Below are 258,851 nucleotides of genomic sequence, written 5' to 3' on the forward strand. Positions count from 1 at the left end.
ATAAATTGGACCAATTTGTCATGTGGTTTTGTTTCTTCCCTCCCTTAAGTAAAGCTATACCAGAGCATTATTGCTATGGCTTCAGCAGCAGCAAACAATCTGGAAAACAAAATCCTCTAGTGGATATGGATAAAATGGGAACAATGGCAACTGTTCTGCCAGAGGCGCCACCAAAGTCATGGAGCTGGAAGAAGGCAGCAAAAAGAACAAAACAAATAAAACATTACTCAGCCCTTTCAGAGACAGGGACAAAGTAGTGTCCTCTGCTAGCTCCCGCAATTGAGGAAAATTCCTGTTTATGCGGACAGATGGTTGTTTTTAGCTTTAGCTGTACTGGACTCTGCAAACAACAAGATGTCCATCTCCAGCAGAGACACAGGCATACACTGGAGACTGTGCTGCTAAATCCAAGGGCGTCTTCTGGTCTTTCAGGCTGGCTGTAACAGGAGCTCTGAGCTGAGGACAAGAGATAACCCTGATGCTATTTCACCCATCGACTCTGAGTCTTCTACTGCCCATTTCCATGGGAGCAGAATCTGGTACAAACATCTGCTCTCCACTGCAGAGTATCACATACATTGAGTAAAAGGAGAGACAAAGCTTTCTCTGAGTAGCGGAATCTGGTCTATTTATAAATTAGCATGCAACAGAAAAGGAAGCAGCTCATTGCAGGGGGAGCTGCAAAGACCATCACAATTGGTCTCCAAGTTGTCCTTATCATCCTTCTTTACAGCACAATAACACCAGGTCATCCACCAAGTATCCTGGTGTCCAGTGAAAAACCCTTTAAGAAGAATATTGTTTACTGACATGAGCAATATATGGGCCCAGATTGACCAAGGAGAACTAAAGGACAGCTGTCTCCTGTCCCCTCTCCCCTGCTCTCCCTGAAGGCAGGGCTGGGTTTACCCCAGGTACCTTCTTGGGACAGAATGGCAAAGTCTGGCAGATGAAGACCAAGGACAGGACACCACAGCTCTGGCAGTTTTTTCCCAGTTGTGCCAGAGAACGTCTCTGTAACCTTGAGCACATTCTGTCTCTGTCTTTTCCTCTGTCACATGAGGCTTACTGAAAGAGGTTTTATTTGTAATTTAAGAGCCTTCAGTGGAGGATGCCGTGAGCCCGGTGCCACTGAAATCACTTTCTACTAAGGTTAAATAGGAGTTTGAGAGACCCCAGAAAGAAAAAAAAAAAAAATATATAATCAGGTGTTGATCACACAGAAAGAGTTCAGGGTTGCTATACCATTTATTTCTCTCCACAATTAACTTTTCTCTGCAGAATTTAGGTATTCTCTAATTAATGTCCTCAAAACAGAAACAATGCCTTTACTTAGGCTGGATCACTTAACAAACCTCATGAATGTGAGCAATTCTGATCAGGGACCCTCCTTTTAACATGCCTCACCAGAACCTGCCTGTTCAGAATGAGATGAACACACGCACACACGTACAAGTGTTGTAACAAGACGCAGCTCAATCTAGCATTACATGACAGAACCAGTGAACTGCGGTACTTAATTCTAGAAACAATCAACATAACTATTATTTTGTCAAGTTCTTACTGACTGAAAAAGGAAGAGGTTCAAGCTGTTACGGTTATCCCTAAAATGAATGGTAAAGTAAATGCAGGATACAATTAGTTCCTATGCCCAGGAACAGGGATAAACGGAGGCGTTACCACTGCCTTGGCTTTATTCTCACAGCAGCTCCTCTTTCCAGAGACTGCCCGTCACGTGTAGAGCCTGTGGCCGCTGATGCAGGAAGATAGGAGAGTCACCAGAGCCGTGCTCGCTGTAGGACAAAAGAACGTGCGATCTGTGACCGGAGATAGGGACTCCCGAGGTGGCCAGTCTAAAGAAAAGCTACCGGATATGGAAAATGAGGGATCCCAAGCACCGTAAGAGGAAGCCGAGGGCTAATCTAAGCCCCTCTCGGAACGGCCCGGCACTCTGGGGAAGGAGGGGCGCAGGGCTGGGGAGAAGGGCGGGCGCTGAGAGACGAGCGCCCTAAAGCCGAGGCTGCAGGGCCGTCTCCTCCCGCGGGGACCCCCTGCCCTGACTCCTCAGCGCCGCCCGCTCCGGCCCCGCGGGGCCGCCCCGCTCTCTCCCCCAGCCTCGCTCGGGGCGGGCCCCCGGGCAGCCCGCTCGGTCCCCTCAGGACCGCCCGCTCTGTCCCCGCAGCCCTCCCGGGGCGGGGCGCTGAGGCCGGTGCCTCGCCCGAGCCGCGCCCGCCGTTGCCGTGGCGACGGGCTAAGCCGGGCCTGCGAGCGGCGGGCGCCGAGGGGCCGGGCCGGAGCCGACCCGCGGCTCGGCGCTGCCGGCGCGGGCATGCACAACAAAGGCGGCGGGCGACGCGTCCCGGGCGGGCTCCGCAGGTAGGCAGGTGCGGGCGGCGGGCGGGCGGGTCCCTCTCGGCGGCCGGTCCCGCAGGACGTGTCCCCACCGCCCTGCTGTGAGGGGAGAGCGACCGGGGAGCGAGCTCCTTCTTCATCCTCAGCCCCGGCCCCGCCGCACCTTGCGGGCGCGGGGCTGCAACAAAGGCAAATGGCTGCGTGGGGAGGGCTGCGGGACCGCTCATGGAGCGCTTTATGATTTATCTGTGCGCTGGGTCTCGTTCCCCGGGTCCAGCGGAGCAGCTCGGCGCCCAGCGCGGGAGCGGGAGCGGGGGGATACGCGCCCTTCCCAAGCCCTTCCAGGCCTGCCCCGGCTGACACCTGCTCGCTGCCGGGGTCCCGCATGTGCCCGCGCCCCGCGCTCGCTCGCTCGCTCGCTCCTCGCCTGCAGCGGCGGCTCCGCTGGCGCAGCGCGGGCCGGAGCGCTCTGCCCGTGCGCTGCTCCGGGCGAGCCCGGCCGCTGCTCCTGGCTCCTCAAACGGCGCCCGCAGGGACAGAGAGCTTTGCAGTCGGCAGGATAGAGCCTTGGAGATGCCTGGGGGCTTTTTGTCCTGTGCAAGGTGGAATATCGTGTGCTGGTACGGTACTAGGCTGAGTTCAGTCGTTGGGAAGGGGTGACTGGGTAGCACCTGGCTCTTTAAATCTCCGAGGTCCCAGTGAGTAATTTCTTATTTAATTTCCATGTGATTTCAGCTCCAAGACACATTCTCCCAAATTCGTGATAGGTTTTAATACCGGAGGTGTTAGCAAGGGCATCTGTTTAAATCCACAGAGCTAGAAGTTTTACTGCATTATTGAAAACAGATTTCCCTGGAGGAAAATCTCTAAAATCTGTTCCTGCCATTTACACTGCAGCAAGGCAGCACTGGGTTCATCTACACTTTAGCCTTTTCTCATTTCCTAGTTATTGTGTCACTGAAATGCATTGTAAACAACTCTGCTTGTTTGTTGGTATTATAGTAAGGCCTGAGGGCTTGGTAGTGGTTTCTTCCACTCATGGTTCTCAAAATGCTTCACAGGCATCAATTAAGACGGGGAGCACTGCTGCAAATCTGGGGAGGTATTATTGATCCCATTTTACAGATGAAGGAGTAGATAAGAAACCTAAAAAGATTTAAGTCAAATTCAGAACCAAAGCACAGATTTAAAATCCCCTCTTCCCCACCTTACTTTAAAAAATTCTCTCCTAATTTCACTGGCTGCTCCATGAGATGGTTTGGGCACTGTCAGCTGCATGTGCTCTGGGATTTTGAGATAATGTTCTTCCATATTGCCAAAAGTAATACGCCTTTAGTGCCATACCGTTGAGAATAATGGTTTCTGAGTAAAACAGGTCTCTCCTATTTGGTTTGTATTGAGGTAGAACCCAAGAGCTCTATCATGAACAAGGATGTGTTAGGCAAGGCATTGTGCATCCAGACAGCAAAGCATACACAGAACTGATGAGCCAGATACAGAAAGCCTGGGTGTCTGCTGTGGTTTCTTTGGTAGCCTCCCTCAAAAAGAGACATGATCTCTCCTCAGTAAGGCTCTTTGAAGGGTATATTGCCAAAAGCAAAATAAGTGACTGCAACTGCAAAGACTCCTGAACCTAGCCTGGTTTTTGAGTCTGTCCACTTGCTTTCATGGACCAGACAGGAGATGGACTGTGTTTGAGATCTGGCTTGCATCGTTAGGCATTGCTTATATTGATCTCCTTTAAGGCCTTTAACTAGAGAACCCCAGCTGCAGTCTCAGATTTAAGGCTTGCCTCTGTAGAGCACTGTACAAGATAACATCGGTAGCCTCAAAGCATTTATGAAGTTTTAAGCTCCTTAAGCTTCATCTGTGTAAGTTAAGCCTACTGCAGACTAGGTGATGATGTACAGCTCCCAGTAGTCAGAGAGGAAAGGGAAAGGAATGCTTTTATGGATTTTCTGAGTTTATTATCCATTGCGAGCTTGCTGAGTCTGATTTAGTCTAACAAGATAGTCTGGAAGTCCTGATTTCTTAATATTTAAGTTTGTAGGAAATCAAGTTGCACTTCAAATACAGCTCCCCCAGCTAAACAATTACCACCCAACCTCAAACACCTCAGTGATGCAGGTGCAAGAAGCATTGCTGATTGATGGCAGGCAAGACATAGCATCACAATTGGTTTCTTTCCAGTGTTTCAGAGGACAGTTCTTTTAAAGGAGAGACAGCAAGCATAGCTCCAGGGGCTCCATGGCTGGGCATCAGCCAATTGCTGTCATATCAGATTAGCTCTATGGCACATCAGCACAGATTTATGTTAATACAGATACAACACGACTGTTCTATAGTATTGATGGAATTAATGTGTTTACCGCCCTAGAATATGACTAATTGAAAGGGAGGTTCTGATTAGAAAATCATGGACTTTGGAGGTGATTTCTTCTGCAGCTTGTGAATGGGCCAGTTTGGAACTAAGGAATGAACTACTAGAGGATATAACCTAGTTTTTATTTTCCATTGATGCAGTTACTCTTTTGGCAAGCTCTTGGGAAAAAAAAATCTCTATCATAAAAGAAGCAGGAAGATCTTAATGGGTTTTTTCCACCTTGCCAAGATCCTGTTGCAGTATAACCTGTGCTGCTGTAGCTGCTTCTTGGCTACAAGAAAAGATCAAATCTCCCTGTGCCCTGCAGGAGTGTAGCCCTTGGAACCAGCCTGGAGATTTCCTCAGCTGCCGCTGCAGTGAGCACATTCTCCTTGTCCAGAGCAGCTTGGCAGCAGCAGTCGTGGGTGTTAGTGAGATGAGGAGACATCACACGCAGCACTCCATAGCCAGGGTTGGAAAGCCTGTTGAGTTTTCTGCTCCCATGTCACCTGCCAACATTCAAAGGATGTACCTGTTTGTCTCTGAGAATAAACTGGGCACCTCTGGCCAGCATCTCCATAAGTTTTGCAGTCTCTGCTTCATAATTAGCTCAATCTCAGCTTCCATCTGTTTTTCAGTTTGCAGTGGCCCTCACAGCTGGTTCCTGGCAGCCATTACCACCTTCCAGCACAGGAACAGCTTTAGCTCTGAGTCTTGGGAAGATGGACAGGGCTGGCAGGATCAGTGAGATAAGGGAAAATAACAAAGAGGTAGAAAACAGGTACATGGACACAGAGAGGGAAGGTGGACTGAGAATGTATATGACAATGAGGGCAAAATGAAGTGACAGGTGGGAGGCACTGCAAATCCTGAGTCTTTGTGGGAGTCACAGATGAGATGGGATGTGGAGGGAGTTGGCTTGTAAGAGCAGGGTGACAGATCTCTGCTGCCAGAGACAGATTGCATTACAGCTGCCAGCCCACTGCCTAGGCTTCAGAATGTTCAGTCAGCCCGAGCCACTGCACAGGGCTGTGCAGCTTTTGTTATTTTCCAGACATCCTCCTGTAAGTTACAGCAACAAAGGGTGAGTATCTCCGGGAACTGTGCGGGGGTCAGTAACCTTGTCCACAGTGTCATCCCTGCTAGGGAAGGGCCCTGGGAAAACTGGTGGCACCACAGCAGGCACCAGCATCTGTTACATGAGGAGGAGCGATTTGCTGCTCAAGGACAGAAAGGACAGTGGGAAGTCTGTGATTTCAGGAATTAGTTATGAAAAGCTGGGATCCTTGGGCTGAGGTAATAAGAATAGCTGGAGAATTAGGCAATTCCCATATTCATGAGCTGACTGTAGTCCCTTTGCCAAGGCTGTATTAAATACACCAAGGGGCAGAGGACTTTTCTGGTTTGCTAACAGCTGCTTCAAGGTGAAGCACAAGGGGAAAAAAAATCTCCACTGTCTGCTGATACTCACTTTGCTGTGTAACATCTCAGGGCCCTTTGAAGACCTTTTGGAACCTTTGTTTATCTTCACATTCTAGAAATAACTTGTTTGGGAGCTCAGTGGTACCTGTCCTAAGGATTTCTCTCCAGAAAGGGACTAAAGGTTCTAAAGCTTTTGAAAGAAACCCTGTCTTTCTTATAAAGAAAAAATTCTGTGTTTTTAGCTAGGGAGAGTGTCTACGCCCTTGCCTTTTCTGCTGTTGAAATGCTTAAAGATACATGTAAGCAAAAATCCATTTTTCCTTTGGGATATGAAGCTTCAGCAGATGGTGGTGGGAGTTTGCAGGCTCGGTTCTTTGTCAGTGCTTGCAGAAGCAGCCTGACACTGCACTAGCTGTAGATGCAATGCTAGAGCTGCTCCAGTCAGACACTGTGCAGCCCATCTTGTGGCTTCCCTGGCGTCTGGGAGCAGTGCTGGCAATCTCCTGTCAAAAGTAATTTGTTTACCACACAGCAATCCTACTGTTTCTGTAGGCATGTTTAGGAAGCCAGTTAGCAACTGAAGGATGACAGTGGCTTTGACCACAATCAAGTGATTCACAAGACTCAAGAGTACATACAGCTGAACTTTTCATGCAAGTTTCTTCCCTGAGGAAAAAGGGAATTAGAGACCCTCAGGCAGTGAGCAGAGACAGCTCCATTCAGACCTAGCACAGAAGTGATACACATTAATTTCTAGTGTCACAGCCTGTTGGAAATGTTGTGTCAGATTTATTTGCTGGCATCTTAGCTTGTTTAAAGGACAACTTCCCTACCATTCCCTCAAGTCCTTGCTTATCTTAAGGATTACTACATTTCAAGCATCTTTCTCAATAAACACACCTTGCAACTGAGGTCTAGAGACAGAGCAATGGGTCAGAGTCCAGCTGGAGCAGAATTAGCACTAGCCATGGCTGGTACTGGATTGAAGCTGAGCCCCCTTGACCAACAGGGAATCAGTGCCTGGAGCTATCAATCAGCTCTGTGCTGAAATAATGCTGTTTGTAGTCGTGTGGGTGATCCTTCCAGCCTGCTTCTAGGAGTAGACAGAAGCAACCCCTTCCAAGAGGAGGTCTGTCTTGGAAAAGCCTTTCCAAGAAAATGGCTGGTAAGAGCTGGGGAGGTAACTGCTTCTCATAAAGGATCAATAGAGTTTCACTGCTAATCTGTGCTGTGGTAGTTTAACCTGAAAAAAACCCCTCAGGCCTGAACTGAGACCTCTCAGTTACAAGCAGATGAGAGCACTCCCTCAGGAGCCCTGGTTTGCGGTGCTTAACTGTTTTGCACTGATGTGCCCCATTTTTTACCACAGCTGTTGCAACAGCTCTGTTCTCTGTGGACAGTCAGGGCTCAGGTTTCCATAACACAAGATAACCTGTCAGTAAGCCCCAGTGTGGCACTTCTCCTCCTATTTAAGGGCTAGATACAGCTTTGGAAATTGGTGCTTTATTGCAGAAGCAATACCTGCAGTGGGGAGGCCACACAACCCAGTACTTCAGCTTCCCTAAAAACTCAGTATTACTGAAAACAAGCCAAAGTCACAGGATAAAAAAGGAAAGAAAAAGAAAATCTGTTTTTGAAAGAGGAATGGGTAGGCCGTGGACTCCTTTGTACTGATAAGCAGCTTCTGAGCTGATCAGCTTTTTAAGATCAATGTGCATAGCTTGCTTGTCTGATCTGCCACTGGAGTTTCAGAACACCTTCCAACACGTACAGGAAGAGTCAGTGTCACATTTCTGTCTCTGAGAGCCAGGTCTGCTAACTCAACAGCCAGTCCTGTCTCTCAGTGAGGATCTTCTCCCTTTATTCTGGGTTCTGTTCTTACCTGGGTACCACAGAGCCATGTTCCCAAGGGTGACAGTCATTGCTTGTCTATACAGGGCTGTGATATTTCTGGTCACATGCAGACAGTGGAGCAATAACTCTGCAACACTTTATTCTGGCTCTCAGCAGACTCCTCAGGCTATTCTTCATTACAGCAGTAGCATGAAGTAAATCCATAAAACAGAGCTAACCCAGCCAGAAGCAGCTGCAGGCACTAGCATAGCCCACAACCACATCAGCAATTCTGTTCATATTTACAGCAGTGCAGCATGCATTAGTGCATACCTTAGATATTTTTTTTAGTTTAGGATGGCTTTTGACCTCCAAAGGAAGAAGATCCCTATTCCCCCTGGCCTGTACAGAGGGATGAGAGTTAGAAACTTTATTTTCTCTTTGCCTAAAAGCAATTCTTCTACCTGTATCTCACCTCCTATAAAGATCATCACAGCACAGTCCCTTTTGAGTGAAGTAATATTCAGATCAAAACTCCAGTTGTACCTCAAGCTAACACTACCTTAAAGAGCAATCCCTTTGAAGAATATATAAATGTCATACAAATCAACTTAAAGTTGTTGTAATATGAAAGACAGACAAGATTTACATATCTGGAGAGAAGGTCTGCTATTTTCAGATGGAAATTATAAAAATTAGGGAGGTTGACCACTAGATAGGTACTTATTAAGGGGCAGATTTCTGTTTGTTTTCCTTGCTGGATTGTTTTGAAAGATGTGAGCACCTGTTTTTGGTGAAATGTTGAAGCACATTCTGTGATAATATGGCTGTGACTTTTAAGGCACTGAAGACTTTTAAGAATGGGGCTTTTGTGCTTGTCATTGGTGAATCTGAGCATAGTTACAGATGTGGATATGTGTTAATAAAGTGGTTGAACTTCTGAAAGGCATACTGAAGTAAGGCCTGGTCAAGTAAGATCTCCACTTTTCCAGACAGTGAACAAGATCATGGTATATCTGGAAATACAACTCAGTCCATGGTTCCACCTGCAGGACCATAGTACACCAATTTGTAAAACAGCATTAACAATCCACTTTGGATTATCTCTGTAGATTACCATAATTATTATATGGTAAACATGTCCATGGGGAAGAGCCCTCAGCAGCACTATATGTGTGCAGACTGGTATTTAGTAGCTGCATCATCCCGCTGACATTGGCGTAGCTTCCATAGGTGGAAGCCAGGCACAGGGTGGGGTGACAGGAGATAAGAGGTTCATAAAGGTGAAAGCTGGACAAGCATGCTGAGATCACATCTTTTGCTACACACCATCTATAGGACTTCCCCAGACTGATTTGTTCCATCCAGTGCCTCTCTCTTTTAATGGCAGTTTCCAGCTCCTAAGCCCCGTGAACCAAACTGCATTTGCAGCCCCATGCCACTGTCTGTCACCATCAGTTGCCTCTCTGGGTGCCAGTGTGGCAGCTGCACTACTGCTTCACGCTGCAGTGCTGGGTAATTGGACACACTGCTGTGTGCAGTGATGAGGAATGTGCTTCCTGTGCTTCACACATCTCCTTCCACTCAATGGAATCAGGTGCTCGGCTGTGGGGCAGCAGGGCCTCAAACAGAGTCAAGGTGTCAAAGTTTGGGCAGTGAATGCTGCTTCGGGTTGAATTCCTGCCTTACAGCACAGCTCCAGCTCATAATTAACATGGGACTGGAGCAGAGCTGTAATGGAAGTGCAAGTGGCTGTGGCTTTGGGGGAGGTGATAGTCCTCTTTCAGCTTCTTCATCAGGGATGCGTGTGGGTCAAAGGATAAGGAGTTTGTAGGAAAGCACAGAAAGATGGGTTGAGAGTCTTATCAGGCAACAGGATAGCAGAAGGTGCTCTGTGGCAGGAAAAGACATTTGTTTAGCACCTAAGAGAGCATGTAGCATGGGTGGCTGTGCTTAGGCACGGGGAGGAGAGAGGAGTGCAAAGGCAGCAGGATAATGCAGGGGGAGCAAGAAACAGGCAGGATGAGGCGACAGCCAGAGTTGATGAATGGAAGTTGTGTGTTGGCTTGGAAAGTCCTTGAGTGGGAGCCCCACGTACAAATGCCTGGAGCTTTTGAAAGTCAGCACATCAAGTACCAAAGCAGCAGGTGTGCACCATGACTCCACATGAGGAAGAACAAGCAGCAGAATTCCTGGCTCCTAAAGAGGTTGTGCTCTTAGCTTGTTCTATCCACTCTGCCCATTTTGCCATTCCTGCTGCTGTTGGAAATACACAGCATCTGGAAAAAGCAATGCCCTTGTACAGTGCTTTTGGCTTCAGAAGAGCTTCTACAGCATTGAATTCGCCCCATAGATTTTAATTACTTTCCATTGTGATAGTAATGAGAGCCAGTGGAATTGTACTGATTTTATTTCCTTTTAATTTGTTATGATGCTCTGGATGCAGATTAACTTTCCCAGCTCAATACATATTATTGATTCATCCTGCCTCATGTTGCAGTAAATGGCTTGAAGAAGAGTGGCTTGATTTCACTGTAGCTTCTCCTGGTAGCTCTGTACCCCATTGCAGTTTCCTCCTCATGCTGGCAGTAGCCAAAATCAGGTATTCCTGCTTGCTTCCAAGCACATTGTTTCCATACATGCAAATGAGGATAAACACTAGCCTGTGGTACTGCTTCTCTGTATGCAATACAGCTGGGTCTTCCAACTGCCTTTCTGTTTGATGTACTGACTGTGAGGACAGATGAGTGGTCATTTGATGCAAGTGAGCCTACTCCTAGGCCCAGCACACAGGGATGGTTCTCAGGGACAACTGTCTTGCAAAGAGAGGAGAGCTGCACTCAGGTGTCTTCCTCAGTGCTCCTCCAAGCACACGGTTGCCCAGGAAGCCTTTGGCAGTGGCCAGCCTTCTGTCCCCATGCCCACATCCTTGTTGAGTATGGCTGATGGCCACAAGGTAGTTGTGGGGGTGTGGGGCAGCAGGAAGATGTTTATCCTTACAGCCTTCCTCCCAGTGAGGAAACCTAATAGCAAAGCTGCTTGTGTGGACTACACCCTACTGAGGGATCCTCCTCCACTTTATTTGGAAAAAGACCCAGCATGCCTTGATGCAGAGTATTTAATGTCTTTATTTCCTCTCCTCTTACGTCACTGAAGTTATAATGGGGATGAGAAATTGAGTCTGTGTTCTCTTAATACAAAGCCCTAGCAGAGGTTGACATCAGGAGGCTGAGGCTGCTTGTAACTGGGATGACTACAAGATTATCTGCAGTCTCATTAGCAGGAATTTGCTCCACAGGCTCAGCGACACCCCTGGCTCAGTGGAGCCAGGCTGGGCGTGCCAGTGCACTGGTGCAAGTGCATGACCAGCCCCAGCCAGGAACCATCTGCTATCTGCACCACACAACCTGCTGCTCCCAGCTGCTGGTGGTTTTCTGGGCCTAGCTGAAGACTTGGTGCTCCACCTAATTGAGTCAGCTCACAGGGCAGGGCAGTGCAGTGCTTGGAAGCAGTAGGAGTATCTTCTGTCCCCTCTGGTGTTCCTATCCTACATCATCCTGGATGGCAGAGATTCAAAGAAGAAAGATAGAAATTGGACTCAGCAGTCCTGCATCCCTCCACATGTCAGCCCATTGGCACAGACTGCAGCAGGAAGCCTGGTGTTCCAAGGCTCATCTTAAAACGCTTCCTTATCCTCAGCCATGCTCAAAAAACTACTTTGTGGTATTGTAACTGTGTGTCCTTAGAGCATGAGGCCTCTGTGCCTCTCAGCAAGTCCAGAGGGACACTGACTGCATTGCCTGAGTGTCACATCACCAATCAGAGGCTATTGGTGTATCCAAATGCCATCATTTCACTGCCAGTGAGTGGTTGAACAGCTCAGTGATTATAGCCTAGTTGCTGGTGATGGTTATCAGTGCCTTGGAGCCATTCCTTGGAGCAGAAACTGAACCTAGGCCAGAGTAGCTTTGCCTGAAATTAAAGTCTGAACAGTCCCTTCAAATGTGAAATGTTACTTGCTTCTCTTGCAAAATAATCCACCAGTTCTGTGAACAACTCTAATGCACAGGAACATGTGCACTGACCCTGCAGCACTGGGCAAGACAAAGCAGTGAAGAGGTAAATATCAGTTGATTGTGTTGCACAGCTGACTTCAGGACTTAGAAGCCTATATCCAATTAAAGCAGCCAGGCATTTTACATCAAAACAGTTGAGTGTGGTCTTAACCTAATGTGTGTTAACATGGCTGTTGTAGTTGCATAGGAAGCATCAAATATATCTCAGTGGATTTGCCCTTGCACCCTTTATCTCCATCTTGCAGAAGATGCATTTCCAAATTTTTCTGTGTGTAATTTGTCCATAGAAGTATGGTGGCAACAATCTTCTGTTTTCCTTGATCTCCAAAGATATCCTGTGCACCTCACCTACCTGCCAACATCCTGCTTATGTGGGCCCCTGAACCGTGAGGAACTTCTTCACCAACTTAATGGAAGATACTGGGCAAAATATTTGGAAAATGCATTATAGAAGGAAAATAGCATTAAGCAGAAAAACTGCAGTGAATTGGGGAACAGTAAAAGTCAGAGGCAGAGGATTAGATCCCAAGCCTTATCATCATGGAGAGTTTTGGGCAGAATCCTGCAGACCCTCAGCCATGGACACCCATCATGCATTAGCCCAGCAGTGTCACTATGTCCTTGTACCTGGCAGCACTTCCCCAGGATATTTGGCATTCATTTAGGAGGAGTAAAAGCTTTGGGGCCTAGTGATTCACCAGAGATGGTGCTTATGCTGCCTTAGGCAGAGCAGTACAAATATGAGTTTTTGGCTTAGTTCCACCATATCCTTATAGAAAATAAAAGAAAGCATTTAACATTTCTTTTTCTTTTTGCTGTATAGACAAAGCCAGGTTTCAGACTTAGCTAGGCCATCAGTGGCACTGAATGTACCTTCAGCACACCACCACCAAGGAGAGAACTGGGAGAAAGGCACTTTTACTCCCTCACTTGTACCCCAGAGAAATAAATGTGTCTCTTCAGGCAATTTACAAACTCTTTTGAGAACCCAGCCACTCCAGTGTCCCCATAATTCTAGCCAACTCAATTTCATCTATTTTATATCTCTTAGGTTCAAAAAACCCCAAAACAAAAACAACAACAAAAAAAAAAACTTTAAGAAAAACATCCTAGTCTTGATTTATACCATTTGCCTGGAATAAGAAGTAGGTTGCTTTGTGCCCTTCTCTTAACTTTTTTTCACTGTTTAGTCCAGGAAATGAACTTTATCCCAGCTAAAACCAGCTGTATGTTTGAACAGGCTTCAGCTTCCACCTTTCCCCAAAAGGGTTTGCATTGAAATGGACTTTTAATATCTTCCTGAAAAAAAATGGGATTGTGTTGGAACTGGTAAGACTCTTGCTTCCCGTCTTGCAGTCCCTACCTCTCATAATCACTTGAAAGAAAATTGCATTTCCTCCAGGATTTGGGATTTTGTGGTTTTTGTTGTTGGTTTGGGGTTTTCTAATAATAAAATCCTTTACTCTCACCTCCCAGTGGGAATTCCCTGAAGTACTCTCACCTGAGTGTACCTCAGGGATGATGCCTTGCTTAGAGAAAATGCTATAAATACCAGCTAGTCTCCTGCAGGAATAAAGCAAAGGAAGCCACATAGCAACTGCTGCTGTCTGGCAGGTCAGAGGGGCACTGTGCCTCCTAAACCAGCTCCCAAGCCAATTGTGCCTAGTCAGCTGCCCTTTCCAGAAGAGAAAAGATGACTCTTAAAGAAAAAAAGGCAAGAAAGAAGGAAATGGAGAAGAAAACAATGTTGAAAGATCAAAAGCAGCTGCAGGGACAGAACCACATACAGATTTATGCTGGTGGTTGGTAAAGAGAGGCATGTATGGGTCATGGACTGTTCTTCTGGAACCATAGTCCTGTCCTTGCCACTTCAGAGGGGAAGGCACAGTGTCCCTCAGGGCACATGTCCCTGGGCCATGCCAGCTTGTGCTCAGACAGTGGCTTGGAGCTCTTACACCTGAGCACAGGTCTCAGACTTAAGCTAAATTCAAGTAATTACACTTCAGTTTTAGGAAGCCTTTCCTGACTTTCCTTGGTTCTCAGAGACTGCAAGGAGAGTTCTTGCAGATGCTGGAAGGTAGTTTTATTTTGGCCTCTTACAGGTAATGGAGCTGAAACACAGGAATTGGAGTGTCTTGTCTCAGGAGATCAGGGGGCAGACACCAGTCTCATATGTTACCACGTTACAGTGTTCACAGCATCTCCCACTCTGCAGCTGTGAGATTTACAGTATTTGCTTCATTCACACACTTCAGGGTGACAAGTCACAACTGCAGTTTGTCGCTTCTCCAAATGATCTTAACCTATGTCCACAAAAGGCTCAGGAGTGTAAATCAGTGTTGTGTGACCTCCTGCAGAAAGACTATTAACAGACAGCAGGAAGAGAAAGTGCTGCCTGCATTTCAAGGCAAGGGCAAGTTGGCTTTAATTTTTAAAACACTTTCACAAGTGATTGATGCAGCAGTATTTTTGGAGAGGAAACCAACAGTCTTCTGGTGGTATGTCAAATGTATCATGATGTCAGTGGTACATCAGAGTACCTTTACCAACATACTTCAGACACTGGCTAAAATCATCTGCTCTGGCTGAAGCAGGAATGGTATCTGGAAGTAAAATCTGGCTTGAGGAAATCAACAAGGCACCACAATCTCTGTATTCATTAGGATCTAAAGTCAAAGGCTGTATTGTGTCCTGCTGTCTTAATGATCTAGAGGTGCTGTACCATCAGCACCTTACAAATTCCTAGGTGCCTGGTGGGGGAAAAAGGGCTGTGAGTCCAGTTTCCATCATCACGAGCTGGAAACAGAGAAAGCAATGGACTTCAGGGAGGGTCTGTAACTGTGGCTAGTGGAGACCTCATACCAGTAGCTGAGAAGCAGGAGTGTGTTCATTACATCAATTGGTTTTTCCCCTTTGTTTATTAACTACAGTTCCTCTGACCTCTGCAGGAAGACATAGAGGAAGAGGAGTATCAGCCATCTTATTACAGTGCCTTATTTTGCTGTTGCTTTACATATTTCTCAAAGGTTTTACCATTGACATCAGTGGAGTTAAAAAGAGCTCTTGGTTCATCAAGTGGGACCAGATTAAGTTAGCAGGATTCTGTTCCAGGGCTTCTGATATGCTTCCAAAACCCAGCCTGGCCCAGACTGTGGCTAATTTGATTCTGCTGGTGCTGACAAAAGCCGTGAGCAGCAGCAGAGATTGCACCTCAAGATCTGTGTACTAAGAAGTAGTGCCTACTTCTTAGTGTACCAGACTGATTTATTTTCAAGCATAATAATCAGAAAAGGAAGCCAACACCCTCAGACATCCCTAGCTTGTGGTGAATATTGAAAAATAAACCTCATTCCAGTAAGAATTATGAAAAATGGAGCCATTATATTCTGCAGAAGTTGATGGCTGAGGCAGAATGTTTCATGCCCTGGCAAATATCAGTGACATTAGCAGGCTGGCTTCCATTTGAGAGACGTGGGTGATTTTCTCAGCTGGATGACCTCATCGCCAGGAGCCAGGGCCTTTCACTTCATATGGAGAAAGCCCTTCAATCTTTAACTAGCCAATCTTTGACTTCATCTTATTTAAAGATTTTAGGCACTGTGCAGTGCTAAAGAGGATCTTGCTGAGCTCCTATTACCTCAGCAGCAGCTGATATGTAATGAATTATTCAAGACTAGCCAGTTCCTTCATCAATTTTAATAAATGAAGTTTTCCACCATGTCCTCAGCAGTGCTGCCAGCTGGGGTGTGATGAGGTAAGCTCATTATTTCTTGAGGCCTTTTTCATTTGGTCCAGGTTTACGTACCTCAGGGCTGTGATAATAACCAAGGGATTAACAGCAGACAGTGCTAACTTGGGGTGGATCTACGGTGAGCAGAAGAGACAGCAGAACTCCCCCATCTTTCGGAGATCACAAAGCTCTGTTTTTGCACAGGGAAGTTGGCTTTGCATCTACAAAAACAGACTCAGCTGCTACATGCTGACCCCCAGAGCAGAGTGTCACCCTTCAGGCAGATGGCCTGGACACCACAGCAGCTGAGAGGCACTTCCTATCTTTCACACAGACTCACTCTCATGGAATTGTTCCTACATCTCTAATATTTCTCCAGAGCAGGCACACTGTAATGTTTATGAACCAGTCCCATTTGGAAGCACCTCTGTGGATCAGCCATCAATGCAATGCATGCACACATTACCCCACACAACTATTTATGTAGACACAAGCAGCACCTCTTCTACACTGCAGACTTCCCATCCATGCTGCTGATAAACTTCTTCACAGAGCAATAGTTCCCACAGCCAATGCTGAGCTGTTGTAAAGTGTCTTTCCCTGGGCTTCTGCTCAAACTCAACAACAGAAAATGCTTCCTGACACTGAAGTGCTTGTAACACTTTCTGTATGTCTCTTGAATAGACAGAAGCACACTTCTCTCTGTTCATTATCAACCTCAAAATTGCTCATTCTGTTTTTTGCTTCTCTCCTGGCCACACAGGACCCAATTTCATAATGGAGTCAAAGGCAAAAAGGTGCTCTTTGTCCCCTGTAGAATTTTTTATTACATTGTACTGCACTGCATAAAGAGGTGAGAAAGTAAGAAATGGGTCTTTTATTCTTCTCTTTAAACTGCAGGTCACCCAGGGTAGGGTATTTCTCCATCCCAGGTCTTGTAGAGGATTTAGCACTTATGGTCCTTATCCCTCCTGGACAAAAGACATGCAGTTTTTACTGGAGAGGAGCTGAGCATGCAGCCCAAACCCATTTCTACTGTGGCTGCATTCAGTTCTGACTCTTCCTGTATTCAGAGAACTTACATTGTCATTATGACACAATCAGATAGCTGCACTTTACAGCATGTGCAAGGAAGGCAGAAATCTCCATAGGTGCTTTTATTATCATGTATTTTAGGAGAGGGAAGGTGATCTGCTGAGGAGCAGAGAGCCTGGACACAAGCAATGCTAAGAACAAATTCTTTATAGTTCTGGTGATAAATTCAGTGCATGGGTTAGTCCATGAGTGTCTAAGCTGCAGCATCTCTGTGATGCATCCTCTCATGAATGTGCTGCTGGTGAGGCATCCAAGCAAAGCAGTTTATCCACAGAGCTGGCACTAAAGCTCTGTTTGATTGATAGATGAAGGACATACCTTGCTAAAGGAAGGTCACAATTATGAGAGATTTATTGATTTGCTCTTTGGGGATGGACCATAAAAGAATAGCACCTAATTGTGATAAGTATGAGGGTGGCTCCTCACAGTGTATTAAATAGCAATAGCCACATATCTGTGTTTCAGGAAGTGGGAAGGATGTTTGCAGATCCTGCAACCATTGCACCTGCTGGCTCTTCAAGCTGCATCACACAGACATAGAGCTGTTTCCCATGCCTAAGCCATTCCCCCTAATCATCACATCCCTCATTTCATTTTTGGAGTTACACCATGCTGTCTTTTGGACGCAAAGTATTTCAGCTCTTTTATACCATCATTAATCCTGAAGCTCTTTAATTCTCCCTATGTCTTTTTCTCAGTTTTGTGCAACTCTTAGCTTGTCATTTTTATTTACTGTTTTCTACTTTCCCAGTGTTTACACACGTAACATGCTTGTTTTCACTTTCCCAATAAATAAGAATCCTATTTTTTTCAAACCAATATATTTGCTTTCCTCAGCCACAGGACTGTGTCTATTTGAACATTTAGGGAGAAAAAAAGTTCCCAATTATCATTTGTATTTTTCTACTCAAATTTCCCTTTATTACCTGGCTCAGTTGTTTTCAGCTCTCTGAAACTGACATTTTAGAGTTGTAATGAGGGGTAATTGGTTTGCATGGGGCTCTGTTTGCACACAGCGAATGTAACTGTGTGATGTGTAGTGATCATTGGTAACTAAGCAACCAGTTATGTTTTATTTCTGTGATCAATTCCCTGCTATCTGTCAAGATTAAGTCTAACACAGCATGTGTCCACAAGGGATACAACAATTTGTGGAGTTAAGAACCCATCATCTAAAAGACTAAGAGCAACAGCAGCACAAGGCCCCTGACTTACTGCTCTGACTGCAGTCTCTTAGAGACATGGAACCTTTTTCTTTCAATGCATGGGAAAGTTGAATGGTCTTAGAGTCTTGATGGTTTAAGTAGAAGAAGTTCATTGGCTGCCACATTTTATTTCCCCCAATTCAGGTAGTGACAGCCAACCTATATTTACCTTTATCTGTTACAGCAAGTTGTTAATGTTCAGAGGCTCTCTTTGATAGTCAGAAAGCCAAGTGGGACAGGCTTGAATTGCTTTGCTCCTACATCCTAGAAGGCCACCCAGCAGTGGTCACTGCAGGGGAGCTTCAAAAACTCCTGATTTTCTCCTCACTCATTCTATGGGAACATTTGTTTCTTCTATTTGACTGTGGTTTATGCTCACCAATTTCAAAGGCTTGGAAAACTCCTTGTCAGGAAGCAAGTAAGGATGGACATCTCCAGGAAGGAAGCCAGGTGGAAGCCAGATAACAGGGCAGGTTGAGACAGGAACCTTGGAAAAGGGGCACAGTCCCACTGCACCTAAACAGGAAGGGGAGAGTGAGTTCCGTGATTCGATCATTTTTCATCCAGCAGAGAAACCTATAGTTCCAACACAGCTCTGATGTCACCAGAGAAGTAAAGCCAAGCAGGTCAGAACAAGCACACACAGCATAAGCCAAGTAAGGAGCAGGGCAAGGCCTTAAATGCAGTTCCCAGGCCAATGGGTGGCAGGACCAAGGGTGAAGGTCCCAGAGGAGACTGGTCAAAGTAATTGGTGGCAGCTGTACAACACTCCTCAGCCTAAGCTTGGATCTGCTCTTCTACCCAAATTCTGTTCCAGAGAGATCACTAGGAGACATTTCATAGAAAAGAAATCCATTTTAGCTTCATGCAAGAAAGAAAATGTGGTCCATCTGGAACAGTTTGTAACAACTCTTCCACCACTGTCTGTCTAAAGCAAATGTTGTATGGTGCTTAAATCTTTAGAAGCTCCATCTCCAGACTCAGTTTGCAACTTATCCTTGTTGCTGCTTGCTGAAAGGAGCCATATGGATTTTGTGCTGAACATTGCATAAATGCTAGTATGCAAGTATATTTAGAGGTGGCATATGGGCAGTAGTAAATGGAAGTGAGTGAGGTTTTTGGTTCAGATTACACAGGCAAGTTTAGTGAAGCAGATGTACCAGTTCGTTAGTCAGGAAGCTTCATTAGCTGGAGTCCCAGGTTCAGATCTTGATTGGGGTTTTTCTGCACCTGCTTGTGCTGGCTGATTTTTTTCAACAGATGTAGATTTTTTTTGCCAGCAGATGTAGAAAACATAAAGACTTCAGTCATTGTAAGAAAAATCCCACAACATTACAGTCTGAGCTGGGTTATATGGTAGACCAGTCAGAGACAGCAACCTTTATTCTTTGGGGTCCTGTAGGTACAAAGGTACATGTCAAAGTTATTTGTGTCAATTTAGAAAACTTACGTTGTAGTCTAGTAGCTGACAGAACAGCCTAATATAGCTAGTAGATGTAGCAGATTGTTTTTAGTTTTGTTTTTTTTTTTTTAAATCCTTGCAGAAAACCAGAAAGTCCTGGGTATGTGGGAGTTTGGGCTCAGTGTCCTCAGTCAGGGAGAGTGGCACAATTCATACTGGCACAGTGTGTCACAGCTTCTGTTGTGCCTGCCCCAGTCAGGGAGCAGGAACTACTCCTGTGCTCAGGCAACAGGTATTTGAGCTGGATCTGAAAATTCTGCACTGAGACAAATCTGGCATCAGATGAGCTGGTATCTGCATAGTAACTGGCTGTGTTAAACCATCTCCTACTTTACTCTTTTTTATTTTTCAGTGTTTGGGGAATTTACTTATAGAGCCTCAAGCAAAAAAAAAAAAAGAAAAATCGAAGTTGAGCAGAGATGGAAATTTTTCATGAAGCTGTAGATAACACATCCTCTTTGATAATAATACTACAATTTTATCTGTTCTGATTAAAAGGTTAATTCGATTTAGACTTCTTATGCACAAAGAAAAAATGACAGCATCCTGACAGATTTTTGCAACTTGCTCAGAGGTTGTCTTACAGCTAATCCACTCTAGTTACTACAGTCCCCTGTTCTGTCACAGCCTGATGCCTCTTTTTAACAGCCTCACCTGCACATTAAGCAGCAGCCATAAAGCATTTTGCCACTGGTCATACCAGCTGATGTTTCCTTTTTAAAGCCTACTCATTGCATCGTGTGCATTTCTCTTTGCATAGGAAAGTAGTTAGCTTTGAATGTCACCCAGTCCTATGGAGGCAAGTGGGAAGATGGATAATCTTGGCAGCAATCCATCCATCTGTTCATCTGCCAACCCTAATGTTTAGCTTTTCAAGCTCCCAGTTGTCTTAAATAATGCTGACCTACAGGGTCTGGGGTGGGAAATGTCACATAGCTCATTTAGTCTTCAGTTTCTTAAGTGGTAATTAAACTTTCTGAGGTGTTATAGATACATACAGGATTTGTTGATGGACAGTACTTATGAGGTTGAGATTAAATTATTTTCTGAGATACTGTGTTGCATGAGACTCTTACCACAATGTTGGCTACAGCATCTCCACTGTATCTTCTCAGAGTACTCCTTAAAAAAGGATTTCCGCCTGTTTCCCATGAGGGATTAGATGTCTGCATAGACAATGTTTCCTCTCTTTTCATTGGTACTGCGAAAGTTGTATCAATTCTGTGGTTTTGCCTCCTTGCTATGCAGCTTTGGGTAGGTGTGTGTACTTTGTGACAACCACAAAGACTGCAAGCACTGGGCGCTGTGTTATTAAAAAAAAAACCTGCTGGTTGCCTCCAAATCTGCCTTGATGCTCTTGGTTTAGCTTTTAGCACTACATTGGTAAAATAAATGTGCATGCAAGAACTCTTCTCAGCTACTATGATCTGTGTCTTATTTTTTCCCAGTTGTGAAAAAAATAAGGGTTAACAAGAATGTAGTGACCTTCATTAGGCTCTTGGAATATTTTGCAAAATGGCATAGAAGTAATGATACCAAACTCAGGCTGTAAGAACCCAGAGCTGGTTGGAAACTGCCAGCTTCAGACCCTACTGGCATAAGTGACATGAGACTCTGGTTCAGGGTGGGTCTTCGTCACACTTAATGCTGCCTATACGATGTAGCAAATATTAAAACCAGCAGTACACGGAGAAGGAATCTGATTCACTATCCTTCTCCCTCACTCTCTTAGGAAGAGCTGCAAAATTGCTGCATTTATTCTTTTCTTCACCATGTTATGTGTGCAGTTGCAAACCTGCACTGCATGAAGATGCAGGTTGCACAAAGTATTGAGTACATCTTAGCAAATAAAAACATTTACTTACATCTGGCTTTAAACAAAGGGGCATGTTCTGCCTCCTCTTCCATTACCTTTCACTATAGTGTAGGATCTGGCAGAAAACCAAAAAGGAAGAGTCCCATGGCAATGTTGGTAAGTTAGAATATATGGCTGTGGCTAGGAACATCCCAAGAGTATATGTGTTGGTACTGATCAGTCTTAGACTTTGTTTCTTAATGATGACTTTAAAACATTTCCAGTAAACCATGACATGACGTGTCTAGGGGAGACATGTGTGGTGAGAAATCCCATGGATCTGTACTGCCTCCAGTCTGATCTCTCCAAGTCCTTTTCCTGTGGGGTCACCTGTGTGTTAATGCTGGTGTCAAATGCAGCCCAGAGTGATTCTCCTATCTTGAACATATCTGATGTGTTTTTAAGTCTTGATATTGCGATCTCAGAAGCTTTTGGTGACCAGCTGTTTAGGGTAAATCACACTTGGAAAGCTGCCCTGTGGAATGTGTGCTCCTCCCAGCATGCTGGGATTTGTGCCTAAAGACATTTATCCATGCACCTCCAAGTGGAGGAACGCAGAGCTCCAGCCCAGTCCAAATGCCATTTCTGCTCAGCCCTAAGCTGCTCTGGGCAGTTCACTGCCTGTTGTGTCTCTGCAGTCACAGAACTGTTAGCAGAAAAGTAATAGCTTCAAACACAGCAGAACAGCAGTTGCCCACAGGCAGAGATCCTATTTCAAGAAGCTTTTACGTTCACCTTATGTCTTCCAGTGTAGTAAACCAGTTCCTTGTCTGTCCCTACTGGTTTGTGGTGATACCTCCTTCCTTCCATCCATAGCACTCACAGCCCTCTGTCCCCTTGCTCATAGCTGGGGAAAAGGCAGACACTGCAGCTGGCTCTGTGCTCTCCACCCTGGCCAGCAATAGGTCAAACAGAGCACTTAGATGTGCTAATTGCAAGTCACAACATTTCCTACAGGGAAGACATCAGCTGGAGTTTTCTCCAGCCATCAGTGTTCCTAAAGCCTCTTGTATAGACAGGCAGGCAAGAGGAGATAGAAAAAGAAAATCCAAGTAATTTCCATAGCTAATTGAAATGGAGGGGAAGGGAAGAGGTGCAAATCCAACTTGAAAGGGCAGCCTTTGCCTTTGATAATCAACTGGGAAAAATAACTTACTGCAGCATTGAAGAATATGAAACAAAAGTAAATAAATTATGCTGTCAGTCTGATCAAAGGGTTGCTATACAAGAGAGACCCTCTGTCAGTGCTGGTCCGGCCTCCATGTGCTTAGGAACTTTGCTTGGTAAATTGGATGAACAGCTACATGTAACATAGAGAAAGAAACTGAATTTTCCTCTTGGGATCTGTTCCTGATGTGCTTTCAGACTCAGTAGGCCATTAGAAGGAGGGATATCAAAAGATGCAAAAGACAGGGGCAGGGTAATTTTGTTTCCAGTTCCTGAGTTCAATGGAGGCAAAGGATCTGAGCACACTGACACATCCATTGGATCTGATCTGCACTGGGGCTTTTACTGGCAAAACTATCCATGTAAAGGTATTGCTATAGATAATGCTTCCCTGTGGATCTAATTCTTCCATAATAACAGATCTAAACAAATAAAAACTTTCTGGATTAGGAGTGCCTGTCAGGTGATGGGATGATACATGCCTGGAGTGGTACTACTGTTAAGAATAAAAGGTTCTTTAGTACATTTGTATGTACTCCTGGACATAAAACAAAGCAGAAGAGATAAGAGTCTTTGCTAAGACAAAAAACATAGTCTAAAATTTGCTAATCATACTAAAATCTCCCCCAAAACAAGGCATTGTGCAGTTTGTGCACTCCTTGGTGGGCTTACGTAAATAGCATCTGTAGAGAAAGAAGGAGTTCCACTGGAGTTTTATCACTTCTTCATTAATGTGACACCAACATGAATTAGCAATGACTTCCCCAAAAAAAGCAAGGTCAGAGAGAAGTGTTATTTTAGCAAGATGGCCCCTGTGCCCCAAATCTCAAGAACACTTGTGCAAAGTGAAAAGACCCAATTGTGACTGGAGCCCAGCCTGTCATTTCCAGTGGTCACTTGGTTGGGATGAAAGGTGAAAGGTTGCTCTAAACTGCACATTGCAAAGTAGGAAGCCAAGAGAGAGCCCATGGCATCACCTTTAAAGAGGGCATAGCACTGAGCCTCAGTGAAATAGAGCAAAAAACTGCAACAGTGGCTTTTCTGCTCTTGAAACAGCTCTGGAGAGGCAGGAAGTTCCCAGTGGCTATCGAGGCAGCTGAATGAAATTGTCACTTGAGATAAGGCATCCTGAGAGCTGGGGGAAATCCTGGATCTGTGCCCACTGGCACAGGTCCAAGTGATTTCACTGGAGCCAAGATTTTTAGTCTGTATGTGAAATGAATTGCCAGGGTGAAGCTGCAAAAGTAATGCTTAGTAATGAAATCCACTTGCAGCACTGCACCTCTGCACCAGAGCCCTGCTGTGAACAGGAGTGTTTGCACTGGCTCTGGGGAGCACTGTGCTGTTCTTGTAGGAGGCAGGAGGAGGCAAGAGGTGTGAAGTGCCACTGAATTCATCAAGTATGTCACACAGCTGCCCATTTGTAGGCAAACTCACTTTTTTTTTTACCCACTTTTATTGGTTTTTTGCTAGCTTTCACAGGATTCCCACCAACACCATGGAGTATCCATCAATATCACCATAGCAACAAGAAGTCATTAATGGTATCCTGCCTATTGACAGTCAGAATCTACAGGGTGCTGATCTGGGTGGTAAGCCATCACCATCAGTTTCAATGAGAAAGGAAAGAGCTCAGGGTCTCTGTGGAATCAATCCTTTCATTCTCCATCCTCTGCATCTCCCCAGAGAAGTCCTGCATTGTGTAATGGCAATAAGGGACATATTTCTTCCCTTAGCAAGTTCTGTGCAATGTGTGCTTAGGGAACTGCTGCCAGGAAAAGATGGGGCTGGATTTGTTGCACAAGCAGGGATAAACGTGCCTCTCTTGGGTTTGTTTGCGTGGGGCTGTGGTTCTGAGAGACACTTTACATTGCAAATAAGCAACTTATCCTGTAAACCTCCAGGGAGTTCAGAGCAAAGCGGGAGGCTTGGGGGCCAGGAAAGGGGAATGGCAAGCTAAACTGTGAGAAGAGATAAAAGACATGTCATATAATTCTACTAAATGGTGAAGGAAGGGAAATTCTCAGCAGGTGTAAATTAGCATTGACAAGCAATACTGATTTACACCCAGCTCGTGGTCTGGTCCACAGTTTAATCAGCTGAAAAGCATCAGCATCTGAAAGGGAGGGGGTTGCTTAGAGATGCCCATGGGAGGAGTTGAAAATCTTTGAAAAAGAAGAAAATAAATTCTCTTTGGTAGGTAGGGAAGAGCTTGCGATGTTCCTTGGGACTGATGCAGAGGCAGAGCCTGGCCAGCTGCACCAGCTCCCTGTCAGGAGTCCCACTGCCTTGTGGTGGGCAACATGCAGTGCTGGATCATCTGAGGATACATCCCTCAGCTGAGACAGGTGGTGGGCACAGTCCTGCCTGGTTTTCTGTAGAAGCACTGCCAAGTGCCTCCAGAGCCAAAGGAACAGAAAGTGGTACTGCCCATGGCCATCCTTGCCCAGCCAGGACTACTGGCACTGCTGTCATCCACATTTCCTCATGGCAAACCTGCCTCTGTCAGCAGTATGGCACAGTGCCTGACAGCTTTGGGATGTAACCAAGCAAGGTGTAGGATGAGATCATACATGTCCCTCACTGTTCTCAACACCCCCTTCCTCCCCCAGGATCTCTTTCTGGTGGAAATGTGCTGGCATGGAAGAGCTCTGCTCATCCACCTACCCTAAGCTTTGGGGAGCACTGGAGTGGCTTCCAGTGCAAAATTCACAAACTGGGTTCAACAGAATTAAGTTGTGGAGCTTCTTTTTCCACTAATGAGATGAGAGCCAAAGTTCATATTGCCTGGTTGGAAAGACTGATGCAGTATGCCACTGGTGCACTCGAAGTTTAACATTTGTGGCTGTGCTGCAAAAAACATTTTCCTAGTACAAGGAAGGGAGTAGGAACTTCGGATGTACAGCTTATTCTTAGAACTAGGGTGTGATTTCTTTCCTGTGCCTTATGCACTTTAAGGATTAGGCTGAGACTCTGGGGACAATTGTAGAAAAATGAAGAAGGAATACCCTTCAGCCACCCTGAGAGAGCCAACTGCATAGGACTGGTTTTCTGTTTTCCTTCTGGGAAAAAAAAAAAAAAAGTGACTTGATTTTATTTTTCCCAGAAAGTGTGACTTAGGTTTTTACCTCTTTCTTGCCAGAAAGTGAATGAAAATGGTGAGTTGAAATGCCAGTCTTCAATGCACAAAAGATGACAACATTCAGCTTAGGTGAGGGCTCTGTTGATCCTCCTCACATGCTGCAGGGGGAAAGGAGCAGCCAACCCTTTCCTGCTACTGGCTTGTTTTACTTCTCCCTGTCACTTCTCATACTCAACTGATCCTTTGTGCCCTGTTTTTTTGCACAGTCCCTTCTGCCTTCCTCAAACACATGCAGAGAGGATCAAGACAGTTTTAGATGATCTGAGGTGTAGTTCCCCACCTCATCATTTTTCAGCTGCAGATGTGCTCCATCTGTGTTGCTCTTTCCAAAAGGATGTGCTGCTGACCACAGCTGGAGGCAGAGCCCTGGGCTGGCAGTAGTGGGCTGCCTCACAAAGGCATGTGAGTCACTGACTGAGCATATCAGGGCTGGGCTGGGGCACACCTCTGGCAGGGAGCCAGAGGAGAATGGTCTGGAGCTGGCACTGGGAAGTCACAACTGATGTTGGACCCTTTGCTGAGATTGAGCTTTAAGTCACAGCCTTAACCTTTTCTTCTCCCTGCTTCCCAAGAAATAACAAATTCACTTGTAGCCATATTGGAACCATTTTCTGCAGTTATACCTATGCAGAGTGGGAATTTGAAGGAGAAGTGGAGGTGCCAGCTTGTAAAGTGAGCTAACATATGGCATTATAATTCCCAGATCTCACAGGGGGATGGGTAGGTTTTCCTGGCTCAGGTTTGCCTCTGAGAACTGCATGTTTTTTCCAGGTATGGAGCAAGGTCACAGCCTATGCTAAGATCATGTCTGTTCCTCATAAGGCCAAATATAAGTGTCTATGTTAAGATCATGTCTGTTCCTCATAAGGCCAATGTGTGTGTTTGCCAAGACAAAGGGGGGTGACCGGCAAGATATGCTCTACCTGACCTGAAGGCCTGGGAATGCTTGGTTCAGGGTGTGAGCACAGTCAGGGGAAACCACCTGGGTCCTAAACATCAGCTAACTCAAGCCTGAGCACTATCTCTGCAGGCTAGAACCCTGTGGACTCCTTCTCAGCAGTAAGAGGGGAGCAGAGTGACTCACAGTGTTACAGACAAGGGCAGCATCTATCAAGATCCCCCACAGCACCCTGCAGGTTCATAGGTGCTGTGGGGGATCTTTCCACAAGAGAACTTCATTGCAAATGGAACTTGCTTCTCCTGAGAGTCATCCAGAGGAGCCTTGTGGTCAACCAGGGTGTTGAGTCACTGAAAGCTTGGCAGATGGTGGGAGCTGCCATCTCTTGGGATGCTTCACAGCTGATGATGACAAGTGGCTCCAGCTGGTGCACTTGATGGGGGTGTCCCGCTGATGTCTCCGGGAGCATTTGCTACACAATCAACCTACTCAGCCTTCCTTTGCTGCAAGATAAATGTCAATAGTCTGAAGCTCCAGTCCTTCTGCTACATCATCAGCAGGACTGTTGGAGCACTATTATCCAAGAGATTGAGTAGTGCATTACTGAGACAAAAGGGAGTACCCTTTCCCAAAGCAGGGAATCAAGAGGTAACACAAGTCACCTTGCAAGTATGCTACCTGAAATCAGTGTGCTGGAATGCCTGCCTTTGGAGGTAGGCTGGAAGCATCATCTTATCATAGCCTTTTTGAAAGAGGAACAAGGGGGAAACCATGATGGGTGTCAAGGAGAAGCTGCTCAGACTAAGTGAGCAGCCAGAAAAAATCGTCAAGGGCACTGCTGCTAAGTGCACAGGTGTGTGGAGCAGGAGAGCTTCTCAGGTGAAACCTTTTATGTCAATAAAAATAGTTCCCAAATAGCTTAAAAATCCTACAGAAAAGGTGCCAAGAATACTTAAGTGAGTAGATAAAATTTTGAGAGTAGCTTTTCCACTGCCTTGAGACTATTTCAGAGCCAATCTGGCCCAAATAGAAACGCACATGAAGTTATGGTGATTCCTACGCTGATTCCTGCTCCTCCCTGTTGGAACTGAGCAGGATGTTCCTGTGCTGATCAACAGATACTGTGAACAGATTCTCCTGTGATACATCTGACTGGCACATGTGTGCCCTTTGGGCTGTTCTGACCAGCCACCCCTGACTGTGGCCAATAACATATTTTCTGGACAAGTGGTTAACAACAAGTTGTTGGGTTGAATGCAGTGGGATGGAGGAAGACTTGGAGAAGCAGAAAAAAAATCCATAAAAGGATTAGGAAAAGAGATGTGAAAGGAGGAAAATGGCTAGACAATATCACATGGTGAAGCAAGCAGCTCGTAACACAGCAGTATTTAATGCCATTGCCTGTGCTCTCAGCACCCTCTTGATGCTGGGCTGTACTGTGTCTTCAGGGGTTCCCCATGCCAAGCTGTCTCTGAGACTTTGTGTTTCTTGCTTATGCTTAAGGTGAGAACAGAGGGACTATAAATCAGTGAGCAGACTATAAAGGTTACTGTTTTTCCATTATTACCTGGTTTTGAAATCAATCTGGCAGTTGTTCTTCTTGTTAGCAGTCCTGATTTATGCCATACAGAGGACAATGAAAGCAGTGATAATACTGTAAACTCAGGAAAAGTTATGGTTAGCTGTTTACCCTAGGAAGGAGAAAGAAACCCAGGAAATTGTACTGGTTTAGACAACTACTATGGCTGTACCTCTCCTGCTGCAATTAACAGACACTGTATAAGCTGTGTTTCTGTTTCAGCTGCTACAACAGACAAGAAAAACCCCAAGAAATTTAGCTACAATCACCTTATCTTCATCAATCAGCTTCTGCAGCGCAGCACTAGTTAAGAGAAGAGCTAAGGAAGCAAATAGAGCCAAGGCACCTTTCTTTTTCTTGTTAACCTTTAATATAAAAAAAATAAAATGTCTGGCATTCTTTCCCTTGAGACTGCTGATGTTCTTCTAGGCAGCTGAAGTGATGTGCATGACGTGTCAGTAAGCAGATCATGCTGTGACCATGAGGTTTGCTGTATCAGATAGCACAAAACTCACAGCAGTAAAATAGCTTGCTAAAATCTTTTATATAGCTCTTTGAAATGTGCTGTTCATATCCCTCTAGCTGGTTGTATCTCTGAAATAAAATGGAGATTGTAGTCCAGAATAAGCCAATCTCTGTTCAGTGCTGCAATTTGCAAAACCCAGTGCAGAGACATTAGAATAAAACCCCGAAGGTTAGTGTAATCTCTTATTTCAAGATGGAGTAAGGATCTGCAGTTATTCCCCTCCTTTGGAAGAAGGAGTTTTCTTTGATGACCATGACTTAGAAGCTCATTTGCTTGTGACTAAAATGTTTTAAATGTGGAAAGTGGAAAATGTACCAGTCTCACTTGATGTCTCTGATCAAGTAGGAGATGCCAGACAATAGCAAACTGCTCTCCACAATTTCATGGAACAAATGTCCATCTTTGAGAAGTCTGTAGAGTAAATCTTGCTGCAGTGACCTCTGCAAAGCAGCACCAGTAAAGCTACTCAACCCTGCCAGACTTGGTGGCCTCTCTTCCTGGGGCCTTGTGAGGCTGTGTGATCCCTTGTCCTGGTGTTCCTGGAGTCCTTGAACATGTCTGGTCTTTTCCACAGTGTTTTACATCAGCAATGAGCTACTTACCCTGTGTGTGCCTGCTTCATCCTCCTGACACTTTTTCTCGTGCTTTACTGGGAAGGTCAGCCAGGCAGAACGGTTCTGATGTGTTTGGGAAGAAATAATTTATCCTTCAAGCTTTAATCCTTGAGAAATAAGTTCTTCGGGGGGGATTTTACAGGAAAAGTAAGGTTAATGGCAAATCTCCAAGCAGGCACTTATCAGAGTAGTGGAGAAGTTGATTAAACAGAATCACATGGTAGAAAATAAGCTGAGCACACATTGCCCTTAGTCTTATGCTCACTTAAGGCATGAGGCTCATAACCACTAGAAACTTTTCAGTCCTTGAGCCAGGGAACAGGAACATGTTTCACAGACAATGTGATTGAAGAGCAGTGATGTGCTGCAGCAGCAGCCAACATTAAACTCTGCTTTGCTATTTGGCTTGGAATAAGTGAACATTGGCCTGGAGGATTGCTGGTCTAGAATAAAGCCTGAACTTTGGGTAAGTGTCGACAGGATTGCCTGAAGTACCCAGGGGGGTAAATGAAGGAGCATAGACTCAATCCACAGTGCTCACACACACTGGGGAGTGACAAAGGATGGCTACTCAGTGCTTGGTCTAAATGGAGGAGAGCAGAGAATACATTAGGGCTGCTGTGTACCTTTAGGAGAGGGTAAAGTAGGACCCAGGGTTGGGTCACCGTGTAACAAATCAGCATGTCCTTCCTTCCTTCCTCCATTCCTCCCTTCCTGCCTCTCACAATTCATTGGGTTTTGCTAGTCAATACCTGGAATCACCTGCTGTAGGTATAACAGCTCTGAGGTGGTAGGAGGACAAACTTTCAAGCTGCTGTGGTTCCCAACATTTCTTTGTTGGTGACCATATAAGACTGCAGCTAAATACTCTGTATGTGCCATGGGCCTGCAAGTATGTGCTCAGAGGTCATCTCTAGCTTTTCAACCAGAAGTATATTTACTTATTTTGGTTTTTTTTCTGTCTCCAACTTGTGGTCTCCTCCAGCAGACTGCCTACAACAGGCTTGTGGCCATGTTACTTGGGAGTAGAGTGTGTAGGCACATGTTTTATATCATGGAGTGTCAATGACCTGACAAATGCAGGCATCTGAGCTGAAACTATGATGCAGTTGCTGTGTGCCATGGAGCACAAGAACAGGGGAAGGAGGGAGAAATACTCAGTGTTTCCTGGTTACAAGCCAGGGACAAATTACCTGGTGTTTTAGAGAGACCACTGCTTTTCTCCTGCTCCAAGCATCCCTGAATAGTGGGGGAAGGACTGCCTCAGCCAATCCCCTGTCCGGGTCATGGCTCGGGCAGCAGCTGCCTTGGGTGCTCGGTGAAATTAAGCTTAGCTGCCTGACATGCTGTGCACAGCCCTCAGGGCAGTGACATGGAGGAACTGGCAAGATCACAAGAGTTCAGCTGGAAAGAGATGGTCCTTCCAAGAGTGGAGTGACAGGGACCAAAGGTGCTGCTGCCTGAGCTGGCTGTTACAAGAACTCCACAGCTTCCTTGCAGGTGTTTGGGGAACAGAACTCACTGATTTCTGAGACTCCCTCTCACTTCAGCTAGGGCACAAGACCCCCTTGCTTACCCACCTGTGAGCTACATCCATGTGCACCTTTGCTCTTAGCTCTCCTGGAAGTATCAGAGGGACTTCCTAGAAGTGTTTAAACAAAAAAAAATCACTGTTCAGAGAAAGAAAACTGACCCCCGATGGATAACAAATATTAAAATAAATTATTTGGGAACAAAATTCCCATCTTTCTGCACTTAATCCAGTAAATTTTGGTTCTTGCCTACATGTAAACTCTGCGCAGCCTCGTCTGGAAAGTCTCTGTCCCTTGCTGTCTCACAGCCAGCTCTGGCTGTTGTCTGTCTTCTCTGGCTCCTCTGCTCTGCAAACCTGCCTCTGGCTCCCACTCTGTCCCTCACTCTGCCTGCCCCACTGTGCCCACAGGAGGTTTCTTCCAGCTGCTCCTTCCCTGAAAGTGACTTTTGCTGTCTCATGCACATTTTCTGGAATATCCTGCCCTGACAAAGCAGCAGCAAGTCCCTGCTGCCTGGCAGTGCTTGAGAGCACTGATACCTTCCATGGCTGCTGGGGAGATGGGCTTGTGCTGTTCTGCAGTGCAGAGGGGTACCCTCACCTGCTGGAGGGTTTTGAGGCATTCCCCTGAGAAATGGAGGGGTGTAAACTGCCCTGCATGGCCTGTGCTGTGCACTTGAGTGGCCCCTGACCTCTTGTGCTTGACATCACTGTAGCTGACCTGCAGCCCATAGAGGGATCAGCTGTATGAGCCCTGACATTGAACTTTCACCTGAAGAGAATCATGAGGGCAAAAATCATCTTCTCAGTGCTGCCCATCTCTTGCTGAATGGAGCACTCACAGACAAATTCCACCATTTTGTTTCTGTGCCTCTGCTTCCTTGCTCTTCTCCTGACTGCTTCTGCCCCTGCCTGTGCACTTTCTCCTCTGGCTCCCTTACTGTCGCATGCACACATGCAGAGCCTACCAAGCCAGTGTCCAGCCCAGGATCCTGCCTCACATGGGCCTTGCTTTCTCTTCAGGCCGTACTCTGTGTAACTCCCTGCTTTGGGCAAGGGCACCTTTAGTCCCTGCTCTCACTGCAGCAAGGGCTGTTTTCTCTTTTCTTCTTGTTCTGAAAGCATAATGCCAAAAGTACCTGGTGGCTTTTAGTCCTGTGGCTGTGACCTGATCACAGACCAACCTGACAGGGCATGGCATCCTTTATTAACAACACTTTCTCACAGGAGCCCTCCAGCACTACCAGGAGCCATGCTCTCTCCTCAGTGACTGGCTTTCACATCATATAATTCTTTCTTTCTTGACAGATTATGTTATAACCTATGAGCACAGAAAGTCCTGATCCTCATGTTTCTCTGCTGTCACCTGTGGGCTCCTCCAGAGCCGTGAAGAAGGGGGAACTCCAGCCCCATCATGAGAAGACTGGGTGAGAAGTACCTGTGACGTTTTGGGGAACAGCACACTTAGAGAGCTAGTTTTAATTTATTTTTAGCAGTTATGAAGGATGGAAATTATGTTCTTCATTCAGTGGTGAACTACAGGAGCAGTTCTGCCTTCCCTCTCTGGGATGAGATTAGACATGATTTCATTAATGCAGGGAAAATATGCCAATTTGAGCCACTCTAAGCAAGGGACGAATCAAGCTCATAGTGTGTTAGGAAAATTGTCTTCCAGGCAATACAGACTTCCCCCCAGATAGATGTCTGTTGGTGCATCACATGGCTAGGTGCCTGTGGTGTCTTAACCTTGAGGGAGTAACAAACCTCTTCATTCCCCTCCTGGTCAAGGTGGCTGTGCTGTCTGAATAGTTGGCCACATGTGGGGGATGCAGCTGCACTACAGAACAAGATGTCTGGGCTGTAACTGATTCTGTCTTGCTTTATCAAGACCTCTTCCTGTGTGTTCAATCTGGTTGGTTCTTGCCTGGTTTATTATTAAAGACTCATGCCCAGCTCTATCTTGCCCTTATGAATCTCAGGCTAACCCCATTTCCCTTGCCTAATCTTACTCCCCTTTACATATGGCACTCACTCATTCCCTTTGCCTCTGATTGCCAAGGAAGGGAGTGGAATAGACTGTAGCAAACACTGATGTCTTGTGTGACTGCTGGCAAGTCCATGAGGACTAAATCCCTAAAAGAAATCTAGAGTCCCTCCGTTCAGTGTAAGGAAGCTGTCCACTTCCAGCAAGGACTTAGCCACTTAGCCTTCATCCTGCTGGCCTAAACTAGAATTTAGGGATTTAATTCTCGACTCCAAACATGTGATTTTGTCACTTAGATTCCCTGGGCCTTACAGTGCTGAACACAGCTCATAGGAGGAGCCTTGAAAAGCATAGCTTTCTCTTCTGGAGCCTCTACTGAGCTGTTGTGGGAGGATGATCATTTGAGCCTGTGGCTATGGACTCAGGAGGGTGCATTTGTGAAAGTCTGTAAGATACTTTGTCTCTGCACTGGAAAGGCTTTGGCAATGCTTGGCTATCATATTCAATCAGTAAACCATATATATCTTCCTTGTGAAGGGTGAATCATAGCAATAAGGGGCTGCAATGTGACTGTCAGGCACAAAACCACCACCTGTCAGCCTTCTTCTTCTTCCTTGCTACTTGAGTCTTCAAGGAGACCACAGTTATGTCATCCTTTCCTGGCCCAAGCATCCCCCTTAACTCATACACTCTTGTCTGCACCCCATTTGAGGAAAAGAACCTCTCTTGTAAACCTGTTGTCTCCCTAGTGCTGCTGTGTGAGTAAGCTGAGTCTGCAGCTAGCACTTCTGAGCATTTGTCTTGAGCTGAGCAATGTTATTGTGAGGGAGTTGCTGAGGGTAGGTAGGAAAAACTTCTCCAAATTCAGACAGGTAGTGTAAGGCCACTGTTGGCTTGGCTGGAGAAGAAAAGGCTTCCCTGCCCCAAGCCCCACAGCTCATCGCCAGTTACGCTGCTCTGCTCCTGCACAAGCTGTTGGTGTTGGATTCTGCATCCCCTGGAAGCAGACCTGCTGCTGCATCCTGCGAGTCAGCACCCAGCTGCCTCAGTAACTCATCTTTCCTTCCATTCACAGGTCTTCTACGCATGGCGACTCCACCCATGTGAGAGCTCTCTTATGTGAGTACCCAGCAGCACACTTTGCTGTCTGTGGTCTGTGGACATTGACTGGCATCTAAGCGACACCCCAGCTCCCTCCTCTCCCCCTAGACGCCACTGTCCTAGAGCCTCCATGTGCATTTGCTATGACATACATCAGTGTTGATGAGAGACAGGAACACTGCCGGGTGATCTCGAGCTGCCAAAATAATCAGCTCTGTGCACAACATGGCTTAAAGGATTTTTCAGTTAGCAGCATGCATCCACTAAAGAACCTAGACACTCATATTTTTTCTGGGGACTTCCACACTCTTGCCTACCACACAGGCAAGGCACGTTTGGTCAGTCCTGTGGAAAACCGGATGTATCGGAGTGTGGAAAACCTACACTGGGCAGCAGTTGCTGACTGTGGGCTGTATTCTCACTGCCGGAGCCTGGATAACGAGATCATCTTTCGCTGTAGAGGCACCAGTCAGTGGACAGAAGGCTGTGTGGATGTGGCCCCAGTACAGAGTGCATCAGACTCTCTGAGGAACCTTTCTCTCCGTGCTAAACAGACATCTCGATCCTCACAGGATGTGCTCCTGCCTCCCTTTGCCAAAGTGCCTCAGTGGCTCTTCCCTTCCGCACAGGAAAGAGCCCTACACGGGGATGCCAGAAAAGAGCTGAAGGAGAAGCTGAGGCTGCACAGCAGTAAGGTGGCAGAGCCCTGTAAGCCAGTGCGCCCACAGGTGGCCCTGCCTGAGCTGATGGCCCAGGAGTGCTTTGGATGCCAGGTGTGCCCGCAGTGCAGGACCGGCTGTGCTGTGAACTGCTGCACGGTTCTGGTGGAACACACAGCTCTCAGGCACAGCCTCACAGCGGGACAGGGACTGTGCTTTGCACACAGGATCATCAGTCCAGAAGACATCAAGCAGGAAGCTCAGAGGAGGCTTCAGCTCCGAAGGCAGAATAGCTCCCCAAATTTGCCCCTTCAGCACACTGGGGAAAGCCATGACATGAGCAAAACCAGAACAGCAGAGATGGTAGAACAGTACAGTGGGGAAACACATGACAAAGTCACATTGGGACAGAGCAAGAAAGGCCGCTGCAAAGGGAGACTCTACATACCCACCTTTGAGGAGTTCAAGCAAATGAGAAGTAAGGAAGGAAATTCATCTGACAGCAGCAGTGGGCCAGCAGATTGTTTGAAAAAGGGTCTACCTGCAAACCAGACACTGGAGGAGGAAAACAGTAAGAATGTCTGTCCAGAAGCTTTAGAGACCAAAGCTGTGAATGAACCTGCTGTCAGAGCAGAGGAGGATGATGATGTATTTCATGAAAACCACACGTCTGCTGGCTTTTCCCAAAACCCAGACACATGGGGTGGTTTCAAGATGAGCAGTCCTGAGGTGAAGGACAGAACCTTCCAGACCTCCATCCAAGATACATCACCAGTCCCTATTTGTTCCAGTCCTATTCCACGACCACCTCTACAGGCAGGAACAATACACAGTGCTGGGCAGGAGATCTTCAGTGATGAGCAGCAGAAAGGAGAGACAAGACAATTAAATGATGTCCTCCACCTTGCAGGGCAGTCACTGGCTTCTGAAGCTCAGTCCTCTTGCTGTTCATCGCTGCTGTTAGAAGCCACAGACTTATCCAGCTATGGAGCTAAGCTACAAAAAATGAAGGATGAATTCATAGGTTCGGCCTTGGAACTTATTAAGAAAAGGTAACATGCTCTGTGGGGTCACCTGATAGCAGTTCCCTTGTTAATGATCTGGTCTTTCTCCTGATAGGTACATTTAATTCCTGTAGCATAAATGTGCTGTTGGCAGAGCCTTTCATCTTGGAGTTTCTGATAGCCACATGGATATGTCTTTAGAGCTGTTCAGCTTAAATTCCACCTTGTGGGGGATTAAACATCAAAAAGTATTTTCATCTTGACTTTGCCTTTTTGTGCAAAGACTGTTGTAAAGACAACAGCCATTAGTAGTTCTGACACCCAGTTTCCCACCCATTTTATTTCTGTATTAAATAGTCAGAATGTCTTTTTTTTTTTTTTTAGCATCTGTTAAAAGTAGAACACACCAAAGGATACAAAGTACTCATATGATTTCTTTGAAGAAAGATGTAGAGTCTGTCCCACCACTGCAGAATAATGAATTTAGATAGTGTGACATGCCAGCAGCAGGTGCTTTCACTTGCTGCCTGAATGTAGTGAACAGGCACACAAGGGTAAGATGGCTGCAATGAGTCTTTAACCCTCTCTTGGAGACCTGGTCAGGCAGTGAGTGAAAGTACTTGTAAATACTGTCCTTCTGCCATCTCTGTGTAGGCAGCCAGGGAAAATACTTCTGTAGAGCCTTCCTCCTTCTCCATCCAGGGGTTTTCCCCTTCTCTGGGTAACTTCTTTCTCTATCCTGGTTTTGGACACTGCAGTCCTGTTACCTCCCTCCTGCCTAAGGAGTGGGGATCCCTTTCTATGCAGGGTGGCACAGCAGGAATCAGCAAAGTTCTAGAAGCTACGAATTTGGAGCAGTTATCACTGTCTTATCATGAGATGAGGCTGATGGGAAAAGGAGGAGTAAGTGTTGGTGGAGTGGTTTGTTTCCATGCACTTGGCTTTCATGGTTGGATTTGACAAGAATTTCATTAGACTTGGTTCCTGGCTGCTTCTGCAATCCCAGATGGATATGTGAAATGCCAGGGCATCAACCTTGTGTGCTGTCTTTTTTATTTCTGGAATGCATGGGCTGAGACTGGACTCTGCTTTTGGAGGAGATAGTAGTGACTTCTGCACAGAAATGAGTCATCTGAAAGAACTTAAGTGGGGCTGAAGCCAGAGTGACAGTAGAAATAATTCTGCAGCTTTATAGTCCAAAGGGAGGTAGGTGGTGTCAGAGCCCTCAGTGCTTCCCTCAGCTGTCCAGCCCAGCCTTGTGCTTTTCTTCTACATGAAAACCCAATGAAGAAGTAGATGAGAAAGTTATGGGATACAACCATTTTAATGGATTAGGCTATTTTTGTCATGAATGTGAAATTAAATATGTAGAATGGCACAAGTAGTAGGGGTGTAAGAACAGCTGTCTCTTTGCAGATCAATTATTTTACTGGTGTCTGGAGCCCAAGCTGCACGCAGAGCAAAGTACAGGAAATGAGGAGTGCATTTGATCTTCCTTCCCACTACTCTCCCAGCCTCCAAACACTTCCTGCCCAGGGCCTTTATGTGTGGTTTCTGTGCTTTTAATATCCACAGTGGTTTTTGTTTCTGTGAATAGGTTCAGTCTCCCTAGTTGGATTTGTTAAAATCTATGAAGCAATTTTTATTAACACCAAAATGACAATCTAAATATGTGAATGGCAATGGTTCCAGTATTAGAGAGGTAGTTTTATATGTGAAGAACCACCCTGGCCTTACTGTTTTCAGAGTAAGAACAATTAATAGTAATTATTATTGCCAAAGTACTGGTTACTGGGAAACTCTGGTTTCCTTTGTTTTGAAATTTATCAGATTTCTATCATTTTCAACTGAGACCATAATGTCCTAAATATTCACTACTCCAGCTGATTTTCACTGCAAAGGTGGGAGATTTTTGTCTGCATTTTGGGTGCTAAATTATGATTGTTGGCATCCAGGCCACATTCTTTCTAAATCTCAAATTAAATTAGCTGATAGCTGGGGATTTGGTCCCGTTTCCACAGATACTCAGCTTAGCAAGCCTCTGATAGAGATGTTGTGATGGAGCATCAAAGAGTAAAATAGCTAAAATTGTCTTCTCTTTCTAGTGCTTCTGTGTAAGTGTCAGTTTTACAAAGCAGTTTTGTCTGTAAGTTATCAGTCTCCATAGTAATTCACTGTTAATTCCTTAAGATTCAGTCAATTGATTTAATATTTTGTCAGTGAAGATTAGATTATCAATCTCATAATTATAATGGCTTTAGCCCCCTCACTGGTCACTGGATACCCTTAACTTAGGTTGTAGTCCTGACTGGGAAGGGGTGTTGCTATCTAGGTGGAAATCCTGTAAGCTTTTCAGTACACAGTCCACTTTCTGAAATTACTTAAGTGGGGAATTGTTCAGGATAAGGACATGCAAATACCTCAGGTTTGTGTCTATGAAATGAAGGACATGGTGACAACAGAAGGCTGCACAATTTAGCCAAGGATATGACTAAGAAGGAAGGCTTCCTAAAAAGAGTGATGGGCTGTGTGTGGGGTGACAACACGACAGTGGGTACAATACCAACTTCCCCTAGCAGAGGGCTGACACCAAGGCAGGGAGGCAGGTGACAGCAAGGAAGGCATGCACAAAAATGTTTCCATTAGTCAGAGAGTAAGGAACATGTGGAAAGAGCTGACAACTGCTGGCTTAGACAATGACAAAACCATGAAGAGGCCCATAGAGACAGTGAAGGAAAGCAGGCGCATTTCCAGTTGTACTCCATCCCCAGTACCTCCACTTCCATGAAATTCAGAGTTGATGGCCAGAGGTTTTAAAACACATTCAAAAAGAACTGGTCCTCTCTGTGTTGGCCCAAGTGCATCACCTCTCTTGGGGAGAACAGGAAAAACTGACACCAACCCAGGTACAAACTCTTGTCCCAAAAAGTGATTTAATCCAACAGAAGGAAAGATGCTGGAGTCCCCACTTCTATGCCCCTCTGTGAAGGCAGAGGGGACTTGACTTGCTTGAGCAGGCGATGGTGTGAGCCTGTTGGCAGCACAGATCTCCGCCAGGAGGAGGGGACTAGAGAAAGGGGCAATATCCTGTTTTCTTGGCAATGTCCCCTCTTCCTCCTAAGCCAGAGGCAAAGGTTAAAGGAGCAGCCCTAAGATGTTCTTCCACAAAACTGCTTGTATTCTCCCAGTTTTGCCCACATCTCTCTGGTCACACACTGATCTAGTGGTGTGTGGAGCAGCACTTGCCCTAAGACCACATAGCCAGTACATCAAGCAGGAGGGATCTAATCATGACAAGAAGAAATCCCCTCTCACACAATGTGGGCTCTGCATCACTGCCTTTCTTACCTCCAGCTGACCAGCTATGAGGCGGGTTGAATTTCTCAGTCTTCAGTCATGTTTCCTTAGCTCATCTCTCTGGGTAATACTGGCTCTTATTCCCATTGAAGATGACGTCTGGAGATTTTTTTTAATATCCCTTTTGGCCTATGGAAACCACAATAAGTGGTGGCATCTGGTCTGTAGACCCTATCAGCAGAGAGTTGCTGTCAGCTTCACTTAGAGGAGCAGCAATACTCTGGAGTGTTTCCCATATTTAAGTGGATGATCTTGAAGCACTGTGAAAATGACAAATGAAAGTTCAGCATCTCTCATGAGAGTATGTTCTGTATAGTGGGAGCTGGTGTGATCAAGAAGATAATATTCCAATTACGAGCTTTGCTACTAACCGTGTGTTCATCCCATTGCCTCTCTGTGCCCCAGCGTGGTCTTTTTTCTGTGTTATTTAACCAGGAGCTGTTTGAGCAGGAGCAGTTTTTGGAAAGAGTCATTTTTGGCAGTGGCCCATTCTCTTCAAGAGTTTTCTTGCTCCTTAACCTGTGCCTTCCCTCCTATGGGTTTGCCCAGCTGATCTATTCATACTTTACACAACTCTGTGAATCACCAATGAAATTATCTGTCTGAGAATACATGAGGGAGGGGTTTTAAGCCCATATAATTTCATTATTTTAGATCATGGCCACACAAACAGTTACACACACTTAAGAAGAGATACCGCAAGCATGGCTGGGGACAGGAGGGAGGTAAGAGACAGAAATCTCTCAAGCCAGACCAGGCCAGGCCAGTACCAGGGGGGCTGCAGCCTTGCTGTGTGCCTGTGCTGCTCTTACTGCTGCCTTATAAGTGCCACAGAGTGCTCTGTGCCAGCAGTGATGTTGGTATCCCCTTTCTACAGGCTGGAGAGTAGAGACCTGGAGGGGGACAGCAAAAAGCAAATGCCAGGAGCCTGCTGTTGGCACTTTTGCCATTGTCACATAGCCATAGCTAAACTCTTTAACTGGTTGTGTCAGCAGGGATCTGGAAACATAAATGGAGGAAGATAAAAAAGCATCGGCTGAAGAGATGCAAACCAACTTTTCTGGCCTGACAAGAGAGCCAGTTTGTGTTCTGGGAGATTTGTTCCCTCTTCAGTCATTTTAGTATTGGCTGATGGTGTGTTATTGGAGCCAACTGTCATTCACTGCAAGGAGAATGCCCATCTGTCTCATGTGTTTGCTGGTAGTTGACACTGTTGGAATTGCACATTAGCAGTGTGACCTACCAGCATAAGTTCACAAGTGAAGCCTTTAAGAAGAAGCAAATTTATCTCATAGGAGATTTTTGTTAAGCATAAAATACATGCAGAACCTGAAATATGTTCCAGACACTGGCTTCCTGTATATACAAGCATCCATATTCAGTCCTCACAACCTTCCTTTTTAAAGGAATCCAAGTCCATAAAAATAAAGTAAACCCAAAAAAAAAAAAAAATTCTTCCCAACAGGCTTCATTATGCATGGAAATAAGATATCTTAGAGAGCCTGTTAAAAAAAATGTATCACAAATAGTATCACAAACAACAGCCTGTCAACTACTCTGTCAAGTCAGTGGTTTTGCACCAGACTGTGTCTGTCTGGAGAGTGATGCTGTCTACAGAGGGGGGAACGTGGGGTTGGACAGGCTGCCTGTATCAGCCAGGCCAGGCCCTTGTTGGCACCGGGCAGCCATGAATGAGGGCATCCCAGAACTGCCAAGTGAGAGCAACAGACACTGCCAGGCTTTTCAGGTCTCAAGTGCACCAAAAGGCCTGATCATGAGTTCACTGAAAACAGTATCTTTCCAGTGACTTCAGTGGGCTTGGGATCATATGAGATGAAAAACAGACGGAATACTCCTTAAATCCTCTAATCCCTTCAAAGTATTATGGTTTATAGCAGGTGATTTTCTTCCAGATGAGCAATATGGTTTCTGTGTTGGCAGTATCTCCTTAAATAGCAGCAAATATGGATGTGGCCTACTTAGAAAGGAGTGTTTCTGGCCCCTGTGGAGCACCTCATGTTTTATGGACACAAAAAATGTCCTGTGAAAAGCCAAGACTTGATAACCCAGACTGATGTTGGCACAAGTGCAGTTAGCCAATTTGCAATGTCTTAACTGAGCAGTGCTTAGAGCCCCTGAAACACAAGCACAGCCATCCATGCTGACCAGTCACGATCCCTGCCTGCACTTTTCCTGAACTGTTGCAGATCATTGTTTGAACCTGGGCTCTCTGCTCAGTCTCGTCTGTGTCAGGAATGGCAGGAGAACTGCATCCATGATGTTCAATGGAGTCTGCTTCTTCTCTTGCAGCTGCAATGCTGAGACTGCTGCTAAATCCCCCTCCAAGGGGCGGTGTGATCTGAGGGAGGCTGATCTCCCACCTCTGGAGGACAGCCAGCAGCCCACAGCGATGTCCATGGCAACAGAGACCTGGGAGGACAAGCCAAGCAATGAGGCATCCAGTGACACTCCACCTGCAGGGAATGTAAGGGAGAGGAATTCCCCTCTCATGCATGTGTTAAGGATTTTTCCCTTGTTAGAAGCTCTGAAGGATCCCTTCATTGTAGGAACTGGGCAGGCTGGGAGATGGCAATCTGGGAAACTCCTTTGAGTGATTAAATGCTGTTAGAAGCATTAGAAGCATTTTATTACACTCAGTAAAACAGGAGTGAGTTTTTTGCCTCTGCCTGTGTGCTGCTGCATTTCATGCAGGGATGCAGGGAGTTCAGCAATAACCCCTTCATGACTTCCAGTGTGTCTGGGGGTTCAGACAGATTCCCTCCTAGTGTCCCCTTGGACAAGCTGCTGGTGCAGGTGGGGCACGGAGGCTGGACTTCCTGGCCCTGCAATGCTGAAACCTTCACAGAGCAGCTGCAAGTGAACTCAGGTTGCTGAGCACATACAAGCCAGGGCTGTGCTGTTGACTTATTCATGGTTATTTGACAGCCATGATCCAACCACCTCAGAGCTGCTGTACTCAGAGCTGTTGCATAGCTCTGAGAGGGAGAGGGATCCTTACTTGTTAGGGCTGAACAAGACAGAGGGACTCAGGGGGACAGATTTCTTAATCATCAAGTATCAGAGCTACATTTACCATCCCATTACTGATGAGTTTCCTTTTCCCTCCTTTGGCAACTGAAGTTCAGTGTCTGCAAAACCAGGTGTTGCTTTGACCTCAGCCTTGCTCCAAACCCTTTCTTGCCCTTCTTGCAGACCCCCAGTCCTGCCTGTCGCCGATCCAGCTCCGACATCGTTCATGAGAGCACCGATGGTGCCAAGGCCCAGCGGGAGTGCCGCCTGCGGCCGCACTTCAGTGACCCGATGCCAACAGACTCGGTGAAGAGGAAGCAGCTGGAGCTGAAGATCGCGGCTGCGGCACGGCAGCACGCACAGAAGCGCCGGCAGGAGCGAGACTGTGGTACACACACTGCACACTCAGGGGCTTATGGGCCAGATGCTGCACCCTGCTGTGCTGCTGTAAATGTGGAGTAACTCTATAAACTAGGGGAGGGAAGCATCCTGGGTTGTACCCAGGTGTGCAGGAAATCAGGATCTGCTCTGCTCTGTCCCTGACTGGTAGATGGCAGGGGAGGAGGCAGCCCAAATGAGTTCACAGGTATGGGTAGAGATAACAGATCCCAGACTTCACCTGGGAACCATTTACTTCTGACTCCCACCAGTCTCAGCAGCAAAGCAGGAGGCAGCTCACAGCCCTGCTTCACCAGAGCCGGCCTGTCCCCGCAGGGTTCCTGCCGTTCATGCCTGTGCCAGCACGAGTTCCTCAGGTGAGGTCTGTGCAGCTGGCAGTGCCTGTAACAATTTGTGTCTGTTCTCAGGTCCAGTGGTAGCAAAAGCCAACCTCGGCCATGGTGGCAGCTTTGATGAGACCCGACGCACCCCATGGGGCTCCCTCCGCTCCAGACGTCACTGGAGCAACGTCAGCAGTCTGAGCACGGACAGCGGGATTGTTGGTGTGAACGATGCCCGGGATGACCTGGATCCCACTGTGGCCACCCGGACCAAGCCAGCGGATGTGGAGAGGGCAGACAGTGGCATTGGCCAGATGCCAGCCAGGAAGTGGAGGAACAGGGCATCTGAAACACTGAGCTCCCTGCAGGCCTGGGAAGCCCACCGTCCCTGCACCGACTGTGGAGAAAGGGACCTCCCGGTGGAGACAGATGTTCAGAACTGCAACCAGAGGCGGGCTGATCTCTGCGAGAAGTGCCGCAAGCGCAGGACGGAGCGCAAGGAGTCTGTGCTGGAGTTTGTCAACACGGAGGCCAGCTATGGAGAGGACCTGCGCATCATCAAAGAGGAGTTCTACCTCCCCATGCAGGCAGCTGGGCTGCTGAGCCAGGAGCAGCTCCAGGGCATCTTCAGCAACATCCAGGAGCTCATTGACCTCAATGAGAACTTCCTGGAGATACTTCAAGAAGAGATTGATCAGGCCTTTGATCAGGTATGATGCTGCCTCTGCCCTCTAAAGGGGCTGGACTGGACAGACTGGAATAAGTTTTGTATTAGAGGGGCAGCATAGGTGGAGCAGAGGAACAGGAGGTAGGACTCCTGGGTTATGGTCAGCTATCAGCTATCTAGTCCCTTGCTCTCTCAGCTATTCTGTTATCAGGAGCTCTGTGCCAGGTCTGTTGGACTCACTGTGCTGTGGTGATGCCACTGACATCATCAGTCTTGCTCATTTATCCCATTAATAGATTAATGGTCCCATTATCAAAATCAGTTTTAGGCCAGTTGGCCTGGATGCTGGTAAGAATGTGACTGTGGGGGCACAGAGCTCAGCTTGCTCTGTCTGTCAGGCTATGCTCTTCCAGCCCTGAGCTGGGTGGCTTCATGCTGGCTTGGCTGTGTTTGCCTTGGCTTACAGTTTACTGCAGCTTGGCTCTAGGCTGCCTGTGGGGCCAAGCAGTGCAGGCTGCTCCCTGCTCTACAGCTGTGTATGGCCACTTCTACTGAGGCACCCTGCCTTGCATAACAAGCTTTCCTGCCCCACCAGCATGGCATAATACACCCTCATGACTAAGAAGCTCAGTCTGGCCTTCAAGCCCTTGCACTGATGAGAGGAGAGCAGACAGCTCTTTGCATGTGGAAGAGCAAGCAGTTAGACCAGCTTTCCTTTCCCTTCCCAGGCACTGACTCCCCCCAGACCTGCAGGAACTGCCTTTTGACTGGGAAGGGTGAGCCCAGCTGCACCTTTGGTCTGGTGCTCAGCTGATCCTACAGCAGTTCATACTGATAGGACTGAAGGCAGGCCCTGTGGCTGTGCCTCTCCTGAGCTAACTGAGCAGGGCCCTATTGTATACTTGCAGGGGGATGATGACCTGATGACCGTGTGCATTGGAGAAATATTCCTGGAATTTGTGAACATGCTGCCAGCCTTTCAGACATACTGTCTTCAGCAGTCCTCCTCTGTGAATATGCTCAATGCTCTGGAGAAGGAGAAGGAGTTGCTCAGGTGAGAAAGGGGATGAGCATATTCATCCAGGCTTTGGGGACAGAAAGGCAGCAGGCTAGGTCAAAGTCTGATGCTAGTGTTCTTCAGTTATCACTGCTCCCTCTTGGGGTGGGGACAGTCATTTATTCTCAAAAAATATTCAATCCTTGGTATCTCCACTGGTATCAACCAGTTGGTCCCCAGCTGTACTCTGTGTTTTGTGCTAGCAGTATATGCCCAGTGACCACTGCACTGAACTGTCACCAAATAATACTCAGCTGAGATCAACTCTCAGTCCCTGTGCTGGAGCCCAGGTTGGATTTCCACTGAAGTGGCAGAAAGCCACTTCATGGCACACATGACTGGAATTTAGTTCCCATTCCTAGCCTTGGTCTATTGGGCAATGTCAGGCAAGTAATTTCTCTTTCCAGTGCTCAGCCAAATTCTTGTTTAATATGCTTTGTAATCTAATGATGAAAGGCATTACAAGTTAATGCAATCTGATATAAACTGATGTGTCTGCCTCATGTTTACGTCAGTATGTACCAGAGAAAGATCACACCCTTGCTATTTTATGATTTAATAGAAGACGATTAGAATGTTATGTGCAAGTGTCCCAGGCACCTCATCAGGATTCTGCAGCTGAGCATAGCTGCAGAAATGGTTGTTAGTCTTTAATAAGACAGAATTCACAAGGTTGCTAAAAATGAGGGGGCTGCAGTGCCCAGCAGCTGTCAGCACCACGCTGTTCATTTGCATATAGGATTGCAGCATCTGCTAGCAGAACAACCAGCATTTCATCCTGTCTTCTTGAATCCCTGCAGAATATTCCTCAATGTCTCCCAGAATGACAACACAGCACTGCGGCGGATGAACTTGAGGTCCTTCCTGATGGCCCCTTTGCAAAGGGTCACCAAGTACCCCCTGCTGCTCAGCAGAATCATCAAGGCCACCACCGAGTACCACCCAGACCACGGCAGCCTGCGGGAGGCCAAGAGCCGCATCGAGTCCCACCTGGAGCATATCAACATGAAAACCAAGCAGGAGGGGAACACGTGGACCCTCCGATCCTTTCGCCAGGACAGCAAGAAGAAGAGGGAAGTCATCAACATTGAGATGAGAGAAACTGCCCTCAAAACTGTTGGTTGGCTGCGGGAGGAAACGCGGTTTGTGATGGAGGGGTCTCTGCAGCTGGCCCAGCCCCCCGATGGCCAGTGGGTGAAGAAGGGCAGCAAGACCTTGAAGTTCCAGAACATGCAGGTCCTCCTCCTGGTGAACATGAAGCGTGTGTCTGAGTCCAGCCTGGAATCAGCTGAGCCAGGGCCTGTGAAGGACGCAGTGCTGGTACTCATCAGAGACAAAAATAACGGGAAGTTCCATTTGCTCAGGGAGCCCTTGAGGCTGAGTAATTGCATCGTCTCCACTGATCCCGACTGCGACGACACCTTCGAGCTCATTGAGATCAGGCGGGAGGCGTTTGTGTTCCGGGACAGCGACCGGGCACGGACTCACCACTGGTTCAGGCAGATCAGGCGCTACTCCAGGGAGCTGGGCTCCTGGAAGAAGCGGCGGAACGCACTGCCCAACATCATGATCAGCACTCCTCACACCAGGCCCTGAGTCCTGCATGGGCAGGCTTGGCTTGACCAGTGACGCCTGCACAGACCATCAAGAGCCCCACTGACCCGAACTTGCTCCATGGACAACACAGGGAGGAGCCTGGTCCCCAAAGACTCTTACTAGCACTGGAAGCAAATGCCACAGCCTGGTGCTGAGCTCCAACCTCTGGACTCAAAATAGTTTGAGGCTCATGTACATACAGAGATGGGCTCCACTCGAGGAGATCACTGAAGGATAGTAATTTAACTTGTTAATGTTGCACTGCAGGAGAATGATGTATGATGCTTGCCATTGCATGGATCGTGTTGAAAGCCAGTCTTGACAATGAGAAAGGTTTCCACTATTGACTATTTCATCAGCATTAGGTAAAGTCCAGGTATTCAGCAAAATTAGATGCAGTATTATGCAACAGAGGATGAAAGCTGGAAAAAAATTGTTTTCCACCACAACTCCTAAGGACTGTGTTTCATTATTCACCTCTGTATATTCAGTCAAAACACTTCTTTAAAAAGAAAGGCCTTTCATCTTTAATCCAAATCAAGTAGGTATCAATTTGCTCAGATTCAGCTGCATGCACACAGCAAAAAAAAAAAAAAAAAAAGGAGAAAAAAAAAAAGAGCAAATACATAAACCCCACATATGTGTAAAGCCTGTAGAAGAGCAGCACACTCCCAGTGAGAGTCTATTATTTAACTGACTTAGGGACTGGAACATAATGCTGCATCTGAAAGATCCCAGAAGTATATGTAAATACAGCTCTGCTACCACTGAGAGTGAATTTAAGAGTTTGCAATTATTTAAATTATGTAATCTAGTGTATTTCAAATTTTAATTGAAAGGAACAATTTACATTGTACTGTAGAGTAACATAAAATGTTTTAATAATTATGTTTTAATTACTTTAGGTGGATATTTTTTAATATTTGTATTATGGAGTATGTGTTTCACTTTGCATGGGTGGCATTCAGATAAGCAATGTGCCTACATCTGCTCTGAGGATCCCTGAACAGAATTCAGGGCTACTCCAAATGAGACAGGGTGAATGGTACAAACCTGCTACTCAGATTCTCACTAGACAATAACAGATTTGCTCTGGAGCCAAAACTGAGGCCTCAAATAACTGCCCCATAAGGTCTAGCCTCTCTCAGTTGTTCAGCAGGGAAATGACTTGAAGCTGAACAATGGTAAAAAAAGCAAACAGGGCTTAACCTTTTCAGCCTGACATTAACACTGACCGCTGCTTTGCAAAATGTCACGCTGTGACTTACACAGCAAAGGCCAGATTTCAGCCTGGAGGCTAAACTAAAGGAGCCTAAATTTTGGTCCATGGATCTGGGAGGACAGCCTGTAAATGTTCTTTTAGGCCCACAGGGTAAAGACAAAGCCAATCAGTATTATTCACTACCAACAAAATATTTTTGTTACAGGCATTTATTTCACAGGAGGATTCACACAAGCATATTTATGTATTTCTCCAGAGATCAACCAGTATCAAAGGTCACCAATGAAGGCAGACAGAAGACATCTTTGCAAAGGTAGCCCTAGTCTTGTAAAGTCACCACTGACCCAGCATCTGAGCAGGCTTCAAACTGTTGCCCAGTGCTTTGTCCTCTGGCTACAGCGGCCAGGGCTCGTTGCACTGCTCCAGGCACTGCAGCAGACACCACTGATGTGTGCCTACTGGCTGTACCTTCTCTTGTTCTCCACCATCCAGCATTTTAGTGCTGCATCTTGTCCTTGAGGAAATTGGAAGATTTGCATAATCTGGAAGGTTCCCAAGACATGAGCGTGGCTGCACACAGCTGAGCTCTGTAGCGAGCAATAGCTGTCAGAGTGATTGTCAGGGCAGCAGCCTCAGGTGAGCTGGAATTCCCTCCAGCTCTTTCTAATCACTAGACAATAAACTGTTCCCCCAAAAGTTTGCCATTTGTTTTTCACAGAGACAGATGCCTGAGCAGAGCAGCTGCTAGAGGAAGATTTCTCTTATGCTGTTGTGACAGATCTCATTTATGAGCCTTCAAGTCCCATTCATCTCACATGCAAAAAGCAACAGCTTGTAGCACCTTTGTCTTCTCTCCCAAGACCACAATGGTACAGCCACCTTCTCTTCATTTCTCTGGGGCACCTCTGACAAGAGAAGGCATAAGTACAGTAACAGTCCAATTTATCCAAACAGTGAGTGGCTTTCACAGCCACAAAACTGCTGCTTGCTGCAAAGTTTTCAATTACTTTCCAGCACAGTGATTTTTTTCCACCTCAATTCATGCTTGAAACCACTAGTGGACCGTTTGTACAGTCATATCTTTAAATCAAGATACCTTCAGCCAGCCTGGCGGTTCAAAAAGGTTAGAGAACAATAAGTATGTAAAAGATCTGATATTTAGCATCAATCTTATGTTTGGCTGATTGTTCAATTTGTCAGAGTCAGGGTTTTTCTAGGTATCACAGGAAGCACCTGTCTGCCAGGCTCCTGTAATCATGGCCTATTTCCTCTGAACCAATCTCTCCCCAGAAGAAGGTACATGAATAATCACCGGGTATTGAGTTATGAGCAGAACGTGTACTTGGTGCTGTAGCCCTGTTCTAAAGAACCTGTGGCCAAGAACAGTAAGTACAAGCCCTTTGATCTGGGACAGCTACGGGAAGTGACAATGGGATTGCTGCACCTGTCAGACTGGACAGAGGTTGTGCTTCCAACACACTTCCAGCTACTTTTATGTACCTGATGTGTGCAGCTGCTCACCTGCCTGTAAATTACAGGTGTTGAAAGGGGACATGAGCAGGAAACAATCCTGTGAGTTGCCTGTGGTGTGGGGTGAGGCGGCACAAGAAGGGCAAGAGTGTCACTACACTGACAAGGCAGTAGATTTCCATGATCCTCAGGCACCCTTCTGAACTAGATGATCCCTCTCCTGGGAAGTTCCAGGTCTTTCAGTATCACATGTACACATCTTACTTGGCAGCCATGGAGATTAGTCGTGCTGTATTTTTCCATTTCTGATTAACTGACAAAATGCTATTATAACCTTGGGTACTTGGAACAGGGCTGTCTCCAAGCCAAGAAAGCAATTATTTGTTCCAAGCTGGCCATCCTAGGTCTCTGTAATATTTTTATGCCTTTCATTGTCATGACTGACAATACTAAGATTAGTTTTCAAGACTCCTGCCCACTGAACTTATCCAAGTAATACAAGCAGACCTTTCTGGAAGTACTCCTTGTCAGGCGGAAAAAAGAAAAAGTTGGTTACTCCCTTGATTTATCAGAACTCATAAATGACCTTTAAAAAGAATTTTGTATAAGCTTTACTGGTCATTTACCAAGAAAACAACAAAAGACAGTCTTTATTTTTAGAGTCCATGTAGTTTTGAGTTCTGAAGGCAGACACACAAGACAACAAAACACCGGACTAAGAGCCCTCTATGAGCTCAGGTCCCAAAGAAAGAAGGAATAGCTACTTTATGAGTCACAAGGCTGGGTGGGAAAGCCTGAAGAAAACACATGGAGATGAAGAGCAAATACTTCAGAGGGCAGAGACTTCTGCTTTAGTGAATAGAGATCCTCTCCTTTATGGTGTCCTCGTACTTTCGTGGTTGTCAATAAAGGAAGTGCAGATGGGGAAGGGGTGCTCAGTGTGGGTCTCCACTATTTGAGCAACAACATATCTGAGAGGGAAAACCAGCTTTGATCTGGCAGCAAGGAGTTGTCATTGGAGACTGAGATTGACCTCAGCATACCCCAAATCCTGAAAAAAGCTCTGAGATCATCTCAGCTCTCCTGGCTTTGCTGCATAGGAATTTATAATACAACAGAAGTCCCATAAATATTTTTTTTTTCCTCCAGGAGGAGATTCTGGTGAATCTTGCAAGTCTTGCTTGTCCCTGAATGTTCAAAGGGAAAAAAGTTTAATCTTCTAACACCATGTCAAAGATCCCTTCAGGGCTCATGGATGAGGCAGCTGTAGTAACTCATTTTGTGATGTCTCCTCTTAAGTGTGTGCTGGGGAACTGGGTAAGATTTAGCTGGAACTAGGCTAACATTCTCTGACTTGAAACTGGAAAAACCTGGAACTGAAAGCAACAGAGGAAACTGTCCTCCCAGAGATAAGATAAATATTCAAAGCTCTCTCTGTCATTGAGTGACCTGTCACTACAGTGGAGTATGAAGGAACAAAATGTCTTACTTATCAGGCAGATGAAGGAACTGCCTTATTTGTCACATACTGCTGCAGAGGAGCAGTCTGACCAGAGACAGATACAAGCAATCAAGAAAAAAGGAAGTTTTTACAGTAACACTGTACAGTCAAAAAACCCCAGGCAAGCCCTAAGGGCACTCATTAGAAAAAAATACACCTTCCTTGGGAAGCTGAAGGTGATCCCCTAAGGGAAACCTTTCTACAATATGATGGAAAGGTTGAGGGACAGAAACAGATCTCCTGTTCTTCAGCAGAGATGGAACACTTTGGGGCAATAAGAACACAGGCAGAGCATCCTCCAGCACTGGTCTGTGCCAGGCTTGACTGGGAGCAGTTACACAGCTGGAAAGAGTTGAAAGGGATAGCATTAGGCTCTAGGTCCAGTAGCAAGAATTAACATAATTTCCAACTTTCCAGCTCAAATCCTGTGTGATCACCACCAGTGCAGGCTTTACATCCCTGAGAAATTATCTCAGCTGCAATTGAGAAGACCCAGCCTGCAAACAGCCCTCTCAGGGAAGGTTCTCTGCATGGAATCAGGCAAAGGATTTGTTTGCAGTGGAGGCCCAGGTCATTTGAACTCTTCTGTCCTAGGACAGGAGCTTCCCTTGCAGTGCCAGAGGCACATCCCTGGGAAGACTTCCAAGAGAGCAGAGCACCTTGCAGAGCTCAGGCTCTTACATTTTCCCCAGGATAGGTGTTTGTACACACAGAATATGAATGTGCAGGTGAACAAGCACTCATACAAGGAGTGTATTCCTTTCAAGAAAGGGCTGGTTTTCAAACAGCCATGTTCTCCTTGGGCAGGGCAAGCCCCCAGTGCTGACCAACCAATGCAAACCCAAAGTGCCAGTTTGAAGTGACAATAAGCAGGCAATGAAGCCTGCAAGAAGATATCCATCTTACCTAATTCATGCCTGACCCACAACACACAGACAGGAGATACAAAACGGATCGGAGTCTTCCTTTTGAAATTCACTTATTTTATAGCACTCCATGAATTCAGCAGGGAGAAGACTGAACAACCCCTACACTCTTTAGTAGAGCTGCACCCATGCATCCAAGTGCAGCTCTCTTTACTAGAGCTGCATCCTATGACAGTAGTTGAACTAGAGAAGATGGACTGTGGATAGGTGACAGGTCAGGATCCACACATAGACCTCCAGCATCATCCGTGTTCATTTTCTGCTCCCCTTAATTGCCTTGGTGTGTAATGACCTTGCTAGCTGAAAAACCTGGGTGAGGCTCTGCAGCTCACTCACTTTGCAGTGAAATGAAGGCAAATTACTTGTTCAGAGAGAAAATCCTTGGCAATCCTCTCAAAAGGGGAAGCAGTTGAATTATGGTAAGAAAAACCATTTACCACACAGCGTTACAGCTCAAGAGAATACTGAAAACTGGCACTGCAGGGAGAGGAAGCCTCCTTCCAACACACTGGCACAGCATGGAGGGGGGACTGTGTGATGCACCAGGTCAGGAGCAAACACTGCTAAAAAAATAGAGATTGTTTCAGCTAAATCAGTTCCTTGATCCAGCTCACTGCACAAGGATGTTTGCTGGCACCAGGAAAGGGCAGCCTGGAGGTGATAACGTGTCCTCTGACAAGTGCCAGTTTAAAGAGGTGGCTGAGCTGGCTGCAGTTAATCAATTCCAGCAGGCAGAGCCCAGTTCAAGAGCCAGCCCCAAGGTCTGTTGTGCATCCTGCTCACCCCCGCTTCCTGAACTCTTTCAGGTCAGCACTTTCATTGATTTGCTGGCCTTCAACAGGCAGGGCTAGAAATAAAGAGCCATTAATCAATTATTTAAGTACCCTTTTTACTGAAATAAAGAAAACACACAGAAATGACATCAAGATGTGAAAAATCCAAACAAACAAGTTAGTGAATACGAAGACGATCCAAGAGAGCGCTCCTAGGAACACACTTGAGGCTGAAGTGGTTCAGGGAACAGCCATGCTGGGTGTTGAGTCAGACTCTCCAGTGCTCCTGTGCTGACTCACTCCTCTCCCAGCTGCCAGCACACGCTGCGCAGTCCAAACTGTACCAACTGTTTAGAGTTCAAGTGCATCTGATTCACCATGAGCCATCAAACTCCTGCAGTCCACTGCCATTCCCTGCTCCCCCTTCCCTACTCAAGTCCTTCTGGGTTTTCCCTTCTTCCCTCTACTCCCAGCTCTGGGAAAGGAACATAACTTACCAATTAGGATCAGAGAAATGTGCAGGTTCCTTGCAAAGGTCACAAGGTCCTACAGGCTACTGCAGTGCAGAGAAAGCTACAAAAGCATCCCCATCTTCCCCTGCTGCTGCCTAGGGAGAAGTTAGTGCTTTTCCCTTCTCCAGACCCACACTGGGAATGAGCTGTGTAGCCTGGGTCTTGCAAACAGTGCTTTTCCAGAGGATGATGCTAGGCTCTCCCAAGACTTAGAAAAGGAAAAACAAGCAGTTTGCTAAACACCCTTCAAAAACACAACACTGAGTGTCTCTTTCTTGGGCACTTGCTCTTCACAGAGCCTTAGACAGAAGGATCCCACACCTTGCACCTCTGTAAGCCCTAAGAACCTTGCTCTTCCAGTTGTCCCTCCCACACCAGCACCTGTGGCACAGCATTGCTTCATCTCCACCAGCTCTCAGAACCCACCAGCAAGAGCTGGCAGATGTGGGATCTAGTGAACAGCTGCATTAGGCACACAGGATCCTGTGTCAGGAAGCAGACCTGCTCCATGACCAAATGCAACTGGAGCACCTGGGACAGTCAGCGCAAAGCCTTAACCAGCAGCTGCCCCAACACATGGCCTCACATCCCAGTCCCACATGCCAGGAGTTGTAAGACACACCAAACTGATGCTCAGGTAACCCTTCTCTATTCTCCTGCTCCCACAAATTTCCTGTGTGACCTTGAAGTGCACAGCCTTAGAGTGTTGGTTCACCCCCCATCTCTGGTTTGGGCAGTAAAACTGACTTAAGCTCCTTCCTTCTTCCCACTGCCACAGCAGTTAAGTTGAGAAATGAGCAAACACTGGCACAGGGCAAGAACAAAGAAATACTTTGAAAGCTGTTACGTTGCTACAGGGTCAGGAAGTTACACCCTCATTCAGCTGTGAAAGGGGGATATTGCCATCTCCCCATGTTAAGAGACAAAAGATACAAGGGATGAGGACAAACATGAAAGATTATGAGATGCTTTTAAAATAGTCTTGCCACCTCTTAGATTGTTAAAGATAAATGCCATAGCTCTCCTGTTTTACTTGGTGTCATTGCTCAAAGTTAAAAAAAGTTTTTAAAAAAAGCCTATGAAATCTGTTTGCAGCTTGACTTTGCACTTAGCAGTGTTTAGAAGTGTGCCACTGAACAACTACAGCCAAGGGGAGGAACTCCATTATTGTCAAAGGACAGCTGAAAGATGAACTGAAATGCTGGTATTCCAGAACAGGTTCCCAGCAAGGGCAGCAAATAACAGCAGATGATCAGACAAAAGGCAGAGGTACCAAGAGGCCATAATCAAAGAACAGCCTTTTATTGGCTAAAATAACCAAGAAAACATGTTCTTCCAATAAACAAAACAACCCCGTAACTCAGTGGTAAATCTTCTCTAAGAAACCGAAATGCTAACAAACCCCTCATAAACTTGACCGTTCCCATTCATCCTCTGAAGTGTTCCTCCTCCTCCTAAGTTAGCTGTTCTCCTTAACCCTCCTGCACCACCAGGAGTAGGAGAATGGTGAAACTCAAAGTCATTTAGGAGAAGAGAATGAACACATGGGGAGGTATGAGTCTGTCCACTTCCACACGTCAAATAGGCTGTTGGTGTTTGCAAACATCTTACATACTTACCTGAAAGCAGCAACTTCCCTGTTTCTGGAGATACAAACATTTTACTACACTAACTATACTTTTGTGGTGTTTTTTTGTTTTTAATCCCATGATACAGGTACAGTTGTGGCCTGTACAGATTATTACAACTCAGACACCACCTGCAGTTTGTCAGTTTACACTTCTCTATTCAGAAAACTTGGAAGTTAGAAAAACATAAAAGTTGGTTGCACTGAGTTCTCAAGGCAAATCATCATTTAAAACTCTGCATTTACTCATGCCAGTAAAACAAATACCAGACAGAGAAAGCGGGTGCCTAAGAAAACCTTGCTCTCCCCGGTAACTGAAATATTGGTGGAAATAAAAAAAAAAATGAGAGAGGGAGAAAAGAGATATGCTGGGGTGCAAGACACCAGTTCCAATAGAGGAATTCTCAGAAGTATTTTCACCAATTTCTCAATTACAGGGGGTACATTAACAGAAACCATTAAAAAAGAGATCTGGTTCATAAACAGTTATGCAAATTTGTTCAACTTACATAGATGAAAATTTAAGAAACAAAAAGGAAAAAAAATGTGTCTTAAAAAAAGGCCGGTATTTACACACTGTTTCTCAGAAGATCTCATATGTCAGTACTCAGCTGTGTGCTGTGCACACACCTCTGAGGGTATGTGAGCAGAGACAGCCACAGCACTTCCCTGACAGCAGGGAAGCAACACTTACAGAACTAATGGGAATCTCAGCTCATGGGAGTTACTGACTTCTATTGCTGCTGTGCAGAGAATGGCACCGTGTGTTTGACAGAGGAATTCCACTGGAAACAGTCTCCTGTCCTAATCTAGACATGATTTTACAAAACATCTAACACCTGTACTACACCTTTTATAAGAAAATAGAGAGCAGCGTTGAGCTGCAGTTCTTCTAAACTACTGTAGGAAGGCTTCTCTAGGTACTTCCTAAATTGGCAACCATCTGAGGTAATCGATGATGCTGTTCCAACGAGCATCCTTCCCTTCACTTCTCCCCGCCTGCACCAACTGTTGCCTCCTTACTGAGTCCTCTGATCGACAAGTCGTAAACCACTTCCTCAATTTTCTTGACGTCGTATTTCAGGCCATCGTAGCGTTTCCTCAGGGAGTCGTTCTTCAGGTTGAGGAGGCGGAAGCCAGAATCCAGCTCGTTGATAAAGGTTGAGATGCGGAGAGGGCGAGAATAGTCCCCAGCTGTGACACTGTTCACTGCCAGCCTGGCCTGCGAGAGGAGACACCAAGAGCACAGCACCCACATCACATCACAGTCCCCATCAGCTACTGTACCAAATGAAGCACTTGTGTTCTTGCCAGATTATTTGTGCTTAGATATACCTTTTTGTTGAGCATAGTTCTGGATTTTCAATCAAATTACTAGTTTAAATCTTAAAAAGTATCGCTGAAGAACATGCAGAGAAGCATCTTGCTAAAAGTTCAGATCAAGGTGTTGTGTATTATAACCATCAGGAACAACTCGGGAAAGCTAAAAAACACATTACTTCAATTTTCAAGGTCAGTTTCAAACCAAAAATACATGCATGCATATCCTGCTTACCAGCTCACTGGCCAGAGTTAATACACCAGAAAGATAATCTTCAATGTCCAGGTGAAAGCCCCGTTCTCGATCAGCTTCAACTGAGAAAAAAACAGAGCAGTGACAAGATGGTGCTGAGCATGAGCAAACCCAGCCACCTTAAATTGCATTTTTTTACTGGTGCTAATTTGAAATATCAAATCTATGAAATACTATTACAAAATAAAAGTCAGCCTTTTCCTGTATGTGATGTAATTACAGCCTCTCTGTTCTTGATTCAGCATCTTGTGCATCCTCAACTGCGCATCCAACAGAGTAACTGGATTTACATCTATATACAGGATGTATTTTTCTTACTTTTTTCAAATATTTTGCTCTGTGAAGATACAATTCTTTCATGGCAAGAATTTAATCTGTTTTACACACATACCAAAAGCAAGAAGTTAGAGAAACAAGCTCTCATCTTTGTGCCATACTTTTGGTGCATTTACACACTTTGAATGAATGACCTTCATTGACGAAGAACTTATTAATGAATAAATACTTTCGTTAACATTAGGTTTTCCAGTTTCCATCTTCTGAGAATCTATTGTTTACATAATGAAATCAAATACCAGATAAACTCTGGAAGAAATGAAGCTCTGCTGTTTCCCTGCACCTCTGAAAGCTTCAATGTCTAAGGTCACAAGCTTTTTGTCTTTGGTTACAACATTAACTTACTCCCAAGTATTTCTGCAACAGCTTCTCGGGTCACTAGTGTTTCTGACTCCAAGTAGACTACGAATGCTGCCAGGAACACCAGCCGCTGCAGCACAAACCTCCAGTGCTCATGAAACCTGCAGAAAAAACACCAGGTCAAGGTATAAGTAATTAATGTTTCTTACTGGACTGTTAGGCAATAAGCACACATTATGTGTGTTGTGTTTTCTGCCTTAACACATGCATTTTACAGTATTTTTGGTTTATCAAAATGACACCAGCTAAAAGACATCTCCTTGGTACTCCAGAACTCCACACCCAGGTTACCACACCAGACACTGACATTTGTTCTCCCCTCTCACACACCTCCTCAGCTCCCACACTTTTCCAGGCTGTGTTGCCCACAGACAGCCAGAGCTTTCCCTCAGCAGATCTGAGCTGACAAGATTCTTCTTCTTTGAACTGTTCTTGCCAGGCACTGTCCCCTTCTGGCAGCAACAGAACACAAAGGTGACAACTTCATTTAGTGTCTGCAGAACCAAACAGCCATTTCATGACAGATTTAGAGCTCTGCTTCCAGGAACACCCCAAACCGAACAACTTAACTGAAATTAATGGAGCAGCAAATGCCTTGCTCCCAGATACAAGGGCAACTCCAGCAGAACACCAACTTCTTAAGCTTCCCTTTTTCTTTTGTAAGAAAATTTCCAGAAAAATAATTCAATACTGACTATATTTGGTGAAAAGTTGCAGTGTTTGAGCAAAAGCATTTTTTATCTATGCTGATAAAAACCTCACTTGTCTACCAGGATTTACTTTCCAAAGAGAAAGAAGCATTCAACCCATCAACCTTTACATCATTATTCCAAAGCAATGATGCCCAAGCAATTCCCATACTATGTGTCTGGCTGTGACTCTGCACACCTGTAATACTGATCAGCAGGAAACTTGGTCTTCAGAGACTCCATCTGTGTCCTCACTGTACCAAAGTGCTCACGAGCCTTCTGACACTTCTTTGGAACTGAAAAAGAAACAGGACAGCATTCAGGGAATGAATACACACAGGAAATGTATATTTGACAGGCAGCAGAGGTTTGTAAATAAAGTTTCCCAGTGTAGATAGTGCTATTTACACTTCTTTCTTGTTCAAGAAAGGCTGCTGACACCTGGAATCAATCTGAGAAATATTCCTGGTGACACCATGAGCCATAGAGGTAAAGCAGAAAGACTCTGGAATTCCAGGTTGTCTGATCTGCTCTGGGCCTTTGTTTTGAACTTGAACGAAGATGTCCCAGCAACAGCCAGATCCCAAGCAATGGAACAGCACTGCACACAGCAGCTGGCCCCAAAGGAAGCACACACCAAGCACTGCTGCCAGACAACTCTCACAGTCGAAGGAAAAGCAACTTTTCTTTCTCTGTATTAAAAACTTATCCTATTTTTTTTCTAATCCATCAGAATTTGGTTACATGAGATGCAACATCCCTTCATAAAACTGCATTTCCTGCTTTTCCCGATGTATTTGCAGAGCCTGTGTTCCAGCCTGCCCAGTGTGTTACACACTGAAGAGAAGTGATCTCTGGTTCCTGCAGCAGCCACTGCCACCTCCCGTTCGGCGGCAGGGCTACAGCCCCGCCGCAGCTGCAGTGCCAGCGGCCGGCCCACGGGCTCAAGCCACAGCTTCCCTGCAGCCTCTCACAGCTGTGACAGCCTGGCCACAGCACAAGGAAGGGTAAAGATCAACCTGACAGGCCCTCCTGAAGCTAAATCTGAAAGCTTGATGGTTTTTACCAAACAACACCTACTAAAAGTCACTCAAGTGTGATTATAAAACTTCTGTGAATAACATATAATTTCTGGTTAAAAAAAGAGAGGGAGAATGACATGGAAAAAATGAAAGCTTCAGGAAGCAGAATGTGAGAGTGCTCCATGTGGCAGCCAGGATGAAAGAGTTGTGTGAAGCTCGCTGAGAGCTACAGGGTTGCCTCAGCCATGTGAGCATCACGTAGCTGGGGAACAGAGTAAGGAACACATTCACGTTTGGGTTCTGCCAGAGGCAGAATATAAAAGAAACAATCTTTACTGTAAAGGGCATTGTCTAATGCCCAGTGACACACACACACAGAGCCCCCAAATTCAAACTGCCCTTGCACAACCAGAAGCAGTCTCCTCAGGTGCCACCTCTGATGTTCTGCAGTCACAAGAGCAAAGACCGAGCTGGCTCTCAGGCCCCACCTGTCACCCTGACTGCTCTCAGGCAACACTGCCCTGCCTGGCTTCTCTGCAGCCCTCCAGCTCCATTTGGGACAAGCAGCCAGGGAAGCCTCTGCCAGATGACATTTTAAAAGCCACTGGTGGTACTTAAAGCTGCCTTCCATCCATCAAACTCCCAACTATCCCATGGTTTTAGTAACAGAGCTGAAATTGGTGACAAATTCACAGGTCTGCTATCACAAATTAACTCTTGACCTATTAAGCTTTAACTCATTATTTTTGCAAGAATTTTGAGGCTTCAGGTTTTTTGTCTGATTGGTTTTTGTTTATTTATTTGTGGTTTTTTGGTTTGATTTTTTTTGTTTTGCATTTTCTTAGTTGGTTTTGTTCTTTTTTTTAACTATTCCAAATCTCTTCTCAGACTCCTCAAGTTCCAGGACCAGCTCTCTCCAGGAATTAGAAATCAAGTGAAAATACACTGAGTTGAACATGGGCTTCTACAACTACATGCTTGAAAACGACTCTGAAGTTGTTACCCACACAATGACCATGGATTTTCCCAGGTTAGAGAACTGAGCTTGTGCAAATCACTCAGCAGCTCTGACTTCCAGCACTGCTGGGTCTCCCAGCAGATGAAAGTTGCACCTGCCTGCACAGCTCAAACCTCAGGTGCTGCTCACTGCTGAAGACAGACTTTTTCTGAGGCCAGAGGAACCCCAGGCCTCCAGCTCCAGCCCCAGTGTGCTGGGGAACCTCATCAGGCTGAAAACAACCAATCAGCCCTGCAAGGGAGTAAAACAGCACCTGGGGATGGTGGCCTGCACAAATTCCTCTCAAGAGTTTCTAGCAAAGTCAGAATGTTTGCTGCTTCTCACAAGATATTAATTGACTGGGAAAAGCCCAGCTCTAAAAGGACATATTTAAGTTTATTCCAGTAGTTTTACCAGAAAGCTGAGAAATGAGGGGGCAAAAAGAGCAGATCTAACACCTGGGCCTGCAGGGCTGCTCTTGTGGCCTGGAGGAAATGGGCTGGCCCAGAAACATTCTGTCCAACACCTGAGAAGCCTGGAACCAGGCTGATGACAACCCAAACCTCCAAAGCTGCAGAACAATTCCTGCTGTCACTCAAGCAAACATCAAGAGCAGGTCCTGCTGCTTCAGCCCGTGCAAATTCTTTCTACATTTTGCTGCATTAAGCAGATTTCATACACACAATCTGTTTTGTACAAACCAGACTGAAGTGTGTTCCCCCCATCCCAGTCCATCCTGAATACCCCTGAGCACTCAGGACCACAGCTTTTTTGGGGTGTGGGGTGAAGAGATGAGATGGGGACATTGATCAAAGGCCCAACAAGTGATGATAACCTATGTGCAAGTCACTTACAGGGAAACCTAGGAGCCAACTCAGCAGCCCAGGACGTGAACACCTGGAAAAGAACACGCTGCTCTGCACCGAGACAGAAAAGCACCACGCTAGGGAGGGGAGAAAGTGACAGAACGATGTCCATAATGCTGAACGGCAGCTTTACTACTTGTCCGGCTTGAAACCTCCCACTGCCCTCTCCTCAGCAGCCTCGGGAAACCCAGGCTGGAGACCCCGGGAGAGGCTGGAACCTGGAAAAGGGGCCCCGGGGCAGGGCACCTGCGTGCTCCGAGGGCGCTCCCGCCCTGCGGCCGTTCTCCGCTGCCCGGGCGCGGCGGCGCGGAACTCACTGTGCTGGAAGCCGGGCCCCTGGTGCACGCCCTGCAGCAGCGTCAGCATCTCCCGCGCCGTCTGCTCCAGCGCCTGCACCACCTTCCGGATCTCCTGCGGGCACAGCGCGCCGTCAGCCCAGGCACCGCCCCGCGCCGCCCCGCGCCCGCACCGCACCGTCCCCGCCCGGCACCTCTCGGATGTCCTGGTCCTGGCCGAGCGCTGCCTGCAGCGCCGCGAACATCTCGCTCACCGACATGGCGCCGCCGCTTCCCGCCCCCCGGGCCTTCCGCGCCTGCCGCGCCGCGCCGGGCTGCCCCGCCACCGCCTGAGCGGCCGGAGCAGCCAGCGACGGGCGGAGAGGCGGCTGGGAGGGTGCCCAGAGAGCGCTGATCGCCCCGCGGGTGCGGCTGGTCGCTCGCAGGGCGGGCTTCTCGCCCCGGCCGTGCCCGTGCCCGTGCCCGTGTCTCCGGCCGCGCTCCCGGCGCCGGGGCCGGGCCCGTTGCTGGGAGACGGCGTCCGGGCGCGCGGCGCGGCGCGCGGGCAGTGACGCACTTCCGGCGGCGGGGAGGCAGCATGGCGGCGGGCGAGGCCGTGGCGGCGGAGCTGCCCGCGCCCTCCGCGCCCGTGAGGGCGGCGCCGCTCCTGGCGTTGGAGCCGCGGCTGCAGCGCCAGTTCCAGCAGAAGGTGCAGCGGGCCCGCACCAAGCGGACGGCCAAGGTGAGCGGGGCGGCCCGGCGGGGCAGGGGCGGGCCGGCGAGTCCCAGCCCGGGCTGACGCAGTGTCCGTGCCCGCAGGAGGAGCTGACGCCGGGCGTGGTGTTCGTGGGGCATCTCCCGCGGGGTCTGTGCGAGCCGCAGCTCCGCGAGTACTTCGGGCAGTTCGGGACGGTGACGCGGCTGCGGCTCTCCAGGAGTAAGAAGGTGAGGAGCGGCCCCGGCCCGGGCCGTACCGCGGTGCGGCGGAGCGCTCGCAGCGCTGGCCGGGCCGGGCAGGCCCCGTGACCCCCGGGGCTCTCCCCGTGCCCAGCGAGGGCCGGCGGAACGCGCAGAGGCCGCAGCGCCCCGAGGCCCTCGGGAGCCGCACGTGGGAGCGGCGGGGCCGGGGCTGGCCCCGACTGCGAGGCGGCGGCTGGGCCACGGCTCCTGCGGTCCTTTTTCCGTGAGTAAATTCATCGCACTGGGATGTGCCGGAGCGCACCAGTTCAAGGTACAACCGAAGTGCCACGATTCTGTTTTAACTTGCTTGTTGTGTTCGATAAATCTAATTTCTTCTGGGTTTGCTGTCAGCATGGAATAGTGGAACAGCAGCAATGCAGAGCAGCTTTGGTTTGTTTTTTTTTTTAACAAGTAGATACCTGTGACTAGTTTGTTTTGTGTAAAAATATGTATTTTACAAATAATGTCATACAAATTTAGGACTAAATCGAGTGTTTTTCACAATTTCAGTCACCTTTGTGAAATTACTTGTGGTTATCTGAGAATAGCCTATGACTTTGGAAGAATAAAATAATTTTAATAGAGCCCTTCAGGTAGCAAAGCATTGTTTGATGTTTATTACTTGTCACTCACAGACTGGAGGCAGCAAAGGTTATGCATTTTTGGAGTTTGAGTCTGATGATGTGGCCAAGATCGTTGCAGACACAATGAATAACTACCTGTTTTCTGAGAGACTGCTGAAGTGTAAGTACAAACTCCACTGTAAGTCCTCTAGCATGCAAAGCAAAATAACTTGTAGTTATTTCAGTTATATTTTTTGACTGAGCATAGAATCTTAGGGTTTTTTTAAAGAAGTTTTGTCCCAGAAGTATTTTCTGTGGGGCTGAGCTTTTCATCATGTGTAAAGAACATGCTCAGCAGGCTTTTGGTCACTGGTGCTGGTTTTTTCTCTGGGCTGACATTGCTCTTAGTGACTGTGTAACATGAAATCTCAGGAAAAAGTTGGGTTTGCTATAGAGATAGTTCCTTTCACATGGAAACTCCTTGGCATTTGTAACTGCTGCAGGTGTTGTCTGTAAGGTTTGACGGAAGGAGGTTTTGGGTAAAAGATTGTTGAAATCACTGAGTTTCTCAGTCATGGTGACAGTAGAGCTTTCTTTGTAAAGGATTATGAGTTGTTGTTGTGTTGTTGTAGAGCAGTTTTGTCTGATTTTTCTGGGTGAAACTGTTAAACTGTTTTATCCCTCCCTCCCTCCCTCCCTCTTACTGGCTGAGGATGCAGTGACCTTTTCTGTTTTTCTGTGCTCCTGACTCGCTGCACCAGCACGGTGTTGCAGCCGTGAGCTGTGTTGTGTGAGTGCCCTTGGCAGGAAGGGGAGCTCTGCTGTAGCCCCATGTCCTGTGTGTGGTACAGGTCAGTTCATGCCTCCTGAGAAGGTCCATGAAAACCTCTTCAAAGACTGTGACAAGATCTTTCGGAAGCCTTCCCAGCCGGCTGTGCGGCGCTACAACAGGATCCGCTCCCTGGTGGAGAAGGCCAGGATGACCAAGCGCCTGCTGCGGAAGGAGAGGCTGCTGCGGAAGAAGCTGGCTGAAAAGGGGCTCGAGTATGACTTCCCAGGATTTGTAAGTTGGGCATTGTTTCAGTGAGTGTGTTAAGCAAGATGTGTTTGTAGAGTTGTGCTGCATACATGGAAATTATGTGTTTTGTGTGGAACTAGCAAAAGAGCTGGAGCCCCAGGGAGGCCACTTGTGTTAGGAGCTGTATAGAAGCTCCAGAGATTCAGTGTGGTGCTGTCGCTGTGCTGCATTCCATGTGCCTTTGTGTTTACTTGTAGAGAAATAATGGGCAGCAGCAAAGGGCAGATGTTCCTTTTCTTCTGTTGGTACAAACAGTTGGATATTCTGTGGTTGAATACTGGAGTGCAGATCACCAAAAAGCAGAGGGGCTTTGCCTGAGCCCTGTGGGAGGCTTTGGCAGAGTGGGGGTTTTGAAGGCAGGTCCCAAGACCAGAACTTCCATTCACAGCCCTTGCACGTTCCTCTGCAGAGTGCTTGGGTCAAGTACTTGACTTGTGAGCAGATAATGCTCTTTTAACATGGAGTGTTTTAAAAATGCAGAGTAGCACATTTTCTTGTGTTGCTTTTGGTGTTTTTGTTCAAATCCGATCACCTCTGTGTCAGTCAATTTATTACTTTAAACCTATTTGCCATAGCAAAGACTTTGTATTTATGAAACAAATCTGTGAACTCTTAAGTGACTGCATCTTCTCACAAGTGTGTAATGATCCAGCTGATCTGTCTTGCTTCTTAGGCTGCACAGGCGCTTTCCAAAAAGAGAAAAAAAGTTAAAACATCCAGGAAATCAAAACTGAACGTTTCTTTGAGCAGCCAGGTAAGACGGACCAGTCCTGGTGGTGTCCAATACCATCACACCAGTCTTCAGCTGGCACCTTAATGCTGATTTCAACACACAAAAACCTTAACATTGTTTGCTTGAGAGATGTTTGTGCCAGAAGTAGCTCCTTTGAGATGTATTTACACTCTTGAATGGGGGAGGGTGATAGAATCCTTGTGGTTCCTTCTCCTGTGGGAGTATTCAGCAGCAAAGGCTTCTGCTCAGCACGCTGTAACCAGCAGTGCCTGTCCCTCGGTGTCTCTGCTGTCAGCCTCTGCTGTTCACACCCCCTTGAGGCTGCAGTAGTGCAGGGTGCTGGGGCCAGGCACCTGTACACCCCCTGCATCTGTGCTTTACCCTGGGATGACATGATCTCCTTGATGGAGTCGTCCTGTTGGACCATGTTTCAATGCCAGCCTGTTTTGATAAAAAGGGAGTTGAATTGTTAATACAGTCTAGTGCTGTCTGTCCCCATTTCTGTACTGTATTGTCTCTCCTACCCCATGCTCTCCAGGCACAGTATTTGGTGTTTTGGAAACAAATGCCAGGTAAATGTAGCAGTAGGGAATTCAGGTCATCAGGACTGAGATTTGGGATATTGGCAGTCTAAAAAGTCTTTAAGGCATTAACATTTCTGTTCTGTTTCATCGTTGTGAATTGGGGGGTGGTGTTTGTTTGGGGATTTTTATTATTACTGGGTTTATTTGTTATAATTGGGGTATGGCTGGTTGTGAGGAAGATAGGATAACTAATACATTTTGTCAGCTGAGTTCTGAAGGCTTACTGATGTAATGAAGGTGGGATGTTTCAGCTCTGTTGTAAAATTGAATGTGGCATTTCTGTATGCCAGTCTCAAATATACTCCCTCACCCACTGCCCTGTTGCCCCGATTATATTCCACTTGACTTTTGTGATGCTTTGAGTTAGGAAATACAAAGTTTAGAAAGCAAATGTGCATAACAACACATTAAAAAATGTGAATTAATTTCCATTTGCCTTTCACATACACTTCTTTGAAGGTGATGCTTTTGTCCAAAGAAATAATGTCTACAAAAGTAGCTAGTTGTAAAATGTAACCAATTGTCTGAAGGAGAGCTGGGCTGAGGTGTCTTGTGGTACCACAGGGGCAGTGACAGCTTTTTCTGGCAGATGGCTTTGCAGTGAACCGTTTTTCTGATCTCTTCAGGGTCCTACTCCAGTCTGTACTCCAGCAGTGCTCGAGCGCCGGAAAGCTGCTCAGATGGATGATGACACAGAGGATGATGAAGTCACTGTCAGGCTTCCCTCTGCCAGTGTTAAGAACGCTGTGCAGAGACCAAAGAAACAGCCAAGGCAAAGGCCAAGCCTGAAGAAACAGAAACAGACTTAAAATTTTTGTGGCTATAGCCTTTTTTTTCTCAATATAAAAAACTATTGAGGTGGAGCTTCTACTGGGTGTGCTGCCCTGACTTGGTTCATCCTGCCTAGAGTGTTTCAGGTTTTCTTAGGCAAGGACTCTGTTCACAAATCTTGTCCTTCTGGTTTACCCATCAAGGGACTTAGGAAGATATTCTTGACTTTGTGCTCACAAGTGCCCGATTAATTTTATAACTCGTATCTAGTGCTCCCTGTTTGGAAAGATGTGAGGCTGTCCATTCAAAGTTTGCTAATGCAAGCAACTGTATCTTAAATTTATAATTAATGACAGGTTATTAAAAAAACTACAATTTTTCAACTTTCTTTGCTCTTGGTAATGGTTCCTCTGTTTAACTGAATGTCTGTGTTTTGTGAAAGTTCTCGTATATGTGCACCGATTGAGGCTCTCGAAGACGCACCAATACTCAGAGCAGTCTGAGTTCTACTGGCAGTTCTGTTGTCCTTTGTTGCTGCATTTTAGTTTTGCTGCTTGCATGAAACCAAGGCTATCTTCTGCTTCAGGGGGTGATAAGCACATTGAAATATTTTAATAACCAGGAGTGCAAAGGCAGGTTTATGTCAGCAGTAGTATGAGTTCAGAGAATTGAGTGCAGCTTTTTGTAATGCATTAAGATTCATTCTTGTTCCAGCTATCTTGTCATTGCAGATGGCAGGTATTGCCAGATGGCAGTCCTGCTTGAACAGGCAATTTGTGCACTTAGAATTTTAATGATTTTAGATTTTAATGCAAGTCTGAGATCTGTAGAAATCCCAGATTGGGTTCTGTGCATGTACTTGGCCTTCATCTTTTGTTATCTTAAACACTCTAGTGCTGTTGGCTGCTGGTCAGGCTTGGCAGAAGATTTTAGAGGAAAGCCCAAATAGGTGATAATAACCACCTAAGTAGGTAGGTGGTTGGCACTAATTCCTTGGCTAATTTAGTTGAAATCCTGGCAGAGAAAAATGAATCTAAACCATTGGCCTTGCTGATTCTGATCTATCTGGCCTGATCACTGGAATAATCATAATGACAATGTCCTTATGGGATCATAACAACATTGTCTAGGTGACTCAGATCATTCTCCTTTGTTGAGGAAGCCACTTGGACAAGTGCATCTTCATATCAAATGCTTGTCACCTTGGGCAGGCCAGGGGAATCTCTTCACCAACCCAGTGGTCAAGGCAGTCCTTGCCTTTTAATGGAAGCGTTGCTGTGTACATCTGCAGGCTTTCTTCCCTTGTTTGATGAGGAATAGGCAGTGCTTGCACCCCAAACCCATGGGAAATAGAGGCTCAGTTGAGGTTTGAGATATACGACCACCACAACGGTTGGCAGAAATTGCTTATGTGTTTGTATCTGATGTGCAGCCCTGAAAAACTTCTGCCTTGGCATCATACAGCAGAGAGCAACAGAAAAGAAGCAAAAATGCATCTGCCCAGAATAGACAGCTTTCTTTTGAAATCCATGTTCCTGACTTTGTGTTGGGCACATAGAGATGGCTGTTGAGTCAGGATGAACTAGAAATGTGGCTGCGTTTCTCCTGGTGGGAGCTGAATCTCCAGACACCGGGGGGCAGCACGACTCAGCTGCGTGGCCGTGCCGCAGCACAAGGGTTCCTGGGAAACGCGCGTTTGTAAGGAAAGCTCCAGGCGGTGAGTGAGTGGCTGCACTGGTGTGACTCACGGCACAGCTTGAGAATACATGAGAAACCTGATACTGATCTTAACGAAAATTGCCTATTTCTCTGATGCTGCCACAAGTGCTCCTTCCTAGGCTGCCGAGTTAAAGCTGCTCTTTAGGAAACTTAGTTTATCCAGAGTTCCACGTTCCTCAAAGCCTGAGTATCTCCATTCTTGTGCTTCCCATTTCAATGCCTTGTCCTGCATTTTGAACACTAAGTTGATTTCTTCCCACTCTGCTGCTGTTGCTGTGCTCCTCTCTGTGCCCAGTGTTCTGCCCCTGCCTGTGTCCACTTGATGCTTTCTTCCATGTTTGATTCAGTGGCTTCTCATGCTGCTTGCATGACAGGGCTGTCCTGTCTAGCTGCATGAGCTCCTGCATGTCCCCTGCATGAGGGACTTAGGCTTCTGGCAGTCTCTTAGAAAGGTTTGTGCCTTTAAGCCAAACCCCTGGCTGCTGCTGGCTCTCCAGAGTCACATAGCAGTGTGAGCCTTGATGGGAAGACGTTCAAGAAAACTGCTCACAATAAGGGTTGCTTCCTGCTGTAATTTTCCTTTCCCTTCCTTTTGTTTGTTCATCTTCCTTCAATTGAGATCAGCTTAGATGGCAACTCTGAACAGCAAGGAAGCAAAATTGAGGAAAGCACAACAATACCCAGGCTACAGCAAGGAGCCCTCGGCAGAAGAGCAGCTTTCTTGGTGATAGTTTCTGTTTTTAGGCTGCCTGTGTTATTAATACACTGCTGTCCAGGGAGATGTACGTAAGCAGAAATTCAGACACCTGATACTTGCCAAACATAGTTTCCGTAGCAAGTGGACAGATGTGCTGTGTCATGAGTTATACCCCAGCCCCTGCACTGATTTTTATTTCTCATTTCTCCAGTAATTTGTTTGTTCATCTTGGACAAACACAAACCTCCTGGCCACTGATTTTAGGGCAGGCTCCAACTTGTTTTTACTGGGATGCTGGGAGTGTTGGGGCAGTGGTTTCAAGGCATGACTTGCAAGTTCTCTGCCTTTCAGTTATGAATGACTTTGTGGAGCTCTTTTGCTGAACACTCATGTATGTATTACTGTTTGCAAGCTTGAGAAACTTAGGTGTTAGCCAAGCCTGCTAATCTACACTCATCTAGTACAATTACTCTGTTTTGGAGGAGGGAGCAGGGTTTAAGAGTGTTCACCATTTCGTGGCACAAGAAATACTGGAAGTAAAAGAAGAATGGGGGGTAGGCAGGGTGGAGGAGAAAAGCAGAATTGGCTGCAAGACAAAGGGGAGAAAGGAATGATGAAGGCAATGCTCACCTCTCAAGACAAAGATAGTGGTGAATGTGGCAGGGTTAGACTGCTCAAAATTAAAGATGCAATTTTATGTTTTCCTACTTATTTTGCCTGTTGGATGTGCTGTGGGATGCCCAGGCTGCACAGAGCGTAAGGAGTGTGCTGCCATCACAGTCCATGTGCTGGTACTTGCTCATGAGCCAAGTGAAGGAGGAGAGCAGGATGGGCAAGTGACACATGCTCTTCCCAGTACCAAGCCTGTTTGCTTGCATACCTGGCTTTGGAAATGGCTGCAGCCCCGGGGAGCAAGGTTAAAACCTGTCTGCAAATGGCTCATCGTGCAAGGGAGGACTTAGGCATGGCTCTGAGGGGTGACATGCTCTCCAACTAACCAGTGAGGCAGAGGGGAGCTCCAGCAAATTCCCCTCTCCCAGCTTTCCCTTCAGAGTGCTGGGGAGTCTGGCTTTCACTTTGCAGTGTGATGCAGCCAGCTGGGGTGGGCTGTGCTGTGTGAGGCTGTGCACATCCCTGCCCTGGGCAGGGTGCTGCAGGTGCAAGCTGGGCGAGCAGGTAACAGGAGTACAGTGAATGTGATCTCCATTACATGCTTTCCAGGAATATCCACAGATCCTCTTGGACAAGAGATCCTTCATTGTCCAAGATGCTGTTCAAACACATCCTTTTTTCCTGACTTTTCCATCTAACACCCAGATCATTGAAATGTTTAACTCTAGGCAGCAATAATCTGCACTTAGCCAGAGATGTGCTGGGGACCACCCCAGGGTGCTGCTGGAACGATGGGGAGGCCATTCTGTATGTCAGGCTGCTGCTAATGCAGGCACATCCCTCCCTGCCCAAGGGCAGCAGCTGTCAGAGCAAGCTGGGGAAATGGTTAACTGTGTCAGTGAGAATTCCTAAAGTGAAACGCTTTCGTCCATGCAGGGTGCAGCAAGGCCTCTCATCACTTCTGACATCCACCATTAATTAAGCATATGGCAGGAAGAGAGATCTGGGCTGTCCTGGAGTAGTTACACACCTGTGTGTCTGGCCAGTCACCATGTTGTTCTCCTTTGCTGGGAAAGGAAAAGCTGCAGAGAAGCTCCTACTCAACTCTTGTCTCTGATCAGGGAAGAAAATGCTGGTTTATGATAGTCCTCAAGCGTGTTGCTGAAGAGAGGCAGAACTGTGAGAACTAGCTCTGCGGGGCTTTGAGACAGCGAGGTGGGGTCTGCAGTGAGCCACAGACACTGGGGTCTCTTCCCTTCCCGGTCTGTCCATTTGATACTTCACCTGAAGACTGGGGCTTGGCCTGGATTTGAAACTTGTTGTTTTAAAGACAGGAAGGAAAGCACCAAATCTCATTTTTATGAGAGTGATTTTGGAAAGCCCTGCTCTTTTCTGTGTGATTTTCCAGTGCTGACTGAGAGGAGCCTTTGTGAGCAAGTGCAGATGTGGAAATTGGGCTGCTTGCTCTGCAGTGAGGCATTGCTGCCAGCTTTCCACAAGGACTTGCACAAACTCCCAGTTTGCTTGTGTACTGTTTTTTTAAAAACAAGCAGGGAAGTAGAGTTACTTCTGTCAGGCTGGCTTTGTAAGGCTGAGAGCATTGCAGCATTTTGAGGGTGAAGGCAGGACTTGCCTCTCTGCTGTGTTTGCTCAGTTACTGTTTCTCACACAAGGCAGCCGTGCAGTGGGGAGAGCAGAGTCTGTGCCAGCTGTGCAGCAGCAGCAAAGCTGCTTTGTCACCTGCACTACTTTTATTTCTGTTGATGTGAGAGCTGGAAGGGCTCTGGTGTGATTTTCTGGTGCTGGGCTGCACTGCAGGTCTGCCTGTTAGAAGAGGCTTGGGTTCATCTGCCCAGAGGTGATGGCAGAGGGAACGTAAGACAAATCTATAAAGTTTTCCTTCAGCTATCCCACACAAAGACATGCTGTTTGTGGTTTATTAACAGAGCAGTGCTAAAAGTGTGTTCTGTTGAACTGTATCCTTAAAAACAAATTCCAGGTTGGAACTGCTGGAGCTCTATGACTGGTCTGGCAGGAGCTATGCAAGTGCAAAGGACTAGCTCCAGAGACAATATGGATTCTCCTAAGGCAGATGTGTCTGTTGGTGTAATGTCAGTGCAGCTCCATCAGATGAATCACAGCCTAAATTTTTAACCTGAGAACTACTACCTTATCTTTTTACTCCCATCAGCTCATAATTTTACAATATTAAATCCTGCCTGTTAATATACAGTACAGAATCAACCAGTTGGTTGATAAGACTCATTTGGAGTTAGTGATTTGAACACTTGGGTTTGGGTGGGCTGCCAGTGTATATTTGCTGTGTTGCCATTCAGTGACAGCCCTCCCATTACATTCTTTAAGAGCTTCCATTAATTTCAGTAGAAATCTGCATTTGGGGTGAAGGTTGACCTAATCTTTAAAAAGGATCTTAATCCACTTAGCCTCTATTGCAAAGCTCAGCATTTTTTCCTTGTCAGGAGCAGACTACATTCCTAACCTTGATGTGTCACTTTCCAGTTGGCTTAATTATTTGAGTGAGTATAAAAGGAAATGTTTTTCAAATATTAAAAGAACCCATGCTGGTAAGGTATGTGCATGTGCAATGTGCAAGTATTAAAAACAAAAAGGAGATGTGTTTGGATGGTGGAAAAAAGATAAAATAGTATCAGCAGATCACTATAGAGAATAAACACAGGAAGAGGTAAATCCATTTGAAACACTGTAACTGGGAAACAATGAGGGAAGCGGAAATTGGTATGAAATGTCTTTTAATGTAAATTTAAGTACAAGAAAAAAAGGACTCTAGTTTGACCTGTAAATGTCTCTTCCCAGAGGCCTGAGGGCAGCCAGGAAAAATACAGTCTCTGATGCAAATATAAGGCCTGGTGCCCATGCCTTGGTAAGACCAGAGCTGATCTTCCAGGCTACTGCATTAAATCTAGCACAGCTCAGAAAGCATGGAAAACTGGTGCCAATAGCCTGTGTTTAATTTTGGGGGGTTTCAGCTCAGGCTGTGGTCACAAAACAAAGAACGCCACAATTAACACTAATTGGATACTTTCCTTGATGTTTGGTCAGGGAGAATGAACCATTCCCTGCCTTCCTGCAGGCAGTCACTCCAGGTCAGGGGAAGAAGCCTGTGGGGATGTCGCATGGCTCACAGGACCTTCCTGCCAACGGGAAAGCTCGAATCCAACCCAATTCACACTGCCTGAGGACTACCTGCTTTGTACAGGATGTTTCTCCTTGGGTGGCCAAATATCTGCAAGGAGTGAACACACGTAGATGAGCCAGTGTGCACTCGACGGGCCTTGAAGTCATTTGCTCATTTCCCTCTAATCAAAACCTTCTGCTCTTGTGTTTTCTTTTCTGTTTGGTGACTGAAGCGAGGCTTCATGTGCCTTCACGTGGGAGTTAAGTGGGTCAGTGGGATGCTTTGTTCGTGGCAGCTCTCACGTGGAAAAAGTCCGATGCAAAACGCTGAGGCTTGGCAGGAAAGTGCCAATTAAAGATAGCGGTGCAGGAGCACATTGTGTGAGCTGGAAGTGCTCAAATCTGGGGCTGTGACAACTGCCATGTGCAAAGGGAAGAACAAGGAATTATTAAATTTCACGTTGATCTGAAGTACTTGTGCTTTCCCTGTCTCAACATTGTTCTCATGCAGCATGGACAAGGAGTTTATTCCCTGTTTTCTAGGTAAGTGAGGAGTAGAAGAGGTGAGTCACACAGGAGACCTGTGCCAGAGTAGGATCAACAGCACTCAGAAGTTGGGTATTTGGACTTCACCTCATGTTGGCCCATGGTATTTTTGCCAGCAGCAGCCCAGCCTTCTCCTTAGCATGGCACAAGGCTGTGCAGGTGATGTGTGCAGGAGATGTAAGTGCCGGAGACAAAAAAAGGGAGAGATCCCGTGCTACATTGAGTCAAGTGAAGCTGTTGTCCCCCTTAGCCATGCAAGCAGTCAAGTTGGGACAGCACATGAAGGAAACACAGCTAAGTCTGCGTAGCACTGTGCTCAACTCTAGGAAACCAACCCAGGGATAGCCAGGCTTTGACACTGCTGTCCTCTGCTGTTATGGGTAGCTACATCATCATACTGTCATTATAAATAAAAACATTTCTCCTTGAAGCACTAGGCTCTCAGATTCCTGAGCAGGTGTTGTGCAAAAGGGCCCTGAAGGAAAGGGGAAGAGCAGGTCATTCAGGTACAGTCAGTGTTTCTGTTGAAATAGTCCATCCATCTGCTTCCCACTAGTTTTATTGATGTGTTTTTATTTGAAAGAGCAGAGTTGGTAATTGAAAGCTATACTAACCTTACATTTCTTTATTTTAAAAAGCTTTCAGACTTTGCTTTGCCCTTACTTGAAGCTTTTTGTGCCCTTGCTACAGATGTCCATAAGTTAATCTCTTTTTTCACCCTGCAGATGGGCTGTGCTTTGTTTTGCACGTGTATAAAAGCACACAGCTCTTTGTGTCCAACCAGACCTTTCTCAACAAGCAGGGAACAGAGACTTTGCAGTAGACTGATTAGAGAGGTATCTGCAGTTTCACAGTATCCTCTTGGGAGACTTTTCAGCTGCACTGGCCTCTTTGTTTTGGAGACAGGTAAGTAAATTGAGATCTTTCAGAAAGGAAAGCATAGTAAAAAGTAACTTTTTTAGGTATGTTATGGATAGGGGTACTGCCAACTGCCTGCTGCTGAGCCACTGGTAGTGAAGGCCTGGTCAAGTCTCATGTGATGGCAGCAGTTCCTCCAGTGTTTACTTCAGTTTCCTTCATTTAGAGAGTGCTCTCTGCACCCCAGGATGAATCCCCAGGGGCTCCTTAGCAACAACACAGTTATTACCTAACCATAACTTCAGAGAAGCTGAGGTATCCCTGCAGACTGGATTCCATCCAGAAGCTTAGATCTGCTTGGCCTTGGGGGATCCTGCTGTGCATTCACGGTGGTTTCCATTGGGAACTGTCACAGGTGATGGATGTGCAGCTCTGTCACAGGTGTGCCAGAACTAATGCAGAGTGATGGCCCTGGGAAAGCTGATGGATTGTGCCATAGAATCGAGAGTAGAATTAAAGAATACTGAGATTAATGTTAAGAAACCAAGAATCAGAAGAATGCTTTCACCTCCTACTTTTAAAAAGCTGGAAGAAAACTTGCAGGTTACAATGTATTTTTGACTTTTTTCCCTAATGGAAACGAGGCTTATGTGGCCAGTCTGTCTGTCTGCTTCTATTCAGCTGTCAGGCTAACCCTCTCCTTCTCCCTTCTTAGTGTTTAGGGAGGGAGGAAACAATCTCAAGTTTCATGAGAATGGAAGAGAGAAATAATCATTGCCAGCCTCAGGGGAAGGCAGGAGGGAGCTCGGGCGTGGTGTGGTCCCTTGTGATGGAGGCCTGCCCTTCCATCTGCATGGGGATACAGCCCTGGACTAACCCCACCGTGCCACCGTGTCCCCTTGGAGGGGAGTGGCACAGGACTCACAAAGGAAGGTAGGGCTGCTGAGAGAGCAGGGTGGGTTAGAGGGACAAAGAACACAGACCTGTGAGAAACCAGGCATCATTAGTGCTGCTGCTCATGGAACAGTGTCTTGAATATAGGCATAAACTGTTCTAAAAGTCTCTGCGGGGAGCAAGGAAACAGTCATGTAGTAACAGGAAAAAAAATCCAAATATTAGAGCTGATTATGTGACAAATTTATTTATGTACAGACTTTACATGCTTTAAAATAAAAATGTGAAGAAAACATAAAGACCATGTCCACAATCTGTCAGTTGCACAAGGAAGCTTCTAGGTTTTGTGCGGTTGTTGTCCCCTGAAGTCTTGCAACAAAAGAGAGAATAAAAGTCTAATATTTTCTGTGCAAGTTTTACATAGGAGGGGAGAAAAAAATATACTTTTATCTATGCCAGCTGCCTTTCTCAGCATTTCTTTACAAAGCTTTAGGCTGCCAAACAGTGAATGTAGAATCACCAGAAGTAAGAATCTGTGAAAAAAGGGCAAACATACAATTATATCAGAAGGCAGTTTTGGGAGATTTCCAAAGTAAATACCTCTTTGTTGTAATACTGAAGAGAATAAATTCACAGCAAATGTGTGATGTGCAATAAAATGTGTGATATGAAGTTATCAATTTCTTACTAAGACTAAACAAAATATTGCTTATCATAATTCACCTAACTTAATACTATTCAGTTTCTTTCTCATTTTCAAAATGAGCAAGGTATTTTGTGAAAGTATTTTGGGAACAGAGTGGGAACTATCAAGACTCTCTGAGAGAGCTTTGCCTGTAGTTCCAGCAGATCCAGATGAAGTGGAATGATTGGTCCTTTGTTAATGTACCCATGATCTTTCTCAGCTGCTGTTGGGAGACTGCAAAACAGGAGAAGGGCAAAACACTGGAGGAGTCCTGTTTGCAGAACTGCCCAACCAGGGAGGGGAAACACTGGGCACACGGGCTGTGCTGAGGCAGAGCTGTTGTGTCTCTACTGTGAGTAGTGCTTAGCCAGTTAGGGCTCTCAGGAGATTAGCTACTGCCTGGGGGTGAGAACCATGGTAATTTCTAAAGCTGGTTTGTAATCACCTGCTTTCAGTTTACTCAGACCTGGCATCCTTTTAAGCACTAATGTCCCCAGCTTTCTCTTGACATCTGTGCAGCCTGTTCCAGACTACACTCAGCCTGTGATGATGGCTTCACCCAAAGCAGCAGTTAGGTATTGCTCTGCAACCTGATGGCAAAAAAGAACAAGCTGGAAAATCTTGGAGTATTTGGAGTGAGCTGTGCCGGAGCTGTGAGCCAAGGAGAAGGGCGTTATTATTTCATGAAGTTATGAATGAAAATCGATCCTTTGTTCCATGTACTGCTCTCCCATGTTTTGATGGCTCAGATTTGGTGCTCTTTGGGAACTGCAGTGTTATGGAGATCAGCTGCCTTCCACAGCACAGAGGATGAGGACAGTGCTGGTTTGAGGGAACATGGAGGTTCATTCCCCACAACCAACAGAACAGCAGTCATGAGCCCAGGGAACAAGATGGCCAAATACATGTTGGTAAAGAGCTTCTGCACAGGACATTTATTTCCCATTCTCACCTCAGTTATAGAGTGGGAGTACTGCAATTTTTCCCATGAAGGATAAAGAAATAGTCGCTTTAAAATGCAGCTCTCTAACTAAGGTTGCAAAAAGCAGACGTGGAGTGGGTCTGGTGGGAGGGCAACAAAAATCGTTAAAGGACTAGAGCATCTCTGGTGTGAGAAGAGGCTGAGAGAATTGGGGCTGTTCAGCCTTGAGACGACAGAGGGGACCTCATCCATGCGCATAAACATCTAAAGGGGGATGTCAGGAGGATGGATCCAAGCCCTGCTCCGTGGTGCCCAGCAGCAGAAGAGGCAACGGGCAGAAACCGATGAACAGGAATTTCCGCCTGAACATGAGGAGGAACTCCTTCGGTGTGCAGTGACCGCGCACAACAGCTTGTGCAGAGACGGTGTGGAGTTTCCCTGGCTCCAGAGTGCTGTGGGACGGCCCTGCTGGAGCAGCGGGTGTCCGGCCGCGGTCCGCTCGGGCTGCCGCGCTCGGAGGCTCCGGGAGCAGCTCCTCCCGGGGCTGGGCGGAGGAGGGCGGGGCCCGGGGCTCCTCTCAAAGCCTTCCGGCCTGAGCCCGCTCGGAGCAGCAGCCGGGGGCGCGGCAGCGGCTGGGAGCCGGTCAGGGGGGCCGGGGCCGCGGCATTCCCGGGAGCGCGGGCGGCATTCCCGGGACCGCGCGTGCCCGCGCTCCCGGGCCCGGCTCCCGGCGGGCGGGGTCGCCATGGCGACCGGGCGCGCGGCAGCGGCCCCCGCGCATGCGCACGGCGCGCGCTGACCTCACCGCGGTACCAGCGGCCGCAGGGCGGTGCCGCGCCGGCGCGCGGGGCGGGGCGGGGCGGGCGCGGGCGGCGCGTGCGCGCTGGGTGCCCCATTCTTCCCGTGGTCAGCGGGGCGCGCGCGCGGCCATGGAGCGGAGCGGGCGCCGCCGCCGCCGGCTCTGAGGGAGGGAGACGCGAGAGGGAGAAGGGAGCGCGGCCGCCCGGCCCCCGCCCCGCAGGTACCGCCCGCGCCGCGGGGAGGGGCCGCGGGGAGAAGCGCGGCCGGGCGGCTTTGTGTGCGGTGCCGCCGCCGCCGGGTGACCGCGGGGAGCGCGGTTCGGGGCGGGGCCGAGCCGTCCGCGGCACCGGCCGGGAGGAGCGCGGTGCGGCGCTCCCGGCGGCGCGGTTCGGGCAGGGCAGGGCGGCCCGCCGGGACCGGGGGTGCGGGGCTGCGGGGCCGCCGCTCGGCCCCCCCCCGGGGCCGCCGCCGCCGGGCGGCCGGGCGGGAGCGGCGGCGCCGGGCCGCGGCGGAGCGGGCGTCCCGCTGGGTCCCGCTGGGTCCCGCTGGGTCCCGCTGGGACCGGCGGCTCGGCGAGGGGAGAGGTGCGGCTTTGCCAGCGCTTGAGGCTGCTGCGCTCCCGAAAGCGCCGTGTGGCTGGGGTGGGTTCAGCCCTTGTGCTTGGCCCCTTTGTGCACGTGCCCTGCTCTGCTTCGTTTGTTTCTGGCAGCGTTTTTAGTGGGATTTGGGTCAGAACTGTGTGTTTGTGCGAAGAGGTGGGTTGGTCGTTAGACAGATCCTGCAGAAATGCTTCAGAGAGATACTGAGTCTGAGTAAATAAAATGTAATTGTGTGTTGCAGGCCGGTGTGGGCTCCGCTTAAGGTATTTTTAATGTTATATGTCTAAAGAGACTGGTGAGTAAGGGAAAGGCTGCCTCTTTCCCCAGTACCTGCACAGCTGCTTGAGAAGGATGTGGGAAGCTGAGGCAGGATAACAGGCTCAGGGCTGGCTGGGAAGCCTGTGGTGGAGTAGCACAGAGGCTCCCCAGGTGTGTGGGTTGTTCTGACAAATAGTTTTCTCTGCCCCGTGTGGACTTAACTTCATAAGCCAGTGTTCAGTAAAGAAGACTAGGGTTAAGTAAAGTAGCATGTGCCAAGCCAGTGTTAATAGGGCAGGGATGTGGTCTCCAGCCCAGCACTTGTGCTAGCATCAGAAACAAATATGTCTTAGTCCAGTTTGCTGCCGAGCAATGTAGCCCATTTCTCTGCATCTTTGGAGCAGTTGCATCTCTGCTCTGTGCTCCTCTTGGCACTCCCAGGGCACTGTTGTGGACAAATCACAGTATTGTCATGTGACACCTGGAGACACAGATCCATCACTTAGATCAGTTGTGCTTAAATAGTTCTTGGAAAGGTGTTGGAAGTGCAAGTATTTGTTTCCATGTGGGACTCTGACTTAGATTTAAGTTTTGCAGCTGGAGAAGGGATATGTTTGAGAACTTGCAATAGGAGGCAGCTTTCTCTTGAGTTACGGACTACACCCAAGTGCAGAGTAGAACTGCATTACTGTCACATTCAGGGTCTTCCTTGTCATGACAACACAGCTTGCTGTGTGGAGCAAGCCTTTGTTCTGCATTCCTGGGCTTGGCAAAGTCGAGCCTTTGCTTGTTTTCTCTGTTGAACCCTGTCAGTGGGCCTGAAGCCTCGAAACTATGAGATGGATAGAGGAATGACATGTCACTATGCGTGATTCTCTCTGTATTTCATAGTCTCACTTGCTAAATTTGTTTCAATTATTACCAGTGTAAATAGATTTTTTTTCATACTGATGCCTGTAACATTCCTGTGAAGTCCTTAGAATTTGTCAAGTAGCTTCAAAACTTTCTGTTTCAAGAAGAAAAATGCCATGGCATTATACACCTCAGCCTTGCTTCACTTAGCTGATAACAAGCAGTGTTAAAAGTGATAGAGCAGCAGATTTTGGAAGTGGAAATGTTTCTCTAGATCACGTGATGTTCCCCAGAAGTACAGCTGGAGAGAGTGCCTATGATTGAATGAGTTGGTCCTCCAGGCATCTTTGAAGTTCTGTAGAAATCTGGAATCTACACTACAGCTTAGATGTTAAGAAAACCATATATTTAAACAGCAAAAGTCAAACTGAAATGAAATTTCTCTGTTTCTCCCATATTAATTAATCCTCTATCCATCAGGCAATTTGGTCAGGGCAATTGGATGTTAAGAGGATGAGAGTTGACAGCAAGTCTGGCCACTTCTGTAGCGATTTGCAGCATCACAGAGGAGGATGAGGGCAAGATGTCCTCTACAGAGGGGCCCTCAACAACCTTTGTGTCAGGAGCAGGTCAGAAAATGTTTCAAGAGGCTGGACATGACATGAAATGTTAGGAGGGATAAAGTAGTGACCTTCCTTTCCTCTGTGTACTTCACAATTTCAACATACGCGTGGATTTCTGTGAGAGTAATGTGCCTTTGAGGCTTGTGGACTGCCATTACAGGTCCCTTTTGACCTCAGATGACTTTGGATCAGGCTCATGTGTCACCCTGAGTGTCTCATTATCTCAGGCCTTGCCTAGACCAGGGCTGGAAATCTTGTTGGCGTGCCTGGATGGGGCTTGCTGCAGTTCATGCCTCCTTGGCTGGCAGTTGTAATTGAAGCTTCTCTTGGATTCTGACAGCGCCAGCACACCTTGGAGCAGTGATTGCCAGTGCAGTGGAGAAAATGCTGGCAAGGATAGAAAGGTCTGTCACCTGAGCAAGTAAAATAGACTGTCCACGTCTATTAATTTCCTCAGACTGAGACTTGAATAAATTCTAAGAAGTCTGACTGTGAGGGAAGGGGTTTGTTTTTTTCCCTTGATGAAGGCTGATGTGCCAGTGATGTGCAGCTTTAGCTTTACCTCGCTGTTTGATGGTGTCCATGTTGTGCTTTGCTCAGTTGTTCAATTTCCATCACACTCTACAGTGCTGGAGCTTGCATTATGTGTTTAGAGCTCATTCAGTTGTTTGGATCTTGTCCATTGGACAAACCTGTTACCAGTTCTCAAAGCTATGTGAAAGCATGATGTGAGCTGTTTATGAGCTTTGCACAGTGGCATACTGAGGATCTGAGCACATGCATGTTCCTTGGCATTCTGCACTGCACTGGTGTCTGGCTCTGTCATACATGGGAGAGTTCATGTTCTCTCTTTGGGAGCATTAACACTCTTACACCTGGGAAAAAAAAGCCACACCACAAAACCCAAAAGAACTGGATGGAGTTGTAACTATTCAAGTTGTAGAAGGGCAATAAATGGGTTTTGTTGGAGAGGTTGCAGGTGCTCCCCAAGAGATTGAGCTCAGTTCATAGTTAGTGTTTGAGTTCATCTGGCTTCCTGTTCTGCCCCTTAATCAAATCTCTGTGTGTTTGGCTCTGCAAGGAGGGAGATGTCAATTCTGCATCCAGAAAAAAGTATGCCAAGCAGGAGCCACAAAATTAATTATTAGGGAAGCATCATCATCATTAGTTTATTGTGAGTGGGAAGATTTAAAAAGCTCTAATTTGTTTCCACTGCCAGCAGGATAACAGACTAAACAGCCTAACCAGGCCAGTCCCTGATGCAGTGTTTCAGTATTTCAGGCTTAGTGTGTGGCCCTTTCTTTACATTTGCACGTAGATACTTCAGATTCCAAGGTATTTCAGAAAGCGAAATTGAACCAACGGTAATTTGCTGAGGCAGAGATCTGATCAAAATAAATTAAATTTTTGACAGGAGTTTCAAAGTGCTGCTGAGCAGAAGGCAGGAATTGCATGTGTGTCTCTGCCTGTTACATGCAGGTGGTTTCTGTGGCCAGAAGTTCCCTTAACTGTTACTAGGGTTCAGCCCAATTCATGACGCTGTCAGGTAAAACCTCCTTCTGCTTCTCCCTGTCCTGTGTTTCTTACACCCAGTGTTTTATATACCTTAAAGTCTTATGGTGGCTTTCTGCACTCTCCTGCAGTCTGTGCTGAGAGATTTCTTTGGCTGTCCACTTCTGTGCAGTGGCAGGTGCCAGGCTGAGTAGAACCTGCTCATGCCCGAGTGTAGAGGGTAGCCCTCCTTCCCCTCCCTGGAGCTGAACTGATTCTAGGTGCTGGCTTCTGCCCCCCACTCCAGCCCGGCAGCAGTTGAAATCCTGCTGCTGCTGAATTCTCCTCTCTTTGGCCAGGAGTTTCCATGGCAGCCCTGGACAACAGGGGTAGGCAAAGACCCCTGTTTGGCCATGCAAAAAACTTGTGCTTAGAATCATGGAAGAGAGATGGGTATTACCTGGGAAGCCTGAAAGAGACCAAGAAAATAACCTTTTTCCAAAACTGTTGACTTGCAAACTGCTGCTGTTGCACCCCACAGCCAGTATCTCTTGAGGGCTTGCACCCAAGGTTTGATCTTCTGTATTATTTTCCTGTTCTAACCTGTCATTTTACTATAAGCACTTGTCTCTCAAGTACTTCCTTCCGGGGTAGTTCTGGCTTGAACTTTCACAAAAACTGACTTCTGTGTCACTAGCCAGTTATAGAGGAATAGCAAGATCCTGCACCACTGGAGTAAGAAATTTTTGTCAAATCCACTGCTCTCTTTAAAAGTCAGTTATTTGGATCTTATACCAGCATGTGATAGTAGTGGTTTTTTCTTTTCCCAAGGTGTTATCTCACCCTCAGTTACCACTGCCACTACAGATGTACTTTAGAGTGACTCTGGGAAAGGCACTGAATTCCTACCCCATACCTGCTTGTAAAATAGGAAGGTGGTATTATACTACTTTTTTCTTCAAGTGATGTACACAAAGTAGATGCTTTCCATCTTCAAGACTGCCTAAATTAGTAATCTTAGCCTGAGGGACTTAATCACAATGCAAAGAGAAATTACAAGATTGAGATGGTCTGTGAAGCCACTTGTTGTGCCAGTAAACTGCAAGTGATGCTGGGTCACTGCTCTAATTCTTTGTACCATTCTATTTCTAAACCTTGCTAAGCATTTTGCTTACAAGGCTACAGGTGAAAGTCTATTCTTCCCCTGTTTTTTCCCAGATGATCCAATACTACTGATGGATTGTGGAGGAGAGGGTTAGGATGTGACTGGAAAATTTTGTCCTGCTCTCCTAGTTGCTGTAGAAAGGGGGCTGATGACACTTCCATTCTTCTGGGATGCCAGACAGCCCCATGGGGGGAACCTTGTGCCCCCTTGGCTGGGTCACCTTGCAGAGCCAAGCTGGAAGTTGTAGTGCCAGTGCTGTATGGTCTGTGTGCCAGGGTCCCACAGTGTCAGGGCTGCAGGCTCTGAGATAAGGTTAGATCTCTAGAGTAAGGGACAGGGAGGATATTTTAATACACATAAACTCAAAACTTGAGAACTATTCACAGAATTGTCACAATGATAGTCCCCCCCACCACTGGTCCCACAGACCCCTAGTAAGTTGCTTGTAGTGCATTTCCTTGGAACCACAAACTTGAGATGTCTGCAAGAGGGAGCCCATGGAGAGCAGCTCCTGCCATTGTAGGATTTTAAGCTGTGTCTTGGCACTTGAGCTGTTAAAAAGGAAGAAGACCTTGAAAACTCATTTCAGACTTGTCCTTGTCTCAGACAAAGTTAAAACCAAACGAATTTCAGGGAGGGGTTGTATTAGGAAAACAAAAGATGTTAAAGCTCATCTCATTTTCTACCCTGCTCTGGAAAGGTTACTCCTACTCTGCAAAGTGTTTTCATTAATGTAGGGTATTGGAGTCACATTGAGGTGACCTGTGAGTTGTCTTGATTTGCTGAAGCTTCATTACTGAGGAGATTCTTTGGAAGATTGTTGCATTGCTGAAATTGGTAGCCTTGTGTGAAGTGTTCAGTTACCCTGGCAGTAATGTAAACCTTTAGTGGAGGCAAAAGAATTTCTGTTATCTGAAGCTTATCTCTTATCTTACCCAGGCTAGGTAATGCAACTTTCACAGCCAGCATCTGGCCTAGAAGGTTTGTGTATGGGGGAGAAGGCCATGGTTACCTTAAGCCCTGGAAATCTTTCAGCTGTCTTCATTCTAGAAATCTTGCTTCAGCTTTCGGGATGGCAGTGGAGTTGTGCCCTGCTGCAGGTTGGTTACTGTCTGTACTTGTGAGGATGAGCCCCTTAACAGACTCCAGGCAAGTTTGAAGACCAGCCAGTATTTAGCAGAGTCCTAGCAAGCCTTCAGCCAGACCTGACTCTTCTAAGGATGCAGCAGTAGAGTTTTACAGTGCTTTAGTGCAGCTGCCGCTGTGGGAAGACAAATCCTCCTTTGAAGACCTTCCATAGAAGAAACTGCATTCATCCAGGCAGTGCTTTGCTTATCAGCAAGGTTGGACTGAGAAGTGGTGGCACTGTCTGAGGACAGTTAAAAGTCACTGGATGGGGCGTGGAAGGAGTGCATCAAGTGGTACGGGGAGATAAGCGTGGGGCTGTCCCACCAGCTAATTAGAAAAGCATGAGTTATCAGTCTGGAAATCTTAAGATACCATTTTCGGATTAGGAGGAAGCTCAAGTACAGGGCAACACTAATTACTGATTTAAAACAATCACAGTGATTGTGTAATAGTCCCTGTCACTAAAGAAACATTATTACCTACTTATGGATACAGCTGAACAATGGGGAGAGCCCACCTGTCAGTTGCTCGGTGGGTGTTTCCGACAAACTCCTTTGACCCTAGAAAAATGTTGCTTTCTTCTTTAAGTAGGACACTTGATGTGGTACTTGCCACCTCCTTCTCTCAGAGTTTGAACGAGTAGGAGCCTTTGAGCTGCTTTGTTCATGGCTGCTTGCACTCCCGAGGGAAGAGCAGGTTTGATTGAGTGCTTGGTGATGGTAATACTTTTAGAGGTCTGACACCAGTCCCTTCTGGGGAGGGTATAGGTGTACAGGTGGAAGCAATAATAGAGAAGTGGGCAGAGGGCTAACTTCCACCCTGCAGAGCTGCAATTTGACACTGCCTTGCCGATGAGATCTCCACTTAGTCTTTGCAGCACATGGTTTCCACGTGCTGTTCTAAGTGCTCTGAATTTCTTGCTTAAACCAAATTAGTTATGTGTTTACACTGCCCACCTTGCAGAAGTGGTGAACTACTGCAGGTTGGATGCCTGGTTGCTTTTATATTTGAAAAAAATGCTTCATTTGTTTAAGCTGGAAATCTGAAGGATCAGAGTTCAGTTTGTTGACAGAGGTCTGTCGAATATACCTTAAGCTAATTTTAAACTGAAGTGACTGTGCAATTAGGTCCTGAGACTTGTGAGGAAGGAGATTTGTTGGTACTATTGTGTTGCTGTGTTATTTCTACAGATGTTGGACTACAGCTAATCACATACACAAAAAAAGGACACCAAAGGAGTGTGGTCATGTTTACAAGTTGGTTGCAAATTAAGCTCACTGGCTGAAAGTTGGGAGATACCTTCAGGAAGATGACTGGTTATTGAGTGGTGCTGGCTCTTGCCTCTAGTGATTTTGAGTGGCAGCAAGAGCTGTCTCTGTGTGCTTGTGTCTGGAGCAATTGTCTGGAGAAGTTATGGACTGCATTGACTTTTTGGCAAATGAAGATGACAGTGAAACATGACAAAGATGATAATCTGATGTCTAGAGCAGAAGAGTAGAACATAATTTTAAAAATCAAATACTTATATTGTAAGAACTCCCAAGGATAGGCAGGACATCAAGAGAGTAATAGTGTATTTTTATGTGCTTCAGGTTCCCTTTCTTGCAAGAGGAAGAAGATTCAAAATTTCCTATGAAGTTATCCTAAGATAGAATCTTAGTTGAGAATTGCAATTCATGCACTTTCACTCAGTCCGAGGTCAGTGGTGTTCTCCTAAGTGCTGAAAGAACTTAATTGACTTAGGTACCCAGTTTAATAGTGCCACAGCATCTTAGGTAACAAGTATTTCCTTACTACTGTTTGGATTAATTTATTCTATGTCTTGAGCCAGTTGCTTTACTGTGAATTGTACCAGTATTTATGCTGTTATGATGGTATTATCTAAGCTGAGTAGCTTTGGGCTGTTTGGTCTTTGTCAGCTTTTGCCTTTAAATTCATCATTTTGAGCTCCAAGAAGCCTTTGTAGTGGCTTTCTGCTAGATAGCTGTTGATGGAAAATTTGGGTGTTGCAGAGCACACAGTTTTGATGGCTGATTAGTCAAACAAATAACTCTTTTCCAATGACAGAATTGGGGTAGCTTTTTCTCTTGGATTATTTTGTCTACGTGTTGAGCCTAGCCTTTCTCTTCAAGGGCAGTCTACAAGGCCTTGGGAGGATTGGAGAAAACCCTTGCTCTGGAGCTTATACTGGCAACCCTTCTCAAAACTTGGAGGAGCTCCAAAAACAGGACCTGTGCCACTGAGTTATTAATTTTGAGTTCTGTATGACTGTTCTTCTGTGAGAAGAGGTTGTACTCAACATCCCCGTCCAAATTTGTTTGTCGTGTAACATTGGCTACCCGAAAAGTCCAGGAGCAGAAGTAGACCACTGGGGCTGAGAACTGTGGCTTTGTGTTTTTCAAAACTTACTTGGGGAGCATCTGCCCAGATGATTGCAGACTTGATGGGATGCAGCAGCCATATGCTTCTTTGTCTGGCAGGTTAGTTTTTTTGTCAGCGTGGGTCTTGTTTTTCTGAGGTGGTGTTTTTTCCAATTCCGCCTTTTGGGAAGAGGGGAGTCAAGACTTCCTAACATGTGTAGGATAGCTTTTTTTTTTTTTTTTTTTGAGAAGTGCTACTTAAACACCAGTTAGCTGGTAGAGGAAAGCCACACTGAGCTTTTCCTCTTCTCTTCCTGTTACTGTTTTCACCAGGACTCAAAGATGTTTCTTGCTCTTCTTCCCCATATAGTGGTGCCATAATGTATAGAGGATCTTCTTTAGACTACAGTCCTCAAGGTTGTGACACAAATTTGTTCTTCTATAGTGCACCATGATTTTTATCCTATGCTTTCCTTCATGTGTTTAAAAAGCAAGGAAAGTGGAGAGAAATTTATTTGTTAGTTTGCTTTAAAGATTGTTTCTGTGCTTGTAGGCAGAGACTTACAAACTCTTTAATGAAAACCACATAGAAGACAAACCTGAAACTTTGAATGCTCATTTCTCATGGCAGTATGGCCAGCTAATTGTTTCTGGACGTGTTGGGACATGCCTCTGTGTGATGTTAATAAAAAATGGCTATTCTGTGGTAACTAGCACTCATTTACACCCTTCTGTAATCTGAATTTTCAAGTTTAAGCAAGTTCTAAATTTTCATTTTAAAAGCAGTTAGACTTTCTTCACTATCTATCCAGTTTAACAGGAGAGTCCCCTTTTGAACATGTGTGCAGCTTCTGGAGTCCAGGAACAAACTGCCCAGCTAACTTGAAGGGTTTCAGCTAGAATGTGGTAGCAGTTTAATACCAGTTCCCTGTCCCTTCTCCAGTAGCTCTGTGCTAGCAAGGTGTCCAGTGAAATGCTTCCCTGCTGTGTGAAAATCCATCCACTGGATATTTAGACGCTGCTGTGTGTAAGACTTGTCTCCCTTAAGTGGAATGTTTGCAGCAAAGAGCAAACCAGCCTGTGCTAGAGGGCAGGGCAGGGGCCAGTATTCAAAGCTGCAGACTGGGAGACCTGAAGGAAAGCATCTGCTGTGCCTGTACAATTGTGGAAGTGGCTCTGGTTTTGTGCCTGTGCTGCCATGGGAGTGAGCGCCATGTCATGAACCATTTTTGTTTGAGGATGGGAAAGCTCAGAGTGCTTCTTTCAGATTTGGTGCTAAACTGACCAAGTGAGAAACTGGAGCATCAGTAGAAACTGCAGTAAAAGAGGCAATATTCTAGTTTGGAACTTTCGTTTAGAAAGAAAAAAGGTGTTAAGAGTATTGATTGGAGGAGTGTTGACAATCTTAGACCTTAAAATCAAATCCCTCCTGAAGTGACTTGAAACAAAATGGTGGGAGTTTTGTGTGTCCTTGAAATGGTTTAGATTGGGGTAGGGGTCACAATCAGTAATCTGTCACTAACTCAAAGCCTGAGATGCTGTGTGTGCAGTAGCAGCCAAGGCTTCCTTGCTGCTCTGGGGATGAGGTTTTGACATGAGCAATCCCTTCTGGCTGAGGGTAGGATTTGCCTGGCAGTTGATTGAGTTGAGTGTGGGAAACTGGGACATGTGTGGCAATGCTTGAGGGTCAGGGAAGCCTAGGCCCTCAGAGCTGAATCAAGATGCTGTGCTTGGTGGTGGGAAGATGTGGCCAGGGAAGATGGGGCTGAGGTAATGAACTGAATAGTTTGCTGTGCAAAGGATCCTTTTGTTTCCAGGCTGGGGTTCTTCTGTGCATCTCATCTGCTGTTGGGTTCACTTTGCCTTATTAAGGCCTTTGTGAAGGCCTTATTTGCTCAAACAGAAGGTATTTATTTGCTGCCCCAGTGCTTCCAATTAGTGAACTTGTGCCTCCTTCCAGCTTCCTTCCAGTTGTTTATTGAACCAGGTGTCCACTGCACAACCTCTTCCCTTACTCTGAGCTTGACCTGCTTTCCTCATGTTGGTGGAAAAAGTAGGGCAGATTTCTAGCTTTGGATATTATTAGCCAGGAAACAAAAAGGCACCCTGGGTTTTTATCACCCACTTCCTAAAAGAGCTAACCTGTGATGAGGAAGTGCTTCAGGAAGCACTGTGGTGATGCCAGGAACCCTGTGGTCTGTGGGAAGGTGGAGGACAGGCCCTTAGTCTGTTCTCTGGCTGCCTGGAGGGATTAATTTGGCTGAAGATGGAGGGACAAAACCCCTAATGAGGGAGGCAAGAGAGTTCTTGGGGTTCAAGAACATAAAGAGAGCCCAAAGATACAGTAATTTTTTTTTTTTTTTTTTTTTTTTTTTCATAAGCCAAATGCTTCTGAGGTGATTCTGTGCCTTGGAGCGGCAGTGAAGTTCAGCCTGACCTTCCTTGTGTTTGGCCTTGGTTGTGAGAACTGCATTTAGAGTGTGCCAGTGAGTGCTGTTTCCTGGACATGTGTAGTTGGGATGTTAACAGAATTCAGCCTGGAAACAGCTTGAGCACCTCGTTTTTGAAAACTGATCATTTTACATTCCTGGAGCCCTGTGTTAGTGCTTTATCTTGCTGACCAGCTGATGACATTGACTGCTGAAGGCCAACAGTCAAAACAGGATCCTGACCTCTTCCTGCTTTCACTTAAAGTAGATAGGTTTTCCTGGTGACCTGCTTAAGGATTTTTTCTCCACCTTTTTGGGTGGATGGTGACAGTTGCAATAATACTGATTATTAATCAGATGTTACTTTAACCCACAAATTTACTGTCTTTCACTGAAACGTCCAGGGAACTGATGGATAACTGCTAGTGTAAAGAATAAGGTTTTTGTCCTGACCTACCTTGTTTGATTCCTTAAAATAGACCAATGCTGCTCGTATCTGACTTACACAGCTTCGCAGCTGTATGTGAATAACCTAGTTTGTGACATGCTTTCAATCTTTTTTTTTTCCTCCAGTCTTAATTTAACCTATAATACTGTTCTTTTTCATTTCTTTCAGAATGGACTGCTGAATTGGGATTTACTGCAGACTCAACTGTACAGCACTGCTCATTGCTTCATCTATTACTAGTTATTTAAATTGGACTTTTAATATCCTGCCAGCTGCTGTCCACACACACATGGTGCATTGTTGCCATTCTCAGAATTGCATCTTTGAAACCCAGGCCCTCAGTAACCTTCACAGAAGAAAGAGGCGACCTCCTGTGTACATTTGTAGAGGGAGTTTTTGGCCCTGCTGCCCTCTGGCTTTCTGGCTGCTGCTGTATTTCTGAGACACTATGGAGCCCAGTATGGAGTACTGCTTAGCGCAGGTGCTGCAGAAGGATGTTGGAAAAAGACTTCAGGTTGGCCAGGAATTGATAGATTATTTCTCAGATAAACAGAAATCAGCTGATCTTGAACATGATCAGACTATGCTGGATAAAATGGTTGATGGACTGGCCACTTCTTGGGTAAATTCCAGCAATTATAAGGTAAGATTTTGTCATGTGGAATGTGATTACTGTCAGAAGTTTTGATATCAAATGCTACTTGATCTGAATGAAGGCTGTATAGTAGACATTCTGATACTGTTCTGTAAGCTGGTAGTTAGACTGAATCAGTGATTGTTGTTCCATATCTTGGTAGTTGTTAGCTGCTATGATATTGGGGACTCAAGGCAGTAAGAATTCAGTGAATGGTGTTTTAAGCACAAGTGGATTTACATTTGGTGTTCATAGTCTGTGATATCTTGGTTTCTTTGTGTACTTTGTTAGCTGGTGGCATGCTTTGATCATCCCAGTAGTTTAGCAGTGTTCATGATTTCCTGCCATACTAAAAAGTTTATGAAACTGAAAAAATCGTTTATAAACTGCATTTGTTTTCACTGTCATTAAATCTTTCTAGACTTTTGCTATTTTCTGTGGGCAACATAGTAGATCAATTGTACTTAGCTCAAAAAAAGATAATGTGTGTATGTGTCTTCTGTTGAACTTGATAATGTTGAGATGAGTTGGAAGGACATGGAACTCCACTGCATTGTTATCCCTGCCATGTTACTTCATTTCCCTTCAGGTTTAATGAGGAAGTCCTACCACAGCCAGGTACTGTGGCAGTGGGGAGGGATTCTCAGCTGTGACTTGGAAAATTCTTGTCCTGCTCTGTTCATGAGGCTCTCTGAAAAGTCTAATAAAGTACTGAAGCTATTGTATGGGATGTAGTAATGTTCCTTTTTGATAAGTGGTGTGGAATCTCAGTGTGAAAGTTCCTACAGAGCTGGGCCTAAAGATGGGGGTTCATGGGACTTCACACCTGTAGAAGTGAAGGAGTGACTGGCTGTATCGGTTGTAAGTGCTCTGGAACTCAGCATACTCAATTAAAATTATTTTTAACAGAAATTTTGACTGAGAGGTGGTTGTGACATTGCAGTGTTCTGCACAACTGCATTTATTTCTTTTCATTTTTGTCAACAAGCAGCTGTTGTAGAAGCTGTTTGGCATGTAGGGAAACCCCCAAACATTAAAACTGCTATCACCAAACCACCAAGGCTAATGTGGTCTCGGTAGAGAATCCATTCTGGTGGAACACATGAAGAAATATTTAGCTTGTTGTTGTGAACAAGCAGTGTGCATATAATTTTCTGAGAGTATTACATATGGTTATTGCCCCTTTTCTTGCTAACTGGCTTTCTTTTACAAACTTCCATGATTCTCAGTGGAAGAGTAACCCAGGCACAGTAAAATTGAAATTATTACAAAATGTGCTATTTGCATGGATTTCATTAAGTGATGTGGATTGTAGAGCTGTGCAGGGATTTGCAATGCCAGTACCACACTTAGTTTGCAGAATTTCTATTCAGATAACTTGCTCATCTTCACAATCTTTTGCCTGTTGAACTACATGCTTAAAATGATCTGTGGTATTCATTTTCTAGTAACAAACTGGTGGCACTTCTGTAGTGCAGTGACTCTGTTCCAGAACTCATGCTGCTGAGCTGGCTGTTCATTAATGTGTGTGTTCTATAGATAGCATTTGCTGTGATTAATAAGTTCTAGTAAGCATAACAGAGACATGTCTCAGATGTCTGGAGGGTGTTTTCTCAGTGAATGAGTATAATAGGAGATGTGCAGCCTTTGAGTGGGGCAAGCTGGCTATGTGAAGGTCAGTGATGTGGTGAAGTCTGCTTCAGGATCCAGGCAAGGCTTAGTGCACCCTCTTATGCCAATCTCTTCTTTGTGTTTTAATGCTTGCATCTGCATTATCATTGCCTTTTTTCCCAACTGCTGCTGGGGTGGGGGTTTGGAAGCTCAGCTTTGTCTGGTGTGAGAGAGCACAGAGGAGCTGGTGTCATCTGATCCAGTTCATGGATTAGTGTGTCAACTCTAGGAGTGAAAGACTAAGCATCACTGGCCTAGGATAGCCATCTGGAGAGCTAAACTGCAATGGTCTGCTCACAGTGGAAGAAGCTCAAGTATTTGTAGTCTGTTTTTTCACCTCAGTCTCTTAGTTTGAAAAAGTATCAGCTTAAAACAAAGACTGAGATCATCTGCATGATTTAAAATTTCCTAGCGCTTCATCAATAAAGTGTGTGTTCTCAGAATAAGGCTGAGTGTGTACAACAAGCCATTATACTGGGACAGCATCCAGTTGATTCATGGCTCCTGCCTGTCTAGAACTCCTCTAACTAAACACTTGTGCTTATATGTTATCACTGAGGAAACATCAGTGAACCAGCAAAGAGGCATGTCTAAGGCAAACCAGTTTAGTTTGGCTTAAAATGAGCTTGAACTGATGATGAAATTGCACCTTTACAGGAAGGGCTCAAGCTGTCTCCCTCATTGGAATCCAAGTCTGATCTGTGTATGTCATGGCCATCATTGACCTTTTTAGGCTTTGCTGTTTTTCTATACATTGTTTCTATTTTTTTATGACACTACTTTTTGAAGTCCTTGACCTCAGACCATGACTGCAGACAATGGATTCTTCTTTTTCAAGAGATTCAGGAAAAAAAGAACGATGGAGGGCAGAGATGATTTTCTTTGATTGGTACTGTCTCAAGTCTGTTAAAAACAGCATGTGTAAAACTTAGTGAGGCCTAACATACTTCTGATCGAACTCAGTACTCTAAAACTCTTTAACAAATCGTCTTATGATCTGATCACTGGTTCCTGCTTTGTAACAGACAGATGCTTTAGGTGCAGAAGGCACTTTGATAGCTCAGGATGCTTTTCAAGTCAAGGAAACATAAAGGTGATTGTAAGAAACAAGGCACTGAAGTCCAGTGCAAAGCCATTTGCATGTTTGTGCTTGCTAGGAGTGTGCTTGAACTGCACCCAACAGCCATTGCAGGCTTGAGTTTTCTCAGCAGTACTTACAGGTGTAGAAGACATAAGAATGATGCAGAGTGATAAAATGAGTTATCTTTGAGAGCTCTTACTCCTCTTTGGAGCACACTTGCTTAGAGAAGACAGTCTGTGTTTGTATGAGCACTAGGAGTCGTGGATTATACCAGTGAGGTTGGGCTGAGGAAGGTATTGCAGGATGCTTTAGGCCAAAGAGAAATTCTGCCTCTGGTCTGTTTTTTCGTTTGTGCTTTGTTTGTGTGGTGTGTGCTGTTTCAGGATGGTGGTTCTGCTTGACTCCTTCCCCTACTAAGCATAAAAGAGACTTATTTTGCTGAGCTTTGAATCTCTGAACGATAACTAAGGCCTGCACAGAGCTGTCTGTCTTAAAACATGAGGCAAAACAGCACAGCAGTGTCAGAGGCTTCACCATGTCCTCTTGGGTTCCACAATCCTATGGCAAGGGGAGAGAGCTGAAATAGTCAGTAATCCCCTGTGAGCCATCTCGCTTTGAGCTGCTTCTGCAGTATTTAGTAGTGCGGATGTTAAGTGTGCAGGATCTCCTGGCTCATCTGTGGCTGATGAGCCTTTCTCAGTACCCAAACAGTGATGTAAATTAAGGTGTAACGGAAAGCAATATGTCCAGGATCTTAAAGTAGTATTAAACCAGCATGCTATTCCAAGAGGTGAGCTGAGAGTGTTTGGCAGTGACCTTCTTTTGCCTGCTTCTCCTCAACAGTATTGGGAGATGAGGTCTCTTGCACTTTTTTCCCTGGGATGTGTTGCCTGTGCTGGTGGAGTTGCATTTTCCAGTGGAAATAGCTCTTGTTATTGCAGGGTTTTTTTAAACAAACATCCAAGAGGGAGACTGGAGGTGCCAGAGTCTTCAAGCAGGTCAGGGTCCGACATACTGAAGAGAGATTCTATTCGGTGTTTTTATTTGTTGCACAGTGGTAGGAGAGGCCAGCTTGAAGTGAAACTGGATGGAGGTTTGCAGTAAGGAATTGGATGCAGCTTTGTAGATTTGTTATGCACTTTGGCAAGTAGTGATTTTTTGGCACTGCACTGCTCTCACTGGACAGGATTTGCTTTCCAAGGAGAGCATCTCACCTTGCATGGAATGGTCCCTTTGTCCCGGTGCAGCCAGGTCTGTGTGGGGCTCTGTGCCAGCAGCCTGCAGGACTCGGTTTTGCCTCTGAGAGGTGATTCAGGAACTGACATGGTTAACAGACCCCCGGGTCTGAGGACACATCCACAGCCTCCTGCTGTGCTGGTAGACTCAGTCTGTCAGGGCAGGGCTGTGTCCTGAGCTTTGTTTGTGTTCATGTATGCAGCACTTCGGATTTGATTTGTTTCATTCCCAGCTGATTTTGGTACTGAGAGAGACATCATGCTCTTTAAAGTAAAATGTAAGATGTTAACGAGCATTTTTTTAATATTGTGAAATATTGTACAAGTATTTTATTTCCCCTGACAAAATTCCTAATAGCTTGAGAAAAATCAATCTTCCATTCTGATCTGTTTCTGAATATCAAGACTTACAAGAGCATGTTTTTCACTGAGCTGAAGAGAAATAAAACTTACATAAATTAGCTGGCTTTCTTAAACTGTGTATTGAATAATTTTTTTTGCTTGCTAATTGAGGGGTAGAACAGATGGTGCAGGCTTAGTTTAAAGTGACATCCATTAGAGTTACTTAAGCTGATGAATGGTTGTTCACTATAAGCACACATTTGTTCTCTTATACCATGTTTATTTTGGTTGAAATTCGGTATAAGAAATCCTGATTTAAGACATAATTATCATGCATGGTTATGGGTTGATATGATAATTTGGCGAGTGTGTTTTGTTGAGTATTTAACGCATGGAGGAAAGGACTTCGCCATCTGTGGAAGAAAAAGAGACTTGTAAAGGTTTCCAAGCAGCTGCTGTTAGCTGCTGAGTTTTGAGCTGCTGGGGGTGCATGGAAATCAGTAATGTATGCATTCAGCTACCACTTTCATCCCTCTTTACCATGAAACTGAAATTGCCAATAAAGATGAATTAAATAGTTTTGATGTACAAAAGACATGAGAAAGGGACTCTGGAAAAGTGGTCTTGAGATCTGGACTTGAGAGTACACCCCATTCCTTGCATATGCCTATATTGCAAAAGGGACCATGGCGGAAACTGCTGTTTATGACTTCCCTTGTTGATGCCTTTCCTTGCCTTAGGAAGGCCTAAAAACTCGTTCCATTTGAACTGTGTTTGCGGAGTGTGCCCAGGCTTCTGTGCTGGCATGCTCCTTATAGGTGGGTTTTCTTAACTTAAACTTATGGAAGAACAGAGTTCTGGCTTCAGGATATTCAGTTTCCTGTAGGCATTGATGTTAACTCCCAGTCCAGCTGATCAGTTGTTTTTTCTCTGGCTCTCTAATAGCTGGACCTGCCTTCCCAGCTCTTAAGTGCTCTGTATGGTAATTTGATTGGATTATGGTGCAGCTCTTTCCTCTATGGTATCAGCAGTGTGGTGAGTGCCACAGAGGGTGCAGTGCAGAGCAGAAGTTTGTAGCAGGTGGAATAGATCAAATTCAGTGCTGGTTTCAGACCTTTGGATTCAGGGCAGGGGAAAAATTACCTGCTCTAGCAAGTCAGCATTTAGCATTCCCCTGTAGCTTTTTCTTCATACTTAAAAGGTAATAATGACTGGTGTAGCAGGAAGGATTTTCTGGCTGAAGTGTGAAGAACTCTAGTATGGCACAGTAATACTTTCATGTTGTTTTATGCACAAAGTGGATTTGCTACTGGTTGCATAAAACAAGAGGTTTGTGAGCCTGAGTGTGCCAAAGAATAGCATCTCTCAGTTGTTTACCAAGGTATTACCAAATCAGATACAAATAATGAGAACCCACAGGATCCCAAGGGAGCATGCAGAGTGGAGACAGTGTTGAAATAATTAGGACAGAAGTTTGTTTCCATAGTGGCACATTCAAGGTCTAACCTCTTTTCCACTGGCTTTAGAGCTCAATATTCAAAGCTCTGTCTTTCATGAAATGCAGGGGAAAATAACCCCATCCCTGAGAAGACAGGTAGCTTTTGTAAACCAAAGTGTATTTCCTTTGGGTCACCTGTTTCAGAAGTAGTTGAAGGCTGGAGCAGAGTCCTCAGGTGTCCCAGAAGTGTCTGCAACACAGCAACCTTACAAACCATAAGGAGATGCTTTAAACCAACCAAGAGTTTCGCATTCAGTAAAACTCCTCCAGCCGTTTCCATTGCTCTTGTTTTGACCAAAGCAGCCTAAGTCTAATTGCAGTTTAATTGCAACACTTACATGAAGTTTTAATTAAATGACAGCTTGATATCTCATTTCTTGGTGGCCCATAGTGGATGGTGAGAAATAAATGGAAATGTGGGATACAAAGTAAAAGTCTTCTTTGTATATCACTGGTTTGTCGAGATTCGATTCCCTGATTTTGTTTACTGACCAAATTAAGCTCCCATAGGATTTTAGTGCTGGGACTAACAAAAGTTGTCTGGGGCAATTTTTTTCCTTGTTTGTTTGTTTGCTGTGTTGTTTTTGTTTAGTGTTTTACATTTTGCATGCCTGTGGTTGTGGTTTTGTTGGATTTTTTTGCGGGGTGTTTTTTGGTGTGTATTTGTTTGGGGGGGTTTATGTTTTTGTTTTGTTAGATGTTTTCTCTTGTGTGTTTGGTAGAGTGACTGCCTCAGCATTGGCAAGGCCAAGAGGCTCCTGTTTGGGACTGTGAGTCTGGGTCAACACACAACAAACTGAACCATTGTGGTTACTAAATTGAGAGGATAAAGCTATTCCTTTAATGCTGGTGTAGTGTTTCGTTTGCAGCACTTCAGTCTTGTCGCTAGGGTTTATTAGAGGTCTAACAGAGTTAGCCAGGTCTCAGAAACCTTGGTGTGTATTGCTTCACTGCAGACTCACGGTCACAGCTGATGCATTGGTGGAAAAGGCAGATTATTGGGGATTTATTTTCATGGGATAAGAGTGTACTAATGCTATTGCAGAGTGCCTTATTGGGCCCTTCTGTGGCATGTGTTGTACAGTTCTAGTTGCCTGTCTGTAAGAAAGGAATTCAAGCTGGAACAGGTGCAGGGAAGGGCTAGCAGGGTGTTTTAGGGTATTGGAGAGCCTGCCTAACCAGAGGACACTAAGAGGTTTGGCTTGTTTAGTTTACAGTATGAAGGGTGGCAAGGAATATGACTGCTGTCCATAAATACATCAGAGGGGTGACCATCAGGGATGGGAAAGAACTCTTAGATTTAAAGGGCAAGGTTAGCACAAGAACGAATGGGTATAAACTTGCTGTGAGTAAATTTAGACTGCATGTCAGATGAAAGTTGCCTGCAGAAAGAACACTGGAAAACTCCTGGAGATGAACAGATAAGGACAAGACATTTGGTTTTAGTATAGATCTTGTGATGATTTAGAATCGTTTATGTACAGTGTAGAGTAACAGGATTATGCATTGTGGTAGGGCAATTTTAAGTCCTTTTTGTGGTAGAACAGATACAATATTGTGCCTTAAACTGCTTGAACACTTTAAATAAAATATTTTAAACAGTGTAATGATTTTGGTCCTCAGAAATCCCAAAGTGACTTAGAGAGACTGTTCAAATTGTGCTTGTTACCTCTGGAGTAAAATTAGCAGTCATTTATATGTGTGTGGGACCCATCTGCCTTCATGTTTAGTAGGTAACAGGGTGAGTAGGCGTGAATCCTCACTTTCCCTGACATGACCTGAATGGAAGGTTAGTGTCAGTGCTGGATTTACTGGCACCTTGATTTTTTTGCTAGTCTCTAAATTATTCAGTGGAGTTTTCATTGTCCTCTTGATGCTGAAAGAAATACTCATCAGCCCTCAGGGTCCTCCCACCAGCACCAACCTGTTAGCTTCTCTTTTGAAAGTATGCACAGTCTTCCATGTGTGGTATTCCTTGAAGTTGTCTTAAACGCTGTCCTTGTCTCACCCTTTGAACTTCCACATGAAAAAATGGTATACTCAAAGTCCCACTGTCAGTGGGCTTTAAGTTGCCTCTGATTTGGTCTAGTTTTAATTAAGTAATTTTGCAAGTAGAAAAACTGTATGAAGCTTCATTTCCTTTGCCTTTTTCTTCATAGATTTGCTGGTATTGCATGCTTCAGTTTTTCTCATACTGAGGGCTATGTTTTCAGTGGAATCTCTTTACTGTATTTGTATTTGCATGTAATCTTTGGTATCTTTGTCCTCCCTACCACATTAAGTTGAAGTTTGCTAAAATTGGGCTGAAAAATTCAGAAGTTGGGTGAAAAAAGAATAGATAAATATTAGATCAACAACTTAATGATCTCTTTCTTAAAAAATAGTATTTTTTTAGACATAGCTTTCTTAAAATAGTAATTAAAATATCTGATAATCCTTTTTTTAAACATTCCAGTGTGCTCGTAGCATTAAGTGCACCTATGGGATTTTTTGGGAGACCAGCCCATGGGACTAGCTAGTCTGCTGCAGGGTTATCTTTGTGTTTCTGATGTGCATTTCTGGCTCTGGCAGCCCTCCTTTTTCAGCAGGTGTATTTTGGAACAGAAAGGCAGCATTAGCTATATGGCAGTTGGATCAGCCCTTTGGGTCACAGGGTAACTCAGGTTGCAAGGGCCTTTGGACTCACCATCTAGTTTCATCCACCATACCACTGTATACTGTCAAGGCTGTAAAAGTTATTTTTTATTTGTTTTTTAGCAGAATCTATTAGCTGGTAAGTGCTCAGTGTCCCGGTGTCAGAGGTGCTTACATGAATTGACTCCCATGTAAATGTTTTTGGGATGCCATTGATGCCAGCAGTTTTGTGTGATGACTCTGAGTCACCCAGGGTACCAGTGACAGCTTAACTGAGGTTGAGCACAGTCAGCTTGCCTTGCTCAGAGCTGATGGCTGGAACTGTGTTTTGTGTGTCTGTATGAAGCTGCCTCATGTAATTGTATCCCATGTGTCCTCTGGTCTGTGGCTGTATCATTAAATGTGGGAGGGAACACAGTGGAGACATGTAGTCTGAATTTTTCCAAATGAATGTGCCTTCCACAAATCATTCATTACCTTCTTTCTATATGAGATCTTTTTTTCTAACTAGGCAAAACCTACTGAGTTCTTTGTGCTAAACATGGAACTTCGAAACAAAGCAACATTTGAGTACTCAAGAATCGGCGCAAAGACTTGCAGTTATCAGACCGTCAAGAGCTTAATAATTTTTTATACTGTGGCTGGGATTTTGGCCAGAGGAAAGAATGTGTAGGATTGAATTTGCATTAAGTATGAGAAAACTTTTGTGGCTGCTAATATTTTTTCATCTATAAAAGTAACCTCCTGGAGAAAAGTTTGTGGAAATGATGAAAAATTGCACGGGAGAGTCACATTCTGACATAGAACCACAGAATGGCTTGGGTTGGAAGGGACCTTAAACATCATCTGGTTCCAGCCCCCCTTCCACTGGATGAGGCAACTTCCACTAGACCAAGGTGCTCACAACCTCATCCAGCCTGGCCATGCCCTTCGTGTGGCAGCTCTGCTCCTACAGGCAGGATGTGCACACAAGCACAAAGGCTGGCAAGATTTCTTTGGGATGTGGAAGCACTGTGAGGTGAACTGTGGTGGTACCACCTTGTCAGTGTTAAGAGTGTTTGTGCCAGTCAGCTGGTATTTGAGAACCTGCTAACAGCAAATGGGAAACCTAAAGTTGCTTCAGTTCAGTGTGTTATGAAGTTATATTGTCTGAGTAAAATCTGCATTTACTGTGAAATGTACATTAGGAATCAGCTCTTTGTACTAATTTTCTTTGTGTCTGTTAGAGCTGTACTCTATTAAAAGACAGCCTTGTATTGCCATGACTCTATGTTTGACTAATATCAAGTGACACAGTTGTGTTGGGTCTAATTGGAAATGCTGCAGCAAATGGAGGCATCAGTGCTTGTGCAGTGACATGGAACAAATGTCTGCTTTTAACACTTTGGGAGGACTTCGTGTCTCACTGTTGGGAGCTTAAATAAAGGGTTGCTCCTCGTTCATTGTGGTACAGAGCTAGGCTTTACAGGCTCTTATTGATGTACACCCATCACCAGAGTTGTCTGATGGAGCCAGTCCTGTTCATGCACCAATTTCTGTAGTAGCTCTGTAAATACAGACAGCTTGAGCTTTCACATTGGAATAAAAAGTGCACCTGAGTTTTGGAGGGAATTCTGTTTGCTTGTAGCTGATGGAGTCCGTCCTGATGCACCGAATTGTTTAACACAATACTCCTCAATAGTCTGTGTATTTGTGTGTGCTCTCATCTGTTTGGAGTGCTGTGGACAGAATGATCCTTGTGCAAATACTGCAGTGCACTCCTACTTTTGTAAATTAGGTACGAGTGCCTCAGAGAAGGCAGTTGTGTACCTTGATGAACTCTGAGATGCTCAGAGGGGCACTGCAGAGTTGTATCCTGAGGCTTGGAGGGTGCCATCGCTGTGCTGCTGTTGTGTGCGTGGCTGAACTGCTTGACCTCCAGAAGGAATTTCTCACACCATGATTGGATGTGGTATGGAAGCTGAAACTGCACACAGGTTTTAGGAGGTGCATGCTCTTACAGATTGGAATATTTTGTCTGTCTGGCTAGGGCTTTTCTTCAGGCCTGTATTGGTGGCTTTCCTGGTTTTCCTGTCTGCCTCTTCTACTTTCTTTCCCTTTAGGTCTTTGGGAAGTTGTTACCTGCATAATGTTGGAATATGAATAATTTATGTGAGTAGGTCTGCTTGTGAAAGCCTACTAGCTTCAATCCCCATCAAGATCTGAACTTTCTTGTTGCCTTCAAAGAACTCTACTTCTTTCTTTATGTTGGTCAGGTCTCATTCTCTACTTGCAGTTGCATCTGTTTTCTTCTGGAATTTCCTGTTCTATAAGCCTGCTGAAAGTTAACGAGAAGGTTTCTTAAGTAGGAGGGCATGTGTGGAGAAAAGTGCTGTGAAAAGTTGCACCTAGAGGTGGTGTGATGGGAACTGGTACTGAAGATGAATGGGAAGGCAGGAGCTGGCATCTTGGACCAAATGACAGTGCTTTGAAGGTAGAGATCTGAAACTTCAATTTGCAGAACAGCTAGGGAATGATGGTGGTGTGAAAAGAAGGATCATCCATGAAAAAAAGGTATCTGAAAGATAATTCCCTTACAGGAACAGTGGTACAAATGGGGCATACATTTGGAAAAGCTGGAAGGGAGAGGCTATGTAATAGCAGAAAGGTGAGCTGCTGAGAACCATGTGAGAACTTCAAGCTATTTAATACAGATGAGATGGGATGGATTTTAGGTCTGCATGAAATACTGCAAGTTTAGCGACTTAACAAACTTGAAAAGTATCTTTCAGGTTTCTATCAGGGAGAGATCTTGAGTACTAGGTACTAGCATGGTCTTAGCTGTTTATCCTTCATCATGCCATCACTGAGGTATCTAGGGCTGATGCTAATTAATGGCTCTCTGATAGGCGTTTCTGAATTTTTTGGTGGCCATTTTCAGGAGGAAGTAGTGCATGAGAATTGTAGCAAGTGCACTGAAGCTGGGCAAACACTTCAGAATGAGAGTCGGTGACTTTTCTAGGTGGTAGCTCTGCTACAAAACTAACTCATGTGAAAGCTGGTGTGAGGGTGGCTTGCTGGCTTTTTTGTCTGTTGAAAGCAGGTTTCTCATGATGTAGTAGTGAAGTTGTCTAGGTCACATGAGTCCCCTGGGCTCCCCAGTTCTTTCGGCTAACATAAAGGAGGGAAATAAGGTGAAGGGAAAGTTGATTTAGACAGGAGAGCCAGGAAGAATTGCTGGAATATGTACTTTATACTCTGTATGGGTACTCCAGACTTCAATGTAGTGTTCTCTGTGTTTTAACTAGAATCCATATTTATCACAGTTGTTTTGCAGGACTGTGTTTTATGATGGTTCCAAGATAACTGGTCAAACATCAGTGTAAGTCTGTTGGCACAAAGGGTGGTTCAGGTTGTCCTGCTGTTTTCATGTTCCCAGTCAGAGAGGCTTATTTGGTGCAGCTACAGCCCTCAAATGCTGCTGAGCAAAGGCTGTGCTTTGGATGGGTGAGACATGGAGTGAGAAAGAGTGGGGAGCTGTGCAAGTGTCCCTGCCTCAAAGAACCAGTTCTTGTGCAGACAGCTTAATGCTGGCAGTTCAAAAGGCTTGGATAAAGCCCTCTGGGGAATCTGAAGGTGTGCATGAGCCAGGAGCTTGGAGGAGAAAGGAGTTGCTGATCTGGGAAGAGATGGAGCTGTGGGGAAAGATAGGTGTGGGATAGACTCTGCTATCCTTGTGGGAAAATATCCAATGGTGACTCTCATGTGGCAGTCTGAGAGGAAGAGAGCAGGAGGAGAGATCCTGGTGTGTCTTTTAAAACTGGGATAAGGGAATCACAGGCAAAGAGAAGAGGCCAAGGGCAGGACTTTTAGATGGTGTTCATCAGGGTGGGAGTTGAGCCAGAAAAAACTTCTGGCACGTCAAGAATATGCTCTGAGCCTGTTTATCTTCCTTCTGTTTTCTTCATGGGTATCACCATTGAAATCTGGCATCTTCAGACTGGGAGGATGGAAATAAAGTATATTACTGGGGGGTTTTCCAGAGATCAGAGGGACACTTGTGATAAATGAGAGAAGCAGTTCTGGTAAGTGAATGTGTGCTGGAAAATGGTGCTACAGCCAAACAGGAACAGTTTGGCTGAGGAACAGTTCAAACAAAAATGCTCTAAAACCTGCTTTTTTTAGTCAGGAAAGGTGTGGTAGGATTGGGACAATGGGAAGTCTGGAACTTAATTAAGAGCCAGATCCTGCTGCCACTAAAGTTGGAGAAACTCAGGTTGCCCCCAACTGCTGCAGAGTGCCATGTGCAGGCTCTCCGGAGGTGGGAGAGAATTTTGGATGAACACCACATCTAATGTGCGGAAGATCTGTTTATTTTTAGTTTGAGCTCTTCAAATGCTGTTAATAACATGCCTGTGTTACTTGTGTGCATGTTTATAAGGATTAATTTACATTTGAATTTTGTTTCTTATGGAGATTTTTTCAGGCAGACATTCCTTTGAGGCTTACCGTTAATAATGGGTAATGAAGGGGGGGATAACTAATCTTGTTAGTCTTTTGTTATGGAAGTCAGAGTTTGTGATTGAAATTTATGATTTTCCAGTCCCACTATTTCAAGCTTTTGAATCTGTATTTCCATATGATAGTTTCAGTGATTTTAAAGTAACAACACATTGATAGTTCTTTTTTAGTCAATTATATGTGAATTTATATCAGAAATTTTGGCTTCTGTGCTAGTTACTTTGGTATTTGTGAATGTGGTGTCTTCTAAATGTGCTATTTTGTATAAAGCTTACACAATAGAAGATGGGGGGGAAAAAATCTTGTGCTATTACAGTTTTTTTTTGTACTGCCCTAGGAATGGTTATGGGAACAACCCCAGACCTCTCAGCTTTTTTGCACACTGGTTGGAGCACACCAATTTTGAAGCTGTGAGCTCTCAGCCACGAGGAACTTGGTTTATTGTTTAGAGAGCTATAAAACATAACTCGGAGGAAGTGAGTCTGTTGTCTGTGGGCTTCCATTTGTTCTGTAGAGATCCACATCTGTATTAGAAAGTATGTAGATCACTATATGTTTCAGAGGGCTGAAAACTATTGCTTTAGAATTGGGAATGGAGAGTCCTTTTTTGGCAGATGGCAAAAAGATGCTTATGTTTTTCTGCATTTTACCGTGGTATAGGCAATGTCTGTATCTATAACAAAAACCAAATTGTTGGTCAGTATTCTTCGTTCTGATTTTCTTCCTTTATTTGATTTGAAGATAATAAATTGGGTTAAACCCTAACACTGTTTCAGAAGACATACTTTATTCATAGAAAATAATTGGTTTCAGTGCAGAAGGAACTGCTTGGGATTTCGTGGACTATATTATATGGGATATCAGATTAACTGATCTAATGAGGCCCTTCTGCCTCTAAAAATCTGTTACTGGTGCAAATAATGTAGTATAAAGAGGTCATAGTTTTTGCTGCCTCTATTGTTTAAAATAATGTAGTGTGATGGTAGACAGATACTGTTTTCAATAATTTTTTTCTTCTTTTATTTTTGCTGTTTCCTTTGTATTTCCTCTGTCAGTGGCATGAGGTTCCCTCTGCTTCCAGACAATGTTTGTTTTGACATCTTGAAATCTGCTCTTGGTTATTTTGTGGGAAATCTGCTATCTCATTTGACTTGAGTAGAATCATTCTAGGTATAAGTGTCTGAGTAGAGCAGCTGACCAACCAACATTACAAACTGGATTGTAAATTGGAATTAAGGTTTCAGTCACAAGTCCTTGTCCAGGAAGGACATCGGTTGCTTGGGTTCATGCTGGGAGATCAACTGGGAGTTGTGTCATTGTTTTGAAAGGGTTACTGTTCTGTAGCAGATAACAAGAGCTGAAAGTGAGGTATTTGGAAAAACTGATCAGCAGATACTTGGTTGTCCCAGGACCTGCGGTAGCATCCACGTTCTTGAAAGAACTGGAGGGTGCATCCTGCTCCTGTGAGGCTTGAGGCTTAGCAGGGAGGGAGGTGAGGAGTGAACCCACAGAGCTGAAAGAGGTTCTTTGCCACAAGCATTCTCTTTCTCACTGACAGGTTCAGTGTTTGTGGATGACATGCTTAACCTGCATATGGATATTGTTTTCATCTTTGTGCCTGTTTTGAATCTCTGCTGTTCAGTGCTCATTTTTGGAACAGTTGCATATCTGTGAGATGAATCTTGTTTTTTCCTTTTATCTAGCATCAAAAGATTAAAAGAAAACTTGAAAAGAAGCATACATGCTTTTATTTGACTTGCACAGCTAATTTTCTCCTTAATGCTGTGAGCTTCAAGTTGCTGCTGAAAGCAAGTTTGTGCACATGCACCAAGAGTCTGCAAGGGGAGAGTCACAGGGAGATAAATGTACAGTTCCTGGGGAGCTGTAGATTCCCCGTTTCCTTATGCTCTTTTGTTAGTGGTGAGCAGTAGGTGATCTGGCTGCACTGTGGACAGTTGAGCCTCATGTCAGTGTTTGTCACTTTCTGGCCTGGTGGGTCTCAGGCTGTGGTGGTGGCCCATGCTTTGTGTAGTGCCATCTTTCAGCAGGGGCTGTGTTTATCCAGAGTATTTGGGGCTGGAGCATGGACTCCTTCAATAGAGATAATACCATTTGATGCCTGATGTCTAAAACTTTCACTAGGACTAATCTGTATAAAACTTCCTGAAATTCCTGCTTGTTATGAGGAACCTCCCTGCTTCTCTCCTGATCTTGCAAGATCTGACTTAGAAATATTTAGTGCATGTTTTTTGCAATATATACTGCAAATAGCTGGAGGTTCACTGCTCTTCTGATTGGCATAGTTAATGACATACATATCTTGAAAGTCTTTGATGCTGGATCAAAAGAAAATAAAATTATTTTGGAAGAATGAGATTAATATAATTTTTTAAATTCTGTAGTGCATTTCATCTGAAAGTATCTGGAATTACTTTTCAGCCAACAAAATGGCTAAATCCATCATTGAAGCTTGCTGCTCCTACCTGCCTGAACAATAGACGTAGCATAAATGTGTTGCTTTCTGTCAAGGGAATTTGACTGGTTTAAATATTGATGTTAAATATTGATAAATATGTTATTTAGTCACCAGGCATTAAGGCAGAGATTGTATTTGGTTCCTAGTTCACAGATAAAGTAGTGAGGCAATACGACAGGGAAAATCTGGAAATGGGCTTGCAGTGTACCCTGCCTCCCTTCTGCCCCCTGAATGGGAAGGAAACTGCTCTGAAGATTTAAGTGTATTTACTGCAACACTGGCAGAGTTCATGTGGAGCTGTTCCCCCTCCCCTGATTGCTGCACCAGCAGGTGCATTAGGTAGCTTGGCTCTAGGAGCCAAGACTGTTCTGGAGCTTCCTTGGCCAGGTCTGGTGTGACTGAGCACATAACCTGGTGTGCAGTACTGTCACAGGGAGAGGTACAGAAGCAGTGTTAGGAATATGCTTGTACCAGGCATGGTGGGAGGAAGACCTCCTCTGACTGCATGACTGAAATAGGCTGGCAGGCAAGGTGACTCCACAGTAAAGAGGAAATCCCTGGATATTTTTCATGCTCTTCATTTTTTTGCCTTATGTTTCGATGAAACTGTAAGTCAGTCCCCAAACTATGAAGGCTGCTCCACAAATTCCTGTTGAAAAGGTTTCCTCACTGTGTGGGAAATAGTCTAGGTGAGTTGCTTGCCAGCCTTGGCCTCTTCCATGTAAAAACATGATTAAACAACTGCTGGTGGGTTTTGTGTGTCAGAAGGTTACCATTACAAGTTAAAGACCATCTGTCTGGGTTACTGAATGGTGATCAATGAGTGGGAAGTGGGTTTCTGCTGGTGTAAAGGTTTACTGGGAAAGCAGGTGCCCTTGCAGGGATTAGCTCCAGGGGAAAAGGTGTTTTCTCTCTTGTTGCTCTATGCAGGTGTTCTAGCTAATGCCACATGCAGGTGCTTCTTGTTCCAGATTAATGATGCTTTGTTCCTCCAGGTCTCAAGGAGGTTGTTTAAAGGAGAGAGAAGTGTATTGATAGGATTCGGTTGTTGAGTCTGGTCTGTTTGCCCAGTTCCTCAAGCCACCACAGTGAATTCACTTTGGAGCCATGGGAAGGGCTTAGTTGCTGCTGAGCTGGCAGCTCTAGCAGCAGGTAATTGCAATTGTGCCTTCAGTATTTTGGGCTCTTGGGAAATGACTGGGGGGAGAACCTTGCCATTCTCCCCTTCCCAAGCATATTGTATAGTCCAGGTTTGAAAGATGACTTCTCTTGCAGATCCTTGTCAGCCAACCTCTACTGCTCCCAGTCTGACCAGTGAAGGAGCTGTGTGGATTTTCTTTGGTGTCAGTATGAGGAGAGCAGTAGTGAAGTTGGTTAATAATGAAGAGGCTGCTATTGACTCAGCTTGCAGCAAACCCTTCTCCCTCCACTGGGTGCTGAGTCTGTAAAAGGTGGTAGTGAAAAAAGCCAGGTTTGCAAACCACATGTCTGCACCACAACCAAGCTCTTCTGTGCAGGGAGTCAGAATAGCAGTCCAGTGTATTTGCAGGTGGCTCATGAGATGATGCTTTAGGTACCTTGCAGACACCAGCAGAGTTTTTGGGCTTGTTTCTGTCCTACTTGCAAGTTGCAGTCAGCAAGGAGATGCATTCCTTGCCTGTAGGAGGTCATGCTCTGCTTAAAGGCTGCAAGAGAGGACACAGGTGCAGCAGTGCAGAGTGCCCCACTTGGAAATTGGTTGCCCGTTTTGTTCATCTGTGTTCAGGGAAAGCTCTGAATAAAATGTGTTGAATAATTTCAGAGGTTAAATGTGAATTTTTAGGAAACCCTAACTGCAAGCTAGGCTGTATTTTTCCTGTGGTGATGAATAGACATTGCAGTAATGTGATATGAGTTCTACACATTCATGTGTACAACTAGCCTTTAGTAACTAATGTGTTTTGGTGGTTTCTGTCTTTACGGTATTCAGGCTATCCACAGAAGAAAAAAAAATCTCCTGGGATAAGGCTGAAAAATAAAGTTTCTATTTCCAGGTAACCTGGGCTGTTTAATATCCTCTCTTTATGAAGAGTAGTGAATCTCTTTGCAAGGCCTGGGAGCACAAGTTGTGAACCTCACAGCTGGAGTCAGTGGAGAGGCAAGACTGGTGCTTCACTCAGAACCTGGGCTGTTGGGGACTCTGATTCAGTGTACAGTGTACAAGTTTGTGAAATCTTCCCTTCTTCCTGAGTTTCTTATCTGTTCTTTAGGGAAAATGTTTGTGCTTATTAAATTGAAGATACTGGCCCATTGTAGTGATCTGAAAATGGAGAGGGGGATGGTGTCAAGATATTTGAGGTTGGGGAAGGATGTCTGACTTAAGATCAGCTTGTTTCTTACCCCTTCTAGAGCCAACAGCTAAAGAAGATGTGGTGGTTTTTAACTATGTGATGGTAAGACAATTTTCATATGGTCTGGGAAATCATGCAAATCCCTTTTTTGACACAGTTTCATGCAATTTAGTTTAAACTTCTCCCTAATAAGTAAAATGCTACAAGCCTAAAGTAAATTTTCTATTGCTTTGAGTGGCCTGGAGACGTTTTTACAAGGTTTAACTCACTTAGTGTGGCATAAATGAGTTGGATTTAACTGGGAAAGGCCTGGTCTGTGTGCTGTTCTGGCTTTGGTAGCAGGTCTTGCAAAGCAGCACAACTGAGTCGTGCTGATATGGAACCCAGTACAGAGCATGCTGAATATGCTGAGGCTGTTTCCTTTTCATGAAGAATCCAGCATGTGTGTTCTGTGAAGTTAGGTATATGGGTGGTTAGAAAGTTGTTTTGAAGAGCCAAAAGTTTAAGATGTATTGATTGCTGTTGAATAATGAATGTCATGAGTATGAGGAGTTTTACTGGGTCTTGGAGCAGAATCAAAATGTCTCCTTGAATCTTACTTGCAGTGAGGAGAAAGCTTTTTCATGTTCTTTGAGTGAGCCCTTCTCTAATATGTTATTTTGAGAAATCTCATTATGTATATGCTCTGTATTTCTCAAAACTTGGCTCAAAGTAAGCTTTGTCAAGAAGAAAATTGTATTTGTGTGTGTGTGTTTAAGTTGGCATAATTAGTGTAGAATTTGCTAAGGATCCTGCAGAGGAAGAAAAGATGGATATGGTTTGAGTGTCAGAGATAGGAGAAGGGAGCCTGAAGTTCAGTGTAGACTTTATGTACTTCATGATTGTATATTAATCTTGATTTAAGCCAGTATTGGAGAGTTTGATTAACCACGGTGTCAACCTTACTGTGGAGAGTAACTTTTTATTAGCCAGTGTAGTGTAATTCTACAGAGGATTGCTAATAAGGGTCTATCACTCTGCCTTTTATTACTCATAAAGGATGCTTACTAACTAATAACTTACATTGCTAGTACTGTGTTTTTAATGGCAAGGGAGGAAATTCAGAGGCTTTGTAGGTATTGTAATACCAGGGACTTCAGGAAACAGTCAAATCCAGTTTATTGTTCACAGAAGACAAATGAATGTACCCAGATGTCTTCTGTCAGATATTTATCCAGTCTATACTTAAAATACATCCTTTGAAGATTTCACAGTCTCCTGAATTAGTCTGCTCCAGTGCCCCTCTGCTCTGCATGTTTAATTTTCTTTTTAGCTAATCTAAGAGGATTTCTCTTTATCCTTCTCCTGGAGGATATGGGAGAAGATGATCACCACCTTTGTTCATGTCCACGCTAGCAAAATCTCTTCAATGTGGTTTTCACTATAATTGTTTATGTGTGCCAAATGAGTCTGGTGGGTTGTGCCTTGTTCTGCAGTGTGTTGGCACAGCTTTGTCTATGTTGCTGGATCTGGTGGGATTCTGGGGGGAGAGCACACTACTCTTTTCATCCCAGAAAGGTGCTGAATAATTGAAGGGTAGAGAAGAGCAGAACTTCTGTGCCTGTAGGTAGGTGTGCTTAAAGGCAAAGGCCTTGCTTATGCCTCCTTTCCATTGAAGGGGTCATGTGCCCTTGGAGGTGTAACATCATTATTTAATGAAGATCTAAAGGAATCTTTAGCCATTTGATGGAACTGCTCTGGTTTCCAGCTCCAGTTCTGTAGCAGTGTTATTAACAAAGAGCTGGGGGGAGATGTGGGATGAAGCTTTAGAGGAATTGTTGTGGGCAGAGATAGCTTTTGTAATCTCTAGAAAGGCATAGCTTGTGGCAGGGAAAAGAGCACGCTGGCAGACGGGGTGAGTGCAGCTGCAGTTGTACCAAGGAGACACTGTTGTGAGACTTTTTTCTGTGGCTGACAAGTGTGTCACAATGTTCATATTTCACTCTGGGAACTTCAGCTGTGATCAAGAATGTGATGATATGAATTAAGGGCATTTCTGGGAAGAGAACCTGTAGAAGAGGTAGTATTGATCTTTGTGCATGGGGAGTTTTGCCCTTAGAGACAGAGGGTTCAAATCAGTCTCCTCTGGATGAACTTGCATGTACAGCCTGAAAAGCAACAGCAGAGAAAAGAAACAGTCTTAGAGGCGGCAGCAGAAATGTCCTGTACAAGTACAGCTGGGCTGTAGTTTCCCTTGGTGGTCACCATGCTTACAGTGTCTTACAGTTGTCTCATGTACATGGCAGAAGTGATGGATGGTTTTAATGATGCTTTGGTTTGTGACTGTATTTAATGCTCATAGTCTTTCTTGTCCATTCCTTGGTGGAGCTCTTTTTGGTATTTCTGGTTAGCTTTGCAGCCTGAGGAAGAGTGTGCCTTTCACATGCACTACAGCATGCTGCTGGTAGTGAGGGCTTGCAGGAAGCCAGCAATGGCTCTTAGGCTTGCCTCAGAAGAAGTTCTTGAGCTGCTATTATGTGAGCAGAAAACTAGTTTGACTTGTGTTGCTCTTTTCTAACTTGGTGAGGACAGAGAGCTGTCTCTCAGCTCCTTGCTGAGCATGGCTGGTGTTGGGCTTGCTCTTCGCTCAGTGTGTCTGTGAGGCAGCTGTGGCCAGACCCACATCACCTGTGTGTGGGAAGAGGCCCTCACCCAAGGCTTCAGAGGGCAGACTTGGGAGACCCATCCTGCCTCTGCTACAACAACTCTGTTTTGTTCTCAGAGTCACCTGGAACTTTTCTGTAAAGTCAGAGAATTTCTTCAAGTTCTTACAGAGACAGTGTAGGCTGGAAGGGTGCTGCTTGCCTGCATGCTGCTTTGTACAGATGAAAGGAACAATAAAACCAGTGCTGGTGTTGATTGGTGTTATATGCCTTCTCAAGTCCTCCTAAGGAGGCATTTGGGATTGCTTTCCTTGTATTGCTTTTCCTTGTTTTTCTTGCTGGAGAGAAGTGGTAAAAGGGAGATGTTAATGCTGCTCTATCTTGACTCCTAGTCCTAATTATGTAGTGATCAAGAAGAATTTTATGAAAAATTCATGTAACTGCATTAACCTGTCTTGCAAAATAAAGTTTTCACTATCTTGGATTATTTAATAAGTCACTTAAAGAAACCATTAAAGCCCATGTAAGGTCAGCATATAATTGGGCAACTCTTTAAAGAGCATGTGGTCTCTGTAGTAGACTAAAGTACTTTAGTAGCTAAAAATCTGTTACTGGATTTTTTTCCCTACCTAATAGAATTTAGGTGACTTTAATTTAGGTGACTTTGAATTAAGTCATCAAAAGGAGAGGAATTTGCAGTGACAGCTGATTTCCCTGTCCTTTTTCTGCACAGAGAGAATGTGAATGCAGACAGCTGGCTCAGGGTTCTGGTTTTGTGTTAGTCTGATGGGTCAGAATCTGGCCTCTAGCAGCTAATCCGAATTCCTTACTTTGGTTGATGAAAATGTTAAGATACAGCAGAAACTACTGCAGGGCCTACATATCTCTTGAAGATTTTTTTAAAAAGAAAGAGTTAATAAAGAGTCTGTGCTTTGTTTCTGTGTTGCTTTGTTGTTGTGGCATCTTCTTTGATGTATGAATTTGGAGACAAGTAACAGCATGTATATGTGCACACTCAAATTCCCAGTCCTTTGAAAGACCAAGGAGAAATCTCTTTAAATGGTGATGTGAGTATAATGAGTAGATCTGCATGGGTATTTTTTTCCTGCATCTTAGATGGAAGTACATTTGTTACTGGACTGCATGCTGGCACAGTCCCAGCACTGCAGGCAGATGTATATGAAGAAGCCAAATAATACCTGTTTCCAACATACAGTACTGTTAGACCTCAGTGTGACAAGTTTATGATAGTAATAATGCTCTGTAGTTCTAGATGAGGATAGGAAAGCTAATAAAAAAACACTACCTTGTATTTCCTGTCTTGCTGTGGTGCAGAAAAGTGCTATTAATCTACAGGAGAAAAAGGATCAAGAGCAAGAAGAGGCGTAACTGTAGCTTCATCTGCTTCTGAATCAGTTTGTGGTGTTGATTTTGTGGAAGACTTAACAACTTATCTGCTTGACTTCTCTTACAATGTCTGGTCTTAAGAAAAAGCAACCACTTGATCTCTAACCTGTACTACAAGCAGTGTTATCTCAAAAGCATATTATGTTTCTGTGTTATCCTTGGGCATTGTCATATTTTAAATCCTCTAAATTGTTTTCTAACCTGACATAGTTATGATCTGTGAAACTCAATCTCCAATTCAGCTCAAATAGCCTCTGTGCTATAAACTGCGAGAGACTTGCCAGCAGCAATCCCTCCTCCTTCCTGAATCACATTGCCACTGACAGACTGATAGAGAAATAGTAATTGAAGCCTATCGCTGTGTGACTTTGAAGTTTTTACTTTTATCAGATGATGTCAAGTTAAAACCTCCTAGATAAATGAACCAAAAGCCCGATGCCATTTCTTTGCTGAAAAGAATTCCTGTTATAACTGGCAGTACTTGAACTTGAAGTGTGTGTGTATGTTGCTCCCTGATCTGTGTTGCAGATCCTTTATTAACTGTGTGAAATATTGTTGAAGTCTGAGATTGTTATGGGTCAGATCATGTAGCTGGAGTCTTTGAGGGCTACAAAACGTTGCCTGACTTATACTACTGTACATAGAGAAGGATTAAAAAAAATAAAACAAGTTTTTCTGTTTCACAGTCTGTCAGCAGGGTCATACAGGTGGTGACACAACAGCTCATTAAACCTGGTTTTGGATTGACAGGGCTGCTTCTAACTAGAATAGAGAAAAGTGTTGCAGGTTTTAATGAACAGTAGAAGTCAGTTATAACTGAATGTTAAGTATGTTAAGAATCAGGTACAACAAAACACCTTCTCTAGAAGTGTGGCCTGACTGATCTAATTTGAGCAGTGGAGGGGAGATGGTGTTGAACTAATTGGCCTTTGGAAACAAGTTCTCAGCTGAATTTATTGATGAGGCCCATTCTTATGCTAAAAGTAAAGAGTTACTGTTTCATTTTACTGTTTGGAATATACAGTAAGGCTGACTGGGATGGGAGGAAGCGGTCTGGCATACTTTTCATGTCAGGTTAGCAATGGCACACTCTCACATCCAGCATTCTGTCTGTCTTGTTTCAGAATTCGTAAGACACCAGGTTTTGGAGTTCTAAAAGACCATGCTTTCCCATCTGTGCAAAAGTTTTGTTGCTTTATTTAAAACAAAAACAAACAAAAAATACTAATGGGATACTTCAGTTTGAAATATGTGTCTCAAAGGAAATAAACCACTTCTGATGTTACAGGAAGCTCCTGTGTGTATATATATATATATTTGTGTGTGAATATGTGTGTGTGTGTATATATATATATATCAGGAGCTATATACATAGCTTCCAACCTGTTCAACAAAAAGCAAGAATGCTGATCTTGCTAGCAAGTGTCCAGTGAGAACAAACCTTTGAGAAAATAACAGAATCCAAAACAAGGCATCAGTCTTCTAAAATCACACAAAAAAAGGTTATTGAAACACTTGATTTAGCTTAGCCATTGTTATGTTGGAAATAACATTGAGAGTTGTGAAGGAGATAAAAATGTAGCAAAAGCATTGTGAAAGGTGAGTAGAGCCTGTCCAGGAGGTACCTGCTTGGTCTGGCTGAGCTCCCCTGGGGTGTCAGCTCTTTGTGTACCTGTGCTGAGCCCTAAGTGGCTTCTTCTGTTACACTTAGAGCCTCTGTTCCTCTATTTCAGTTCTTAAGAGTTCCGTTTAAGATAATTAATCCAAGAACTAATGATTTAGTTGAACACTTAATTAATACTTTACTTGTATTAATCCACAAGAATTTGTGGAAACCTCTTAACATGAGGGATGGTTGTTTGTGTAGCTGTGGCACTAGAGCATTGATAGGATCTATTTGCCTGACTTGTTTAAATGTGTTTCTAGAGCTGGATATAGAAGCCAGAATGTATGTGGTTTGTCCCTATAATTTTCCAATTGGTTTTCCACTTGTGCTGTCAGCTGCTCAGATGGCTTGTTCTTTTCCCTTAGCAAAATGCTGGCTCCCTCAAGCAGTGCAGGATGCAGAATTCCCTTCTCTTCCCTTGTTTGTGGTTGATTTTTTTTTTGTTTGTTTGGGTGAGGTTTTTTTTTCTGGTTTTGATCTTTTGGGCGGTGGGGGTTTGATTGTTTAATTGAGTTATTATTTTGGTTTTGGGTGTTGGGTTTTTTTAGGGTTTTTGTTTGTTTGTTTGTTTTTCCCTTTTTTTGGTCAGCCGATCCATGTATCCTAAGTTGAATTTTGAACCAATTATTGCCAGGCTGTTCTCCTGGGCTTCCCCAGGTGCCATTTGCAGAAGTTTTTCATAGCAGTGATTTGCCAACATGACTACAGTAGCCAGAAAAATCTCTCCAGGCAGGTTTTATTGAAGAGTTGTCCCATGGTGACTACTATCACCTCTTTCAGATCTGGAATGTTAGGTGAGTTGGTTGATAAGGAGTGGTTTTTGTCTGGAATTGGGTTTTCCAGACAGCTTATTAGAAAAGCTCCAAATATATTGCTGAGTGGCAGTGGGATTGCACAGCACTTGGTGCATGTGGTGTTTGCTCCAGAGCAGTTCTGCAGACATTTCCATGGCAAGAAAACTTCCCTTGATGTGTGCAGGTGTCCCAGACCCTGGATAATTGTGGATAGGTAGCCTGCCTGAGATTGCAAAGCCTTTTTGGGTTCCTGACCACATGCCAGGCACCCATGTGGCCCGAGGGTGTGCCCTGATTTAGATGCATTGTGCTTCACTGTGTTGTCATATAATTGAGTATCTGTTGGACACAACTAAAAAGGCATCTGTTTTCAGTCTGAGGGAGGAAAACAGATGTTTTATTCTCTTGTGAGAGCTCACAGTGATGCAGCAGCTGTTGCTCCAGATCTCAATGATGACAGCCAAAAAGGCAAAGGGAAAGACATACAGGTCAAAAGGAGTTGAGGAGATCAGCATTAAATAATTTCTATTTCCTTTGTGTTAAGTGGCATGTGGGGTTTGGTTCTGAAGCATGTGGGAAAGCATTACCCTCTAAGCTAGAATTAATTTTTAAATGTACAGGGACAGATTTTTTTTTTCATTGGTTTCCTAGACCAGATAGATCAAAAGTCTTTGAAGAGATCTAATTGCCAAAAGTTAAACAATATTAAAAAATTATGCTTAACTTGATCAAGAACTGTGCTAAGAGGTGGATGTAAGACATAGTTGCAAGAGGCATGCACAGGCTACAGAGCGATTGAAGGTGCTGAGCCAAAAGCTGTGTAAGAAGGTCTGCAGAGTGCTATGCTTGGGCCAGAGGTGTCACTTTGCTCAAACATCCCTGTCCCTTGCAGGATCACACAGCAGCTCAAGCAGAGTGCATGCTGACAGCTGCCCAGCTTGCAGACAGGCACTGGTACATGTCTGGTGTGGTCTGGTTCCACCTGCATAGGCACACTCAGGTGAGCAGGTCAGCACTGGGACTGTCCCTTTTTGTGTTCTTGTGGCACTGTTTTTCCTGGGGTCCTGGTTTTAGCTGGAGTATAGCACCGATGGTAAGCCCCAGAAAGTTTTCCCTTAAAGTTGTTTGACATGAATTGAGAAATGGCAATTAAGAGTAGCTTAGAGAGGGGGTAAGAGAGAATGGCAAAAGGAGAAACTGCTGTAGGCAACAGCTTAGGCAGTAGCTCTCAGTCTTCACTGACCTTACAGAACAGTGGGAAGCATCACGCTCTGTGGGCTGTGCTAGATCTGTGGCTGCTGTAGATGCTGGGTTAGATGTAGCTCAGCTGCACCCCTTACTGGTGTTGGTGAGACTGGGAAGTGTTTTAACTCAGGCCTTTAAGGGTCATCCTGTGGGCTTTCTCCAGAGTGGGTCGGAAAGAGTCTGAGCAGGATTCTGGCTGAGGTGGTGCCTTCCTCTGTGGAATTCCTTCCCATCTCTCACTCTTTTCTCTACCTAGCACCCATCTCTTAGCTTTCCTGGGATTTTGTATCTTTCTATGCCTGACAAAGGCATCTTGAACCTTTCTTTTCTGAATGGAGTTCTTCACTGTTGTACGATTCAGCTGTTGCTGATTGTGTCTGGAGACACTCTCCAGAGGCGTAGGACAGTGTGGTACGTGCTGAGCAGGCAGTCTGTGCAGGGTGGGAGGTGCTGTGACAGCTCTAGGTCTTAGCGTGTTTCCAGAGTGTTACAAAGATTGGCTACTGAAAATGCTATTGCTTTATTAATTGCCTGTGTTCCTTTCTTACAAGACAAGAGAAAAGCTTCATTAGCTACGATCTAGCAAGAGCTGTCATCGTCCAGTAAGTTTCCTACTTAATTCAGCTGCTGCCTGCCCCTCACCACTGCCACCCTGATGGATCCCCAGCTTTTATCACATTGCCAACAGCTGGTGGGACTTTGCTGTGTCTGCACCTCTTTGTTGCCCTTCTTATGAAGCTGGCCATGCATCCTGTCATCAATTGCATTGCAGTATTGCTGTTCCTTATAACAGCTGGTGTTGAATGTTGAATGGTGTAATCTGGAAGTGCAGATGTTCAGAAGCTTGGGAACTAGTGATCAAGGGGAGTATCTGGATATTTGAACATCCTCACAGTTGTTACTAGGCTTTGTGAATCCTAAGGGAGCAGAAGATTGTTGGTGATTATTTACTAAGTTGTGTGCTTGCCTTGTTTTTTTCCAGATGCTGTCTAAACCCTCAGAAACACTTCTGTTCCAGTTTTAAAATGTGTTGACCCTTTCTATTCTAGTAGTGTTGGAGATGGAGTTGGGGTCAGTGCTTCTGTGCTAGGAGCTTTTGAGGTGCTCCAGCTAATATGGTTCTGCCTGCAGGCAGATTCCCAGTGTGATTTCTCACTTGCTCTGTGCACTGTAGCAGCCTTTAGCTGCTAATGGAGGGGAAGGCAATGCTATTAGGTAAAGCAGCCTGGTCTGCTAATAAGGCACATTGCTGTGCTGGCAATTGATTAGTTGCCATAATAAAGGCTTTCCATTTTCCTACAAAGAACTAAACAGGGCAATGCAATGGCCTTTTTATTTTCCTTGCCATATTTTTTTTGCTTTTCTGTAACAAAAGGAATGCTTCATATAATGAAGCCTCTTTTTTTTGTATGAGGCTTCATTATGCCTTGAGCTCTGGGATGCAACTAGTTACCAAAGCTACAGGGAAGTAGTGGTCCTAATCCCAAGTGATCCCTGGGCAAGATCTCCTCAATGCTCACAGAGTAATATTCATTTTTCCTTCCTGGCTGAGGACCTGACTGTAAGTGTAACTGCTTAGCTGGGGACAATAAAGATGTATGGAATAGTGGCAGTGTCTATGACCAAGATATTTAACTGTTGTGTGGTGAGGAACCGAAGGCAATAGCAGTTGGTAGTGCAGGTGTTTTGTTTTGATGTCATTTCATGTGAAGACACTAAGCATTGAGTATCTATAGCTGTAAGGTGCTGCATAAGCAGGACCACCTTTCTGAAACAATGGTGCTGCTGCTGTTTTTCCAGCAGTGTTTGGGGTAATTGAGATGTGAAAGTGTGAAGTAAGTTGTAACTGTGCTTTCAACTGCAATGTCTCTTGTTGTACTACCATGAGTGCTGCTTCCCTGGAGACTTAGCAGACTGTATTTTGTGTCAGTGGTGGTTTACCTGCTGTGCTGTCTGGAGCTTTGACCTTGCTCAGGGTAGAAAAGCCTCCTGTACTCCACAGCAGTGACTCTGCAGCTTGTGCTTCCCTCCATGTCCTTTGGAGAAAGCCCAGTGGCTGCTCCTCTTCTCATCATACACAACCACTCAAGGATCAGTTGAGAATCTTTGCAAAATAGGGTGAACTTATTATTTGGAACTCCTCCCTTCAGTTTCCCTGAGCAGAGGCAGGGTGGGGAGCACTGTGACTGAGGGCTGACTTGGTCCAGCTCTTTCACCTGGGACATACTTGTCAGCTCTTCTGGAATTTTTATAATGATAACTTTTTTCCTCTGTGGTGCATTTTCTTTAAATTGCATTGAATTTCTCATGTGTTCTACCAAATCTCTAGCTTTTAGATCAAGAGACAGCAACTGAGGGGCTTTTGTTGGCTTTTTTTACTGGAACCAGGAGATAGTCACTGGAATTTTTTGTTTTTGCACAGGAAAGGTGCCCTTGTGTCCTGACAGTAGTGGTAAAAATACATCTCTGTAGTGATAATTTCTGACAATCTTTTCTTAATGTCCCCAACATTTAAATGACCTTAGTTCTCCTGGAATTTCTTTCACTGTAGAACTATGCATTTTTTACTGAGCTGCTCATCTGTTACCAGGCTTGTAAATTAAGAGCTTTTAATAACCAGGTTTTTCTTTCTTTTGCAAGTGCTGGTGGTTTCATTGGGTGTTTTGGTTCACCTAATTCCATCAGGGAATTTGAGGATTTTAAAGGTGATGTCTGCAACAGAATGGATTGTATCTCATCAATCTAGGGAAAGAGCCCAGGAATATAGATTTAATGTTTTCTTTCATTCAGCTCTTTGACCATAGCTTGTAGTCATGCTGGTAAAACCAGTTGTGCTACTGTTGCTGCCTTTTTGTTTGCTGGTGTTGGTTTTGCAAATTGTTGTACAAAAAAAACGTAGCAACTGTGTCTGTGTGAGGATTTTTGGGCTGGGGAGATGGACTCATGCTTCCAGTGCAGATGTGGTACTGCCTTGGAAAATGGAATGTTAACTCTTGGAATGGCAGAAGGAGATGGGCTGTTCCAGGGTAGATGTGATTATAGTTGTGTGCAGGTGGGATACAGCAGTCAGCATTTCAGAAGCTGATTCCAGGTTCTGACAAGACTTTGGTTACTGCTCTGCTGACCTAAAATACCTGACTTCAAAACTAAATTTGCCAGTATCATCTAACTTCAGCTTGGTCTTGAGTGCCCAGTTCAGTTGTGGTGGATGTTTCATGTCACAAGGAATTAGAACTGCTGCCTCTCTGACTGATCAGCGCTGATCAGACCAGCAGTGATGTAAGCTATTAATGCTTGTGCCTTGGACTTCTCAGTGTGTAATGTGACATGTTACACCTTTTTCAAAATCATATTAAATATGCAATCACTTCTCTATGTTTTTGCTTATGAATCCAAAAGACTATCTAAGCAACTGTTCAAAAAAACCCTGGTTGAATACTCTTACATTTTTTTTTTTCATATTGAGATTTAGTAGTCTTGTCTTCCATTTCCCATCCCTTCTCCAAAAAAAAACCTCTCAGACAGACTTCAAAGTGAAATAGCTAAGCTGTGTCACCAGTGTGGCAATCAGCATGTTGAAGCAGCATGAAGCAAGCTGGTGTCACAGCTGCTGTAGAAGCTCTCTCCAGCATTCCCATTTAGGTCCCAAGCTGCCAGCGTGGAAGGTTCAGCAGGAGGCCGGCGGAGTGCAGTGACTTTGTGGGGATGTAGTGCTCAGCCCACTGCTGCTTCCCTGCAAAGAGGGGGATGAATGTTCCAGCAGGCAGCACCACATCCCTGCTGTGGCATGGTGTGCTGAGTGGAGGAAAGGGCTTTTCTCTCCCCCCCCAGTTTGTCCAGGCCATCAGGCTAGCCTGGAGCTGATTCACTCTGGTTTCTTTGTGCTCAATCAGATGTTGCTGGATTGTACAGCTTCTTTACCCTTTTATGGGAGTGTGTTTAGGTGTGTCTTGTTTTAAACTGTCTGCCATGATTGGTGACCGTGTACTGCTGGAACAGATGATGGTGGGCTGTCTGCTCTCTGATATGGTGAGCTGTCTGCAAGTCTTTCAACAACACCGAGATATTAAAGGACAAATGCTTTGAGTTGTTTTTGTTGACCTCTGAAAAAAAGTACTGTCTGTATTGGGAAAGGCTGTGTTGCATCCTGGGAACTAACAAGAGACTTCTTTACTGGGAGAGATGACCTGGCAGTTGGAGAGAGGCAGAGAAGGGTTTGCTGACAGCCCTGGCGCCTACAGAAGGTACTTTGAGACAAGACAAAGCAGCAGCAGATGCCAAATGAGCTGAATACTGGGTGGCACAACTTGTTTTATTGACTGTCTTGGAGAACTTCAGGAGTCAAATGAGCAGAAGCAGACCCTCAGGCTGAGGACTGTCACTGTCTTTGATTCTGAGATCACTCTTTTGGGGGCCCGTGTAAATAAGAAGCTAAAGGATCTGTGTTGATGTAAAGGCCTGGAATAGCTCTGTAGCTATCAGCATTGCAGCATTATCTGGAATTTCAGATGGAGAGCTGCCTTCCTGTGCCTTGGTGTGGAGCTGTGCCCACCAGCTGGCTTCCCTGGGGAGAGGCCTGCATCGGGATCACGGCAGTGGGATGGCTGCTGACAGGGCCCATCGCTGCTCCCGGTGTTCCTCCTGGACCTTGGTGTGTGTTAATTCATGCAGAGCTTGTGTGGGCTCTTCAGTGCAGTCAGGCCAATGCAGCCAGGGCTGGAATTCAATTAATTCTTTGTTCGTTTGCCAGCCATGCCCTCGGTTGTCTGTTATCTGTCTGTAGCGGATCTGTTGACTCTGTCAATCCAAACATGATTTCTACTTTCTGCCTCTGACCTTCTGAGGCAGGTGTCACATTGGGGTTGACGAATGCAGCATAGTCTGGAGTAACATTTGCTTACCCCAATTGCTGTTTCCTCAAAAGCTGTCCAAGCACCATTGTAATAATTGTGTTAATTTATAAGTACAACAACAAAAAGTCGTGCAAGGCTTAGCTCATTCTCCTGGCCTTATCCTGGGGGTGAACTGCAGGGTATGTTTGCACTGTGCATGTGTTGGCTTTCATGTTTGAGTGATGAGTTCCCCTCACTCTTCCCGGCTTTTGGGCGGTTTGAAGAAGAGATAATTCCTTTCTCTCCCGGGATCGAATTTATCCCTGGGGCACATCTCTGTAATTGCAGGCAGCACCCTTATCTCTCTGCAGGATGCTGCCGTGATGGGACTCTGATCAGACAGCTGTGAATGGTGACTGGCACTCAGAGTCCCACTGCCTCTCCCTAAAAGCATGTCTCCACTGATGAGGAGCTGGAGGCCACGCTCTTGCTGGGGCTCTGCTGCCGGAGCCCGGGCGGGAGGGAGGCTCCCGGCGAGCTGGCAGGCGCAGGCAGCGATAGGCTTAGGGCAGCTGGCTGAGCTTTTGTCGATGGTACAGTAAATCCAGTGTGCGAGATGAATGTGGAAACGAAACACAGCTTAGTAAAAACACGAGGAAACGTCTCCTTTGGTGTATGAATAAATGATGTTGAATTAAAAATTGACAGTGTTGACAGTCTGTTACTGTGAGGGGAGAAGACTGCAGGAGCTCTTCAGAGAAGGTGGTGAAGTTAGGATCCAGGGGCTTGTATTTAGGAAGGTTTGTTTCACGGAGTACTCGGCATGGAGTAGTAGGCTGTTTCCCCTGCCACACCACGCATAGTTCCCTGGGTGTTCCGGAGCCCAGTTTGCAGTGGATCCATGTGCCAAGCTGCGGGCTGTGGAGCGGCGGAGTAACGGAGGGGTTGGGTCAGAGCAGCACCGCGGGTGCCCCGCACGGGCTCTGCGGGGAGGGAGGAAGGGGGACGGGGCGGTGCCGGGGGACGGGAGCGGTGCCAAGAGCCCTCAGCACCACGCGGGTCCCGCACGGCGCCGTGGGGCGCTCGACGGAGCTCAGTGTGAGGTTATTCAGAACGCGCCGCGCACACGCCGCGGGGCGAGGTTCCAAAAATTGCGCCGCGCACGGAGCGGGCGCCGGTGTGTTGTTTAAGGCGTTAGCAGGGCTGCTCTCGCCATGCGCTCATCGAGCAGCCGCGCAACCCCCAGATAAGGACGGTTGGCGGCGGCCGGGGCGCGCCGCCCGTCGGGGCGCGCGAACCGCCCCCAGGTCCCGGCGAGGGGCCGCGCGCCCCCGGCCCGCCCGCGGCCCCACGCCCGACTCGGGGGCGCGCACGGCGCGGGGCCCGGCGCGCCCGGGCGGCTCCGACCCGGGTTCGAGCCCGGCGGCGGCGGCGCTACCCAGCGTGCTCCGCGCCAGCCGGGCGCTGATTTGCATAGGGGGCGTCTGATTTGCATAGAGGGCGGGGCCACCGTGCGGCGGCAGCGGCGACGGAGCGCGCCCTCTGCCGAGCGGCCGCGGCACTGCAGGGCACGGCTCCGGTGAGCGCTCCGGAACCGCGCGGCTGCGGGGATAAGCGAGCTCCCCGCCCTGCAAGGGGGGACAGCGGGCACGGATGGCCTCTGTACAGACACCGTGTGTGCGCAGCGAGTACAGCTGTACACGCGTGCGGCGTGAGTACGGGAGTGTAAGTATATGTACGTATGACAGTATCATAGAACGTCCTGGGCTGGAAGTGACTCGCCAGGATCATCAGCTGCAGTTCCTGCCTCCAGCAATCCCATCTGTGCCTGAGAGCCTTGTCCAAACACTCCTTGACCCAGGGCTTGGGGCCACGACCACTGTCCTGTTGTTTGTGTATATATGTACACTTGTGTGTATGTACAGGGGGTTGGGCTGTGTTGGAGCAGTCCCGGTGGCGCCGCCTCAGAAGCCTGGCTGTCTCTAACACTTCCAGGTGTGATTAACCTTGGTGCTTAGCCAAAAACTTAGGGAGAAGTATCTCATATCAGCACAATTATGATCTACAGAATTTGCGAAGTGTTTTCACATACAGGCTAGACAGTATGTTCCGTACGTGATGCACTTTTTTTAGTAAGTAAGCCTAGTTAATCAGAGCAGGTTTTCTGATCTGCAGCCTGTCATGAAGCTTCTCTCAAACTAGGTGTCTTTCTTTGAATTCCAGTTATATCATAAAATTGTTTGGTTTAACGTCTGCCAGTAAATAGTTAAGTAACTCTTAGTGCATACCATTTACTAATTGTAATAATTGGAGTTAATTAGAAATACTAGTTTATATGCATGGTTTGTGTACCTTGCACATCTTACACATGAATTTAGCACTGAGCAGCAATCACAGTTGCAGTGCACTCTTAATTCACTGCCTGTTCTGTGCTTGCAGGTGGTTCTCCTGGGGATTGACATCATCTCTGCATTGGTGTCCCGCTTGCAAGATCGCTTCAAGGCCCAGATTGGCACAGGTGAGGGGGGTCTCTGTGCGAGTATCACCATCACTCTGCCAGCACCTGCACTAGCTGACAACTCAGAGTTGTCTTGCTTCCCAGGAGAGCACTTGGGAGGCTCTTGGGTGGTTTTCATTCTCTGCTGAAGGGCAGCAAGGCCAGTGCCTCCATTGGGCTTTGGGGGGAGACCAGAGGGACTCTGCCACTGTTACAGCTTTTTCCTGAGCAATTTAAATGTTCCTGTTTTCTTTCCTTAGTGCTGCCAAGTTTACTTGATAGGCTGGGAGATTCTAAGGACTCAGTGAGGGAGCAGGATCAGACCTTGCTGCTGAAAATCATGGAACAAGCTGCTAACCCTCAGGTATGTGCAACAGTCCACAGCATGAATGACTGGCGGTGTGAAAAAAGGAAGCCTTTTTTCCTTCAGAAGGTTTTCTCTGCCATTTTTCTGTCTGAAATGGCTTTATTTCCCTAAACCTTGTTATAAGATGTTTACTTCACTTGGGAAGGCTATTGCCTGATAGGATCCACATGGGAGTGTGTCAGTGGATTTCCCAAGGATGTGATGGGTATATGTCAAGAGTTATTGTTCCAGGTTTTTGGAAGGTATTTGCTTTCTGTAAGTATGAGTATTGTTTTTGGTAGTGGGGAGTTACTGTGAAGTCAGCACAAAACAAAGAATTAGTCAGATCTAAAAGTATCTTGCTCCTTTTTGTCCTGTTCTGCTTGGATGGGTGTAGTGCTTATATTTGAGCTTCAGAGGTGGTGTGGTGTGTTTCTGCTGGAAGACAGAATCTGTATCTTATCCCATCTCATTTTTTTCTCTTTCCTGTCTTCCACAGTACGTGTGGGACAGGATGCTAGGAGGATTCAAACACAAGAATTTTCGGACAAGAGAAGGGATTTGCCTCTGCCTTATTGCAACACTCAATGCGTAAGTCAGAACCTTCTGCAAACCTGTGTTGTGTACATGAGCCTGCTCTGATTCATAATGGTGCTTTTTGTTCTTTATTCCCAGATCTGGAGCTCAGAGTTTAACACTGAGTAAGATAGTGCCACATATATGTAACTTACTTGGAGATCCAAACAGCCAGGTGAGCTTTTGCTGTGAGTCACATCTAAAGGTTGTGCTGGTTGCCTTGTTGGTAAATGAGCTAATTGTGCTGCTGGTGGTGAGCTCTGAACAATGCTGTGCACACAGAACCCTTGGCTGGTTTTGGAGAGGCATAATTTGAAGTGTGCCCAAACCAACATATCAGTTACTCCAAGGGTTCAGCAGAGCAACATGAATCTGCAGGTGAGATGAACAGAAGAGGAAACCTTTGTGGGAAGGGAACTCCTGTGCCTTGGAGCCTGAATACAGGGGAGGCTGCAGGGATCCCTCTGGGCTCAGTGCAGCACCCCTCACCTTCAGAGAGAAACCAGTCTGGGCAGGGAGGGCAAATGGGGCCAGTCAGGCAGCCTGGCCATGTGCACTGCCAGAAGTTGTACAGGCAGTTTCTGAATAGGGGGTGAAGACAATCTGTACCAGGATCTTTAATCAGCAATGCAACCCAAGTGAAAATACACGTGGAATAAAATCTGTTGCTCCTAAGTGCTTTTTGTCTTGTTTGGGATTAGATGCAAGTTTGTGGGGTTAGTGAGAAGAGGAGGTGGAGAAGTAGTGTTCAAGGTCGTTGTGTAATGTGTTCTAGTAGTTTTTGAGTTTTTGAATGATGCTGTTGATTGTTCTGCCAGCATGGGTGAACATCTGTGATCCAGGTCTGGAGAGGGTGTTTGGCTGGAAGGAGGTGTAGGGTGTCCAGCTGGAGAATGGTTTTATGTTTGCTCTGGGAACTTGGCCATATTTCTGTGGCCGTCAGGGTCTCCCCTGCTAAGAGGAGGACTGAGAGTGAAGCAGCCTTCTCTTGCTGCTTGTGCCAGTGCAGGATGGTAAAACCATTACTCCAAGAAATTTAATGTTTAGGATCCTCTGTAGTTCTGAGCTGGAACTAAGCAAGCTGTTACCCTCTGAGGAAATCCTGGGTTTAGGGCTGGGACTTTTTAAACACACAAGTGCCTTGGTCCTGCTGAGCAAGTGTGAGGTCCAGTTCAGGTGAGCTGAATTGGAAAGTTGGTGAGGGCAATGAGACATTTTTCCTCTGTGCTGCCTCTTCCTTGTGCCAGGCACAGCTCCTTGTCCTGTATCCAACTGCAGGGAGAAACAAGGCTGATCTCTTTCCTTTTCTCCTGGGTCTGGTTCCTCATTCCCAGCAAGCCTGAATTGGTCAGACAGAAATTGCTGTGACAGTGGCTCTGGGTGAAGCAGTGCCTGCCCTGGGGCCGGGGCTGGTCCTGGCTCCCCTGGAGCTGCTGCTGTGCTGCTGCTGCCTCCTGAGCGCTGGGAGACTGCTGGGCTCGGTCACTGCTGCCCTCTCTTGGAGAGAGGATCGAGAAACAATTCCAGGTCAAGTCCAGTTTTTTCTTTTGTTGTGGATGTGGAAGCTGTTCCATCAGAGCCCTTTTCAGAAATAGTGCTTTCGTTGTTTTCAGCTGATGCGATTGAGTAACTCAATGTGCATCTGGTGTAACAACAGTTCTTAAACTCTGATAATTTTATCAAAAATAAAATTACTAAAGCTTTATTTTTGCTGTGGTAGATTAAACCAAGTATGATGGTGGGGGCTCCTTGCCTTGCTCCTTGGGATTTACAGAGTCCTGCAGCTGTGCCTTTGCTTAAGTCTACATGCAGAGGCAATTCCTGCTTGCTGGGTCTGTGTACAGAAACGGGGGCCACCAAAAAGTCCCCACAGATGGCTGTGCCCAGTGGGGTTGGTAGCAAATGGGGCTGACGGGCAGGAGATGAGAGGTAAGAGTGCTGGTAAGGGCTGGCATGAGTGGAGGAGGGGTTTGGAGGCTGGCAGTGACCTGCTGAGTGGGAAGGCCGTGCAGCAGGAGAACGGGCTGAGGTGGATGTGAGTCAAGTGTTAGGGTTTTCTTTGGCTGGGGGACAGGCTATGTGTGTCTGCCCTTGGACTCACACCTATAGGCAATTCTAGCTTGTGTCTCAGGATATTCCTTGTCTAGTCCTGGGTTGTGTTGGGGCTAGCTGCTGAGCTATCTTCTGAGAAGCAGAAGTGCACAGCTCTGTCAGTGTTTCTGTAGGCAGAGCAGATTGTTTGTTTACCTTCTCTGCCTGCTGTGTCTAGTGGAGCAAGGGTTTAAATACAGAAAGGTGACACTTTAATCAGATTTATGTCCCTTCTGTTGGCTGGAAGGAAGGATGTGCTCAGCAATTTCTTGCAAATCAGTTTGGAAAATATGCAAAATTCATGGTGACTCAGGTGATTGAGTCCTCCCTTCCTCCCTGTTTTGCTATCCACATAGAAATGTAAGTTGTTAAAACAGCATTACAAATCAGTTTATTTTATAATATCCCAGTAAAATAAGGTCTGTTTGTGTCTCTATCCTTTTTTCATCCAGTAAATGTACCTGTTACATACAATGAGAGGAGTTTGGCAAAGGCAGCCAAGCAGCTCCTTTTGAATCTTACACCCTTCATGTTAGACCTTCACTGCCTTTTCAATTCAATTACCTGCTGATACTGTTAACATGTGAAAGGCAGGGTTGGAAGCTCCTTCACGAACTGTGTGGTAATGTGTATAGTAGCAGCTGTTGTTGCTGAGAAATAGACAAATTTAGTTCTCTAATGTAGGATTTACTGGAGATTTATTAATTTAAATTGTAAAGATGATTGATTTATCTCATGTCTCATGTCCAGGTTCGAGATGCAGCAATAAACAGCCTTGTGGAAATTTACAGACATGTTGGTGAACGTGTAAGGGCTGATCTCAGTAAAAAAGGATTACCCCAATCTCGGTAAGTTGAGAATGTCCTTAGGTCTTCACTGTTTTTGGGCTGCTTTTTATTTCCTTCCTTCCTTCAGAAGACTTTAGGAACATCATAATTGAACCTTTTCCAGGGATAACTTCATTTGTTATTTTTATTTCTTAATTTGAGAAACACTCAGATTTATTTAATGCAGATCCTGTACATTTGCCCAAGTGTACCACATCATCTTTGGAAAACCACAAAAATTTTTACAGGTGTTTAGTTAACTGATTTAAGATTAGGGAATTAATATTTTTCCTGTATGTTCTGCATATGTAGAGAGGAGACATATCAGAGTAGCTTGTGTTTATGCTACTTAGGCTGTAATAAACAAAAAAACTCACAAACAAAATAATCAGCTTTAAAATGTTATTCAAGAAAAAAATCAGCTTCCCTCCCCCTGCACCCTTCTCCCTAATAAAACCCCACCCAAACCTTAAATAAAAAGCAACCAAACTTATGTTAAAACCAAAGCCATGTCCCTCTGCTTCTGCCCTTTCAGGTGTATTAGAAAGCTGCTCTGCATCTTGCCTCCAGTGCTCAGGGCAGAGCATGGTTAGCCCTGAGGATGGAGTAGCTGGCAGCTTGTCAGTGCTCAGAGGGAGGAGGTGGCTTTAGAGTTGGGCTACATGCAGGTGGAAGCAGCACTGTTGCCTCTTCTTCTCCAGTGGAAATATCTGCTCCCACAATGTGCCTTAAAGTAATAAACTCACTGGGAAGGAATGATGAGATGTGATAAGAGTCTTCTGCTCTGCTAGACCTGTGACATAAATGGGAAGGTGTCAGGGCCAAAGACAAACGTTGTGTCAAGTTGGTTTTTAGGGGTATGTTTTGTGGTATTTCTGCAAATAGTTAAGATAGAAAAAGTGGTGATGAACTGGAAGTGCATCTACAATTAGCTATATCACATCTTCACTAATGTAAGATTATCAATTATATCTCAGGTTTTCCTTTCAACTTGTGTTGATGTTGGGTTTTTTTAAATTTTAAAATAACTTTCTTGCACTGGCATTTTCTGCTGACATTTTTGACAGTGCTCCTAAGGACCTGAGTGAAGCCAAATCTCTTCTATAAGATCATAAGATGTTAGAATTTGGCTGGGAGGTGGTGAAATCACCATCCCTGGAAGTGTTCAGAAGCCATGTGGGTATGGCATTGGAGGACATGGTTTAGTAGTGAACATGGTGGTGCTGGGTTAAAGGTTGAACTTGATGATCTTAGAGGTCTTTTACAACGATAGTGATTTTATTGTTCTGCTAGTCCTAAAATTTAAATTCAGTTGTTAATTGTGTATTTTTTTTAACTTTCAAACAGGTTGAATGTAATTTTTACAAAATTCGATGAGGTCCAAAAATCTGGAAACATGGTCCAGACTTCAGTTGGTGAGTAGAAGTACTTGTACTCTCTGTTTGGTGCTTTTGGCAATTTTCAATTGGTGAGGCATTCAAATAGATATACAGCAAGCATCTGTTAGGGGAAGCAAGTATGGTGATTGTTCAGAAATTTACACAGTATTTTAGCAACAAATAAAATGGACATTTAGTTTGTTTGCTGTCTTTTTGTAGTATCAGAAGGAAGCCTGAGTTTCAAGAAGAGAAGGTGGTGCTGTAACTGTCTTGTTTTCCTCTTGAGTTACATTAGGGAAATATATCTCCTGTTCTCAAGTCCATGTGCATGTAAATTGTTCATAAGGTAAATTAGATAGTAATTTCAGAGAAGAATTGCCTTTTCAGTTTAAAGCCCTAAAAGGCACAGAGCATGTACACAATAATGCATTGGTGTGTATCAGATCTCCTACTTTTAGGCTTCCTTGAAAATAATTTTTTCTTTTATACCCGTTTGTCACTGTTCCAGTGAAAGATTTATCCTTTTTGTGCTTCGAGGTCCTGAGACGTTATGATCCCCATCTTCTGACTTCATGGGTACACTTTCAGTATTCCCAACACAAGTACTCCTGTATTCTGCACTCTGTTTAACCTGATCTTCTGATGTCTTCCCTGCTCTTTCTTGTGCTGTGGCAGGATGCAGTCTCTGGAGTCTGTGTGTGGTAGGATTTCTCCTCTGTAGAATCTCCTGTATGAGCACTGAGACAAAAAAGTAGCCTGGGGGAAAGGGAGGGTGGATGAGAGTGTTAAGGGTCAAAGAGAGCAAAGTTAGGATCTCCTATTGTTCTGCCAGAACCTTTTCATCTTCCCTGGAAATGAAAAAGTCTATAGCTGCAGAATCAAAATATTTCTCACTTGTGAAGTTAGTAATGATAACATTAATTATTAATAATTTTTGTGTGTGTTTGAAGGGAGGGTTCAGTTTCCCTTAGTGCCATAGGCTTGTTTGTTGCTTCTCCTTGCCCTCCAAGCACAGCACAAATACAGCATTACATGCTTGTCCTATCTTGTGTGTCAACAGCTCTGTGCAACTTTTAGTTTATCTTTTTGAGATTGCCTAAGCCAGCAAAAGGAGGCTTATCTTCACCCACAGTCACAAGTTTATTGTGGCCTGTGAGAGAAAGACAAGCTAAATTTGTCAGGTTTCTTGTGCCCTGACACTTTGTGAACAAAGGTGACACTTTCAGCAGTTGTCAGACTCACCAGGGAGAATGGTGATAGATATTGCACATGCAAAAGATTTGCCTTTCTCCGGAAATAGTGGAAATAGCTCAGTCTTGTTAACTCTTTGAATCTGGCAGAGTGGTTGGATGGGTGACTATGTGAATGTGCTTCTCTTGTGGATAACCAAGATCAGGCTTGTTGGCAGAAAAGTCACTCATAACTGAGCACCAGAGTTGTGCTAATCACAGTGAGATTTGAAAGTGGTTGTCAAGCCTCTGTTAGTACAGAACACAGTGGTGCTGGGGATTTAGGACAGCAGCTGTGGCTTCTAGAATGGTGGAACACAGTAAAAACTGGTCTCTAGGCTCTGAGACTGCTGTTTGGGATAACAGTTTCTTCCACCAGTTCACTGAGGATTCAAGTAAAAGGAAGGAATTGCAGCAGTGGTCTGTGTATATCAGGAGTACTTTGGAGATCAGGGAGTTGCTCTGACTTGTTAAAGGTTTCATATCTAGTGGTTCCCAAGACACAAACAAACAGAAATCTTAGACAGACCTACTAGAAAAGTTGTTTAAAATAATAGAACATTTTCTTACCCAAAGAAGAAATCTAATGAATCAACTCTAATCAGACTGTGACTTTCAAGTCTCTGAAAATAATTCATGTTTTGTTTTGGCTTATCTTTCTATACTCTAGTCCATTAGTGCTTGTTTGAGTTTATCTTGAATTGTTTGATTGTTTTTTGGCTAGGCTTTGTTTTTATCATTTAGATACACAAGAACCAAATGCATAGTGGGGTGGGGGAGGTTGGCATAGTAATCTGAGGTGTTTCATTAAGTTGGAGGAGGTTTTGGCATGCCCAAGTATGCTGCTTGTTGCTAAGCTACCAGCAGCCCTTAGAGCTAGAATATGAAGCTAAAATCCATGCTGGATTTCTTGATGATTCTCAGTGCAGATCTGTTTTGTTATTTGGTATATAATTAGTCAGCCTCTTGAAGCAAAAATTATAGTTTTTCCCCTTTTGGGCTTTCAGCAAGCTAATTATTTTCTGTGTAACTGCTTTTGCTAATTATGCAGATGCCTTATTCCCCTGGGACAAATACATTTTCAGCATGAAAGAGCCAGTAATTGCCAGCTAGTCAGCTGCTGTCTTTGAGTGGCATTGTGTGATGATCTTTAGTTGGATGTGATACAGAGAGAGGCTATTGGACAGAGGCTCCAAGAAATTCATGCTGTATGGGTTTCCTTGGTATTATCTGTAAGGATCTTCACATAAACTGCACAGATTTTCCATGGATTTGAGTTGACTTTGAATCAGACTTAAACTCCAGAAGACTCTATAATCAAGTTTTAGTAAAGATTAAGAATAAAATAAATGATGTACTGAAAAATACAGTCTGATAGGAATCAATGACCCAAACCAAAGTTATTAGCAACCAAAATGTTTTGGTGTGTTTTTTATGCTGTTCATCATTGTGATATTCTAATATGATGCAAACCTTCAATTTTTTAATGTAAGTCACACAATTCTTGTGAGATGCATTTATATTTGTGTATGAAGGGATATCGTGGTGGTTTTCCTGTGGCAAAGGAGGGCATTGTACTTTTTTGTTGATGTTGAACTTTGACTCAGAAGAGCAAGATTTAGGGACAGTGGAGATGGTAGTGGTGGTGTTGGGCTGGAAGGAAATCAAAGCAGGATCTTTAAGCCAGCATTCTGGAGCTGAAGTCTCTCCCCCGCGGATACTCATGGAGTAAGGTGAGGGGAGGATGCAATTTTGGTAGCTGACTACATGAGTATGTGCTCTGAGAGTAAGCAAGTTAATTAAAACAGTGCTGAAATAAAAGACTTGATAATTTCAGTTACTGAAACCTATGAAGAGGGAGCAATGCTACTTTTCAGTAGGACTACTTGTATATTTGGGACGGTGTATAAAAATATGCTATTTACTAAATTAATTCTGTTTGTGAACTTGAGAACTTGGAGTTAAATATATGAAAACTGGAACTATTTTAGATTCTTGTGTTTTGCTGGTAATAAAGCTGAGTTATTGGAAGGTATTTTGATATTTATTATGTGAAGGAAAATCACCCACATTTTTCAAGTGAGGCCGTGCATCTGAGGGTGGAATATTGTTTGTTTGTCAACACACATCCAAGCAGCTGAATTGCAGACAGGAAGGAGCAACAATTTTCCTGGATAAAAGATATTTTGAAGCAGTGAATGCTGCACTGTGCTTTTTTGTGTTCATACCTCCTTGTGCAGTTAAATTTCCATTATGGCTTGCTCTCTGTTAATACAGTTCCCAAGTTGAAATACGGAATGAAAGAGAAGATTGGTTTCATTGACTCAGCATTTTTAGGGCATGAAAAGAGCAAATACATGCCTCTTCACCTGTGTGGGCCAAGAGAAAGCAGTAATGTTCGAGTCATGTTTGAATGAACACTATTAATTAATAGTACATCCTTGTGGAAGGTATAAATGGACAAGAGGAGCTCTGCTCCCTCTCTAACAGCTTTGTAAATAAGCATATTGCTGAAATTCTCAGATGCAGAAGGGGAGGGGTGTGAGCAAGCAGGCACAGGGGGGCACATGGAGCTCAGCTGCATGCTGAACAGGCTTTTATTTTGGAGGAGAGGTGGCAATCGCCTGCTAGGTCACACAGCAAAGTGGTGTAGGAGGGTGGCTGGTTTGCTGCTGATTAAGTTGCTGAGAAACATGTACTGAGAGACTGTGGGGCTGCTCTTGAGCACAGTGCCCTTCCCCAGCAGCTCCCCAGCCCTGCAGAGAATAATGACTACAGGGAAAGGTAGGTGCTGATGAATGTGCCCCACGGATGGATTGTGTTTATTTGTAAATGTTTGAGTATTCGATTGCTCTGTTTCTTTTTAACGGTGTGTAGGGACAGAAGCCATCTTGCAGTAAAAGTGGAACTTAAAAGGATAGTCTGCAAGCATCTGTAGCCTGGTGTCATCAAGCCCAGTTTAGGATTCTATAAAATATGATAAATAATCTATGTCATGGGGTGATGAAAGAAAATATGTGCATATGTAAGGGACCAGAACAGGTTGAGATAGATGAAGAACATGAATTTTCAAAAACCCTGCTGATCTATGTTGTTTTTGAGTGGTCATTAAGACTTCTATTTCCTAACAATTTCCTTCTGCAGTATCAGTTGGGAAGATTATTTAATTTGGTTATGAGTACTTCTGAATTAGCATTGAATCACAGTTCCAAGAATACGCCAAATCACTCTTTTTTTTTAACCTGTATTTTTGTGTTTTAACTGCATTTCTGTAAGAGGATGTCTGTGGTAATCGGTGAGGCTGGACTGGGGCTTGGTGAAATGGAAAGGCAGAGGAGCCTTGTATCTTTGCACCCATGAAGCATTAATTTACAGGAGGGAAGCATATATTGTGTATATTTTTGATATGTAAGAAGCCTGTGCTTTTCATTTGAGCTTTCAGAGGAGATGATTTCTGTTAGCCATCTTTGTAAAACTGCATTTTCTTTTTTCCCCCTTTTCATTCAGTGTACCTGTTGTCTTTTTGAAATTCTTACTATATTGTGGATATAGTATAATTTTAGGAAGTCTGAGTCAGTTGGTATCTAAATTCTGTGAACCTTGGGTTTGTATTGATATTTACTGTCTCAAGGTGTGAGTTAATTGGCAGCTTTTTTGTACCAGAAAGTGGAAATCTCCTGGGCAAACTGAATGCTGTGGAATGAATACTGCATGCTGCAATATGTGCCATTTCTATGGACAGATCTTTATTTTATCCTCCTGGGACATTGTTTTCCAAGACAATTACTGCATGTATTTTCAGAGGAAGCAGTAGATTCATGTATGTGGTGTTCCTTCTTCACCATCAGTAAATGCCTCCCAATGCCAGGAAATTAATACAGAAGCCTGTCTGGGCTGGTTGTTCTTCTTGTGAACTGCATCACCTGTCAGTGGATAGTGTCACCATCTACAGCTGAGAGACCTTTGCACTCTGACTCCTCCTGTCTCTCAAAAGAGGAGTTGAGAATAATCCATGATTTTTCCAAAGTCGGAATTATGTTGAATAATTAATGTACTTCATTGCTTATTGCAGAAAACAAGCATGTATTTGTTGTTGTCAATGAAGTGTGATGATTTCATCATTCTAGGAACTTATCAGCTTTAAAAGATCAGCTGGTGAAATGAAGAGCCTGGGGCAATGGTCTAGCTGATCTTAATCAGCTGGGAAATGTCTGACCTCCAGGTCACTGTTGGTTGTCTGAACTGTGGTAGTAGCAAATGTCAGAAGAAAAGTACGTGTGTATGTTGTTAGGGTATTGCTAATTCTGGATTGAATCCAGAGTGCCTTAATCTGTGATTTCCTTGCAAAGAAGGCCAGAGTTACTCTGGTTGTTTCATCACTTCCCTTAAGCCAAATGGTTTTATATGAACACACAAATGCTGTTTTGGCAAAGCTTTGGTGTAATTAAGCAGAATCACTTTACTACCAACATCACTAACAGACATGCATAAAATATAGGCTGAAGGAGTGGGCAGTTAAAGGATGAGATGCTGCTGTTTAGTGTGGGCTTCATGACTAAAAGATTATTGTGCACCATTCCATTATTACTGATGAAAGTTAAATACATGAATGTCCTGCACGTCTGGAGATTAATTTCTTCATGCAGGGCCTGTTCTCCCCCATTGGTAAAGTACCATGTGTATCTGAGCAAGCTCAGTGGTTGTCTCAGGGAGCACATGCAACTTAGAACACATGGCAAGGATAAATTTATAGTCCAGTGTTCATAAAGAATTAGACTGAAGAAATCCTACACCCTTCCCTCCCATGGAAACACAGTAACATCTGGTACAGCTGCAGAGGTGATCACAGTTCAGGAATGCTTAGCAGTTTGCTGATTGCTCTGCTATGATCTTTTCTTCCAAATTCTTTCACATATTTTGGTGTCAGGTTGGTTTCACCTCTAAAACAAAGCCTTAAATTTGCAGTGGTCATTTAAAAAAAAAAAAAAAAAAATTCTGCACCAAACTGTGCTGTTTTTCCCAGCTGGCTCTCCTTTGTAGTTGTTCTGTCAGAAAGAGCTTGCGGTCAAAGCTGGAGTAATATTAACTTCAGTGACATTTTTACATGAAAAGACAAAATCTTATGGATTTGGTTACTTAGCTTTGTTTATTGTACACAGAATCTTCCAGGGGCAAGTTCATCAGTAGGATGGTTCATACATATGCCTGTGCACACATGTATTGATCACTGTGAACATAGCAATGATTTTAAGTCAGCCTTTTAATTCTCAGCAATTCTCTGAGAGATGGGAGTATTCAAATATTGTAGAGGAAAACTGGCACACTAAAGGGCAATATGGTGGGAGTAAAAAGTATCCCATAGTTTTACACTGTGCAGATTTGTAAAGTTCATTTGGGTTGTGTTTGTGTTTCACACACACTGACTTCAACACTTGTTGGGGGTACACAGTAGAGTATTTCAGTGAGCACAAGTGAAGGTATCACAAACTTTCTGCTCCTATGAGAACAATTAAAAAATTGTTCTTGGCATAGAAGTCCTTGCCTGAGGTTCACAAACAGTTGAGTTTCCAAGAAAGTAGTGGAGGAGTAGGTGTCTTTTCTTTCCCTTTCTGTAGCCTGGCTGGGTGCTGGAGAGTAGTCTCCTAATAACTACTTTTAAATTAATGCTCTGGGCTGTCTTTATATAGTATCACTGTCCCAGTTAGAATTCAGTTGCTGTCCTTAATGAGCTGCCTCAGTGGTGGCCAAAGACTGCTTGTGGAAGAGATGAAATTTCTTGCACCTCTTGTGGAGCAGTTTGATAAATTCCGTGATGCTGCTCTCATTTATTTGATGAGATGTATTTTCAGGTTGAGCATGTAACAAGTGGACTGAGTTTAGCTGCTGTAATTAGCAGCCTCTGAGGACAACAGTCACTGTGGTAATTGTGAAATACAGGATAGGCTTTTATGGGCAACAGAAGTACACGAAACATGTGTTTCTCCTACCAGCAACAAATAACATCCCTGTCCTTGTATGTTGTAACCACAGTAGCTGCAGCTTCCATAACTGTGAGGTTTTATGAAAGTGTCTAGACTGAAGTGCACCTGGTTGATTTCTAAAAATCTGAGACCAAATGCTTGGAAGCTTGAAGGTCTTCTACCTAGTTACTTTTCATTTTCAGATCATTGACCTTAGGCTGGATGAGATTAGACTGCTGAGCCCATTTCTGAGGAAGACTTAGTAATACAGATGGTATATCCAGTTTTAACATGCAGTGGTAGAACAAAACCTGCTGTTACAGCCACATATTAGTGGGGGGCATGAAGAGGAGCTTTTTTTTGAAAATGCAGGAGTGGACAAGTGCTGTTTTGTTACTTCAGAGGGAAGTACAGGGAAGGCATTGTCTATACTTGGCCCTGGTCAGGCATTACTCTGCCTTCCTCCTCTGTTATGTTTGGCTGAAGTATTTTGTTTGTAGCTGAGATATAGTGATGTGAAATAGAACAAAACTGATCTGAAATAAGTAAATGCATCCTATTTTTGTAGTATTAAGACAGCAAATACTGCATAATGACTGGGTTTCTTCTGCCTGCTGAAGGAATTAATTCTGCCCTGCTGCTCTGTCAAAAGAATCCTTTTGTTGCATTGTGCTAAGCAGTTTGAGTCTCTTTTTTTGTTTATTCCCCTGAAGCCCCAAAGCTGCAGACATCCCTGAATAGTCCTGGCTAGGTTAACACCCCACGTGTAGCATGCAGGGATCTCACTGCAGACAAATCTTCATGAGGAAAGCTGCTAATGGCTGCTGCTTTGCAGGTGGAATTCAGAATCGAGCCAGGTGAATTTTATCACAAGCAATGCCTTACAGAGGAAGAGAAATACCTTTGCTCACTGTGAAGTGTCACCTGAACTGCTTTTTTTCGAGAATGGCAAAACCTATAGCAACCACATTTCCTGAGCTGTTCCCTTTCCTGTGATACACCTAACCTGCCTTCTCTCAGAACTTGTCAGTGTACAACAAAATCCTTTAGATGTTTGACATGGATGTTTCTGGTATGAAGTGCAGATGCTGATGTCTAAGGAATATGAGACATATCTGGGCTTCTTTGGAGATGAATGCTTGAATGCAGAGGTAGAAGAGAGAAATTTATACTATTTTTTTACTCCAGATCTTCTCCCTTTGATACTCTTGGACTATTTCTAATGATTTCCATGGGAAATGAACAGGCCCCTATGTAAATTTCTGGTAGACTGTGTTGTAAAAAGCCTTGTTATGAATATTCTAAGCATGACTGCTCTTAGCCTTCCAGAGGGAAGGGGGAGATAGAGTTTTAGGATGAAACCGTGTTGGCACTGCTTCAGCTAGTGTTTATGCAGTTGGCAGCACTGGTGCTGCCTTCACTCCCAGGTAGTGAGGCTTTTCCCTTTGGCTGTGGTGTGGGTAGAGGAAAGATGTGTACAAGATGTTTCATCTTTAAGAAATGCATGTCTCCCACATACATCTCTGCCAAGTAATGGGACTCCTGTCTAGTGGAGCGCTGGCTCATAATGAGGCCTGACATTTCTAATTAGGGCTGCTTTATGAAGAATGGGTCGAACTCTGTTCTTCATCATTTATGTTTCCTCCCCTGAATTCCCCCAGCTCCTGCTGGGATCAGCGGCAATCCTGGAGGCAGCTGTGGAGAGGCAGAGGTGGGCACACTTCTTCCTGCTGCAGCTCTGCCAGTGCACTTCAGCTTCGATTTATGCTCCTGCTGTTTGAGCTCTGTGCTGAGCAGGAGCTGAATCTGCAGAGGGTTCTAATCACATGGAGCTTCTGTGATGTGGAGGGACAGTCACGCTCCTTTTCACTGGAGACTTAAATAAGATCTGATCCCAAGCTTCCATAGGCAAAATATTTATGCACCAGCACACTGAAACTTATTCTCTGCTCCCTCCCCCTTAAGAAGCTCCATACTTGTCTCTAGTGCTTTCCTTAAATGTCTTTTTTTTTTTTTTTAATCCCTTTCTTTTTGATGTGTGTGCTGGATTTTGTCTCACTGCAGTGGGATTTCTCTGAAGACTCTGTATTGGGTCTTTGTATGCATGTTGTGCTCTGTGCTTGCTGCTTCCCTTCATTGCACTCCCTGAAGCCTATTTATTATCATGGGCTCTAAAGCAGTCTTGTCCCTATTTTTGTCCTAGCTATTTCTTGTTTGTAGCAGCACATTATAAGGAGCTCTGTTCACTCTGCCTGAAAGTGTGGGAGATATGGCAGAATACTGGGGCCCTGGGAGCTTTGTGACGGAGTTGGACTGTGCCACGTCCTGTCTCTTTTGTATAAACTGGGCCAGGCACTCCATCAGCTGCAGCAGAATGTTCCCTCCAGGGCGTCCAGTCTGAGCATGTTACATTTGATCCTTTCCACAGCTTCTTCCCAGGAAAGCTGGATCACAGAGCCATCTGAAACACCATGTTTACCATGCCCTAGAAATGTAAATAGCTCCAGTTAGAGGTGAAAATTAACTATATTTGATGGTGCTCTGCACCCTTGGCCAGCGATGGTCTGACCAGTATTTGGAAGCAGGTGATCTTTGCTCCCTCTTGGTGTGCAAGGGGTTTTTGTGAAACTACACACAGGACAAACACCAGTAAAAACCTGTACTAGATTCTAGCTCCTCTTGTAAATTTTGGGCTAGAATCTTAACTTTCCTGTACCTATAATGCATAGACAACTAATTCCAGAAAATCTCTGAATTAGAAGTTAGGTTTTTTTCATCAAGAGGTTTTAATTTGGTTTTATGCAAGTTCCAGTAGTCCACAGTATTGAGGGACTGAGAGGACAGCCTTATGCTTGGGTTTTTTCCCATGAGTTGATATTTTTCTTCACTTTGAAGATAGTGAGTGAAGCACTGGAAGAGGTTGTCCAGAGGATTTTCATCTGTGGAGGTTTTTAAATTGAGTCTGGATGTGGCCTTGAGCAATACAACTTTGTCAGCCCTGCTTTCAAAAGGAGGTTGAATTACTTGACCTTCAGAGGTCCCCTTTAACCTAAATTATGCCATTATTTCATTATTTCCTTCTGTAGGATGCAGTAGTTATGGAAGATCTTCAAATTGATTCAGTGTTTTTTTTTTTTTTTTTTTTGCTCAGTACTTTTTAGCTGTGTGTGTCGGTAAACTGAAGGCAAGGTTTGCCAGTGTCATTTGAAACTGTCTGATATTCAGCTCCTCAGTTTATCACGAGTGGTAACAGGGCTAAAGGCAAAAGAGAATGTGACCTCAGCTAACAACACTACCTGATGTCAGCATGAAAAGGCTGCAAGCCACAACAGAGGCACCTCTATAAATGGCAGCATGTATCATTTAATGCACATCCTCTGCTGATTTGGTGTTATGCTAGAATAGGTGATAATGCTTCACTTTAGTTTAATTGGTCTGTCATCAGTGTGACTGTCAAGTTGCACATGGGCACTTTCAGTGAAGCATTAAGATGCAGATTGCTCTTTGATTTTAATATTAAGAATTTAAAGCTTGATATTTAAATGTGGATGTATTCTAATTGTTTATGTGAAGAGCAGTTTACTACAAGTTAGTAGGTGATCCATTTAATCTTCATGTCATTCTTCAAAATACTATTATTAAGAGTCTTCTTAAACTTGTAATTGTAAGCTTTATTTTGCAGACAGAGCTTTGTATTTCTCTTCCCTATGTAGACAACCTAAATATTTCTTATAACTCAGGATGTTTGAATTCTTTTTCTTCATCTCAGTAAGGTATTTTTACCTTATTTCCTTGTAATATTTGGAAAAGGAAGCTAAGTAAACCTGGTTTAAATGTAATCTAAATGACTAACCTAGATCACCTCAACAAATCCACCCCTATTCCAAGGAGGAATTATCAGTGGTTCTCTGTGTCAGTGGGAAAGGCTTTCCAGATGAATCAGAAGGATCTTACTTCAAATATTTAAAAACTAAACACAAAATTGCTATTAAAAAAGAGGGTCTGGAAGTTCTCCAGCCCATTTTCTTGGTTCTGTTTTTCAGTGAAGACTTCATCAATTCAGTCTCCAGGTTGTAAAGAGGAGGGAGTGTATAGTGGGGACCCTTGAAGCTTTGCATGGGTAAAGAGGCAAGGCAGTTTGAGTTTATGCTAATTGAAGCATTGACTTCTTATGAACATTCTTATGTAAAGGTTTTATTGAAATGCCTGCCTCCCAGTTAAAAAAACCCTGATCTTACATGCTTTCAATCTCTGAGTAAAACTAAAAGTGAACCTGTAGTTGTCTGGTACGTGCTGTACTTCACATGTGCCAGTCCCTCTGTTTGCTAATTCTTCTTTAAGTGAAGGCAAGCACAGATGGTTGCTAAAGAGAACCAGATGATTTGCCAGCATGGTGGTGTGGTTGCAGGAGTGGGACTTGGACAGGCCTAAGGCTGATTTGTTGTCATTGCTTTGAGTTTGAAATTTTCATTTAGAAAGCTAAAATGGCCAAGTTTTGCCAGAATCTTTAGTTTGTGGTGTGATTAATTTATGGGTTTTTTAATTCTAGCAAGATGCTTGCTGACCTTTCAGTCATTTGTTGTTACCTGTTGAGCCTAAACAAGACATGAACAGAGAAGTTAATGTAGGACATGCATTAATTCTGTAAGAGATGTAGGGGTTCTTCTCTCCATTGTGCCAGGAGGCAAAGTTGTTCTCATCCCTTCACAGTCTCTTCAGACTAAATGATGCCAAGAGACTCTCACCAGTGGTGCAGTGTGAGTGTAATTTCATCTTTTTAGTTCAGCTGACATGGTTTAGCTGGCCTGAAAGGCCCCTGGGTGCTGGTTAATATGCAGCCTAATGGTTCAAAGCTTGCTTCTCTGGCTGGCTTGTGGCTTCTAAGCATGGATTCAGTGTTTGACAACATCCAGGGAGCTGATGGGATGTGCACTATATCCAATGAACCAGGATGCTGCTGGTCACAGCTGCAGGCTGCCACAACAGTACAAATAGTAAAGAGCTGTTGTGTAACTGAGCCATTCAGTTCCAGTCTGGACAAAATAATAATTCTTGCTACTTGAAATTAAGGTAAGTGATCTGTAATGGAGATGAGCAATTCAGATGGCTCAAGATGGTTAGTGGTGGAAGCTTCAGATGAACCAGGCTGATGCTGCTCTCATGTTTTGGGAGGCCTCAGATATTTTTTCTATCTGAATAAACTGGTACTTGGTAAAGCAGTTGGCCACATATGAAGAATAATCATGCCTAGATAGAAATCTCCTGCTTCTATAGTATCTGCAAGTGTACAGGACCTTCAGCACTCCTGCTTGTGAAAGGAATGAAGTGGTCAAGCTGTGACTGGTACTTGTCTTCTCCAGAAATGCTGAAGGTTTGTGTACATTTGAGCATAGAATTTGGGTTTAGGGATTTGATAAAACATTATTTTCCCCTATACTTTATTTCTATTTCTTGTGAATTTTGTTTGCATCTGGAGGCAGAGTGCTGTGAACTGCTCACTTGCCCCGTATTTGGTTTTCAGTAACAGCTGCTGACAGATGGCAGTGCCCTATGAGCATTCCCTGTTATTTGTGTTAAACAAGGCAGCAGCAACCTATATTGTCTGCTAAAAATTACTGAATTGGGTGGAGAAAGATTTATATGGCTTTTTCTTCTGCAACTTCGTCTGCTTGACATTTTCTGATGTGCAACTACTGATACACTTTGTTTCCTTTATGTTATAGTCAGCTGTTTGTGCATATTTTTTAATGTTCATACTGGTTCTTCAGATAGTCTAAGCAATGCCTGGAAACACCTGCTAATAATGAAAACTTGCTAATTTGGTGCTCATATCTGCCTCTGCCTCACACCTCCTCTGTGCTATTACCACTTCCATACCTGATAGGGTTTCAGTCATGGAGTTTGTGAATGTTTTTCAGTGTGTCAACAGATAGTAATCCTGCCTGTCAAAGTGAGTATCAACACTTGGTTACATGGAGCATAACACATGGTCACTCCTGCTTCTGATTTGTGAAAAAGTAAAGCAGATGCATAAGAATCTGGAATGTGAGTGTTGATCTCAAGCAGTATTTTAATTTCAAAATAATTTACTTGCATGTCAAGATCCTTTTACTTGGTGAATGAATAAATAGAAATAGTGAGTTGTAGCTCTCAGTTTTTACAGCTGGTTCAAGTGTACTCTTGGACAAATGTATTTGCACGTTTGTGAGTCACTGTGAAAGCCCCAAAGTTGAAGGTTCAGAAAGGAAACTCTCAGATAAAGTCTATGATTAGTTGTTATCATTTGTAGATTGGTTTCAGTGTCACTTCCAGCTGGTAGAAAGAAGGTCTTGGTGTCACCTGGAATCCTGATGTTGCTACCCAATGAATACAAACCACCAAATATATTTTTACTTGTATGTAATACAAGTGTATTTTGCTTTGCATATATGAGTGGGAAGCTGTTCTGAAATGAATGATGTGGAAGAGCCATTGTTTTCTTTGTTAGATTTTACTCTCTAACACACATTTTGTTTTTAACAACTTAGTCCCATATTTTTAATTCACTCCATTCCTGTGTCTGAAATGAAATGTGTTTAAAATAAAATACTTAAATTCTTTGACATGTATTATTTTCTTTTGTTCCTTCTCTGCAATGTAAATTCTAGGTGTGTCTGGATACCTTGCAGCCTGTGAGAGACAAAGTGCCTTTAATAAACTTGAACTTAGATTTTTTGTTTGTCACATAGTACACAGTTATATTACAGAGAGTTGTAATTTGAGTGAGGACTGGCAGGAGGGGGTTCACTGGATGGGCTCACCCTTACAAAGAAAAATCATCCATTTTGCCTCTTGTGAAGGAGAAATGGTGCTCCTCTGCACCTCCTCTTCTCTGAGTCATACCTTTTCTCCTGTACAAGAATGTGAACTGAGTGGAAGATGACAACAAAGTGATCTAAAAATAAAGACTTAATAAAATGGGTATATAAGAAATGATGCAAATGTGAGGAGGCATCATACTCTGATTTCAAAGGTGCTTCAAAGACATTTCCTTCCCTCAGCTCTTGCCACCTCTGTGACCTGATGGCTACAGATACTTGCCTTGGGATCAGTATCTTTAGAGCAAACTTAGAAAACAAATTTCTCCTTCTCAGTCATCACTTATGGTAAACCTGGGTTCAGGGAAAGATTTCATCAGTGCTATTGCACTGTAAAAGGCCCAGTAAGTACTTGAAGACCATTATTGCAACCTGGGAACCTGTTGCAGAGTTTCCAAAATAGGAATGTCTCAGACTTCATCCCTATTTTATTTTGTTGAATAACCTTGAAAGAAGCCTCTTTAGGATTGAAGCAATCTATTAATTTCTGTTATTACTCCTGATTAAGATTTATGCTCAAATGTTGTGCTATTTGGTTTTGCAGTTGGTTGCCTATACTCTCTCAAATGGTGGGATATTACAATGATATGAATCCATTTAATCTCGATTTCTGTCTGTTCTCCCACACCCCCTGGATACAAGGGTTTCTGTCCTTTAGGTCCCATAGAGGAGGTGGATCTAAAAGTCTTCCTGCATTACAGTACATGCCATAACGTGCCTGAACAGGAGGAAGGTCTGAATTGGTCATCCTTGAATCACCCTAGATAGTTCTGCTAGGCTTTCAGCTTGTCTGGCAACTTACAAAATACCACCCAAGAAGTGATTGTTAGTGGGAAAATTAGACATTTAAATAATCTCTTGGGCTGATACTGTTTTAGTAATATTTTATTTTGACATCAAAGTGTGGAGAGTGACTTCATAGTAATGGGGAGTAAGGAATCATGGCTTCAGTCACGAGGAAGTATTTAATTGAATTGCTGGACTGAAAGAGATGCCTGACTCTTGCTTTTTGAGCATGATATGAGATGATCTGACAAGGAAGAAGTTGCATATGTACCAATTCCTGGGATGGCTCACAAAGCACAGTGTGCAAATTCCTGTTAGATGTGTTTTACAAGCATTTTTCTATTCCCTTCTCTACTTACTATCTGTCCTTCCCTGTGTGTTGTAGAAATTTAATCTCTACCTGTCCTCTGTACTTTCCAGAGCCGATTTTCATCTCCCCAGACTTTAACTCAGGCAATGTACATCAATTATCATACTAAGCTCTGGTTACTTAGATTTTTGTCTCTGTTGGGTAATCAGCATTTTAGGCAAGTAATAGAAATCCTTGTAAGTTTTAAGGTTATTGAGTTTAAGCTTTAGAGTGAATTGTATATCCTAGAACTGAAATAAAAGTAGGAACTGTTCATCTCAACATGTATATTTATGCTCATCTTCACAAGTTAACAAAGCAGAAGCATGGTGTAGTGGAGTCTGATTCTCCTGGTGACTTCTATGTTTATATTATAAGCAGCCTGCTGAAAAAGGGGACAGCTTGCTTCTGGGAGCTGAGCCTTTACAAGGACTACACTTTACAGCTTGCAGTTTAGGAGTAAAGTGTAAATGTCACGTATGAAAGGACAGATCTCTCTACAGCACAGACAAAGCAATGCAAGAGGGAAGAAGCTGCTCTCTAATTTGTCCATTTGAATTATCATTGCAGTGATCTTTCAGGGTCACAGATGTACAAAGTCTCTGTGCCAGCCAGACTTGCCTTAGGCAAAAGAGAGATCTCAAGCTTCTTAAAAAATGGTTCTTTGTATTAATAAAGTGTTGGTTTTTTTTTAGTTTTGACTTGTTGACTTCTTTAACTCTTGCCTGGAGGCAGTAGATGTGCCTGACTGAAACAGAAATCTATATAGATTGAAATCAGTTGGGTTTTGGTATCTTGTGCTGATAATGATTTCAGTAACTTTTGTGAATGAGGAAGGATTTATACCAGCCATGCTCACCACCTTGTCTCAGTCTTGTTCCACATCAGCTTCTCTTGGCAGAATCACCTGTGAGAAGTGCTAAGGAAAGATGAGTAATTTGACTTCTCTTTTCCTCCAGTAGTGGTGAAAACAGCTGTGCCAGGCTTTTTTTGCAATCAGCATTCCCAGCTTTTGAATGGGAACCTCTTTGGTTTTTAATGTTGCCAATTCTGTTTATGTCAGTATTTATTTTGTGAAGTCTTTAATGAGCAGATCCAGAGTAAGATGTTTAGTTGGGTTGTGGTTAGTGTTTGTGTTCTTTGTGGTAAATGTGAAGGATTTTGCTTGGCTTAATTTTCTTTAGGGCTAAGTTAAATTGTATTACCTTACACTTGCCATAGTTTAAGAGCATCTCAAGGGCTGTTACTTTGCCTCAGCTGGTGTCTTATAACTTGTTAAGCAGCAATAATTTGATCGTGCATCTGAGTCCTGAGGCAAATTCATCCTTCACTTTCACTTGACAGACTTTGCCCTTGAACCAGAGGGAATCTGCTTGCTTGTAGATGTTTATTCAGAGCTTCCACCACCTCTTACCAAATTTTGAACTTGATTAAAACAAAGAGATGAAGGTCAAAACTAGTCTGCCCTTAGTCCCTTTGTTTAGTTCTTCTTGTGGGTGAGATGGTCTCAGAGTTAGTCAAGTGGTACAGGAGATACAGCAGAGAAACTGGTAAAGTTCAGATCAAATGAATCAAGATTTTACTGGTCTGCCAAACACATTTTTTCAAATTGAATTTTCTATTTGATCCTGACATATTGTTATTTGATGCAGTAAGTGGTTTTATGTGGGAAAACTGATTTCTTTCATTGTTCCTTCTTGGACAGACCAACTGTGGAAGTCTTTTACTGTGAACATAGGGAAGAAAACAGGATGGTTACTAAAGAAATCAGATGATCAGCTGTGATCAGAATCAATTATTAAGTCCAACTTCCAGTCATGGAAGCCTGGATAACAGGCTTAAGTTTTACCTAGGTGCAGGGACCTGAGGATGGTTGAAAAAGGATGCTGAGCCGTGGGACGAAAGTGAACAGCAACACTGAGTCCAAATAAAAATGGATTAGGCAGGAATATGTTAGACTGATTAGGACACAACTACTTGCATTTTTTAACTGCCCTTTTTCTTTTAAAATAAATGGAGGGGGAGATTTGTGCTTATTTTTTTATAAAGTCTAATAATAAAGTCAAATAGTAATTACTTTTATCTGTGCTATGACTGCATTATTTATATTGCAAGCACTTTGAGAAAGATGTTTTCTTCTTTGTAGCACATTAAAGTTCCCTTGCTTGCTCAGGGTTTCATGTTGCCTCTGAAATATGAATACCAAATTTAGTAGGCTGAAGTAATTAATGACAAAAGGAAGGAAAGTTTCAGCAATGTCTTCCCTCTAGCTTTTTGTCTATTTTTCTTTCTCTGAGTATGACTGCTCTATTTGCTGTACCTAATGATGATTCTTTATGGGGGGGAATGTGGATGAAGGAGTGTAGATCTTCCTTTTATTTTAAAGATGTTGGGAAGTGGATGAAACGAGCTTCAGGAAAACAGAAGCCCTGCTGACTATTAATATTTTATGAATTGTGACACATTTTTGGTTTTGGTATTTTTCTTCCATGACTTTTTTTCCTTAAGCCCATGGTTTTCTTAAATTGAGGCTTTGAAGGATGGGTGAAAAAGGCCCAAGAAACAGATCTCAGGAATTGGAGCTTTCCACTTGTAAATAAGGCATTCAGACTGTGCTTATATTTATTTGAAGCTGTATTAAATATCAGTCTGAATTGTTTGTTAACCAACCATGTGAAAGCCATATGCTGTACTGAAATATCTGTCAAATAAGCTACTAGTTGATGTACTAAAACTTCTCCATGCTCACTTGAAACCATACAGAAGAAAATCTGAAATAATAGCAACTTTAAAAAAATCCTGCAAAGTTCTGCATGCTTTTGGATTTACCTCTATCCCAAATCTATAGAGCTGGAAGCAGAATTAGCCTAATGTGATGGGGATTAAATAAAATAAATCCTATATTCTGATACATCTTCTGGCGTGTGCTCTGACTTTTCTGCACTACCTGCAGTCAACTTCCTCATGTGTCCTTGGCTTTTGCTTCCACTGTGTCAAAAAAGTGGAACTAATCCTATCTAGATCATACACAAATCTGTGCACAGTAGTATTATGAGTTATTGCCAGTGAACATGCATTCTAAAAATTACTGAACAAGCATTTTTTCACTAAAAGTAAAACCTGCCTCATTACTTACTAGTTTCTGCTTTTAAGTCTTAAAAAAACCCCAAACATTTTCAATGCTACCTTTGGAATCACTAGTCTTGAAGGATCATAATAAATACAATTAGATTTTTCGAAAATGATCCTGAGAAAAGTGAAATGCTAGCTTTTCATTTACTGTGTTTATTCTTATAAGACATTGGGCATAAAAACCAAATGGGCTTGATTGTCAGGAAACCATTGCTTCCCTCTGACAGTGCTTGCCAAAACGAGTGATATGAGTGGGGATTGAATATTTCTGCCCAGCTCTAAGGAGTTGCTGCTCTAAGCTCTGGTTGCAGTTGAATGTGCTTGTGCAGACATTGCAAAAGCTGGCATGGGCTGCAAATGTTGGCACTGGTGCTGAAGTATGGTTTGTAAGATCTGTGTGCATGCAGCTTCTCAGAGGCTCTGCTTGCTCTCAGGGAGCTGTACTGAAGTGGGGGGGAGACAAGAATGTTCCTAAATCCTGCTTTTATTTGTTAGGAGTAGGCAGAAACTTGTGCCTTCTAGTGTATCAGGAGAGTGCTGTGGCAGGCAGGCAGTGCTGCTGAATACTCCAGAGAAATGTCAGCATCAGGTCTGGTTCCCCATCCCTTTCCTTTGCCAACAGCTGCAGTGGGTGCTCTGGAGAGCACAGACCCAGCTCTTTAACTCAGTAGCCATTGTGGCAGGAGCTCAGAGGCATCTCAGACCACTGTTTGGTGACCATTTCTGGCTATAGAGCATAGCCTGGATCATAAAATTCAACTTTGAATTATTCTTAAATAAACAAAACTTGTCTGTATACTTTGCTTGTATATGTGTTTTCACGGTCTGTAGTAATATGCATCTTTATAAAAATGAAGCATTAATTTATGGTAAAAATTCCTGGTTATCATACTGTTTGTGCCTGTTTTACTAGTTGATAATCTTTCTCAAAAGGCATGTAGGCTGGGGAGTTGTTCTGTAGTTTTCCCTGTGGTTTTTCGTTTGTCTCAACCACCTTCAGTCTAAGACATCTCATGATTACTGAGCATTTGACAGTATTTTAAATGGTCATATAATTAAAGTATATTAATTATGCATCAGGCCTGGCATTCTGGATGAGAGTCACTGATGTGTGTAACACTGTACAGTTTTTGCCAGTGTAGTACCCATGTTCTTGCATTAGCCTTTAACCAGACAAATATAATGCCTTGGGACAGAAGGCTCCTGTTTTCTGTGGCTGCACAGGCTGACAGCCTTATCTTTTCCTTCACTGTTCTGGGATAACTGCACCTGTTTTGATTCTTGGCTCAGAGGTAGCTGCTGGGAAAGTTTAGGCTGCCCCACCATCTCACAGGAGGTGCTGGGCAATGTGTCTCTGTTAATAATTGTAAATAAACATAGATGAAGGTGCTGGAAAGGGCTGGTTCTGCAGCTTCCCCCGGTCCCTCCAGCACAGCCGACTGGCTTAACTTCACCAACCCAGCCATCCTCTGAGAATTAACCCAAAATGAACCAAAGCTGCAGCCTGGCATTCTTAGCTCCTTGTAGATACCTCTAAAAAGCTTTCTTCTGCAAGACTCACGTGCATTAGTAGGCTTTGCAGGATGTTCTGTGGTGGCTGGAAGTGGGATCTGCAACATTTCTGTCCCCCTTAATGTGCTCTGTGTAACTGGAGACAATAAGATGCCGTTGCCTTTTTTGTAACAGCACTTTGTCCTAAAAACAGTGATGGGTGTTGGGATAGTCAGCATCGAGGTCAGCTGCACTGGTCATAATTGCCCGGGGTGGCAGAAGGATCTGTGCAGGGAATGCCAACTGGGGAGTGCAGGCTGGAGAATTGCCTCACCCTGTGATTCATGGCAGCAGATGGTGCAAATAGCTGGAAGTCTGGACCTGCTTGTGGGGCTGGAGTCACCTGTCTGCACATGGGGCTCCTGCCATTCGCTGGTGATAAAACACGGTCCATTGGAAGGCTTCATATTACTGGTATGCCTGCTAACTAAGTTACATAGGGTGTAGGCAGTCCAGGCAGGACAAAACACCATCTACTGATTCCACAGGTATCTCCTTGTTCCTTCAGGTTTTGGCAAATAAGCCCCACCTGCCAGCAGGTGTCTCCCTGGGAGCTTGGTTTAATCTTGGTTGCTGTTTTCCTGTAGCACCAACCCTGGGAAATACAGAGAACTCAATTTCAGGTGTGGCTAAGCTTCAAGAAACCTCTAAGAACAACTAAATTAAATTAATTTTTTTCCCAATACGTTGATTTTAATATGTGTTACTTCCACTTTTCCCAAGCCATTTGTAAATGTCCCTTTTTGAATATGCATAGAGCAGTTCTGAAGATAATATTGGGAAAATAAGAAAACATTTGTGGCACTACTTGCATCTTTAGTAGGAGGAAGAGAAAGGATCAGTACAAAAAGCTGTTCAGGAATGGAGCATGATCTAGACTCTGGTAATGCCCTGGGGTCTTCACACCCTTGAGAATGTCCCTCAGCTCTGTTTCAATTTACTCATACATTAAAATAACAACAAATACTTCTTGCTCTTGTTGAAAGGCTCTGCCTTTTAGTTACATTTATATAATTTTGAAAGTAAGTATTGTGCATAGCTGATCACAGAGCTGGCAATGGGGCTGTTGCCTGGGGTGCTGGATGTAGTGTGGGTGACCAGCAGCTGAGTGATGCTGATGCTGTCTGAATCCTGACGTTTGCTTGCTGCAAACACAGGGAGTCCAAGCTGTTGTCATAAGTTTTCCAGCAAATGCATGGATGGAGGTGAGAGTGAGGGGAAAGGTTCATTGATTGCTCTTTAACCTGACACATCCCTGCTATGTATGCATATGGAAGTGGCGCCTGAGGGAGTTCCTGTGCCTCTGCAGAATGGAATTTTTCTGTCTTGTGAATGAAGGCAGAAGAATTCACTTTCTTTTATATAATTATTTGCATAAATAATTAAACTTCATTAAGGCTGAAGCAAAATCTTAATGTTGCCACTGCAGTGCAGCACAGAGGATTAATATTAAAGTAGGAATAGTGTGCTTTATCTGCAGTTCAGGTATGACAGGATGCTGCAACAAGGCTCATTCCCATAGTTCTGTCAAAAGATGTTTTCTGACACTAAAATATCTTCCTGAGCCATCCTGCATCACCAGCCTTTCTCATTGATTGGTATCTCTAGGGCTCAGGGACCCACTTCGTCTCTTTTATCTCTGAGGATTATGCTAATGAGAGCACAGTGTGGAGGGAGTAATAAGGTGGTGCAATTTAAAGGGTATTTTCTGGGGTCCAGAACAAAACTGGGGCAGCACCCCCAAGCACAGTCAGCAGGGAAAGCCACTGCAGTGAAACACAGAAGCAACACCCTGGTGTGGAGTCTGTTACAGGCTCTAAAATAGCTGGGGTGTTTGTGAAGGCTGGGCAGATGTGTGGACAGCCTGGCAGTGAATGGAGGGTGGGTGTCCCACAAGGCATGATGACCAAGCTCTGGGAAACCACAGTGCTAAGTGCAGGGCAGGGAACAGCTGCTTTTGCTCTTTAAATTGAAACTTTATGTAAATGTGCGGGCTTTTGGGCTGGGTGTGTTTTTCCAAGGTATGCACTGTGGATTTCCTGGTGCTCTTAAGGTCTGGGGGAAGGCTGTGTGGCTGGCTGGAAAAAGCACTGTGGGAATATTATATTTCCAAGGATTACTTTGAGGAAAGTAAATCCTTATCTCTCTCTCTCTCTCTCTCTCTCTCTCTTCTCCACTTTGATTTTGCCTTATGTACGTGTCTGTGGCTGTCTCTCAGTTACTTAATGTTTTAAAAATCATTATGGGGTAAAGGCTGTGCAGCTCCTTGCACATGGGTATTTGATTCTTGTTTAGGTGTCTGTATGAACCATAGTAAAGGAATTGGTGAAACTTATAAATCCTAGCCCTTAATGAATTTATTTCAGTTTTTGATGCTTTTGTGAATTATTTTGATTGTTTCAGCTGGTGCTCTTTCACTAAGTATCATAGTTATTATGTTGTCTGGTATTGATATTTAATTTAATAAAGCTTGTAGGAATGTAACATTTATACCACCTCTTTTGTAAATCTACTTAAAGCTAATGGAAACTTTCATATGGCTGAAAACTGGCTAAGTGACAGTTTCACTAACTCTTAAAAACTCCCTTTTCCAGGTGTGTTAGTTTCAGGAACAGAAATTTCTTAAAACTTCTGTCTGCTGTGTTCTTAGTTGTGCTAATGCTTGTAGATGCTATTAGAGGGGGCATGCTGTGACTTGTTGATGTGATGGCATTAATACTGTCAACATTATGGTTTAAAAAATTCTGTACTGAAGAAAACAGCCTCATTAAATCCTTTTTATTTGTCTCTTGTTTTCAAGTCTTTAAAACTCCTGTTCTCAATCATGCCCGCAGCCATCCGTCATGGCTGCATCATAAATTGGAGTAATCTGATTCCAGGATTGAAAATTTTCATGTCCCTCAGAAGAGTAATTTACATCATCATAGATTGCATGATTTCAGATCAGTCTTCTGCAGGACGATTTTGTTTGTCTTACCAGGCCGGTCCCTGAGAGCAGATTTTGAATGTTGCCTGGGCTATTGCTTATTCAGGTAGATTGAAATTGGAATTTACTTTCCATATGCTTATTGTGTCTGCTTAGTCTGATGTTGGACGTGGTCAGATCAAAGTGTACAACAATTCCTCATACCAGTTTGGTAAAGTTTATTTTATCCTACTGGTATGGGTTTAATAAATACAGGGTTCCTTCATGAATCTGGAGACCATAGTGGGGCATCTTAAGAACACACAAAATGGAAAGCTCTCTTTCCACTCTGTCATCACTACAGAGTAGCTTCTTCTCTAAAGCTTGCAAACAAATAACTAAAACATTTGAATCTGACATCCTGAAGTTTTTTAAAGCCAGAAAACATCATTTTCATTGGAAAGGACATTTGAGACTCTGCTTTAAATGTCCCAGGCTGGTGGTGCAGGCAAGGGAAGTGCTGGCCCTTGTATACCAGGATTCCCAAATAGCTGGTGCAGCCTCTTCTCCCCACTTTCCACCTTGCCCAGACCTGAAGGGGTTACCTTTTAAAAATGAATAATGACTAAATTTATTCGTCATGGACAAATGATGACAGCTGTTGAGATGCTCCTGTTAGTGCTTCCCAGGGGATAAAGTCAGGCTGGTTCCTAGTGCAAGCCAGCCGAGCCGGCAGACTCGGCTCATCTTCATCCCGGATTATTTGTCCTGGGTTCCCCTCGCTAGTAGGGAATTTCCTCCCTAGAAGTGAACCAAAGTTTCCTGGGCTGAAATGGGTGTTGCTAATAAGAATTGTGCAGATCTGCAGCCGTAGAGAGAGAGGACAGAGGCCATGGCTGTTTAAATCCACGTGTGAAGACAGCATGCTTAATGAATGCGAGGGGCAGTGATTGATTATGTTCTGGGCTGAAAGCTGCGGCGCTCCGTGAAGCACTCTTACATCTGGGCTCGCTATGGAAAATATGAAGGAATGTTGAGGAAGCTTATTTGCAGAAGGATATGTACTTGTAAGCAATTTTCTCTTCTTAAATAATGTAAAGGAATTGAAAAATGTGAAGCAGATTGTCTTCTCTCCGTCTCTGAGACAGAGTGGCGAGCAGACAAAGGCCTCTTTTATAAGGGCATGTCTTTGACAGAGTACTGTAAGGTCCTTATAAATGAGCACTGGGGGTGTCTTGTGATGGGAGAATGTCAGTGGTTATTTAATGTTAGAGTGGGGCACCGATTCCGCTTCAGTGCACCTCAGCTGGTGTCCTGAGAGTTACACCCATGCTGAATTTGCCATTTGTAGATATGCTGAAAAATATGATCTTAGTTCAAATTATTATTATGAGCAGAAATCAATGGGTGGCAAAGAAAAAAAAGGGTTTTGTAACAATAATGTACAGTAGCTTGGTTTTCTGTTCTTTTCTGTACTCCCGTGCCCTGGTTTCTTTCTGTTCTTTGTTTCTCTTTCTGTTCTGTACACGTGCTGCTGGCAGATTTGATGTGCAGTTCTGAATGTGGTGCTGTCATTCTGCACTGCTTAGATGAGAAAATGCTGATGGGTTATTGAAGTAGTGTTCTGGTTTGATAAATATATAGTGCTTAGTTTGCACACTTAACAAACAGGGAGATGCAATTGTAATCCAGGCATCCTCAGAACTGTGGGTGGGCTGGTTTGATTGTTGGAGTGTTGTTTCTTTGCTAATGCTCAGAAAAGCCTGTGTAAAAAAGAAATGATAGTCTATTTAGTTGCTAAAATGCTGCAGGAATGTAATGCTTTTAATACCTGTATTTTTAACTTTTGATTTATTATATGAAAGAGCAAACCACACCCTCTTCTCCCTTCAGAGGGCTGAGGCTTTAAAATGTATATAGAAGAGGAAGTGAGTTAACTAAGGCTGCATCAAGGTAGCCTGAAATGCAGCTGATGGAGAATTTTATTACCTGATGAAAGAGGTTATGAACTAGTAAAAGTACCTTTTGTTTCAAATATGACTGACTTTCTCCTGGCTGTTAATACACCTATATGTCAAATAATAGCTCGCTAAATATTTATATAGGAGCTTTTGAAATAAGTGCAACTGGAACAAGTTTTGCTTAGAAGTTTTTTGATTGAATGGCTATCCAAGTCTTTCTGAATCATATTTTAAAGCCTATTTTGATCTGCCCTGACCTTGGTGCAACTCACACCAAGTAGTGTTTTTGAAATAATTTCTGTTTGAACTAGACTGTGTCTTTTTTGGGGGAAAAATTTTAAATTCTGCTTTCCCAAGAACTGCTTGTGGTACAATTCACTGGGTGATGCACCTCCTAACCTCACAGAGGGTCAGCCCTCTGATTATTGCAAAAAATGGAGGGGGGAGTGGTGGGGAAGAGAGGAAAAAGAGGCAACTCAGAATTTAATTTGTTTTTAATCTCTAGCCAGTTGCCTTGTTGTATATTTTTCTATTAGGTGAGAAGCAATATTCATAAATCACATTGGAAAACTGCATTAATAAATCTTCAGTAGCTGTGTTAACACAGAATGTAATCAAGCAACTTATTAGGAATCTGGCTAGACTAAACAATCTCTTGCAGAGAATTTTCATTTAATTGAATTAAAAACATATTTTCTAATCCTTTAATCGTTCTCATGATTGTTCCCTGAGCTCTTTTCAAATTAGTTTTGAATTACATATGTCAGAACAAGACTGGTGTCAACAGGGAGATAGCACAGTCTGGTCTCCATGGCTGCCTTCAGGCACTGTGTTAAAGAGACAGCCCACATCCTAATTATGCTTTATATTCTCTTTAGCTGTGTGACCTGAGATTTATCTGAGTTAAAGTTCTGCTCACTTTTGCCTTGTTCACTTTTTCCTGAACAACAGTACAAGTGCCAGTTAGTATTTTACCCCTTTGCTTTAGATTTGCTTTTTTCCTCTAGCCCATTCCCATATTTCAGGACATCTTAAACATCAAAATGAAGAGATGTCCTTGTTCACCTTTTTTCACTTTTTGGATGCTTTTGTGTACCTGCATTGGATGCTTTTTGGATGCTTTTTGTGTCGCGTTGTGATTGGAGAATGGCATAATGTTCACTGCTGCATATCAAAAATGTGGTGTGTATGTTTTTAGATGATCTGTGATAGTTCTCCTATGTCCAAGTGCTAATGAGCCAGTGTTACTTAGGGCAGAGAAAACTGAAGGTGTTTGAGCTGAGAACAAAACAGGCTTTTCTTCCTGTTCTTTTGCCTCCCCTAGAATATGCCTATACTGTTATCAAGTTATTTTTTTACTTTCAGAAAGCTCAGCCTGTATTAAATTTTGCTCATTAGTGTCTCACTAGGCGCCTGTATTTGTTACTAGATGTTCCCAGATGCTTTCCTGAGCAGGGATGGATTAAAGCACCTGCTTGACTTTTTGCCAAGTGAAAATTGTGTAGGAAATGTTCCTCATCTGGTGAGAGTGAGTGTATACTTTGGGCTGCTGGAGAGGGATGGGCATGAAGCTGGTCTCAAATTTTGAATGAAGTGTTCCTGTGGAGAAGCCAAGTGATGGGGGTGAGCTGGCTTTCTGGCCTCAATAATTACGTGTTCCATCTATATCAGCTGCCCAACTGCTTTGTCACCTTTCAACCTAAGGCTGTTTTTTCAAGTGAATTATCTAATCTGTGTAAAACTGCGATATAAGCAGTCCTTTGGAATTGAAGTAACCTTGACTGAGAATCAAAGTGGCTGTAATTCATTTTTGGTTAATTTATGTTCATGTTTGGTGGTAGAGGCTGACATTGGATGTACACAGAAGGTTCTATAAGGTTTCATGCACCTTATATTTATGTTTTTATGAATTTGAGGAAACTTTTTTGTATTTCCTTGTAAGGAATCTCTGGTGTTAATTTAAAGAGTTAAAGGGGATTTGTAGCTCCAGATGAGTCTGTGATTAATGGTCTGTGGTTCATCAACAACATGGGCATTGCTGTGTGAGCTTTCCTGGGTGACACTGTTTATCCTTGGTCTGGTACAGGCAGTTGCTGCTGAATCTTGGATTTGCTTGTGGTCTTAGTTTTGCTACAGTTCATGTCAAAAGAGCTCTTGGAGGCATAAATGTGAGAGATGCAAACTGTCAACACCCTAAGTATTATCTGGGGCTTGCATCTTTCTGCTGTAGATTTGAAGTTCATTCTTTTCATCTGAATGAATTCATTGAAAGGGTTTATAATGTAGTGGCTGCAATAGCAAAGGATTGGGTTCAGTGAGCTGGTGGTATTCCATGACTAACTGGATTTTAGCATGAGGACACTGCTGAGATGGGAGCTGGCAGAGCAGGCTGGAAAATGTGGCATGTTTGCTATAACACTGGCATGTTCCTTGGGACATCCCTTTGCTTCATTGATCTTACAGCTGAGTGTGGCTTTTTTGGCAGATAAAATTTTTGATGATGAAGACTCCGTGGATGGAAACAGACCTTCCTCAGCCAGCTCCTCTACATCTTCAAAGGCCCCTGCAAACTCACGCAGAGTTGGGATGGGCACTACCCGCAGACTTGGCTCTGCAGCTCTGGGCTCCAAGTCTTCAAGTAAGCCAATAGCCTGTATAAATTGGTGTGTCTGTGAAGTATTTACAGTGTTCATATTGAGCTTCTTGCAAGCACTTCCAGACTGGCCCCAAAATCCAGTAACAAATTTGTTCCTATGCAGTCATTATGTCTGTGATCTCTGCATGCCACAGCCAGAGTCTGGTAGGATGAATCTCCAAGCAATCCCCACATCCCCATAATTTATTTTGCATTTTGTGAGAGGTTGCACCTGTGTGGTTGTGCACTGAGGGTTATGGGTAAATCATGTTGGTGCTCCAGTGTGTAGATTTTTGCCTTTGTAGTTCCTACTCTATCTGAACTGAGGCTGCTTATAGATACATAAGCTATATAGCCACCCTTCAGCCCTTGCAGTCTAAACCTGACACACTGGCTTTCTTTTAAGACCTTTGGGCATTGCTGGTAATGAAGGTGCAGAAAGAATTCTGATCAGTCATTCTGAATGTTAGCAATTATTCTACATGTAGCTCTAATTCTATATGTGTCCTAGGGAAAGGGAGAGAGTTCCCCATATCAGGCAGTCTCTGATCTGATTAGTATTCCAGAGGCTATTTATCTTCCTTATCATTCCTCTGTTTGTGCACCTGTCAGATACCCACCTTCATCTATTATAGATGGGATTAAATTCTTTAAAATAAAGTCTCCCATATAATTAAAGTAAGTATTCCCTTTCATCTTTCAAACTGTGTCCCCTAACTGTGAGTGACTACTGTAATGACTTCCTTAATGTGCCCTGTGTGCCTATGAGTTGAACGATGCCATGAATGTCTCACCAGTGCCTGGCATTGAATTTCCTTGCCTCTGCTTTCATTACCTCTGCTGCACTCCCAGGCTGCATGGGTAGTGAACTTTCTCCTAAGTGCCTTGATAGCTGGTGGTTTCTTAATTGATTCTCTTGTTGATAACAAGATTGAAAAGGCTTTTTCATTTTTGTGTCAGCAGCCAAAGAGGGAGCAGGTGCTGTGGATGAAGAAGACTTCATTAAGGCATTTGAAGATGTCCCAACAGTTCAGGTAAATAGAGCTACCTGTTAAGCCATGCTATACTAAAAAGCAGAAGGTGGATATAGAATCTCATGCTAATCACTGGCAAGTTGTGCTTCATTAAGGGGGAAGCAGGTTAGAAGTTGAAGGGAGGCAAGTTTAAAATGGTGGGATGTACTAGCAGTTTATGTGAAACCCTTTGGAAACTGAAAGAAGCAAAAGTGACTTGGGTCTCAGGGATCGCTGCTATTGTGAGTGTGACAACTAGACCATAAATGTTTACTGATTTAGCTGGATAGCTGAGATGCATAATGTATCCCTTCTCCTTCACTGGAGGTTTGTATTTGGGACAGCTGAACAGCACATATGTCCACTCATGATCTTCTGTAGGTCTTGACTAATATAGCCATTAGTAGCTGTAGAAATGCTGCTTAAAATTGTGAAACTATAGTAAAATAATGCAATATGATCCTTCAATCGTGATAATTCCTAAATTTTTGGTTGCAGGCAATGGGTGTAAATTCTGTGCATTATGCAAAGCCAGTTGTGTCTAAGGCTAACACATGATGTTTAAGCATTGAGGTGCAAAGGACATAAGAAGGTAGTTGGGAAGTGATCTGATTTTATGGAGTAAATCCTGCATTACGATGCTACTCTGTATTTCAATCTGTAGATTTATTCCAGCCGGGATCTTGAGGAATCCATAAACAAGATCAGAGAGATACTATCAGATGACAAACATGACTGGGAACAGAGAGTTTCTGCGGTAAGTAGTGAATTTAGATAGGATCTCTATTAATATAAGCTTTTTCTACAGTGAGCTTAATCCCACTGAGGGTACTGGGAGATCCTCAGACTAAGGCTGGAGTGTAGTTTTAGTGGTGAGCACCTGTTATGTTCCCCCGAATTTGAGGGAAACGTTTCCTTGTGAGGTTGAATTTAAGCCACATTTGTGAGGGAAATTGCTGTTTGATATACAAGAGTCTGTTGAGACAGCATCAGGTTGAATTGGAAGTTGTGCAGCAAATCCAGGTGCAAAGCTAGAAATTTGCTAGCAGGTGCTAAAATCAAAATGTCAAGTCTTATTCAGAGTATCTTAAAACTTACCTGATAAAGCAGAAAATTACTTTGCTTACAGAGAACTTGTTTATACTTCTACAAAAGGGAGGTATAAAATAATTTATCAAGAATCTACACACTTAAGTTTTGAATAAATAAATATGACTGCGGGAAGTGTGGAAGTGGAAAATTGGATGCCATATGCATGTCAAGACCAAATACTATTTATTGAGGTGAGCTGTGTTTTCATGGTACAGATAGATGCACAGTCTTGTCTACACAGTAGACTTTCATCACTGCTGTTGCAGCTTTGTCTGTCAAACTCTGTATTACAGGTCTGAGTGGCAGACTTGGCTGATTCAGCTTACTTCTGTTTAATTTTATTTCTGTACTGAGTAACAGGCAGCTGAAATTGAGCCCATGTGCAGATGTAGTAGTGCAGGGGAGGGCCTGTGAAGGTGTCAGAGGATTGTCTGTAGGATGAGATGGTGGTCCCTGTAATATTAATAGGAAATTTCCCATTTTGATGGGGTCAGGGTTCCACTTCTGCCAGATAACTGTTCTAATGAAGTCAGTGGACACATTCTGGATATAAATCATTATTACCCAGGCCTGAGTATGAACCATGTCCTTTAAGTTTAGGTATCTTTTTAACATAAGAGTCAGCTCTGAGTTTGCTAAACATTAGAAGCTGCTGTAAATAGGGGAACAAACGAGAATATTTAAGATATCTTTTGATTTAAAAAAAAAATTGTTTGGGTTATTAACTATACACTTTGAGTAGCTGTATGTAACACTTCTGGATTTCTACAAGTTAGCAAGGATCTTCAGCTTATTGTACTTAGTATGTTAATTAACCCTGGGTTGAATATAAGATAGGAAGTAATAAAATTACTTGGACATCAAGAACCAAATTCCTCAATGCATGTTGATGAATAATTGCACAAGAAACCTGGAACCAGGTTTTGGTCTTGAACATAACTGTCCTTATATTTGCTGCTCATTAACAGTCACTGCTTTCTTTTATGCTCCTAACAGTTGAAAAAGATCCGCTCCTTACTTTTGGCTGGAGCTGCAGAATATGATAACTTCTTCCAACACTTAAGACTTTTAGATGGAGCATTTAAATTATCTGCTAAAGACCTGCGGTCTCAAGTTGTAAGAGAGGCTTGTATCACCTTGGGGTAAGTTTATTTTCTATGTGTGTTTGAAATGTGATGTAGAAGAAAAGGAACAGGCACTGGTTAAAACACAATTAGGATGCAGCTTGTGCTGCTGGTGTGATACAGTTAAAGCTAGAACATGATTTTTATGCACCTGTTTCAAACCCCATCATGTGGGCCACTAATTGTAATTCTGCCAAGCCATGTACCTGAGTATTAAATAATGCTGATGTGGTATGCTCAGAATGAATGAGCAAGCCATGCCTTCATGCACAGGCAGGGAGGGAAGCACTGAACAATAAAGCTGAAAATGTTTGTTTTGTTCTGGTTCGGATTGAGCTAGTCTTTATTTCTGATGGTCTATCCTTTATGAAATACTTCAAGAAGAAGTGTACTACAGTGTTCCTGGCATAATTTTTTTTTTTAATAGGGAGCTTCAGAGAAGTTGTAATAGAATATTTTTTGTTAGTTTATATCACCGTGATCCCATTTGTTTGATAAATAAATTTTTAGCTGTGCTAGTTACTTTATTTTATGCTGACCTTACGGTTTCTCAGGGTTCAGATGAATATAGGACACAAGTGTGAAATGAAAGGAAGGGAACTGTTTTTTGAAACATGGTGTTATCTGTCTTTTGGAGTTGGAGTGGAGGTGACAGTTGCAAAGATTGAGATGTCAGATGTGCTTATGTCACATGTTCTGTATGAGTCTGACTCACTTTATCTTCAGCTCACTTACCAACATGACTTCATTTTGTTTTTCAGACATTTGTCATCAGTTCTGGGAAACAAGTTTGACCATGGGGCAGAAGCCATCATGCCAACAATTTTTAATCTAATTCCAAATAGTGCCAAAGTCATGGCCACTTCTGGTGTTGTAGCAGTTAGATTAATCATTCGAGTAAGTATACATCAAAAGAGAACAGTGTTATAATTTCTGAACACTGCAGTGTTTCTGATGAAATATGAATGCTGCTGCAATAAAAATAAGATTAATGCCTAATCTACTTTTCTGATAGTGCTGGACTTGGCTGTTTCAGATGTTCTGCAGCCTTATGCAGATGATGCTTGTTAAGCTCTGCCAAAATAGTAGAAGAAATGTTTCTTCTTGCAGGACAAAAAATTAATCTCTCTAAGAGCTGAACAAACATTTTTCTTTGAAAAGGTTTTAGACCAACCTTGTAGCACAGACTCATCCTCTTAATTATGCTCTAAAATACCTCACAGACAGTCCATCTTTCTCAAAACTATTAGTTCACTATTAGTGGTGACTTCTCCCTAGTGATTCATTGGGTAAGCTGTAGGTAGCCTAATGTCTCTAAAATTGTCACCATTGGTAGTTTAGATCCTCCTGCAGTGACTTCAGCTACTTGACTCATGAGAGAGTGTCATTATAAGAGAATATCCAGTATTTATGAAAGGTATTTTAGCTGATAAATTATAAAATATTTTTAATATTAAAAATATGTCTATATCTCTTAGTGTTCCTTTATCTAGCAGTTCTGTTTTTAAGTATTGAGCAATAATAAGGATCTGAATACTGAGCTCAGGTGTGTGAAGGAGATGGTCTTTCATTCTATGAAATTGTTGTGTAAAGATTTCTTCCTGTTCTCGTTTCTTCTAGCACACGCACATCCCTCGGTTAATACCCATCATAACCAGTAATTGTACCTCCAAGTCTGTTGCTGTTAGAAGGTGAGAATTTAGTTTGTATTTACTGGTTTTCCCTAGTAAATAAATGCTTTCTGAGAATGTGAATGCATTTGTTATTTTTGAAAAGGGTTGAAAACACACTTAATATAAGAATGAATATCATTCTTCTCCATGATTTGAGTTCAAATTTGAAGCCAACTATCCTGCATAAACTGCATCATTGCAGAAAGGAAAAAAGCATTTTTCCACAAGGAGAAGTGGTTTTTAAACTAATTGTTGTCCTTACATGTTGTTATAACAACATATTATTTTGTAATAATATTTTGCATTTTTACAGACAAATTCCTATTCCCCACTCTGGCTGTTTGTTACAGTGACTTGTTTTCTTTGAGCCAGTAAATCAGTCTTACATGAAAACATCATCTGGAAGGGAACTTGGACTGAATGGTCTAATGGTCCTGTCTGCACTTAAAATTGAAGTGCTTCAGTCCTCTACCTCACTGGAAGACTCTTGCCTCCTCCATATACTTGAACTGGTTCTCTTTGAGTTAGTCAAAAGGAAAGGCTTTGTGGTTGCTGTGTTTGGTGACAAACCTTAAACACGTTTCAGCACACTTGTGCCTTAAGGCTCCTGAAGTGAGGAAGGGAGATTAAAGTTGGAAGGTCTGTCCCGCCATGAGTCTAACTGTGGGGTTTCTGTGTGAAGCCTGGACTGACAGGTACAGTATATCAGTTTCAATCTTCTGAGTCTGTATCCTGTTTAATGAAAAAGGAAGCTTCCAGGATTGTTTATAGCAAACCCTCTCTTCAGGCTTCCCTATAGAAAGCTGCCTCCAATTAATACTTCTGACTGTTTATGAACGGCTTTTTAGAGTTGTTGATATTTTTATTGAGGTCAACACGGAATAATTTTTATGTCCCAAAACACTTCTTAAACAAACATGGTTGTTCTTCAGAGTCAGGTATGGCAATGCTAGTGTGCCCCAATTAACTTAAACTCAGCATTTCTTCTCTTTGTTTTCTCTCCTCTCAGGCGCTGCTTTGAATTTTTAGACTTGCTGTTACAGGAGTGGCAAACACACTCCTTAGAAAGGTAAGTTCTGAATAGAAGTGGATTTGTTCTCTCCTACTTATCTGGGGAGAAGGAATTTATTTCCTGGCTCATTCTGGAGAAAGGATCTTTTAAGAGAGAAGATCATATTAGGTAGCTGTAGTAGAGATGTTTTTGCCACTCAAAAGAAGTGTGTATGCAAATACACTGTTTGTTCTGTAGTTCTGTCAGAGTTTGGTTAGTCTGTCTCCTATGCCAGCCTTGGAAAACCTGGCTGAGCAAATTCCTGAACTCAACAACTTTTGTTTAACAATTTTTTTTTCCCCCTTTTGTACCCTGAAGTGAGATGATGAGGTGGAGTCTGCTGCATGTCTTATCAGGAGCTTCGGAGACATATACATTACTTCAAACTAGTGACCAGTTGAAGTAATTGTATAAGGAGAGACTGGGACACAATTCTTTAGCCCTAGACTGCACAAGACTATTTTAGGGCTTAGGAGACTGTTCTTGAATCCAGGCAGTTTGGACAGCTAAGTAAAGGTCTCTGAAGGATGCTTCTTGCTGTTTCCTAGACATCAATTTGGATAAAATAAAACTGACTTGTAAGAATAAATAAATAAAGGGCACAAAAGATCCTTGATGGAAATGAAAGGATGTGGTGAACTGTTTGTTCTCAGAAACCAAGGCAAAATCAAATTAGCCATTTGCTCATAAGTGTGGCACATCTTTCTGAACTGATGGATAATATTTTCTTTCTTATTTCAGACACATATCAGTGTTGGCTGAAACAATAAAGAAGGGAATTCATGATGCAGACTCTGAAGCTAGGATAGAGGCAAGAAAGTAAGTGGAAGCTATTGTTGGTGTCTCTTCTTTCTCCCCTTCTTTGCCTCTGTTTTGTGAGTCAGTGATATTGCATGGTTGAGACAAAAATCCAGACAAGGAACATTCTCCTGACTTCCCAGTTGGTGGAAAAAAGAGAGGCTGAGGGGTGACCATTCTGTACAGTTCCCTGAGGAGGGGAAACAGAGAGGGAGGTGCTGACCCTTTCTTCCTGCAATCTGGTGATAGACATGTGGGAATGCTTTAAAACTCTGACAGGGGAACTTCTGGCTGGACATCAGGAAACATTTCTTTACCAAGAGAGGGGTCAAACACTGGAACAGGGTTCACAGACAGGTGGTCAATGCCCCAAACCTGTTTCAGGAGCACTTGGACAATGTTCTTAACAATAGACTTTAACTTTTGGTCAGCTCTGACTTGCTCAGGCAGCTGGACTAGATGTTTCTTATAGGTCCCATCCCACTGAAGTAGCCTATTCTGTTATTTGCTACTCTTGAAATAAAACTCCATGTGCTAGTACACTGCTAAATGGTGTCCTAAATTAAGGTAGTATTTTATGACATTTTAAAAAAAATTGTGCCTATCTCTAGGAAATTTTAATATTTTAATTAATTTTATTCTTTCTAAGATCTTAAGCATTTCCATTAATATGATCATACTTAGGGGTAGTATGCTGAGTAGCAGAATCATGCTTTTCTGAGCAGAACACTACAGGAACATTTTTGTGCAGAAAGAGGATGGTGCAAAACATGAAAACAATGAATAATAAATTTTATTAATCTAAGTGCTCTGTTTTAAGCAGTGGTGTTTCACAGCAGGATGCTTAAATCCTTTTGAAAGGCATCATGTCCATCATTGAAAATTAAAGTAGTCACTGAGACTTCACAGCAGGTGACTAGTTAAGCTGAATAGACAGCAAGGAGAACAGCATGGGACTTCAGAGAGCATGCTTAATTCTCTTCCTGTGTTTCTTAAATAGTAGTGTGGCTGATTGTGAGACAGAAATTTGTTTTCTTCTTGTGATGTAAGAGTGAATGTGGCTTCTCTGAGGAATGGTTGTCATGCACAAACAATTCTTGATTCATTTGAGCTAATGATCTTACTCTTGAACTGCCCATTAGTTGCCCCTTGAAAAGTACTGAGAGTGTTCATCTCCTTTGTGCCTCAAGAGTGAATAGTGTTTAGCCATCAGCCAGGAGGTTTGGACCATAGAGGAATTCTTCCCTCATCTTAAAATATTCTTTTATTTTCATCATGGCACTGATTTGAAGTCCATGTGAGCATCTCTTTGCTTTTCCTTGTTTTTTTTTTTTTTTTTTCCAAAAAGACAGGCAGCAGCCACAACTCAGTACAGAGACATGTCTCTGCAGCATTCTTGAAGACCTGTTGGTTAAACTTAAATAAGAAGACAACAGCTGGTGCTTTCCTGAATCAGGCTCATTCATGTGTGTTCTGCCTTTGGAATGTTTTTGAAGCAGCTACTGCACACCCAGTCCCAAACTATTGTCATTCTGGTGGGCCTGCAGTCTCCCATGTACAGTAGACAGCTGTAGGGATGAGAGTTTCTTCCCTAATGGAGCTTTGTTGGTTACTCTTGTTTTTCTAACAAATGCACCAAATGGTTCTTTTTGTCTTTTGTGCAGTTGTTTGAGCAATATGATTGTTGAAAAAGCTGTTTGTCTTAAATGTGTCAGAGCAGAAGGTGCTTGAAATGGCTGGCCTAAGGAGCCCACTCCTGGGATCAGTGAGAAGGGCTCTGGCTGTGCCTAGAATGTGACAAGGGTGTGTTCACAGTGCTGTGCATCACTTCCAGGTGCTACTGGGGTTTCCACAGTCACTTCAGCCGAGAGGCAGAGCATTTGTACCACACTTTGGAGTCTTCCTACCAGAAGGCCCTGCAGTCACATTTGAAGAACTCTGACAGCATCGTGTCCCTGCCACAGTCGGATCGCTCCTCCTCCAGCTCCCAGGAGAGTCTCAAGTAAGGCTTTCTGTGTCACTGCCTCTCCATTTCAACAGCTGCTGACAGCTCCATTAAATTGAAGGGAATCACATTGCGTTGTCTCATCTGGTCATTATTTGGATTATACACTTGGTTACTCCAAAATAGATTTATTTGGGTTTTTTTACCTAACACTTTTACCCCACACTTTTTTGTATGAACAACGAAACCCTGTACTGGCTTTAAAATACAATTATTATCTTGACTCAATAAATAATTTTCTAGGAAGTTATTTGTGCTCAGCAGATACTGTTATTCCTTTCAGTGCTTAAAACAGTGCTTAGATTGAAGTGCTGCCTTTAGCATTAATCCTAGAGGTAAAAAGCTGTCTCTTGCCAGATAAAAGAAAAAAATGACTAAATTAAACTTGAGTTGTAACTGCAGAGTCAATATGTAGCTCTTATGTTGAATGTATATATTTTACCTACTCTTAGATATACAATCCAAATGTCTGTGATTTAAGTGTAAGACCTATATGAAAAATACCCATAACTTACTGGTGTAACTTTTTAAATCTACAAAAAGTGTACTTTAAAATCTCATTTTGCACAAATAATGTGAGTACTATTTCTTAATGCTTTAGAAATAATTTCATGATGGTGCTGTATTCTTAAACAACAAGCTTTGTTAGTTTATTCCTGCATATAAATGATTTCCTAATTACTTGTGTACTGAGGGAACAGAATTGTGCTGCTCTTGATGACTGAAATACAAGTTTTGTTTTAATAAGTGTTTGTATTAACTTCCAGCCGTCCACTGTCTGCCAAAAGAAGTCCTACTGGAAGTACAACATCAAGAGGTGAGAACAGGAGCTGAAAAATGTGCTCAGGTGTTGCTAAGGTGTGAAATTGTGATACACAAAAACCAACTTTGATCACTGTTTACTGCTCCCTAAAACAGCAGCCCAGAATGTAGAAATTTTAATTACCTTTGGATTTCACACCATATTCTGTGCATCAGCTGCTGATAAAATAATGCTTTTAAAAGAAGTTAGTAAATCAATAATTTCTTACACCTGAAGGGAAGCCTAAAAAGCCTTGAACATTGTAGCCAAGGTATGTTTATCTTTGTAATAACTTGAATAAACTGTTGCTGATACTAAGACATGCAGCTACATAGTCTAATAGTGCCTTCGGTTTTGCAATTTTTGTTACTTATTCTCTGTGGTTTCAGCACTTACTGGAGATGTCTGCACACAAGTCCTACAATGTTAAATTCCATCTCATTGCTAATCTGTTTTTCTTGTCAGGTGGAATATTTAGGTACAGCTTTTTGTCCTAAGTAAATGCATACAATAATCTAAATAATACATTTTAATATAGAATATAATAGACAAAATACTGTTTATAAGATAAGCTGCCTTTTACACCTGACCAAAGTTGGGTTCTGGCTGGTTTGTCTGTAACTACACCTTACTGAGACCGTTGATTCAAAGAGATGTTGTGTAACTTACTTGACTGTGCACACAAATGCATGTTTGCTTCCAGCTGAGTAGTCAAGCTTCATGCTTAAGAGGGTGAGCATCAACAAGTGATGGGAACAACGATCCTCATGAGAAGATGAGGTGTTGGGAAGGAAGTTATTAGAACCTGGACTGAAGGACCTGCAGGTCTGTTTTGACCAGCAACTCTCACATGCCAGTGATGGGTACTGTGGTTGAACTTTCCCATCTAAACTCTGTTAGAAATTTCTTTTTACTGGCCTGACAGCCTTTTGGATCTTATCATTTAAACTTTTAGAACTTGATAGTTCTTAGAACTAGCATCAGGGCAGCATTGATGAAATATCTTTGCAGGCAGTGTGGGGAAGCCCACATTGCCCTGATAAAGCATTCTTAGTTGAGGTATTTCAGTGCCAGCAGGGAGTGTTAAAAATAGTACTTTAAACTGCTTGTCAGGCTCTTTGAAGCACACAGCTCAAAAAATTAATCTTCTTTATTCTGGATCTCCCACTCCCATCTGCAGCATCTACAGTAAGTACAAAATCTGTGTCAACACCAGGATCTCTGCAGCGATCCCGCAGTGACGTCGATGTGAATGCAGCAGCTAGTGCCAAGTCAAAAGTGACGTCTTCTGGAGCATCCACCCCCTTCAGTTCTGCTGCAGCCTTGCCCCCAGGGTCATACGCATCACTAGGTAAATCCACGTGTTCTACTCTTGCAGGTAGCTTCCTTTAGTAGCACAAAGTGCCTCGTAGTTTTACTGGAATAATAAACTCTGTCTAGAAGAACGTGCCTCTGAGATAGTTACCAGCTCTCCAGGATCAGTGTGTGATCTCTTGCCCTTTGGGATTAAGGAAAAAAAAATACAGCTGAACTGACTTGAAGCAACAGTTTTGAATTGTGCAATAATCTGCGTCTCACAGATTGAGGACAATGCTGCTCAATTCCTTTTGACATGTTCCCCTGTCTCTTTTCCTTCTTTTCCTTCCTTCCTTTCCTGAAACTGCTTTTCCATTGTTTTATGCTTTGAATAGTACCATCTAGTTGAGTTTGCTCGCGTTGTTTCACAAAGGAGAAAGATGGAGAAGCAGAGAGGAGGTTGGCCGTGCCATGTCATCAGACAGGATAAAAATATCTGTTCCTTATGCTGACTCTTTGGATTATAGCCATGTCATATTATTCCTTCAGAGCACTGTGTATCGCCTTCAGGTGTCTCAGGGTTTCTTAAAACAAACCTTGCATTGGATTTTTCTCTCCTGGAGTTGCTGTCGAAGGAGTCACAGAGGAGGAAATGCAAGGCAGTGATTGACACCGTATTTGCTGAGCTTCATCTCTTATTGTCAGCAGAGCTGATCACCTGAGCTCATTTCTCATTCTGCTGGTTTCACACTAATCTAATCTCAGAGTTGGCATCGATTTACCTTTACAGCAGGGAAGACACATAGGGGTCTGTGCTCTTGATTTAGGCCGTGTACATTGTCTTCACTGAGTAGGTTGAGGAGTTTCTTCTTTTAATGTAGGGCATTTGCTCTTTAACCTGTTAAAAAATAAGTGGTGAATTATATAGGGATGATTTTTATGGATTTGATTTTCAGACAGTTTTCTTAACCTGGACCTTAACCATATCTCAAATGTTTTACGTTGGCTTAGATGCTTTGGTTGTATTCGGTTCAGAAGCTGAATTCTTACTCTGATTTAAATTGTTTATAAGTGGCTCAAGATGCAGTGGTTACATTGCAGTCGAAGTGTAATTACAGAATGTGAATTTGATCACATGATGGTGGGCTTACAGGTGCAGCCACTTTTGAGTTGTGCTGCACTCTTGCTTCAGTGGCTAAACTGGCTTCAGTCTTGTTCCATGAGGAAGAATGAAGAGGGAGGAAGTATCTGCTTAAAGCTAACTTGGTCCTTGAAGCTTAGAGACTGAATCCAGTGTCAGTCTTGTTCTTCAACCAGGCTCTAGGAGAACAGTAGCAAATTCACTCTTAAGTGATGCAAACATGGCTGCTCCTGAAGGATCCTGCTTCCTTTTTAGCTAATAGGGACATTTATCACCTGCACATTTCCATGAGAGAAATGGTGAGGCAAACAATAAAAATGGAGTTAGGCAAAGGTTGGTTGTTGCAGGAGGGAAAACCTGCAAGTGTTTTCTTCTTACACATCAAGGTTTGATTTGCTGCTTGATCCAACTTTTTAAATTTCTTTAATTGTATTAAATTTTTTTTGCATATTTATTTAGCTAATATATAGTGCCCACTTCTGTTGATGTTACTGATTTTTCCCTATTAACCCTGTCCTTACTTTTCTTTAATTTGCCTAAAGATGGTACTACCAGTAAAACCGAGGGTAAGCAGTCTCTCTGTGTAACTGAGGTGTGTCCACAGTCGTACTACCCTACCTGGTCTCTGTTCTCAAAGTGTTACCTGGTTCTCATCCATGTTCACTGGTGACCTGCATGAAGTGTTGCATGGTTGTCCTGCTCATTTTGATGCCATGGGGTATTCTTCACTTTCTCTTTGAACTCCTCCCTGCTAAAAATCATTAGTCTGCTTTTATGACTCTGGTCACTAAGTTGCTGTGTGGCTTTCTCTATTTAAAGCACTGCTTTTGGTTGAAGGTGACCTGTGTATAGACTGAAAAAAAAAAAACCAACAAAGACAAAACTCCCAAGCAACAGAAAGCTTGTGATTTCTTTTCTCCTTGATGTGTAAAGGTTTGCTGTGTTTTTCCATCCAAAGCTCAGGTCACAACTGCCAAATGCTTTCGGGAATAGACTGGGCAGTGAGAGAATTGAATGAGATGATCACATGGCAGAAAAATGAGGACAGTAAACAATGATCTCTAGGGAAGGAATACTTAGTCAACCTCTTTAAACCTGACCTCTCTCTTTTTGTTGTTAACTGTCTGAGTGAGATGGCTTGCACCAAAGACAGTTGGAGGAAAGGCTTTTTTACTAGAACACTGAGCCTGCTAGTTTGGGAAGGATCCCAGTCTGTTTTTCTGGCTCATTGTCAAAACTTGTTCTTTATTTCTTATTTCTTGAAGAAAAAAAAAAAATCACTGGGAAATCATTTTCTGAAGTAGACAGGAGTTGGAAACAAAAATGTTTTCTACACAGAATGGAGATACCACACTCTCCAGCAAAGCCTTTTTTTTCCCCAGCGCCAGTCTCTTTTCAAGGGATCTATTACTGTCTTGTGGGACTGTGCTCATATCTTTGGCTGGTTGTATTTGGATGTGGTGGGCTGAGAAGTGCCACTGTGCTGTTGTGACATCTGTGTTATTTTCCTTACTATTAATGAGACATTGATTTATTATTTAGACGAAAAGGTCTGTACCATTTTTGGAGATGGTACTTAGTGTTGAGAGATGAGCTGACCTCTATATCTTGAGCAGAGTATTTGTGTTTTGTGATCTGTCAGTGATAAGAACTATGAAGTTGACCTGAGACCTGTATTTCTAAATCATGAGTTAGATGGAAATTCCAAGTTGTTGTAATAACTGACCTTTTTTCTTCTTCTTTTTTTTTTTTTAATTGTTGATACTTTTCTTTCTTTTGTCTTAGTTGTCAGACCTGTCTACTTTTGGCCTACATTTGAAATGTTGAGGGTTTAATGTTTTATATGAAATACTAGCTTTTAATCCTCTCCTTGGCTGTAATAGTGTTTGCAGAGGCCTGTTACAACAGCTGTCCTGTGCAATACCTCTATTTTTAGTTTATTAATACTTTATTGTCATGAAGCAAAAGGGTGGGGGTTTTATTTGGTTACTGTTTTCAATTCAGTTACATTAGGAGCAGATTTGATTTGGTAGAAATCTGTAATGGAAACCAGGAAGTTGCTTGGGGCAGGGAAGATTGAGATGAACTTTCAGAAACTGAGTTTGCTATCCACTCAGTTTTAAATACCAAGTCTTATACCTTCTTTTTTCTGTAGGATTCTCTCTTTTCTGATGAGGAGAGTCCGGGAGAATTAACAGAGTACACTGTAGCCAGAGTACTTCAAGAATGTGTTTAATCACTGTTTGAAACTCATCTTTTTCCTTTGAGATTGTTGAGGCAAAAAACCATTTATTCAGCATTGAGTGTGTCCTTCACTGAATAATGAAACTGAGTAAGGTCTTCTGCCAACTCTGTGATCTTGCAGACTGAGTCAGGAACTGCAGGAAAGATAAAACTTTGTATTCTTGACATAAATGTAAAAATTAAGAGGGTGGGGTTAGAGAAAAACATCCTCTTGCTCTAGAAACAGAAGGAAACAGAACATAAAGCAGAAATGTCATCTACAGTTGTGCTCCTGTGGCTTGTTTTGGTTGTTTTTGCAGGTCACCAGTAAATAATTTAAGAGAAAATTCCTGTGTCTTTTTGTGTGGTTCAGCTTGACATTAAATCTGCAGTCTGGTTTCCATCATGGCTTTCTGTAGCTACATTGTAAAATTCTGCTGATTCCCCTCAACTGGGAGCCAGCATTGTGTGGACTTGGCACTTCCCATCTGCTTTGCTCTTGGTTCTCCTCATGGTTTGCTTTGGAGTCAGGCAGCTCAAACAAAGGAGCAAGATAGAGTAGGTGATGCCAGTACAAGAATGCCAACTAAGAGCTGAGTATGTCCTTGGTTTTAAGCTGTGACATCCCAGCAACTGGCAAATGCTGTAGAAATGCATTTCCTTATAGAAAAGTAGGTGAGTCTGTATACCAGTGAGGTTTATGCAGGTCTTCATGCAGTGCACAGATGTGCCTTGATTGCTCAGACCCTTCATGCATGGGGGTCTTTTCAACTGCATTAAGGGCTTTACACGCAGAAAGCTCAAAAGAGATAAACCTCTACTGACTTGATCATCACAGCTGGTGCTAGGGAGGTGGCACTTGTGCCATGTTTGTTATACCTGATTAAAAGGAAACCTTAGAAAATTATCTGCTTATAATGAAACAGCTTTTCAAGTAATATTTTTAAAGGGTGCATAATGCTTTCATTAATTAGAATGGTTTAGAGCTTTTGTGTTACCTTTTTTCAAAGCAAGCAGGAAGTCAAGCCCTTCAGACAAAGCCTTTCTCCAAAAGGGAAAGCATAAATGCTGATTTTACCTGCAACTGGCAAATTCAAAACAAAATCAGAAGTTTGCAGTCAGTGGCACAATATTGAATAGTTTTTATTAGTATTCACCAGAAAGGCAATAAAATAGAGTTTGTTACAGTTTTCAGATAACGTAGGCTCAGGTGGACACCTTGAGTGCATTATCAAAGGCTTTGGGAGTAACACAAGTTTAAAGAAATCACCATTCCTGTTTTCTTCTCTGCCTTAAAGCTCTCCCTTGTCCTTAAGAGTGAGGCTTGATTCAAAGTCATGACTGACAGTGGTACCTTACACGGAACTGCTCAGGTTGTAGGTATTTTGCTTTTCTTGCTCCATCCCTTTGCAAGTGCTGAGTTGATTTGGCTTTGTTTGTGTAGGGCAAAGTGGAGTGTTCACTGAGCCCCCTGCTTTGGAGGGAGATCTCACATAAAACCCAGAGGCAGCACATCCTGATGGTTTCCAGTGAGGATCAAGTGCCTCTCAGGGAAAATCATTGTGCAGAGTCTGGTCTTTCTAACATTGGAGAAGTGCTAAATATGCATGGAAACCATTCTGATGGGGGTTGCAAAAAGTTATTTAATTATTATCTATAACGCGTGTTTTTAATTGATCTCTGTGTGTCTCCCATGTCTGTCCATGTGTTATTTAGCAATGATACAGATAGGGCTAGAGGCTCTTTCAGGAATGTTTTTCTCCAAGTGGGGCAAAAACTCCAGTGCTGGGTAACCTAACTGCATTAACCTGATCCCTGGAGAGACCATCATCATCCCAGTGTGTCCACATGCAACTTGTGTGGCTGTAGGTGTCCCTGTTCACAGCATGGAATTGATTAAAGCGAGTTGTGAGGCTGCTGCATACCATTTCTAGACTATTTAAAAACCATTTTCTTCAGTGTGATATGCAGCCTGAGTGCCATAAAGCCTATGGCTGTTCTGTGTACTGGGGGTGGGGATGCTGCAATATGCACCCAGAGGACTCAACCTGCCAGGTGAAGCCACTTGTAAAGCACAAATATTATCATAGAATCTTCCTTAATTTGTTCCTTTCCTTAAAAGCAAAACAAAACAAAACAACCTCTCTAGGTTTAGGCATTTGTTAGACATTTCACATCTGATTCTGAACCATTGTTGTAAAAATTACAATAACTTTAAAAAATAAAACCAAAACCTCCTAAAAATCCAGAAATGGTTTCTTAACACAACGCATTTATATGGAATCTTTCAAGACCTTTTCTGTACCAGTGTATCACATGTCAAATTTAGATCAAGGGCTTTTTTTATGGAAATGCTTTCATGGTTTTTGGAGACTAGTTGGGGCACTCTTTGTCTGTTCCTTTGCTGTCATGTTGTTAGGATGCAGCAATGCTTTTAAAAGAGCAGAAAAAGAATGGTTGTGAAATATGGATTGCTACATCTGTAGTTTGAACTAGATATGGAGACAAACCCACTTGAAAGCAAAGAAGTTTTGGGAGGGGAGGTGTTTGCTTGAATTTAAGAACAAGAAAAAGTCTAAATAGCTTACTTGATACTATATTTACAGTCCTGCTTGAAATTAATTTTTCTGTCTGGGTTAGAATGATAGAGATAAAGCCACACACATAGTCCTATGTGCAAATAACTCTTGGTTGTGAGTGCAAATTCTTGTTTGCAAATGAAATTCCTGGGGGAATGTAGAAGCCACATTTGTTTTGTATGGATTAACTACTACATATGCATGTTGTACTTGGTATAATATATATTAAAAATCCATATGCACAATGCAAGTCCAATGCAGTTGTTACTTCAAATGCTTGTCAGCATTTTTTAAATGATGAGAAAATCTGTATCAGTGTAAGGACTCTGTTCTTACTGTGGAAGAACAACTTCTCCTCTCACACTGTTCTGACACCCAATAGGCCTAAATCAGTGTGCAAATGTACCAGTGCAAAAGGAAGCAGAATTTTGTTCCTGGGCATTCATTCATTCAGAAACTGCTGAAGTTGGTAGGAATCTATCCACCAGCCCTTAGGAGTTTCAAAATAGGGCTGAATTTTCTTCTTCCAGTCTTGTTAGTAATCACATGTTAATCAAGTTTCGTTAGTTCTGTTTAATTTTTTAAAGCCTTTAGAAAAGGTTTCAGAAGCTAATCTCAGTTTCACTTTATGTATTATTTTAGACATAGTATTTCTTAAGTTGGAAAAGTCACACATCTTATCCCAGTTTTCCCCTTCTTAGTCATCCACTGCTGAAGATACAAGAAAGAAAAACAAAACCCCGGCTTTTGTAGATGCAGAAAAATCCAGAAAATTTAAGGGTCTTAAGTGGCCTTTGTGTAAGAAGAGGAGACATCAGTCCCTTCTCACCCATTCTTGGCCCATGCACATCACTAAATGTGTCTTCCAGTGCTCCTGTTACTGTGTGTAGTGTTGAATTTCAGCTTGATTTCCCCTTAGGACTTCCTGCAATGCCAAGGCTCCCACTGGCCTGCTGGAAGGATGTAAATGAATTCCATTACTGGTTCCTAAGACTGGTCAGGTTTAAATTCTTGTCTTACTGTGATGCCTTCCTGACCAAAATGGAGGGAAGCCTTGAGGCTTCTGAGGGGAGTGCGATGTCTGCCTGCCTCCTTCCCCGTGCTGGCCTGCCTTGGAGCCTGTGTCGGGCTTTGGGTCCACCTCATTACCAGGTGACAGAGTGGCTCTGCTCACCTGTGTGGAGCTGTGCCAGCCTTGCGTGGGGTGGGATCTGGCTGGCAGAGAGCTCTAGAACTTGCCTCCAGCAGTGCATCAGGCTGACCCTTTGTAAGGCACAAGAATGCCCTACAGCAGAGGAATCTGCAGCCTTTGCTGGTGGTAAAGAAGACATCAGCAGCCAGTTTTTATGGCTGTTGGACCCACATGGGTGTGCTCAGAGCTTGTTCAGTTGAGACAGTGGTTTAAAGTTTTGTTTGTGTTTTCCCAGTTTTCTGCTGATGATTCCATCTATGTCCCATCTGTAAACAATTGTTTGAATGGTCTTACCTGTACTTTGCCTACTGAGCTGTTTTAAAACTAGGTGCTGGTGGAGAGATTTGAAGTAGAAGTGTCTTGTAGGTTTTTTCTCATGCAAGCAAATTTGCCCTTTCTTGTCAAAGTTAGGCATCTTCTTGTTACTTTGGGTCTAGCAGAAGCTTTCAGACCATGTTATGAATATTTTGAGAGCTCAGAGAAGGAACACAGCTCCCAATCACTCCGTCTGAGCTGCTTGCCATTGTCTTGTCCTGCATGTGTGCCTTATGTGAAGTGGGTTTTTTTGGGTGGGAAGTGTGTGTGTTTCCCTGTTCATATATCTCTGTATGCTTATGGTGGAGACAGAGGGCAGGAGATGAGTATCTATAACCAGTAGGTGCAGTTGTCTAGACTTCTCTTACCTGCTGTGGGTTTTTTCCTTTCATTATTGTGCCAGAAACTGGAAGCCACCCTCTGAATGCAGGGATAGCACTGGCATGAGTCCTGAGAAAAAAACTAGTCTTGGTTAAGAGCTGATGTGTTGAAAAGTATTGATGGAGGTTTTTTGTGTTACTCTTAATTATAATTTCTTTCCCATTAACTAGAGATAGATAATTGAAGCTTAGCACTAAAAAGGGCATTCTGTAGGAAACAACCCTACTCCAGGAAGGGGATGAACTGATGATCTCATAAGATTTCCTAGCTCAAATTTCACTGGCTTTTCCATGAGAAAAGGACAGAGCAAGGACTGAGAACACTTTGAGACTTTATATTCATTATCTGCTTAAATAAAAGGAAGGCACACAAGAGTCTGTTTTCCTCAGCACTGATTATTTTAAATAAAGCTCTCCATTACAAGTAAAGTTACTCTGATCTCTGGATAAATATGAGGGATCTGTAGACAGCAGGGAAAATTCAATGAGCCTGAAATAAAAGTGTGGTCAGGCTGTGTTGACAGACCATCACAGGAGTGCCTGCCAGCCTGTGCAGGTGGAGCAGAGTATAAAGCACCAGACAGCTAGTTGAAAATCCCAGCGATGGAATCTGGGAGGGCATCTGTCACACCTGTCTCCAAAAGGGTGATCACCATGTCAGAAAGTAATAATTTGATACAGGAAGCAGCATTTAGGAGGCTTGAAATTTTTTGTTGTTGATCCTTTGTAAAAAAGCTACTCTAGAACAGGAGCAAAGGCTATAGAGAGGTAATGTTTTTTAATTAACCTGGCTGATAGCATTACAGAAAGCAAAGAAGTTTTTGGACTATGGGCTGTGGCTGTTTCCACTCCCTCCCCTGCATCTCAGCCAGCCTAGTAAAACGTGTTGCTTCTCCCAGTACATTTCTTTTGTACCCTGGGTAATTGTGTCTATAGTGTGCTAGACGCTGCTGCTGCCTTTGTAAGAAACTTGCTAACAGTGTGATTGTCTTTGCGTTGCTCCAGGCCGGATCCGCACCAGGAGGCAGAGCTCAGGCAGTGCCACAAGCGTCACCTCAACGCCTGCCGACACCCGAGGCCGCAGCCGCGCTAAAGTAGTGTCCCAGTCCCAGCGTAAGCATGGCTTCATTCTTGGGGGAGCGGAACAAAGAGTTACTCATGTGTTCCTCTTGAATTGCAGTAGCACCATCAGAGAATTGGGCTCACTTTGGACACATAATAAAATGAATCCCCGCCTAGCCAGTGTGTGCTCCTGCTGACACACGGGGCCCCAAGTCTGAGTGCTTAGTTGTGGCCTTTTTTCACCAGCTGTGCAGCAGAATTCCGTGTTGCTGTGGTGTGTAGCTCTAAATAACTGGCACTGTGTCTTGCTAAGACACCCCGTGTGCCTGTAGCTGACTGCTTCCCTGCCAAGCCTCTCCTGCTTATGTGACTATTTCTGTATGTGTGAACACGTGAGCTGTCTAAAATTAATGGGGTTTGGCATCAGTTGAAAATAGGATTACCTGTTTGTGTGGACATGGGAAGAAGGGTTCTGCTTTGATTCACATGACACGTCTGCACTCTCTGGCTTCCTGGCAAGGCATGGTTTTCTCCTAGGAGCCACACATATGGTGCTGCTGCATATTTGTCATGTGTATCTGAGGAGAATTCTGTCACTCAGAGTCCTAAAAGAATCTGGGGGAGGGAGAAACTCCCTGTTATGAGGACCTTCAGCCTTGTGAATAGGAGATTGGGTTTGTGAAGGACCTGTCTGTTCTGAGGACTTGTCTTGCTTTGTACCCCTATTTGAAAGCCCTTCTCTGTTCATTCTTTCATTGCTTTGCTATGTCATGCTGGAGGGTTGAAAAAGCAGTTTATAGCCTTGTGTTAGACTGGGAGATCTGCAGAAAGGCATGAGCATGGAGCCAAATGGAAATCTGTATGCTGAAGTCATAAGGATATATTTGGGCTTTGGGATGCTAATGTAAATTGATTTCTTTAGTGTTGAACCTAGAACTTACCCAAAGCCAGAAGTCACCTTTTTTCCCTAAACTTAGTTTGGTAAAAAATGGTCAGACCAGATGAGCCAAGTCTCAAAAGTATTTAAATAGTAGTTATTCTTTAAAGGTTTCAAAGATTATGGACCTAATTTTTCTATAGAATGCCTTATGAAGGTTTAGGATGGTCACCTGCTGCCTTCGTCTAGATTGCTGCGTTTCCAGCCTAGCCCAACCAGATGTGATCTTTATCCTTAAACCAAATGTTGCACGGAATAATTTACAAATTCAAATATAATGAGTCAGTCGCAGGACCAGATTCTCCATGCCCACACAGTGGATAACCGTGTTGTAATTTCACAGACTGGGCTGGGGTGCAGTTTAGAGCAGAACTTGGGTCTTGGTTGACATTTCCTGAGAAGTTGGTCAACTTTGGGAAGTTAGCTGCATCTGCACATTAATTCACTGCATTCTGCAGAGGCTTTAGGAGTGACATGTTTGTAAATAAATCTGTCTGTATTGTGTATAGCACAAACCGCATGCTGAACGCTGTATTGTCTTGCTGTCTTTTAATCCACTTTTTGCCTGTCCCTTGGTCTGCCCTCATAATCAAGGATCCAGATCAGCTAATCCTGCTGGTGGTAAGAAACGTTTTCCCTTTCTTGCTTTTTCATGTTAGTTCCTTCACATTTTTTAACTGCTAAGCTTTTAGCTTTCCTCATTCTCTCCTAACTATAAGACTTAAAAAGCATTTTGTTGAAGTCATAAAGTGTGTATGGCAGGTGATATGCTTTCTCCCACTAATCAAATATGGTAAGCATATGTTCTGATGTCAAAGCTGGCTCACTGCTGCAGCTCAAACCCTAGGGGCTGAATTCTTCTCTCAGTTACTTCAATACATCCCTGCTGACACCAGCAAGATGACTTTTAGGTCGTGGTGGAGGACTGGTACCTGTCACTTTGGGGTGGGGAGAATGGAGCTGGCATCCCATACAGTATTGGAATATATTTGGTTGGTTCAGAATGGCTCTGGCCAAGAAATTGGAGGGGGCAAGTAAGTTTATACATGTGCTGTGGTATTGTTCATGAGGCTGATAGAGTTGCCTATCTTCTTACGTTAAGACAGAAGAACAGTCTTCAACTTTTGTTGGACTCGTAACAGTATATGGAAATGAAATTTTTGAGAGATGTGAGATGCATTTCAGCAAGAAATCAGTGTGACTGTAGGCTCAAAATGTGAGCTTGCCTGAGTATCCTCTTGAAACCCTTTCAAATATACTTTTCTGGTGTTTGAGAAAATAAATTTAATGTTAGGAATAGTAATGGCAACATCAGATTTTGAGGGACTCACTTTCATCATGTGAAAAATAAAGAACTTAGGTTTAATCAGCCAGATCTAAGTAAGCCAGCATCTCTGAGTTTGAGGCTCTTGAGATTTACTCATTATTGTGCTGATTTGTTCAGATGTTGTGGGTTTTTTGTTTTCCTTCACTAAATTACTGCAGAAAAGCAGTGCCACCACTGCAGTGTAGCACAAAGCTCCTGAGCTGCTTTGCAGCGGGTGACCTGTGCCAGAAGCCAGGGCACTGCAGCACAGCTCTGCACACAGCCTGGTTGGTGTTGCTTTATGAGGAGGTGAGGCAGCCTGGAAACCCCTTGCTGCTGCAGCAAGGCTGCCTCAGCACCTCCACGAGGCTCTCCCAAAGCCAGCTTGGATGTTCATACACTGCAGTGTCTGCTTGGGCTTGATCTCCATGGGCAGCAGAGGGTTGCTGATGTCAGTGTTCATTGTCCACGGGCTTTCCTCAGTCTTCTTGAAAACTTAGAGGGAACACTTCCATTAGTATTCTGAGGGATTTGGATTAGATTGTTACTTAGAGCTGATTGTGTTCCAGTTTTGCTGCCAGTGTGTTTAAAATCTTGGGGGTTTTAATTGTGTGTTCCTTGTTTCTGGTTCTCTCCTAGCTGGTAGCCGGTCTAGTTCTCCGGGTAAGCTCTTAGGAAGCTCCTATGGTGGCCTGAGCAGTGGAACATCCAGAGTCCAGCCAGTGCCATCATCCTCAGAGAAGCGCAGCAAGATTCCTCGGAGCCAGGGATGCAGTCGGGAGACGAGTCCCAACAGAATAGGCCTAGGTAAGAACAGTCACTGCAGGGATGTGCTGGCGGGAGTGCTTGAAGGAGGGGCTTTCCTCTTGACTGGGAAACTTCATGTTGCTGTTATTCTTCTGAGCTTCTCAGCTGAGAAGTTAATGTGCCTGTGGTTTGTAGGAGAGTAATTCTGTGTTCCAGGTTGAGCTTATGGTTTCAAAGTAAGCCTAAAGATGTCATGATGTGTTTTTGGTTTGAAATTCAACATGGGCAATATTATTAGGTCAGGAAGCAAGAACAATTGTGGATAACCATCAGAGCAAAAAGACCTCATTTAAGCTTATTCCTAAAATGAGTTGAGTAATCTTTACAATCACATGGAACCAAGGGCAAAAAGCACCTTCTTGGATTATTTTAGAAATTTTGCATTTTAAATGGCTTGCTTCTCTCATCCTTAATATCCTGGAGACACTTTCTTAGAACACATGTTAGACTTATGTAGTAATTGTTCTGTTTTTGATACTCTAGTCTCAGTGACTGTTATGTAAATATTCTGTAATAGTTTCTATTTTCAAATTTATCAGCAGACTTTTTTTTTAAAGTCAGGTAAGTAAATATCATTATATATATAAAGACTTTGTGTATGTGAGTTGAAGTGAAAAGGTATTCAGTGTGTTCTCTGAATATTTTAATTTTTTAATATAAATTATTTTATAAGTTTGAAGCTAATGTAGAAAAACATCTTAAATTATACTGATTCTAAATTATTTTTATCTACAGAAACTTTGCTAGTAGATTGAAATGGATTAAAATTGTAGCCTTACTGTTGGCAATTAAATTTATAACTATTGCCTTAGCAATAGTTTTATATTTTACATTTGAGCTGCATCTTTAATTAGAGGCTGTCGTTAATAAAGAACTATTTTATTAATTCTTTACAGTATACTGAAATGAGTTTAAAGCACCTGAGTGTATATGCCGTTATGATTCATAAAAAATATTGCATATTCATTGTGACTGCTTTTCCAAATTCTGTGTTCTTCTCATGTCTAATCTATTTTATGGGCTCTGTATGAATATATTATGCTTTTCTGTTCATTGCTTTTAAATGTAAAGTGCCTCCCAAATACTAGAGGTAATTGTTCTGCTATCACTGTGTAGAAGAAGATTGTTTTTTAGGAAGAAGCAAAGAATGGTGGATGGTACCATCACACATGTTTAAGCTGATCATCATACTATGCGGTCTGATCTGTAACATTCTTGAGCATCTGAAGGGAAATTACTTTGTGTAGAATCCTCACTCTTGGGTTGCCTGCTTTCAGGTATATTACAGGAGCCTTGAATTCTTTTGAAAGAGTAGTTTGTATAATTTCTCTGATGTGCTCCCTGAGAACATAATCAGTGCTTGTTCTTTGAGAGTGGGAGAGAGATCTGACATGTATCAATGTGTGGCTTTCACCTATTCCCCCCAGGTTGATGGACACAGCCTGGATTGAACTGTTATGGGAACAGGAGTGTCTGACACTTTACTGTTCAGTTGCAGAAATTCTGTCTATTGGATTTTGAAAGTTATAATACTGACCCAGATGGAGATAGCTTTTGAGCTGTCAGCTTTATACCATTATTCCATTGTACTTATTACTTTATGGCATAGTAGCTAACAGTATTTTATGCTTTTTTATTGTGTTGCTTCAGTCTCTATATTTCCTTGATACTTTATTTTGTTTGTTCATTTCATTAAATAAACTCCCACTCACCTTGATTCCAAATACAGAAACCATCCCTTGGAGTTTTTCAGGCTCTCCTGAGGCAGTAACAAAAATAAAGTCCTCTGTATGTGGATGGATGCCTGTTAGCATCAATACCTTGCTGCTAGCTTTGATTTCCATGATGGCTACAGGTATCTGTGAAGTAGATTCCTTCTGTGTGCTGGGAAACTTGAAGAAGATTTTGTTTCCTCAGAGGCAGCACATTCAGTGTTCTGAGCCCCTGTGTGGTCACCTGTATGTCTCTGCTTGTGACACTTCATTTTTAAGCCTGCCTCTGCTGTCTGTTCAGTGATATCCTCTTGGGGAAGGAGGAGTGCAGTCCACTTTATCTTGAGTGTTTCTTTGGGCTCCTTGCAGGAGATTGTGTCCTCAAATAGGTGATGTCCATTTCCTATGGATTGAAAATTATCAGCCTGAAGTTAATTCTGTTGGATGCTCTGCAGATAGTGTGGCACAGCTGTATCTGAAAGAAGTGAGAGATCCAAGACAGCCATTCTCCAAAAAGTGGAGTGAGCACAGCTGCCTATCAGCTTCATGCAGCAGTACTCTTTCTGTTGGGGTTATGCTGTGTACATTTATTGGAAATCTGCAGGCATTTCTTGACTTGCCTTGACTGGGTGTTCCCCACTGCAGAGCTTTCCTTTGGCTGTTTGGCAGAATTTCAGACTCTAAAATGCCGGTATTGATGTAAGAAAGCGTCTGCTGATTTTGAGTCTCCACTTAAGAATCATTAAAATTCACACCCTTATGAAATACCAGTTTCTTCCAAGTGGTAGATTGGTAAACAGGGGCACTTCCATGTTCTGCTGGTGATATTTGCATCTGTTGGGTTCCACTGGCATAAGAATGTTTGATAGTGTGTTTTAATAATGGTGTGAACCATGTCTAAGTGACTTTCCAGATGAAATTGGTAAAACTTAGATGTACAGTATACATTACAAAGTTGGAATATTATTGAAAACAACCCATCCTTGTCCTGTCCTAGACTTTCTCACAGCAGAACTGGCTGTGGACACACTGTCTGCTTTCATGCTGCCTACTCCTCTTAATCCATTTTGCTACTCATTCACTTGATTTCTGTCCAGCTTTTGGGGGTTGAGAATTCTCCAGTGGAGACTTGGTCTGTCTTCTTTGCTTTTGCTCCCTGCACTGCAGAGACAGGCTGTCACAGTGTGAGAGACTTAGCTAAATGACAACACTGCTGGCAGTGTCTAAAGGAAATAGTCTGAGTAGCTGATAAAAAACCTTCTCTACACAACATGGTGGTGAAAATGTGAGGCAGGTGCCTGGGAGTCCACAGCAGACTCATCGTTCAGTTCTTTTCAATCCTTTTTCTTTGTTTTTTTTTTTTTTCCTTTTTTTTTCTTTCCTTGATTTTCTTTTGTATCCAGTAACATACAGCTTTTATTTGACCATTAATCCTGAAGTACCTAGAGTTTGGCTTTGGGTGTTCTGTTTGTAAAGTCAGTATTATGTTACATCTGTAGCATTGTCCTACTAGTATAGGACAATGCAGATAAAGTGCATTTTCTTCATGCTGCTGCTGTTAGCTGGTATGGAAGGAGAATCTGTTGTGTGCATCCACTAATTTTTGTAATCATTCACATCTCTCCCTCTCTAAAGAGCCTTTACTGTTTTTAATACAGTTGTATTATTGAAAAGATGGGCAGATCTTCTCTGTTTAAGAGAAATTGCTGCTTGTGCAAACCTGATGTGAAGGCTGCCATTATTTATTCATGAAATAAGCATGAGACCCAAGAATGAGAAGTTTGCTTCTAGAGAGTCTGCAATTTCAAACCAAGGATTTGTGTGGAGAACTTTAATGTTACTTTTACCTGTCAGCTTTTTCCTTGTACGTCTGAGATGGGATTATTGTACTCATGGACCCTAATTTCATCCAGTTCTTAAAATTTAGTCTTTATTGTAAGATCATGTAACTCAGTACCATTACACATTATGGTGATCTAATCAGCTTGGTTGATAGCTCATCTCACATTGTCTGACATCAGAGGTCAACCGTCAGAACCATTAATTCATCGCAGAGATATGAACTGGGTTTTGCAAAATTGGGAGGGATTTGACAAAGCAAGAATCTGGCAGAAGTCTCTAATTTTAAAGCCTAAATATGAAGGTTTCTATTTTGTTCTGTACTGTTTTGCTTGAAGGATGCTAATATATCCATTTTATGTGAGAACACTGAAGCACTCTAGAGGAACTTCAGCTTGAGTCTAGGCATTTCAGTTCTGTATACAAATCAATAGAGATTTGTAAGAATATATATATATATATTCTGAAGCATGCAAATGACATTATTTTTATAAAAACAAGGATACAGTCAAAGTATTAGTACGTTCATGTTATGCATATGTACATCTGCCGTGTTGTCACCAAAGCTGGTAGATTAGGTTTTACTCTGCACCTGAGAAAACTCATCAACGGCGATTCCTGAACACTTGAATTATGCTACTGCCTTTTTAAAACAGCAAGGGAAATCTTCCTCTTGTCATTAAATTCTCCTGACAATTAACTGATGGTTTTTGCCCTAAGGAAATACTGTATTCTTCATCAGGCATAAAGCTTACTAAATAACTTTCTGCAAACATTTTTAAAACATTCAGTGTCTCAAGCATCTGCAGGTATGTAGGGTTTTGTACAAGTAAAGAATATAATTTAAAACTCCCCTGAAGTGTGCATATGTCTCAATCTGTGTGCATATAAAACCATAAAGATAAACTTCTTGAAATGTCTGTGGAATAGAAGTTAGCTTCTGTTAAATATCTGAAGCTACTACTCTTTTCTAATTCAAATCACTTTTTAACCTGTCTTTCAGGTATTCAGGTTCTAAATATTTTTCCCAGTATCTTTCATTAGAGAAAGATAACTCTGCAAGTCTGTGCAGTACACTTTTTTTTCCCCTTAGGATATTTGTTCAAAAAACTCTTCTTGTGAAAGTCAAATCTATGTAAAAACATCATATCAGTAGTACTTAAAGAAATTTGTTCCAGAAGGATGTTTATTTTAAAAATAAGGAAGAAATATTCCAGAAGGGTTTCTTTCAGCCTCATCTGTTTTGCAACAGTAGAACTTCCCTAAATGATTGAAGATTCCTGCTCTACTTGAATAACAAAACTTGGATTGCTTAAGAAAAAAGCAGACTGTCAGCCAGACATTAATGCTGCTGAAATTTCACAGCACAAACACAGCTCAGCATGTAAGGTAGTTGGTTTGTAAAGAGCCTGAGCAGGCTGCTGCAAATTGTAATTACTAATGTAATTATTACCATAACTAACAGAACTGTGACTTGACTTTGAGCTTTCTGTCCTCATTAAACTTGTTCACCTTCTCTGAAACTCTCCATGCTGCATGCTAGCACGGAGCAGTCGTATCCCCCGACCCAGCATGAGTCAGGGGTGCAGTCGTGATACCAGCCGTGAGAGCAGTCGAGATACAAGCCCTGCTCGGGGCTTCCCTCCACTTGGTGAGTACATGTAGGCATTGGAGCTTTAAGGGTCAATATGTTTTTTTCCTTTTTCCCTTGTTGTGATTGCCCTTTCAAGACACTGCTAGGTGGAATGAGCTTTTTTCTGTCCTCCAGATTCCTGACACTCCCCATTTCCAACCCCTTTTTTTTCCCCTTCTGTTTTCTTCTGCATGCTTCAATTCTGGTTCTCAGTATTTCAGTGTTAGTAGGGAAATAGCTTAGTTTGAACTTTTACCATTTTTAGTTTCATTGATTCAGCTTGTATTGGGCTGTGCTGCTTTGCTTAATAACACTGATGGAAATCTATGGGAGGGCAAGCCTGGATTTTCTAGGTCACAGTGAAGTAGTTTTGTAGCATTGTAGCCTGTTGTTGAGTGACTCAATTATCCATGATTCGATTTTCTTACAGCTAGCTATAGTTACAGTGTATAATTTCTATCCTGAATCCTCCAGTGGAGATAGCAGCTCTCTTTTTGTAAAGGTTTTACAGGGCAGTCTATCATCAATTAAGTTGCACATGCTGTAGGAAACTTAATCAGGCAGTGTAAAACCAAGGAAAGACTGAAATTTTAAAGGAGCATCATTAAACTGCAGTTAAAGTGTACAGTACAAATAGAAAATCTCATTACACTTACCTTATGCAGTTTTTCTGCACAATGCTGAATGCAGCAAGATAGTTAATGTTTCTGATCAAATGCCATATCATATGTTCAACCAAATACATTACTTCTTGTATCAAAACTTGTCATCTCAGACATGAAATACAGTTATCTCCAGGCCCTCTTCATTTATGTAGTAATTTAATGAAGAATGGTGTTACAATATCTATTTTGCACATAGTGGCAAATACTAAAAATTTTGTATGATGTAATGTGTAAATGGAACATAGCACAAGTTTTAATTTTGGAGAAACCTTTGGGTTTAGGGATTTCATTGTCTTGAGCTATAAAATAATCTGTTTACATTAATGTGTCAACTTCTGGTGAAAAATGGAAGGAGTTCAACTTTACATTCATAACCTGGTTCATAGCTCTTTAAGATAAATAGATGAACATTTTAGTGATTAAATGAAGCTGATTTCATACCAGACCTAGAAAAAGACAGTAGATCCACAACTGTAGCTTATTTTTATAGTTAACCTGCCTAGCTTCAATTTTGGATGAAGTCTTTTTTCTCCAGCCAAAACGTATAAGTAGGTTCGATTTCAGTGTTAGCTCATCAGTGTTCTGTGTCACTGTGCTATGTTTTGTTTATTTTATTGAAAATACAGTCATTGAAGTACTGTCTTGACCTGTGTTCTGAAAAGCAAATGCAGTGTATCAGAACCGTGGTTGGTGTGAGCTTTGTACACTTCCACTGGTGCTGAGTCTGACGCTTACACTGACTGTAAAATCTCAGTTACAGATGTCTGTTATACTGTTTTATTGAGAGGAAATTGCAAAGAAAGAATAATCTCATTTTAGCTCATGCTTTTTAATTTCCTGGAGAGTAATTTCTAGAAATACATTGTTATTAGGTCATAAAGGTTACATAGGGAAGAAATACCAATGTAACAACAGTAACCCAATGTAGTTGTTACCCTACTACCTTTTTCTTTGCTTTCATTGAAATGCTTTAAGATCAAATGTGTTTGTGAACTTGTTAATTATGTGGTGTGTAATTAATCTCAAAGAAATTTATATATGTTGGTTTAAGCCAACTGTGGTTCTCTTACAGTATTTTTAGAAACCAATTAATCTTGCAATAATGCAAAGGGAATATAATCCTGCTGTTCACAGTCTGGTTTGCTTATAATTATTAACTTGTATATTTGTGAATTACATTTAGAGTAACTAAATGGAAATGACAAGATTCTTGCATTTTATAGTATTATGGTCAGTGTCAGCACTGACATCCTATTGTTTTGGGGCTGCAGTGCAGGCATACATGTCTGTGTATTATGAGTCCTGTTTCCTAAGTTAGTAAAAACAGTCAAGAGTGAATCTGTACTCAGCTTCCTTACAGAGATGTGGGTGTTTGAAATTTTTTTGTTATTATTGTTTCTCCCTGGGCCTTGATCTTGCAGTGGTGTCCTCAGGGGCACAGTGGCTAACTTGGGGGAAGCAATTGTGACCTACAAACCTTAATTGTGAAGTTCAGTGTGTAATCCTGCACTGATCATGCAAATCTTTTATGAATTTACTTATGTTGTCAGTGGGATACTACTCTTGAATAAATGCCTGTGTTCTCCATGTCCAAAGGCCATATTGCATATAGCTTTTAGTGAAGCTCTCAAAGTCAGAAAAACCCAACATTCTATTTTTCTCAACATTGCTGATTCCTATTTCATTATATTAGTATTTGTGTTTATGAATGCTTTGCCTTAAACAGAAGACTTAGAATTTTCTGCTGCACGCTTATGTGCATAATTGACAAAGCCTATTTGTATTGTAAGGTGATTCTGCTTTATTTTTTCAGTTTCTTGACAGTACTAGTTATGATGTTAAAGCAACAAGGCCTTCAGTGAGTCTGTGGTGATGAATTGCTTAAATGAACAATCGGTTTCTTGGGTCAGTTGCTTTGAGCTGGTGAGCATGTCATTGCTAGACATAGGGAAAACTTCATTAGAAAGACAAAATTTCTGTAATTTGGGAATGACTGGGCCCATTTTTCATTTGCTTTCATAAAGAACTCACTTGTATGCTGAAGCCAAGAACTGAAAACCTCTCCAAAGGCATTTTGTCATTGATGTGCTGCTAACAACTGAGAATTGAAGTGGGAGCTATATTTGGCTTAGGCTCCTCTGCTACTGTGTGCACTCCATTGCTTTTAACAATTTGTATACATGTGTCATTCTCGATGGGTGTGTGATGTGCATATTCTCCTTAGCTCTGCATGTACATACTGAAGTTCAAGAAACATATATGCAAAATTTGTTAAAAGCAAGAGATCTTTGGAAGTAGCAACACCTGAATATGTGTGTACGTGTGTTTATTTGGAAAAGAAACCAACCCGAGGACCTCTACAGTGGTTGGTGACCTCCCTGTATGACTCTTCCTACTTATGTGGTTACGCATTCTCTTTGTTAACGTTGATTTTATTATGCATAGGCTAGAATGTTGTGGAAAAATACCTGCAAGCACAATTTGTAACCATTCCTCATGGCTTCACTTTGGGGTTTAGATCTGACACATCTAAACCCTTCTCTGTAGTTACGTGCTCCACGTTCTCGTGACGGCTGCCTGCCAGACCTGCAGGTCTGGAACGTGACTGATGTGCATCGGGGTGTTTTTGCTGAGCTGCACCCAGACTGGGACTGTTCCAAATGAGTTTGTCATGCATCCTGTTACTGGTCACGAGGGGAAGGGGGGGAAGCTCCAGGTAGAGGCGTTGCTGTGGGGCTCGCACTGTAGCTGTTCCGCATCCACGTGCAGCGCCATTCCCCTGTCACTATGAAACACCTCTGCCGGTAGCGGTCGCACGCATCCCCTTTGGATTGTGGCATTTTCTGTCTCGGGTTCAATGTGTGTTAATCCTGTGGGTGTTGCCATTCCTTCTACTTGCAGCTTCTCGACGTCATTCCAGGTCCACTAGTGCTCTCTCCACTGCTGATTCTGTTGGGCAGTCAGGTGAACAAGCGCTAACTGCATGAATCCGCTTCTTATACGTAGTCTTGTTTTACACCATCTTAACATTTGCCATCGTGTGCATCAGCCAGCACTTGGCATGTGCTTCTCACCACTGCGGGGCTTTCTGTTCTGGTTTTGTTCAACGTGGCTTTTTGTTTTGAGTTTTATTTATTGGATGTTTTTAATTTTGTGTATTTTAGGAACATTGTGAAAAGTGTTTAAACAAAGGGTGATCCAGGGCTTTCTCAATTCTCCTGTAAATTTGATCAGTTGTGCAGCATGGGCTAAATCCTGACTGATGCAGAGTACTTGCAAATTCTTTTTCCTCTTTAGCAGTGTAGCACTTTCCAGTGTCTAGGACAGGATCCCAGTGGGTTTCATCACATTTATTACTAAATATTCTGGACTCCTGTCTCTATTAATGAAAGTTCTTTGTGGGATCCCCTCCAAAATACACAAGATACACAAGAGCAGGAAAAATTAAGCACCTGATGAGCTTTCAGACTGAACTTTGGAGCATAACACATGCTGATCCATTCTTGATATTAGTCTCAGGGCCTTGTCCAAAGTACATGGAATTTTTTGAAGGAAAAAGAAATCCCTTAATTTCACTGGGCTTTGCATAATGTGACTGATGGTTACATGTAATGAGAAAAATCTGCAGATTCCAGTTACTTCTGTCCCTCCCCTGTACTGGATTTGCAGTTGTAGAGAATGTGTAATTCCTTTTGAAATAAGGATATTTTACTGGGAATCTTAAAAATAATTGAATGAGGGTTAGCTTTGGGACAAGAGAGACATAATTGTGAGGATGAAGGTAATGTAGAAGATGAGGGCTTCAGTGTTTTCTTGAAAGCTAAAATCTTACAAGGAATTTGTTATACTGAAAGTTATTTAATTAATACCCTTCAGATAGGGAATGAAAAATACTCTGTTTCTCATGAGTCTAGTTAAATGGCTATCACTTAAACTCTCAAAACATTTCCCTTATGTTACTTAACAGAAATGATGCAAGCTGATTGACTGGCATTTTTCAGATAATAATTTGAATTTGTAATTTAACCAAAATGATTAAAAAATATTTAAAATAGCTCAGTTGTAATACAAATCTAAGTTTTGTTTGCTTTTGGCTTCCTGTAATAGTCACTTCATGTTTGGCTCCTGTGGTTTGGTACAAAGCATAATCAAATTTTGTACGGTTACCTGTGTACTGCAGAAGGCCAAAATGCTCTAAAAGATGGCAGAATAGGATTAATAATGGTGGTTGCAAATTTTCACCAAGTTTGTAACAAGTATAATGAATGACTCTAGCCAGGAAGACAAGGGAATGTGGCCAGAGCATAATCTGCAGATTTCTTGCCCAGTAACTTTGGGCTTGACTGTAATTGGTTATTCCTGGAGCCCGGTGTGTTCCAGCCCCACATCACAGATATGCTGAGGTCTCTCCTGTGGTCTTATTTCAGCACTCCAGGATGGCAGCAGAGTCTTGGGGAGAAGCCTGAAGTAATTTGGGTGTTGTAAATTTAAAAATCACTGAACAAAGTAGTTCAGAAGATTCCTAATAGCCATGGAGATAGAAGCTAGCATGCCACACTGTACTTGATGTGTTAAAGAAGCTCAATTTTGTTTCTTTATGCTGGGTATTTAAACTGATCAACAATTGAATTATTTTGTCATTTTGTTCTTCATTTAAAAAAAAAAACCCAACCAACTATCTTCCCTTTTCTAATGTAATACTAAATTTATTCAAAAACAAATGACAGTGGTATTTTTCATGATATGTAGTTTCAAAAGTTAAAGTCAAATTTTTATCTCAGTTACACTTGAGTAGTATAATTGGGTTGGATTTAAATATAAAACCAAGTCCAGAACTTACCTCAACATTTACAGCCCTTGTTCCAGATCTCATTTATACTTAGGAAAATCCTTGTCCTCTGTACAACTTTATAGTGTATATACCTCTGTAGTGGTGACTTCAGTTTCAGTCAGACCTACTGCATTATCATCTCTGTGCTTCTGTTAAGAGTGCACAGATTTTTCCATTTTAGGAATAAAGCACTATTTCATCTTTGTATTTGAAGTTATTTTTCAACCCAAGTGCATTAAAAAAGGGGATAGTAATAACACATACAACTTTTATTTCTTTGTGAAATGTCATGGTTTGATTACTTTTTGGCAGTAGTTCTAAGAAGTTTGTTTATTTTTTTTCCTTGTAATGTGTTTTGTAGAAAATGTGCTTTTGTTGTAAATCAGAAATGTCTTGTCTGGGTATGTAACTAAGAAACAGTAAATTTTTATAGGTATCACTTCTGTTTGAAATAAATATTAGTCTGCAGGGTTTTTTTCTTTTCAAAATACTTTGGACTTTAAAAGTTTTCCCTATTTCCCCAAGTAGCTTAATCTCGAATAAAGCTTTGTAATCAGGACAGTAGAACTGGCCAGCTTCAATCTCTGATATAAATATGCTCACACTGCATATCAGTGTGAGCTAATCCCTGAAAGATATTTCAGTGCAGTAGGTTCATAAAGGAGAAAGCAATGAAATTTTGTGCGATGCAGTATTCTCCCCAAAAACACATTAAGCTGCTGAATACTGTCTTTGGCCTCAGTTTTGAGCAAATCCACAATATAGTTCAGCAATTTAATAAGCAGTATTTTTCCACTGTTAAATTAAATATAGATGAACTATTAAAAGACCTGTGTGACTTGACCCCTCTCTCCTGCTGCTTGATGGGGATCAGCTGAAGGTCTCTTCAATGGGTTCATGCAGCTTGATCTGTGCAACACTGAATTTGCTGGCAAAACTCCTGTTGGCATGTGTGGTACAGGGACAGAGGTGTAACATATGTTCCAGGAGGGATAGTTTAAGTCCTTCATGAGCAAACACAAGCTCACACAGAAAGAAAAACTTGGAATGTCATAACTGGTCTTTCTGCTTATAGACTACAGCCAGGATCCCAGTATCTGCTCTGTCCCACTCGAGAAGGACTCAGCTGCCAGAACCTGGCTTGTGATACTTAAGTTACTGATTCTGTCATAGCTCTGCTAGTGGACCTTTCTGAATTTGGCTTTGCTTAAAAAAACTTAATTTCAGTAACATTTTTTGTAAACTCGGCAAATGATAAACTAATTAATGTTAGGAGTGTAAATGGCATTTTAGACTCAATGCCATTGCTTTGGATGCCATTGAGAACTTTGCCATCAAATTCAAAGGGGAAAAAAGATCATATTTTCTACTTAAAAGCTTTGATACGGAGCTCTGGAATTTAAACTTCTTCTCAAGAGAACCAGAAATTGGAGTTACTTCACAAGTGAGTTACTAACTTAATTTTTATACTGTGAAGGTGTAGGGGTATATTCTATTGGTTAATCAAGCCTTGAGACATAAAATAGACTAATCTGGTGCTGCTAGTCTCACACCCTTGCCTGAGACAGAAGGCTGCAGGATAGATGAGTGCTTGAGTATTTACATGTTCTGACACTGGGCATGGTTCTGTCTCTCTGAGGTTAATGAGAAGCTCTCTTGATTTCTGAGAGTGCCAGATTGGGATGGGCATGTCTGCCTCTGACATTAAAATAAAACTTGGAGACAACGAAGTAAAAAGAAATAGAAAATAGATACCCTGCTTAAAGTAAATAAATGCAAAGTTGCCCTGAGGATCCAAAATTGCCTCCAACGCCCAACAGACAATAGTTTATTTCTTACCCTAATGACAGACTCTCTGGAGCTCTGGGTTAAAGGGCTTTTAATGGAAAAGCACTGTGAGTTCCCAGAGTCCGTGGGGAGAGCTACTCGGGCACCTGATTAGGATTCCAAATGAATGTGAATTCATTTAACAATCCCTTTCACTGTTGTCTTTTGTGCAGACCGGTTTGGACTCGGACAGCCAGGCAGGATGCCTTCTTCTGTGAATGCCATGCGAGTCCTGAGCACCAGCACAGATCTGGAGGCTGCTGTGGCCGATGCACTGGTAAGAGGAAAAATACAAAATGCTTCCAACACCAGAAAGTGGCTTAAAGTTACCTGTACGTATGTTCTCCTCTTTCTAAGTAGCTTTATTCTGATTGTGCCAGTGTCTGATGCTGTAGAGTTACCTTTGGCTGGTTTGACTTTGGGTATACTGGCAGCAGTATGTTTTTCTTATTTATGTCAGTTCTCTGCAGCTGTCATCAGACAGAGTGCTGTGGCTTGGTACTGCAGCTGCAGGATGGGTTGAATCAGCTGTTTGCCTTTCACTTGGCTGTCAGAGAATGTGCCCAGCACTGTGACAGTGCTTGGCACTCGTGGGGTCGGAGATTTCCATCAGTCCTATTACCTGCATGAAGATTTTGTCAGAAAAACAGTTTTCTCTGTTAGTGTCAATTTGTGGATCAGGTTTTAACAAGAACAAGTTTCTGCTCTGTTATTTTCACCTGGGTAGATACTCAGAGAGCCCATAACTTGGCTTGCATGGAATCTGTACCATCTCATGCTGTTATGGTGTAAGTTGAATTGTATTTGTCTAGTTTGCTGCCAATACTTTCAAACATTCACTGCTTTTCCTAGCAAATTTTATGTCATTTTAAAAAATGTTACTGTCCTGTATAATCTTACTGTACTATGATACCTCTCGGATAGAACCCAGAAAATGTCTTCTGCTTTTCAGAAGGCACATGATAAGCCTTTGTGTGTACCCTGTATGTCTGGGGGAGCAAGGATGTGTAGAAGCAGGAGAAATTACTGTACAGTGCTAGCTGTGTACCCATTGGTCTTCTCCAGTATTTGTGAACAAAGAAAGGTAGATCAGTGTATAATGGATGACACTCTTGCATTTAGTGGACTGAATCACTAAGTGAGCATTTTCATCACCAAATGTAACAGCTTGTGAGCCCATTTCTGCTCTCAGCACCTCAAATTTGCTACCAGAGCAGTTCAAGACATAATTACAGACAGTGGTTTGCCTGTGTAAATGAAATCAGGCTTTATCCCTGCATGTGAGCAGCTGCTGAATACAGGTTTCTCAAGGGAGGAGAGTGTCACAGTATTTCAATTGACTGCTGAGCCTGAGATTTCTTTGGGTGTGACTTAATCTTCAGCAAGACTTAGAATGTTCTTTTAAGTATTCAAGCTTTGATGTTAAGTAACATTAAACTGAAATGTTAAAACTTTGAAGGGTTGAACGCTTAAAAGCGAAATACTTAAGTCTAGCTGGAAACTAGCTGGTGCTGCTGACTTGGTTGATCAATCTGAGTTTGTACGGCTTCGGGAGATGCAACACAATCTTGTTAATCCCTTCTTTCCCAGCACCCCAGTTTTCTCTTCATTGCCTTCTGACAACAGGCAACTTAGAAAGCCTGTGCAGGCTCCTTTTGAGAGAGTGTTGTGATGCCAGCTTTTACCCAGTAACCTTGTTTTCAGAAACTTGTCATTTCCATGCAGTAAGAAATGAAAATAACTTCTCCAAAGATGGTTTCAGCCAAATCCTCAATTGAAACAAAATGTGGTGGGTCATTCTGTGACCTTTACTCCCTCTGTACAATTCCAGTTGGATCCACTCCTGTTTGAACTGGACTTGGCCTAAAACCACAATGTCTATACTGGAAATCATTGCTTAGGTCTGTCAGAAGAGCTCAAAGGGTGATGGAAACTTTGCTATTAAGTAAGGCCTTTAAGCCAGTGGTACCAACCAGGGGGTCTTAAAAGAAGCTAATCTTCAAAACAGTGTGGTAAAAGAACTGTGGGTTGAAAGAGAACTTGGCAAGTGAAGTTGATTAAGTGTGCTGTACTGTAGATAGTGGCTTCCTCACATCAGAATTTCTTTGCAAGACTCTAAAATGAAATGCTGCTAGTAATATGTGGAGAAAGATAAATCACTGCCAAAATCTCTGGTATCTTTCATTGTTGATTTCTTAAAAGTAAGAAAAGGGGTGCTGAATGTTCCTAAAAAAGTTTTTAACAGATATTCTCACTTCCTAGATCCCTAAGGGAAATTGTAGCCAGTATGAGTAGTGCAACGGTTCGGCGATAAAGTCAGGCATTATTATTCCCACTTTTATTTTGCAAAGACTGTATTTTTTTTAATTTGCTAAGACACATTTGCTATACGTTTTTGTTGCAAAAACAAACCCTACATAAGCTTCTGACATAATTCTCTATGCTTTTTCCCACCCTTCAATATTTTCCTGCCTACAGCTGTTAGGAGACTCCAGGAGCAAGGTACTAGTGCTTTCTTGACTTTTTATTTCTACTTTCCAACTCTCCCCACCCTGTTGCTAACATCCATTATACTGCACGTGAGTTAATTTCTATGCTTCAATCCTCCAGTCCTAGTGGAAGCAAAACTCTGCTGGCTTCACAAGTCCAAGAACTGCAGGACTGGATACTGGAAGGAATTCTGTAGCAAACACTTTAGAATATAGATGATATTTTTTATAGACTATCTTGTCAACCCTGTTCTTTTAAGGTTTATTTAAGAGGTGTTTTTGCTGCCAATTATGCTAGTATTTGTTTCTGTAAGGATCAAGACAGTCACAGATGTACCTAAGGCAATTAGGTTCCCTAATGCCAGCCTATGGAACTCAGTGAGATTTGAGTACTCAATTCCCTTAGCAGCCTCTAGAAAGATTCCTAGCCCAAACTAACAGAGAAATTGCCATCTCCCATATCCAGTGCATTTCTAGAGTAACTTCAGTATCGATGTTAAAGCGACTGGGTATGCCAGCACAGATTCTTTCAGCTATTTCTTCCTTATCTTTATTATTTTTTAAAGTAGAGATTGTGTCATCCTAGTATCTGTAACAGTGGAACTGACTATTATTGCCAATAGAACATTTATTGTATTTAATTTCATTACTAGTAATTTAATTCTACTGGGCATAAACACACAATTTTCATGCTGGGGAAGGCAGGCTCACTTCCCGTGAGTCACTCAGTCTCATTGAAATCAGTGAGCTCTGTCTTGCTCTGCTGTGTGAGGTAAGCAGGCAATGCATGGTGTCACCTTTTAAACACTTCAGTCACTGTAACAGTAGCACTAATCTTCTTTTTAGTGATTGCAAATAGAATGTTTTTCTTTGACAACGTAAGATATATAAGTTGCTAAGTCCGAGTTTCCCCTTTTCCAGAAAAAGCCAGTGAGAAGGAGGTATGAGCCCTATGGGATGTACTCGGATGACGACGCCAACAGCGATGCCTCCAGCGCTTGCTCGGAGCGCTCCTATGGCTCCCGGAACGGGGGCATTCCGCACTACCTGCGGCAGACTGAAGATGTGGCCGAGGTCCTGAACCACTGCGCCAGCTCCAACTGGTCTGAAAGGAAAGAAGGGCTCATAGGTCTTCAGAATTTACTGAAAAGCCAACGGACACTGAGGTGACTTCACAGTTTTCTGGTGTCAGTAATTCATTAGGGATGAATGCTACAGCCAGAAGGCAGTATTATGTACCTGCCTTATGGAGACAGGTGGTGTCTTCCATGGCTGTGAAGGCTTTGTCTCCACAATGTGGGATTGCAGTTACCTTTTGGAAAGGTTTCTGCTGTGGCAGTAGTGTAGAAAGGGCTCAGATATGCATGCTGTCTTCTCTTAGCCTTCATCCATCTCATGAAGACCTCCAGTGGTAGGTGCTTGTTGTAGCACAGTGAGATTTCCCACAGTGGTGTTACTGTAAACATACTCAAAGGGTGGTGCCATTTTTACATTAGTCTGTTTGAACCTTCAATATTTTTTCCCACAGCAATTTAGTTGGTGAAGCAAACATTGTGCTTACTCCTAAATGACTTGGGGTACGTGCTTCAAAGCTGAGATCAGGCAGTGCTGTGCTGGCTGTACTTTGACTCTTTATGAAAGCTGTGTTAGGTGTAATTACAGATTCTGTTTGTAACTCTTGAAAAATTTTATATCAGAAACTTGTGTCCTGTAAATGGTGTAGTGTATAATGTGGAGGGAAGTTTCTTTTGGCAGTAAAGCATGTATACCAATTCTGAAACTGCATATGGTAGGAGAGGGAGACCTTTTCCCCCTTCAAACACCTTTGGCACATCACACCTTTAACGAGGTTTTAGAATTACCCAGTAGGCCTCAGAATTATCCAGTAGTCATTTGGAAACTCCCTATGGCCATAGGTCACGTTAACTAGATAACTTGCTCTCAGGCCATAGACATTTCACCCTTAATTTATGGAGAAAATGTTTGAAATAAGCTGTTTATCTCTTGGCTCCTTTAAAGGAAGGTAGCATTCACAAATAGCTGTGACAGTTTTCTTTTTCTGTTATGAATCATATGTACTTAAATTATAGCCAAGTTTAAAAGTGGTTGTTTAGAGCCTCCTTGCTTGGATTTATGCAATTGTTTCTATTTTAAAAGGGCTTCACACTGGCTGAAAATAATTTGATGGTTCATGTTAACAGTCTGAATAAAAATGTACTGAGGGCAGGCCTCAAAAAGTTGGTTTCTTGCCATTATAAAAATATTCTAGCACTTCACATTATGTGATACAGGCCTTAAATGGAAAGTGCTACAGATTTTCAAAATGCATAGTTCGAGTCTCTAGATCAGAGATGCTTTTTGATGTGGTCTATTTCTGAGTCTCTTTAAAGATAATTCCACCATGTATGCTGTCTCTTTTCTCTTTAACAAAGTGTCTGGAAAAACTGTGGCACTTCATTGCTTGTATGAAAAAGTTGAATGAGATTTTGGTTTTGCCACAGAAGTGTGTGAGGATTATAAGCAAGGTTTAGAGTGCTGCTGGGGATAGTTGCAAGGGAGGAAGCGCTGACAAGTTTTGGTCTTGGGCTGTTTATCCAGGTCAGTAAATCTTAGCAGAAATACTGGTGAAATTAAACCCTCAATTTCAACCATGCTAGTTGTAGTGTTTGAACTGTGCTGTCACAGTCCCTCAAGATAGCAAGTTGTTTTAGCTTTGATACTGAATAATTTTTATATCTTTCCCAGAAACTCTGTGCAGTTATTTTTTAAGTTTGATACTGTGATTAGTTCTCTGTATTTTGTTTTGGTTTTCTTTTGATCTCCTTCCTCCTTGGTTCAGAATTGATCTGGTGCCTGTTCTAATGATTAGATTTTATCATCCTGCTTGTTCCCACGGCGTCTTGAGAACATCGTCAAGGTCATTAGTCCAAGGGGCACATCTGTCTTGTAATTAAACTTGATGCCTTCTGTTGTGGTGTAGCACATTAATAAGAGGCAGTGATGTGGCTGGGTTTTCTTAAGTATTCTGAACTGAAAGGTGGCTGATCCTCTGTTAGCTGGGATTTGCATATCCAGAGATGTGCATGTAAAGTGGAATGGCACTTACCCATCCTCTTTGTTTCGTACAGCTTCATGTGGCCTACTTTTTTAAGGGATTCCCATAAGGTGTCCTAAATAAAACAAGGCGAACGAGTCCCTTAAGGAATGCTCTTCCACTGCCTGTTGCAGTTTAGTACTTGCATTATTAACTTGGGTCTGGGAGCTTTTAGAAACAGGTACACATATACTTGCTTTACTATAGCTTTGTCCAGAAAGAAAATCCATCAGAGTAATAAATAGGGGTTCATTCAGAGACCTGCAATCTGCATGATGTCACGAGAGTGTTGTAGTCATTTTGAGCCTGTGCAGCCTCACCCTGAATTAAGCTGACAGCTTACTGTGATGTTGTTACAAAGACTTTTCCCTCCCTACCAGACTCTTAAACCCATTGGTTTTGTGCCCTTTTAAAATTTAATCAGCCTTTCATGCATAGATTTATTGGGGAAAAGAAAGTCCTGTGTTACTTAGAAACATAAACATGCTAACACATAGCATTTGTAGACTGCTGCCTTATTCTGGCCTGTTCAGAGATTACTTTTAGAAAGACAGAAGTTGGTGGATTGTAGAATTAATGTTGGTCTGGAAATACGTTCCCTGTAGTCACAATCTTCAATAACTCTTCTCTGAGCAGTGTTCATTTCACTAGTTGCTCTGGTTTCATTGTAATTGTGAAAAATGTCTATTCACATCCGTAGAGTGCAGGAAATGTAACCTGCCTTGCTCTGTTTTTGTTTGCACCATAAACAAGAAGAGCTTCTGTATTTTTTGCCAGTTTGCTTTGCAGGAAAGCTAAGACTTCTCAATACATTGCAGACAAGAGCTTTGCACCAAAGAGTTCTGCATTTGACTCCAGCTCAGTATCTCATGCATCATTCATTTTTTCCCCTGCCATAAAAAGAGCACTACTGAGCACCTAATAATCTCTTACGAATAGGAAGTTAGATTGTTCTTTGATGTAATTATCTTCTGATTTAATAGTTGGTCATTTGTTAATGTCTCTTTCATTTCTATATGTTTGGCTCCTCAAACCTGCCTGCTGTCAGACCTCGGAGTCAGTTCTGATCTGTTAATAATATGTGATTCTAGACTGATACTAAAGCAATGGGGAATTTAAACCAAAAGATTTGATTAGTATATAACCAGAAAGTTCTGATTTTACTTGAAAATTTGAAATCCTTGACACAAAGGAGAATTGAAAAACCTATTCTTAAGGTGAAAAAAATGCATGATTCAGTGACCTTCAGTGACCCGGACAGAAACGAAGTGCCTCACAAATATGCACATTTCAAGTTGTCTTCTGGAATCTAGAATATAGAAGAAAAGAAGCAGAAAATAAAATTGTCTAGATTAAGATTAAAGGAAGTTTATTAGATTCATAATGTAAAACTGGTGATCTCAGCAGTTAAACTGAAGTGCCACTAAAGGCTTTGCCTTGATATATGAAGTTTCCAGAAGTGTGACTGAAGTAACATTTAAATAAAAAAGGTTAGATCTTTCAGCTGTTAATATTTATTAGCTGCTTTTTTTTCCCAGTAACTAAAACTTTGGCATTAATGTTGTGTTTTATTTATGTATTTCAGCCGAGTCGAGTTAAAAAGGCTGTGTGAAATATTTACTCGCATGTTTGCTGACCCTCACAGCAAGGTAAGACCACAAAGCCTTGGCTCGCTCTCCTGCCTTTCTGTGTGTGCACATTTGACACTGTTCCAGGATGAGTGGTTTGTATTTCTACCCCTGCCATCTGCTGGGGAAAACTGGCATTTAAAAATCTCCTTGGTTTGCATTTGTTTTACAAGGAGGAGATGTGTCTCAGTCTCTCTTATGTTGTCGGGAGCTGGTTACTCCTTTCTTCCTGAGGAGCAGCCTAAGCCTTTCAGAGGTCACCTCCTGGAGCCAGAAGTTCAGTTTGATTTGCACTTCTCTAGGGTGTATTTCTGGTGATACACAGGGAAGACTGGTCCACAAGGGGTCATGAGCATCACAGTCACTGGGGTTTGTGTGTTGTGTACACCTGGGAGCAGATGTCTCACCAAGATACTATTCTGATTCTCATAATCAAAGTCTTTAATATACCGACTTTGCCTTCCTTTAAATACTGACCTTTCAAGTTAAAGGCTGTGGCATGAATTTACAGACATTTCTTAAGAAGAAGTGGGCCACAGAATGGGGATTAGGGCCCATAGGCCCTAATAGGTTCAAGACTAGTGGATTTCAATGGGCAGCTAAGGAGGAGTAGGGAGAAAGGAACAGGGAATTTCATGCCCTTTTTTGAGTTTTGCTAGTTGAGGAAAACCACTATGGCTGTGTTAAAAACATCCGCAGTTGGGTTAAATGCAGTGTGAGAAAGAATAAGTTGTATAAATCTTTGTACTTTAAGACCTCTTGGTAAACCAGTTTTAATAAATGATTTTGGGTGGAAATTCCATGGGTAGGCAGAGTAGCCTGTCACAGGTCCTGCTCAAAACGTGCATTTTTTGCCTTAATTGTACTGTGGATCAGCTGTCCCACAGGTCTCACCAAGCTGTAGGTCCCACAGGTCTCACCAAAAACGTGTAGATTCTTAATGCTTTGGTTCCCCAAGGTTTGTGTAGTAGAAAGGGTGAAGGTGTAATTATTTGTTTGCAAAATAATCACAATTTCTGAGTAAGGTAGCAGTTCATTGCACATTGGGCTCAACTATGTCCTTTGTGGCCGCAGTGATCAGTCATCTTTCGCTGCTTTTGTAGAATTACAGATACAAACTCATTAGTTGTGGTGTTAAACACGCATAGCTTTGTTCATATAACTGTATATAAACATATGTTACTTTCCTGACTGAGGAGACTGAATCTGATCCAAGGCATGTAATGTTTTAAGTTACTCTGTTGAGAAGAGATTGTGTTTTAAGAAAATGTAAACTTTCAATGAATGTGTCTTTTATCTGTTGAGAAACTGCATCCTTGATCACTCTGTGTGCTAACGAGTGGTTTGTTTTGTTGCATGGCCTGCTTTGCCGTGGAATTCACAACAGAGAGTAAGTGTTTTCTGCCCCTTCCTTCCTTCATTTGTTACATGTGGTATTTTAATACAACACATTTTAGACATGTCTTGTCTGATTTTTTTTCCAGAGCAATGTAGTCACTAAAATCATTCATTCATAAAACTTTTATAACAAAATCATCTTGAAACTCAGACTATAAACCCCCTTCCCCTTTGAATATTTTTTATTTTAAGAACTGTATTTCTTTTTCTGACACTTGTTTTATTTATAGGTCTTCAGCATGTTTCTGGAAACCCTGGTTGATTTCATCATCATTCATAAAGATGACTTGCAGGATTGGCTTTTTGTTCTCCTGACCCAGTTGCTAAAGAAGATGGGAGCAGATTTGTTGGGGTCTGTGCAGGCAAAAGTTCAAAAAGCTCTGGATGTCACCAGGTAGAGTACTCAGATGGCAAATGTTGCGGAGAATTTCTGGGATTTCAGGAAGGTATGATTTTAGAAATCCAGTAGTGCTGTGATTTTGATGGCTCAATTCTTGATGAATATAAAAATAAAGGAGAACAAAGTTATGTCACAGTATTTCAAGTATTGAATTAAAAAGGCCTGTCTCTCTTCTAAATAAATAACTTTAAAGCATAAATTTTAAAATATATACCAGATTAATTTTAGGGTTTTATGGTGTATATGCTCAGATATCAGGGTTTTTTGATTGACTGGTACCCAAAAAATTGCAGTATTCATAATATGAATGGTGCTTTACCACAAAGTTCAGCGCCTCTTTTATGTTGTTCAAACACAAATAACAGGTCAGGATAGGACCTTGAGTGCTGCTGCAGTGCTCACAGCAATTCTGTACTCCATGTTCAGCACAGGACACTATTACAGTACAGTTGAGCTCATTCTAAAAATAAGATAATTAAAAAAGAAAATAGAAAGTAGTAAGAATCTAGGAGAAAATAGTGGGGAAAAAAGAGGCGAGAGATCAAAACCAGCTATGAACCCTAAGGACAAGATAAGCCAAGCTGCTTCTAGAGATAAGGGAACAAAGCAGAATCTGAAATGAAATGGACACCATGCCAACAGAAGTGTAAAGACAGTAGAGTGACAGTGTGCAAAGATATACTGATTTAGCAGTTTTCTCCAGTATTGTGTCAATAACTAGCTAATCCTTAAGCTTAAAGTTTCTATTGCTGATGGTAAAGTTACCAAGAAGAAAAGTGTGTTGAAAACTGCTTTGTAAGCTTTGAGGTATTGCATTAACTTCATTTATGTTGCATTACATTTTTGCTTTTGTTTTTTTTGGACAGGGATTCTTTTCCATTTGATCAGCAGTTTAACATTTTGATGAGGTTTATTGTGGATCAGACCCAGACACCAAACCTGAAGGTCAGTATCAAAAGCCATTTCACTAAAGCACCAATGTGCTTGTCTTAGCTTGTCATGTCAGGCATGCCATAAAGCATAAAACTCATGAGAAAGTAATGATTGTATTATGTGCATGATATAGAAACTATATTGGCAACTTGGAGATGTGTGCCACGAGTACTTCCTCCCCACCATGTGATGCAAGTCTTGTCAAACTGTAGTGGGCTCTGTCATGTGGAAAAAAATGCATCTTTGCCAGATCCTGAGCTTCAGAAATATCTTTGCATTTTTCAGGTCAAGGTTGCTATCCTGAAGTATATTGAGTCCTTGGCAAGACAGATGGATCCAACAGACTTTGTGAATTCCAGTGAGACAAGACTTGCTGTATCTAGAATTATAACTTGGACTACAGAACCAAAGAGCTCAGATGTGAGAAAGGTAAGACAGGAAAATGAAGTATTTGTATTAATTATTGCTCTTCAGGAAGGAGAAAAAACCCAAACCAACCTGTCATAAAGGTAATGAAAAGTTCAGTGATCACACTCAAACTTTAAAAAACCCTGATTTTGCATACCTTACTGTCCAAACAAAATTATCAATTCAGTCCACACACAATTCTGACTCACGTGTTGAGATATTTTTTTACTTGTGTGACTTCAACTACTATTACCATAAAAAAAAGAGACAATGATTCGAAAATGTGTTTTTTCTTAAACATTCTGGAAATATCTGTAGGTTTATATTTTGTTTAGATGAAGGTTTTGTGCTTTGTAGACTGAAAGCTAGCATAACTTCAGTGTTATGTTGTTAAAAGAAAGTAAACAAATCAGTAAGCTGCCAGGGGCTCTCAACCCCTCTCTTTTAAGGGCTGTGTGTTTATTTCTACCTGGAAAAATCTGACACAACTAGGTCAGGCCTGGGTAATAGTTACCTTCTTTATCTTGCTCTCAATGCAAGTGTCAGGCAAGCTAAAATGGGACGGGTAGTGATAATTATCTCTCCCAAGAGAAAAGCAAGACTTAGTTTTATGTAGTGGCATCTGTAACACAATTTAAAATTACCTTCTATTTCCAATAGGAGTTAAAGGCTTTGAGCTGTACTTGGATTTAAAAATCCCAGCCAAATTTTAAAAATTACAGAATGTAAAAATTGTATAAGAACTTTACATTCTATGCACGTAAAATGTTGACTTAATACAGAATAACATGCAATTTTATTACTTTGGAAATATTAATCTGATGAAAAGATTGCTGGGTATTAAATGTGCTGCCACACACATGTGTGCAGCATTATCCAGCAGCTGAAGGAAGGCTTCAAAGAAGCTGATTGGGTGTGTGCTATTTGCTTGCTCACATACAGATGATTGGTTCTGGGGAAAAAAGGAATATCCTCTTTTCTGAAGACTTCCTGCAAGGATTATTCACATCACTGTAACTGAAACTTGCTTCTGTAAGACAGCCTCCCTCAGGAAAAGAGGGGTATTTTAAATTCTGGACTTAGAGCTGGAATATGGATTTGCATTTTAATGTTTCCATGTCCAAAGTCAGAAAGAATTGATCATGCAAAGCAGCTGCTTCTGTGTTACAGTTCAGGTGAATCTCAAGCAGTTTATTTGGCTGCTGGGCTGTGAGGGGAAGTTGTAATTATTTTAAGTAGAAATATACATTGAAAAGCAAAATCCCTTTATATCAGCAGGAGAAACATTCCACCATTAGGGGTCATCATTGCTGCGTGCAAAGGGAAGCAGAGAGTATCTGCTGCAGCTGAAGAATTGGATGTTTGCTGTTCCCTGTGGGCTGTGGGGACCAGGTGCTCACTGTGTAGTGTCCATCCTTCTGTCTGTTCCAGTGGCTTGCACGGCTCTGGCAAAACTTCCAGCAGACTCTACCTGAGTAGTACTTGGGCAAGTGCCTTGTGGCTGGCAGGAGATTACTGAATCAAAATTCTTTTTATTAAACTTGCATATGACTTGGATTTGCCTTTGGTGCCAGCAGTTTCCAAATTAATTATTACACAGTTAAGCTAATTTAGGCTACTAAAAACAAATGCACAGGTGATCTTTATTTCATCATACCATTGCTGTACTATGATTTTATTAAGAACATAGTACAAACCAGAGACTTTAGAAGAAACAGTGTAGCTAAGGATTTATAAGCAATCACTGGCCATTATCTCTGTCAGGACTGTAGTTAACAGACTTATAAATTGATTATGCAATAGTGAATTGGATTATCAAGAGCCAATCTAGGCAGGTAAAATGTTCTGAAGAACACAATTAAATATTGCTGTGGTTTTTTTCTGGCAATATAACTTGGGGAAAAAATGTAGTACCTTTTTAATATCAAGATGATTCATTTAAGCATCTTAGTCCACCCTTGTGGAAGGTATTATGGTGGCCTTCAAGATGTGTGGTTTTCTAAATGCAAAGCAAGCCCTGTAAATACTATAAGAACCTGAAAATGGAGACAGCAGTGGAGATTATTGGGAGAAGGATTTTTGTCTTTCGTTGATTGAAGTACCACAAGTGGCCTGTAAAAATAGTTTTTCAATAGAATCTGCTCTTAAGACTACCAGTGCCATGAACTCAACTCCTGCAAGTGACAAAGAGCTCCTGGGGAGTGCAGTCCTGTTTACAGGTGTGGCTGACTGGGTGGAACAGTGATGCTGCTGCTCAGCTGCTCGTGGAGCCAGGGACTCTTTCCCCCAGGAAATGGAGTCCCACGGCCAATGTCCTCTTCACCCAAGTCTGAGTTACTGAATTCTACCATAATGCAAGTAACATCTGCATGTGGTGGCCTTGTTGTTCTGTCTGGGTTTTACCTTTGAGCAGAGGCAGATAAAGCAAACTTCCTCACACTGGTGATGTCTGTCAGTGAGGAGGGCATGTGGCTGCTGTGTGCACATGGCAATTAGTCATGCAGATCTGATCCTGTAATAGCAATCAAGGCATCTGTTCAAGAACAGAACTGATAATATTTTCAGTCTATACTGAGATTATCCTTTTGTTAGTGATAGTCTGTCCATTACTGCTACTTACTATGTGTGATGGTCATGGAGGTCCAGCCACACAGTGTTAAGGCAGTGGGGAAAAATAGAACAAAAAATGTCATTTAACCCAACAGCCTTTTCAAACTGAATGCTACAGTTTTATTAATAACTTTGTTTTCTTGTGACAACACTTAAACAGACTTACTGAGCACACTTAACAAATCTGACACAACTTGAACTACAGCTTGTGTTTTGTAGCTAGTGAGATAAGAAAAAGTCAAAAGAAATGCTGTTTTGCATAAAGCAGTTTATGGTCCTATATGGAATGACATCTGTAGTTAAAACATAAGCTCTATTATCACAAGGAGAATGTGATGTACTATGAGGAACATGCAGTTGATACTAAAGTGTGCATTGACAAAATGTTGTGATTCCCTCTCAAGGCAGAAACCATTTAAACTGCTGATAGTGTAGCCATGAACTATGTGCAGTTAAAATTATTGTCAAGTTTTAGGTTTAAAATAAGGGGATCTGCAGTGTGTTATGGGTAAATATTTGTCTTGTTTTAAAGATTGTTAGTACTTGTGGGTGTTTACCCTGCATTCAGCTTAAGATTTACTTCCTGCAAGCCATGCTGGAAGAAAGGTGAGGACATTTGCCTTCCGTGCTGAGCAAAAGCCACGGGGCAGGAGCAGCTCCTGCAGTGCCATGTGGAGACCTGCATGGGATGTGGTTCCAGTGTGAGGAGAGCACCTGTTGGTGATTCCTGCCCATGCAGCCAGCTTGTGGCTTTTTCCCCAAGCAGAGCTTATCAGTGGGCAGGGCACAGATCAGGATTTCAGATAACTGAGCTGTAATTTTGACTGCAGTAGCATCTAACCTTGTGTGAGGTACTTGGCTTTCCTCTGCACTGATTTGTTTCCTGCTGTAGCAGGGTGTTAATTCTGATTTTTCCCTGGAAATTGTTTAAGATTTGATGAAATAATTTTACAAAAGCCAGTTAATTAGCACACAGAAAAAGAACACAATGGTAATGCCAGTACTGTGATGGCTGCTCTGTGAGGACATTGTAAGTCAGTAACTTCACCATCCTGTTAGTAATACTGCCAGCAGAGTTATTGTGCAATCCTTACGTAGGTAAGGTGCTGATTGAATTTGGATGACAGGCATGGGCTCTGTGTGGGAAAATACTTTGATCCTGGAAAAGAGCCATCAGTTTGAGAATGGAAATTAGAATAAGGGTTCTTATTTGACTTTGGCGAAAGCCTACAGAAACCTCGTGTCCAAGGCTTGTCTGAATGGAATTTTTTGTTTAACATGAGTGCCCAGAATTTGTGTGTGTGGAATCAGCTGTGAATGCGCACAGGATCTTAATTGTTCAGGAGGACCTTGTACAGGCTAAAGTGGGGTGAGGCCTCCTCAGGTGAATGACCAGTGACAATTCTTACCATCTTGTTACTCAGCCCAGCTCTGGTCTTAATGATAAATGACAAGATCTGTATTGCCTGATTGGTATTTGGACTACTAATCTCAGGGCAGAAGAAGTTTTTTCCTTTGCTCCAAATATCCTGACTGTCTTCTCTGTTGATGAAACATTCCTATGGTGGTTTTATTTTACAAGCCTGAAGGCATTTTTACAGGTTATGGGCAGCCTTGTGTCACGTGTACATCATGTTCTGCCTTCCACTTATGTAACTGGGAAAACTTCCTCTTTCAACTGGGTTTTGGTAAGAAAAACCAAATTGATTGCACTGAATCAAAAAACTCAGGAAGGTGCTTGTGTTGCTCTAATTTTCATAAAGATTAAGCCCTCCTGAAGGCTTGAGAGGAAGGCCCTTGTTGGATTGCTACCACTGGTTTGCAGGTGAAGTCGAGGGATATGGAAAAAAAATGAGTTTGGGATCAGATTTTTTTCACTAAAACTGAGGAACAGTTTCTGAATTATGAAGAAGATGGGGAAGATTTCAGAGAGAAAACTGCAGGCCAACTTCATAAGCTGAAGCAGGCAATGGAGATGTATTTACTTCTTTAATAATCCTCAAGGTCATTTCTTGAGAAATATTAATATTGCCACTTCGATCAGTAAAACCTATCTATCAGTGAAGATAGATCAAGCAACTTTAGATAAAATATTTCTTTGCTATCTGTAGGAGGACCAGTGACAGGATAGCAAACACTTCTAGGAGGACAAGTGAGAGGAAAGGAAATGAGGCTCCTTTGCATGGTAATGCCATGAGACCTCTAAAAACTCTTGGAAGTTTTAATCATCGATCTAGCATCAGTTTGATTTCAGCTGCTCTGGGACAGATGTGTAAGAGCACTCTCAGAGCCTCTTAGCTGAAATGGCATTGCTTATTTGTGCTGGTGTTGAGCAGTGAGCACTCAATGAACACAATGAACATGTTGGTCATGGCCTGTTACAGCAGCAGTGGCAAAGAGGACATTTGCAGAAATACTTTTAAATGGAAAATTATATTAGTACTCTGTAGCCACTAGAGGCCCTTGCCTTTCTGGGTCAGAGGTTTCTCTAGCACTCTTGCAGTATTCCTACACCAGACTTGTGCATCTCATGGACCCTATGATGAGCCAAGTTACCAGAGCACCAGCCATTAGGATTTCATTTCAGGCTTATGGAATCTTAAATAGGACTATGTCCATATTGCTGAGGTCAGCCTTTTGCCAAAGAATATTAAAAAAAAAAAGTCAAATTCAGTGTAAATGCCCAGAGGAACTTCTCAGGCATTTAAAACATAGTGTTAGGAAAAGGACTGTAATACATAAAAAATGACACCTGGTGAACTGTAGTGATTACTTGATTTAAAGCTCTTAGCACAAAAAGGATCTCTGTGTCCTAGCTGTGTTTCCAAAATAGTATCCCTCATTTTCTGTTTGTTTTGAATTTGATGCTGCAGAGCTATGAGAGCCCAAATATTTTAAGTGTACACAGTGTGAGGAAAATGGCTTTCACCTGCTGTTAGTGGCCTGAAAATGGGGATGTGCTTGTGGGGAGCATGGTTCTGGGGTAGATTTCCTTAAACTAAAAGCAATTTGAGTATACATACTCTGCACTTAAAGAGCTAGTGTGTATTACCATGTGAGAGAAGAAATGGCTTCCCAGAATTTGCATAGTCACACTTATGTATCTGTGCACAATATGTTTGTGTGTACGTGCCATTTATATAAGCATTCACACACCTACACAGGTATAGGTGATGTTTCTATTTTGAAAATCAAGTCTAGAGGTGATGTTTACATGATGCATTGCAGAGCTGTTTGCAGTGTGACAGATAATTCTGTTGTACTTCCTCTAGCATTTCAAAAATCCATGTAGATTAAGTGCATGTTTTCATTGCAAACCATATGACTTCAGTAGCTCCTCTTCTTTCTTAGTTTGTATGTGGGAACTTTTGCCTGACAATTCAGACTTCTATTGTGCCAGGTTTATAAGTAAAGTTTCTCAGTTGTTAAAGAAAGGTTTCTAGCCCTATACTGGAAACCTATGTTTCTAGCCCTAAAGCCTGTTTTTGCAACAGCTGCCATTTTATAATAAGCAAAGTTACTCAAGGTAGCCTTCATCAAACTTGATTTCTGGAATCATGTCTGGTTGTTAAGAAATAATGAACATTTTTGCCATGGTCTTTTCTGTGCCCAGGTCACAAAAAAGCAGCACACGTGAGTCATAATCTGCTGTAGAACAGTACTCCAAACATATGGTGGTTTGGTGCTGCATCTTTTTTGCTGTCACTTTTCTGAGATGTCTTTGACACTTGTAATGCTACTATCTCTGACTTGTAAAAGCCTTTTGTGATGTATAAAGTATGTACTGTGTAAAACAGAATAGCAACATGGATTTAATCTGTTTCTGTATTTAAATCTGTTAAACAAATTCTTCCCTTTCAGGATGTGGGTATGAACAGCATATGCTAATACAAGTGTTTTGGGAAAACTGTGTGTTTAAAAACTTGTACCAAGCTAATGTTCTTGGATTATGTATAAACTGCTAAAGCCACTGTGCTTTGCATTGCCATGTCTGTGATGTGGATGTCCTTGCTTATCTGATTCTAGGCCTGAAAAAGGAACAAACAGAAGGTTTGGTAGATAGATAGTTCCAGTGCCAGCAAATGCTTAATTGTCTGCTGGAAAATACACTGAAATAACACTTGTTTGGAGCTTGCAAACTCTCAGTAGATGAGAATAACTCACTTAACACCAGCTACTCATTGGAGAATTGAAGCCATGTGCCAGTGTGTGTGTTAATGCAAGCTGCCTAATGTGCAAATGCTACCCCTTGGTCTCAGTGGATCTCTATTTGATCTGCAGTTTAGCATAAATCAAAGTGACATGAGAGAGAGCTTCTCTGCTCCATTGTGCCTTAAGTTATTAAAAACCACATTTTTCTTACACTGGATGGTGATGCATTCAGAATATAATTGTGTGTGATACATTCAGAATATAATTGTGTTTGTCAAATGTGAGTTGATGTTAGTGAGGCTCTTCCCCAGACTGATTACACGATAAAAGGCATTTATAGGCAGTGTTGGTCCATCAGACTGATGTCCAGACTGGAGACAGGTGTTTGCAGTTTTTTAACCATAGTTTCCTCTGAACTTAGAGATGTCTGTGAGGGCAGGTGCAGGGAGATGCACCTATTCCTCCATTCCTGGCTGGCCAGATGCAAGTGCCATCTCAGTTCAGCACTGCCTAGCCTCTGCACCTCAGCAGAGGTTTTCAAGTGATTGTGGAGGCCACCAGGAGGTTGCCAAAGCAATGGCTTGTAGAAGAACTAAGGGATGCTCTGTAAGCCTGAGAGCTGCGGCTGAATTTAATTTTGAATTTAATTTCAGCTGCCCTCTGCCAAAAGGTATGTTCTTTTAATTACATCAAATAATGTTTTTTTTTATTAGTTTCCATTACTTGAAAATAAGCAAGAAATTGATCAGAATTCTTCTGCAGAAAGATACCATGTGTATTGTTTAGGTGATTGAGTTGAAATCTGTGTTTTCTCTGAATAATACCAACTTTCCTGTTTGTCAAACCCAGACGATGCATAGTTGGGTAGGTGAGGATTTGCCAGCTAGGACAACTACAGCCTCCTCAGGGCCTGGTGAAGGAAACTTGGAAGAGAAATGTAAACAGGTAGACTGAAAGCCTTGTACACTAATCACACTAATTGTGTTTGCAGTCTCAACTCAACTGTCTAGCTGTGTAAAGAGACCTGGACTGGGAGCCTGAAAAAACTGTGTCTGTCTGAAGTAATTTTTGGCTTTGATGTGTTTTTCTGTTAACTCTATTGTTGTAGTTCCTCATAGAGGATTATGGTACAAAGTCCCCTTCTTTTATGGGGCTGCCAGTGTTGGGAGCCCATCACTGATAGATGTTTGAGTAACTTGGAAACTGCCTTCACGTACTCAGGCAACTATTTGCTTGTTCTGCTTGGTCCACTGGAGCAGCAGCAGCAGTCATAAGGCTCTTTTTTTTAACTAACCACATTTCCTTTCTAAAATGAATGGATTTTCCCACTTATTTGCTTAATAAGCCCAAAAGATTTCCAAGACATTTTATTATTATTAAGCCAAGTTGAAAAAGTTACAGATTTGGATGAATCTGACTATCATCCACCATCTAGGTAAAAACAAAAAACAGATATTGCTGAAGCATTTGTGTCCCTTTAGTAGTTGATATTGTTGGACAGCAGGAATTGCAATGACCTAAGTGTGACACTTTGGGAACTGCTACTGGTTTGTGGAACCTGATCTCTCACTGCATTGTGATAAGGAAAATAATAAAGTGACATAAGTAATCCTTTGCAAATGATTCAATAACCTGACACTGAGCCAGACCCCTCCTCTAGCATAGTCAGGCTCTGAAGTGAATGGAGTTTGTCCAGCTGAAGCCAGCAGAGAATGGCTTCATTAAGATTAGATAATCTGTAGGGTCTACGTTATATGTCACTGAAGGAGATGGATTGGTGTTCTGTACTAATGGTACAGGGACGCAAAGGCAAGGGAAAATTCAGATATTACTTTCTTCACACTATATATCATCAAGCATGAGTGTTGCATGGAGAATGTTTGTACATTGTGTACAGAAACAAGTTTTTTTATTGCTTGTTATATTTATTTACTTTGACAGTAATCTAATGAAGCAAGACGTCCAGAAATTCAGAGATTATGAAAATGTCCCTGGTTTGTCACAAGCTGAAAATCCAAAGATTTAAAATTCTTAGAAACATTATCTGTAGAAGATGTCCTTTGATTAGGTAAAAATATGCTAGATAAGTGAGACTTAGATTATCAAGTGTTTCCAAATCTAACTATTACGACAGATGTGGAAATGCTGCTCCTGATGTTCTTCATTACTGAAATAAAATTACTTGTGTTAGAAACATTTCAGGAGTGGAACTTGGAGCATGTTACAAATGTGATTTCAAACTAACATAGACCTTCCAGCTTTTGAGGCCAGTAAGTAGCAATGTTGATCTTAGAGTGGTAGGGATCAAGACCTTTGTGTATTAAATACTAAGTACGAAATTATGGGCACACTTTCAAATAATGACTTCTGCCTGAAATAAACCTGGAAGTGCTTGGATGTCTGAGGACAATTTGGAAAGAGCACAGACAGGGTTTTACCCATGCTACTCCAGTGTTACCTTTGAGGCCTTTACTGGAGCACCACTGTCAGGATGTAGTAGTCCCTGGCTTTATTTCAGAAGGTATATACTATAGGTCTGTTTTCTTTGAGGCCATAGAAGATTGTGAACATTGGGAGCTACTGTTAAGCACATCATTCAAAGCCCAGTGACTATTTACAGGTTATAGGAAAGCTGCTGAGGAGTGCTGGGTATACAGAATTCTGGCAGACACTCCTAAAGACAAGCTATATTTTGTGCAAAGAGGGAGGGCAGACATAGTTTTCTTGTTATTAAAGCCAAAGAGCAAAAGTGTAACAAAACTGTTGTGACCTCTGAGATCTGAAACTTCTCTCAGCTACTCCTGTGGGACAATGTCTGTGCTATTTGTGTTTGTGGTGAAGCTTTGCTGAATGTTTCTCTCAGATCTCTGAGATGCATTTCGAACATCTTTGTTGGGCAGCTCCTGACTTACCAGTTGATAACTCCAGATATTCTAATCTCTAAGCAATCTCTCAATCTGTGGACCTTGTTGATCAATTTTTGTGGGGTTTGGTTTGGAGGCTTTTTGTTTTGTTGGTTGTTTTTTTTTTTTTTTTTTTTTTTTTTTTTTTGTTTTGTTGGTTTTTTATTTAATCTCAATGAATGTGAGATCTGCTTGTTCTGGCACAGAGGATCTGCATGTTCACTCCTAACTATCGAGCATACGCATGCCGTTCACCAGTGGGAACGCTGGCATGACTTGTCACTTTGCATTCAGTTCAACTTGCTGTTCCTTGTTCTGAGATCTCTTGTGTGCAGTAATGTTTTTATTACAGAAAATACTGTGCTGGTGAAAGCTTAAAAGTTCTTGGATCAAAATGGACAGAAATGCACTTCCTTGTTGGATCCCAGGCAGGCTTCATGACAGAGTTGTCCAAAACTTCAGGTCAGAGGAGGGTAGACAATGCAGTTGAGAAGGCCACAGCGAAAACTATCTCCCCACTTCTTTCATCCTTAGGTCTATAGAAGGGAGTGAACAATGACATACTGTGTTTCTGTTCAAGTCAGTAAGAGTTTTGGCAGGAGAGGCAGCATGATCCATCTGGTATGAAGTCTGAAGACCTGTTGTTTGCTGCAGTCCTTGGAAGCCTGTTGAGTGCTGTGGGCCTTGGTTCCTTTGGTGGCCATATGAAAAGGATGATACCAAACTTTCATGGATGGAAAATGTTTTTATATACAAAGCTGTGCTGGTTGCTGCTGATGGCAGAAGAAACAGTATAGCTTGAATTGCAGTTTGCACACTGAAACAATGGGGTGCTGTAATTCTCCTCTACTGTGAAGGGTACTTGTGTACCCAAGTTCATCATCTGTGAAGAATTCCATTGCACAGGGAATTGCAGATCCAATTAATTATGGCAACTTTGTGACCACATCACTTACTAAAAAATCCTTCTTTAAAGTGATGAGAACTATGAATGTAGATTTATCCCCACAGCAGTGAATTATGTTTGTACTCTTTTCAAAATTATTTTTCATTTTTAGGAGATTTTAGGAAGTTCCTGAAAGGGTCAAACCCAAGTGTCTGCTCTCCTAAGCATATGTGTATGCTTTTCCAAAATAAGAGCATGTAGCTTTGCTGCTTAACTTTGTGAGCCCAAGCTACTGCTTTGTGTCTAGATATGTGTTCTGGAAGTTGATGTGTCAATGGAGAAGGTGCTGCTGCAGACTGTCAGAGGTCCTTCATCAGAGCTTCATTTTTATTGTTCTTTTTATCAATGTTTGTACACTTTTGAGGTAAAGTCAGGGAAAAAGCCCACAGAACTTGTGCATCCACACAGGTTGGATGCTGCTGGGGAAGTCTAGTTAGGAACATGTGATGTTAATTACTTTTTCAGGTCTGTACACTGTGATTTATTCTGCTTCCATTCCCATTTGATTCCATTGTCTTCGTTCAGGATCTGCAGAGCACTATGTTTGCTAATGGACTAGGGGAGGTCCTGTTCTGGCAGGATTTCTCTGAGGCACATAAAGCAAACCCTGTCCTGTAAAATTAATGGTAGAATTCTCAATTGTTTCAGTGGTACCTTGGTTTCACTTACTAAGTTTAGGAAATGTGGTGGAGTCTGTCTGGTCTGTGGTCAAGAGAATGGTGGTTGTCACCATCCTCATGAGTCTTCCACTTCAGATGCAGTCTTTTATTGCTGAAAAAACCTGAGCAGTCAAGACTTAAAAGGAGAGGTGGATTATCTATTTGATGAAAGAAATTTGGGATCCCTAGAAGTAGAAGTGATTGGGTGGAAGAGAACTCATCCCATTCATGCATAAAAGAGGGGAACTCATCCCATTCACACATAAAGTAAAAAGCACGGGAATGACAAATTTCAGCCCTAGAGTCTCCATACTTGTTTGAACTTCTAGTTTTATTTGTTTTCAGTAAATCTTTGCAGTAACTTGTTCAATTGAAGTATGTTCTGGACAGGACAATGGTAAGAGTTTCTCACTAGGCTGTGAATGGCTGTACACTTCACATCTGGAATAATAATGATATAAATGTAGAAATATATTTAAGCTTTAAGAACTAAAACTATTGCTGTTAGTAATTCGTTATGATATATCACAAAGACCATTTCAAAGATTTGCCTGTAGGGGAGTCTTCTTTTTGAATGAAACACACATCATTTACTGTAAGGGTCACTACCAAGAGAATACATGCTCTTTTCAAAGAACAAAAACTGATGGTCTCTTTTTTCTTCTTCTTTTCAGGCAGCACAAATAGTCCTGATTTCTCTCTTTGAATTGAACACTCCTGAGTTTACCATGTTACTTGGTGCCTTGCCAAAAACATTCCAGGATGGTGCTACCAAGCTCCTGCACAACCACCTCAAGAACTCCAGTAACACCAGTGTGGTGAGAGGCCCTTGTCCTTGCAAACAGCAGAGGGCCAAAGACAGCAGCTCATTAATAAGCTGTTGCAGATGTTCAGTTCAAATTATCTGTAACTGTTGTCTTGAAGCAATATGGCAACGGAGGCTTTTGTTTGATTTTGCTTTTAATAGGGACCATTAAAATAAAAAACTCAGTTATTTTAAAATTTAATGTAGTCCTAACCAGAAGAGATTAAAAAAAATGACTGAGAAGTGCATTAAAATTGGTGGGGTTTGTGCTTTCAAGTTGGTGGTGCTTTTGAAAGTCCTGCCAGTAATGACTTTTTGGCTAAAACAGATCCTGATACCACAGAATTTCTGGGCTTATGACTATTATTGAGATCAATTTAATAACAGTTGTACTGTCTGTTAAGGAGCTTGCACGATCTTTAATATGACCTACAAGGTCACCTCACTCTATGCCTATTACCTTATGTTTTGCTTTTATATGAAGCTCTTACATATTTTTATTTCTCTGAAGGAATATGAAATTTCTTTCCCTTCCCAGAGCAGCAAGGATTAGGGATTTTTTTTTTTTTTCTTTTTAATGTGGAAGTCTTGTGAACTTGCTGGAATTTGAACCCTCCTATCTTTGCACTTCCACAGGGCTAAGTAGAATTTAGTGTAAGCTAGAGCTGCAGTGTTTGGCTTCCAGGCAAATGGTCTGGATTCTCTAATACTTTTGACTCTATGTGAAAAGTGTCAGAATTGAGAGCAATTTCTACTCATTTTGCTGTGGTGTAAAAGATTGTGCAGGCCAATGGAAAAATGCTAAGGCTGCTTACTTAGGCTCCTAACAAGCATAATCAGAATGTTTTAGACAATGTGGAAAATAGCTGTGTAATTAGAATACTAAATTGTCAGCATAATGATGAGCATATTTTGGAGCCTTGCAAATCTTGTTTGAGAAGCTGGATTGATTGACCATTGCTCTGGCAATATTTGCAGGCCATACATGTGTATTTAAATTGCAGGTACTGTGGGTTGTAGAGAAGTGCACATACACTTTCTTTATCCTCAGAGTCATATTTTCAGGAACATATTAATGACTACATGATCCATGGCTGTGGGTTCTTAGGTCAAGAGGCATAATCAAAACTGCATTAAGCTTGTTTAGAGCAGACAGAGGCACTGTTTGGACCTGTTGTTGTACTCCAGGCTGTGCATTGCAACACGTTGCTAATCCCTGTCTTCCTGCTTCTGTGTCAGGGTTCCCCCAGCAATACCCTTGGTCGGACTCCTTCCCGGCACTCCAGCAGCAGAACCAGCCCCTTAACTTCACCTACCAACTGTTCCCATGGTGGACTGTCTCCAAGGTAATGTGGTAGGCTGATTAAACCCCTTGCAAAATACTCAAGGATTTCAACACCAAGTGTGCGTTTGCAGAATATGACTCACTTTGAAAGCAAAAACAAGACAATAAGTGTACAGTAGATTTCTGCAATATGTGATAATATGTGGCAGGTGATTGACTTCAGTGTTCCAGTCCTCATGCTGTCTGTGTAATCTTAATGTCTTTTCTTATCATACTAATTTTCTTTTGTGGCCTTTTTCAGAATTAGCATCTGTGGATAATAAAGGTAATATTAATTGGCAGCATTAGAAATAAGGTCTTGTTGAAATTGCATATGTCACAAAGTCTGTGATGACTCTCTGAACAGAAGTTTCAGATTATGCCATTTTTTAGGTGTGGACCTGTAATCAGTAATTCTTCTGACTATATTACAGGGCTTGTGCTGCTGAGAGAAGTGCTGTATCTGCTGTTCCCCTCTTATTCTTTGTGAGGATGCAGGACAAGCAGAGCTGGTGACTGTGTTTCAGTGCTGAATACCTCCCAGATTGTTCACCTGGCTCCTCACCAGAGAGCAGTGGCCTGGTTTTTTGAGCAGCAGGTCTGTTGCAGCCAGGTGTTTTGCTGAAGCTGCAAGTGCTACCCTAGAATATATTGGTCCACTCCAAAATCTTGTATTCAGCCAACATGAACTCTTGGCTGCTGGGAATGTGGATGTTTTGCAGCATTAAAACTTAGAGCAGGGGAGATGGCAATATGGACAGGATGTTCTGGGACCATAAAAATATTAGAGGAAAGTAGCAAGCTGTTATCTGGACAAGCTCTGGTTCATGCTGGAAAAGCTTAAATTCTGTGGCCTGTGTCTGCCTGTCCTCTTCATTGGTTGTGGGAGAAACACAAAGAACCATGTTGGGTGAGGACTGCAGTTCATAGTGCAGTGTAGTAGTTTATATTGAAATCTGTTGATCTACCCATGTTACTTGCAGAACTCTCTCTGAAGGGATGCTTAGACATGTTCTTCATGTTAAGAGTTCCAACGTGTCAGGAAAAGTACAGGCCTTTAGCATTTAATGAATAATTATGTTAATTCCAGCAGCATAGGAATCATTGGGGTTTCCTGAGAAAATTTTGGGTGTCTAAATACATCTTTGTGACTTCTAAATCTGCTGTAATTCAAAACTAAACCAAGAGCTTGCAAGCCAAAGCCAAGTTGCCTATTATGAGTTTTTTCCACAAAGGTTTCATTAAGAAATTAAGTGGTAGAGTTTCAAGGGAACAGTTCCAACTATGTTGCTTCCTTTTTGAATAACTTGAGCATTGTTGCCCTGCTGATTTCTGTCCTGGGAAATTATTGACTGTATCTCCCTGTGGTTACGTTGTGGTTTTGTTTGCCGTGGTGGCATGTGGCACTTATTTTGTAATTCCACAACATTTTACCATGCTTTTTGGGTTTTGCCATTGGGACACAATTGCTTATTGCCACTTCACTCACTGTTTTGTATTTGTCTTTGCGTTCTTCTCACCTCTTGATGTCAGGAGACAAATATGACAAGTATTGATTAAAGCATCCAGTATACATTGTTGCTGTTGCTTTCTAGCATTTTGTATTTAGAAACGGAAAGGTTTCTTCTACATGTGATTTGTTCTCAAGTACTAGTTTGAGAGGGCATATAATTCCAGAGTACTCTGCCTTGGATGCAGTTGGCCAGAAATCTCCTTTAGAAAGCAATCATTCCTTCCATTTTCTATAGAGTTCTTGGAGGTGTTTAATAAAAAATTTAGGTGACTTTTCCAGAAGTGTGTCCTGCTTCCTTGCTAGATTTAGTTATTCAAGGGTGATGTTTAAAAATTACTCTTCAGTGATAGGTAAAGGTGGAAGGTGATATGAAATACATACACTTCCTAAAAATATTTGGAAGGGACAAGCTGTACTTTTTTGTGGTGAGTGCCCTCTGAGCTGTGACAGTATCTGCAGATTTTTGCCATTTGTAGAAGAGGCAGTGGCAAGTACTGCAAATCAGGGGCAGTAGCTTCTGAAGCTCTGCTGGCCTGCATACTTCTTGAAAATGTCTTGTATAGCACGGTTTGGGCATGGTCCTGACTTAAAGGGAGAATTTAGCTCTGGTTGTCCTTTCAGAGAAGAGGCTTGGAAAGATGTGCTGACAGATTGTGGTAAGTAGGGTGTGCTGCAGTATTGCATTCTTTGGTGTAGGTGCTTCAGTGTCATGTTTCCATTTCAAATGCTTGATGTTTGCTATTCAGGCTTGCTGTGAAATGTCACTTTTCTCTCTACAAACTCAGAACATAAGCATGCCCAGGTCATTCTGATAGCAGTGTAAAAAGATAAAGATTCCCAGTTTCTTCGTGTAGCTCTCCTCCAAAAGTAGTCTTTACATTTTTATGGGACCTACTGCCAAAGGTCTGTAGTCAGGTTGTGTATTCCTATTGCCTCCTGGGGTGCTCTGTGTGCAGGCCCTGCTTACCTTGTCCCTGCCCATGTCTTGTACAGGCAGCCTGAGTGTAGTCAGTGGAAGGATCTCCAGTTCTTAATGCCAGCTTTGGTTTTGAAGATTATGCTTTCCTTGTATTTTTTCGTTGTTTCACAGATTGGAGGCAATTGCAAGAGCATACATGTCTCTGGAGCTGGGATGTGTGTAGAAAGGATGATTGGGTCCTGTAGAAATATGAAAATGCTGCTAAGCATAGCTGTTCTCCCATATTACTAATGGTTTGTGGGCAATATCCTCAACATTAGTCAGCAAGGTTTCCTTGATACAGATATACTGTATTATGTATGTATTCCAGGTGACTGATTTTTTTGGGAGTTGTGTGTTTGTGTATTTATGTGTACATGTATTTGGGCTCTGTGAATAGATTTTGTATGTTTTGGTTGAAGTGGACTCTGCAAGCAGCTGATTTACCTATCCAGATGATAACATCTGCTTAAGTATCCCCTAAAGTCTTAGGAGGGTAGCATGCTTCAGGGTCTTGGAAAGAGTCCTTTCTCCTGCCTTCATTTGCTCCCTCCAGTTCTGCTTCATGGTCACTATAACACGTCCACTACATCTGTGAGTTACTTCTGCATTTGTATCTGATTTTCTTTTTCCTTAACAGTTTTAGTTTTTGGTGAGAGGAGTTGTGGAAGAGAGATGTGCTTTCTCAAAAAGAAAACAGGGAAGAGCATTTGAGAAGACTGAATATAAGGAAAAAAACACCAGGCTTCAGGCTGGAAGAGAAGGATGTTTCCTAGGCAAAGCACAGATAAATGGCTTGGGTTTGCATAGGACAGAGAACTCTTCTGAGATTTAATAAATTATGTTGTAGTACAAAACAGCAAATGCTACATCCTTCGGTGTTAGAATACTATTCTGAATGGTAAATCAACTTCTGCAAACTTAAATGTTACATTCAGGTTTGGAACTTCACATACTAGAATTTTGTAGGAGTAATTGAATGAATACATTTGGAATGAGTTTCTGCTATTATTATAGCCCAGAAGCTTGTGCTTAGTTTTTATTATTAAAAACAAAAATATCAAAATCACCCAAAATTAAAAACAAACAAACAAACATTTAGTTCTTCAAAGATGTTTAGAGAAATGCATCAGAATAAAAGGTTAACAATTGTATCTGGCTATATAAGTTTACATATTTGCTTTTTCACTGATAATAAAACATAACATTAAAAACAATTTGATTGACACTTTCAGTATTGAGTTGAGCAAGCAAAGGCATGGAAACAGAATTAAAATAAGCCACTTACTTTATACAATAAGGACAAGCCTGCATTGTTTGGTGGCCTGTGTTCAGATAGGTGATACCTGAGCTGTGAGACTTCTGATCAGCAGTGTGGGAGTCTGGAGTATTTCCTTGATAAAACTGGCATGTAATAGCTGTGGGATTTGACTGCTGGTTAATGAGTGAAATTCTTGACACTGCTCTTCAGCATAGGTTTTTTTAACTGGCTCTGCTGCTGTTTGCACTGGAGCCATTCTTGACTTGTCGCTTCTCATGTGAAAGTATCTTTCACTTGCATATGTACAAATACAACTATCCAAGACAATGTGCTGAAATGTAATAGAAACAAAGTAGTGCTGTGAATACTCCACCACCTCAAGCATCTGTTCTCATTTGGAAGGTGATTTTGAAAATGCATGTACTTGAATAGGAAAAGTACAAAAGCAGAGGTTGGACAAACTGACACAGGAATGGATGTCTTTACCCAAAGGCACAGGAATATGCAATAACTTAAAGGGGCCTGTGAAAGTTTAAGGAGCAATCTGAATCAACTCAGAGGCTGGTTTCACCCAGTCTTTCCAGCTTTGTCTGCTAAGACCTGGGCCAGGTCCCCATGATACATTTATGCTCCAGACTGACTTGATGCATATTTAGGTTCAGTTTGAATCTGGTGAAATAGGATCAGATTTTAAGCCCTGCAAAGGTTTTCTGATTGTGTAGGCCTGACTGCAGGCTTATATAGAGGCACCAGGAGACAAACTTTACAAGGTACCTTGAGGTGTCTAATAAAAAAATGAATTCAAATTTTTCTTTCTTCCAGGGAAATCCTGTTGCTTAGAAACATCTGCTTAGAGCTGGAATACACGTGTGGCCAGGGACTGTTTGCGTAGAACATTATGAATTGAGTTGTTTATAGAGGCTATATCCATTTGTAAAAACTCCTGGTTAGTACAAGCAGGGACTGGATTTTTTGTGAATCATATTATATTAGGAATAAAAATGGAAATGAACAATAAAGACCAAAACAAAGACTTGTGAGGCGCAATGGAGTATTCTTGTTTAATTTTGTTTCTATTAATTTTTTTCTCTCTCCAAGGCAGCATGACAGCACTAAGCCACTCAGATTATAGTTTCTTTTTTTTTTCCCTCCCTCTCCTTTCTCTGTTTTTCTCTCTTTTGTTTCTCCTCTGGTCACGGCAGTCGGCTCTGGGGTTGGAGTGCAGATGGGCTTTCGAAGCACCCCCCTCCCCTTTCTCAGCCTAACTCCATCCCCACTGCTCCTTCCCACAAGACTTTCAGACGCTCTTACTCTCCCAGGTAACAAGCTACCTGTTAAACCAACTTGTCTGAGGTGTCACAGTATTATTTACCTTCCACACAACGGGATTTGTTCAGATGTGGGGCTTGCAGTGGCTTTGGCTGGAAAAGGAAAAGAGATTATGATAGTTTTCAGAGAGCAGGGGTGATGGGCAGCCACTTGCTCGCTGCTTGGGGAAGATGCAGCATGCAAGTGGGGATAAAAAAAAGTGGATTTTTCCAGACTCTTGCACCCATTCAAGAAGATGGCAGGGAAGATACTTCACAGTCAGTTTCTAATGCAGAACACAGTTGCTGAGCACTTTTGGCAGGCGCTGGTTGTATCACAATACTGGGGCAGGATCTTTCAATTTGGCTGCACTGTGAATGTGGCACCAGAGGACCTCCAGATGGACACATACAGTCACTCAGGAGTGACTTCACATAGAACTTTGCTTGTGTGTTGTAATTTTGAATAATCTTGGAAATTTGTAGTATTGAAATTAAAATTGTCCTTACCACAAGATTTTGAATTTATCAGTCGCAATTTCGACATCTATTCCTCCTCCTGTGCCCTCACATTTTGGTCCAGTCTGCATACAGCTCTTGGATCAATATGGTGGACTAAAGCTGTATGCTGGTTTTAAGAAAAAAACCCAACCTGAATACAAATTTAATTTGTCAGATCTCTGTTAAATTCCTTGGAGTTTTTAAAGTTTAAACCGTGACAACAAACCATCTGTAAATTTGGTTTCTTCTGACTTAGATATGTCTATTACCTGGGGAAGGGCTACATATAGTCTTTCCTTAAAGCAAAAGGTCCTAATGAAAAACTATTGAAAGAAAAGCAAAGAAGTTTTTCTTTGAAGGCTCAAAATTTGAGAACCTGTGACATCTGAGAGAGAAAGTAGAATGCAGTGGTAGGTACCTCTGTGAATAACTGCAGAAGTAAAAACTTTAAATGAATGTTCTGACTCTGCTAGGACACTGTGGAAATATCTGTGGAGGGGGATCCATGTTGATTTTTGAAATAAAACTAGTTGAGAGTGTTTTTTCTGTCTTCTTTTATCTGACACCAGATAATAAGGTTTGGAATAATGTAACATATATTTCAGCCCAGAGCCTGAAAGTGCAAAGATGAGAGTTACTGTGTACTGCTTGAAGACACTAAACTGTGAACTACTTACACATAGTTTGGATTGGAAACTGAATAACAATTTATGGAAGTAAAATGTATTTCATGCCAGACTGGAAAACGACCAAATTGTATCTTTATAAACTTACAGACAGCTGCATTGGTTTTGTGCAGCAGATGGAAAATAATGTTGTGACATCCCTAAACACCGCTCATCTCTACTCACTTCTTATTCATCCTGTGCTTTTCCTCTAGTTTTCTGCATGGGTCATAATTTCTTTTCCCTTTTGTGCTTTTTTTTTTCCTGAAAGGTGAGTGTAGTTCCATTTTACTTTTATTCCCCCCATTGTGTTGTCTGTGAAGTATTCTGGTGCACATACTGTCAGTAGAGACGTGTGTTCACATTGTAGAATTTTCATTCATGTAGAGCACAGCCATAATGTGACCTCCTACACAGGCTTACTCCTGACATATGAAATTACTGGATTCTTTAGATTTTTATTAAAATGTGGGTTTGTGCTTTGACAAATGTATCAGATTGGTGGCTCTGAGAAATTACGTTAGTCCTTTAGCACTGAAGAGTCTGTATCTCATTGTTCTTTGGTAACACTGTAGGGCAAAATTTATCCCTGAGGAAAGAAGTGATGACTTCAGCAGATTTATTGTCAGTATTACATTTGTGATTATTTCTTGGTTTTTCTGCCATGGATTTAATTGTGTAACCTTTGGTAAGTCATGTCATCTCTTGGTGTGAAAACACAGGTACAGTCACTTGTATACCTTTTCAAATGGTGGTTTCATTGCCCACTTCAAAGTTGTGTGAAAGAACCCTTCAAGATCTGTGAATTAAATGTGCTTGAGCTCAAAACATATATTTTTGAGATTGTATGAAACAAAGATTTTCCTATTCCTGACTGGTACTTAAACTGCCTTGCCTTCTGTCTGGAAAGCCATCACAGTACATTGCTGTTGTTCAGCTGTCTGAAAAGCCTTAAATATGTCAACTTCTGTAGGTTTATGAACAGCTTTTGTTTCCTGATCTTGGTCTGTTAAATGATTTCTCATTCTCCCCGGTCTGCCAGACACTGTTTGGGGAATTGTTCTTTGGTTACTTTGCCAAAATACATAGTGCTGATGCTTGTGTGAGTGTAGTGCGAACATGTTGCTTGGGAGCCAGGGATTATGGCTATTTTCAGTGTGTTAATCCCAAAGGTATTGGGCAGCCCATCTTATCCTCTGTCTGAAGTTCCCAAGTTTCTTCCAGGAAAAAAGCTGTGGTTCTAGATATTTAATAGATATTGAATATCCTCCGTTTGGTTCCATTGAAAATAACAGCTGTGTACCCAGAATTCAGAAGGGATTTTTGTGTTTGTTTGTTTGGGTTTTTCCCCCACCCACCTCATAGGGAATCTTTCTTTTGTGGGAAAGGAACACAACTCAGTTCAGCCATGTGCCTCCAAGCCCATCCTGTCATTCTTTCCAAAATGTTATGAAATAGTAATTCACCACTGCAGTGAGCCACTTCTTGCCATTTATTGACAAACAACTTGATGTAAATGTCTGATTCAGTCTGTTTGCTTCTGGCTCTACTGAGATCTGAGACTCTGCCAGAAATTGTTCTGTCTTGCTGGATTTATTAATTTAGTGATTGTCGTGCAAACTCAACTTCTCCTAGATAGAGCAAAGCCCTGCCAATAATGCTTTTTTTATTTTCTCAAAGATTGTAGGAACTTCTCTTTAGCCAGATCTTTTAATGTCATCTGCCCTTCCATGTAAGGCATTTTATCATGGGACCTAATTTTAGATATAACTCCTCAAGGAATCCCAAAACTTGGCTGAGAAATTACTGAGGAACTTATAAAGTGCAAGAAAGTGTCAGGTTTGAGTGAGAGAATTCCCAAACTTAGGCCAAATAATGAAATGCTGTTTTTATCAAGGCACTGTGTGAGTAAGTTAGGTTTTACTACTTTATAAATTAAAATGGTCCATGTTAGACTAAGGTTTATGTCAAGTTACATTTTCCTTTCCGTTTAAATCTGTCATAGTTTCGTATATTATTAAACTTAAATTTCACTGATTTCATTTCCACCAGCTGTCATAGCCATTTGAGTTCTTCTAGTGATTAGTACTATTTTCCTTTTTAAATTACACCATTGCCACACTGGAAATAGGGTTTTTTGGTTTACAGAAGGTAGCACACTTTCTGAATGTAAGAGACAGTGGACCTGTTTTCCCTTCACTTACAGCAATGCGTTCTCCTTGTTTTAGCCCCATTTGAGGGGAAGCTCAGACCTGAATTCTGCTTTGATTCCATCCATGTTGTGTTGCAAGTCACTGTTAGAAAGGGTACTCCAAACCATATGTCTCCAGCTTGTTTTTGTTGACAGTCAGAAGAGGATTCCAGTTTCATTTGTAACATTTCATGTACGTTTGGTCTTTAGTATGCTGGATTATGACACGGAGAACCTAAACTCTGATGAAATCTACAGCTCTCTTCGTGGAGTCACAGAAGCGATAGAGAAATTTAGTTTCCGTAGTCAAGAGGATCTGAATGAGCCAATCAAACGTGATGGAAAGAAGGACTGTGACATTGTAAGTATTCAGTTGTTTACTGTCCCCTGAGAGCTGAAATTTTAAAACATTGTGATCAAACCTGTCTTTGGATTGGTAGTGTACAAAATCCAGTTATTCCTGCTGTATTCTTACAGGCATTGTCCTCTTCTTGGTTGTTAACTTCTTATGCCTTAATTATGGGCTTTCAGTGACTGTTTCCCTTGGCTCCCTTTAAACTCTGGCCTCCTGTGGAATGTGCTCACAGGGATTCTGTGTGAGTGCCACAAAGGATGGAAAAAGTGCTAGTGTTCCTCAGGCTCAGCATGGCTCAGTGATGCATGCAGTGTGTGTAGTCAGGTCTGTAATGGGAAATGTTCATTCTTAAAATGGATGGTTTCTCTCACAGGCTTAGGACCTGTGATTACTCCAAGTACACAGCTCATACAGCATCTTGTGATGCAAGACTGGTTACAGAAACTGTGGTTGTGAGATTTTTGAGCAGGTGTAGTTGTGTGAAAGAAAAAGGTAGTAATCAAAGTTTTATGTAAGTATTGCGTATAAATAATTAATGTAAATGTGTGCCTTTTCTAATTGGTGGTTGAGCTCCAGAACTGCTACAGTTTCTAGAGAATTTTGAACATACCTTTTCTCCCTCTGTTCGATTCCCCTAGGTGTCTCGAGATGGTGGCCTTGCTCTCCCTAGTGGTGATGGCCGTGGCAGCAGTGACATTGTGGAAGGCGGAAGGATGGCTCTGGATAACAAAACCTCCCTCCTGAACACCCAGCCTCCCCGCGCCTTTTCAGGGCCCCGTGCTCGGGAATACAACCCCTATCCTTATGCTGACACCATCAACACTTATGACAAGACTGCCCTGAAGGAAGCAGTGTTTGATGATGACATGGATCAGCTTCGGGATGGTTTGTATCAGCTCACCTCGTAACACTGCAGGCAGCTCGCTGCCTCTCCAGTGTATCTGTGTGGGGACAGCACCCTCAGATACATGCCTGCCTGTGCATGTGTTGTGTATTACACTGCATCTGAGTTGAGGCTTGGTATGAAATACCCTTTTTTCTCATGTCACAGCAGAACCTCATCTGTGACTATTGAGAAAAAATGTTATACTGTGGTTTTGGTTCATTTGCCTGGGGTTTCCAGCAAACTACTCCCTTAAGCATCCATATCCATCTGTAGGGACACTGCTTTGGGACCTTCCCCTCCTCTTGGCTGAAACACCTCACTCAACAGCTTGTTGTTATTGAGTGACTTCATTTAAGTGCAGCTACACATCAGCTTTATTCTTTTGCAGTACACTGATGAGTCACTGTACTTTAATCTAAAGGTCATACATGTGACCATTGGTTTTGGGTGTGTATGTCTGGGAAAAACCACGGCAGTTCTCATCTTGTAGAAGTAATTGTTGGAACTGGAAGAAATCCAGGTGTCATCTCTTCCTGGTTCGTTAGAAGCCCTGTGCAGATGCATGAGCCATGCTATGAACTCAGGTCAAATTATGGACTGGTCTGATTCTGTTGCCTGCTTGACTAAGACCATCTGATGCATTTTTGGGGGGCCCCTTGTTACATGAACCTTGTTCTGTAGAGGGTGAGCAATTTGGCACTTTGATCTTTTCTCCATTTCTCCAAATGATTTGCTGCCATTTGTCCTAGAAGTACCCATTGACCATTCGGATTTGGTGGCTGATCTTCTGAAAGAGCTCTCCAACCACAACGAGCGGGTGGAGGAGCGCAAAGGAGCTCTCCTGGAGTTGCTAAAGATTACAAGGGAAGATAATCTTGGAGTTTGGGAGGAGCATTTCAAAACCATTCTGCTCTTGCTGCTGGAAACGCTTGGAGACAAAGATGTGAGCTGTAGATTTTGTCTTAACTCTCCTGTACATTGCTTCATCTTGGGTAATGATTCCTACACACTAGTTTAAATGAAACCTACCACTCATCAGTGATACTGCACTGCTCATTTTTTCTTTTGAAGGTCGACAACTCTGCTTTAGTTTTCACTCTGTTCAGTGATGAGTTTTAAGTTACACCAAAATGTTCCAGTCTTTCCCCCTCCCTCCTTAGAGTGCTACTAATAAATAGCTAGGAAATTGAAATAGAATCAGAAAAGAAGTTCTAGTCTAGTAAAAAATTGTCAGCACTTCAGTTATTCTCTTCTGAGTTAGGATGAAGTTACAAGCTCTTAGCTATATTATACCCACTCCCAGCAAGGAGAATAAAGGCATTCTAGAATATTTTTTTTTTCCCCTGAGTGGTTTAAAGACCCATGGTATTAGATCTCATGGGATGAGTCTCTGTCTCTTGTAAAAATGTCATCAAGAACACATGGCTTTTATAGGGGATCTTGTTTTGAAATGTTAAAAAAACTGTGTTATTATCACAGCTTTATGTTTGGTAGTTGATCAAAGGGGTAATTTACAGGCTAGGCTTTTTTCGATTTGGGGATATTTCTTCAGCAGCTCAGTGATACTTGGTGGGGCTCAACACCCCACTGCACCTTCACAGCAGAGCCATGCTCCATCTGAATGTTACAGAATTGAGGCTTCAAAGCACTCATAGTTCTTTTTTTTTTTGTTTCATTTGATTCAAAAATCTGTTGTATTTCTTATACTCCTTGTGAAATATATGTCAGTGCTCTCAGAAATGTTAATTCTGAAGCAGAGCAGGTGGCTGACATTTTCTCAGTCATTGTTCTTAGTTTAAGCATGAACTGCTGTAGTTCTTCATGCTTAATGATAGCACCATCACACAAGTATCAAAAGGTCTGGCGACTTTATCTTAAGTACATGTGAATTGTGCTACTGTATGAATTTTGCAGATTAATAACAAAGCACATATTTTAAAGGCTGAAGAGAATGAAATAAAGTATGTATTCCTCTGCTGAAATAATGACATCTATTTGGAGTAGCCACAGGTCAAAAATTTAATGTATGTTATGAAATTGAAACAGATGTTATAAATCCCTTCTGCTCATGATCTTTTGATATGAAGGATGAAGACATAGGTCAGTGTTGACTACAATGTTGAAAGTAATTTCCATAGGAGTTACAGGAAGAGTCAGTTTTACTGCTTTAGTACATGAAAAACAGCTTTGTGCCATGGATGGAGCCCTGTTTGATATCTGCCAAGCTGAGCAAAAGAGGAAAGGCAAAACATACATGCTCTAACCTTCTTTGTAAATTCATGTAATGTACATGTCTTCCTGTGAGTACAAATTTTTACTTAATTGCCAAAAGAATATGGATTTTAGGAAAGTAGTCATTCTGATTCTTGTTTATGTGAGAACAGTCATTTTATGTGGCTTTTTGTGCAAGAGCAAGCAAGGAGCCCAATTCTGAATTTTGTTACATTGATTCCACTGCTCACTCCACTGGAGCTGGTGGCCTAGGGAGCTATGCAAATTTCTGATGAGCCATGAGAATTCACTTCAACTACAATTTTGAGAAGTGACTCTTTCTAATCTTTTTCTAATGTCTGTTTTTCCTGACACAGCATTCGATCAGAGCCCTGGCGCTGCGAGTCCTCAGGGAGATCCTGCGGAACCAGCCGGCGAGGTTTAAGAACTACGCGGAGCTGACTATCATGAAAACACTGGAAGCACATAAGGATTCCCACAAGGAGGTGAGTGAGCTTTCAGCTACTGGAAAAGCAATATGGACCTGCTGAAGAAATGTGGGACCTGTGAGACATAGCAGGCAAACGTGTTGAACCATCTTGACAGTGGAGCAAATCAGTATGAAGTATGAAGAGACAGGATTTTTACATGCTGAAACAGTGAGGAAAAAAGTGGAGACTGTCAGAGTTATTTATGTGGACTTGGAGCTGTCTGGAGTGGTATGCCACTGTTAAGTTCCCAGGATTTTCCTGCTCATTCTGGGAGAGGTTGAGAACTGTAGGAAAAAAGAGCACATTTAATTACTTTTTAGAGCATGCTGGGGCACTGTGCTGCCTCTGTGTGTACAGGTAAGAATACAAAATGTACTGGAGAACACAAAGGCTATGTTTCACACAGAATTGTGTGTGAAAACTGAATGGTGAAATTGGGCTGTGCTGGAAAATTTGGAACTGGTGAATAGCAGGAGAAAATGGACAAAGAGGCCATATTGCAGTGGCAGAGGAAGAAGCAAAGGGGAGGGCAAATTGCATTTGCCTTTTTGTGAGAGAATTTGTATACAAAACTGAAAGTATTCTGAAGGAAAGTAACAATAAAGGGACATGATAACATTTTAAGTAGATCAATTCAAGTTACATTTAAAGTTAATCTTTGTAGATTGATTTCCAAGTTGGATCTTTTAATCTACCTCGTGCATGTTGGAAGTTTGAATTAAACCTTCTGGAAAGTGCTACCAGAATTTCCCTATCAGTCTGTGAGGGTTTTGTAACAAAGTCCTTGGTTTGAAATCTAAGACATTTTTTCTTTACAACAGGATTATTCTAAATTAGCCATTTTAGGCATCTCTGAAGATATCTGGCCATGAAAAGATTATTAAAATAGACCAGGCTGCTCCAGAGCATTGGATGACTGACACAAGATTATTTTAACTATGGGTAGCAGAAACTGTACTGTTTGAAAATCAAAACAGCCAAACAAAACACACTCTCAGGGAAAGAAAATAACAGTCAGGATTTCTCTAAAATGCAGAAGTAGAATATGTTTAATGTTTTGGTGAATGAGGGCTGCCCTACTCTGCCTACCTTCCTCTTCTTGATTTTGAGCCTTTGCACCTCTGTCTTTTTCAGTTCAGAGTAGTAAGAAGCAGTTGTAAATTGATTTTCTGATAAAGGAGTCAGACAAAACATTATGTTCTGAAGGAGTGCCTTTTATTGGCAAGTTTTCCTGCTTGCATGCTTCTCAGCTCACCTTGACTCAGTGCCCTTTGTATTTTCTGTCTGAGAATCCTCTAGAACTAACATTTCTAGCAGAGCCTTTCCAGATTGCCCCTGGCATTTTTTTAAATGCCCCTCAGAATTTACTGTTCTTGTGGGACTGGTGGGTTTTACAGAAATCAAGACTGATGTTGAAAACACCATGCTTTATGCCTCTGTATTCTTGTGGTGTGGAAAGGTTCTTTGGGATTTTCATGAGGTGCCTTCCAGGGAAAAACAGGGAAAGATAAACTCAAACCAGGAATGAGAGATGGGAGTTCTGGCCCTTCTTTATAGAATAATTGAGCTGTGCTGTGCTCAGCAAGTAGCTGCTATGCTGCACATAGTGTGGCTTTGATTTGCCATGGTTTTCCAAGCAGCTTCATAATGAGACCTCAGCTGCTGCAGTGGGACCTTTAGGTGACATCTGTCACAGCAGGACACTGCAGGTATGTCATCCTTGCGTGTGCAGATCTGTATGAAGTGGGGGCACTGGTTCTGGATTTTTCACTCTGTGTATGAGTATTTTCTGATCCCTGTGTAAATGAGGCTCTCAGAACCATGATGCAGGCCAGGAAAGGTATCATGTGTCTGTCAGTAGTTTGAGGATATCAGCATTCCTGAAGTTAAGAAAGGTACCTGCACTTGAGTGTCCACATGAGCTAGGCTAAATATATACCTGGGAATATGCTCAAAGTAGTTTTACCTGTAGTTGGGACTTGCTGATTCAGTTAAGTCTGTGAAAAATTAACTGAGAGATCATTTGGGCATGGCTCAGTTGGTCAAACTCATAGCCTAGAGCCAGGAGGTCACAAATTGCCTTCCCGTGGTGGCCCTCCAGCTCGCTCCCACTGCTGACTTGGGGCACTGCTCTCTCCAGGAGGGGAAGAGGAGCTGCTCTTTGACTGGATCCCACTGAGCAGGAGATTAAATGAGGATTCACCAGTTTGTGAGTGAAGGGCCCTTTCAAAGGATAGCTGAAGAGGAAAAGGAAATTCTGAGCAGTCTGTTCTACAGCTTTCTTTCTCACTATATCACAGCAGTGTTAAAGGGAGTGGTGCATTGTCCTTAAACTACATAAAATCAAATCTTCCTCTAGACTGTAAGAACTATTTCAAGAAAAGCTGGTATATAATTTAGTTGGGAAAGGATTAATCTTTGTGTCAGTGATGTCCTGATGACACTCCAGTTTGTTATGTTTATGGACTGCTTCTGCCTTGTAGCAGAAGACAGAAGTGATCTTTGGTTATGATTTGACAATTTGGTGTCTCAACAGGCTGTGTAAGTTAGGAGAAAATGTCTATTTTGAGCAGCTGTATCTGTTTCAGTCTCTTTTACCTGAATTTCTCCTTCAGTGCAGGGACTACTAATTGCTCCCAGCTACTTCTCATGTTTTCAATTATATGTGACCCACAGAGACTCAATCTAAAGTGACCAAGCAAAGGGAACTGTTAAGGTTGGGTACTGTATCCAAGAAGTCATAGTAAGAAGCAGTTCTTTGGAAATCAGGAAGGTTTGTTTGTCTACACAAATTCCAGTATTGCTGTTGTTCAGCATCACCAGGAGACATAAAATGTCAAAAACAACTTATTCACCAACCAGCAAATATCACCCCCTCACCCAGCTGAGTGCTGATATCTAGTTAAAGTTTCTTTTCTTTTTTAAACAAGAAAGATCTGTGACTTTATTCCAGATTACATAGTTGGAAGTATCAAAGCAGTGGTAGCATAGTTGGATATTTTGGGATGCCTGGATAATTGGCTGTTTTTTCAAGGCCAAGCAGAAGTCTTCAGACAGTTGGGTCTTTGCCATGGCTAAAAGTCGTCTGCCTTCTATTGCTGGAGGCAAGGTCTGTGATTAGCAGAGCAGCACAGGTGAGAGCACCACATTCCCCCCAGGGATACAGGAGAGGAAAAGTTGGTGCATGGAGTTGGAGCTGAGTCACACCTTGTTGTGTGTACAAATGCAGGAGATTGGCAAAGCACAGACCTCAGCAGCAGGTCAAAATTAATGTAACCCTAGGCTACAGACTAGAGGGCTCTGGGTTGGGATTCATGTTTAGTTTGCATTTTTTAACTTTGTCCTGTTTTTATACTGTTTGTAGTACAACAGTCTATTCAATGCTGTTGATTTAATGGGGTGATGTGATGAGTCAAGCCTGCTTTGGTCATAACTGGAAACATTTAGGGGGGTTGACATGTAAATGCCTTTCACTTACTTTTGGAGCATTAGAACATAATTGAAGTTGTGGATGATATTAAATCTTGTTGATTTTTATCAATCTTTGTTTGTAGTTATTTGGAAGAGAACCATCTTTCTGTTGCCAATTAGTTAATATTAACTCATTTGTTCCAGTGTAGTTACTCACCCATAACTAAGGAGAGATGCTGCTTGCTGACCCAATACCACTGATAATGACATTGCTTCAGATTCATGCCAGCAAAGTGAGGATAATTTCTTATTATTGAGTATTTTAAAACACAAATAGTTTAATATATTGGAAATCAGCAGCAGAGTGAGAAATCATAGGATAGCTAATTCCCTGCTTCTCTGGCACAAGTCCTATAGACTTAACTGATGTCTGTTTTCTATGTGTAAGAAAAGGATCCTGTACTATATCTAATTTCTGTATTTTATGATATAGAAGGTCCATAAGCATAATTGGGATGCTTATTGTGCACTCTTTGTTGTAACCCTCTGAAAGAGACAGAAGAATAAATCAGTTACCCATTACCTGTAGGTAATTTTTATTATCTTGCTGAGGTGCTTTTAGACTGGCCTCTGACATTTATAAATTGTAACTGTCCTCTGATGATGGTATGAGCTGTGCAGGTTTCTGCAAAAAGAAAAGCGCTAAATGATCATAGTCTTGAAGATTAATTTTTATCTAGTCCACGCTGGAAGCTACCAAGTGCTGCAAGTGGGCAGTCACTGATGTTTCATAATACATGTTTATGTGCTTCTTCTTTTTCCCAGTACGTTTCAAATATTTAGTGCTCAGGAAAAGCAGTCTAATTTACTTAATCTCTGAGCACTTAAAAAAATCACACTTCTTAGCACTCCCCATTTCTGAGTCCACTTCCTGCTTTGAAACCAAGTCTGCAATTGTTTGTTCCTGTCTGAATTAGACTGTAAAGCCTTCAGGGATGGGAGTTTGCCTTACTAGGTACTGGTAAACCTCCATCCCCTCCAGCTTAGATTATACAGGCTTTAAGTAACCACCAGACACAGTAACTAGCAGTCCTGGCAAAGTACTCCAGCTTAAGGTCCTGTGGGAAGCTCTCATCCAGGTGCCTCAAGTGCTGCTTTGCTGAAATCTCTGCATGTTATACTGATGCCCTGTGTAGCCTATGAACCTGGCATGTTCTATCTTAGGGGAGTCAGGACATTTTTCTTTCCTTATTTTCCAGTACTTTATGTCTCTTTAAAGCAGAATTGAAACTAGAAAAACTCATAAGCTGGTTGTTGCAGCCATCAGGCAGCAAGCAACATGTCAATGCATGAAATGTAATAGCTGAGCAGAGGAAATTGAGTGGAAGAGATGGAGGCTGAGCTCTGGCTCAGAATAGGATCCTGTGTGGCTACAGTGCACTGTGAACCAGGTAAACCAGTGGGAATTGTCATCCAAAGTTTGTTCAGCAAATTTTATAGAACTTTGATGATTCCAGTATGCTTTTCTGTTTAAAGACAAGGCTCTGAGACAGGCCACTGTCTTGATCACACTCATACTACACATCAGCATATCCCCTCACACTGAAATCAAGGAGCAGCTCCCATGCATATTCCAGGGACTGCCTGACCTGTCCCTGCCTAACAAGAAGTTTACTCCTTGGTAGCATTAAGGAAGACATTGCTGGAGGTGAACAGCTTTCTGTGTGCTGCACTTTGCTGGCTTTGTGCATTTGAATATGGCTCCTTCCCTAAAGCAAACTGGGTGGAAGTATAAAAACTTCTATTTCGTGAGACTCGCTAGAAAGGTTCTTAATGCATCACAGATGCCTTTCAAGGAACCCTCCAGCACACAGAGCTTATGTTATGCCAGCAAAAGTCAGGCTGAATCTAGTCTCCAGTGTGTAGAGCATAAGGTAAGCCTTTAGAAAGGAGAAAAACCTGCTGCTTTAAGGCCAAGAGCTATCTCTTAGATCTGCATTCCAGGGCTACCTGCCCTGAGTTGAACGATGTCAAACTATCCAGTTCAAGGCATGGTTTGTTCTAAGCTTTTACTGGGAGGTAAAATCATGTTTGTGACATACCTTACATATAGCTGTGTGTCTGTGCTTTTAAAGAACTGCAGGCTCTCTGTAGTCTTGCTTCATTGCCACCCTTTTGAATCTGCTGCTTCCAGCTGCCATCATCATTTGATAGTTTTTCTACTTTTATTTTGTATCTCTGAGATTCCTAAGAAGAATTATATTAGATCAGACAAAAATCGTGCTTTGCTTGATACCCTACCTGACTCACTAGCAAGAAGCAAGCATACAGTGGATATACTTCCCCCTTCCAGCTGTCTTAAAGCCTTTCCGTGTGAATGGCTCTTCCTGCCACCCTGTGTGGGTTGGCTTTTTTCTTTCCTTTGGTTAACTTGTCTAACTTCTAATCCCCTTGTGACAGCAAGCTCCTCAGTCTGAGCACGTAGCAAACAGTGCCCTTTCATTTTCTTGGGCTTAAAGGATAGATGACATAGACACTACTTATTGGGGTGTCACTGTTAGTACGAGCCTTTCCTGTCACTTCTTGATGTGTATCTGTTGATCTTGCCTTCAAAACTGGGAGGAAGACCTGTTCCTTGATCCTGTTTATTCATTTCTCCCACTCCTTTTGAGGTTGTTTCACTCTGCTGGCCAGGTTAAAGCCCTGATTAAAAATGATACTTGATTCTTTGATACTGTAAGGTATGTACAATTTGCAAGGCACAAGTGTTGTGCCTCATGGCAAAATGTCTTTGCTAAACTCTATTACAATTGCATGTTTTTGTTGCCAAATGACCTGGCAGGTTGTGCATTTCGATAATGCACTTCCTTCTGTTTGGAAATGCTGCTGATTTCTCTGGCAGTGCCAGGTGGGCAGGACTCTGAGAGCCCCTCATGGGATCCAGAGTCTCTCTGGGTGGCTGAATGTTTTGTTTTGCCAAAGCCAGGAGGAAGGACAGGGCTGGTACTTGCATTGAAAATGGTGGCATTTGGCTTCCTGTGCCATCAGGGATGAGTTTTTCTCTTTGACTCACCCTGGTATTGTCCTACCCCTTCCTATGCCCTGTCACCTGCTGGTGCTTCCCCAGGGAGCCAGGAGCTGGTTACCTGCAGAGGCTCTCATCCAAACAGACATGTAAGCACATGCTGGAATCCAGTTGATGTCAGTGAGACATGAGCATGTTATTAAAGCTAATCACAGCTCAGGGGGTTTGCTGAAGTGTGCCTGAGATGCAGGCATTGTCTGCCAGATGTGCTCGTGGGAGCCTGGGAAGTCCTCCCTGGTGTTGTCACATTTACAAGCTCCTATTATGCTGGGTGTGTGTAATGCATCCTCCTGTGTTCAGGGGGGAGGGATGTGAAATAGCCAGCCACTGCCTAAATGTAGCCACATCCATGCTAGAATGAGGCAGCAGTGCTGAAAGCAGGACTGTTAGGGGCATAAATAATTTCTGTACCTTCACAACTTTCCTTGCTCACCTTTTGATGGGCAAAATATGTGTGACCTTTGTTGCTGTTGAACTCTTGCTTATTTTGTGAAAAATTACCACTGTATTTTAATGTTGCTTGTGCATGGAATTGATTTAATAGGCTTTTTGTCTCATGGACTTACTTCATACCTTCAGCTTAATAGACATAGTAAACTATGTGCAAACAGGATATGGAGCTGAAACCCAGAGAGAATATTCATTAAATTCTTCACCTACTGCTTTTTTTTTTTTAATGGTAGTGTGTTTGAGATCACAGGCTAGCCATAGGTTTATGCTAAAATACTGTTTTTTTTTTTTTAATCAAGTAGGATACCAAGAGGATATAAGGTTTAAAATTTTTTACAACTTTCTTTTAGTGTGTTGTGATATATGTGCAAGCTTTCTTTCTGAGGGTGTCTGAAAACACCTTCCCAACAGTGTTTGGCGTTGCTGCAGAACTAAATCCCAAGTGGCCTGTGTTCAAATAGTAATATTTGGGATTTTTTAGCTAGTGAATAGTTGAATTGATGGTAAAGTATCAGGGCCCTCTAAGTTCATGCTTTGTATCATTTGTGGAAAGCAAACATCAAAAACTGCAGTGCTTGGAAGTATATTCCTTTAGAGACCTTCTGGGAGCTCCTGGCGTAATCTTCTCCAGCAATGCCACCCTGTGCTATCAAAGCTTGGCATTAGGTTCCCTTAAGTACTTGGGTGTTTCTCTTCTTTCCCAACAAAATCACACAGTACTGGCTCCTAAGTTAGTACTAACTTATGTAGAAAAATACTAACTTTTATGCTTCTCATGTGGGAAAGCAAGCATTCTGTTCTGTATAGTTAATCATTCACAGATCTTTTGGGAAGAATTTTTTTTTTTTAAATATTGACCACATTGAGGATTGCCATTCATTTGGAATATGTTTTAATGTTATAATTAAATTCTGAGAAAGTCTTGAGGTAAATGGAGCACTTGGACAGCTTTCTTTCTATAAATACGGCACTGGTACAGAAGCAGTCCAAAATCTCAGGTTGCTTCACCATCCTGCCCATATCTTGCCTGCATGCAGTGTTTGTGCTGTGTGAAGTGTCTGAGATCACACTGACTGTTGGATCTGCCTAAGAGAATTCCAAAAGCCAAGTGGATGAGTTCTGCTGTTTCTTGGGAATTCAAGTGTTTTGTGCCATTCCTGTTCCAGGAAGGTAGCTCGCAGCATGAGTGGTAGATAAATGTTAGCAGCATGGATATGACTGTTGACTGGGAGTGAAGCAAGGTCTGTAGGTATAGATGATCCCTTCTGGTCACTACTAATTGCTGCTATCCTAAAAATCAATTAAACCTTGTGTTTGTAGTCCATGGACTAAGATAAGTTTCCAGCTATTCCTTGTTCATGAATTATCCAAAGTAGTTGCTTAAAATTAATGAAAACTCACCTTCTTTTGAGGCTTTGATAGAGCTACATCTGTCCATAGGTTGGCTTACTCAAATAGAAATCCCTGAGTTTAATGCCTTCACAGTGTGTGGGAGAGGAGAACAACACAAATTCAGCAGCCATGCTTCAGTCTAAGTGACAGGAGACCTGTGGTTTGATTTATGTGCTGTTTTGCAGATTGCCTGGGACAGATTTCTTAGTGCTGGGTTCAACGTATTGACTTCAGACAACCCCAGGTAGTTCAGTTTAGGAGGAGGTAGAGAACTGGTGCTGGGCACCTGAGCCTCCCACACGGCCAGGAAAGAGGGGTGCTTTAATGTTCCTGGGCTTAGTTAGGGACTGCCTGGGACTAGCTGGAGGATCCCAAACATGAGGATTTGTGAATGCTTCTTCTTAAAGTTGAGGTGTTGGATTCAAGTCTGCCCATGGGCATCTGTCTACTCAGGATTTACCCTCCCTTTAAAGTAAGCCCTGAGAAGAGGGTGATAAGAGAAGATGGGGAAAAGCATCCTCCATCTTTTGTAACAAGAACATGGGGAGCAAAGAGTGTTATTTGTGGCCAGGAAGAGGGCAGCCAAGAGGAAGCTTCATTTTGTTGTCTGGCAATTAGCACAGACACTTGAAAAAAGAAAACCTGCCTTCCCATCCTGTTCTTTTTTATCCAATTACTGCAGAATGTAAAATTAATAAATTCTCTTGGGAGGAGAGACCAGATTTGGGTCTTTCTTCTTGAACTAGCTGTGCTGGGGAAGAGTGAAAGTTGTGAATCTGATTTCTCTCAGGGTAGAGTTGGATTTAGCATCATCCTTGCTTTACAGGATATGTACACTGCTTTACAGTGTGGGCTTGTTGCAAAAGGTGGGTGCTGCTGCTGTTTCCATTTGTTCTTCCTCCCAATTTTGTATGGTGATCCCAGTGCTGTCTTGATGGGTTACATGTGCTGGTAGCAGCACATGAGCCTGGTCAGGGACTCCCTAAAGCCCATTTGTGTCTGTGTCCTGGATTTGACTGCAGTGCAGTTCAGCTGGGAAGGGCAGGACACAGCTGCCATGGGTGCCCCAGCATAGGCACGTGCCACTCAGCACTGAGGTGCACACTGGAGGCTGCAACAGGGACATTCATGGTAATGGTTGAGGAGATAACATTTTGTGTAAGTCTGAGCTGGTGGGTTTGGGTTCTTTGGCAGTGGCTGGAGAGATGTCATCCTCTCACTCTTCCTGGGATGGGAGTGCCTGTCTATCTTGGATGACAGATCATTTCTTCAGCCTAGCCACAACTCTGACACAGTTACATCAGGCGGGAAGGACTTCAGCCTCCTGCAGATCTGTTAATGAACATCCCCAAGCATTTCCTGGCAGTCATTCCTAGCACACACCAGTGGTGTTGGCTGTCAAGTGTGACCTCATTAAGTTTTGCTCTGCTTTCATTTCAGGTGGTCAGAGCTGCTGAAGAAGCTGCTTCCACCCTGGCGAGTTCCATCCACCCCGAGCAGTGCATCAAGGTGCTTTGCCCCATCATTCAGACTGCAGATTATCCAATTAACTTAGCTGCCATCAAAATGCAAACGAAAGTCATCGAGAGGATTTCCAAGGAATCGTTGCATCAGCTCCTACCTGATATCATTCCTGGATTGTTACAGGTACAGAATCCCGTGTCACTGCTCCTGAGCACAAGCCACCATTAATTTGTGACATCTGTGCCTTAAGGGAGGCAGAATGATGGATCCTGTGGGGCCAGATTTTGGTAAATTAAGCCATTTAATTTTTAGTAAAATAAAATATTTATATATGAGTTTTTAATCCTTTTAATGTTAAGGAAAGGAGAGCTCAGGTTCTTACATGGATATTCCATAATTGGATGCCTTTTTCTGACTCCCAAATAAGCCAGTAGCAACCATGTAATAAATTTGAGGATAGGAGTTAGTCACGTTTTACACTATCTCTGTACATCTTGTAGTCCCCTTTAATTCCCCTTTAGTTCTGCTGAGCTGTTCTGTGCTTTGATGCTACTTTGCACTTGAATTTGAATCCCAGCAGGAAGGTTGCTCCTTTCCTCTTTTCTCTCTGAAATTAGGACAGAACTACTTGCTGACTTTATTCAGCCTCTTTGGTAACTCTTTCAGGCTGGGTGGGAAACTGTGTTTTTGCAGTGCTAAGGCTTGGTTGTACACTGTGGATTTAGCTTTGCGCACTGGCTGTAGCAGTGTTGTCTTTTGGTCACCTGCACAAGCAGCTGGCAGCACTGGGATGGGGCTGCAAATAAGAAGGAAATACATGAAGTAGCAGTGAGGAGAGTAAATCTGTGTGTTTACTGGGGAGAGACTGTGACAGGAACAGATCAGTCAGAGTGAAAGGAGGAAATGTGTTTAGGTAAGACTTCCATGGAGAACTGGGATAAAGAGGCCTCCTCATTGTGAGCTTAAAATGTTGGAAGGACAAGAGCAAAGTCAGAAATTCTCCTTATGGATGCTGGCATTCATACCAACTTTGTGTAGGGTTAGCTCTTACAATTCTTAAATCTCAGCTTCTGGGAATTGGACAATTCTGTATTCATCTGAACTTTTGTTTTAAAATGGTTTTAGCTATCATTGTTGGAGACAACAATCTGAACAGTGAAGCTTTGATGCACTGGAAAAGCCTGAGAGCAGCATGCCTTTAAAAAGGCAGTTTTATTTGTCTTCTTTAATTACTTTAAATGGTTCTTGTTTCAGAGTGTAATTTGCCTGAGATATTTCCTTACCTTAGAAACACAGTGATAGAAGGAATTTACATTTGAGAAGTATTTTGGGATCCTGGCTGAAGGACTGTGTGTGGAGAGAATCACCTTTGTGCTTGTTTACCACACTGAGGGTCCTGGCAGAGTGGTGAGGAGGCGAGGAGTGTCAGCAGCAGTGTGGGCACAAGTGTGCAGCTCAACAGCCTGGAGAAGGCTCTCCATGAACAGATGGGGACTCCATGGAAGAGCAGGGTTTGGCAGGGGAGAGTTGTGCTTGCCCTGCTCCTGATGAGGAAGCTCAGCCTTTTTCTCCACCTTAATGCTCAATAGCTTGGTGTTTCTCTGAGCTCACCGTGGTCTCCTGCTTTCCTAGCTTAGTGCTTTGTGGGATTGCAGGCTGTCATTTTGGGCTGTCCTTGGGCCCCAGATGGGACAGCCCCAGCTGTGCTGCATCCCTCCTCTGGCTTTCCCAGCAGAGGTCACCCTGCATCCGGAGGAGCCGGCGTCCTGCAGGCTGAAGGGATGTCTGCCTTTCTCATGGGGTGGGATGGCTGCTGAGTGAGCATCTCTGCCTGAGTTTGGGACTGGTGTCCATAGCTGCTGAGTGACCTGGTGGCTAGTTTGAGCTCTGCACAAGGTGCCAGAGATCAGCACATATACAGGGGTCTTTCAGCTTGTTCTTTCCTGTGGTATTTCCTGCTTGATAGGTAAGCAGCCCTCCAAAGAGTCCTGACTGTTCAGGACAGTTCCTGGTCATCTGAACTGGACACAGAAGTGTGTGTATCTGATAGAGTCCTGAGCTCGTGTTAGGAAACCATATGTTATCTAATGCTATAAATAACTAGATATTAATAACTTACAGCATGAGAGTAATAACAGATAGGGTGATTGCATTCTCTTGCTCTTTGAGTATTCAGGTTGCAAACTGTTAAGCAGAGGTTTTTTAACTTATCTCTTGGATCAGCCACATTTGCAAAATGTACATCAGTAGTGTATTGCTCAGGAAGGGTGTTGGGGAGTGCTGTTTTCCTTCTGACCTTTTCCTCTCATTTCCAGGGTTATGATAACACGGAGAGCAGTGTCAGAAAAGCCAGTGTATTTTGCCTAGTGGCTATTTATTCAGTAATTGGAGAAGAACTGAAACCTCATCTCGCACAACTCACAGGAAGCAAGGTACAAGAGTGATGTGTCTCTGGTGTTTTGGTAGTGTAAACCATTCTGTTGGCTATTACTAGCAGCAAGACCGGTGGCTTCACTGTTGCTCTGGGTCAGGTTCCCTGAACTCTATTAAATCCTGTCTCAACCTGACAAATACCACAGGAGCAGCACTGCAATTGCTCAGCAATGTGAGCATTTGAAATCCCACTTAGAAAATCTTAATGGTGTTTGGAGATTGGTTTTGTGATACATTTGATCTTGTGTAACTGCACGCTGCCTCTGAGCAGGTCCTTCTCCACGTTTGTCTTCTTCCTTTGGCATTACATCCAGAGGTGGTTGTGCAGTGAGCTGGCTCAGCTGGCTGCCCTGGCTGAAAACCAGATCTGCAATACAAATTAAATAGCTTTTAGTCTGCTCTGTGGCCACACAGGGATCCCTGTGCAGAGAGTGATGGGAATGCAGGGGGATGGTGGGAGAGCAGGTCCTCTCAGCAGCAAGTTGTGATTAGGGCTGGTAGAAATGCAGGTAAAAGCTTCACTCTTAACATCCCTTTCCTTCTGGGACAGCAGCAAGCTCAAATGACTCTTCAAAGGACTTTGCACCTTGGAGTCAGACTAGCTGCAAAACTCAAATTCTGCCCTGATGGCTGCAAGTGAAACCAAGCCCTTAATTCAACTCTGTCATTCAGTCAAGAATTTTGTGTTGGTGTTTGATTGCTTTTCAGAACTGCTCAACAAGCCACCACAGATTTTTTTTTTCTGCTGTTTTAAGTGTTCATACCCAAGATTTCTATGCAATTTTAAGATGAATTTTGCAGGTTTTGTTTCTGAAACAAATCTGTGCACATACATAGCTACTTAGTTCACAGGGCTTTATTCTGTCATTTTAAAGTCACAATTTATTTCATGGGTAAGGAAGTGTGGTATAGGCAAAAACAATCTGACACTAAAAACACTTGGATTTTAATTTCTCTCTTGTCACTAAACAAATTATATTTGTGCCTTCAAATTGCTGTGCAGAGAGACAGGTATGAGTGCTCAGGTTTACGTCTTTGTATTTGGGATGTTGGGAAATCCCCCTATGAAATGCTGTAGAGGCTTTATTATTCCAGTATCCTAGGTGCTACAAACATAGTCCACCACATCACTAACTATAAACATGTAAGTAATTCTTCCTGCCTATGTAAAATCAAGTGTAAACATGAGTCATTACAGGGCCTGGAGTGTAGGTGGCATGGAGGAAAAAGAAAACAAATCCATGCAAGGGAAGTATATAGTCATAACAACTGTAATTGCACTAGATGTACTACATTAGTGAAGATATAATGTCATTGAAAAAGAACATTTTATAAAACAGGGAAAGTTCAGGGTGTTTCCTAGGGAGGAAACCTGTGGCTCTTGGATCACCAGTTTGCCTGCAGCCCTACTGGCCTCTCTGGGAATCCTGCTTGACCTGACCTGGCTGAAGGATTGAGGTCTATGAACTGAGGGCTTCTGAAGTGAAATGCAAGAAGTTTTCTAAATCAAATTAAGTCTGTCTGTAATGGCCTCTTGTCTCTGTTCTGAAATATGGCCAGTTTTCTTGCTTTTCCTCCAGAGTGCCCAGTGTCAGCTCACCCCAAAATGAGCTCACCACGGAATGCAAGTTTTTACATTGGCAGTCAACTTTTCTCCACCAGTTTTTTTTCTGGCATCTTCTGATCTTTCTTTCTTTCTTTCAGATGAAGCTACTAAACTTGTATATAAAGAGGGCACAGACCACCAACAGCAACAGCAGCTCCTCTTCAGATGTTTCGACGCACAGTTAATGGAGATCTGTGGACATATGTGTAGACTTAGAAGCAATCAACGGTGCCTCTCAGAGACCTTTCTGCTACTCTTCACTGGCACACTCCATCAGCTTAAGGAGGCCATGCAGATATTTATTGCAATCAGTATTTTAGTCCCTTAAAAGCTTTTATGTAGAATCTTACTGGTATTGAATGTAAAGGAAGCAAGGTCTGTGTCGCAGTCTTCATTAAAAGTGAACAGCAGAAAGCCATACTTAAACATATTTGCATAGCCTGCTGAAATCTCAGAAATATGTTTAAGTTAGCATTCTAACACTGAGTCCAAGAACCTGGACACACGTAAAAGTCAAATCTTGTTGGTTTAGTTCATTCCCAGTTTTGGTTTCTGTGTGCTAGTTAGCTGCTCTCTCCCCTCACCCATTCTGGCTGGGTCCTCTTCTTTCAAGTCTGGTGTTCCTGTTCTGTACTCCCTGTTGCAGCTTGCCTGACTTGCAGGGCCCTCCATGGGGAGATCTTTGGAGGTGTGACTGTGATTCCAGCCTCAGATGCTTTAATACTGAGAGATACCAAGTGAGTAATGAAAGTAGGTTCTTTTTAAACATCTGAGTTTTGTACATAGTTCTGACAGACCCTCAGATGGGCTGATCTCTCTGTAACTGCTATCCAGCCAGCTGTGCTGTGCATAACAGCTGGGGTCTTGCTCTTTTCATTGACTTTGTAAATACTTCTCCCCTCTCAAACCATTTGGCTCTTTCATAAGTTCAAAAGACTCTCCAGGTTACCTGTTACTGCCCAAAGGGAACCTGAGGCCCAGTTCTGGGACCGACGTCTGCAGATAGGATAGTGGAGTTAGGTGGGTGGGATTGGGTTAGGCTCTGAGTGTGTCAGTGGGCAGTGGGAGCTGGCAGAGCTGTATTTCAGTGCCAGCTGTTTTCCTTGAAATCTGTAGCATCAAAGGGCTGATCTGCTGCTCTGACTTGACCCACTGATGCTGGTTGGCTTTGTACCCACAGCTCCTTTGCACTTTGGGCAAAATGTTCATCCCAGAGGACAGAAAGGGTGTCTGAATCTGAACAGAAACACCACATGGAAGCACCTCTGAGCCAACTGGGACAGTGCTGGTTGCCTGCCACAGCCCTCCTGTTCCTGAAGACCCTGCAGTGTTGTTAACAGCCCTTAGAAGCCTCCTTTGTGCCATCTCCATGCATAGGCTTGCTGAATGCTCTGCATTTCAGAAGAGTGGGGGCTCCTCACCAGGCACTGCTGGCAGCAGGGTGCTCTGGGTGAGGTGTTTGCAGCCTAATGACACAGACCAGGTCAGAGGCAAACCAGCAACAATCAAACAACACCAGAGCACCGCCCTTCCCTGAACAGAGACCCTTCTTTTTGCAAAGGAGGAGCTCCCTCTGGCTCTGCCTGTACCAGGGGAGGCAGGAGGTTGCTAATTAATGTGCTGTGTTTGGCCCTGGGCTGGATCCTGGCTGATGGGCATGCCCACCCCAAACCTGCCATGGATCACAGCTGGGGTTTTGCCTCCAGTGCCAGTGATGCAGGAGCATGATGGACTTGGAGCTTTAGGCTGCAGCTGTGGTGATGGATGTGTGTTCCCTGGCTGCTCTCAGTGCCCTGGAGTCTCTCCAGCTTCCTACATCTCCCCTTTAGGGAGCAGAAGAGGCACCTGGGGAACATACTGAGAACATGAGACTCCATCACTGCAGCAGGAGAGGGTAAAGCCCCTTCCATCAATTATCCCTCTGTGTTTCAACCTCATCCTGAGGAGTTAAGCTGGGAGCTGACACTTGGTGTCAGGTTTTCTCCCAGTTCTCTTCTCAGGAGGGATTGGGGCTGCTGGGGGACTGTGTGTCAGTGGGCTGCAAAGCTTGTTGGTCCCTCTCCCTGCTCACCTGAGAGCAGGGGAGGTAACCTGCTCCTGGAACACATGTGTGCAGGCTGGCTGCAGGGCTAATTCCCTCATCTTTCCCAACCAGTAATGCTATGGCAGGAGAAACCATGTGCTTTCCTGGGGTGGGGGATTCCCCCAGGGTCTTTTTGGAGGCTCGGAAAAGCCATCCTCACTAAAGGCGGAGGATTGGCTTCTTCATGGTTTGTGTCTGCCTTTCTGTGGACCATTTCTTTTCAACATCTTTCTGTATGCTTGTTAGAATGCTCTTTTTAAATTTTTTTGAATGCTTCAAATTTGATTTTAACACAAATTTATTTTTCCTTTTGAGGAAATACTCAGTTGACTTGTTGGCAGCAGTTAAGCTGTCTTGTTTGAATTTTTAGTAGTGGGCTAGTATTTTTTTGGGGGGGTGTTGGTTTTTTGTTTTGTTTTTTTTTTTTTAAATTGTGCTCTTAACTGCTTAGTATTTATGCCTCTCTTTCTCCCCATCCCAGCTCAGCATCTTCTGTTCCAGTTCTGGGGTTCAGAAGGTCAGCACAGCTGACCAGGTCGTGTTAGTCCCTCTCAGCTGTGATGGAGCTTGGTCTATCATCATTTGCTGTTTGTTGGTTTTGACTTTTTTTTCCTTTCCATTGAATGGCACACTGTAGCAAATCTCCAGGAATCAAATTCCTTCTCAAATGATTTTATATGCTTTATAAAATCCCGTTGGTATGCACTGAGAGTGAACGCACTGTAACGTCCCTGGCACCTCAGCCGGGTCCCAGCTCGTGCTTGGAAAGGCGCCTGCGGCCAGCCTGCGCTTCCCGGGGCTGCAAAGGGTGGAATCAGGCCTTACTTCCTGAATCAGATCCAGTTCTCTTTGTCAACAGCTGCTCATTCATGTGCTACTTAATTTCATTGCGTGAGTCGAGGACTGTCCATCCTTTGAGTACTCTAGGATATGTTCTACCTGTACACAGTAGGAGCATTCTGCTTTAGGTATTTATAAATCATCGCGGATAATGTACATAGTAGGGTTGTTTAGTATGTTGAACATGACCCTGTTTTTATTTTGTGTTTCCTTTGAAGTACTCAAAGGGCTAGCTCTGAATGTCACCTCTCTGATCTCCAGTTTTGACTTCAACAAGCTGTACAATCATCTTGTTTTCAGCAAGCATAAAGGTCTCTCTGGCTACAAATCACAGTGTCCACGCACGCTTGCAGAGGAAGGTCTGCATGCTGCAGTGCCTCACTGCTCCGGTGAATCTTGTGTTCACCTTCTCCTGGCAGTAGCCACCTACTGCAGCTGCCTTTTTTTTTCTTGCTGCCCATTATGCAGGGCTTCAATTTTTCGTACCTTTAAAAAAAAAAAAAAAAAAAAGGAAAAAAAAAGAAAAAAAAAGTGTATTTTCTTTGCCCACCATGCTTTAAAAATCTGAATGGGAGAAAACTCTCAGCAGACAGCAGCTCTTGGCTGCAAAGTTGCCGAAATCTCAGATGTGGATGTTTTTTCTGCCATTGGCTGCACCAGTGCTCCGTGGGCATGGGCAAATCCCAGCTCCATCTGCCCCACAGGTCTACGTACTGTAGTTCTCATGTAGTTCAGAAATACCGAGGCATGTGGCTTTCTTAAGGTACACTATGTGTGCTTGCCTGGATTACAATACAATACAAGACTGTCTTTTTAATTGCTTATTACTAGCTTACCAATAACCTGTATAAGTAATGTAACTTGCATCTTTGTCATCAGAACCTTTTTTCCCCACCCCTTTATTTATCAAGCATAATATTACATATTAAGGGACAGAAAAATAGACCTTTGTAGTACACAGCAGGACGTTGCTAACAATGTTTTAAATGGGAAGTAAAAAATGCTCTGAAAAATGCCAGCCATGAGAAATGACTTTGGTGGCACCGTGTTCATGCGCATGTATTTTTTTCTATTTTTTCCGCTTTTGTCATGTTACATCCATATCTGTATTTATATCTTATTTGTTTCACTTTTGAGTGTATCATGGCAATTGTACAGATGTTTTTTGTTAACATTTACGTGATAGAATTTGCTAAAAAAAAAAAATTAAAATAAAACCTTTTGAGTTTGCCCTAGAATAAGCGGAAGTTGGATTTCTTCTTGAGGGGGAAACATCAAAATAATTCACTGTCCAACAGAGCTCCTTATTCCAGCCTGTGCTGTAAACAATTTGGTGTTATTTGACACAATTGTGTTTGAAAGTTGATGGTTGTGCCAAGTCATGTAACTTGAAGAAGGTCACCAAAGATACCTGTATTCTGATGCTTGTTGAGAGAATTTGAGAGGTTTTAAAATACATGGTTGTATATATTTGGGTGATCAAGTATTTGGGGAAGTGAAGGAATGCTGAGAACTCCTAGCAGAACTAGGTCTCTGTGCCTGGTACCAAATGACAAAGAACTTGAATTTGAATTGTCCGGGCAGCCTGAGCACTCAAGCACTTGTGTGTTTTCCTGTGGGAATAATAGCTCATCACAATTTAAAAACATGTAGTGAAGCTGTGCTCTGTACTCGGGAAATGAGTTCCCTAAGGTTTGATTTTTACCCTGATTATCAGGGCAAAAGCTCCTCAAAATTCCTTGTGCTGGGAGCAAGGAAGCCAGGAGTGCATTAGATATTAGGGGAAAAATTAATGGAAAAGGCTGTCAGGCATTGAACAGGCTGTCTAGGGAAGTGGCTGAGTCACCATCTGTGGAGGTATTTAGAAGATGTAGATGTGTCAATTATGACATGATTTCATGGTGGACTTTTCAGTGCTGGGTTACCAGCTGGGCTTGGTGACATTAGGGGTCTTTTCCAACCTGAATGATTCTATGGATTTTCATGTGGGATGAGACAGAAGCGAATTGACAGAAGAGAGTTTGTTTATTGAACCACCTGAAAGTATCTGTCCCTTGTATCCCCTTTGTGGTGAAGTCCCTTGTCCTCAGCCACATGACTGCTTCACAGATGGAGAATGAGGAATAGCTGTAATCCTTGATTTAGATGGTTTTGCTGAGCTCATCCCTACAGAGAACTGGAGCTGCTGCCAGCCATTAAAGGTAGGTAACAGATTCCTTGCAAGTGTGAAGACTTGCTGGAAGCACTCACAGCCCATTCTCAATTAATTTCTCTGTCCTGAAGAGTCTGAGCTGCTGCTTCTTCCTTCTGCATTCCCTGTCAAATGATTTTGTGACCCCTTCCCTCCCAATAAGGGATGTGCCAAGGAGCCTCTCAGGATGTGTCAGCAGAGCTGCACTCCTGGATCAGGTAGGTGTCTTATCTCAATTTTATCCACTTAAATAAGAAATTTTGGTTCAAACCCCCTGAGAAAGTGCAGCTCAGTTGATCAGTGTTAACTTAAATAATTGCACTGCTCCTGATTGTGCAACCCAACCTCTTACTTGTGCAACCCTCATTTACCCTCTCTGAGAAAATACCACACACCACTCTCTTCCTTTCACCAGCCCAACACATTTTCCTGCTTTGCCTTTTCATACGTTTCCACAAAGTACAGAAAGGGCCCACCCCAGCAACTCCACTCCAGCCCTGGCAAGGAGCCTGCTGGGAAGAGGCTCAGGGCAGAACTGGATGTAACACTGACCTCAGGGAGGAGAGGGCAGACCATAAACCCCTGTCCCCTGCTCCTGGTGGTGGGGGCATGGGAAAGCCCTGCAAAGCTTTAGAGAAGCTGCTGGGGCAGCAGGGACATGGAAATCAACCCAAGCATGAGACTGGGATGGAGAGGGTGTCTCAGATGGTTGTGTGCTTGTGTAGGCCTAGAGAAAGGCCATCTCTGATCGTGATCCCAGTCATGGATCCATTTGTGGACAACACGGGATTACAGCCAGTATGCCAGTGCATGGAAATGGGCTGGAGAAGGTTGGCTCCATAGTGGGGTCACCTGAGTGCCCGACTGGGCACGGCTTTCCTCTGCTGGGAGGGCAGTGACACCCACTGCACCCATTGTGCCCCCTGGACCACTGCAGCACAGGAGATGCTCATGTTTCCGATTTTCCCTGGGGATCTGACTGCAGCCAACGTCTTGGGAAATACCGGCCTGTTAATCCCAAGGCTGGTAACACAACATTGCTCTGATCTCCATGCTGCTTTGTCAGAACTTGGCACGTACTGAAACAGGCTCAGCAAAGCCACAGCTTTCCAAAACCCAGCTGTTTACATCCAGGCTTGGGTGCCAGCCCGTTAACCAGGAGCCAGCGACTCCTCTCTGCGTGGCTCAGGGACAGAGTGGGTGCTTGTTCCTTGGGGCAGGCAGGAAGCACAGGATGATGCTCATGGGGAATAACCCATTGAGGTGCCACAGGACCATGCAGGGACCGAGCTGGGCACAAGGGAAAGGCAGGAGCTGGCTCGGGAGCAGCTGCGCGGGCAGCGGAGGGGATGGTGAGGGCAGCGTAAACCAGACCGAGCTAACGCGGGGCTGGCGGGATTACAGGGTGCCAGGGAAGCTGCTCACAAACACACCGAGGACAAAGCAGCCCTCCAGACCTGAGGGGTAATGAGTAATTAATGAAGAGAGGGATGAAATTCATAATGACTCAAAAATGTCCAAGATAATGAAGTCCTTTTCTTTAAATCCACCTTTAACAAGAAAGCTAAGGGAAAGGATTTAGATCAATTAAGAAGTAAAGAAAGTCAATCTTGTAAAAATAGCTATTGACACAAGCAAGTGGGGGAACAGCTGGAAAGTCTTGCCATGGCAGTGTATAAAACAACCGTGTATGGCATAAAGACACCCGTAAGTGACAGCAAGTGAGTAACAGCCAAGAGGGAGCTTCAGCTTTAACAAATCACTGCAAATGTGGCAGGGGGCTGGTGAAGTGTCTGAGCTCTGGGGAGACCATGGGGAAGAGCAGCAGTGAGCAGGGTCACAGTGCACTCCTGTGGGATGCAGCAGCCCTGTGAGAGCATCAGCAACCACTCCTGGGCCCTCAGAGGGATGGCCCCCACTACATTCAAACTTACCAAAGCCCAGGGGAGACAAAAGAGGGTGGAAACATTGGAGCTGCCCCTAAAACATGTTCATTACCTCCCTCTTAGAGGAAATATTTTTGTCTCTCTGTTGCCATGCAGCAGGATACTTGGGATATTCTTTTCCTTGTCCTGGTGACCCAACTTCTTAACAACCATAACCCCACCTCTCTCCTCACTGCCTTGCTGAGGAATAACCCCTGTAAGCTCCATTGTGCCTGGACCTGTCTTCTGTCCCCTCCACAGGTGTCCTGGTGCAGGATCCTGCTTCCCCTGTGCCAAAATTCTCCCTCATGGCCCAGGCTGTGCAGGCTCAGCATCTCTGGGTGGGTTGGTGCTTGGGACCAGAAGGGTTAAACGGATGGCCCTGTCACAGGGGCAGGTTCTTGGCTGCCAGTCTATAAATAGGAGCTGGGTTTCTAATCTGCTTGCCACTTGTTTCCACTCCCTGCCAGTTTTTTCCTGCTTTCTCCTGCAAGGAGGTACCTGCAACTGCTACAGATTGCAGCCCTGCAAACGCTGCTGGGGGAGGAGGAGGAGGAGCAGCTGAGTCCTGACTGATGAGACTCGTGTGTCTGGCTGATTTATGGGCACGGAGTCATTTAAGATATTAAACAGCACCAAGTAGCTGCTTCACACACACACACACACACACACACACAAAATAAACCAAGTAAATAAAAAAACCCAAACCAAAACAAAGAAACAAAAAACCCAAAAAACTAAGCAAAACAAGACAAACACCCCTTCTCAAAAAAAAAAAACAAAACAAAAAAAAAAAACCCAAATAAAAAAAAAAAAAAACTAAGACAAAAAACCCAAAACAAAACAAAAAACAATGAATGAGAGAAACCAAGCCCTGCCCTGGGAGGAACTCCAGGATCCTGGCTTGTCCTGAGAGTCTCCAGTCCAGTTTGACTCCCTGCCTTGCCTCTCCAGGGCTGCCTCAGAGCCATCCCCTTTTGGGCCAGGTGAAGGAAGCCCTGGTTCAAGCACTGCAAGCTGATGTGGTAGAGCTGTTTCAGCTCCCTGGGTGAAAAATCCCTCTTGGTGGAGAGGGAGCAGGGAATGGGGGCTGACAGCAGTTTTGGTCTCTTTGCAAGTCTCCAATGTGCTGGCTACCCCCACGCCTGCATCCCCTGCCCTATCTCCTCCATCTCTCCAACAAGGAGAAAACTCCACCCGTGCTGAGCGACAGGCTGTAAGTCCTTGTGAGGACTTGCTGGAAGAAGGGACTGGGGGTTTGCAGGGAAGGCTGTGAGGAAAAGCTGGCTTCCCACTGGGGTGAGGAAGACATGGGCAGGTTGGAGGGAGGCCAGAGATTAGCAAGGACATGATGACTCCCAGCAAGCTTGACCTGGGTTGGATAACAGGCAACAGAAGGGGCTCAGGGAGACATGAGAGCAGCCCTCAAATATGCAAGAAGCAATTCCACAGGGGAGTTAATCTCTTCTCTGGATAGGGCAAGACATTTTGGGTTTAGCAAGAAAAATTTAGATGAGGAAAACAATCAGAGTAATAAAGTTAACTTGTTTCCAGGCCTAATTTTGCAGGGGGATGGTATGATCAGCATGTGAAGGAAATGAATCCCGTTGTTTTGACCTGTTGCATGTCAGTCCACTTAAACCTGAAAACACAGCTTGGACAAGCTTCTCTGTTGATGGGCAAGGAACAGACTGGAGGAGAATTGGCCAAAAAGTGAGAGGTCCATTGCAGGTCTCCTCCTGAGCACTGTCCATGCCAGGTCAGGTGCCTGTCCCAGGGGCCTTTCCCTGTGTGCCCACCTGGAGCTTCATCGCTGCCAACAGACAGACACTTTCCAAGGCTGCTGACTCACTGAAATGGAGATGTTCTCCCCCCAAAAAATGCTGAGTTTGATAAAATTACAAAGGGATCCTGCTGGCTTCTCTGACAGCTTGACTCCCTGCCTTGCATTTGCTGGGAGGGAGGTTAGTCTTGGCAGCCAAAGAAATGTGATGCTCAGGGCTCCCAGGGTGATGGCTCTGCTGAGGCTCTGGACAGGCTGTGGCAAGCCAGGGCACCCTGGTGGCATCTTCAGCCTCATGTCCCCCAGCACTCTGCCTTGCAGCTGCCCCTGGTGCTTCTTGGGCCATGGGGTGTCCTCCATGGAACATGTCTGCTTTCAGACACCAAACTGACCTTTTTTCCTCACACATTTTGCACTGTATCTGCACCCCAGCACCTCTTCCCCTGGGAAGATGGAGAACACCCACCTAGTGTGACAGTGGGAGTAATTTAGTCCCTCTCTTGCAAAAGACCAGCTCTTCTGGCCAACAATAAGAAATAAATGGAGGTGGGTATAGAGCCAACCCAAGTAAGCAGAAAGCTCCAGTTGCTTTTGCATTCCACAGATGATGGAGAAGCACCTCCAGTCTGACCCAGTTTGGCTCCCAGCAGTATCAGTCTGAACTATATTCATCTGAGCCCTCACAGGCTCCCCAGAGGTGGGGCCCTCACCCTCTTCCTCACTCAGCTGTGCCCTCTTGGCTGTCATGGTGCTCCCCACGAAGCCCAGAAAGGGCTCCTTTTGCTGTTCACCACTTCCCACCACTTCTTGCTGCAGCTCCCTGTTTTATACCTGGCTGCACAATGGTCCCTGCTAAAGGACCATGGTGGGATCTATCTCTGAAAATTTAATGCAGATTTTAAGAAGTCCCTGGAGGTTTTCCTTTCCAATGAGCTTCTTCATCATGCTGGTAAGCCAAAACTGCTCCTGTCAGCTGAAGGCTGAGAGCCAGGAGGTGGTATCCTTACCTTCTGCTGCTGAGAGGAGCCTGTGCCCTACCCTTGGCTATTCCTGGGTGGTCAGCCATAGGTGACAGATCCAGGGTTTCCTCTGGGACAAACCCTTGGTGGTGGGAAGTAGAGAGAGGACAGCCCTTTTCATTCTGGGCTATAAGCTGAAGTCCAGCCTGCTCCAAAATAATGCTTGGAGTGACTGGGAGTGCTGCAAAGGCAACCTTGAAAGGGATTTTGGCTTAATCTGTGATACCTCTGCAACCAGGACAGAGGGCCTTGGCTCTCCAGGAAGTTCCCTGAGAGCTGTCAGGGTCACTGTGGGGAAGGGATGCAAACTTCACTGCAACAGGTTTCACAAAGCCAAATCCCTGCAAGCTGCCCAGCTCCTGCCATGCAGCATGGGAGCCAGAGGCCCCTCGCATCCCTCTGGGACAGGTCCCCAGCTTGGAGCACTCCCTGGAGGGGAGCACTGCTAGGATGTGGCAATGTCCTCTCAGTAGCTTTTTTCTCTGCAGTTGTTACCAGCATACATATTCTCACTCTGGTTTGGCTTTTGGCAATCACCATGTTTTGGGAAAGCACTAAACATTAACTTAGATTTGTACTTAATAACTTGGTGGTGTGTTTGGAACTCAGTGCAGAGGGAGGGGACACCCTCAAGCCCCTTCTCCTGGCCTTGCCAAAGCAAGAGAGTCACTGAGTGCACACCGATGCTTGGCTGACAGCACAGTCAGGTATCCACCAAGTCTTGTTTTCATCCACCAAAAATCTCTGATTTCCATGATTACCATAACTAGGGGGACCTCAGTGGTTTGAAAGCAGGGTGAATAACTTTCTCAGCAGAAATCAAAGCCCCGGAGGGGACCGGTATGTACAGGAATGGCATTAACAACTAATCCCCTCTAATCCAAGATGACATCCTTATCACATGAGGGCATAAAATGTAATTAGACTTATATAGTGCTATCTCCAGAGCACTAAGAAAATATTAACTAATCCATCTTCCAATGCTCCTGTGGTGACAGCCCAGTTGCCCTGGATGTGCAAGTGGCGAAACAGAGGCATGGGATGCTGCACTAACAGAATCCCTTTCAGGAGAAAGCCTTGCAAATAGTGAATCCAGAGAAAAAAAATTAGCAAAGCAATTTACAGTCACTGGGAGATCTTTTGGGGACATGCGGCACATCTTCCTTCAAGGCTCCTGTTAGCAAGGGGATGGTGAGTTTTTGCTGTTTCAAGATCCCTCCACAGCTATTACATATCTGCAGGAAGTTAAAACGCATGTTCAGTCATGGACTTCCTCTATTGTTGAAACACATTCAAATTTTATTCAACCATCCCAAAGCTCTGTTTGTGTTAAGGTTTGTTTTCTGACCTTATGTCCCAGGTTCCCCCAATCTCATGGATGCTGCAGAAGGCACCTTTACCAGGGGGAGCCTCCCCTCCCCTTGGCTCTCCAAGGTTAATTGGCCCTGGGATGGGAAATGCAGCTGGTGGTCCCTGCCTGTGTGGGGTGAAGCCCCTTGCCTTGGGGCTAAAGCCAGCATGCAGCTTTGCACCCTGAACCGAGCTCTGCCACCTCTTGGTGCCAAGGGTACCTGGGAGTGGGCAGGGAGCTCTGCCTCAGCCCTGCCTGCACCAGGCCTTTCAAGGAGCTGGTTTTTCCTTTGGAGCCTGATTCCCTTGGAGCTGCAGGACCATTTGCAGCAGCGGGGGATGTGATCCTCTTATCACTGTTGGTTAGCCTTGGGTGCTCTTGACAAAGACCTGGTTGTGATGGAGGAAGACTCTTAAAAACAGCCACCATGTTTCTCAAGGCCTTGAGATAAGATTGTATTTCTTAGGCTGGCAATGCTCTTTAAAAGCAGTTGGATGCAATTGAGTGTGAAGCACAAATTCCTCGACCAGTCTCTAAAATCAAAGACACCCACAAAAAGGCCACTGGCATTGGAAGGACAGAAAATTGAATAGGTCCCTCTTTGCTGATGATGTTCCCTTGACTTGAGGACATCACCCTGGAAGCTCTGTGCCAACACACATTTACCAGAGGGCCTGGAAGGAGCTGTGTAGTGCAGGGTGAGGAGAGGCAGTCTGTGTCCTTCAGGTACTCCCCAGCTCTGCGTCTCCTCTCCCTGCTGAGAGCTGCTCCCACACCCTTCAGGAGGCAGTCAGTGAATGTTGTGTTTTACTTTCCCTTGGGTTATTGAGACTGAATGAAACAAAAGAGTGAAGGTAGGGTTTGTTTGCTTTATTAATAAGGTTCCAGCCTTTCTGGAATAGAAAAGAAGATGCTGTATGCAGAAAATGTCTGTAAACTTTGTCAGGAGGGAAGGAATGCCATCAAGGCAGGAAGATGTGGAAGTGGTTCATGGAAAGTTGTTTAGACACTGGTCTCTTTGGAGCTGAGACCATGCTGTACCCTCAGTGGTATTCATACCTCACTAGGCTGAGAGCAGAATCCACCCCCAGCCCTCCCTTGGCTTCTTCCCTCCCTGCTCCCCACACTGTGCTGGCACCACCGCCCCACACTGGGACTCAGATCCAGGGATTGATCCATCTGAGAAGAAAACTGAAGACCTAAAAAAGGCATTTTTTCCTCTCCTGATGAAAGAATTCCCAGAGGGAGCTGCTCAGTTCCTGGCACTGCTGGTACAGATGAGGGAAGAGGTACCGTGTGTCTTGCAGGTGGGTGGAAGTTCATGGGGAGGCAGTGCAGCTCTCAGGGCAGGGCTATGTCCCCCCAGAACCTGCTAGGGACACCTCAGTTGCTGAGAAGTGGGTGCCACAGCAGGTTCCTGCCTGCTGAGGAGCTTCTGTTTACTCTGTTTAGGGTGGCAAAAAATCTCAATGCTAAGCAGTTGTCTTCAAACCATGATGCAGTTAAAACCCACAAATGTCCAAATGTTAGCATGCTCTAGAATAGGGAGCAATCTTTGCCCTTTTAGAAAGCTCACCTGACACTTCTTTTCTAGCTTTATAGTGCTGCCAGTGAACTGCTGGAACATGCCTGACTTGGCCAATGTGTTCTCTAAAAGCCATTGAAAATGTTCCCTTTCCTTGCCTGGGGGCCCCTGGCTCCAGAGTCGAAGGGTTTCCTCCCTCTGCTTCTGGAGCTCAGGCTGCCCAGATTAAATCATGTATTGAAAAATTCCATAGCAGCTTCCGACCTCAATGAATAGCATATTCAAGGCCATTGGAAGGCTCTTGCATTTGTGTAGTTCAGTGATTTTCAACCATTATTTTTATTTCCAGTAGAGATGGGAATCCCCCAAAAGTCACATCTATAGCCAGCTGGCCTGTGAAGAGCAATCACTTTCAACCTGGGCCCTTGCAGGGTCTCTGGGTCGCTGGCTGAAGCCTGCTGCAGCGTGTCCCCCTCACCCAGGAGGAGCCACAGGATTCATCTGCACTTGCTGGCATCGAAATCCCCACAGGTGAGGGGCTGCAGAGAAAATCTCCTCTGGTCACATTTCTCCATGCCCAGCTGTGTTGGGCTGCACCTGGCAGAGATGCACAGTCAGGCTGGATCCAGCAAAGAAGGGATGACTGACATCAAAGGACAGGCCTCATGCTGAAACAGAGCCCCAGACCATCACAGGGGTCACAGCAGGGGAAGAAGTTACCTTTATTAAAATTAAAAGCACATTTCTTTTCACTCAAAGGTCATAGTCTGATTATTCCCAGCTCCCTGCTGCTGAGCTGGGATAACGCTTGGTGTGCCACCCACAGCCTCCACCAAGAGACATCTCCCCATATCATCGTGTTCCTTACTGTTTGATTCCAAGCTGCTCAAGGAGGCCATCCCTCCCCTTTTGTAAGTATTATCACAACCTGGCCTTTTTTTCTGGAATTCCCCATGGATTTCCAGTCCTGCTGTACACTGCTGGCACCAATGGTTTCGAGAGCTCTTCAGTGCTGCTTATATTTGGATTGCTAGATTAAAACCTTGCAAGTTTACTCACTGCTAAGGTTAGAACAGGCCAAACAAGAAACCTGCAGGAAGAAGAACTTCAGAATAATGTATTTTATGCTTTTGAAGAAAAAAAAAGCACAGGAGGCAGGTATAATGATAAAATCAAAACTTCAAATAAATGGAAACTATTGAAAAGCAGCTATGATAATTAGATATAAATTTGACTGCTTGACACTGCTAAGTAGATGATGTCACTTTGGGTTTATTCTATTTATTTATCATAAAAATAATGGTCCTGTCTCACCATTAATAATCTCCATGACTGCTACTGCTCACACTAGGTGTTATGAGCTGGACATTTCTGGATGCACTCAGCTTCCCCTTCAGTGTTACCACCTCACCACTGTTTGTGTCAAGGAAAGACCCTTCCCAAGAGATGTTTGTAAATTGTGACCAGGTTTCTTACTCTTGTTTTGATAAATGAAAGCAGATGTTTGGAAGGATTCATCGGTGTTTATAGCAATGGGATCATACTGGCACAATCCAAGGAATTCAGGATGCTTTGCACCCTATACTAAACAAATATTTATAAGTCAAATAAAGAAGGCAGAGCTACACTGAAACTACTACAACCTTAGCCTATTTCATACTAGCATTTATATTTTTTACATCTTCAGTCTATCTACAATAATCTATCTTCAAGGCCACAAATTTCTTTTACAATGGGCAACATGTATCTATAGCACAAGGCTCTTGATTTAATTATTCTGTAGTAACACAGTTATTTAGCTGATGCCTTACAAATAGACATGTCAGGAGTGGTTATTCCATTCCCTGCTCAGGGTCAGCTAAGAGCAAATCCACGTTGAATTTCAATGTCAGATGAACTCGTGTCCTGAGATGAACCAGTAAAACTGTTTTATGGACAGAGTAAGGTTGCATTTATATTAACACATGCAGAGGTTGGGTAGTATCTTTGTGTCATCCTGGTTCTAGAGAGGGGAATGAAAATGGCTTGTGTGGTAGACTTTTTAATCTCAGTTAATTGATTGCCAATTCATCTGAGGCACTTAATGATTTGGAGAAGTTGATGGGATGTTTGTCTCAGGACATAATTGTTTCTGTCATTCTTTCCTCAAGCTGAAACAAAATGTTGGTTAATTGGCACTGATTGATTTAAGTAGAACAATAGAAAAAATTTCCTCTGGAAGTCTGTGCTTGTATTTGCTATGAAATATGGGAGTGCTTCTAGCCTGAGACAAAATCCTACTGAAGACAGCAGTTTCTGCTTGGTACAGTGAGCTTTAATTATATCCTTGATATCTGCTGTCTCTTTAGTCCAACTGCTGTTGGACAGTCAGACCTAGAGGAGGCAAGAAATGGGTAATTTTTGTCATGCTGTAGCCAGCAGTACTGAATATTGTGCATCTGAACTGCTGCTGACCTCCCCCAACTACATCATGGGAAAAGCTGAAGTAATGGCCCCCAGGAGGGCTGTGCAGTGAGGTTAGTTATTGCACTATGAAAGCAAACCCACAAGCCTTCTTTTGCAAGTGCAGGTGCAGGAGTTTTGTGCTTTGGTCACTGGGATTGTCATATTTGAGGGTATTCATTCAAACAGACTGTTTGTGCCCTCAGGTGCTATCTCATTTCTTTCTGGGAAGTCTTTATCCACAGCAGAAGAGTACCTCAGTGGGCAGATGATTTGTGTATTAGAGACTTGAAATTGGTGATTTCAAGTCTTAAAAAATTGGAAACTACAATATCTTAAACCATTGCCTTGGGTTGTGTGGGAAGGTGCTGAAATTGTCACATTTCTATTGGTCCCACTCAGGTTATTTTAAAGTAATATCAATGTGCCCACTATTATGTGGAAAATGAAATCTCTAGGTTAGATATTAGGATATCAGGAAGAGGTTCTCCCTAGAAGGTGACTGGACACTGTAACACTCTTCCCAAGGAAGTGGTCACAATACTGAGCTTGCCAGAGCTCAAGAAGTGTTTGGACAATGTCCTAAGGCACATGGTGTGATTCTTGGGATATCCTCTGCAGGAACAAGAGCTACACTCAGTGATCCTTGTGCATCCCTTCCAACTCAGGATATTCTGTGTTTCTGCAATTCTTCTTCCACGTTCATATTTTGGACATTCCTATAACTCCACTACTTTTTGTCAAACAATTCTTAGTTTATCCCTGGATGCATAAGAAGAAAGTGAAATCACAGACTTCAGTACTGCACATCCCACCTTGAAAGAGATGGCTTCTCCCTGGTCCTACTGTGTGGCTGCCAAGGAGAGGTAGACTGAGCTTCATCACCCTGGGATTTATTTACACATCCATCAGTGTCTTGGTGATGTCAGTTTGCCCTCAAGGTTCCTGCAATGTGAGATGACTTGGTCATTACCTAATGGTGATGGGATATTTACACATGTAAGGTGCATCCACACTCTATCCCATCATACAAAGTTAATACAAATATATTAACTAATCAATACAAATGTGTTAACTTGCCCCACAGGACTTGCAGAGACAAGAGATGGCACCTTGTATAAGCAGGAAATCTGGGATGTACTGGGGGAGAAAGAAATATTGAGGAAATAAATGCATTTGTAACTAGCAGTAGAGGTCAGTCTCCACTCACCTCACCTTACCTTACCTTGTAGGGAACTTGGGAGGCTTCATTATTTAACTTGGGAATTGCTCTGCAAACACAATAAAAAAGAGTCTTAGAATTTGTTTATAAAAATTAAGGCAGTAACATGTTATTAGAATAATTGTACAAATTACTGTCATTGCAAAATTGCTTTTATGTACAAATATTCCAGTTGGGAATAATTACAGTCATACTACATGTAGCTAATAAAAGAAAACCACACTCCCTTTTCCAGTCTATCTTCTTAGTTATGAATTTGTTGTGTGAATCATCTAACTAGAGCATTTCTATAAGAAAAACCTCATTTGATGGAGGCTTTACTTTGAAGCAAAGAAAAATATGATTATAATAATGATGATAATAATTGCCAATGTATTCTTGTATTTTGAATTTTTAAACATAGGGTTTGCTAAGGAGTATGATCTTGTAAATTGTGATTCTGCTGAGGTACTAAGCATTCTCTGAGGGACTATTGAAAGGTGTTTTGAGTACATGAAGCATCTTGAACTGTTTTTCTCTTAAGGAATTCAAAATGTCTCTAAAGTGTTTCAGGGGAAATGAGAGACTAATGTATTTCATACTTAGTGCTGTCCTACAACAGATAACTGCCTTGGGGTGGAGCATTTGAGTACTTTCTATGTGCACAACTGTGTCTAGTAATTATCCTGGAATTATTTCATGTCTGAAGAGTTTACATTGGAGAGGATGTGGCTACTTGACACTGTTACTTTGCCAAGTCCAGATTATAATAAAGCCTTTCCTCTAGAGTTAAAAATAACCACTTTTCAGCTGGCTTTTACACAGAAGTCTCACTGGGGCAGGACAGCACATGCAGTAGAGCAGCATGCAGACCTTTTACCATGAGTCTCTTCAGGAAGTAGGAAGCTGTGGACATCCCACGTGTGCTAGGGCATTACACGTTTGGTAAAGACCTGGATACCACCTTGAGTAGGAAGGGGATTATGGAGCATGTACACTAAAACCTGGGTCAGGACCATAGTACCTCTTGCAGGATTCCACAGACTTGTTGAAATGTTGGTAGGAAGTGACCTCTGAATGTTTCTAATCTAAACTCCACCTCAAAACAGAGCTGGAGCCTACACTGGACTATATCAACCATGGCTCTGCTGCTGTCATCTTGAACACCTCTAAGGATGGAGATGCCAAAGCCTGGCTGGTAGCCTGTTCCAGTCCTCTGGTGAAGGAGTTTTTGCTAATGCTCAGTCTAATCTCCAAGTGACAGCTTGTGGACACTGCATTGATCACTGCTGCTAATGAGAAGTGCTTGACTTCATCACCTTTTTTAATGCCTTTGAATAATGGGCTGCTATTAGGACCTGTCTTGACCTCATCATCCTCAGACCCACCAAGCCTAATGCCTTCAAGCTCTCCTCACAGGACAAGTGGTCTGTGCGCTGAGTGTTTCAGCAGTTCACCTGCTGGATCTGTCCAAACTCTCCACCTTGAACAGGAGGCTCAAACAGGTGCAGTTCCACCAGCACCAAGGAGAAGGGGCGATAGCTTTCCTTGATCTCATCCATTATGGGGAGTGGTTTGCCTCATTTGTGGCAAGGGGGAACAGTTGTTTTGTACTTAATCTTTCAACAACACTTGGGTCCTTCTCCTTAGGGCTGCTCTGCAGTCAGCTAGCTCCCAGCCCGAACTGATGCTTGGGGTTACTCCAGCATGGTGCAGTGCTTTGCATGGCTCTGCAGAACTCAGTGAGGTTTCTCATGGCCTCAAGCTTCCCAAGGTCCTGCTGATCAAAGCACTGGTGCTCAGTATGCCAACCATCCCACCCAGTTTGGCAGTGCCTGCAAGTCTCCAGAGGGAGTCTTCTGCCTCTTGTTCAGGCTTTTAGGACTCCCTTTCCATGAGTAGAGAGGACACAGCCTTGGTCTGTGGGATCTATGGACTAGACATCTTCTGGCACCTCTTCTGCTTTCCCACACCCACCCTTGGCAAATCTGGCTGAAGCAGACAGTTCTTGCTGCAGCCTGGCTCCTGGCCTCTCTTCCCCATGCAACTTCTCCCTGCTGACACCAGTGTTTGGGGCAGGCCTGCAGACCAGGCTGGTGGGCGGATGTGGGATACACTCAGCCATCACAGATATTTTTGGCCCAGCTACAATTTTTCAGCTATGAAGCAAAGGCAGCAGAGTTGTGAGCAGAGCTGGGCTGTTGTCAGCTCTGAGTGACAATGCTTCACCTCCTGCCACTGCTCCCCCCAGAGCACCAGGCAGTGAAGGTCTCCCCTGCCCTGCCACCCTGGTGTGTGAGGGTGTGATGTATTCATGCTGCTCCAGCCAGGACAGGAGCGCAGCACAGATAGTGATCTCAGGCAGAGGGACCATATCTAACCCCCAGCCATGTTCTGGGCACAGCTGTTTCAAAAAGTACATTTTTTTTTTTTCTGCTGTTGTTCTTTCATTCTTATGTTTTTTTTTTTTTTTTTTTCCCCTAAGTCATGTGCTGCTTTCTGACTTGTGCTGTTGGCTCTGGAGGTCTCTATTGCAGCAATGTAAACACGACTACTGTGTGTCCCCACGATTGCAGCCTGTAGCTCACAATGAGACAGCCAATGCCAATAGATGTATAATGAGCATTTAAAAAGCACTTATTTTGTCATCCAATCATCCATCTTCCTCATTGTGTAAATATTTTTTTTGTTTCCACAACAAAATTACTTTAAAAGAAATGTTCACCAGGAAGAAAGAAAATTTTGATTCTGGTGATAAAATCAGGACAGTCAAAATGATTAATATGACACTGGGGAGAGCTCGCAAATGAGGCTTAATTTCTGTGGCAAAAAGACCTCGTGGATACATCAGTGCTATGTTGTGCCTGGAAATTTAGTGGCAGCTGGAAATTTGATGGTGACCTCTGATAAGTAAGAAAATGGTGAGGGTTTTAATGAATGACTTGGATAAGAAAATAAGCCAGTCTGTGTGGTATTCTTCCTGATATTTGTTTTGCTATTAAGTTCAGTTAATGTGGTTCTCATTGTGTCAGGCTGATTGTGTTGACAGCACATCACAACATACGAGCATCGGGGCATTTTGATTGTCAGGGAAGGGGACACATTGCTCCACACGCACGAGGTAGAGCAGGGAGGTGACTTTAATAAGATGGCTTTTGGAAGCCTTTGGCAGGAGACGTCAGAGATTGTAAAGATAGAAAGAGTAAAGAGTCGTGGTGAGCTTCTTTGCTCTTCTCTGTCAAACTGTCCACAGGACCTAAATTGATCCCTTTCTGTTCAATTTTTTTGGTTTTTTTTTGGTGAAAAAAAAAATAGTTTGTAATTATATTTAGAAAATAGGGATGGCGGGAGATGGCTTTAACCACAAAGTTTGGGAAAGTTATACTCATAATAATACATAATACATACTTCACTGCAGCCTGTTCTTAGCCTCACTTTATTAACTTGCAGTGTTTATTCTGTGGCTCTTGTTTTGAGGTTCAGGAGCATATTTGATGAAATGTTGATTTTCCATGTGAGTATTTATAAACTATGTTTGAGTCACCTGTTAATCTTCCTCTTGTAAAACCAAAATAAGTTTTGTGTTTCTGTCAGTATAATACACACTTTCAAGACCTTGTTCATTCTCAGTTTTTCCAGTTCAGTGTCCTCCTTCTTGGCTGTAACACCACGACTACATTCATACTCCTGGTGGTAGCCACTGCCCAGAGCTTCTGTTGAGGGCCATGGGAACACATCTAGGCTGGTTTCCATCTGAAAAGTGGACCAGCATGGAATAAATGAGGAGACCTTGAGGGTCAGTGGGCTACCTGTGAAAGCCTGTACTTGCAACTGGAAGCAGTCCCAAGCCCTGTCAAAGACAAAGCAATGTTTTTCTCAATTTAAAAGAATAAGGGCTGTGTAAAAGCTGTTCCTTTTTTCATTCATAATATTGCAGTTGATTAAAACCTCAGGTTTGCAGTCCTTTCTATTTTCTGCTGCCTTCAGTATTTTCTGGGGAAAGTTGAGCAAATTTAGCCAGTCATAGCCCAGTCACATTTCTTGGTTATCTTCCAGAGCTTCCTTCAATATAACTCTCCCAAGGATC

The 258,851-nt window shown here is 43.2% G+C and overlaps 5 protein-coding genes and 1 non-coding gene across 7 annotated transcripts; 4 read left to right on the plus strand and 2 right to left on the minus strand.

Annotated features, from left to right (window-relative positions):
* Positions 1-1,740: 1,740 nt before the first annotated feature.
* Positions 1,741-35,935, plus strand: LOC110468304 (uncharacterized). Of its 2 annotated transcripts, XM_077784944.1 has the most exons (3): positions 1,741-1,899; positions 32,158-32,276; positions 33,909-35,935. In XM_077784944.1, exon 3 carries the CDS (start codon positions 34,078-34,080, stop codon positions 35,647-35,649), a length of 1,572 nt encoding a protein of 523 aa, XP_077641070.1. In that variant the 5' UTR covers positions 1,741-1,899; positions 32,158-32,276; positions 33,909-34,077; the 3' UTR covers positions 35,650-35,935. The 2 variants fall into 2 exon arrangements, with proteins under 2 accessions (XP_077641070.1, XP_077641072.1); XM_077784946.1 differs by lacking the exon at positions 32,158-32,276.
* On the plus strand, positions 1,757-46,478 carry LOC144245855 (uncharacterized). The gene is made up of 7 exons (XM_077784843.1): positions 1,757-1,795; positions 2,183-2,376; positions 41,265-41,439; positions 42,168-42,372; positions 42,791-43,413; positions 44,279-44,424; positions 45,228-46,478. The coding sequence occupies exons 1-7, from the start codon at positions 1,757-1,759 to the stop codon at positions 46,021-46,023; spliced, it is 2,178 nt and encodes a 725-aa protein (XP_077640969.1). The 3' UTR covers positions 46,024-46,478.
* A 7,230-nt stretch (positions 46,479-53,708) lies between these two features.
* On the minus strand, positions 53,709-60,497 carry TSN (translin). The gene is made up of 6 exons (XM_021526104.3): positions 60,388-60,497; positions 60,215-60,308; positions 57,212-57,308; positions 56,309-56,424; positions 55,610-55,689; positions 53,709-55,276 (listed from the first exon to the last, which is right to left on the minus strand). Exons 1-6 carry the CDS (start codon positions 60,451-60,453, stop codon positions 55,040-55,042), a joined length of 690 nt encoding a protein of 229 aa, XP_021381779.1. The 5' UTR covers positions 60,454-60,497; the 3' UTR covers positions 53,709-55,039.
* A 255-nt stretch (positions 60,498-60,752) lies between these two features.
* On the plus strand, positions 60,753-65,249 carry NIFK (nucleolar protein interacting with the FHA domain of MKI67). The gene is given in 7 exon segments (XM_021526105.2): positions 60,753-60,914; positions 60,992-61,117; positions 61,768-61,876; positions 62,547-62,758; positions 63,447-63,527; positions 64,717-64,861; positions 64,864-65,249. Coding segments are annotated over 7 exon segments (870 nt in total). The 5' UTR covers positions 60,753-60,770; the 3' UTR covers positions 64,917-65,249.
* Positions 65,250-75,819: 10,570 nt separating this feature from the next.
* Positions 75,820-242,568, plus strand: CLASP1 (cytoplasmic linker associated protein 1). Its single transcript, XM_077784947.1, has 40 exons — positions 75,820-75,971; positions 87,273-87,747; positions 120,531-120,609; positions 120,849-120,952; positions 121,434-121,525; positions 121,610-121,685; positions 124,352-124,449; positions 125,776-125,843; positions 153,023-153,175; positions 154,136-154,206; positions 154,850-154,942; positions 156,274-156,419; positions 157,163-157,298; positions 158,022-158,092; positions 159,084-159,143; positions 159,867-159,944; positions 161,758-161,925; positions 162,696-162,745; positions 163,911-164,081; positions 165,710-165,733; positions 172,862-172,969; positions 175,801-175,968; positions 181,063-181,170; positions 184,719-184,781; positions 188,649-188,752; positions 190,954-190,977; positions 191,886-192,130; positions 195,644-195,707; positions 197,315-197,478; positions 198,351-198,429; positions 198,703-198,846; positions 210,770-210,913; positions 212,140-212,246; positions 220,831-220,981; positions 221,614-221,860; positions 222,611-222,804; positions 224,450-224,578; positions 234,342-234,548; positions 236,681-236,797; positions 238,503-242,568. Exons 2-40 carry the CDS (start codon positions 87,553-87,555, stop codon positions 238,587-238,589), a joined length of 4,587 nt encoding a protein of 1,528 aa, XP_077641073.1. The 5' UTR covers positions 75,820-75,971; positions 87,273-87,552; the 3' UTR covers positions 238,590-242,568.
* Positions 119,232-119,348, minus strand: LOC116183871 (U4atac minor spliceosomal RNA). The gene has a single exon (XR_004148569.2). It is a non-coding gene; the product is annotated as a U4atac minor spliceosomal RNA (small nuclear RNA).
* Positions 242,569-258,851: the final 16,283 nt, after the last annotated feature.

The sequence above is a fragment of the Lonchura striata genome, chromosome 8, assembly GCF_046129695.1.
Source record: "Lonchura striata isolate bLonStr1 chromosome 8, bLonStr1.mat, whole genome shotgun sequence".
NCBI classification, from domain to species: domain Eukaryota; kingdom Metazoa; phylum Chordata; class Aves; order Passeriformes; family Estrildidae; genus Lonchura; species Lonchura striata.

What these genes read in the sequence shown, in the direction of transcription:
- TSN (XM_021526104.3), bottom strand. Translation starts at nt 60,453, where the DNA reads ATGTCGGTGAGCGAGATGTTCGCGGCGCTGCAGGCAGCGCTCGGCCAG. An exon ending in GGGGCCCGGCTTCCAGCACA is followed by an intron (nt 57,309 to 60,214) that starts GTGAGTTCCGCG and finishes TTTCTTTTTCAG; the next exon opens with TTCCAAAGAAGTGTCAGAAG. An exon ending in TAACTCTGGCCAGTGAGCTG is followed by an intron (nt 55,277 to 55,609) that starts GTAAGCAGGATA and finishes CTCCTCTCGCAG; the next exon opens with GCCAGGCTGGCAGTGAACAG.
- LOC110468304 (XM_077784944.1), top strand. Translation starts at nt 34,078, where the DNA reads ATGACATACATCAGTGTTGATGAGAGACAGGAACACTGCCGGGTGATC.
- CLASP1 (XM_077784947.1), top strand. Translation starts at nt 87,553, where the DNA reads ATGGAGCCCAGTATGGAGTACTGCTTAGCGCAGGTGCTGCAGAAGGAT. An exon ending in CTTATTGCAACACTCAATGC is followed by an intron (nt 121,526 to 121,609) that starts GTAAGTCAGAAC and finishes CTTTATTCCCAG; the next exon opens with ATCTGGAGCTCAGAGTTTAA. An exon ending in CCCAGACACCAAACCTGAAG is followed by an intron (nt 198,430 to 198,702) that starts GTCAGTATCAAA and finishes TGCATTTTTCAG; the next exon opens with GTCAAGGTTGCTATCCTGAA.
- LOC144245855 (XM_077784843.1), top strand. Translation starts at nt 1,757, where the DNA reads ATGCAGGAAGATAGGAGAGTCACCAGAGCCGTGCTCGCT. An exon ending in TCACCAGAGCCGTGCTCGCT is followed by an intron (nt 1,796 to 2,182) that starts GTAGGACAAAAG and finishes CTGTCCCCGCAG; the next exon opens with CCCTCCCGGGGCGGGGCGCT. An exon ending in CCGGCAGGAGCGAGACTGTG is followed by an intron (nt 42,373 to 42,790) that starts GTACACACACTG and finishes GTCTGTTCTCAG; the next exon opens with GTCCAGTGGTAGCAAAAGCC.